This window comes from Muntiacus reevesi, chromosome 2 (assembly GCF_963930625.1).
Source record: "Muntiacus reevesi chromosome 2, mMunRee1.1, whole genome shotgun sequence".
NCBI classification, from domain to species: Eukaryota; Metazoa; Chordata; class Mammalia; order Artiodactyla; family Cervidae; genus Muntiacus; species Muntiacus reevesi.
Genome location: NC_089250.1, coordinates 52,289,392 through 52,495,195, shown reverse-complemented (window position 1 = coordinate 52,495,195; position 205,804 = coordinate 52,289,392). Strand labels below are relative to the sequence as shown.

Genomic DNA, 205,804 nt, shown 5'->3' with positions numbered 1-205,804 from the left:
AGACCCGGGAGGGATCTGCTTTGACCACCAGTGGCTCCTTCAACGTTGGTAGAAGAGCGGGCTCCGTGAGGCAGCTTTACACAGGGGTGGCACTGGGAACAGGTGAGGGCCGAGGGTGTGGGGTTGGCCTCAGTGGCACTCTTCAGCCTTGGAACCCAGTGTCCAGAGGCAGGGAGGCCAGCAGGTGGGAGGGCCCCAGGAATAAGGGACCTGAGATGCCACCATGACCCAGACCTGGTTCCTGCCCTCACTTGGCTGGAGGACAAGACGGATAAACAAATGGGTGGTCAGCACTCTGCACTGGTCCCGGCCGCATGCTGGTCCTTCTGGAAGTTCACCGCCAGCCACATGTGTGAGTGCATCTGAAGCCCGCCCAAGAGAAACCTTGAGGCAGTGAGGATCTGGGGGCCTGGAGAGAATGAGCAGTCCTGAGGCCAGGGCTGGGGACCCTGGGTCCAAAGTACAAAACCTGGCCAGGCCCACAGGTATACTTGCCAATGGCCACCCCTCAGAGCACATTGCCCCCACTCCCACCGGCAGACCTTGGGACCCTGAAGGGCAGTTCAGTTTTGAGAGCTGCCTGGCTGGCAGGGCCCCTGCACCACGTGCACAGCCCTCCCTCCACCTGCCCCCACCCCCACCATATGGCTTCAGGGGGCAAGGTGGTTGGGAGGGGATCCAGTCCCACGCCAGGTCTGCTCCTGTGAAGCAGAGCCCCAGAGGTGCTTTGGGAAGAAGACAGAGGAACAATGAATATCCCTTCTCGTCTCCCTTCCCAGCACCCCCCTGGACCAGTCCCCTCGCCAGGGCCTGCAACCCTCAGGTAGCACCTCCCCATCCACCCCAGCCGGGTCCTCTATGCTGTCTTCACGGCAATCACTGGTCAGGAAACCTGCCTATTTATTCTCCAGCCAGTGGTGTTGCTCGGCCGTCCCTATGGCAACAGCCCCGGGAGTCCTGCCCCTCTCGGGAAACTGCCCAGAACCTGTCCCTGCCCTCTCCAAGCCTCTGCTGGATGCGAATGGCCGGATGGGGAGGGGGGGAGGCTGAGGACAGGGTGGGAGATGCGCAGCTGGTGGGCCTGAGGGTGCTGGGCTTCGCAGCAGGAACCGCCCTGTGCGCGTCATCCCAGGCCCTGCGGGTGGACCGGAGGCCAGCCCTGGACTGCAGCAGCCCCACCCTGGGCTGGGGGCCGCCTGGCCGAGGCTGCAGCTTGCTCCCAGGCCTGGCTCAGCCAAGTCTGCTGCCAGCTGGCCCTGCCCTCCTGCTGGGCCTCCCCAAGACCTCCCTCCAGAGCCAGAGGCTACCTGCCAACCCCATGGCTGCCCCACCCCAACTGTCCTCCAGGCCCGCGCCCCTGCCAAGCCCCACTGCCGCTCCAGCTGCCACCGCCAACTGTCGCCCCGTTCCATTCCAAGCACTCACCCCCAACCGTCCTTCCAAAACGCCACTGCCAAATGCCAGCCCCTTCCTTCCTGAGCCCCCGCCCCCTCACCCCCAGGCCGGGCACCAGGGCCCTGCATTCCAGACCTTCCCTCCAGACAGAAGCTGGGCCACACCTGCTATGTGCCCGGGAGGGGCTGGAGTCAGAGGGCAGGGGCAGAGAGCTGGGGTGGAGGTGGGGGCTAACAGAGTGAGAACGGGGCAGCACAGTTGGGGGGGGGGGCAAGGGCAGAGCACTGCCCCAGTGTCAGCTGCACAGCCAGGCTGGCACAGGGTGGGAGGTAGCCAGGGCCACTCCCGTGCAAGCTGCGGGCTATAGATGAGCAGGGGTCTGTCCCTGCGGGTCTGACCATCGACCTTGGCCTCTCCTGGAAATGGTTAGGAGGCCACTTCGCCTCCTGCCCCACCAGCCCATCCCAGTCCCAGGTGGGCCCTGAGGCCAGCTTAAGTGTGGAGGGTGGCACTGGGCTCCCTCCTGTCTCACTCCCCCTGCTCCCTGGACCGGCCCCGATCCCTTTACAATCTGACCCCATTGTTCTTCTCCTTGCTGCCCACCTCCACCCCAAGCCCACTCTCCCTGTTCATCCTGTGGTCCCTGTGGTGGCGTTGTTCCACGAGGGTGCTTCTGCGCCCCCATCCCACGGGGATCTCCACAGCCCCTGCTTTCTCTGGGCACACAGCAGGCACCCTACCCAACTGGGACCTCCCTCGGGCCCCGGGTGGGAGGAGAGGGGAAGACAGGGCCCTGGGAGCCGGGTGGCACCGCTGCGCCGCAGGTGCAGACCTGGGGCTGTAATTCCATCTCTGGCGGGCTCTGGAAACTGGGAGGCCCTGGGGAGCAGCCAGTCAGCGCTGGAACAGGCCAAGGGGGCTGGGGGCCTCAGTCCCCGCTAGAGCAACGCAGCTGCTCCCTGGGGGCCACAGCCACTGAGGCTCGCGTTGCAAAAGCTGGTGATGGCTGCAGATAGTGACAGGGCAGGATGGGGGGGCAGAAGGTGAGACAGGGTGCATTTTCTGAGTCAGGAGTCTCCCTGCATGCGTCACCTGGCCCAGCTCCCATGCTAGGGGCTGGGGGTGAGGAGGAAAAGGAGATGAGGAGGGGCCCTGTCCCGACCTTCCCATCAGAGAAGGGGGTTCTGGGTCCCCTTGGTGGACTCAGAAAGGCCCCAACCCCATGCAGTGCCAGCCACTGTCTTGGCCTCCTCCGTCTATTCATTCATGAGCTTATTCGGCAGCATTCATGGAGTACATCGATCCTGCCGCATGCTGAGGACATCCCAAGATTGGAAAGTGAAACAGGATGCCTTGTCTTCTGGGAAAGAGCCAGGCAAGCAGGTCAGCCGAGAGGCTCACTACAGCAGACCTGGAAAAGGGGTTCCTTGGAGAAATGGCCGGTGTGAGGATGGTGGGGAAAACAGGGAAGTGTGTGGCAGTGCTGGCAGGACAGAAGGGCTCAGAAAGTAAAGGACAGGGGCGCATGGAGCCGATGGGAAAGGTGGCCAGATCCAGGGCCATCTGAGCATCAAATAACATCCTGCTGAATACAACACAAAGCACGATGTGACCCGGCCGACATACATTCAGGGGGAAGGGTCTGGCACCCTCCCTGAGATGGAAGTTAACTCCCACACAGCTTGAGTGTGGTCACCCTTTGAAGAAGGCACAAAAGGGAATGTGAGGGGCTTTACTCTGGAGACCCAGCAGGCAGCCCCCCGACCAGGTGATCAGGGACATCAAGGGACATCAGGCTTCTAACCTGAGGTGATGGGAAGGGTACCACACCTCTGCTGCTGTCAGCCCCAGCTCATCAGCCTCCCTGGTACTCCATCATGTCCGACTCAATAACCTTGGTATCTTCATAAGACGACACATCAGATCAACCCTAACTGAGTGACATGCTACAAAACACTGAGCGGCCACCTCAGGATGGTCTTGGTCGTCAAGGGCTATGGAGAAGTGGTCCCAGCCCAGAGGAGCCGGGGAGTCGTGGGCATGTGCCCTGGATGGGGTCCTGGATCAGAAGAGGAGCGCAATGGAAAAACGTGTGGATGAAATCCAGGTAGGGTCTGAGCTGTGCTGAGAGAAGCAGCCTCAGTGACATTTGGTGGTAACTTTGGGGGAAGCTGAGTCAGAGGGGCGGTGCACACAGGAGCTCCAGGATTTCTGAATGCCCCTGCTCTTCCATAGACCTGAAATCGTTCCAAAACATAAAGACCCGATCAATCATTAGACAAAACTACCTCCTTTGGGCCTGGGGCTCGTTTTCACTTTTGGATCTGAAAGCTCCACAGATGCCCAGCTCGGCCCACCTTCAGGGCACAGGGACAGAGGGGTTTAAACCCTGGACTCATGAAGGACTGGCCCTGCTGCCCTGCTGAGAGACTCAACCCACCTCAGCCCAGCCTCTGCCTGCACCCGCCACGTCTCCAAAGGTAACCCCAACCCCTACACTGTCTGCTCAAAAAGTCCCAATGTTGGGAACTCCTTGGCTGTCCATTGGTCAAGACACTACTTACACTGCAGGGGGCCCAGATCTGATCCCTCGTCATGGAACGAAGATGCCTGCATACAGTGCAGTGTGACCCCCCAGAAAATCCCAGTGCTGCCAAATCGCTGAGTGTGCTGTGTCCCAGCAAGTGTTTTGCTGTTCCACTCGGCCCTCTGTGACTTCCCTCCTTCCGCCTCTTCTCCCAAGACCCAGCCTTCTGCATGTTGTCTCAGCCCCCTCCATAATAGTTACGTGAAATCCATCTCTCTGCTTTGAGGCCTGTCCAGTGCTGTTCTCTGGACAGCTGCCATGAGTCTTTGTCACATCTGTGTGCTTGCACACATCTGTGGGCTCCTCCGTGTGTGTGTGTTGGTGCACGAGTGTCCATGTGTGTCTGGGTTGTGTGTTTGCTCATTCCCAGGTGACCGCTCAGGCTTGTACAAGAGCATCTGGGAGTGTGTGTCCTGCTTTGCTCTCTGCAGAGGGAACCAGGCCCAACTCTGGACACTGGGCAAGAGCTGGTCCTGCCCAAGTCTGGGGGACTTCCCTGGCAGTCCAGTGGTTGAAAGTCTGCTTCCAATGCAGGGGATGAGAGTTCAATCCCTGGTTGAGGGACTAAGATCCCACATGCTGCAGGGCAGCTAAACCACGTGCCACAACTAAGACCCAACACAGCCAAACAAACAAACAAATACAGAGAAATGGAACAGAAACACACTCTGGGTGGGGAGGGTGGGAGAGGCAGCTGCAGAGATGGACAGGGTGTGGATTCAGTCAGGCAGGGGAAATCTTCGCTGAGCCGAGCCCAGGTGCTCCTTCTGGGAGATGACTTCCAAGACCACCTGGGGCCACGTGGTGACTACCAGGTGAGGGCTTCTGGTGTTTTCCATGGGCTATCAGGTGCTGTCGCAGACTTTTGAAGAAGAGATGGGCTGAATTCAGAGAGGTTTTTAGGATGAGAGCTGATGAACTTTGGGTGGAACAGACATGGTAGATGGGGCGGCTGGCGGTGGGGGGGGCGGTGGTTTGCTGCCTCTCCGATTGACAGCAGAGTGTTGGGTCCCTGATTAGGACAGGAGGCCAAGAACAGATGTGGACATGACAGACACGTGGGTTTGCGGAGTGAGGCCAGGGCTGCAAGTGCCCCATGGAGGCAGGGAGACCTTGAAGGATAGAAGCTGGCTAGGGTGCCTGTGGCATCTGGACTGGGGTCAGGGAAGGCCGTGTGGCAGAAGGATGACTGCAGGGCACTCCTATTTCCTGCTCACTGGAGTTTCAGAGGTCACTTGGGCAGGGGCTTGGGCAGAGCCACACCCTCAGGACACCTGGTGGTGGTGGGGTTCCCACAGCTGTGCCTGGAGAGCCACCCTGGCTAGGACCCCCTTCTCCTACCAGCCTCAATCTCAGACTCTCTCCCCATCTCAGCTGAGGGAGGGGACACCAGGGTCCATTCTCTGGTCTTGCCCAATGCCAGCTGCACTCACCAGTACCCAGACATGATGGCTCTTCTCCCCCAGGCCTTTGCACCTGCTGTTCCCTCAGCCTGGAATGCCCCTCCTGTTCCTACCCACCTGATGGCCCTCAGCTGTCCTGAGGACCCACTTCCAACCCTGCCCCCCACCGCCCACTCTTGATCAGGGAGAGGATCTGCCATGATGGGGCCCCACTTTGGCCCTAACACCTGCACTTCCTGATTGTCCTTCGCCCCCTCCCTGTGCTCATTGAGGGTATGGCCATGTCTGATTCCCTTGTATGTCCTCGGTTCTAAGGGGCCAGTCTGGCCAGAATCTGTACCCGCAGTGTGATTTGGAGTAAATCTCTTAATTCTCTGGGCAACCAGTCCACACCTCAGGAACCCCCCTGACATTGCTAAGTGGGCTGAGCAAGATGGCGGGACACAGAGCAGCCCAGAAAGTGGGGCCTCTCTTGTCGGCACTGTTACCACAGAAGTTTGACTGTCACCAGTGCCAGCTGGGCGCTGAGAGTGGGCTCCTGGCTTTCTGTCGCGGTTTCCAGTCTTGAGTGTCCTGTGGGCATCTTCTTCCTGATGAGATATGGGCTGACGTCACTCGGGGATGCCGCTGGGACCCCAGGCAGAGTGGACAGGCCCCTGGAGCCTGGGTTGGGATGTGAGAACTGCGGAGTGGTTTTCCTCCTCTGGGTCCTCAGCCCCACACACCCAGGATGGAGGAAGGGTAGGGGAAAGCCTGGGGACGGGCCTGGAGAGGGCTTGGGGCTTTGGAAAAAGGGGCTGCCCCGCCTGGGTGGAGTTGCTGGAGGAAACAGGAGGAGCTTGCATCCCACCTGATCTGACCACCCCTGCCTCACAGCCCCCACACCCGGCCAGGACCCTCAGAGCCTGTCCCTGTGGCCACGCGCGTGTCTGTGTTTCAGGAGCTGTCTTGGAATGTGACAGCCTGGTTCCCCGACCCCCAGCCATCGTGGGCTGTGGGGATCTCTGCTCTCTCCTCCCCTGGGGGTCCTGGTGCCGGGGTGGTTTGAAAAGCAGAGCCTGGAGGCCTTATCAGACCACAGGCTTTCCTGAGGAAGGAAGGGTGGGTGTGGGCCTCCGGGATGGGGCGCCTCCTCTGGGCGTGCCCGGCCAAGTGGAGGGTGCGCGGGCGCTGCCCTCCTGGGGGGAGGACAACTTCAGCCCAGGAGACCCCAGCCTAAGGCCCAGCCCAGTCAAGGACAAACAGACCCCAAGATGGAGAGGTCCTAAGCCGGGGCTCAAGTCTCAGGAGCCCTGGGGGCCCACCCGCTGAAATCAGGGGCAAATTCGAGCATTTCTGGGAGTGTCCACAGGGCTCCTTTCAGACCCTCAGACAGAACCATGGCCATCAAAACCACAACTCCAGTCCTGGGGGCCTGAGGAAATACGTGCTCAGATTCACAAAAAATATTTACCAGAGTGTTCAAAGCCCTCCTCTTTCAATAGCCCCAACCTGGACAACCCATTGCCCACCAGTGGCAGAGTATATAAGCAAAATGTAGGGTGTCACACAGGGGACACTGGATGGGCACCTGTGACTCCCAGAGCCACTGTAGCCTCACTTCCAAAAGAAGCCACCTTCAGAAATGGGCAGGACAGGTGGAGCCAACAGTATTAAAGAGAGATGGCTTCTGCAAAGTGGGTCCAAGGGTACCTCCTGGGCTGGCCGAGTCCTGTCTTGCTCCAGGTGCTGGTGACAAGATGCGTTAAATATTTACTCAAGGTATGAGCTCGTTTTGGTATGTATATGGTACATCAATAAAAAGTTATACGAAACCCGCAAATCCTCACTGACCTCTCTCTGAGGGGAAGATGTTTCCCTGGGGCTGTTGGTCTTCATTCCTCCCTGCCCCAGCCTCCCACCTGGGCCTCCAAGGAAGTGGGGGCCAGGAGAGGGTATGAAGGCAGAGAAAGCAGCCCCGACAGGTGCTGGGCAGGCCCCGGGGACCCTTCCTGCCTGTGGAGACTGAGGCTGACCAGGCTGACTGTCCCAGGCCTCCTCAGCCTTTCTCAAGGGCTGGGCCCGAGAAGCCCCAGGTTGGGGGTCCCGAAGCCTCGCAGGTGGGGAGGGAGGATGTGGGGCCCGCCCTGCTGGAGCCAGGCTGGCTGGCCTCGGAGCGCTGGCAGGGGCCGGGGGTGCCTCCCTCCCTGCACCCTCCCCCTGCGGGTGCCTCTACCCCTTCCGCTTCCAGAGGCCCCAGGGCTATTTTTAACTCTCCTGAGCTGCTGAAGGTGGACAGAACCTTGGGGGTGGGAGAGAAGACCCAACACCCTTTCTGGAGGCCAGGCTTCCTGGGGGAACTGGTCATTCTTGACCTTAGAGGAGAAGCAGCACCCCACCCCAGAAATATAGATGTACAGGAAGGCCACGTAGATACCTCAAGGTTCACACATATGCCTGGGATACAGTCAAACACACACAGATGTGCATACACACATACACATGCAAGTGCAAGCACATGCCACAGCCCAGGAACATCCTTAGAAACATACCAGATGCACAGAGACTCGAGGGACAAATAGAGGGTCTCTCAGCCTCCCCAGACCCCTGAAAACACAGGCAGACACACACACAGACAGACACACACACGTGTAGACACACAGGCAGACACACACATGGGCACACACACATATAGGCACACACACACATGGGCAGACACAGACACATGGGCACACACACACATATGGGCACCACACAGGCAGACACACATGTGCAGACACACACACAGGCACACACACATGCAGATACACAAGTGCACATACACACACGGGCAGACACACACACACAAGGGCACACATGGGCAGACACAGAACAGATGCTGGGGTGCAGGAGGACCTGCAAGCCACATTCTAGATTGATGGGGGTGGGCCCTGCAGGAGGGCTGCTCAGCCCCCATGTACCAGCCACTTTCCCCGCAGCTGGCTGGGCCTGAGCTCCAGGGGCCTCTTGGCACCTTCCCACCCAAGAGGCCCCACTCCACCTCATCCTCCCCCAGGATGGGGAGCGGGCCTGTCACTGGAGCCATGAGCAGACTTGCACCCTCTTCCCCCACACTCTGGCCCTCACGCTGCTCAGGACAGGAAACCCGAGAGCAGGAAGGGGGCGTCAGCCCACGGAGCTGTGGTCTCAGAGCCTCCTCTTCCTAGCCCTGCTCCCCACTTCCCCTCTCCTCCCTGGGCCTTTGTTCCCTGGAGCAGCCATCCCCCCACCCCGCGGGTGAACTGGAGTGTGTCCTGGAAAACCCCAGGTGCTGGACTGGGGGCCTCTGTCCCCTGCATCCGGGTCCAGGGGAGGAGGGAGCCAGGAGGACAGACAGGGCTCGGGACCCACTAGTGGGGGCGCAGCTGGCTGGCTTCCAAGTCCCCTCCACCCCCACACCCCCACTGCTGCCCCTGGAGGCCTCGGAGGGATGGAGGAGGGCGGAGAGCCGGCCTGGAGGACAGGACATCCTCTTGGCAGGACACAGGACGCCAGGCCGGAGGTTCCCAGCCCCAGTCAAGGCCACGGGGGGAAAAGGTCACTGGGGCCTGGGTCTCACCAGTTCCAAGATGGGCCAGCGCCCTGATGGCCAGTCCAAGTTGCTGCATAAGTGAAGACAGCAGACCCAGCACCAATGAAACGCACTGATCCCTGATACCCCCCGCCCAGGGCCCTCTGGGCCAGGCAGGATGTGGCCCTGACCCCGCCCCCACCCCCAGTGGCTCCAGGCCCAGGGCCCCTCCTCACGGAGCCCCACAGAGCACAGGAGAGGGGAGCAGGCCTGGGGGGCACTGTTACTTGCACTGTGGGAAGCCCACCCCCACGGAGGAACCGACTCCTCCAGGTGAATCTGGGGCTCACTGCCTTAGAGGCCAAATTTCAGGCTGGCCCAGCCCTTCCATCTCAGGACAAGAAGCTCATAGACAGTTGAATGGGGGTGAAGGCCACAGAGACCCCTTGCTTCTGCACCCCTCCCCCTCCAACAGCAAAGCAGACCATGGCCCCCAAACTGGCACCATCGGCCAGTGGCTGGCAATCCACTGGTCTGGGAGTTGAGGGTTCCAGGAGGTCACCACATCTAGGCTGGCTAGGGTGAGTCCAACACAAGTGCTGGCTGGCCATTCCCTTACTCACCTGCCAGCAGGTTCTGGTTCCCTGGGTGGGAAGCAGGTAAAACAGTCTATGAAAATGAGTCTCCTCAATACACAGTTTGAGTTTGGATCTGACTCTGCTCCGCTGAATTAAAATCACCAACGGGGCTTCGCTCAGGACCCAAGAGGAATGGCCCCTCTGTCAAGGAGCCAAGGCCAAAGGCAGCTCTTACCACCCCCGCCCTTGGCACTTTCCCTATCACCTGCCTTAGGTTCCCTTGATTCTGATTCAACTCACAGTCTTTACCTCTTGGTAAAAATTAGGCTTTATTGGAGTATTATTTATATGCAACGATATTCTCCCATATAAAGTGTACAGTTTGATGAGTTTTGACAAAACTATCATCATGTAACCACCCGCACTATTACAGTATAGAACATTCCCATCACCCGCTACACCTCAGCCTCTTGGTGCTCACTCTGCCCCCGCCAGCCCTGCCCACCACTGATCTGCTGTCACTGTAGTTTTGTCTTTCCCAGGATTTCACATAAACAAAGCCACACAGGATGGGGTCTTCCAGACCCGGCTCTTTTCTCGTTCTGTGCATCAGCCATACACTCCTCCTCTTTCCATTCACCAGCTGACAGACATCTGGGGTTTTCCTGTGTGGGGCATATGACCGATGCTGCTGCGAATCTGAAGACAGCCCTAAGTGTGAGCATGTTGCATTGCTTTGGGGTAAATGCCCAGAAGTGGGATTGTGGGATCCTTCTGATGCTGGTTTTCTAAATCTTTGTGTCCGTTTTCGCGCTGCCCCACCAGGCTGTGTGCTCCCCAGGGGGAGAAATGTCACCTGTGTTGCTCACTGCCATGATCAGAGCCCAATGCAACTCTGTGCCAAGACTGTATTCATCATGGGTATTTGTCCACCATGTGAGTGAATGAAGCAGTAACGGTGGTGCCTGGGATGGTGGGTTTGGTGATGCTGACGGGAAGTGATGATAGCATTGAAGGTGGTGGAGGAGACGATGGGGATGGAGGTGACCAGTTGGGGACAGTGACAGACTGCTGGCACTGATGGGGGACCACCATCAGGTGGCAATCAGGTAGATTGCCCTAATTTCTAATGGTGATGCTTAGAACAGCTTCCTTCACCCTCCTTGGAGATGCAATGTCCCTCTTTGAATGTCTCCTCCACCTCCTCACCTCCAAGACCTCCAGTCGCCCATGCCAGAGTCACATCTTGGAGCAGGCTGTCAGGCAATGCACACACATCCTGAAGCGACTCTTCCCACTGGCTCCCAGTATGGCCACACCCAGACTGCCCACGGGCATCGCACCAGGAGCAACCCTCCTTTCTCCCAAACACTCAGCCTCCCCCCTCTTTGGTTTCCTTCTTATCCTATTTAGATTTTATATTTTCTCTCAAAAATACCAGAAGTGTTAGCATCCCCATCCTCTCCTGGCTTCTCTCTCTCCTTGCCTACACCTAAGCGGCTGCTCTCTACCAGAGAATCCACCAGCAGACCTTGGACACACCTGGTCCTCCTGCATTCCTCCCAGGTCACTGTGCACTGCCTACTCCCGACCCTCCTTGCTGGCCTCCCTGCCTTCTGGAGCCTTCCTCCAGCTCGAGCCCCACGCCTGCCTTCAGAACTCCTCCACAAAGCAGTGACCGCTCAGAAATGCAAACCTGAGTCTGGAACATTCCTGCTGAATCTCATTGGCTTCTGAGTAGTGGCTTCCTCTCAAACCCCTCTCCCCAGTCAACCACACCCTACATGATCTCCATGAGCTCCCCCCCTTTCCTGTCCTCATTTCTGCCCCTGCTCCTGGGTTCCAGCCACACTGGTCTCACTTTTATTCCTCCAAGATGCCAAGTTCCTTTCAGCCCTAAGCCCCTCCCCAGGCCAGGCCCCCACACACAGTCTAACTCACAGTGAACTCACCACTTTCCTGGTCTCAGCGCCTGTCCCCTGTCCTGCCCTTCCCACTCCAGGTGGGCGACTACTGGGTGTTCCCTGCTGAAAAGCCCTTCTTCATGCTAAGTCCTTATTCTCCCCAGCAAGCACCATGGGGGCAGAGGTAGATTGCCCTGTCCCCAGCCACTTTGCAGCAGACGCTTTGTGAATAGTCCCTGTTGAGAAAGTGAGGGGGGGATTGGAGGCCAGTGATTCAGTTCATCACCAGGCGCACAGGAGGTGACTGAGGAGGAAGAACTAGCTTCCTCTGGGCCTCCTGGAATCCAAGGCAGGACACCAGGCCAGGCCCAGGCAGTGGTCATCACAGCCCAAGGGATTTGGGAGACTCCGGCCTGCTTGGGTCCCAGGCACTGCCTCGGACTTTCCAGGGGGCTTTGCCATGGAGGGCGCCTGGGCATTTCCTGCCCAGTCTCACTCCCTGAGGCCCCAGCCCTGTGGCCCTGCTCCTTCCTCCCCCGCCAGGGGGGTTTCCACCCAGCCCGAGCCCCGCTATTTTTAGCTCAGGGAGCAGGACCAATCCTGGCCCCATCACTTCCCCCAGGGAGCCTGGGCAAAACGGGGGCTGGGCGCCAGAGGCTGGAGAGGTGGCGGCCTGGCAGCCCCTCCCTTTCTTGGCCCCCAACTCCCCAAGTCACCAGCATACTTCTTGGCAGCCCAGGTGGCTAGTGCACGGGCCCCATGGGCAGGGGCTCCAGTCCTCGGGTCGGGTGGGCCCAGGGCCTGGGTGGGCTACCGCCCACTTCCTGCAGCCTCGCCCCAGCACTTCAAAGGCCGCTGGCGGCCCTGTGGTCACTCCCGGCTCCCACGCAGCCCAGCCGGAGGGGCGGGCCAGGCGCAGGAGCCCCGGCAGCCGAGTCCTGCCCCGGCAGCTTCAAAGCGCTGGGTGGGCAGCCCTGCGGTTATATCCCCGGGACAGGCGGTGTGGGGGGGGGACAGGAAGGGGGAATAAGGGGCCCCTCTGCTTCTGTGTCCTCCCCACCCCACTGCCTTCCTGGGTGGGCTTGGGGCAAAGGCCCAGACACTCTCCTGGCCCCAGATCCTGTCCTGGGACCTGGACGCCTGGGGTGGAGATGCCCTGGTGGTGTATGTTGTATGTGGGGTCCAAGTGGGCTCACCCTGGAGTGCAGCCCCCCTAGAGAAACCTCAGAAACCAAAGTGGGGGGCACCCCTCCTGGACTCCTCAGGGCCTTGGCTGAGCTGAGGGGGTGCGGCCGACAGCCTTTCCTTTCTCCCCCATCCCCCCTCCCTTCTCGCCCCACTTTCCTGCCTGAAGCGGGGGCAGCTGGGAGGGGAGGGGACAGAGGGAAGAAGGGCCTGCCTGTCTGGGCCCTGGAGCAGCCCTGCCCCCACCCTCCACGGAGGTGGGCTGGACGGGCTGCGGTGGGCTTGACCTCGAGCCAGCTCCCCAGGGACCCGAGAAGTGAGAGGGGTGGGGGAGCCAGAGCCGGGAGCAGCAGACTTTGAGAACAGAGAGTGCCTGTGCGCAAGTGGGGGAGGAAACTTCCAGGGTCCCCTGGGGTCAGCTCCAGGACAGTTGCCATTTTTAATCTGCACAAGAGACTTAGAAGGAGCCGCGAGGGCTGTAACCTAGATCCGCTCCAGCCGCTCCCAGCAGTGCAGCCCAAGAACAGCCCCCTCCCCCTGCCGTGTGCCCAGACAGGCTGAGCGGACCCTTGTGGAGACCCCATCCAGGGGCCTCGGGGGCCTTGTGGGGTCCTGCCTACTCTGGACTGGATTTGTGCCCCACTCCCAGTCTCCAGACTCTTCCCCTCCTCCTCCATCTGAGGTGTAGGTGGAGGGCTCATGAAGGAGCCCCACTAGTGAGCCCCCAGGTCTGACACCTGACCTAAACAGAAGTCGGCTTCAGCCCACCCACACAGGCAGGTGGGAGACCCACACCCCAGGAAGGATGGCCTAAGGCCACCCTTGGGCCTAAGGACAGCTACCCCTACCCAGTCCACACCCAGGCTGTCTCCTGCTCTCCAGAGGAGAGCTGAGGGCTCAGCTCCTGAGACCCCACCCCTCCCACCTCCCTTCCAGCTTCTTTACTCTTGGGGTGACTGCCGAGACCCAGGCTGCTGCTGGGGGTGGAATGGGGGCTTCCCAGTAACAGTTTCCAAAGAGGAACTGCCACACCCTTGGGGCAGCAGGAGGAGGTGACCAGTGCTGGGGTGGGGACTCCAGCTCCCTCCAGTTCTCAAGGACCTCTGTGTGGGCCACCTCTTTGGAGACACCGCCCCCATTCTGTTTCACCACCAGGAGAAAAATGTTGATAGTTCTGTGTGGAGGAACCAGGAAGGAGAGGCAACTTCTGTGCCCTCTGGGGACCTGGGTCCACCCCTGCCACGGAGTCTGAGTCCCCAGGAGAGATTCTATGGGTGGGGACCAGGGTTCCAGCTGGGGAGGCGGCTGGGGCAAGTGGATGAGAAGCCATCTCAGGCCCTCCACTCTGGTCCCCTTTCCCACCACCACCACTGGTTTTCAGGGACCCCTGCTGAAAACGTACCATGCCAACCCCCAAAACCTGCCTCCCAGGCCAAGTGTATCCCCATCTTTTCCATCACCCCCAACCTGCATAATCTTCCCTTGCCAGAGCCATGGCTGGCTGAGATCCAGGCCATGGTTTCCATCTGGCCACCATGAGAGAGGCTGGCCAGTCTGGGGGTCCCACAGGTGAGGGGCCTCCCAGGGGCAGTGGGCAAAAAGCAGGGCTGGATTGCCTGACTGAGGGAATGGCTCCTGGTGCCTGGCCAACTGGTCAGGATCAGTCAACATTCATTAAACTTATAGATACACAGACCAGCAAATACTGAACCACCACACTCCTGGCCATGCTGGGGAGCTCCCTACATGACTCAGGCCAGCACAAGCCTTTGGAAAAGCAATCTGGCATCCCCCACTACCCTGGGGCACACTCAGGACTCTGGTGAGGAAGCCCTGAGAGGAAGGGTCCTTGGGCAAGGGTGCTGCTGGCAGCCACGGCTGAAGGGAAAGATCTGGAAACCTGGGTCCCCACCAGCAGAGGGGGCACTGGGGCATTAGTGTCTCACGTGGAGAGGAGTAACTGCTGGCATCTGCAGGCATGCAGTGATGCTCATGAGAAAGGTCAACTGCCCAGCAACGTGCACATGATAAAATACCCCACTAGCTGGGCCTGTGGGTGGGCATGTCTGTGGGCAAGAAGAGAAGGTTATGGTCTCTGGGTACAAGAGAGGAGCCTGGTAAGGACTGTTAGCTTTCCTGCACCCTGCATGACTCATGGCAGGGAGCCCATGTGACACTGTGAATAACATCATGTAGCCAGCACCTTACATGAAAACCTGGGGGGGTGGCTGCAGCACTGGGAAGGATGAGCCCACCTCCAGGGGCTCCCAGCCAGCAGTGTACCCGGAGTGTGCGGTAACGTTCCCAGTCGTGCAGGGGACCCTGGGGACCATCTCGGGAGCTGGGCTGCGTGGGGCCTGTGCACAGTGCAGCCCCCAGGGGGTGGCTTCTTTACCCTGACAGGGGGGCAGTGGGAGGGGAGGCTGAGACTGACCTGCAGGAAGGCAGGAGAGGGTGTAGGCGTGCATGGCTCCCCACAAGCCCCGCCATCCGTGAGGGCGCCGGTAACTCTGTGACTCCAGATGTTCAGCAGCTGTCTTGGCCATTTCCGCCCTCCTCTGACCCCGCATCCGCCAGGAAGCGTCCCCTCCTGGCCTCAGGCTCCCAGCCACCCCCCACCTTCCCTGCACCCCATTTCCTGAGCAGAGGCGTTTGTGCAGACTCAGCTCCCCTCCCGTGGGGCAGCGGCAGCTTTCCCAAGGACAGCACTGCCTCAGAGCCTGGACGCCCCTGTGAGGGCTCTGATTCCACCCCCGCCGCTCCAGCCTCTGGGACTGGTTTTCTCTCTCTCCTTCCTTCCTTCCCTGAGGTTGGCAGCCTACATCAGGGCCTCTGGGGAAGCTGAGTAGAACTGGCCAGGAGGGAACCCTGCTCAGCGGGGGAGGGCGGGAGCCCTGCAGGACGGAGGCCAGAGGTCAGAGAGCCCAGCCAACCCAGGCTGAGGGGGTGGGGGGGAGTGCATGCTCAGATGTCGCCTGGTGGGCACTGCTGGGTGGCCTCTGGGCCACTGCTGGGTGGACACTGCTGGGTTCACAACTCCACCTTCCCTGAGCAACCGGGTCCAGTCTAGTGGGGTCTCCTGGAGAGGAGACAGCTGGAGGAGGGCTCCTTTCTTGTCATGGGCCTTCCTGTCTTAACAGAGCTGATGGTTCTGGGGCATTTGGGCTCCGGTGGGCTGGGGGCAGGGCTGGGGGTCAGGGCTCAGGCCAGACACAGGTTAAGGGCTCTGGGGGCGGGGTCAGCAGCTCCAGCCTGCTGACCTCTGCTCCCTCTCCTCCAAGCTTCCTGCTCCTCCGGGGGAGCCAAGGGCAGGTAGGTGGGCCTGGCCAAAGGAAAACCTCTATTTCCAACCAAGATGGGAGGCTTCCCCCAGGAGGGCGCTGCTCCTCCGCACCACACCTGTCTTTGCGGGACCATCCTGCAGCATGCCCCACTGCATCCTCTGTGTCTGCCGGGACTCGGACTGAGGACACCACAGGGCCTCTGCTCTGCTGCTGGGGTTGCTTCTGAGGGCTCACAAGATGAACCTGGAGCCTCTGAGTCTGCACTTTCCCCCCACCCCCCATGCTAGGATATGAGTTTATGAAAGAGGTTCCTAGGAGAGGAAATGGCCACATCCTCCCCAAGGTCCCATCTCTACCTCTGACCTCAGGGCCGGGTGGACAGCTCAGGAGGGCCAGGACCACCCACTCCCCTAGACAGCTGTGCCCATCACCTGACCCAGGTCCCCCTACTACCTCTGCTGCCACTCAAGATGCAGGAGAGAGGTGAGGTGGTTACAGGGCAGAAGAAATAGGAGTAGAGCCCTTGTCCAGGGGGACATTGGACCCTGGGCCACCCTCTCGGGTCTCAGGACCTAACTGATGAGTGAAACAGCCCAGAGTGGAACAAGAGCTGGATGATCAGGAATATCTGGACCTCGGGGCCTGGGGGGAGGCGTCCTGGTGGTTGAGTTTCCAGATTTAGCAAAAAATCAGGATATCCAGTTAGAGTTGAACTTCAGATAAGCAATATTTTCATATGAGTATGTTCCATGCAATGTTTAGGACATACTTATACTCAGAAAGCTTCGGTTGTTTGCTTGAAATTTAACTTTAACTGGATTTTCTGTATTTTACGTGGCAATGGGGGTGGAGGATGGACATTCAACCCTCTCAGCTCACTCACAGCCCATTGACCCCTCCTGTCCACAAACCCCAAAGGACAGCAGTGATCTTCAGCTCTGCTTCCCAAGCCAGGTGGGGGCTGACTGGGCCAGCAATGCCTCCAACTCAGTTGCACAGAGCATTAGAGCAGAGCAAACTTGGGTCTGGAGCCCCTCCCCAGAGGGCTGGGCTCCAGGCCTCCTGGGTTCCAAGGAGTGGGCTGGGTTTGCCAAATTCCCTTTTAGGTCCATGCAACTGTTGAAGGCGCCCCAGGAGCCTGGCTCTTCCCTGCCTCCCTGCCCCCGGGGACTCTGTCTCGCCCTCATCAGGTGGGCCAGCTCTCACTGGTGCAGGACAGAAAGGAGAACCCAATAAAGCCCTCCAGAAAAGAGGAAGGGACAGCTTGTGGGGTGGTTTCTGGGGGAGGAGAGCTCAACCAGGGGCTCTAAATGAGGAACACTGGCCAGGAAGGACCCACCTGGAGAAGGTCATTGCCTCTGCAGGCGCCAGTGGAAAGAGGATCCAGAACAGGCGGGGGTTTCCAGCCTGCACTCACCCCTTCCTGGGAAAGAAGGTGCGGAGGGCCGGGGTGCAGGCAGTGAAAAAGAGCCCCAGCAGCTAGCCTCCACTGCTCCCCCAGGGACTTCCTGAGCTTTGCCCCTGCCCCTGGAGTGCTGGGCAGAGAACCGCTCCCCCAACCCACTCCCCTCTCCTTCACCCTGCCTGTGGGGGAGCCGGGGCCCATGTAGCCTTTTCAGACTCTCACAGCCTGATCCCCAGGGCTGCTTCCCCCTGCCTCTGGTCCCTCTCTCACCAAGGTGGGTACTTTGGAAGGTGGGCGGGTGGTTCTCACCACAAGCTGGCTCAAGGTGGTGGGCGGCCCTGCATTTTTCTCCGTGAGACCCAGTATGAGGTCAGCACTGTTGATTTCCGACCTGTGTGTCCACCTACAGCTCAGGGAGGAGGGGGCGGGACGCTGCTCGGGCTTGGGTGGAGGTGGGCCTGCCCTTAGGTGAGAGGCTAATGAAATCTGAGGATTCGGTCCGAGAAGGCCTGTTGAGGGTGTGACTGCGCCGAGGTCCTGAGGCTGTGTCCTGGGGGGCGGGGCAGAACTGGGTCCACCACGCCTGCGAATCCTTTGTGCGCCCATCACGGGTCTCTCCCCAGGCAACGGTGACTCACAAAGCGGGCCCTAGCCAGGCAAAGGCCGACTACCCTGGGCCCCAGCGGGCGCAGGTCACAAAAGCCTCGAGGGCCAAGCCCCAAAGAGACATGTCCTGAGGCAGCCTAGCGCGCGCCCACCCCTGCCACCGCCCGCTGGACCGGGCCTGGGCCTCCCACCACCACCGCGACCCCGGGCCGGCGACTGGGTCTTAGGGCTCGGTCAGCACTCAGGGCCTCGTGCCCATGTGCGTGGTCTGCTTTGTGAAAGCGCTGGTGCACGTGTTCAAGATCTACCTGACAGCCAACTACACCTACAACTTCCGCGGCTGGCCGGTGGACTTCCGCTGGGATGACGTGCGCGCCGCCGCTAGGAGCGGCAGCAGTCACCGCGCGCTGACGTGCGCTGCAGCCGCGGCGGGCGTGTGGCTACTGCGGGGCGCAGCGCTGGGCGAGGACTCGTCGGTTCGGCCGCCGCGCGCGGTGCGCAGCCAGGCGCAGTGCCTCCTGCAGCAGATCCGCGAGCTGCCCAGCCAGCTCGCCAGCTACGTGCTGGCCCACTCGCTGGGCCGTTGGCTTGTGTACCCCGGCTCCATGTTCCTGATGACGCGCGCGCTGCTGCCGCTGCTGCAGCAAGGCCAGGAGCGCCTGGTGGAGCGCTACCGCGGCCGGCGCGCCAAGCTGGTGGCCTGTGACGGCAACGAGATCGACACCATGTTCATGGACCGCCGCCAGCACCCGGGTAGCCACGGCCGAGGCCTGCGCCTGGTCATCTGCTGCGAGGGCAACGCCGGCTTCTACGAGATGGGCTGCCTATCGGCGCCGCTGGAGGCTGGCTACTCGGTGCTGGGCTGGAACCACCCGGGCTTCGGGGGCAGCACAGGTGCGCCGTTCCCTCAGCATGATGCCAATGCCATGGACGTGGTGGTCAAGTACGCACTGCACCGCCTGCACTTCCCGCCCGCACACGTGGTGGTCTATGGCTGGTCTATTGGCGGCTTCACGGCCACGTGGGCCACCATGACGTACCCGGAACTGGGCGCGCTGGTGCTCGATGCCACCTTCGACGATCTCGTGCCGCTGGCCCTGAAGGTCATGCCCCACAGCTGGAAAGGGCTGGTGGTGCGCACGGTTCGTGAGCACTTCAATCTCAACGTGGCCGAGCAGCTGTGTCACTACCCTGGGCCGGTGCTGCTGCTCCGGCGCACACAGGACGACGTGGTCAGCACCTCGGGCCACCTGCGCCCCCTGCCGTCGGGCGTCGTGGAGGGCAACCGCGGCAACGAGCTGCTCCTGCGCCTGCTGCAGCACCGCTACCCAACTGTGATGGCGCGCGAGGGCCTCGCCATCGTGACCCGCTGGCTGCGCGCAGGCAGCGTGGCGCAAGAGGCCGCCTTCTATGCGCGCTACCGCGTGGACGACGAGTGGTGCCTATCTCTGCTGCGCTCCTACCTCACGCGCTGCGAGGACCAGCAGGAGGACGAGGAGGCCTGGGGGTCGCATGGGCTAGCCTTCCCCTGGCTAGTGGGCCAGGGCTTGAGCCCGCGGCGGCGGCGGCAGCTCGCGCTGTTCTTGGCACGCAAGCACCTCAAAAACGTGGAGGCGACCCATTGCAGTCTGCTGGAACCCGAGGACTTTCAGTTGCCCTGGAGGCTGTAGACCGTGCTTCTGCAGATCCCTTCCCCACCCCCACCCCAAACCAGTAAAGCTGGCCCTGCCCTGGATCCCGACCTGGTGTCTGGCGAAGGATGGGGGAGTGCAAAGGGATTTTGCACTCTCTCCCGCACTGGGGTGTCCCATCTCTCCTGTCTCTTTTTCTCTCCAACACTTATGAACCGTTCCAATCTGCTCCCAGCTGGTAAAGGGAATGCAAAGATTAACCTGACCCAGTTTATGGGAACCCTGTGTGATGGATGCCTTGGCACCTGGAGAGGATGGTGGGAACACAGGCTATGGGGCGCCAGGAGGCATCCTTCACCTGGCCTGGGTTATAGGATGACTGAGAAAGATGCATGTTGAAGGGTCTGTGAAAGTCACTCGTAACTATGAAAGGACATTGACTTTGGAAGGGCTGTGACTTCCTCAGGAGTGCAAGTGCAATGCTGCTGCTTCACAGGGTTCCTCCACCCTACTCCTGGCTTCTATAGGATGGGGTTCACCTTGCAACCACAGATTCAGAGTAAGTGGCATGTCCTGGTGGGACTACAGACACACCTGACTGACCACTCATTGCTTTGTTCCTGGCTCAGGGATGCCATACAGAATGAAAGACAGGCCCTCTGCCCACCACCATATGTAATACAGTTGCTTCCTTACCACTTCCCCTAAACTGAATGAAGCAGGGACTACCAGATGTTCCCAACCGCTGGGGATAGGAGCTGGCCAGGGTGGGTTCAGCTAGAAACTGGAAAAACTGAAAGAAGGTAAGTGGGGCAGGCATGTAATAGACAACAGCAGAGCAGGACCTGGCCTGGATGCACCTGGGCCAGTGCAGGCAGAGGCAGGTAACTAGGGTGACCTGAAGTACCAGGAAGACCTGTGGGTAGGTGAACTTTGAACTGAGAGAGTTACCCAGGTAAAGGAAGGAGCTTCCTTCCTAGGGATCAGTACATGCAGAGTGACTTGGCTGTCAGGTGGAATGCTGTCCAGAAAGTCAGATCCTTGAGGGTTTGAATACCACTAAATGGTTGCTTGCAGAGGCAACTAGGTAGCCAAAGTAGGGTAGTCGTGGGACTTGTTTTAGTGGGACCGGGTTGCCTAATGGCTACATACCTCTTCTTTGACAAATCTAGGAAACTCTTCTCCAGAGTCATCTGGAAGCAACTCAACTAGTTGAGTGATGGCAAATAACTCTGGCCTCAGTTTCCTCATCTGTAAGGGTGAGGGCCCCACCTGGCTCACCAGGTTGCTGTCAAAAGGAAGAGAACACAGTGCCGAGGGTGGGCGCCTCCAGCCCGGAGAGGGAACCGGTGGTCATGCCTTTTTCCGCGCAATCCCCATACGCTTAAAAATCTCTACAAAAAGGAAGGGCTCAAAAAGAAAAAGAATCCCAGTCAGGGGGTCAGGTCTCAGAGCGGCCTCAGTCTGGCCCGCGAAAGTGAGCTGGCAGTGGCACACACGCTGGGGATCTCCAGCATGCCCAGCTCCAAACTCGCATAGCCGGATGAAACACGGTCCTCCCACTTCCCACCTTCCTCGAGCTCCTCAGGACCGTTCTACCTGTGTTTCTCGCTGGTGGACCGGCCTCTGTTTCCGACTTCTTCCGCAGCCTCGGCCAATCAGGTTTAAGAGGAACGGGGCCAAAACACTTTCTCGTTGGACACTGCTCGTAGGGGGCGGGGCGAGGGCGGAGCGCATGTTAAAGCGGAAGTGGGTCGTCGCGCTGCTGATTTCGTAAGCCGCGGCTGCTGAGGAGGTTCCGCTGGCTGCTGTGTACGCGGCGAGTTACACCTGGTGCGGCCCACTCGGCTCCCACTGCGCCCTCGAACCGGGTCTCAACGCCAGCTGCGGCCGGGTAGCCATCTAAACATGGACTCCGCCGGCCAAGGTACCTGTGGGCCTCGCGTCGTGTGCTGGGCTCTGGGCCTCTCCGCCTGCGCCCTCCTACCCCGCTGTCCCTCTTCAGCTCCCAAGCGCCTGGCCTAGAAGCTACAGGAGACGTTCCGCCCCCGGCTGGGACTGCTCCGAGCACTGATTACCCGGCGCCCTTCCGTCGCCCCAGAGTCTTGGGTTTCGTCACTACACCCCCGCCCAACGCTTGCCCGGCGGGCCGCCCTCAGATCCTGCGCAGGGCCCTTGGGGACACTCCATCCGGCCCTGGACGCGGGCCGAGGTGCCGAGCGGCGCCAGGCGGGGGGGGGGGAAGGGAGGGGAGGCAACGCCGCCCTCGCGTTGGGCGCAGCGCCCCTTGGGTGGCAACACTGCTCGGAGCCCAGCCTACCTCGGAGTTGTCTCGAGGAGGACGGGTGCAGTGAGTCAGGGGCACACCCAGCATACCAGGCCTCTTTCTGGAACAGACATCCCAGACCAGTTTGAGGTGGCCGCGGCGGGTGTAGAGCAGGCCCAGAAGCTTGAGATTTTGAGGACGTGATACAAGTGTGTCTTCCATCCTGCGGTTCTAGAGGATGTGGTGATTAAAACTACGTTGATGTAACCTTACTGGATAATTTCAGGATGTTCTTCTATTGTTTGACCTGTATGGGCATATTAATTAAACATCAGAATTCGTCAAATGCACTGGATTCTGGTCCTAGGAATGACAGAAAACACTTACTGAGCACTTGCTATGTGCCAGACACCGTACCAAGTCTGTTTCTGAGATATTTTTCCATTTTCAGAATAACCTGTTTAGATTGGTCCTTGTATTACCCCCCATTTTGCAGATAATTATACAGGCTGAACTGTGACTCACCCAGTTGAGGGGCTAGCCCCCAGTGTTGCCTACTGAACCAGCCAGTGCTTGTTCTGTGTGGGTCCTTTGGTAAGACACTTTCCTGCCTTGGTCTTCTGTAAGTCAGGGGGTCTTCCCCAGTGACTGGGCAATGCCCAGCATGATTGGTGAGTGTATAGTTTCATCTGGGGGTGATTTCCATGGGATCCAGTTTTAGCTTTATAGGTAGACACTACCAGTCTGTGAGGGTTGGTTTTTAAAAATAGAAAAGTTGTAAAGACTTTAAAGCATTTAATGAATTTAAGTATTAAGTAGGTTCAACATAGCAGATACAAACGATGTAAGTAAAACCACATTCGTTGATCTAAGTTAAAAATTTGGATCAATTGATTTAAGAGAACAAAACATGCTTCATTTAGTGAGCATCTCTAGAGCACCATAAAAGTGCCCAACTCTAGCTGTGTGGACATGTGAAAGGAATGACACAGCCAGCTAAGTAGAGCTTCTTTGCTTTTAAGTGCGTTTTATTTTTAGCAGACTAGGATTTCTAAAGTAGATTAGAAATTTAAGACACTTTTATTTCTTTGCAACCTTTATGCCTTTTTATTTATTTAGTTATGTGGCCAAGCCAATTGACTTGTATCTTAGTTCACCAACCAGGGATTGAACCCAGACCCTCTGCAGTGAAAGCACAGAGTCCTAACCACTGGACCACCAGAGAATTCCCTTTAGTTTACTTTTAAGTGTGCCAAATACCATACAGAGCTTGTTTGTTCACAGAATGTGCTGATCAAAAAGGAAGGTGTTTTCAGTGTTTGACTGTACAACATACTAAATGATGGTTATGTGTTTGAATTGAAAAGAACTTATATAGACCTATTGTTCTTGTAAACTTCTAGCTCATACAGGAAAATGCATTTAATATGAAAAAAACATTTGATGCAGGGATTGAACCTGATTTGCATGTAGTGAGGTGTGTGAGGTAGTGTTCCCCCTGTGTCTTGCTGCAGCCTCCATGCTAAGGAATGCGCATTGAGGATGAATTAAACTGGTTTTGTTTTGGTGACTCCCCACAGGGCCTGGATGACTGTGTTCCTGTGTGTCATCTTAGCCTGTGCCCTGGCAGAGCAGCTGATTAGAAAATGGTGCTGACTGTATTTACAGCTGTATTAAGTTCCCTCTCTTAAAAAAAAAAGGAAGATCTGTTAGCTCCAGCTGCTTTGTTTGCAGCAAAGATTTTCTGCCCATGAAGATAGTATTCTACAGGAGAAACCAGATTTAGGGAATGGCTGCCTTGTGCCAGCATTTCTGGAACCTTAAGAAGCAACTTATGTCGTCTGAGATGTGGCTGCTATTTGTTTGGTGGCCATAGCCATCATTATAGAACCTTTCAGAGAAAAGGCATTTTCTCCATATCCTGTCTTGTCCCTCTCCCCAGGGTGGGGTGGAATCTCTGTCCACTTTATTTGTCTGTGACTTCTTACTTGATGCACTCTGACCACATTTTTTTTTTCTGACCACATTTTGTCTCTGGCAGATATCAACCTGAATTCTCCTAACAAAGGTTTGCTCTCCGACTCCATGACGGATGTCCCTGTGGACACAGCGGTGGCTGCCCAGGCTTCTGCTGTCGAAGGTCTGACAGAGACCGAGGCCGAGGAGCTCAGGGCGGAGCTTGCAAAGGTGCTGTGTCTTGGCTGTACGCTCAGGGGTGCTGTTAGGTCCTCTCTGCCTAAGAATGAGCTGGAGTGCTGGCTGTGCTCCAGGAAAATTGCCTTGGGAACCCCACAGAATCTGTCCTCTGCAGCCTTGGCTTGTGTGTGTCTGGCATTTTGCAGGCTCTCTGTGAGGGGAGTGTCCACGGCTGCTCTGAGCACTCCATCTCTTGTGGGTTTCCCTTTTGGAATAAACATGACATTTTCAAGATCCCACAGATGTATCTGCCCCTGGATCTTCATTTTCCTTCTTTTTTCACTTGATCTTTTCAAAGTGAGAGTTACTTAAGAAGAAATAGGAATTAAGGATAAAAGTCTCTGCATATAATTTTTATTCTAACCAACTGCCAAGAGTGTTTCTTTTTATGATGTGATACAGAGCCTGATAGTGATTCACTTGAGATTTCAGAATCTGGGGCAGTGCACTTGTCAGCATCAGTCAGACGGGGTTTGGAGCACACTTGTCGCAGTTCTCTGCTTCATCTTGGGAGACAAGCCTATCCTGATAACATCCTGGATCCAGGCTCGGGTCTGAGCAGAACTGGTCGTGTGAATGAACCTGACCCCAGGACCAGGTTTTAGAATGCAGAGGAAGCCATCCTTTCTGAATTGAGCAGAGGTTAAAGGAGAAGCAGCAAGAAGTTCCAGGAAGCCTGTGTTTTGCTCTTTATTTCAGGACATACTGGTTTAGAGAATAAAACCACAATGTCTTTTTCAGAGGTGAATTGTAAACTAAAGGCGCTCTCATGTTAAAATGTCATCCTGTGTGTCCACAGGCTGTTAAACCCATGTGCCCACGACACCATAAACGGAAAGTTAATGTCACCAAGTGTCACTGCTGGAGTGACTGGTAATAGTTTGGCCTTGGGTGATCATTGATTTTGAATTGTTTCTTCAGTATTTTCTAAAGCAAAATCTAGTGATTAGCCAGATAGGGCTCTAAGCGGCTATTAATGCCTTAATCCAAATAATCACTTTTTAAAGAAAGGATGGTTTTTTAGAGTAGCTGTTCACATAGAAGCTGAAACTGTTGAGAATCTAAAGCAGAATGGCTCTAAAGGATGCTTCTTTTTGTCGTCTACTCTTTAAGACATGAGAACATTCTGGTCTTTTTTGTCAAGATTTTTCCTGTTGTCCAACTCAAACTACACTAAGAAAAAAAAAATTTTCTTTGGACTTGTGTAAGTGGCTTTTGCCAAGGCTTGCAGCTGACCTTGGGAACACAGATGTCCTAAGGGTTGTGTCTTTGTCATGTGTGTCTCTGGCCATCCATCCGTCTGTCAGCTCTGCTTCCTTCCCTCTGTGTATGGAATTCCCCCTGGGTGCAGATGCGGCTTGCCTGCCCATCTTCCATCTTTTGTTATCCATGCCCAGACACGGAGCCCAGACAGAAAGGGGCTGCTGTCTTCACATACCCAGTCCGGACCTCTGACAGGCCTGACTTGCCATCTGTGGGTAGACACTCAGCTGAGGGGAGCAGGGCAGTTCTCCAGAGAAAGTTGAGGTGCTGGTACCAAATACAAATAGAAGCGATGGCCACTGTAGACTATTCCTAAGACAAGTTATGTTTCTATAAATGGAGAATTCTCATGTGATTCTGAGAAACCCTCTTTGTAGCATGTATAAGGATGTCAGTCACTTCCTGCCACAGTGGTGGTTGAAGCCTGGTAACTGCATGCTTTCGCAGGTGGAAGAGGAAATTGTCACTCTGCGCCAGGTGCTGGCAGCCAAGGAGAGGCACTGTGGCGAGCTGAAGAGGAAGCTGGGCCTTTCCGCCTTGGAGGGCCTGAAGCAAAATCTCTCCAGGAGTTGGCATGACGTGCAGGTCTCCAATGCGTGAGTGTCTGCTCCGCCTGCTTGAGGGGGCCTTGAGTCCTGGGGGTGAGGTGTTCCCCCTGGAAGCTGCCTGCTCATGGCCCTGAATCCTTGCCAGCAACCAAATCTGAATTTGGTTTACTCAGAGTTTAGAGTCTGCATGTATGGTTTTAAAAGGTGGTGAACATGCTAGTTGTCCCAGCAGAAATTGACAAGACTATGTTTCAGGGTCTAAATTGGAGAGAATACAAATTAGGTGCTTAATGAGACTGGCTTTCCAGTGGTCCCCATACATAGGTCAGTGTCTGCTGAAGTGGGCATGAGTCCTTCTTGTGAGCGTGACGTGATCATGGCCCCAGAACCCTTGACCCAGCTCTGGATTTGGGGAGTGCAGATGTGTGGCTCCTCTGAAACATATTCTCCAAGGAGGCGGGGTGGGGTGGGTGGGAAATGTTTCACATTGACTGAGAAGCTGTGTCCCACTGAAAGACCAAATCGAATTTCATAAATCTCACTTATGAAAAACCCAGTTCCCTGTCTTAGAAACTTGTAGGCTTTAAACCCAATAGGTGGCTGTCAGAGTTGCGTTTGGGGCCATGGCAGTGCCCTTCATGCTCCTCACAGCTGTTCCCCGAGAGACAACTTCTGCTGATTGGGCAGGCCTGCCTTTGGCATGAGGAGAGCTAGCCAGGCCTGTCCATGCCTCTCTGGCCTCACCCGGCCCGCTGACTAGGTCCTGAGCAGAAGCAGGCTGGAGAGCCAGTCTTCCAGCCAGCTGGTCCTTCTGTTTTCCTTGGAATTTCATCTGCAGTTTGAAACCTGCATTGAAGTAGTTTTTCTAAATAATTTACCACAGACTTTCTGTTTTTAGCTACATGAAAACTTCTGAGAAACTCGGAGAGTGGAATGAGAAAGTGACCCAGTCAGACCTGTGAGTGCCTCCTCCCCTCCCGACACGGCTTTCAGGGATAGGAAGGCCAAGCACACTCAGTTCAGCTTATTAGCTGTGGCGTGTCTTGGCTGTTTTATTTTTCACATAATTTTATTTTTCTCAAACACAAAATATCCTTTTAAACTCTACTGGAGAAGAGTGCAGGCACAGAAGGAAGTTCAGCCAGCAGATGGCACTGGGATCCCTCTCCTGACGTGTGTCCCTCAGATAAGAGGCCAGAGCCGGGGTCAGTCTGGTGACGGACTGGTGGTGCTCCCCTCCTGCAGACCTGGCTCTCGCTGTGGTGCTCTGGGGCTTCACCTGCACTGAGGGGTGGCTCTGTAGTCAGCGCAGCATGGGTTGTGCGGGTCAGATCTTGAAGTAGCTCCTTTGGCCTGAGAGGCGAGCACAGAAACAGCCACACAGCAAAGAAGCGGGGCATGGAACCCTCATGGTGGCTCTATCTGTCAGAGCTTAGGCTCAGAAGGATTCCTGGCATTTTACTTGAAGTCCGTGAAATAGATAATGGCACTTCATTTATGCTCTAGTCTGATTATATCCTTTGAACTGGGTGGTGCAGTGTTTTAAAATCGTTTTCTGGGATGTCTTGCTTAGAAGGAAGAACTGTGGTTGCCAGAAGGCATGGGCAGAAAGCCCTTCTGCGTTGGGCTAAAAGGAAACATTTGCAACCCAGCTTGTCTTGGAGGTGCCTAGAAGCCCAGGTTGGCCGGCTGGCCATGGAGCCTTTGCAGCCTAGGATCGTGAGGGCAGCCGGGCACCAGGTGGGTCTGGCGGTTGGAGTTTCCACGCTGTTGGTGTGACTTGGTAGGGTGGCCCCTGGCTGGAGGCAGGCTCACAGTGCTGACTGAGGCTGAGAATCGCCATGGGAGGTCTTGGTGCTGTTCTGGAAAGCCAGCTGCCAGGGAGCTGCTGGGGCATTGCTTCCCCAGATCACAGTTCTGACTCCTCTAAATGGACTCCTTGGCTCTGGGCCTGTAAGTGTGGCTGGCAGGATTGGCTCTTTTCACGTGCTTCATCAGGCAGTGGCCGTGGCCATGAGGTCTCAGCCCCAGATCTGTTGGGAGAGTTACCAGGCCTGGAGAAGTCTCTGCAGTGACAGCGCAGGAAGCGGACAGCATGAGACAGCTGTTCTGCAGTCTCGGGGTGCCTGGCTGGTGGCTGCAGGAGGCCATTACCGGGATTCCTTGCCCACAGCCTCTGGAGGGGAAGGTGTGGCTGGAGCCAGCGCCCTGTCTTCCCTAATTCTTATGGTTGTGGATCCCTTTCAATGAATGAGAGTGTGACTGGAAGGGAGGAAGTGAGGTGTTTGCAGCCTGAGTGCTCGGCTCTGGTGCAGTGGTGCTGTCGTGAGCAGGTTGATGCCATTCGGGGGTTTCAACCCAGCTATTGATTGAGCAGCCATGCTCTCTATTGGTCATGAAGCGATCACCTCATGGGATCCTTTCTTAGGTAGATCAGAATTAAAATTGTGCTTAGAGTGAACATCAATGAATCTCACAGTCACTTATTGGCATATTAACCTATATGGTCGCAGGTGACAGAAGGTATGGCTACAGATAGTGTCAGCTTAGGAGGGAGGGGTAGACCTCGTCTGGTGAGAAACCCCCACTCTAGGCCACCCGCGTGGGGCTCTGACCAGCACTCCCAGTGTGTATCACCCCCCTTCAACTCTCCCCACAGCGAATTTGTTCGCAAGCAGCTCCTTTGTGGTTAAGGGGGCCTGGTGAGGCGGGACCGTATCTTCCCATCCTTGTAGCCCAGCAACAAGGTGGGTCAGTATGGGAGTCATTGGGCTTTCACTGGGGTCAGGGAGCTCACCTCCGGCCAGTCTGGGATCACGTGTCCCCACTAGTGGGAGGTGGGGACAGATCCCCAACCCCCATGGGTCTGCAGGAGGTCTTCTCCCCGGAGAAGGAGCATCCCGCTGGCCCCTCCCTCTCACCGACAGTCAAACAGCATGGCATAGCCTGGTGTTCTCAAGCACAGGTTGGACTGAGTTATTGGACGCAGACACATCCTGGCCTCTGCACCACATCTGTCCCAGCGGGGTGCTGCCCTACGCAGTAGCCCAGAGTGGCCCTAGTGCCTGAGCACCTTTCTGAGTCGCCCTCTGGACGCTCCACTTCTGTTGCCATGTCTTGCGAGACGCCAAGACAGGCCATGGTTTAGGGGGCAGCTCCGGGTGAAGGCACCATCAGGTCAGAGGGTGTCGGAGGGAACTGCAGCACAGTCCATCTGGAAACCCTCTGAGAGGAGGGTGTGGACTGTGGGTTTTAGTGCGAATCATCTGGAGCCTAGAACAGACCTGTTCCTCCACTGGGGGAAGCTTGTCCAGGACCCTGTTGTCCAGATCCTTGGGTCACTGGACAGGTTGGTTGGATGTTGAGTTCCTGTTCATTTTAGTTCTGAGATTGTGTCAGACTGTCACTGGGGGGGAGGAATTTTTGGTTGTCAGGTTTTTTAAGGCCTGGAGTGAGAATTAGGCATCTTATTAGTTATTGAATTCAAAAAACCCAGAAGCATAGTCTTCAGCAAGGATTTTGGAACTTGTTTTCTGCCTGCTGTTAACAGTATGTTCAAGAATTACTGATCTTCCTGGAAACTAAGATAAACTCTATGCCTTAGTGACTTCAAGGTATTTCCAGACTTGCTGGGAAGCAGTTCATGCTTTGAGGGCCAGGCCCCCTGTGCTGTGAGGGACCACTGCCCAGAAGAGGAGGCCCTCCAGGGTGCTCGGACCAGGCTGTCCCCACAGGATGGGGAGTAAAGGGGTTGAGGCACAAGGCCGGCCTGAGGGGTGTGGGCCCCAGGTGCTCACACAGGGGCTCTTGCAGGCAACAGTTGGGGGTAGATATGGAAGGGGGCCAAGAGCCCCCAGCCAGTGCCATCCAAACCCACCCCTGTGACCTGGGATGCAAGGAAAGCTGGAGTTGGTGGGCACCTCTGCTATGTTGAGCTCTCTTTTCCTTGGGGTGCCAAGTTGGCTCGGCAGGAGCCTCTGGGTTTAGGCTGCTGTGTCTTCTGTTTGTGGTGGGGGTTGGTGGCTCAGGGTTGGCCCAGGGGTGTCCTTGCCATCCCTGTGGCCCAGGCAACCCACTGGTGCCTGTCACACTGCTGTCGAGGTCACAAGCTATCTTGTGGGTGGGTGGGGCAAGAAATCTCCACAGGGTTCCAAGATCACCTCCTTGAGCCAGAACAGTGGCATGAGATGGAGCTAGGTTTCCCTGTTCTCAAAGGACATGGTAGACACAGAACAGGAGGGCTGGAGGGGCTGCTCGGAGTCTGAAGGTCAGCCGGGTGCTGCCCATTTGAGCTGCCAGGCTCAAACCCTGTGGGTGTAGTTGAGCTGTTCTGTCCTCAGAGGACTGCCTTGGATAAGAGAAAAGAGAAGCCACGTGAGGCCCCTAGGGGCTTGTGTGCCTGAGTTCTGTGGACTTGCTTGCTATGGAAGTCGGGAAGGTAGAGAAGTGAGTTTCCACAGGGGGAGGAGGAAAGCCTGAGTTACAGGAAGAACAGAAGACAGGGTTATTACAGGGTGGGGGCAGTCACGACCTGGCAGTGCTGCTTTGTCCACATGCAAGTCCCCTCCCTGGGGGCCCGGGTTACCGGCCCAACCGCCCCCTCTTCTCTGGTTGTCTTGTCTGTGGCATACGGGCTATGACTGCACCTTCTGTATGATTCATTTAACCACTGTTTCTCCTTCCAGCTACAAGAAAACCCAGGAAACCCTGTCTCAGGCGGGACAGAAGACCTCAGCGGCCCTGTCCACCGTGGGCTCAGCCATCAGCCGGAAGCTTGGGGACATGAGGTGAGACTCCCTGGTCCGATACCTCTGCCCTGAGACCTGGGCCGAGCAGGTGGGGTTCTAGGGTGTTTAGATCCATTGGAGGGTCTGGTCTGCAGGAAGCCTGCCGGAGTAGGCAGATGCACCTACCTCAGGTGCTTCTCAGCACCCACAGGTGTGGCCACACCAGCCCCAGACCAGTTGGTTCACAAACCTGCCTCTACTGACTGCTCTTTGCCATTCCTTTTTCTCGTGGGGGGGGGGGGGGAGGGTCCCCCTCTTGTGCCCATGGGTGACTGTACTTGGGGTTGGTGAAGGCTGTGGTTCTTGATGACATTCACGGAGGACAGATGATTCTGGCCTTGGGGCAGTGGCAGCATGGACAAGTCAAGGACAAGCGTCGTGTGTTTGCCTGGCTTGCTCTTGAGAGTGTGTGACTGCACACTGGGGCCCCCAACCAAGCAGTCTGTCTTGGAAGTGGATAAGATCCTGGGGGCTGCCTGAGTGCCTCTGAAGCAGGCCAGGGGAACTGGAGGCCAGCACGCAGCAGTGCCTGCCCCAGCCTGATGGCCATGACACTCCCACACCAGACTCCACCCTGAGTTTCCTGCTCTGGGCTCTGCTGCTGCCCCTCAGGCCTTCCTCTGGGTTGTTGGGGTGAATCAGTGAGAGCAGCGGGCAGCATGGGTCAGCCCCCTCGCCAGAACCCTGGACTTGGCCCTGGGTTTTGCTGCCGGCCCTGCCCTGTCCCCTCACAGCTGATAATCCCATGGGGTTGCTGTGGGCCTGGCCTGCTGAACTTTGTGTTGAGGATCCGCCCAGCCCTGTCCCTTTACTTCTCACCCTTCCTGCCTGTGTAGAGTACGCATTTCCCCACCTCATGGCCTGAGGTCGCCTCCTGGGCCTCAAGGTGGGAGCCCTGCCCTGGCCACTGGGCCACAGGCACTCACCAGCCCCAGGACTCACCCAGTTGTGCAGAGGACAGCTGGTGCCCAGAGCTATGATTACCTTTTATTCTTGATCGTTTGGTATCATTATACCTCTTCACTCCCTCACCCTCAGCTTTTTATTTTGAAAAAACTTAAACCTTTGGAGAAGCTGAACAGTCAGGGGGCATCCAGGCCTCAGGGGTCCTTGCAGACTGCCCTCAGATGCAAGCCTGGCCCATGGTGACCGTGACTTGGACACAAGAGGGACCCCCAAGCGGGGCTTTGCATAGCGGCCAGGAGGGCCTGTGGCTATCACTCCCCCAGGCTTTGCACTGCTCAACATGTCCTCCTGGATGAGTCTCAATTGGTGCTGGGTGGGATGCCCATTGTGGCCACCTGAACTGGGTGGAGGAATGCCTGGCAGTGAGCTGGTCACATGCCCCTCGTGGCCTGGCCTCGTTCCCAGGGCCTGTCACCAGGTGGGGGGCGCTCCTGCTTACGCCTGTTCTTTGCTCCAGAGGCCAGGCTGGTGATAGAGCATCTGAAGCAGGTGACAGAATTGCCTCGTCCTCTTCTAGGAATGTTCTCTTTGACTTGCGGTGTCATGCCCTCATGTTCAGTGTTCTCACTGTCACACATGTTCAGATCATCCTAGGTGGAAGTCAGGCGAGAGGGTAGAACCCCTGGTGCAGGCGAGGCCGCTGGGCAGTTCTCACACACGTGGCTTCGCTCTGGGAGGACAGAGCTCAGTGTGCCCCATTCTGCTCAGAACCCAGGGTGGCCTTGTCGTGGCTGGTGCTGTGCCTGCCATGTGTGAGCCCTGCTGGTGGAGGAACCGGCCCCTGGTCACGGTTCCTGTTGACTGGGGTCTCATCCTGAGGCCCCATGTCCCTGCTGCTGGCTTTGCTCTTATGATCCCAGTGCTGCTGTGAACTGAGTCTGAGGGCCCTATCCATGTGTCCCCATTGCCTCACACATGGTCTCGGGTGGCTTGAGGTCGAGGCCCATTGACCTCTGTGGTTTGGAGCTCGAAGCTGACAGAGTTCTCCACTTCTTGACACAGAGAACCAGGCCCAGGGGATTTCCCTCGCAAGTTGAGGGTCAGGCGCTGCTCTGTCCTTTAGGACAGCAGTCCCCCGGGTGTCTAGAGGGGCCCATCCAGGAGCAGGCCGTTGAGGGGCTTGCTGCATCCCCAGGGAAATGGATTAGCGTCAAAGGCCCGGTTAGAGTGAGGTCGGGTCTCCATCCAGCTAGGTGACCTTTGATGGGACATGCACCTCTTCTCACTATCAGGCTTGTTCTCCTGCCGAGTGGAGTAGGTCCTGCCGCCCAGCAGAGCACGACAGGTGCCTCAGGCCATGTGACTGTCACTTCTGAAATGATCTTCATGTTGGGGTGGCCGCCAGGGTGGAGAGGGGAGCCGTGGCCCCTCCCCCCCGACCCCAGCAGCTGCCCTTGCATGTGTTCTGGTTTTTTGGTTATCTTCTGTTATCCGTGTTGATGCAGCCAAAGCGTGTAGTGCTTGGGGGTGTTGCAGGCCCTGTCGAGGTGGCGGGGGGCACAGTGGCCCAGCTGGAGTGTAGGCTGATGGGGTCCCGGGTCCTGGGTGAGGTACGACCCTGGGGGCAGAGGAGTACCTCACGCTGTTGCTCTGCTTGTTTCACCGGGTTCCTTCTCTCCAGCCTGTGGTGGAGTCAGACGAAAGGTCCCTCATATATGACTGTGTGAGCGAGAGTGGGGCAGAGACTGGACAGGGGCACGTGTCCTCCCCCGGTGGGGTGGTCTCAAACACGGGGCCGGGGTGGGACGGGACGCCCCTCCTAACGCTGCCTCTCTTCTCTCTTCCTGCTGCTGCCCCTCAGGGCTCGGCCCTTCTCACACTCCTTTAGGTAAGACTGACATGATGTACCAGGCAGGGCTGTCTATGCTTCAGGGCTGGGAGGCTCTAGCTGGCCCTAGGGGGCTGTGTGGATGGTGGGGGCAGCACAGCAAGGTGGTCACCAGCGGCGGGACGGGTGCAGGGCTCCTCCCCTGGTTGTGTAGCTGGCTGGGCGCTGTTGCTGCCCGCTCTAATTCGGCCTCACAGGGTAGCCGTTGGCCCGCCCTGACTCGTCCTAGGAGGGGCTATGCTGGCCCTTGAGCCATCGTGTCCCCGTGTCTTCTTTCCCCAGGAGTGGTCCTGCCCTTGACAAGGAGCTGGTCTCCTTTCCATCCTTGGGCTCTTGGTCCCCGGTCAGACAGCCTTCTAAGTGTCCTTTAGCTCATGTTGATCAAGCCGCTCCTCCTGCTTGGAGGCCAGGAACTCCAGAACAGTCGTGACTTTTGATATTCATACTTGGCCTGCTTGTTTTTCTGGGACTTGCTGTGAAATCACATGGGTTGCTTGGTGGCTCTTTGCACCAGAAATGTTTTTAATGCCTAATTTGAGGGCATCCTGTCCTGGTGCCTTCCCCCTACAGTGCCACACTTCCTGGGGCCATGCGAGGGGTACCAGGGTCAGTTTTCCTGGTTGGAGGCGGGGCTTGTGAGGCTTCTCTGTTCTTCCCTGGTACTGGGGGTGGGGCTTAGCTTCCTGCACGGGGAGCCCGGTCCTATCCTTGCCTTAACTCTTCCTTCTCTGCTCCTCCCACGCTTCCAAGCAGCAGCCACTCCATCCGCCACTCCATAAGTATGCCGGCCATGAGGTAACGTGCTCCTGTGCCCCACAGCTGCCCGAGCCTGCTGGGACCCCACTGGGAGGCCGGTGGGAGGGGGTGGCTCTGGCTGGTTCATTGCACATCCCCCACACCCCCAACCAGGAACCACCTTCCCCTGTCAGTCTCTGGCTCAGATTTGGGAGACACCCCTTATAGGCTGCAGAGCTGGTGGGGGTGAGGCCCAAACTGGGCTCTACCTGGGATTCTCCAGGGCTGCCCTCAGGTTGGGCTGGAAGGGGCAGGGAGGCTTGCACACACCAGAACCCAGGAGGCTGCCAGGGGTCTCCAAGCTTTTTACGGAGACTGTTGAGAACAGAGCCATGGCCTGTTCCTCCTCGAAGCCCCCACTCATGCTCTCCTGTTCTGTAGTGCAGCCTGGGTCCTCACAGAGCTGTCTTCATCCCAGAAGAATCTGCTCCAGCTGCTACCTCCCCTCCCTGAGCATGCCTGGGGGTCACTGACAGGCTGCCTCTGGTGGTCTGGGCCTGGGGAAGATGTAGGGCGGGGGACCTGGGCCTGGCCTGCTTGCTTCTCTGCCTCCTCACCGCTCTCTGCTCTTAAAATGGGCCTTAGTTTTCCTCTTGCTCAACTTCTGTGAGAGATCTGTGTGAAGAACATGCAGAACTTTCAGTAACCCCAGGATGTGTGCACTTAGGGTGCAGCAGAATCATGTGCTCAGCATCCTCCTCCGTCCAGTCGAGGGGTCTGCTCTTCACCCACATGAAGTCTGGGTCTCACCAGCTGCTGGCATGCAGATCCTCTGTCCTGCAGTTGGTGGGTGTGGCTGATCTCAGTTCTGTCTTAGGGGAGCCTCCAGAACGTGTGTGTCCCCTCACCTTCTTTTGGCTTGTCACGTTTTTGCAGTGAGACCTGGGGATCTCTCTAGGGTCTGTCCAAAGGATGACCCTAACCCCAAGGCCCTTCACATTTAGGAGGGCACACAACCACATGTTCCTTACAATACTGACATCTTTTTCTCTCTTTAAAGGAATTCTGCTACCTTCAAGTCATTTGAGGACCGAGTTGGGACCATCAAGGTAACTGACCTGGACCTGGGCTACCCAGTATGCTGACTCAGGGCCTGTCACTCGTCACGTGGGTTCACGTGCAGTCACAGGAACTGATACTGAGAGCCCTTGTACCCTGTGCGGTCTCCCGTGGTGACATCCGGCAGCGTCACAACCAGGAGAGAACGCTATTGCAGTCATGACAGAGCACAGTTCATCCCCACGGAGACCACAGCCTGCCTTCCCCCACCCTACCCTGGGCAACCCCTAATCTGCTCTCCATTTCTGTCGTCTTGAGAAAGTCATACAGTACATGACTGCATGCATCAGTGTGCAGACTTTGGGGCCTGGCTCTTTCTACTCTTATTCCTCAGAGTGACATCCAGTCTATTGCCTGTGGCAGTGGTTTATTCCTTTTGTTGCTGAGTGGCGTTCACATTACATACATTCCCATAGAAATTGACTCTTTGAACTCCTAGGAGGGGCATAGGTAGGATCTGTCATGTGTGTGTCCTGTCTCATGCTTTTCTCTCTTGGTCTTTCCCCATCTGTAGTCTAAAGTTGTCGGTGGCAGAGAGAATGGTGGTGACAACCTTCCCTCTCCAACGGGGAGTGGTGACAGACCGTTGCCCGATCACATACCTTTCTAAGACTGTAGCGACTTTGCCCGGCCATGGAATAAGCACACCCTCATCGCCACAACTGCAACTTCAAGTGGTGGGTGTGGAGGACAATTATGCCATCCCCATGGAGACATGGTCGCCGCACTCGCATGGGTCAGAGAACACGCCTTGTCCACAGATGCCTCCCCCTCTGTCAGATCAGCAGGTCATTTCACCATTCTGCCTTAGGGCAGGGAGTGGGCAGGATGGTGGGTCCCAAGGTGACTGAGCCAAAGCCAGGCTTCTGTTGGGAATCTCTTAGTTGGTCAGCATGTTTAAAGGGGGGAATGTGATAAGTGTAAAATGCGCTGTGTTTTCCGAAGTCTTTCCGTAAGTCACAGAAGGACGAGTCATCCAGAAAGCCCTGCCTGATCTGCAGTTTAATTTCAAAATGCTAAACAGGAAAACTATCCATTTTTTGAGACCTTCCAGAAAGAAGCTGATTATCAGCAGCTGCCTAATTGTTACACTAACAATCTAGCTTTAACAAAAGCAAATTCTTTATTTTCTATAAATGCAGTGGGTTTTTCAAAAAGTAAAACTAAGCGAAGCAGCTTTAGCCTCATAGTTAGAAAGTATTTCTTTGGACTCAAGCTGAAATGCACGCCTTACATCGCCTTATGCTTTGTTTATAATGTTTTTATATACAAACGAGGATTCTTCAGTGGGTTTTGAGCATTATGTAAAACCCTGCATCCAGCCAAGGGGCAGCACGGCTGTGCCAGTGCTGTATTTTATTTCATGAGTGCACTCCATCCCTGTGTAGAAACTGGCTTCTCTCCTCTTGGTGACCACAGCAGCACCTGCTGGCCAGTGGGGATGGAGGCAGGAGAAAGACCAGCCCCTCCATGGAGGGCCTGCGCTGCCCTTGCGCAAGCCAGCCCTGGCTGGCTCCTCCCCGGTCAGCAGCTGCAACCTGTGGGTATGCCACATGCCGGGGCTGGCAAGCAGCAGGCAGACCCTGCAGGTAGGTCAGGGCTGGGGCTTTGGGTCAGCTGGGACTCTGCTGTTGCCTTTTCTCAGGAGCTACAAAGATCTCTTTCTCCTCTGATGCTGCCACAGCCCAGCAGCCTCACCCCTGGCCCCATGTCTGGTGCATCTGGAGGGGCAGCTCTGTGCCTTACAGGCTCTTGGTGGGCAGAGACCTCGACCACCGGTGTGTGCTTTTGAGGGGGAGGAGCCATCGGCTTAGTGTCCTCTCTGCTGGACTGTGATGTGCTGCCTGGTACCTGCATGTGCTGGTCACTTCAGACACTTGGGGGGCGGGGGGGCTGCAGTCCACGCTGTGCCTTGGGAGGAACGCTGCTCCATGCTCTTTCCCTGGGGTTGGAGTCTCAGATGGGGTGTGGTGGGAAGGCAGGATGCAGGGATGATGACTGCATCCTGGGTTTCTCTTTTCCATAAAGTAAATGATGGTGATTTGTCAATAAAGCATTTCTTTGGGGGGAAACAGACTTCAGCTCATGTGATGTGTCTTCATTCGGGAAGGTGGCGAAAGAGTGACCAGGTAACTGACCATATCCCCAACCGACCATAACCCCAACCATATCCTGTTGTCAGGAGCCTGCACCTTGGGGAGAGGCAGGCAGGAGACAGAGGGTCTCAAATGCAAATTTCAGATCTTCAGTGCCATGAGAGGGTGTGTTGACAAAGCTGGGGGTGTCTCTGGGGAAGGGGTATGGAGGATGGGGAGGAGCTAGCTAAGCTACAGTGAGTCCAGGCCAAGCTTCCAGAGCCATGCAGGTGGGCACTGTAGCAAGAGGGTGTCAGGCCAGCCAGCATTCACACACTGAAGGACTTGGGCCTGAACTCCTGAGGTTGTCCACTTGCAACTCTAACAGCCGTGGTGGTATAGGAAGGGCATATGCATCCTCGACAGGTTGGATACGAGGCTGGCTCAAACCTGTTCCCTGCCAGACCCCACCTATCTTCCAATAACTCTTCACCCTCCTTGTGCTTTCTTCATGCAGAAACAAACACATGTGAATGTGTATTCTCATTCTCTTGCCATTCTTAACACTTCCAGTGCTCTACTTTTCCCTCTTAATGCTGTGCCCTGGAGTGCTGGCTGCACCTCCCTGAAACTTCTTGGGAGAGCCTCCGTTTGCACTGCCCTAGGGCACCGTGAAATGCCCCTTCTTCTCTCTTGGATGTGCCCAGTGGGAAATCCTTTTACTGAGAGCACTGGACCTCCTTTGGGTCAGAGAGCACGACTTACCCCCGATGCAAAGGCAGGGAAAGTGAATGACTTCAAATTGTATGTGAATTGTATATGACAGCACAGCAGTCCAGGCCACACAGTGTGAGGTGTGAGGCTGTGCCAAGTGGGGTAAGCACCTTCCTCCACTGCCTGTGGTCGGCATTTACCCTTGCTGACGATGAAATGGGTTCCAAGTGGTCTTCATTTATTTAGTATTTAAATGTCTTGTGGGTAAGAGTTTGCTAGGCCTTGTGGGGGACAAGGATGACCTTGACATGGACCTAGCCCTCAGGTGGCTCCCCTAAATAATTGGCCCATGAGATGAGCTTTGAGAGCTTGAAGGGCTGTAGCAAGTGGTGGGACTGGCATTGGAGGGCAGCTGTGACAGTTGCTTCCATAAAGTCCAAGTTTCCTGTCAAGGTGAGGATAAGAGTGCCCCCCTGACCTCACTAAAGGGCTTGTGAAGGGCAGGACTGGACTGCAGCCACTGTCCACAGTTGACGGTATTCCTGTCTTATTATCTCCAAACAGGCTGACTTATTTTATAAACGTATTTGGCATGTGAGAATTCTACCACTGAACCACCCATGCACCTTATTTTATAAACATATTTGTAATAATGTACTTTTAACATATGCATTTTGCTCATTTTACTTTCAGGAGCTCTTAAAAGAATTTTCAATGTTATTAAGTAACTTTGTATACATTTTATAACTATTGTTCCATTTGAATGTCTTTTAGGTTTCCATTTTTACTATTATAAGAGCAGCTTAGTGATATACCTTTTTCTGTATTTGGGAATATTTTCTTAGACTATTCCTAAAGAGGAATTAGTAGGTCAAGGAAAAACTCACTAAGGCCTGCTTCATTCATTTGTGCAGTGCTGAACTCAGCTTCACTCTGAAATTGGTACCGGGTCCATTTGATTCTCTCATTCCTTCTGTGATTCTGCCTGGAATCTTTCATTCTCTTGAATCAAAGGACATAGTTATGAATCTGGCCCTTCTGCTTCTCGGTTTTCATAGGCCTTTCTTTCTGCCTGTTTGATGTTGCACAATTTAACGACTGCAAGGCGACTTCCTGAGCTCTCTGCCACTTACAGGCCCTAAGCCTGGGACAGACTGAGCAGTTTAGAGCCAGCATGATGTCAGAGATGTAAGAGGACAGAGGTAGAGGGGGCTGGAGCTTGTTGGCAAGGAGTCTGGATTGTACTCAATGTGTCATCAGAGGAGCCTGGAGGACTACAATTCATGGGGTCACAAGAGTCGGACATGACTGAGCAACTAACACACAATGTGTCACAGGGAGCCTTGGATATCATAAAATTTGTGTTAAGAATATGACTCCGCTGAGTGGAAAATGGCCAGTGGGCAAGTGTGGGGGTGAGGAAGCAGAGGAGTACTGACCAGTCTTAAATGGCTTCTAGGATGAAAACTGGCACATATAGCAGTGTACCAGGTACAAAGCAGGCACTCAGTAAATGGTAGAACTGTTTCTGACATAGGAGCGATAGGGAAGGGTAGAGAGCAGGTCTCCCCTTCCTCAAGGGGTCAGTGAGATGAGCAGGGGTCGTATCTTGGGTGGCAGGGGAGTGAGTGGAAGTTGGTTCAACTGCCCTTTTGAGTCATTGTTTGCGGGTGGTTCTGGGAGGGGCTGGACAATGGCGGTGGCACTTCGGTGATTGGGCAGGCAGGCAGGAAGTCGCATCTCTGCGCTGCAGGGATGAGCAAACGTCAGTCCCTAACAGTGGCTCAGGGACCGTCGGCCTCCGGGTCATCTCCCACCAGCTCCCTCTCCAGTTCTTTGACGAGATCAATTACGATTTCTCAGTCTTACGTAAAGTACGGGGCAAACTCAACTGCAAGACAAGTCTCCCCACCTCCCGCCTTGGCGAATCTGGCCTCAGTACCTGCGGGCGCACGGGAGAGCACCTGACGCTCCGGCGAGCAGGCCCCGCCCCCGCCCCTTGGCCCGGCCCCTCGGCCCCGCCCGTGCGGAGCTGTGGAAGCTTCCGACTCAGCTGTGCGAGCTCCGCCCACAGGTCCTGGGGCCCCGCCCATGGGCTGTCCGGGGTTCGCTCGGGAGCCTTGGTCCACTCCTGTCATTCGGGGCTCCGCCCCATGGGGCGGAGCCTCCGCCCAGCACCCTGGGCGCACGCGCCGCCTTCCCAGCCCGCGGCTCCGATCCACTGGCGCCCACGTCCTCCCGGGAGCGCGCGCGCCGGTGCGGGTGCGTGCGTGAACGTGCGCGCCCCCGCCGCTTCTGCCGGTGCTGCTCCCGCGCCCTCTGCCGCTACCCCCGCCGCAGCTGCCGCCGCCGCCGCCGCCGCCGGGTCCCGAAGCGCAGCCCCGGCTGAAGAGCGCGTCGGCCGGCTGCCTAGGAGCGCCGCGCAGGGAAGAGCGGAGCCGCGGAGTCGGCGGGCGGGCGGGCGCGCGGACAGGTGAGCTCGCGGCGGGCCGGCGGCCTCGCGTCAGGCCGGGCGGCCGGGCAGGCGGGCGGGGGTCGGGGTGACGGGGGCGGGTTAAGCGAGCGGGGGCGGGGCGCGAGGTGAGGGTGACGCGGGGCCGGGTGAGGGGGTGCGGGGTGGCGCGGCGCAGGGCGTCGGGGCCGCGCGCCCGCAGCCGGAAATGGCGGCGACCCCCTCTCCCCTTTCCTAGCCCTCAGGGCGGGCCGGGGTCGGCGGTGCGGCCGCTGAAGCGGCGGGAAGGCCTAGGCCGTGCGCCGCGGTCGTGCCGCCGGGCCCGCACTGGGGGCGGCCAAAGACCTGACCTGCGGCCGCCGGGCGCCCCCGGAGCAGCTCGCGCTCCGGGACTGGGGTCTGTGCAGGGCGCCCACGCCTCGGGGAGGGTCTTTCCTGTCCTGCGGGCGAGAGGGGGAACGTCACCGGTTCTGGAGCCACGTAATCTGTGTCTGGGTCATTATGTTTATAGCTCACGGAATTGAGCTTTGTTCCTTGACGCCTTGTAAATTAGTCTTCTGGGTGAAAATCATCCAGTTTGTAAGAAAAAAAACGTTTTTTCTGTCTCACCAGGGCATCATTTGAAGCAGTGCTTGTGTTGCAGTCATAGAAGAGAGGGTCAGGATCTCATCCCTGCGGGTTCGAACTTGTTTGCATTGAGGGGCTGGATTAAGGACTCGCCTTTTCTTGTGCCTGAGAGATGAGTTCTCAATATTTGCTCGGTTGTGCTATGCAGGGAAAGGAAGCGAAAGTTTCCGTTTTATTTTGGTTTCCAGGTTTAGGCTTGATAGGGGTCATAACTTGAGAGGTGGCTCTGCTGGATATATTTGTCCTTGCTAGTTGTCTGTTTAAAAACTATCTGCTAACCTAACAGTTATTCTGCCCCATCTGTAATCTGGTTGCCTCAAGGCGGAACTTCAGCCAAAGCTCCTGAGATTTTATGTTCGTTTATTTGCTTCTGTCTTGTTAAACGTGGTGGTGAGTTTCAGGATCAAGGCACCTGCCAAACTTTGAGGGATGAAATTATGAGGCAGGACTCACAGGCTTTGAGAAACTTACTGCCTGAGAGCTGTGCAGTTTTTCTTCCACCTGTGTCAAGTTTGCAGAACTTGGGTCGCCTCCGAGCCTGAGAGTTGTGCAGTTCTTCTTCCACCCGTGTCAAGGTTGCAGAACTTGGGTCGCCTCTGATGGCACCTCTGATGGCATTTGGCCAAGCCAGGGGCTGGGTGGCTGTTGTTCCCAGCAGCACGGGGCTGTGAGGGACACACATGCTGCTGGAGCCCCTTGCCTGGACCTCTTAAACGTGGTGAAGGCAGAGTATCCAGGGGTTATCTGATGAGCAGACACTTGGGAGGCGCATGGAGGAGACTCGGCTTTGCTGAGGGGGCCCCAACTGTGGAACCATTGTGGCCTGGGATGGAGACCCTTGTGGGCAGAGATGCCTGTCAGTCCACTCCCAGCCTCTGTAACCAGTCTCCTCCCTCTGGCCCCTGTCTCATTCTGATCCCTTTCAAAGTGACCTCTCAGCCTGTCTCTTGGTAGACTTCCTTGCTCTTTCCTGGCTCTACCTAGATCACTGGCGTCCTTACCTTTAGCCTCAGGGCAGGTAGCCCTTCCTCGACTGCCTGCCTGCTGTTTCAACTCAGTTCAGTTCAGTTGCTCAGTCATGTCCGAGTCTTTGCAGCCCCGTAAACTGCAGCACACCAGGCCTCCCTGTCCATCACCAACTCCCGGAGCTTGCTCAGACTCATGTCCATCAAGTTGGTGATGCCATCCAACCATCATTCTCTGTCATCCTGTTCTCCTCCTGCCTTCAGTCTTTCTCAGAATCAGGGTCTTTTCCACTGAGTCAGTTCTTGGCATCAGGTGGCCAAAGTATTGGAGCTTCAGCATTAGTCCTTCCAATGAATATTCAGGACTGATTTCCTTTAGGATTGACTGGTTTGATCTCCTTGCAGTCCAAGGGACTCTGAAACGTCTTCTCCAACACCACAGTTCAAAAGCAACTCACCACCTCCTGTTCCCTGTTTCCCTTCCCTGCTTAGTTTTCCCACCACACTTCATTTTTCTAATGTCCTACTTAATATATTTATTATAACTGAATCTTTTACTGTGAGGTAAAGTCCACAGGGAGCCTGTTTGTGCAGAGAGCAGGGGCTGGCACGTGCTGCATGCCTGGGAAATACTGACAAAGTGGAGGTGATGAGCTTAGTAGCAGCACAGCAGCACAGCACACAGACTTCTCTGGGAAGTCAATGTGGTGAGTGCCGAGTCCTTGAGCTGCTGGCTTCTGAGGGAGGTCTGGCAAGTTACTTCCCCTTTGGGAAAGCACAACCAGTTAGAGGTGGGTCAGAAAGGTCTTCGGACCTCCTTGTAAACCTTTGTGCAACTTTTAGTCTATAGTTAGTCCAAAATAAAAAGGTTTTTGTCAGCTTTTGTCTTCAGTTAGCTTCCCTAAAAGTAAATCCCACACATTAGCCTCAGATACTCAGTGACATGTGTTGATAAAATGAGTGAGGTGGAGTAACCCGTTAAAACCACATGAAAATGAGCTATTCCTCAGGCCTGCTCTGAATCCTTCTACGTGACGGAAGACCTCAAGTCATTTCCAGAACCTTCACTCAGTGAGTTTATGTTCTTGGTTTTCATTCACTGTGTTACCGTGGTGCCGGGACTGAACAGATACCACGCATCTCTTGGCTCTTTGTGTTCTTGAGCCCCCTTGCTCTCAGAGGGTGGGTGCTCTTGTGCTCCAGGTTGAGCTACCCTAAAGACTAGTGCTAAAAAAAAAAAAAAAAAAGGACTAGTGCTTTGCTCCGTCTCAGTCCTGGACTTGGAATCAGGCCTGTATGTTGGTTCCTGTGCTGACTTCCCTGCCACAACCAGGCAGAATTGCTGGCACGCTGCTGATGGCACATCTCAGAGCCTAGGCATGACGTGCTTGCCTTGGTCATGGGCTGTAGTCGAAGCTCAGTGGATATCAAATGAATGACTAAAGTGCTGTGCAGCAGCTGCGCAGAGGGTAAGGGAACAAGGTGGAGTTTTATCCAAGGTGAGAGTTTGCTTCTAAGTTCAGGGAATAACATGAGCATGATTTGTACAAAAAATTTATTGGGGTGTAATTGGTTCTACAAATGATTTTTTTTTTTTTTTTGGCTATACCACAGGGTACATGGGATCTTAGTTACCTGACCAGGGACCGAACCCACATTCCCTACAGTAGAATCTCAACCCCTAGACCCCTAGGGAAGTCTGCAAATAGACACAGATATAATCACCCTTGAAAAAAATTCCCTAACTCCTTTTAAAAGTACTTTGTACAAGGTTTGGAGTGTATAGTGCTGTAGGTGAACCATATCTTAGCCAATGAGGTCAGCCAGTTTTCCAGGAAGGAGACAAATTCCTGTGTCTTCAGGGGACAGGTGTAGCACGTGACAGCCAGCTCTTGCACACGCAGTGTGGAAGAGACTCTGAGCTCTTGATGGCGCCCTTGTGGATCTCCCGGTGCTCCCCACACAGCAGTTAAGACTGCAGTGCTTCTCAGTGGAGCTCCTTTTTATGTTCTTGTTGGCTGGGCAGAGCAGAGCATTATCGAACTGCAGACTGCCTCCTGCTCCGTCACAGTCCTTCCCTGTCTGTGTTGGCAGGGCCTGTGCTTGAATTTCCTTCCTGAAAGAGGACGAGACTCAAGCTCAAGTGCTTGACCACTGAGATGAGGGTCATGGAACGTGCCCTTACTGCCTGTTGGGGAGTACAGGAGATATAAGTAGGAAGCTGTGTCCTCAGCTGCTTCCTAAATACAAGTGACAAAGATGCTAAAAAATGAGGCTATTCATATTTTATGAAGATGCTACCCCTTATTTAAGAGAGGGAATGAGGGAACTTGGTGGTCCATGGTTAAGACTCCACACTTCCAGTGCAGAGGGCATGGGTTCCATCTCTGGTTGGAGAACTAAGATCCTGTATGTCAAGAGGGGTGGCCAAAAAAGAAAAGAAGGAACCGTTAGGCCTAATGTCCTGATGGCAGGGCCACGCTCAGATAGTGACATCGCCTGAAGAGGATTAATAGCGGTCTGTTACTGGTCAGTCAGAATTCAACCCAGAAGATTTAAGGATTAGATTACCAAAACAGCCTTTAGTTTCGATTTTGTCTTTTGTCACCTTTGCATCAGTTTTGTTTGAGGATGTTATATCAGTGAAATGGTACGTTCTGCCTTAGTTCTTGGCACTGGCAGACATTTAATAGATTTTGTCTTTAACAGGTAAGAATTGTTTCCAATTCCAAGAGTTTTGCAGACATATTGGTAATTCACATTGGTGAGATCATGTATTCAGTGGCTGTCTTGAAAATGCCCTCATGCTTCCTTTTCAGAGGTTGTCTATGTACTTCAAAGGTCCACTTTACTCATGAATCTTTCACCTTTGTAGGTGTGTCCATGTGACTGGTTTTTAAAACTTGACAGAAACCGTAGTCTTTTATTCGTGACACATTAAACCCAAGTAATATTTTAAATTGTTTGATGCCTTATGAGTGATCAGTGAATATTCCTTGACTGTATGAGTATAAATGAGCCTTATTCATTATGAGTTACTTACAATTTTATTGTCCTTTTAATTTTTCTACACTGAACACAGAGCACTGGAAAACATGGTGGTTTACAAAGTGGGATGTACAGTCTCAGTTGCTGTGTTCTAAGGAATTCTATGCCAATTGGTTATAAAGTTGCAGTCCTGAGAGTCAGAGGATTGGAATGCTGACTTGCTACCCCTATGGGCTCTGCCCCGCCCTGGCTATCTCTGGGATGACCAGCCTCTTTCTTAGAGAGCTCTCCCTAGGGCCCTGTGCCTCTGTTCTCTGGGCAGGTGGAGTGGAAATGTGCTAGACTGAACTCACCTGTCCTGTCCTGGCCTGTGGTGCCTCAGAGGTAATGAATTGGGGGCTGGGGGCCAAGACCTTGAGCCCCTGTCACAGCCTCAACTCAGCCAGACTGGGCTCTGCACAGGGAGTGTGTGCCACCCGCCTGGCTTTTAGTTTCCCTTCTATTATTGGAAGGGATTAGCAGCATAGCAAATGTTTGATTTTTAGCTAGGCGGTCCCATTGAATTTTCTTTTATTAAGTAGTGACTTTCATCATGAGAGGGTATCTCTAAGATAAATAATGAAAAATTCTGTGTTAGGAAATACAAACTTTATTGTTTTTGCCACATATTACCAGATTTGTATACCCTCTGGCAGGTACAAAGGATTTTAACACTTTTAATATTTTACATTTTGCTGCTCACTTAGGTACTGCTGTAGGGTTTGATAGTAAAATGTGAGGATCTTTTTGACCAGTTGTAATAAATTTTGCTATGTCCTTTAAGTTAAGATTTTTAAATAAAAAAGAGTGATAGTTTTGTGATAGACTTTTTCTGATGCATGAAACCAGGCCCATCTGTTTTCTTGTTTTGTTTTGTTTTTAATTAACTGAAAAAAGAAATTGTATTCCAGGTAACAATTTTTACTGTGCTGTGTCTGTTTCAAATTATTTATTTATTTTGGGCTCTGCTGGATCTTTGTTGCTGCACAGGCTTTTCTCTAGTTGTGGTGAGTGAGAGATACTCTAGTTGCAGTGCAGGGGCTTCTCATTGCAGAACATGGGCTCTAGGAGCACAGGATTTGGTAGCTGTGGCACATGGGCTTAGTTACTCTGAGGCCTGTGGGATCTTCCTGGACCAGGGATCGAACCTGTGTCTCTTGCATTGGCAGGCAGAGTCTTTACCACCAAGCCACCAGGGAAGCCATTTACTGGGCTGTATTTACTTTTGAATCATGAGGCTCATCACATGTAAAGTTAAAATTTTTAGTGCAGTTTAATGACTGAGTTTCATTTTAAGATGAAACTAGAATGTCTGTACTTTAAAGATTATCTTTGGAGTAGTTTTTAACTGTCTAGTTGTAGTTGTCTTCAGTTTGAAGCAGTTTGTTTTCCCCTACAGTTCCTGTGGAGGAGGAGGCTTACCCCCTCCACCCCCCACTCCCCAGTTGCAAGCCCTCTGAAGCGATCCGCTTGAGAGGCTGCCAGGCTCCTTACTGTGCATCTGCCTTAATCCCCGGACAGCTTGCATGGGTAGCTGTTATCCAATTGTATAGATAAGGAGACACATTGACGTGCCTGGTGTTGGGGGTTAAGCACAATCAGTGTTGTCACACACCTTACCATGACAGCATGGGATTTCCTTCTTAAAATGCTGTTTCTGTTGGTGCCATTTTCTCTTGCATCTTCCTGCCTGGTTGGGTGATTCTAGCTGACTGTTAGCAGCAGCATCCTACTCCCTGGTGTGTAGTACCAGTGTGATGCCCACACTTGTTTCAACTGCCCCTGCCCTTTCTTTTATAAAAATTGATCCATGACAAGGATAACTGAGGGGGCTGTCCTGGCAGCCGAGTAGGCCAGCTGTCCAGCCATCTCATCCTCACTCAGGCTGGCGGATTGCAGTGCACATAGGTGTTGGGGCACTCTTGGACCTACTGGCCTCTGGGGGTGCTGTGCAAACCTTCATAAGCATCTGTGATCTACCTTTTTTCCTTTTTTTCTTCCCCCAAGGCTGGACTGTGTAGCCTGTGGGATCTTAGTTCCTTGACCAGGGGTCAAAGCCATGCCCCCTGCATTGGGAGCAGAGTCTTAACCACTTGACCACCAGTGAAGTTCTTATGATCTTCCTTTTATTGTAGCATTCCTTAAACTGCTCACAGAACTGCAGTGTCGTGAGGTAAGCCTATCATTTCATCAGACCCCCATGCTGCCTTCTGGAGTGGGCAGAGGTTTTGTCCTGTCCCCACCCCAGAATGACCATCCAGCTGATGAACAGCGCACCTCTTTGTGGTGATCACAGGGGCAGAATGGGCTTCAGTGAGCAGTAGCTCGATACAGCCTTACCTGGTCACAGGCTAGCCCCCTAAAGTCTTGAAGGCAGGTCTTTTCCTGTAGTTTTAAAAGGCAGATGACAAGGAGGCAAATTAGTGAACTTTGGTGTTTTTTTTTTTTTTTGAACTTTGGTTTTTATATCAAAAATATATGTAACAGCAACAAAAAAATGTATGCAACAGTAGTGTTCAAGCTGAGAGTTTAAGTATAACCTACATAACTTTAATTCACCATTATGAACTTTGTTTGTGTAGTCTTCTCATCTGTAAATTGGAAGCCAAAGTAGTAATTGCTCATGTTTATCATGTACCGAGCACTGTTTTCCTCAGTTTGCAGGAGCTTGCTTACAGATACTCCATGCCAGGCCATCTCCAGCCCCACTGGATGAAAAGGAGGTGGAGGTGTTGAGTAACTGCTTGGATCTCTGAGCCCGTAAGTGGCAGAACTGGGCTCCAGCCCAGGCAAGTGACCTGAGAGCTGCCCTTCCACCCCTCCTGGACTAGGTACCTGCCCCACAGACCTCTTGGTCTAGAGCATGTGTGCCCCAAATTGCCTGTACATGGTGAGCATGTCTAGACTGTAACTGCTGTGTTGGTGAAATTTCCGTGATAGTCACGAGGCCTGTCACCAGTATAACTGCACCAGGACATGCATGTGTCTTGAGGCTCACCTCTGACATCAGGCATCTCTTTACAGATGGCTTGTCACCGGGTGGTCGGTGTAGCTCATGCTTGGTTTCGTGCTGGATTTGACAGAATGGTTGGTTTTGGTTCTGGCTTCAGGGAGCTGGCCCACTGCTTCATCAGAGACAGTCAGCCCATGGTGGGAACCCTGGGCTGGCCCGCCCCAGGGGGCGGCCTTGACTGGTGAGACGCAGAAGGCATCATGGCTGCATCTGCCACGTTTTATGGACTTTCACCCACTCTCTGCGTCTTAAGCTTCCCTTCATTCTGGAGTTGGAGCGTCCAGTTCACTCGCTAGGGGTGGCGCTGCCCCCAGGCTGATGGCTCGTTGGGTTGTCAGTGTCATATCCTGCACTGCTTAGAGCCCCCGGGCTCTCTTGAAGCCTTAAGTAGGTCTCTTAGGCTGCGCACTTCTGAGTGACTGTGATTTCGGTCACAAGCATTTTCATGTGATGTTCACAGTTGAGGATTTGAGTGTTGTGTTGATCCTTCCTGGTAGTCATTCATGAGAGTGGACTTGTACCTGAGCCTTTCGCATCTGCCTTTTCTGTCATAGAACACATCCCTCCTGTTCTTGAGTCTGTTCGCTGAAAGCCAGGGGCAGTAGATGGCTCCCTGGGTGGAAGGGGCCTGTGACTTCAGTCCTCTGAGATTGTCGGCGTTCTGAGTGTAGAACACCAGCACCCAGAAAGCTCTGCCGCCCATTACTTTTATAAGAAACACTTTTGCCTTCCACTGTCTAGTTTCACATTCAGCTTTGGGATTACGTTATTTAAAGTTTTCTGGAAATGTTTGGTCATAGCATGGTCCACCTAGAATCTCTTGCTGCAGCCTTGCACATAGGTGAGCACCTGTTAGCTCCAGTGCCGAGATGGTGGGTATGTCACTGTGTCTGTCGGTCATGTTCTGGGTGTGAGGGTTCTAGCTTGCTTTAGGCCACTTTACACTGAGGCAGTGTTGCCCTGCTGTTTGCGCCTCAGGGATGCTGACCAGGAGGGCCAGGGCAGGAGTGAGGCACTGCCATCCACATTGGGCCATCGGCAGCCTCCTCTCGGAGTCATAGGCTTTTGAAAATGTTCAATTCGACTCTCCTTGTATTCAAACATGTAAGTTAAGTTTGATCAACTTCTGACCTTTTCCTTTTGACTGAAAGCATTAGGTTATGAAAGAAAATCCTTATTTGGTTTCTGGACATAAGTCACAACTGACAAAATTAATTCCACAGATGTGCTGACCACTCTGCCAGGACTGAGGCAGCACTCGGTTTATTCCTCAGAAAGACTTTGAGTGTGGCCCTGCTGGGGCCTTTCAGTTTCCCCCCGGGATGTTGCTGAGCCCGTGCCGGTCAGCCTGTCGCTCCCTCTGTGGGCAGAGTGCCCACTCTCTTCAGTACAGGAGCACACCCTCTCAGTGAGCAGGCGTGGCTTAGCTGCTGCTCTCTGATGGGTTGGTCCTTCCTTGGACGCTGATGATGACGGCGAGTCCTTCTTAAAGAGGAACCTCTTTTACTCACTTAATTATCTCTATTTTAAGGCTTGGCATCACTGTCACTTTTTATTATCCTTAGAATGAAGGAAGAAACATATCATCTTTAGTAGGAGTTCCTGTGTTTTCTTAGAGGAAAAAATTCTGTACATTTGTAGAAATTCTGTACATTTGACATTCATTTTAAGTTAGGAGCAAAGGTAGCAGATGACCATGATACTCGGCAGCAACCCTTCCACATTTCCCATGTTTGCTGATTCTGCTTATAATTGCTTTGATGCACCTGTGGTCATCGGTGGCTTTTTCCTCTTGCTCTGCAGTGTACTAACGTTTTCCTGCTGGAATAGATGATGAGCTCAGGGTTAAACGTGCAGACCATGGGTGTTCCCGTGTATCTGTCCCTGCTCTGGGGAAAGCTGGCCCTCGCCTGCCTGAGGAGGTGCCCCAGGTCCTTTTTTCCAGGTCCATCATGGATTGCAAAGGAAGATCCCTTCAGAGAAGAGAGGTCAGCGGTCTTTGGGACACCAGTTGTGTCTCAGCTTTAGTATTTTTTTTTTCAGTGAAGTTTTTCTTCTGAGGGTCAGGCCCCGAGTGTGGGGGCAAAGCAGCTGTCCCTGAAGTGCTGTCTGGTGGTCCCTGGCATCCCCTGACAGACCCTTGCTCCTGCTGTCCTGACTCGAGCCGCAGCATCCTTGTCGTCCTGCCCGGTGTAGTGTGCTCCTGTCCCCTTGTGACAGACTTTGTCCTGCACTGTCATCTTACAACCTGAAGAGTATTGACCTCTATTCCCTCCTCCTCCCTGTGACTTTTCTTTGTCCATTTACCTTTGTGTTGTCAAGGCAGACATTTGCATTGTCTTTTGTAACCATAAAGTTGTTGGTTTGTAAGTTTACTGTTGAAAATCCATGTTATTCCCACTTGTGGAAACATTGTTTAAGCAGAGCCTGGTCCCTGCTATGATGATGTTTCCTCCGAGAGCAGTGCCTCTCTCTCCCCAGATTCCTAGCAGCCATTCTTACACTGTTAGCCTGTTTCTTAGCTCCTCTGTGTTCAGATTGCCCATGATATGATGTGTTATTTTTGTGGCCTGGAACTTGCCTCTGGGCACTCTGTCCTCCTGCCCCTGGCAACAGAGTGGCTTTCCAGGCTGCTTGTCCAGCCACACTTCTGGGATGACCAGTGGTGGGTGGGGAGGCTGCAGTGCCCATGGCAGCCCTAGAAACTGCATCTCAGAGGAGCAAAGACAGTGAGTGGCCCGCTATGGCCTTGCACCACTGCCTCCCCTGGAGGATCATAGAGCACACCTGTCTGCACACCGGGAGGTGTTACTCTGGCGATTGCCTGCTCAAGGCTTTTTTTTTTTTTTTAATTTTTGGCTGTGCTGGGTCTTCGTTGCTGTGCAGGCTTTTCTCTGGTTATGGCTAGAGGAGGCTACTCTTGTGCGTGGGCTTCTTCCTGGAGTGGCTTTTCTTGTTGTGGAGCACGGGCTCTAGGGCTTCAGTAGTTGTGGCGCACAGGCTTAGCTGCTCTGAGGTATGTGGGCTTTTCCTGGATCAGGGATCCAACCTGTGTCTCCTGCATTGATAGGTGGATTCTTTACTACTGAGCTACCAGGGAAGCCTGGCCCTGCTCTTTTTTAAAGACACTTGTTTTAGAGCCACCAGGAAAGGTTTTCTCAAGGCTTTTAAATCTACCTTGTTTTCATAGTAGGTGTTTGTGTTAAAACATGATTGTTTTAATTATTATGTAATGGTATGTGTAGAAGTAACAAAGAATTTGTAGCTCTTGTAGAAATTTTTGAACCTCAGGTAATTTTGAAGGTTTTTGAATACAGTATACTTGGAATGAAACCTAATAGAAAGCCTCCCCACCCCCCCTCCCAAGACCGCTCAGAGAGAAATGCTGGTGCACCTACTGGGCCCAGGGTGAGATGGGCCGTTCTTCAGGGCTTCTGGGACTGACTGTCATCACTTGGACGAGCGGAGCTGGTCTGTCTCGCCCAGGTTAACTCCAGATGGAGAGGTTACCTATGGGCAAGGTGACAGAGCTTTAGAGTGCAGTGTAGGAGAAGTCACTGTGGATTAGGGGATGGAAAAGAATTTATTTAACAAAAATGGGGGAAAATAGATTGATACATTTACAGAGATTTGATATATTCAGTTACATAAAAAATTAAGAGGGAATTTCCCGGTGGTCCTCTGGTTAGGGCTCCGCACCTCCACTGCCTGGGGTGAGGATTCAGTCCTTGGTCGGGGAACCAAGATCCCACATGCCTCGGCCAAAAAATAAAAAGTGAGAGATATGTTACAGGATAACGTGCAAACAGGTAACATTACTGAATGGTTCGTGTAGGAATGGGTAAGGTGAGCAGTCTTACAACTTTTACCACAATTGATAAATGTGTGAACTTGGATTCATGATAAATAAAAAGAGAGGGGTGGGAATTGGGAACCCTGGGGTGCCCACCATTGTGGATGTGGTTGGCCCTTCTCTCAGACCCTAAAGTCCCACTTGTAGGTACACACCCTGCAATAGTTCTTCCTTACCTGTTTTTTGGTGAAGGACCAGATTATATTTTTTGTAATTTCCAATGTGTTACAGGCTGATACTTTTTGTGAACTACAACAAAAATGACTAGCTAGAGGAATAAGTTGCAAACCAAACAAGAAATCCAAGTCCAGATTTTTTTTTTAATTTTTAAAAATAAACACAGTAAAATGGACCTTTTTTTGATGTACGGTTGTCTTGAGTTTTATTTTATTTTTATAGTTTATTTATTTTATTTTTGGTTGTGCTGGGTCTTTGTTGCTGCACAGGCTTTCTCTAGCTGCGGTGATCAGGGGCTGTTCTGTAGTTGCAATGTGCAGGCTTCTAATTGCGGTGGCGTCTTTAGTTATGGTGCACAGGCCCAGTTGCTCCATGCCATGTGGGATCTTCCCAGATCAGGGACCAAACCCATGTTTCCAGCAGGTGGACTCTTAATCACTGAGCCATGAGGGAGTTTTGATCCATAGAGATTTTTGTGACCATCACCCTACTCAGGGTGTGGACCATGCTCATCTGTAGCCTCCCCGGCGTCCACTGTTCTCTCTATAGACATAGCTTTGTCTTTTCGAGAATATCATGTTGGTGGCATCGCAGAGAGTACGGTGTCACCGAGAACGCTCTTTGTCATATGGCAGGTGCTGCGTTCCTTTCTGCTGCCCAGTGATGTCCATGGTGTTCATCTTCCAGTTTGTTACCCTTTCATAGGGATGTATGTGGTGTTCTGGGTTTAGTTACTATAAATATTCATGTACACGTTTTCTGTGTGAACATCAGTTCCCGTTTCTCTTAAATAAACGCTTAGGAGTGGGATTGCTGGGTCATGTGAAAGCCTATTTTTACCTTTATAGGAAACTTGCAAACTCTCTTCCAGAGCGGCTGCCCCATTTCCTGTGCTGCCAGTAGTGTTCGAGTCTAGCCTCTGTCACCCTCACCAGCCCTCGGTGTTGTTGGGTTATTTTTAATCTCTCTTGATAGATGTGTGTGTAAGTGTGTGTGTGTGAAGTGACTAAGTCACTTCAGTTGTGTCTGACTCTTTGCAACCCTGTGGACTGTAGCCTTCCAGATTCCTCTGTTGGTGGGATTCTCCAGGCAAGATTACTGGAGTGGGTTGCCATGCCCTCCTTCAGGGGATCTTCCTGACCCAGGAATCCAGCCTGCGTCTCTTATGTCTGTTGCATTGACAAGTGGATTCTTTACCGCTACCACCACCTAGGAAGCCCTGATAGGTGTATAATGGTACCCCATTGTAGTTTTAATGCATTTCCCAAATGGATAGAGAGGGTGTCTCCTCCTGTAGTTAACCTGCTGCTATTCTGACAGTTGGGGAGTCTTGCTGTCGTGACCTGAGCCCAGCAGGGCATCACCCTGTGCCTGGTGCTGCCCTAGGGAGACCTGCCGGCAGGAATTGTTCAGCAGGTTGAGAACCCAGTAATAGCAAGACCTGGGAATGGCTGGGCATCCTCCAGTAGAGGAATGGGTTGATAAGTTGTGGTTTGCCCCCAAATGGGATTTGTCCAGTACTAGGAATGCGTGAATTATAACTACATTTAACAAAAATAAGTCACAGAAGGCTGCATATACCGTATCAAGACCATTTTTTAAAACTCGAAGAATTAAAACTAGTTTTTAGGAAGAAATTATGAGCTAAATTTCTTTAAACAAGAGATTGTAATGAACGTTGCTTCAGGCTACAGTATGTGGGGGGAATGCAGGACGTTTCAGTTACTGGTGATTGTCTAGGTTTTAAATTGAAGGGTGAGATGGTGGTGGTGTTTTTTTCACAATACATCATGGCTTCCATGTGGCATATCTTCCTTTCTGTGTATCATAAAACATCTAAAACAACCACAATAGCCTTCCTTTTAAGATGTTTTCACATCTGTTCTTTCAAAGTATTGCTTTTTCCTCCAGTAGTAGGTTGAATTCAATAACGACTCCTCATGAACAGTCAGCACTTGCTGAGATCACACGTGGGGATCAGGAGTGTATGCCCTTCTCCCCTGAAGATGTTTATGTCTTCCCAGAGCTTGGTTGTGGCTGTGAGGGTGGGGCTTTTTGTCTGTTCATTTGTTCTGTTCACTGCTACCTCCCCAGCTTTTGAGAGCAGGTGCTTTATAAACATTTGTTGAACGAACGAACAACACAGACATATGCTCAAGACCCAGGACGGCTCCAGAGGACTCAGTAGGCTCTGCTGCACATTGTGCGGGTGCCAGGACAGGCTTCCGGGACCTGGGTGTCACTGCAGGGTTGGGAATCTAAGGAGAGGCTCCACATAGGAGGGGGCAGGCCATTAGAAGACCCTGGGTGTTCAGGGTTAGCAGAACGTGTTGTCAGGCTATGAGGCCCAGTGGGTGCAGTGGCAGGAAGAGGCTGGTGTCAGGCTGGGCCTGTGTCCAGAAGGGCCTTATGGGACAGGCCGGGGGCTGGGCTCTGACAGTGCAGCACCTGAGCTGGTGGGGAGGACCTGAGCGGGATGTAACAGGAGCAGAGCCACGCTTCACACACCATCCTGGTGACAGCTTGGGAGGACTGGATGTAGCCTCCAGAAAGCCTTACTAGACCCTGCCACTTGGAGTTGACGAGCTTGGACTAACTAGAATGCTAACTTTTGAAAAGTGTGTGAAAATGGTGAGAAATTTGCATTTAATAGTTTTTATGCTTGGACAACATTTATTCCATTAAAACATCTGTTCAAATCATGTTCATAGCAGCTGTTTTTTTCTTAAAGGGCCAGACAGTATTTTCAGCTTTCTGGTGACAGTGTCTGCTGAGAGTAGCCACAGAGTGGAATGACAGGCACTTGGATGTTTTTCTGTGTCTCCATGAAAGTTGTGAAAACAAGCACCTGCTCTGGCAGTTTGGAGACCTTCATGTTTCATTCAGTTTTCTGGTACTGTCTAATTTATGTTGAGTCACCTTTCTTACTGCAGGTAAAAGTTGACCACAGCAAGAGGCACACATCTCAGCCAGATCTCAGTGAGTCTGGGTGTGTACACTTGTGAGATCACAACAGATTGTTTTTCCTGTTCTTAATTTTTGTATAAATGGAGTCATTTTGTATTTAACTTGTTTGTGTAACACATTGTGTTTGAGATTTTATTGCTTGTGTCAGTATGTCCTCCTTTTTTACTGATGAGTAAGTAGTGTTCTGTATAGATTAGACCAGAAATGATCATTTCCCCTGTTGATGGGCATGTGTGTGGTTTACTTTTCTTAGAGCTGATGTTGTCCACTTCACACAAGACATCCCCTCTGCCCCACCCCACTGCTCCTCTGTGCAAAGGGCCACATAAACCCCACCAGCCAAGCCTGAGAATTCTGCTCCCAACAGTCCTGTGTGGTGGTGGTGGTGGTGTGTTTTGTTTTGTTTTGTTTTGTTTTAACAAAAAGGAAAAAATATCATCTATTACCTACATGCTTCCCGAAATGGGAAGCTTGTGGCCTTTGTTCCTTCTAAAGATACTGGTTTCTCTCTGGTGTTGTTTGCCCTCTGTCCAAGTAGCTCTCACTGGTGTTTCTTGTATTTTAGCTTTTGTTATGGGTTTTGTCATGGGTTCTCTTAGTCTCTGTTGGAAAATGTTTTCATTTCAGCCTTTGCTTCTGAGTGATGTTTTTGCTGGAAACAGAATTCTGGCCTGACAGGTGTTTTATCTCTGCACCTTCACTTTGGGTGCCACTACCTTCTGGTTCCTGTGACCTCCAGTGAGGAGAGTTGAGATCATGGCCCACTGCTCCGTAACATGTCCGTTTACTCTTGAGCTCTGTTTTTCAGCAATATAACTAGTGGGTCTAGGCATGTTCTCTCCATATTAATTTGTGCTCTGCAGCCAGGGGATCTTACAGTGGGCCTGTGTTGCCTGTTCCTCTCACACTGCTCCAGGGCATCTGAGCTCATCTGCCTCAGCCACCGCTCCCTGCCCAGCTCCCAGTGTGCATGTGAATACTTTTGAACCCTGTGATCCTGGAGAAGGGTAAATAACCTTTGCCCTTCGAGACAGATGTGTGTCCTGTGAGCAGGGTCCCTGTCATTGGCACCCAAGTAGAGCGCATTGGAATTGGTCTTTGTCAGTTGGGCATAGGGCTGCACTGTTGCTGTGCCAGAGTCCATACCCACCAAGGTGATGGAAGGGACTTCTTCCTCTGGGCCAGTTTATACTTCGTCTCAGGGGAGAAGCTTGTAAAGGAGGGGTCTCACTTCCCTGTCCTTTGGTAGACACTGCGGCTGGTGATTGGGGGCAGGTGTGTGGTGCTGAACTGTGGTTTGTTTTGACATGCCCATCTTCTGCCCGTCCAAATGCCTGGTACCCTGAACATGCTGAGCGAGTGGCGTCTGGAGCTTGGGAGACCTGAGAACAGTCACAGGCTCCCAGCTGGGGTGCTGTGCCCCCTGGGAGTCCTGGGACTGCATGGTGATAGTGGCATTGGATTTGTCTTGTTGGTTTAAATTTTCCCGCTTGCCGGCTGGTGGCTTTCCAGGCAAGTTGCCAGAGCTGACAGTGCGTAAACCATGATTGGAAGTAAGCAGGCAGGATGGCAGCGAGCACTCTAGATGGTTTCTGTAAAAAATGCTGTCACCTAGTCCACAGCTTTTCCAGCAATTTTTTGTGGGAGTAGGGGTGGGGATACAATGCTCTTGCTGCTGTCTGGCCTAATTGCTTCGTGTTGTGACGAATTTCTTTGAATTTCACTGTCTCGATTGGAAATGCATATTCATAATGTTTCTTGCCCACGTCTTCGTTTTGCATTTATGCCAAGTTAACTTTGAGGATTAAAAAAGAGTCACAGTGACTACGCCTACACTTGCTCACAGCACACAAATGTAAGCCCATTCACAAAACCCAACTTCCCTACAATGACTCTCAAGAGAGCCATGACTTGACCCCTAGGGCAAGAGGTATGCCTGTTGCTGTCCTTAGATCTGGTATCTGGGTGCACACTTGTGCCTGTTCTCTTAGACACAGTGTGTTTTCATGCCTCAGAGGCAGAAACTTGCAACATGATGGTGGAGACTAGATTTCAGGCCCATAAGACAAGTATTTACTGTCTTGCCCTTTACAAAAAAGCTCGCATGCCAACTCTAGAGTGATGGTAATCCTTTGACAAATAGCACTGAGCAAGCCTTGACGTTCAAGTCTGTTCTGACTTTTACTGTACCCAGCTTGCTCTTTTCTGATGTTTGACTACTTGGCTGAGACAATTAAATTAGGCTTGAGCTGTCCAGACTGATTGCTGTGCTGTCAGTGATTTTATTCAAATATAAGGTTGTTTAGTCCCTTACTCTCATTGTTTGTGATGCCAACTCTAATGATTCAAAATTGAGTTGGAGGGAGTCCATGCAAGGACGTTCTTGGGTTCTTAGGAGGATTTGCAGTTGACTGGACCCTGGTTGTCAGGATCCTTAATTTACGGCCCTTTGATTGGCTCACAGCCAAAAACACATCCCCAAATGGATAGCTTGCTCTTGAGCGCAGATCAGAAAGGGCACTGTAGGGACTGTTGGAGCCTTGCTTATTGTTAGCACACGGAGACAGGCCCACACCCCTAGGGCTGAAGGCCCTGAGGACCGAGAAGGCTGAGTGCTCAGTACAGGCGTCAGCCCGGCACACGGAAGTTGTGTGTCCTGGAAGTGAGTCATGACAGGCGCCTCAAGTTCGTGCAGTGCAGAAAAGCCTACAGAAGAACATGATTTCAAAAAGCAATAGTATGGAAATAGTGGTAGACAACGAAGTCTTTTAAAGTTTTTATTTACTTTTTATTTTTGGCTATGCTGGGTCTTCATGACTGTGCATGGGCTTTTTCTAGTTGCGGTGCGCAAGGGCTACTCTTCTTATCAGAGCACAGGCTCTAGACACCCGGGCTTCAGTCGTTGTGGCTCTTCGTCTCTAGAGTGAGGGCTCAATAGCTGCGGCTCACCGGTTTAGTTGCTCCACAGTGTGTAGAATCTGCCCGGATCAGGGATTGAACCTGTGTCCCCTGCATTAGCAAGTGGATTCCCATACACTGTATCCACTGGGAAAGTCCAGGAAGAAATATTTTAACCTCTGCTCCCTGGTGCTTCTGAGAAACAACCCGATCACCAGACACATTCTGAAGATATTCACATCGTCTTTTAAGCAGAAGTGTTTGTTCCAGTTTTCCTTGAATTTGGCAAATGAGATGGAGGTGATACCAATGAAATTGCTGCTCCCTCACCTTTACCCAGGGGCAACCGTGGGGCTGCCGCATTGTATCCTCACCCACCATGCGGTCCAGCAGGTTCACAGTAGGCCTGTTGCTGCTCCTCAGTTGGGTTCTTGCATTTCTGTGCATTTGTCACTTGCCTGCAGACCTGTCACCCTGGCTTCCCGTCTTGACTGGCTGGGTTTTATCACCAACTCGTTTTTTTGGAAGCTCTTGGTTCCTAACAGTCTTGATCTGTGTGAGCATGAGCCTGCTCTTCTGTGGGGAGAACCTGCCTGGTGGTGCCAATGTCTACTCTGAAGGTCCTGCCCTGCCCCAACACACTCTGGTGCCGAGCATCACAGGGGCTCCAGCTACCGGTTGGGGAGGGGAAGCTGTGGGTACCAGGGACTCAGAACGTGGAACCTGGTTTTTAATCCCTGGGTTTGAAGAGATGTGTTTATTTTTTTTATAATATTTTTATTTAATTATTTATTTGGCTGGGTTTCAAGAGGTGTATTTATTATTAAATATTGGCCTTTAAAATTTGGATATAGTTGCTGGCAGTTCATTGAAGTTAAGAAATCTAATTCTAAGGTTTTAAAAGTCAGTGGTCAGTCTGCATGTGTGAAGAGGCAGGTGATGAACCACAGAGACTGGCTTACCCTAACTAATCCACATGTGTGTTGTGTTTCCTTGGGGTGGTTTTGTCGTAGACCGAAATGCTGCCACTTGGTGCAGGAACATGGAGGTCTCAGGCATAAGTGGTGCTGGGAAGTCTTGACTTAGAAGCTAAAGTTTCACAGGGAGTTCTTGTCAGTCACATTAAGTAGCTGGCACCTCTTAAAACTCAACACTCGAAAAACTATCATGGCATCCAGTCCTATCACTTCATGGCAAATAAATGGGGAAAAAATGAAAACAGTGACAGACTTTATTTTCTTGGGCTCCAAAATCACTGTGAATGGTGACTGCAACCATGAAATTAAAAGATGCTTGCTTCTTGGAAGAAAAGCTGTGACAAACCTAGATGGCATATTCAAAAGCAGAGACATCACTTTGCCAACAAAGGTCTGTCTAGTCAAAGCTATGGTTTTTCTAATAGTTATGTATGGATGTGAGAGTTGGACCATAAAGAAGGCTGAGCACTGAAGAATTGACGCTTTCCAATTGCAGTGCTGGAGAAGACTTTTGAGAGTCCCTTGGACAGCAGGGAGAGCAAACCAGTCAATGCTAAAAGAAATCAACCCTGAATATTCATTGGGAAGACTGATGCTGAAACCGAAGCTGCAATACTTCGGCTACCTGATATGAACAGCCAACTCATTGGAAAAGACCCTAATGCTGGGAAAGATCAAGGGCAGGAGGAGAAGGGGGCGACTGAGGACGAGATGGTTGGATGGCATCACCAATACAATGAACATGAGTTTTAGCAAACTCCGGGAGATGGTGAAGGACAGGGAAGCCTGGTGTGCTGCAGTCCATGGGGTCACAGAGTTGGACATGATTTAATGACTGAACAACAACACAGTTGATGATATAGTTAACTTCTATGGAGCAGATACGAAATTATCAGTTATTGATATTTTTCTGTGGGTAGGCTGTAAAAGGGTTATTCAATAGGAACTGAGTAACTGATAATAAGAAGTAATTTGTTAAAGTAGTATTTTCTAGAACAGTTACTCAGGACCAAAAAAATTACTTAGCAAAGTAGTAAATAAACTTGACAGAGTCATGTTACTTCTGCTGTAGAGTAAATTGTTAGTAATGGAGACTTGACGAGAATATGCTGTCATCAACGTCATTGAGGGTCCTGAGCTCCCTGCAGGCCCTGCCCTGGTAGTGGGGAGGTATGTCCTTGTTTCTAATCCAGGTGAAGAGGTAAACGCCGAGTGCTGCAGTGACCTGGCCACGTCGACAGCTGGAAGCTGTCAGAACTGGGCTTACCCTGGTTCTAGAGCCCATCAGCTCTGGGGTGGCAGTGAGGCTCGACAGTGACACACCGACATCACGGCGTTCTCTGTGCTCTTTGGTCTGGCTTGGGTCCTGACTTCACCTCTGTGCTTCTGTCTGTGCCTCTGGCAGTTGTCGTTGTGCCTGGGGGCCGGCCCCTGAGGAACCCAGTCTGGAGGGAGTTCACGTGCTTGTGTCCTGGTTGTGATCAGAAGTGACCCTTCTCTGAAGCAGCTGCCGCCACTCTTCTTACCACATGTTTTCCTTTTCCTTTTTCTTGATTTCCTTCCTCATTTTGCTGAAATGCTGTCCAGATCGTTGGTTCGTTCAGGATACACAAGCTGTGCTTTTCCCGAACTCCTGCATTTAAACATTTTTCTGACTGACACCTTGTTGATGATGGACTCCTGGGACGAAACTCCTTTCTCCTTAGAACTGGAAGCATATTTTTTGGGGGGAAGTTCTCAGTGCCCAGGATGTGGACGTTTGACCTTGCTCGGCAGGGCTGCAGTTTGCACACTTGTGTTTTCTGTCCGCACTAATTTTGTTTTCGGTTGACTATTTCTCAGTCGGCTGTATTCTTTGCCTTTCAAATTCCCATTAGATGGAGTTTCTCGTTTTCTATTTTCCATATGTTGGTTCTCTCCTGATGCTCCTTGAATCGTGCCTCCTCTGTGCTCTGGTCTCCAGCCGTTACAGGCAGTTGTGCCCTCTGCTTTGTTAACAGCTTCCCTGCTCAGATGGTGATTTCCGGAGCCTGCGTTCTTTCTGTGCTCCTTGTGGTCATAGCTTGCTGTAATTTCAGTCTCTGAGGACAGTATAACTGTTTGGGGGCAGTTTTAGGTTTACACAAAAATTGAGTAGACTGTTCAGAGTTGCCTTGTACTTCCTGCCCCCAGTCCCAGTTTTTTGGCATTGAGTGGTACATTGTTTAGAGTGATGGTCTAACATTGATACAGATTAACTCAAATCCACAGTTTGCAACAGGGCTCACTCTTGGTGTTGCACATTCTTCCAATTCTGACAAATGTATGATGATGTGTATGTAGCATTGTGGTATCAGAATAGTTCCACTGCCATAAAAACCCTCTGTGCTCTGACTGTTTATCCTCCCTGCCCCCAGCCCCTGGCAAACACCAGTCTTTCTACTGTCTCCACAGGTTTGTCTTCTCCAGAGTGTTAGAGTGGTGGAATCCTACAGTGTGTGTGTAGCTCTTTCTGATTGGCTTCTTTCACTGAGTTAAATCCATTTAGGTTCCTCTGTGTCTTCATGGTTTGGTAGCTCGTTTCAGTCAGTGCTAAGTAATCCTCCACCATCTGGATGTACCACAGTTTTTTTTTTTTTTTTTTTTTTTTTTTTTTAATATTATTTTATTAGTTGGAGGCCAATCACTTTACAACATTTCAGTGGGTTTTGTCATACATTGACATGAATCAGCCATATAGTTACATGTATTCCCCATCCCGATCCCCCCTCCCACCTCCCTCCCCACCCGACTCCTCAGGGTCCTCCCAGTGCACCAGGCCCGAGCACCTGACTCATGTATCCCACCTGGGCTGGTGGTCCGTTTCACCATAGATAATATACATGCTGTTCTTTCAAAACATCCCACCCTCACGTTCTCCCCCAGAGTTCAAAAGTCTGTTCTGTATTTCTGTGTCTCTTTTTCTGTTTTGCATATAGGGTTATCGCCACCATCTATCTAAATTCCGTATATATGTGTTAGTATACTGTAATGTTCTTTATCTTTCTGACTTACTTCACTCTGTATAATGGGCTCCAGTTTCATCCATCTCATTAGAACTGATTCAAATGAATTCTTTTTAACGGCTGAGTAATATTCCATGGTGTATATGTACCACAGCTTCCTTATCCATTCATCTGCTGATGGGCATCTAGGTTGCTTCCATGTCCTGGCTATTATAAACAGTGCTGCGATGAACATTGGGGTGCACTTGTCTCTTTCAGATCTGGATTCCTCAGTGTGTATGCCCAGAAGTGGTATTGCTGGGTCATATGGCAGTTCTATTTCCAGTTTTTTAAGAAATCTCCACACTGTTTTCCATAGTGGCTGTACTAGTTTGCATTCCCACCAACAGTGTAAGAGGGTTCCCTTTTCTCCACACCCTCTCCAGCATTTATTGCTTGTAGACTTTTGGATAGCAGCCATCCTGACTGGCGTGTAATGGTACCTCATTGTGGTTTTGATTTGCATTTCTCTGATGATGAGTGATGTTGAGCATCTTTTCATGTGTTTGTTAGCCATCTGTATGTCTTCTTTGGAGAAATGTCTGTTTAGTTCTTTGGCCCATTTTTTGATTGGGTCGTTTATTTTTCTGGAATTGAGCTTCAGGAGTTGCTTGTATATTTTTGAGATTAATCCTTTGTCTGTTTCCTCATTTGTTATTATTTTCTCCCAATCTGAGGGCTGTCTTTTCACCTTACTTATAGTTTCCTTTGTTGTGCAAAAGCTTTTAATTTTCATTAAGTCCCATTTGTTTATTTTTGCTTTTATTTCCAATATTCTGGGAGGTGTACCACAGTTTTTTATCCATCACCTGCTGAAGTTGCTTCTCAGTTTTGGCAACTATGATTTATACATACCAACTTATTTTTAAGTAGTAGCTTATAATCACACAGAGATTATAACATCAGTAATGAATTTAGAAATTATGTCTGTCCTCTTTTCTTTGAACTGCATGTTATTTCGAAGTGTATTGTTTTAATAGTAAACACCGAGGTTTTCTTAGATACTTCCCTTTTGGGTCTCTAATCTGTTTGTGTTGGGGACATACTGTATATGATTTCAGTCCATTTAATTTTTTTTTATTTTTAATTTTGGCTGTGCTGGGTCTTCGTTGCTGCACACAGACTACTCTCTAGTTGCGGTGCACAGGCTTCTTATTGCAGTGGCTTCTCTTGTAGCAGAGCACAAGCTCTAAGCTGCAGCTCAGCCGTCGTGGCGCACGGGCTTAGCTGCTCCACAGCATGTGAAATCCTCCTGGACCAGAGATTGAACTGTGTCCCTTGCATGAGCAGGCAGATTCTTTACTGCTGAGCCACCAGGGAAGCCCTCTGTCCATTTAGATTTTTGGAAGCTTGTTTTAAGGCCCATCATGTAAAAGTGTAAGTTCTATGGATGTGGGTGTCATACAGGTAATTGGGTAATGTTGATTGATAGTGTTCTTCAGATTGTTGGCATTTTTCCTAACTTTGTATGTTTCTGTTCTGTCAGTTTCTGAGAAAGGGGTGTTCAAGATTTTTGTGAGTGTGAAATTGTCTGCTTCTCTCCTTATTTGTCAAAATTTGCCTTATGTATTTTGAGACCCTGTTTTTAAAGTGTGTCTCTTGCATTTTTATCCATTTGACAGTGTCTTCGTTTTACTGGAGGTTTTCATCTGTAGAGTTTCCTTTTCATTTTTCTTTCAGGTTTCTAGCTAGGCCCCCTTATGTCTTTACCTAGAGGTTGCTCAAGGGATTGTGGTAAACACACTTAAATTTAATAGCCTGCTTAGGGTGACAATATTGTAGCAGTCAGAAACTGCCCTTTACCCTGACGTGGGACCACTCGTCACTTCTTTCTGCTGTAGATGAATGTGTTATGTTTGTGTATGTTGTGACCCCACAAAGCGCTGTAATTTTTGCCTAAAATAGAGTCAAGCCTGTCCGCTGGGCACTGGGGGTTTTAACCTGCGCTGTCTGCTGTTTCCCTGTGCTCTCCTTGTAGACAGCGTGCCATGGCAGACCAGAGACAGCGCTCGCTCTCTACCTCTGGGGAGTCCCTGTATCATGTGCTGGGGCTGGACAAGAACGCAACCTCGGATGACATCAAGAAGTCCTACCGGTAGGAGGCCTCTCCCCACCAGCTCCTGCATGGCTGTCTTACATCTCCCTGCTTCCCTGGCCTACTTGCAGGGTCACAGTAGCAGTTCTCTTGCATCTCATGAGTGTTACCTTAATGCTTTCTGGGCAACAGAAAACAGCCCCCTGTATTAAAAAAAAAAAAAGAAAAACCACAGTCCCTTACATAAATAAATTAAAAAAACAAAACTAAACAGCTCCTTGCCAGTCATTTGAACTCCCTGCCCTGGAGCAGAGACCTGGTGGGCAGGTCGAGTGTGCTGAACTGTGACTGTGGGTTATTCTCCACACCCTGGGGAGGGGGGAGCCTTCCCTCTGAGTTTGCCCCACCCCCATCCTGTGCAGTGTCTCTAAGACACTGTCATTGATGCAACCACCTGACACAGTCCTTTATGGTCTCCCTTATCTCCTTATCAGACACATTTAAAAAGCCTTTGCTCCCTGGTCCCTGCCCTTGCCTCCATTTGACAAATGTTCGATGAGCATCCGGGACACTAGAGGGCAGCAGCGGGGTTGGCAGCTCCTGGGGGAGATCAGAGCAGGCCTGCTCAGGCCAGCTGCTTGCAGGTCCGCTCCCACAGGGCACCTGCTTCTATGTGGATGGCTCTGGACAATTGCAGAAATTTCTGTTGACCCTGGCGTTCTTGAGTTCTGTGGAAAGAAAGGGAGCTGGTGACAGGTAGATGTGTCTCTGCTAGCCCTCCGTCCAGTGGGTGAATACAAAATGCATGACCAGCAGATGGTTTTGGTTTGCAGGAAGCTGGCCTTGAAATACCACCCTGACAAGAACCCTGATAACCCGGAGGCTGCGGACAAGTTTAAGGAGATCAACAACGCCCACGCCATCTTGACGGACGCCACGAAAAGAAACATCTACGACAAGTACGGCTCTCTGGGGCTCTACGTGGCCGAGCAGTTCGGGGAGGAGAACGTGAACACCTACTTTGTGCTCTCCAGCTGGTGGGCCAAGGTGAGGCTGCGACTCCCACACTCGCATCCTGGCGGGTGGGTCTAGGCATGTGGCAGGCTCCTCATCCCTGTGTATACAGGCAAAGGTCGAATCCCAGCAGCGTTCGAGGGCCTCGTGGCCTGCCTGCAGCTGACCTGGATGCACAGAGTGGGGCCTGTGCTGAGGGGTGGCATTCACAGCATTTTCTTTTATGAGTTGCTGTAATAGAAACAGGAAACAAACTTTTGTCATCACAATGTGGAGAGATTTGTTTTTGTGATTGAGAAGATGTGTTTGAAATGTCTAGCTTGAGAAACTTGAAAAGATAGTATTGTTTTATCTGTTAACATTACTTGGTTTCCTGATTTTATTCAAAGCATCTGCCGTGTAAGGCCCGAGAGCGTGGCTCACTGCTGGGCACTGTGGTGTTGGAAGCCAGTCCGGCGGCTGCCAGTCCCCCTTCCCCCCCCCCCCTTCAGAATTTACTCTTCCTTATGCAGCTGGTCTTTCTTTCTGCCTTTCCTGTCTTCTGTCTTAATGTTCTTTATTCTTCTTGATCTGGGGAAGAACCCACTGTTGGTTGAGAACCCCTCTATAGCTGGGGTGGGCGGGGGTGAGGGCCAGGCCCCGGCTTCCTAACACAGCCCTGTCCCTCCCCCTCCCCCCAGGCCCTGTTCATCTTCTGCGGGCTCCTCACCTGCTGCTACTGCTGCTGCTGCCTCTGCTGCTGCTTCAACTGCTGCTGTGGCAAGTGCAAGCCCAAGGCGCCGGAGGGTGAAGAGACCGAGTTCTATGTGTCCCCTGAGGACCTGGAGGCGCAGCTGCAGTCCGACGAGAGGGGTGAGTGCGCCCACCGCCCGGGTGGCGCGCAAGGGGCGGGGCCGGAGCGGGCCCTGAACGTGTCGCCCTGTCTCGTCAAACAGGAGGGCACTGACACTGTGCGGGAGTGTTTGTGGTGGCAGCGGGACGGTTGAGGTGTGAACATGGACACTGGAGGTAAAGCAGGCTCGGAGGGCTGTCCCCGCTGCGGACTGTGGTGGCCGAGTAGGCGGGGAGGGCCGAGGGCCGAGGCCACTGAGGAAGCTTGTGTGGGGCAGAGGTCCAGGCAGCCTCACCCTCCCAAGTGCTCGTCCTATGACCTCTGACCCCAGTTGAGCACCAGGCGGCCAAGTGTGTCACACAGTGTCGGGGGCCGTGAAGCTCACCGGCCTGACCTCACACCATGTGCGTCGCTTGCTTGCAGAGGCCGCAGACACGCCGATCGTCATCCAGCCGGCATCTGCCACGGAGACCACCCAGCTCACGGCTGACTCCCACCCCAGCTACCACACTGACGGGTTCAACTAAGTCCAGGATCAGTCAGCACCCGGCCACTCAACCTTAGAATCATGAACTGTAGTCACAGAGATGGCGTGGGAGCCGCCCTGGCCCCAGGAGGGCCGCGCCGACCCGCCTCTGTGCCCGCCCATCCACCCCCGACACATGAAGTGCGTAGCATGCAGTATTTAAAGCAGTTTAGCTACGGTCTTCTTCATCTTCTGTTGTTTCCTTTTTTAATAGCATGTATGGGTCATGTCCATGTCTGTCTGTGTTGTGGGCGTGTTGCAGCCAGACCGCATTCACCAGACGTGGGGCTGCCTCAGGACTCTCAGGCAGGTTGACGTGGCGGGTGGATGGCCCTTGTGGTCCCCCAGGGCCAGGTGGGCTCAGGCAGGATGGGCACTCCGTTTCCTGTTTTCATGGGGGCCTGAGGCAGGTGCTGCCTGATGGAAGCTGTGGGGTCTGCTCCCTGCCCTGTCTGCCTACCTTGTGGCCACAGGCAGAGCCTCTGGACTCACTTGACAGGAAGTCGCTGGGCCGGACTCCCAGTCCCGGGGTGTTGCCCTGTGGTACTTATGCCCACCTTTTCTGCTTCGCTTCATGGCAGGTATTCCCGTATCTGACCTGAGTCCCCTGTCCTTCGAGTGTGCTCCCTACCCGGATGGACCGTCCCTGCAGCCTTCATGCTCCCCTTCCCTGCACTGCCCTCCACATTCCTTCAGGCCCACCTGGCCTTTTCGTAATCCTTTCTTGGACTTCCAAGAACCACAGATGGTATCAGTGGCCCAATTAGTGGTAGTCAGAGGAGCTGAGTCCAGGCTGCCGGTGGCGAGTGGGCTACATAGCCCTCCTGCTTCCCGCCCCTCCCCGCCCCCCCCACCTCCCACCCACTTTCCTCCACCTGCTCCCTTTGGCCATTGTGGATGGTTTGGGCAGTTAGAGACGTCGAGCTTATGGAGAAAGGACCAGCTGGACCAAAGGCACACTCCGGGCAGAGAGTCAGTCCCCAGGAGGCCTCGGTGCCCTTGGCTCATTCACCTGCAGCCAGACCACAGAAGCTCTCTCACCTCTGTCTCAGCACCACCACCTATGGACTGTCGGAAGCCAGTCTGTCTTGTCTGCGTCCAGCCCTGGGTATAGTCCACCACTGTGAGGACTTGGAGATGTGCTTGTGCTGGGCCTGTGTCAGACTTGCACCTCCACACCTGTGTGGCCCAAACAGGCCTGCCTGGTTTCTGCAGAATGAACCTAGTGACCACTGGACTCCTCCTCAGTGTCCAGTGGGGGAGGCTGTGGGCAGGGGCTGCACGTGAGGAGGTCAGACGCACCAGGACACCCTCCCAGAGCCACTGTCCCCCACCCCACCTGCCCACCCATAGCCCCAGCTCACTCGCTGTGCTGTGCTCTGCAATCACCAGGTCCAAAGGCACGTAATGGTACTGTTTTATTTGGGGTTTTGCCTGTGATCATGAAGACGTTCAGTGAGAGTTGAGATAAATGCACTGGCATTAAATTAGAAATCACCTGCTAAAATCAGACTTCTTAAAAGAACAAAGAATTGGTTATTTGACCTGTCCTGGACCAGGGAGGAAGCTGGTCGTTGGTGCCAGCCATAGGCAGACAGCAAGAATTCAACTTGAGAGCAGGCCCTAGTCAGCCATCCTGTTTCTGGAAATAGCTTAGGAAATGAGTTGTTTTTCTCCAGAATGGCCAAAAAACAAGTTAAAAGCTTGGACTCCAGCAGGCAGGCAGCCACCCCTTCTGCAGTGGCTGTGTTGTTGCTTTGTGGGTGGAAAGCTCCAAGACCCACCCCACACACGTCAGGGTGAGCCCCTTGTCAGGTGTGTCTCAGTTCCGGAATCTTACTGCTCATCTGCTAGAAATGTGATGATCCCCTGGAGACCAGGGTGCCGTGGGAAAGGGGCAAGTCTGCAAGTTTGTTGAACCCAGTCTCCCACAGAATTGCAAAAACCTAATAAATCATGATGACAGTGACGACAATTCTCCTGGTGATGGTAACGATTGCATGAGGCCCAGGTCCCCAAGGAGCCAGCACCTGCTGGGTCTAGACTACGCCCCCTCACCTGACCCTGACTCAGACCCTCCTGTGTGTCCACTTTGTTGATCTGGAAGCAGAAAAAGTCTTCTCGGCACCTTTAGGCGCTCCCCCTGACTGGAGACCTAGACCCCTGACTGTGTTTCCCTGTTTCCTGTGGCCCGTGTTTCCCTGGTGAGCAGGGTGTTGTGTCTGGAGCATCCCCTGTTCGTGTGTTCAGAGGGGACGACCCTCTGCCTGCTGTGGTGGTAAAGCAGAAGGGCTGTGGCTAGTGTGAGGTGCCCTGAGGTCCTGCAGGGGCATGGGAGTGGCTGAGGGGTGGTCAGAGGCTGGTGGCCTGTAGATTTCTGTTTCCGCTTGGTGACGTGGTCTCTTGTCTTCCTTGGGTGTTATATTCTGTTTTCAAACTGCTTCAGACATTACCGCTCGTGCGTGAGCCTTCCTGCTTCTCTGATCAGTCGAGCAGCCAGCACCACGAGGAAGCCACTAGGGAACATGGACATGGCGCTCCTGCTCCGGGTGGGGCGGAGGACCTGTTCCAGGGGAGATGGGCAGCCTCCCTGGCACCTGGTGTGAGACCTTCAGTGAGTGGGTGGGTGCCCAGAGCCTGGGGGCCCTGTCCACCCTTCCCTGGCTCTCAGCAAGCCCTGCCAGGGACACAGCTTGCTTGTGGGGTGTGGTGAAGGGGTGTGAAAAGTGACTGATCTCATTCCTTTCCCAGTATTCTGAGCTGTGAACCCATGTGACACAGGACTCCTGTTCTGCGCTTTTGGTTGTGACTCCTCCTGTGGAATTGGCAAAAGCTACATTTTAACTGTCCTTTCAAGCACGGTTGGCGTCGTCTCTGCTGTAGGTGTGGGCAGTGTGTGTACATATGTGTATATGTATATATCACCCAGCAGCGTGACTGCTGCCGTCCAGGGCGAAGCGACAGTACAATAAACGGCTCCAAAACTGCCTCTGGTTTCTTGATCAGTGGGCAGGAGCAGGGGTCTGGGCAAGCTGGCCCGCTGTGCACAGAAGAAAACCCCGACCCTGCTGTGTCCTGGGATAGGTATGCGTGGCAGGCCAGGTGTCAGTCTCTTGGGGTGGGGGACAGGGCTGCCTTCCCATCCCTGGGGACTCACCTGACCCCCGAGGTGTCTCATGACACTCAGATGTGGCTGAAAACCCCTCCCTCCTTTGAAACATTAAAACCCATTTTGTAGGCATCAGATACAACCAATGACAAAGCCGCATTCCAAGCGGTCTCTGTCCTGACCCCAGATCCACCCAGAGAGTCCCTGTGAGGTGGGAGATAGATGGGCTCCAGCTTGCACATTTACTCTCCTACCTCACCTGGGGGAAGAGGCTGGGCCTGGGTCCTGTGCGCAGCAACTTCTGGTTGATTTTGTCTCCTTGGAGATGGGATGGTGTTTCGGGTGGGCAAGGGAAGCAGTTTACACTGAAACCTGTATACATTGTGGTTAGAAGCTAAATGCAGGTGCATGGACCACGTTCGTCCATGTGCTGGTTTGTCCTGCTGCTGGGGTCCGACCTCTGCCCTGAGCCCGTGCACACACCTGGGGCTGGGCTGGGGGGTCACGGAGGTTTCCCATGGTGATGGTCTCTATGTCTGAATGTTGACCTATAATAAAGATTACTTGTAAAAAATAAATGTTTTCACTGCAGACCAGGTGTGTGTCTTATTTAATGATCCCTACATAATCCTATTTTGGGGGGAGTCTTACACTCAGGGGGCAGCTGACCTCCTTGACCCTCCTGAGGTTGATGGCAGGGAGAGAGGGGCAGGTGACACCCTGTGCCCCACCAGGCACCCCTGGACACAGTACAGGCAGCTGCCTTTGTGCCTGTCTCCTCACTCCAAGATAAGCATCCAGTCTTGGGCTCTTGCAGGAGGCTCCATCTCTGCCCTGTGGTGTGCATGTCTGGGTATTCATGTCCACCATGTGTGCCTTCTCACATCAGGATGGCTCAGGCCCTGGGGACCCTGGCATTAGGTGGGAGAGGCCACCCTAACCCACATGGCTCCTGGGTCTGACTCCCTAGCCCTACAGCACGGTAGGGGGCAGCAGCCTCCAGAAACACCAGTCTTGGGGGAGCAGGTGCCACCTTCCACATCCCAGGGGATATTGGCCCTCCTTGGCTGTGCTGCTCAGGTGGGGGTGCTGGTCTTCCTTCTGTGTCTTTGGTCTTAGTGAAGAGCAAGGCAGAAGTGATTTGAAAAAAAACATAAAAATAATATAACACCTTGAAGCACTATTTGGACATAACAAACATGAAGTAATTTAATTTACATTTTCCACAAAAAGATATGACAGGGACTTCCCTGGTGGGCCAGTGGAATTTTTTAAAATTCTGTCAAAAAGGATTTCCTTGGTGGCACAGTGGATAAGAATCCACATGCCAAAGTAGAGGACATGGGTTCAGTCCATGGTCCAGGAAGATTTCACATGCCATTTAGCTACTAAGACTGGGTGCCACAACTCCTGAAGCCCGCACACCCTGGACCCTGCACTACGAAACTACTGTGCCTGAGTGCTGCAACTACTGAAACCTGTGCGCCTGGAGCCTGTGCTCCACATGAGAAGCCACTGCAATGAGAAGCCCATGTACCTCAATAAAGAGCAGCCCCCACCCACCACAACTAGAGAGAGCCTGTGCAAAGCAAGGGAGATCCAGAACAGCCAAAAATTAAAGGGAAAACATAATAAAGACCCCTTGTACTTCTCTCCCGGGGGTCCAGAGGTGGCCACTAGGCACTTAAGCCCACTTCGATTTATGGTTTTAAACCCTGCCTACTAGTTTCAGGGTAACTGAAGTTCCAACACTTTGGCCTCGTGATACAGATATGACTCACTGGGAAAGACCCTGATACTAGGGAAACACAGGGCAAGAGGAGAAGGAAGTGATGAGGATGAGATGGTTGGATGGCGTCACTGACTCAATAAACATGAGTTTGAGCAAACTCGGGGGGATAGTGATGGACAGAGAAGGTGCTGCAGTTCATGTGGTGGCAAAGAATCAGACATGACTTAGCTACTTACTGAACAACCAGTATCAGCATCTATAAAATGTACCACTGATTTCAAAGATTTACATAAATTGTACAGCACTAAATCACTGTAAGTGTTCATTCAATGTAGGTTTTTTTTTTTTAAATCCATGTGGCTACATCTAGTTGTGGTTATTTTAATTTCTATACAGCATATATCATGTGAATCAACCTCAAGTGGTTGGTGGTCGTGTCACTTGAGGACATAGGTGATTTTAGTTCCTGGCTGATAAAGCAGAGCTGTGCTGCCCTGGTCAGGGACTACCACTGGGCAGGATCTGGAAACTTCCCCGTGATTGGTGGCCCCAAATGCCCTGCACATCCACAGAGAGGAAGGGTCCTTCCTATCTCCCTGAGAGCCTTAGCATCCTCAGACGTTTTTCCTCATTTTCAGTATTTTCTCCCTGAGATACTGACGGAAACAGGACGTGACAACACGAAACCAATGTTTAATGATGGGCATTCAGAGTGGTGGGCAACGGGGCCTCCGCCCCTCCTGGCCCTTGTTTAGGAGGACTGAGGGCCCCGGGCATGGATGAAGTCCCCCAGTGCCCTTTGCTCTTCTGTGCCCAGTCCTAGGACCCTGGGCTCTTAGCAGAAGTCGCGGTCGCAGCGTGTGGGTACGGTGTTAGGTACACCTCCAGCCTCCCTTCCGTGTCCTACCTCCCACACCCCCGGGAAGTACCCAGAGGCAGCCCCGCCCAGCAGGCGTCTGGCGTGTGGGGCGTGGCCACGAGGAGGGGTGGGTCTGCCACGGGGATGTGGGCGGTGGCGGCGGCTCACGTCTCCCCACCCCCTCCCGTCAGACCTGGCGCAGGTAATCTGCGTCCAGGTAGGTTGACCGCGGGGCCGTATCGCGTGGGCTCCCCTGCGCTGGCTCCCAGGCAGCCCGCCCCCTCCCTCGCCTACGTTGCCTTCGACGTCACCGCGTGAAGCGCTTTATTCCAGGAACCCAAGCGGCAGCCGCAGACGAAGGCCCCGCGACGGGCCAGAGGTTCCGGGAGTTCTCCTGGTTCAAGGGAAACCCGGCAACAACTCGGTAATACGCGACCCGGAGGGGAGCGCGGGCCACGTGGGCGCCGGGGGCCGGACGCGCCCGCAGTCACCTGCCCTCTTGGAGTAGCGTCTCCCATGTCGGTCGGGCTCGGGGCCCCGAGGACCCCGCGCGGCCCATCCCGGCGGGAAGACCCCATCGCTATGCTGTAACCCCTGTCCCTGGCGCGACCGGTCACCCATCCTCTCCAAGTCCTGAGGACTGGGCTTCCACGGTCTCAGGGAGGCCCCCTGCTCAGGCTCCCCAGAACTTCGGGGGGCCCCGAGGCAGCACCCGCGGCGCCCTGGACCGCGGCTCCTTCCAGTCCTGTCCGCTCTCTTTCCGTCCGGGAGCGCGGTCCCCAGCAGGCCGGTGCCGGGATACTCGGCTCGCGCTGGGACTAGGGGGCGTGGTGGCGGTTGGGGAGGGTCCAAGCCAGCGCCAGGCCCACCCCTACACGTGACGCCGGGGCGGTTCTCGGCCCGCAGTGGGAAGCCAGCCTCGCCCGGGAACTAGGTCCACCCACCTGTCCGCGGACCCAGCGGATGTATCCTCACTCTGCTCCCCAGGGCTCCCAACTCGGGCCCTCCTCGGGGTCACACACCTGGGAACCCCGCGAACACCGTTGCTAGTTGCCCTTTTCTCACCCTTCTAAGCACAGCTAAAACCCACCTGCTGCCCCCTGCCCTGTTCTTTCAGAAGTGAATCCACGGCCCCCTCCCTTCCTGCCCCCGCCCCAGCTCTCAGCTTGACCTTGGAGGGTCTGGAAGTCTCCCAGCACCGAGCAGCCTGCCCTGCAGCGTCTCTGGCTGCCTCGTGCAGGGGCTTAGCCCTGAAACATGCACAAACGGCACTTCCTGGGACTCACGCTGGGGCACTTAGGACTGTATCGAGCCAAAGCTGGGACCCTGGCATCTGGCGGTTTCTTCTTGACTCCTGGTGTCGCAGCCGAGAACTGAGACACTCTGATGGGTGGAGTCCTTCCCCAGACAGTACCCGCCCTTCTGCTGGAGTCCATGTGCCCCTCGCTGCTGCTGGGGAGGGGACGGCACCTCGCGGGCTGACAAACCTGAGATTGTCTCTGGATGCTCACCATTCTCAGGTTGGACAGTCCTGAAGGCACTGCCCAGGCGGCTGACAGGGCTTCCACAGGCACAGTACTCTTTGGGGTTCCTCACCCTGTGTCCCAGGAGCCTCTGGACAAGTGAGGGAGGGGTTCGGGGTCTGTCCTGGCCCAGGCTCTGAGGGTCTCTCCAGGCTGCAGGCCCACCCTCAGCTACTCCCCAGGTTCATCCCTCACCCCCTGGCCTCTGCTGGGCCCACAGCAGCCCAGGTGCCCAGAGAGCAACACAAGGGGCCACTCATCAGTCCCAGCTGGCACACAGCCGGAGCGGTTTGCCTGGGGGTGGGCTTCTCTAGCCCCAGCAGCACCACCCAGCTTCTCCCCACACTGGAAGCCCCCAGTGGTTCCAGTCCTGGACCTTGAACTCTGGTGCTGTTTCTGGGACTGGGAAGCTCCCTGAGGCTGGAGGAATTTCCCCTTTCTCCCAGCGGCACCCCAAAGACCCTTCATCAGGGCTGTTTGGAAGGTAACCACTTCTGCCACCCCTTGGGGTCCTGGCAGGATGTGGCCCAAGAACCCCCCTAAGCTGTGACCTTGTCTCTGAAAGATGTCTCTGGTGAGGGACCCTCAGTCTGAGGGGGTGGGGCTTGGTCCTAGGACATACTGACTCTGGAGAAGTGGGAAGAAGCTGTCCCATGCACAGGCTGGTGGCTGAGTGGGGTGGGGGCCCTGAGCTACATCTCACACATGTGTGTCTGGGGCCATGTGCTTTTTGCACACACATGAGCAGGTTTGGCTTTAATATCTTCTCTGGAAACTGGTTAGCCTCTAGCTGGACTCGGGGGCCCCTCCTGGGATGACCTAGTTCCTGTCCAGCTCATCAACTGTTTGCCTCATTTCTCATCTGGGAAGAGCTTGCCAGACAGAAGGGCATCTCTGGAGGAATTGCCCCTTTCTCCCAGTGGCACCCAAAGACCCTTCATCAGGGCTGTTTGGAAGGCGACCACTTCTGTCACCCCTCGGGGTCCTGGCAGGATGTGGCCCAAGAACCCCCTTAAGCTGTAACCTTGTCTCCGGGAGATGTCTCTGGTGAGGGACCCTCAGTCTGAGGGGATAGGGCTTGGTCCTAGGACACACTGACTGTGGAGAAGTGGGAGGAAGCTGTCTCACCCACAGGCTGGTGGCCGAGGCGGGTGGGGGCCCTGAGCTGCATCTTACACATGTGTGTCTGGGGCCATGTGCTCTTTGCACGCGCATGAGCAGGTTTGGCTTTAATATCTTCTCTGGGAGCTGGTTAGCCTCTAACTGGACTCGGGGGCCCCTCCTGGGATGACCTAGTTCTGCCCAGCTCATCAACTGTCTGCCTTATTCTTATCTGGGAAGAGCTTGCCGGATAGAAGGGCATCTTTGCCTCCTTGCCTGTCAGCACTTGAGCAGGGCCAGGCCTGCTGCAGGCTCCAGGCACAAGAGCACAGGATGAATGAATGAACAAATCTGGCCCTGGAGAAGGGGCTGGAGCGGGGGGCTGTCCACTCACCAGGTTGTGGGGGAGAGGTTCCCTCCTGCCGACCTCAGGGCTGTGTCGCTTCTCTGACCCTGTGCCTGGCCACCTCTGGACCAAGCTCCCGCCTTTATCTGCTGCCCTTCGCTTGGCCTCCACCCAGAGACTTCCTGTCCCCGCCCCACAACTAGCTTTTCCATGACATGGCCTTTGTGAGGGGGGCGGGGAACCAAGAGAGACCAGGAGGGCAGGAAAGAGTGAGACCAGGCTGAGGTGGAGGGGACGTCTGTGTGGGGGCTTCTGACAACCCACCACTGCAACTGGGAATCCGCCTCAGGTTTGTGAGCCAGGCAGGCCTGGTCCCTGGCGGGTGCCCTAGCCCAAGAACAGTGAAGGCAGGGCCGGACGTGGTTTCTGGCCCTGAGCAGTGTGGCCAGCTCACTGACGCACCGGCGTCTCCCCTGCAAGTGGGGCCCCTGTGGCCAGCACTAGCTCCTCACTCCTTCCTACAGCCACCCGCACACCAGTCTCCTCCCCCACACCAGCTCCCCCTGCAGTGGTACAAATATGTGGGGGTGGGGGGGGGGGGAGTGGCTGTGGAGGCTGCTGACACCTTTAAGACCCAGAGCCCTAGGTCCAGGCCAGGTGGCCACCAAGGGCCTGTCTAGCTGGGCCAGGAGCTGCAGGTCCAGCTCTGCCCTGTTCTAAATGTGGCTGAGCCTGGACACGAGGAAAGTCAAGTATAAGACCAGGACCCCTTGTCCTGCAGGGGCTGGGGGCAGGAGGAGGCAGGGCCCTGACCAGAACCTAGTGGAGGGCAGGCTTCCTTGGTCCATCTGCTCCATGGGGGCCTCACAACTTGAGGACTGGGGCAGCCCTGGGGCCCGCTTCCCAAGCCAGGTCCAGGTGGGACAACAGTCCTGGGCCCTGCTCATTGACTGCGGCTTCATTTTCCTAAAGCTTTATTTTATAAAATGTTTAGACAAGTTACATGGGTAACACTTTTTTTAATTAAAATAAATTAACATCTCTATTCTGAGCCTCAGGGGAGACAGGGAGGGTGGGGAGTTGGGGCGGGTGGTGGCTACCCAGTGGAGCCCCCTTCTTCGTCATCGCTCCCATCAGGGACGGCGTCGGTCCCAAAGTAGCGATCGCCAAAGTTCCCTAGGAGAAAAAGCAGGTCCTTGTGGTGGGGTCTCAGGCCCACCTGCCCCCTGCCCCGGAGCACCACTGAGGCGGCCAGGCAGCCTCACCGATGCCAGGGATGATACGGAAGAGGTCATTGACACGCTTGTCTACTGCTGTGGTGATGATTCTGACACGCGGGAAGGCGTAGGCCACCGAGTGGACACCCATCTCCGCCATAAGCAGCGATAGCAGGAAGATCTTGTCCTCAGGCACATCGTGGTCCTGCGGGGGGAGGGGCTGAGCTGCGGCCCTGGACCCGCCCCCGCTCCCCCACCCCCCGCCCCCCACTCACCAGCAGCACCCGCACAGCCATCATGGCTGCTGCGCCCGTGGACACCGTGCAGTCCATCAGGATCACGTGGTCGTCACTGATGTCCTTGGGGAGCCGCAGGTAGTGGAGCTGCAGGAGGCCCCAGGGTCAGGGGGTCCCCGAAGGCTGCACCAGGGCTCTCGGGGACTCCACCCCCGCCCCCTTCTCAGGCTCCCCGCGGTTCCACCCCCTCCCCCCCTCACTCCCAGGGGTACCTCACCTCGGGTTCCCCAGTGAGCTGGTTGGTCTGGATGAGGATGGTGCCAATGCGCACGTCCTTGCATACGGCCCGCAGTGCAGGCTCCATGGTCTCGCCGGCCCGCAGGATGGACACGCCTGTGATCTGGGGGACGAGGTTGAGCTGGTCAGATCCTGCCTCCCCGCCACCCCAGTTTCCACCCATCTCCCGCTGCAGGCTAGGCCCCTGGTACCTGCTTCCCCGCATAGCACTTGCCCGCGTAGTCCTGACCCTGTGGGGTCTGCACCACGCAGTCCTGTGCAGGGCGGGATGGGGACGTGAGCGTGAGGGGCCTCTTCTTCCCTTTCCTGCTACCCAGCCTCCCCCACCCCTGTCCTCAGACCTGGAAAGGTAAGAAGGAGAGTGCGTGCTCGATGAGCAGCCGCATCAGCCTCTTAGAGTAGAAGATGAACTCGTCCCGGCTGGTTTCCCGGTCTCTGCAGGTGGCGGTCATTCGCCGGGTTAGGGAAGGGCGGCTCGCCCGCCCGCCGTGCCCTGAGGAGGGGGGGAGAGCTCACCTGATGATGGTGTGCATGCCCCGCACCTGCGGCGTGCTCTTGAGGACACTAAGCGTTCTCGGCAGGGGGTGGCACTGGTGCGCCGAGGCCAGAGCCGCCCTGAGGACACAAACCGATTGAGAACTCAGAGGGCATTTCTCCCAGAGCCCTACCCTCCCGCTTCAGACTGGTGAGGTGGTGGTGCGCACCGCAGTGTGCCGGGTGGGGGCTATCCTCCCATCAGTTGATCTGAAGGAAGGCCCCCATTCCCGGATGCCCTCCCCCATAACAGCCAGGCAAAGGGTTAAAGGACACGGTGGAAGGCAGAGCAGCTGACCGTTAGGCAGGAAGCAGGGGATGCAGACGAGCCTCCCTCCCCGCTCCAGGTGCCCTCCCGGCCCAGGTCCTGGCAGATGAATCTCTGCCTCCAAGCTGGGCACCTGGTCCCCAACCTCAGGACCCCTCTTCCAGGGGAAACAGCCGAGCTTTGAGGCCAAGCCCCGCCTAAGTTTCCCCAAGGTGATGCGAGGCCCCCTCGGGAGAGGGGCAGAGCTGGCTTCGCAGCTCCTGCTGCCCCGGCCCGGAGCGGAGAGGGGCGGGGCCTGCGGGGCGGGGCGGGGCGGGGCGGGGCCTGCGGGCGGCCGGCACACAGCTCGCGGGCAGCACCACGGCCAGAGCACTCTGTCCTCACAGATCCCAGCGCAGCTTCCTCTGCCCGCCAGGTGAAGAGGCGAAGAGTAGGTCAGGGAGGGAACAGGGCAGGAAACCCCAGGGTTTACAAAGAGGAAAAGAAGAAAGAGAAAAGACCACTTAGCGGCAGCACCGTGGTCCCCGCAGCCACCAGCTGGCCTGGGGAAGAGCAGGAGGCTGGGGGAGGGGGGAAGGGGGGAGGCGGGGCGGTGGCAGGAAGACCCCGCAGCTCGCGCCCCTGGGCCTGCGAGCACCCGCAAGTCCACAGCAGACGGTCCTGCAGGTCCCTTCCACCCAAGGCAGCCACGCTTCCTGGAAACTTTTATGTCTCTGAACCAAGGCTTCCGCCGGAGCCCTGGGCTGGGTGAGAGGCAAGCGGAGACTGATGCGTGGGCAGGAAGCTGGAGGCCGGCTACCGGCCTGGAGGCATTTCCAACGAAGCTGGAGCTCGGGGCTCGGTCTGGTGCTTCCCGGCTCTGCGGCTGCTGCTTCGTAGGGACAAGGCACCACCCTCCGCCTTGTGGGCTGGAAGGGCACTCGGCCCAGAACTCCTGAGGGCTCCACCTGGCTCTCTGCGCCTGGCCTCCAGTGCCAGGGTGGGCCAGCATCCCACGGCGGGGGGCGGGCGAGGGGGCGGTGTCTCACCACCTCTTAGGGGAGTAAACTGGCTTCTTGGCTTAAGCAGAGAAGGGGCAGGCCCAGGCCCTTGGCTGCAGGATGGGCTGGTGGCACTACCCTGGGGCCCAGGAGTGCTAGCTCAGGATAGCTGTGCCCTGGAGTCGGACCGATACAACCAGCCCCAAGTCAGATAAAAGCCTCCAGAGAGGTCAGCGTACTCTGTGACGTCGGGCAGGTTCTTTGACCTCTCTGGGCCTGAATTACCTGGCAAGGGCAGGTAGAAGCAGTGTGGGGACCACCACACCACCCCTTCTGTGCCTGGGGCAGGGCCACCAGAGGGTGGGCATGGTGGGAGGGGACAGCCCAGACTCCGAGCTCCCTGTGGATGTTGGAAATGCCTCCATCTGCGCAGACAGGTGTGGGAACTCTTACCTGACACTGAGCTCACGCTGCAGCAGTGACAAGGAGACACAAGGGAATGGGTGTCAGAGACGGCAGCACTGCTCACCTCAAAGTCACAGGACGGCATGGCCTGTCGCCACCGCATGCCTCAGCCAGCCAGGCCACCCCCACCCAAGAGCAGACACACCACAGCCCCAGAGGGGAGGGTCCTAAGGGCTGCCCGTCATGGGAGAGGGTCAGCTTCCTGTGCACTGACATGGGTACCTCTGGGTGGGATGTCAGAGCCAGGACCCTTGGGGCTCTGTTCCGCAGGCCTCAAGCACCCCACTGTGAAGCCAACCTCAGGGGTGGGTGGCCCTCATGGACAGCCTGTGGTGTGTGACCTTCTAGGATTCTTGGGACAAGGGACTCGGTGCCAAAACCCCATTCACCCAGAAGGGCTGGAAGGGATAGGCTGTACCTGTCTCTGCAAGCCCCATGCTCCCTCAGGGAGCCCAGCTGCCCCTGGCCAGTAAATATGGGGCTGTTTGGGCAGGTGGCCCTGGGCGGTGGCAGCAGGGGCCGGCTGGTGGGGCTGCGGGGTGTGGGAGCGGGGCCAGCTGTGGCTCACCTCCTCCAGCTGGCTATGCACGTGCTGCACAATCAGGTCGATGGCCACTGTGTTCCCGCTCCCTGGGTGTGAAGGAGGAGGATGAGGTCCTGCCCCCACACTTAAGGGGAGCAGGAGGGAGGATAAGGTCTGGCTGTGCCCCCCGTCCCCGCCTCCCTGCCAGATGGGCCTGCAGGCTGACCCCGGGGCACCACGATGTCCGCCACACGCATGGTGGGTTGGATATACTGGTCGAAGGCAGGCTTCACAAACTTATTGTACTGCTTGATGACGCCCTCAATGTCCCGGCCCCGCTCGCTGATGTCACGGCGCAGTCGCCGCACAAGGCGTATGTCAGAGTCTGTGTCCACAAAGATCTTCATGTCCAGGAGCTATGGGGGGGTGGGGACAGTGAGCAGCTGAGGGCCAACAACACTGGCAGGGTAGCAAAGGCACAGGGGACGGCCTCTGGCAGAGACTCTGGCCTGGGTGTGGGCCCAGGAGTGGACCAGTTCCTCAGGGCTCCTCTGGGGTCTGGATGGTGTGGGTGCAGGGGCAGGGTGTGGTGTGCCTGAATGTGTGTCTGCTGTGCATCATGTGTGGAGTGTGTGTGTATGCACGGCAGGCAGTGGGGTTCCCAGGGCCTGAGCACACTCACACACAGGACCAGCACAAGCAGCAAGGACTAGGGCAGAGCCAACCATGGATAGACCTTGCTCAGGGCAGGGAAGGAGCCATCTGCAGCCTGGCTGGAGGGTGTCACATGTGGGGCAGCTTCCCAGAGCCTCCCAGGGGACAGGATGCCCTTGCGGACAGTGCCCACATGGGAAGCTAGTTCCCTCCCAGGTAAGAACACACATGTGCACACACACACAAGTGAATCTACCCCCACAAATGTGGCTGTAACCTTGGCAGCCACGTGACGCAAAGGGGCTGGGTGAGATTCAGGAGACAAGGCAGCTCACCCAACCCTGGGCCTCAGCACAGGAAGGGAACTGGGATGGAAGCATGTTTAAGGCCAGTCCTGCAGGAGGACCCGGGTCATCCGCCTGGAGCCTGTTCTCACCTCCAGCAGTGTCTTGTCGGCAAAGGCCATGATTCCCTCGAAGATGATGACATTTGCACCATACAAAGTTTTCTGCAAAGGAACAGAGTGTGTGGAAGCAAAGCGGCCTGGGGCCCTGGCAGCAGCCCAGCGCAGCCGAGCCCACGGCCTACCCAGTCCTTCTTCCGGCTGTGGGTGGTGAAGTCATAGATGGGCACCTTGACACTCTTGCCCTGCTTCAGCTTCTTGAGTGTGGAGATGATGAGGTCGAAGTCAAAGGCATCTGGGTGGTCAAAGTTGAAGTTGTTGTGGGCAGCCTGCTCCTGCTGCTGCCTGGTGAGCACCTGCGGTGGGGGGAGGGGAGGAGCTGGGGGGAGGGGCAGCTGCAGGCTCAGACCCCCAGAGGGGGGCGGGGTGGGGGGGCGGGGCGGTCCAAGAACCTCCCAGAGGCAGCCTGCACCACAGGGCACTCACACCTTATAGAAGGAGTCCATGGACAGCAAGACCACCCAGGGCACATCTAGGGCCTCAATGATCATTCTGGCCACGGTGGTCTTCCCGGAGGCACTGCCGCCTCCCAGACCTGTGGGTGGGGTGGAGACCTTGAGCACAGTGGCCCAGCCCAGCTCACAGATGAGTCCCAGTGCTGCCTGCCACTCCCACACAGCCTTTTCTGACCTGGACCGAGGGGCCCAAGCAGGGCTAGTCACAAGACACCAGCGCAGGCGTTGGACACTGAGGTGGGTCCCACCCCTCTACTTGGGGGTCCCACCAGATGGTGGCTTTGGCTCACCCTTCCCACCACGGCCATGCTCACCAATGGCAAAGGCCTCCTTGGACTGGGTACCATGCTCATTGTACCACGGCGGCCGCCCTGCCGTGTAGATGGTGCGCTTGCTCGTGCGCAGGAGGGGCGGCTCAGACTTGCACTGGCTGGTGGTGCGCTTCCTTGGCGAGCGCCCCGTGCCCACAGGTGGGAGCAGCCTGTCCAGGGACTCCGCGTTGCTGCTGTGGGGGAGGGGGACACGGTCATCTTGGCCCAAGGCCATCAGCGCCCGGTCACCCCACATCAGGCCTGGTGTGACTGGTCCACACGGTGCCCCCATGCACGCACGTAGGCATGGTGAAAGTGAGCAGACTTGTGTAGGGGCACAGCACACCCGGCTGCAGCCCATCCATCCAGGGGACAGCAGGGGACACCAGGGGAGCACTGTCCCGGCCCAGCTCTTCCTCCCATGTGGACTGGGCCTCAGGGAGATGGGAGGTGGTCATGCCAAGGACAGTCAAGACCCATCAAGGACTATGTTCTTTCCCCCGATACACTCAGGGCAGCCCTCTCCTTTTGTGAGACCCAATCCCTGCCATCCTTCAGGGCACAGAGGGAGGGGCTACAGAGAGAGAGAATGGAGCAGGAGGGAGACCCAGGGCACCATGCCAAGTACAGGGAAGAGGGTGGAGGCCCCCAGAGGCTGCATTTGAGGTGGGGTGGAAACCCGACCTGGGGGAGGGAGGCAGACCCCACTGGTGCCTGCTCCAGCGAGCAGAGCTGTGCTGACTTCTCAGCAGGTTTATACCCCAAAGGGGCACGGACATGATGCTTGGTTCAAGGCCCCAAGGCCTGAGGGGACAGCAGGGGAGGCTCAGGTTGTCAGCCTGGCCGAGCGGCCAGACGGGAGACAGAGTCTTGGACTCAGAGCCCCGTGTGAAGGTGGCCCTAGGCACAGGACCAGCTTAGGGAGAAGGCACTTCCAGTCACTGCCTGAGAGGGAAAGTGGACTGCTCACAGCGTCAGCTTGCAGACCCACCCCAGAGATGCCGAAAACAGGCTGACAATCCAGGTAGGGAACCAGGGTGCTCCGGACAACCTGGGTAGGACATGTCCACCTCCAGCCGGAGCCCCAGTGATGGATGTTGCTCAGATATGGGTCCAAGCTTGAGAAGGAGCCACACACTGAGGGCGTCCTCGAGGTGCCATCAGGTGAGAAGGCAGCGTGCCACCAGCCGCAGAGGCCAGCACACGCCTGTCAGGGGGAAGCACAGACCAGCTTCGGCCACCAAGATCAGGAGCAAGGACTTCAGGTCAGTGTTTTATAAGCACATGCCCCTTTGTGATTAAAAACCAAACCAACCCTTGGTCTGTTCCTGAAGCTCGCCATCACTGCTATGGCCTGCTGTCATAGCCAGGACAGGGCGCTGTGAAACTGGCCTTGGGGAGATGTCCCCAGGAGTACAGAGCTGTCTGGCTCACTTCAGGATAATCTAGCATTCCCCTGGCGTTCCCAGCTGTGTGGCTCCCAGTGCACCCAGTGTTGCCAAGAGGCAGGAGGACAGCGTCTGTGCACACGTGTGTGCATGGGGGGGAGGCGGGGGGAGGAATTAGCTCAGAGCTAACACGTGACAAGTCACACCAGCGGCTTCCAGGGCACAGAGGGCCCTGTCAGCACAACTGAAGCAGCTGAGAACCGTCAGCTGGATGTGACAGGAGGTGCAGCGTTGTCCCAGGGGACACAGAGCGCCGGGCTGCCTTGGTGCTCTGTCATCTGGACGGCGTGGGTGGGGAGCAAGCCCGGGTTCCCTGGCCTCTGCCCCCAGTGTAACCTCCGCAGCTCTGAGGAAGCAATTACGACGCGTCTGTGGAGCTGAGCACAGACCACACAGCAGGACACCCAGGTGACGGGGCAGGGCCGGCTTGCCCGGCGTCACACTCCACCAAGCTGGGTGTCTCCAGACCCTGGTCGGAGGGCACTGCTGGCCGTTCCACTAGCTGCGCTTGGTCCCCAGCAGTGGGCACAGGGCCTTGGGGCTCAAACATAGCTGCCCCCCACCTGCAAGCAACCCCCAGGCCCTGGAGGTGACCTGTGGCCCGTAGCTGAGGAGAGGAGCTCCATATACCACCAGAGAAAAAAAAGTCCAGTTTGTGCCTTCTACTTGGAAAGGAAACGCCAACACAGAAAACTGGGCTTGCAGAGGAGCAGAGCCTCTCTGCCCCCACAGACCAGCCATCGTGCCGCTCTGGGACAGACAGGCTGCCTTGCGGGACCGGCGCGGGACAGGAGGCCTGGGCAAGTGCTACTCCCGTCCCCCCACTTTTCCCTCCAAGCTGGGGCCCCAGCAGGAGCATCACCCCTCTCGGGGACTGACCCGCATCCCACTGAGGTGACGATGACCGCCACCACCACAGCTCCCGAGGCCTGCGGTGCTGACAGCCTGGGAGGGCTGCCTTCTCAGGGAAGAGCTGAAGATAAGCAGGGGTGACCTTGCCAGAAAGCCGCCCACCGAGAGCTGGCAAAGGGTCTGAAAAGCATCCGGCCCGCAGCCAGGTCAGGCCCCACCACCTCCCCAAGTGCCGGGCTCTCCGTTTACTGCACCCTCCAGAGCAGGCCTCTCCCCTCTTTGGCAAGAGAACAACCTCTAATTTGGAAAGTCATACAAGGCCTCACCTGCCTGCTCTCAGATGCCAGGGTGCTGCCATCCGCAAGGACTAAAGGCAATGTCAACCCAAAGGATTACAAACCATAATGGACACAGGTCAGCGGATAACTGAGAGCCCCACGCAAAGCTGACATCTGCAGGTGGCAGGTCTGCCTGGCTGCCTGGTCTGTCTGCCCTGGTGTCCACCAGACAGCGCACAGGGCTGGGGGGTAGCCGAGACACAGTGAAGACAGGAATCCTCACCGGAAGACGGCAGGCCTACCACTCACCTGCCTTCTGCTCCGAGGGTCCAGCACCCTGACACCCGGATGCCAGGGTAAGCTGGGGGGCTGCTCATGGCCAGGACACGAGGGAGACCAGGATGGCAGGATGACCCCAGGTGTGTGCAGGGATGTCGCTGCACTGCCTCTTAGGCTCCCAGCAGTCCCCCAGGACAGCTCAGGAGCCCCTTGAACTGCCTCTCCATGGGTGGGCAACACAACCAGTGAGGAACTGCAGTGAGGTTCGAGCCCTGGCTGGCAGAGGCTGCCCACTGGGAGTTGGGGGGCCAACAGGTGAGAGGTCCCAGGAGAAGCAACAGCACTCACCACCAGCCTCAGGGGCCGAGGCCACAGGCATAAGAGGATCACCAGCTTGGGGCTGTGCACTGGTCTGATATTAATAGCACTGACCCTGCTGAGGAGAACAGCCAGGCAGACTCAGGCCAGCATCGGGGTGAGCTGCCCCTCCTGCGCTCAGGCTGGCATGCTGCCCGGCCAGGGCTGACTGAGGAACCCCATCCGGAACACCCTGGAGAAAGTCCCAGACCCCACCTCCCAGGGGCTGCAGGGCCCACGGCCCCCAACCCCAAGACAGGGAAAGCAAAGGTGTCTTTAGGCTGAGCTATTAGCACGGAGTTCAGCTGAGCGCCCCACCCCTGCCCCAGGTGCCTCCTGAAAGCATAAACAACCTGTAACTCTACCCCCCTGAGGCCTCCTCCAAGAATAACTGCCTGCCCCTCCCCCTGCAGGAAGGCTCCAGCACATCCCTCAAGGCCACCATCAGTGCTGAGTGCTTAACTAGGGTCACAGCCACGCCCCAGTCCAGCAGCAGGAGGAAGAGCAGGCCCTCTGGTGTGTGGCTGCAGTATTCACTCACATCCCAGGTCCCCAGCCTCCTCCCTGTGATTAATCCAGTCCATACACCAGTTTTTCTACTCTGCTTCATGGCTCAGAGGAAGCCCCTTCTGTGCACCACCTTGGGGTAACAGGTCTGCCCCCACCCACCTGGAGCTGCTCCCTCCCGCCCCCACCCTACCTGCCCTGCTCAGTCTCAGGGCTGCGGAGGGTGCCCTGAGCCCCATCCAGCTTTAGGAGAGTTTCCTGGGCGAGTGAGTAAAAGGAAGTCAGAGGAGGGGGGAGTAGCTGGCCCACTGGGGCCTGGTCTTGGGGTAGGTAGCCCAGACAAGCTCAGGAACAGAAATCAGGGCAGACAAAACTGGGGCAGCGGAGATGCAGTCCTGAAGAGGGGCAGTAGGCTCCAGGGACTTGCAGCCGCCACCCCACCCACTGGGAATCCCCCTACGGGACCCCCTCCTTCCTGCTGCTTTGAGCAAGTAGGCCAGCTTCCTTCCACTAGCCCAGTGGCAGCCCCCACACCTGTGTCCACCTGGACCCCACCAGGAGAGAGCCCAAAGGGTGCTCACTCGTCCACCAGCACCTCTAGTGCAAAGGGAAAGTCGGTCCCTTCCGGAAGGCCAGGAGCACAAGAAGCCTTCATGCAGACTGCAGAAGGCAAGGTGGAGCCGAGGTCAGGCGAGAGCCTCAGTGCGGAGGCACCTGCACAGACACCCAGACAAGTAAGGGAGGCAGCTCTGGTACCTTCACCGTGGGGTTGGGGGGCGAGGGGCGTGCAGGGGCTGCTGGGGGAGGGGATCACGTGCTTGAGGAATATCCCATAGAAGGCAGGGTGTAATGAGAAATTCCCAGAGAAGACCATCTGGCCCATTAGCTCCAAGGCCACTCCATGGGGCTCTGTGGGAGAATGTGCTGGTCTCTGCTTACTGTCCACGGGCCCTGGCTCCCCCTGCTGTCCCCCCAGAATCACGCTCTTAGGAAGAAGATCACTGTCACCCTGGCCCTGCTAGGGGCACCTAGGTCCACTACTCAATTCTGTGCTCCAGGCAGGGCCGCCAGCCGCTGCCAAACGATGTCTGCAGAGGGCGCTCTTCTCAAGAGCTTATCTGGTCTCCGACACATCAGATTTTCTGGAACTAACAAGTGTCACAGATTCAGGTCCCTCCTATTCCACCCTGTCTTCCGAGCCAGGATCTCAATCACTGCTCACCCGGAGGCCGTGAGCCTGGAGGGACACCAGAGGCTCCTTCAGGCGCAGGGACCGTCTCCCTCCTTGCCCAGCAGCTCTGCTGGCAGTGCCCAGTCCTGAGCAGTCCAAGCCATGGCACTTTGGCACTTTCCAGACAGACCGGCAAGCTAAAAAGTTTTTCTTTGGACCCAGCCTGTGGCCAGCGCTGGATCAGGCGGGGAGAGGTGGGTGGCGCGGTGTTCAGACCCGGAAGTGAAGAGCCAGCGCTGCTCTGCCTTCTGGGTTCGGGCCCCAGAGGCTGTGAGCGGGAGCTGCCTCCCCAGCCATGGGACAGACCCCCGCCTCCCCGCCACAACGTCCCCACCTGCAAAGTCCCCAGAGCCGCGACCGTCCAGGTGCCTAGGCTGAAACTGAAAGGCACCGTGCCCCTCACCACCCAGCATCACAACCTCTGACCTCAGCTGGGAGGCCGAGTCTGTACGGGTCCCGGAACGAACTGACCATCTCGGAGCATCCGGCGGGCTTAGTCCAGCCCGGTGCTCGTAGGCCCAGCGCCGCGTCGGCTCGGGACAGAACGAGCCCGCACATGGGCCCTCCCTCGCCAGGCCACGGGGACCGTTTGCTGGTCCGGGCCCAGATCCCTGGGCCGCTCCTCCCACGGAACACGAGGGGCGCGCCGCGCCTACCGGTCCTCGCACGTGGTCTCGTTCTTCCCCTCCGGCCGGTCTGGCGCGTCTCCAGCCGCGAGGGGCGGCGGCGCCGGTCGGGGGGCGTCGGCGGAGGCCGGGGGCGCAGCCATGAGCTCGGGGGCCTCTCCGCGGGCGGGGTGGGGCGGGGCTTGGGGGACGGCCGCTCAGGCTGTCGGGAGCTATGGTTCAAGGCCTGGCGCCATGCGCCCTCCAGCGCGCTCCGCGGACTACAAGTCCCACCAGGCCGCGCGCGCCCCGCAAACTGCACGCCTCACTAGGCCTTGCGGCGGGTGTGCAGATAAGGACACCAGCCCACGCTTTACCACAAACTTGGCTGCACAAAACCGCTGAAAAAAAATCAATAAACATTTATTTGATACAGTCATTTTTAATACATACAGTTGATGGCCCGCCCCAAGCCACTCCCGGAACCTGGGCGGGGACGAGGACCAGGGACAGATGGTCACAAGGCGGGCAGGGCCCGAGCTCACTGTCAAAAACATCTTGCAAATAAACACTTTGTAGATAGAATATATATGTATATATATGGTTACAAGTGATAGCTGGAACCTCTCTTTCAAAATGCACTTAATACGGAGAACTGGCATTAAAAAACCCAAACCAAGAAACCCAAAGTACAGGCAGGAGGTGCTGGCTCCCCCAGATCCCCAGGCCTTCAGGACAGCTGCCTGGGGCCCACGGAGGACAACACACAGGGACAGCCCTCCCCTCTGTGGGTCAGGGTGCACCCATTCTTTCCCTTCCAAACCAGAGGGACAGGAGGGGGCTACAGCTGGGAGGGCCATCAGTCACACCAGGGGACACTCATCTGCCCTTGCATGAGCAAAAAAAAGTGCATCCTATTTTGTGTGAAGTTTCGGTCCCTTGAGTCAACCCTTTCCTGTTCTCAGGGCAAGGGGGGTGGGCTGGGCCAGAGGTAGATCTTTAGAAAGGGACCTGGCACATTGTGCCCTGGGCCTGGGGTCTCAGGCAGGGTCCATGCCCACCACACGGAGGGGGTTGTCTGCCACTGGGTCCCTCTCACTGAAGGTGTCAATCAAGGCTAGGTGACTACCTGGCTGCACTCCCACCAGAATGGGACGTAGACAGATTCCACCAAGCCACCAAGGGCTCCACTGCAGTGGGAGGAGGGCTGTACAGACCAGCTTGTCACTGCCACCCACCAGCCAGAGCATGGATGTGCGGGGAGGGGAAGAGGAGAAAGGGGTCCCCACCCAGCAGTCCCACACCTTAAAGACAAAGAAGGGGGTTAAAGTGCTAAACATCAAGTTACCCAGGACCCCGCTTCTTCCCACACGTCCGGTGAGGTTCCCACATCAGAGATCGCACGTGGACGGCAGGGGTGACAGTGAAACTCATCCCCCAACCAAAACCAGCCCCCACTCCCCAAGGGCCAAGTACCTGAGAGGCCGGCCAGGCGGCCATCCCCTGCGAAGGTGCTGAGGTCCAACCTCCTCCCATCGATGACAAGGACAAAGTGCAGGTGGGGCCCCACCAGCGCCTATTTCCCGGCACCCTCCCACAGCTGCCCCTCCAGTGGCTGCCCACCCACCTCTACCTCCACCAGTCATACACCAGCGACACACAGGAATACAGGAAGGAAAGCCCTCCTGCCTGAAGCTGTACTGCCTGCCTCAATGTTTGATGCTGGATTTCCTGCCCCTGTCCAGGCCTCTACCTGCCGATCAGATCAGGTGTGTGTGAGTAGGGGGAGTCCACATTTCCACATCCCCTCCCTAGCACACAGGCCAGGACTGCCCAGGGTCAGAGCACTCCGGCCAAGCGAAGAAGCTAGAGACAGGCAGTATAGCGCCTCGGCCCCCAAGCCTCCAGGCAGCCGTCTCCCTGGTGCAGGGTGAGGAGAGCTGAGCTCACACTGGACCCTCCTCTCCAGGGGTGGGATGGGGACAGGAGCCTGGGGGCAGGCATGCCCAGTTAGCACTGCCTCCCTGAGCAGGGGAGGGACCCCAGCCCAGCCCCCAGATCCACTGTCGGCACCAGGAAACCCTTAGCACCAAAATGTTAGATTGTGGTGAGTTTTTGTATAAAAAACAGAATTAAAAAAAAGGTTTGTTACTTGTCACAGCAACGAGACTGGCATTCACTACACCCAGGAGACACACGCACACAAGCAAATATCAAAATTCACATCATCCAGGATTGGCAAGGCCAAGCCCTCAGCCCACCCCCACCCCCCAGTAGAAAACAGCCTCCGTCCAAACCTACAGCTCTGAAACCCTCCCTGCCCCAGCAATGTCATGGCAGGAAGGTTTGGCTGCATCCTCAGTGCCCTGGACTCCACTTGACCCAACCTACAGACCTCGCTGTCCTCAGGGCACCGAAGGGAGCCAAGACAGAGTCCTGGCACTGCCACCAACTTATGTGACCTCGGCCAAGTTCCCCCCCTGGCCTTCGGCTCTCACATCAAAAGGCCACACAACCAGAAATGACGAAGCAGGTAAAAAAGGAGGAAGGAGGCTCCCACGGGAGCTTGGCCATGGGTCAACCCAGGCCAGCAGACAGGCTGCTTCCCACAGTGGTCACTACTTAAGCCAGGCCCCGGGTCCCCACTCCACAGGCCTGTGGGCCCCAGGTGACCCTGGAACCCAGACTGGCCCTCCCTAAATCCATTGGGCTATGTGATCTAGGCCAGTAGCATTAGCGAAGCTGGAGGCTGAGGCCAGAGCTCGCTTCACGCAGCCCCTCAGCCCTGCTCAGCAGTTCTGCGATGGCAGAAGAGCCTCTGCTGGCCTCAAGCAGGGAGCACTACTAGAGACAGTGGAGCAAGACAGCCTCCCCCATCACGATGGACACAGGCCAGTGGGGCAGGGGCCTGAGCACAGCAGGGGTTGCACAGCAAGGGAGGGTGGGCCTAGAGAGGTAGAGCGCAGAAGTGCAGGAACCAAAAGGCAGTGGGGCAGGGGTGGGGTGGGCCATCAGGTCAGCACGGTAGTTGTCAGACTTGGGGTCTGTCCTGGGAGGTAGCTGGGGGTGCTGGGGTTCCAGTGTCGGGTCAAGAGGTGAGGCCGCTCAGGTATCCTCATCAGCCCAGAACAACGGGCTACCCAGGAACCCCCTGAGCCTTGGGCATGGAGCTCATGTGCCAAGGGCCAGAAGGCCATCTGCCTATTCTGCAGTCCCCGGCACCTGAAGCCCAGGCTATAGCCCTTCCCCCACCGCCCGTGATGGTCCCCCCAGACTATTGCACTCCCCAGCTGCCCAGCCCTCCCGGGAGCCCAAGCCCAGGGCATCCTGTGGCAGCCTGCATGGGAAGAGGCTGCCCTCAGGGAGGAGAGGGCTGCCCACCACTGCTGGACAGACAAACAGGCGGGGTAGGTGTGGAGACCTGGAGGGAAGGAGGCTCTGGTGCCCCACCCCGGACACAGGGGCTGGGCCAGTGTGGGGACGGGCCCCACCCACCTGCCAGGCTCCAAGCTCACTTCTCGGGTGCCTTGCCGGCTCCCACCTTCCGGCCAGTGGAGCCCCGGGCCCCCTTGTCTCTGCCTGCTGGGGGCCAGTCGTCCTGGCGGGGAGGCGTCCCAGGGGCTGGCTCCTCAGAGGGCCGCTCTTTGGGCTTGCGGCCCCGCTTCTTCCCGCCGGCTGGACTCTTCTCTTTCCTGGGCACAGGTGAGTCCACGCCCTTGTGTCTGGGAGGTGGGTCTGCCGAAGTGCGGAACCAGTTCTGAGGAAAGAAGCAGCAGTGGAGACCCTGGGGTCTGGGACGCTGGAAGCCAGAACAGAGGGGCCCTACGGTCTCGGGCACCCAAGCTTCCAGGGAAGCCACGCTGAAGAGAAACCAGAAGCTTCCTCAACAGTGGCAACTTGCTCAAGCAAAGGCAACAAGAACCGTCATCCCAACCCCCTCCTCTGCCCCTCCATGGGGCCAGTCCATCCAGCCGCACCTCCGCATGGGTCTTGAGGATGTGGTACTTGACGCCGCTCTCGGAGCTGAATTCCTTGGGACACAGCAGACAGCAGTACTTCCCCACCAGGTGGTCCCCCTGTAAGGCACATGGCAGTCCAACCCCCAGAGGTTGGCCCCCACCCTGGCCCTTGGAGGACCAGAAGTTCCCAGATGCAGCCAGGACCCCCGCACTTGTGAGGTTTGTCTGGATGGGTGCCCACTGGGTGGGCTTCACAGACCCACAAAGCTGCTGTGGCAGGACCACCAAGGTTCCCTGGCTGCAGAGGAGCACAGCGAGGGTGGCAAGAGGCAGGTGCTCCAGGGAAGGGTCACAGCCCATTGCCGAGGGTGCCAGTCCCAGCCTGGGTCGACCACCCACCTATATCAGCACAGATGAAGAGCCCATAAACAGGACCAACCACGACTGACTGACTTACGGCTGGGCTGAGGCTGGGGGGACAGTGTCCTGGGCTGTGCTGGCCCTGAACCCCAAAGGGCCAGGGGGACACACAGGATGTATCGGGCCCTGGGGAGCAGCTGGGAGCACCGAGCACATGGCTGAGGGGAGGGCCTGGGCACTGACCTTGCTGCAGCTGGCCAGGTGGGCCTTAAGGCCGGACACGCTGGAGTAGATGGCTTCACAGCACTGGGGGTGGGAGGTGACCGTGGGGGTGGGCTCTCCAGCAGGAGCCCACTGACCACCATGCACCCCTTGCCCAGCCCAGGGGACCTGGGGCCCATCTGAGGCAGGTGGGTGGGTGTGATCCCAGGAGTCAGAGGGTGTGGCAGGCTGAGCTGCTAGGGCTGAGGTCAAGGCCTCTCTGCCTAAGAAACTCGGGCCACATGGAAGTCTCCCCCCAAGGCCAGCCCTGGGCCCTCTGTCCTGAGTCCCAGAGCTCCCACGCCTGCCCAGCCTGCCCAGCTCACATCGTTGGGGCAGTTGACATGGCCTTTCTCCTTGACCTCATTCTTCCATGCCTCCAGCAACTCGGGGTTCAGCACAGGAAGGCCCGGCCGTGTGTAGTTGAGCTACAGACACAGCAGATGACAGAGTGAGCTGGAGGTGACCCAGACATGTCCCTCCACAGATGGGAGGTCTGCACCCAGGAGGCAGGTGGACTGCCCAAGTTCCTCCCGGGGGCCTTAGGCTCCGAGACAGGGAGGAGGGCTCACCCGCGCAGTCTCAGGCACCAGGTCATCCTTCATCCGCCGCTTGGTCCAGTCTCGGGCCAGCTCGTCCTCTGCGATCTCCTGCAGGTGGAACACAGCAACCTGGGCCGACGTGCGGCGGATACGGCCGCTGGGAGTCCGCTCCACACCCAGCGGGTCCTCAGCCTCAGGGGCCTTGTCGGAGGGCTCCTCAGGGGGCTGTGGAGGGGGAGGCTGGGTGAGCTGATGAGTCACATGGCATGTGCCACACAGAGAACACAGGAGGAAGCAGGCTGGGGACACACATGCCCATCACAGGTTCATTCCCCTGACACACCAGTCCCCCAGGAGGAAAAAGGGAGCCCACAGGGCAGGTGCCTGAGGAACGAGTGTCCAGGCTGTGGCCACTCACCGGGGCTGTGTGCTCTGAGCGCACGTGGTAGTCATGGCCTGCTTTGGAGCGGTAGGGCTTGCCACAGTGGGTGCAGGGGAAGGATGGGGTCTCCACTTCGCAGGGTGGCTTTCCGCAGCGTCGCTGATGGTACTGGTAGCCCATGAGACTAGAGAAGGCGGCCCCGCAGCCCTGGGGTTCCAGGGGGCAGGTGAGTGTGGCGAGGAGCCAGGCCACATCCACCTGGCATCCACACCCGCGGGCTCACTCACCTCTTGGGGGCAGCGCAATCGGCCCATCTGCTTCAGCACCTTCCGCAGCCGCTCCCGCTCCTCCTGCTCGCTCCCCTCCGAGGCCTCGGCATCAGAGGGCTGAGGGGCAGGCCAGCCTCAGTGCCCCCGCCACCACGGGGCCCGCCCCTGCCCGGGGCCACGGACGTCCCTAGTCAGGCACGGGAGCCACTAAGCTGTGCTAGTGAGAGGCCAGTGGTCAGAGCTGGGCAGGTGGGGGGAAGGAGACCCGCGGCCAGTGGGCAGCATGGACGGCAGCTGGGCCCGGGGGAATACCTTGGTGCTGTGCTCAGCCATGGTGTGGTAGTTGAGGCCAGCCTTGGACTTGAACTGCTTCCGGCAATGCTGACACTTCAGTGCATCCTGCAGCTGCAGACGGGCATGCTGGTGAGAGGTCGGTCCTGGGGTGCCTCCCCTCCCGAGCCAAGGGGCAGCCCTACCTTCTGACACACTTCCATGTGCTTCTTAAGCCCGACGAGGGTCTTGCGGGTGACCACATTGCAGGTGGGGCAGACAGCTTCCCCCCGTTCGTGGATGGCCCGTTGCCACTGCTCCTCAGGGCCACCTGCAGGGCAAGGCCAGGGCCTCAGGTGAGGGGCAGGAGCTCCCAGATGACCTTAACGCCAAGCACAAAACCCAAAGCCCACACTCAGTCCCTGTCACCATGGTTCAGGATCCGCCCCCATTGTCAAGACTTGGCCTGTACCTCGCCACTCAGCAGCCCCTACCTGCGGCTGGGTGGGTCATAGGAGCTGGCACGTCCTTGCTGACAGTGCTGATGGGGGCTGGCCCCTTCTTCCGCGTGTCCTCAGGGCCTGGACCCTCCTGTTTCTTGGCCCGATGGATGCGGGCTTTGTCTTCTGCCTTGGCCAGCCCTGTGTGCACAGGCAGGGAAAGTAGGTGTGGGCTGAGGGTGTGGCCACAGCACGTGTCTGGCCCCAAGGATGCCTGGCTAGTCTAGGCCTCACCTTTGAGTCCAAAAGTCCCTGAGATGGACGGCTGCTCACCCGTAAACTTCTTGGGTGTTTTCTGTTTCCTTCCTGACTCAGGAGAGACAAAACAGAGGCCAAGACTCTGGTTAAATAACCATTGGTAAGCTCAGGCCGGCTGTCTGCTAGCCTCACCCTGGCCGCTGCCTCCCAATCCCATCTTACTGTGCTTTATGCGCTCTGCACCCTCCTCAGGTGGGGACCCGGGACCTGGAGCCCTCGGCACCTCCTTGCCCCCTGAGGGCCTGCTGCCCAGAGAAAGGGGGCTGCTACTGGGGTCTGTGCTCAGCTGGAAGGCCGAGCTCTGCTCCGGGGTGGCCGGGCCGTATTCCCCGTTCTCTGGCCTCGCGTGCTTGGGCGGGATAGGGCAGGCGTCCACGCCATCCGCAGTCCTGCAGGGAGCAGGGAGTAAAGACAGGAGGGCCCGCTCTGGGTCCTGTTACCCCTGGACTGCCCTGGGAACACCCAGTCCCAACCCAGCAGGAGCCCCCATACCTTTTCTTACCGCTGCTCCTCCCTGCAGCCCGAGGAGCTTTGTTCTCAGACTTGGTCAGCAGCACCACCTTGCAGGGTGGTGTATGTCTGCTGATGGCAATGGGCCTGCTGACCGTCACTGGTTTACTGACCACAATGGGCCTGCTGACCGTCACTGGCTTCGCAACTGGCACGGGTTTTGTAACTGTTACAAGCTTTGTCATCGGCACTGACTTGTTGATGGTCACTGGCTTGGTGACTGGCACCGGTTTGTTGACTGTCACTGGCTTGGCAATTGGTACAGATTTGGTGACTGGTATAGGCTTGTTGACTGGCATGGGCCTAGTGACTGGGACAGCTTTAGTGACTGGCACCGGCCTGCTGATCGTCACTGGTTTGGTGACTGGCACAGGTCGGCTGACTGTCACTGGTTTGGAGACTGGCACGGGCCGGCTGACTGTCACTGGCTTGCTGATGCCAATAGGCTTGCTGATAGTGACAGGTTTGCTTACTCCAATGGGCTTGCTAACCCCAACTGGCCGATTGACAGTGACTGGCCGGCTGACTGGCCCAGGCTTGGGGGCAGGCAGGGGTCGGTCCATGTGGTTCCAAATTCGGTGCTTCTCCAGCTGGGTCTTGGAGGTAAATGCAGCCTCACAGAAGGGACAGGGAAAGGTCAGCCTTTCTGAGATGGCACCCTGGGTGGAGAGGGCAGACACGGACACTCCCAAGCCAAGAGCCAGGGCAGGGTGGGCCCCAGGCCTCCCCTTCCCCAGGCTGCAGTCCCTTACCCCTTGGCACCGCTGGTAGTGGTACTTGAGCCCGTAGATGCTGGGAAATTCCAGCCAGCACCCGGCGTTTGGACACTTTACCCTCGAGTGCGCCTTGAACTCGTCTTTCCATTGGTTCATCAGGGAGAGCTAGGCGTGGGAAAGGCCAGGCTGCTGACCCTGCAGTCACCCAGGCCTCTACCGGCCAGCCCCAGACTCAGTACTGTCCCGAGGCCTGCAGGACCCCCACACGTGGTCCACTGGGCCCCGTCTCGAAGCCCTCGTGCACGGAGCAGCAGGCAGATGCGGGCAGATGGCTCAGTGCTAGACCCACAGCAGGCAAGCCCGGCAAGGCAGTGGGCTTCCAGGCACACCTCGCAAGAGCCCACCCAGCCCTTGGGGAGCTCACGGGAATGTCTCGGAGTGCCTGATTCTCGGCTTTTGGACGCCCCTTTTTCTTCCCTTCCGTCCTGTCGCCAGCTGGACTTTCCAGGTCAAAGCAGAGTGCGGCCTGGCTGGGCACCGTCTGCCCAGCCCGGACCACTGGCAGCCCTGCAGTACACGACACATCAAAGTTCAGAGAACGCATTCCCCGCAGCCTCGTCCGCCAGCCAGGGGGCTGGTGCTGCCTGGAATGAGCCTCATGTCCCCTGCACTCACGGAGACAGGGAGGCAGGAGGCTGTGGTCCGCTTTGGTCAGGAACCCTGGGACCCGGCTGCCCCCTCCCCAGGAAGCCTCTCAGGAGGCCAGGCTGGGCACCCAGGAGCCTGACATCCAGGGAGGCCTGCACCCAGCACTGGCTGCCCAGGACCACTGGCCGCCTCCTCTTACCCAGCTTTGGGGGCTCATGGAGCACAGGAAGTCGGACCTCATTCCGGCTGCCATCCTTCCCAGGCCCGCTCCTGCTGGATCCTGGGACCCGGCGGCCTCCTCCAACACAAAAGGGATCGGTCATCTCTGCAGAGCAAGTGGACAGACCCGCCGGGTCCACTCAGCACCTGAAAATGGGCTGCCCTTGATCCCACCCCCAGACAGGCCCTCGCTCTAGCCTGAGGAGGGGGAGCCTGCTGTCCTGTGCTTTTAGTCACAAGGGAAAGGTTGGGGGTAGGGGGGATTAGTTCTGGTTTAGGGGAGGGGCTGCCCAGCCAAAGTCTCCCTGGATGGCCAGGAGACACCATCAGCTTGGAACAATCTCGCCCTGTCTTGAGACCCTCACCTGCTCCAGGAGGCTCCCTGTCTCCAGACACACCACCCCAGAGAACCCCAGGGAAGGGAGGCCAAGGACACCCCTCGGGGGCCAGTTATGACACCAGTGTGGCTGCGGGTCACAGCTGTGCTGGCCTGGCACCTAGGAACACCTTCCCCCACAGCCCCGCCCAGACCCAAGGCCATGCTTGGGACCTGAGCCTACACCCTTGCATTCTTCTCCCCAGGACACGGTCTAAACAGCCAAGGTGGGCGCTAAGGGCCCCCGCCCTCCCTAGCTGCACACATACCTTCTCCAGTCCCTGTGCCAGCAGAGCTGCCCTCCCAGAGCCTCTGCTCCACCTCGTTTCCAGCCGCAGCCCCTCCAACCAGATGGACACCTCATGCTGGACCCCTCCACCACTCCTCACCTGACTGGCCTCCTTGACTCCACCCTCAAGAAATGCTCTGTCTCCAACCTACAGGCCCACCAGCCCCATTCCAGAGACCAGAGACTCTGAAAGCTGGGGCGACTCTGAGTCCAGCCCAGTGGGTCCTCCCACAGGGACTCTCAAGGCCACAGAAGATGGTAGGGCTGTGTGGGCAGGTGATCCCTCCCCTGATATTTCTAACTAACTTCTTTCTTTTTGTTTTTTTCAGGTCATGCCTCATGGCATGTGAGATCTTAGTTCCCCAACCAAGGATGGACCCTGAGTCCCCAGAGTTGGAAGTGTGAAGTCTTAACCACTGGACCACCAGGAATGTCGCCTCACTAACTTCTGTCAGAAGAAAACAGAAGGATCTGCTGTGCCTAGGAGGTCCAGAGGCCCTCTAGGCAGGCTGAGGTCAGAGATCAGGGCAGTCACTATCCATGGCCACAGGGTGGCCTGTATCCAGGGCATAGGGAGGCGGGTAAGGGTCCAGAGGGCTCTAAACAAACTTCTCTGGAAGTGCTCACACTGATGTTTCCAAGGAGACAACCCAATAGCAGTCGCCCCAACCCCATGATGACCCCAGCAGCCAGTGGTGTGGGTACCTGCTGAGCCCGGCCTTTCCAGTCCTCCTCCAGCCTGGGTGAAGAATTCAGAGTTGGGTGGTCGGGGGCCAGAGCTGGCCTAGGAGGCAGAGACCCTCCTTCCATCCAAGGCCTGTGACTAGAGCTCCAGGAGGAGAACGGGCTTCTACCCTCCCTGAGGAGCCAGCAGGGTCGCAGAGGTGGGACCCTCACTGGGGTGGAAAGGAGTGCCACGCGCTGACCGCAGGCGACGCTGGAGGCGGGACCGCGGTCCAGGCCGCTCAGCCCGGGACCCCGGCCTAGGCCCGGGCGCGCGGATGAGGCCGTCCAGGGGACGCAAACCTGGTGGCTGGCCTCGCCACCCACCTGTCACCTGCGGCGGGTGCGGGCCCGGCCTGGCCCCGGAAGGGCCGATCCCGCGAGCCTGGGGGGGGGGGGGGGGGGGGCCCAAAGGCAGTGAACCAAAATGGCGACTTTTTCTGGAGAAGGAGGAGGCAGGGACGCGGCGCCAACGCCGGGCGCGGGGAGAGGCGCGGGGGTCCGGGCGCGGCGGGGGCGGCGGGCGGGGGCTCGGGGCCCGGCCCCCACGATTTGAGCGCGGGGTCAGGGTCGGGGGCGCGGCCAGCGCGGGGGCCGCCCGGGGGCGCGGCCGAGGGCGCGGCGGGGCGCTTACCTGCGGCGCCCAGCAGGCCGGGGCCGGGCGCAGGCCGGGGCCGGGCCGGGCCGGGCCGGGGCGCGGGGCGAGGGGCGCAGGGTCCAGGCGGCGCAGGCTGCGCGCCGCGCTGCGCACATGCGCGCTCCCGCCCCTCCCACCTTTGACAGTTTTACTGTTGGGGGGAGGGGGCGAACTCTCGCGGTATTCCTGCTGCTATTCCGCGACGGGAGAGACGGGTCGGGGGAGGGGGCCTGTTCGGCCATTCCCTAGCCCCGCTGCCTGTCGGTCCCCTGCGTGGGCTGGGCCGCCAGGGCAAAGTGGCCAGTGACGCCTCCGTCGGGCTGGAGGCGGTTTTCAGACACTGGGGTAAACTGAGGCACGGTGGGGCGCTGGGTGCTGTACCAAACCCAGCGCGCACGGATGGAAGCGATTAGGCATCTCTACGACCTGGCCCGGGGAAGGTGTGGCCATGAAGGCCGGGCTCTTCTGGGACCTTGAACTCCTGGCCCCTGGGGCTTTGAGCCTGCCAATCAGGATCCAGCCTCTTTTTCAATCAGCCCTGTAACCACGTCTGCCTGTGGCCACCCTCGGGAAATGGCCTGGCTCCTGGCAGTGCTGGAGCAGTTTGAGGCCTGTGGGCTTTCTTAGGGTTGCTGATCATCCTCTTACTAATTTGGGGGGTGGTCCTAGACCAGCCACCAGTGCCTTGCTCCTCTGTGCCCCAGAACTGGGCCCTCCATGGGGCTGCTGGTATCAGATCTGGATGTGACAGGGCACCCACCTCACCACGACTTGGAATGAATGAAGTGGAGTAGAGGAATCGTTTGGAACCGGAGGCACAAGGAGCTCCCTTTTCCCTGAGGCCCTTTCCACCTCCTCTGCTTGTCCACACTGGAGCAGGTGCGGCTGCACTTGTGGGCAGGGCACAAAGCTCATGGGCAGATGTGCATCCTGTTCTCCCAGGGACCCTTTGGAGCTGCTTCTCTCAAGGCGTGTCCACTCTGGGGCAAAGACAGGGTGGAGCTCTCTGTTAGGGGGGGTTCAGTCAGTCCTTCCCTTGGAAATCAGAGCCAGAGAGGCCTGGGTGATCTCTCTTTAGTTCACTGTGCCCACCCCAGGGTCATGACCTGCAGGATTTTGGGAGGTAGTCACTGTGTATGCCCTGAGGTGCGTCCAAGGCTACAGCTTTCCCCATGTAAGTCTGCGTGTGTGGTATGTCAACACCTCTGTGTAGGTGTGTGTCTGCGTGACCACGTGTGTCAAGCCATCAGGTTGTCAGGGTGTGTCTGTGTCCCATGCTAGGTGGGAAAGATGCCTGTCGCATGTTAGGACCCAAATGGTTGGCCAGGTCTTAGTGAATGTGTGTCCAGGCCACAGGGCAACATGTGATGTCGTGTGTATTGTGTGTGTGGGGTGCACTGTGCCTGGTGTTTTCTGTGTGTTAGGAGGTCACAGGATGCTGGGACCCTGTGTGTCACTGTGTTGTACATCTGGACTCAGGTGCCTATGTGTCCAGGCTTCAGGGGCCTCTCTGTTAGTATTTGTGTGTGTCTGGTTGCTGTGTGGGTACGTATGGGGGCATGTACTGTGACCCGTGTGTTTCTTATGTCAGGGCATTACCTTGTGTGAGGGGCTAAATGGGAACCCCCAAAAGACAGTCATCTGAGGTCGCTGGAACCCATGAGTGGGACCTTATCTAGAATGAGGGTTTTGCAGATGTGATTAAGTTAAGGATCTTGAGATGACAAGATGATCCTGGCTTATCCAGGTGGGCCCTACCTCTCAAGACAAGTGTCCCTGTAGGAGGGAGATTTGACATAGAGGTGATGGGACCCCAGAATTCAGGATGGAATGGTGTGTCCATGAGCCCAGGGATCCCCTGGGGCAGCCCCTAGAAGCTGAAAGAGACAAGGAGGTGTTCTTTCCTGAGTCCTGGAAGGAGTGCTGCCCAAGGATTTCAGACTTGTGGCCTGTAGTGCAATGAGAAAGCTCGTTTCTGTTGTGTTAAGCCTCCTCGTTGTGGTCATTTGTTAAGGCAGCTCTAGGAACCTAACACACCTGTGTCTGCATCTGGGCGCAGCCCCACCTGGCAGTCAAGGCAGACAGGGTCTTGGGGTAAACAGGTGCTCAGCCAGGGTGGGACACCACTGCCCCCTAGTGGCCCCAGCTGGAGGCAGGTGCTCAGGGCACCCCCTCCTCCCAGGCCCAGGCTTGTGCCCCCTACCAAGGCTCTGAGCAGTACCCCCACATGCCTGGATAGTCTCAGTCAGACATCACACTCCAGGCACTTGAGAACCAAGTTTATTTCTGATTCTTTTGTCAGAATAGAAAAACACAAAACAACGAAGACGAGACAGGAGCACAGTGAGGTTGAGGGGGCAAGACAAGGAGGCACTAGGGGAAAGAGGAAGGACCTCTGGAAAGGGTCATGTCATGATGGCAAGAGATGGCTAGGGATATTCAGGGGAGCTGAGAAGGACGAGGGGCTTTCCATGATGGGTGCACAGGGTGGGAGGCACCAGGCCAGTTGTTCACATTCCATGTGAGACCTGCAACAACCAACTTCCCATCCTGAGGCCAGCTCAGGGCACAGCATGGGGGCTCATGGCTCAGCACCAACTGACCCGAGGTTTTCAGAGTCCCCTAGGGGAGTGAGTGGGCAGAGGAACAAGAGGTGGGGGCTGTCGGGACCACCCTAGCTCTCCCTCTGCTCGGCTGCACCAGTCCCAAATCTGGGGCCCTCTGACCCACTGAATGGTTGCATGGGTCTCCATTCATGGTTGCACATTGGCTGGGTCTCCCCTGGGTGGGCAGGGGGTGCTACTGTCAAGACAGCTCTTGTGTGGATCCAGGTTTCCTGGAATGCCCACCCATGATTAAGCCTGGAAGGCAGTCTCTATGACCCTGGGAGGAGAGAGCCATTCCGCAACCTAAGGCCAGGACATAGCTGAGCCTGGTATTGGTGCTGGGTGTGGTCCTTCTTGTGTCTGTCAGGTCTTGGGTGTGAGTCCCAGTCCCCATGAGTAGATGGAACATAGTAAGAGTTTCAGAAATGAGTGAGAGCACTTGACATGGTGCCTGGCTGGACCTGTGCTGATGACCACTCTCTGGGTGGAAACAGGGGAGGGGCACACACCAAAGGGAGCCTTGGCAGTTCATCCCACCTGTGAGGGCAGTCCTCTCAGGGCTGGGGAAGGGTGTGAATGGGGCAAGGGGCAGACCTCTGGCCCTGGGAGAGGGCAGGGTGCCTAGAAGACGCATGACTCAGCAGGCAGTGGAGGGCGGACATCAACGCGGGTGAAGGGAATATAAATAAACAGGCTCCCTGGGAGTCTGGGGGGATGTCAAACTCTGCTCTGGCTCCAGGTGGCTGCCCTGCATGCTGCCAGCAGCACCAAGGGGTGGGCCTGAGCTCAGGTCCTGGTAGGAAGGACCCCACCTGGTAGGCAGCCCCTGCCTACCCGCTCACCCCACTCCCAGGCAAGCCCGGAGCGCACAACCAGAGATGGTTGGCGGTGGTGATGCTGGTCCCACCTGTCCATGGGCTAGGCTTGGCCATGCAGGGTCTGAGGGGCTGCGAGGCCAGCTCTGCTTCTTCCTCACTGAGGCTCCGGTCACAGTGCTGGGGTCCGGATTTCAAGCCTAGGCAGCAGCTAGGACATGTTTCCGAAGGAAGCTAAGAGGTGGATGGGGGTAAGGAGAGTCGGGGGCCTCTGGCATTGTCCCCTCTGCCTGGGTGCAGGATGGCCCTTACTGAGGTCCCGGGCCACCCTCCTGAGGTCAGTGTGCCCACCCTGCACGCCAGGGCTCCTCCAGGCCCAGTCCCCCACCCCCAGACCTGTCAGAGCAGGTTGGCTATCTTGGCTCCTCCCACTGACCTTGGCTGAGCAGCTGCAGGCTCCGCCCCTCCTCGCGCACCTGTAGGTGCAGCAGCTGCTGCAGCACCTCCTGCCGCTGCGCCTCCTGTGCCAGCCCCATCCGCTGCAGCTTCTCTGCATTCAGCCGCAGCAGCGCCCGGCCTGTGAGGGAAGGGAGAGGAGAGGGGTGGAGCCCAGGTCACCATCCAAGGGGCTTCAAGAGCAAAGGCAGAGACAGAGGAAAACATAAGTGGGGTGGGCAGAGACAGAGACTCAGTCAGAGACTCAAAGAGACAAGGCAAGAGAGGGAGAGAGGTGAAGGGCGGGTAAGGATGAATGGAGACTGCGCAGAGCAAAGCCAGGTGACAGCAGAAACAGAGGAACTGGGAGAGATGATGACCCAGAAGAAGAGGAAACCGAGTAAGAGGGGATGGGGGAGGAGCCCCATGCCCCTGCCACACCCCAGCTCCCACCCCCCAGGCACCAGTGATGGCGTGCTGAGAGAAGGCCTCCACATAGACGAGGTAGTTGTGGGGACAGTGTTTCTTGAGCCACTTGCAGACGTCCTGCTGACTCCACAGGACCACGGGCCTCGTCAGGCCACCCAGCGACGGACTCGTGTGGTATAGGCCATAGTGGTCAGAGTACAGCCGGCCCTGTGGGGAGAGGGGTGGCTGGTGGAGAGAGGTGGCAAGCAGGGCAGGTGCTGAGGTGGGTATAGTTGGTGGGTGGGTACCTGGGGGGCCTCGGTGCCAGGCTGCTGCAGGAGCTTGACCGGCCGGCCGCCAGCTGCCCTCTGGCTTCGGGAGTCATGCCATGTGAGGCTGGTACCCGGTGTCCGAGGCAGGGGGCAGGGGATGTTCTCGGCTGACACCGTGTGATCCAGGAGGGTCCGGCAGAAGTTGAAATGGGCAGTGGCTGCAGGGTAGGGGTGCTTGGTCACAGCGGTCAGGGACAGGAGCTCATCTCCCTGTGAGCTGGCTTCCCGCCGCCCATCTTCCCTCCACTGAAGGGGAGCACTTTCCCAGCTAGGGGTTCGCCAGTCCGCTAAACAGAAGGAAGTGTGCAAGAGCTGTCTTCAGGACACCACCTTTGGGAAGCACAGTCTGTGCTCTGGCAAGCTGGATGGATTTTTTTTTTTTTAATTTGGCTATGCTGGGTCTTAGTTGCAGCATGTGGGATCTAATTCCTTGACCAAGGATTGAACCTGGGCCCCCTGCATTGGGAGCACAGAGTCTTAGCCACTGGACCACCAGAGAAGTCCCTTGTTGGATTCTATTTAATTAGAGTGAGACATGCCTGCCAGGGAGCTTCACACTCAGAGGCAGGTGAGGTACTAGCCTGTCAGCCCTGACCCCTCCTTCAATGGCATAGCCACATCTGACCAGGGCCCACACACAGGACTTGCCTGCGAGGAAATGCTGGCCTGAGCAACCTGGAAGCCCCTGTGTGGTGGTGAGACCCCTATGGCTGGGCTGCCTGCCCACATCATCAGAGGCACCCAGTCCCTGCAGCCCTCCCTGGCATTCCTTCGAGGCTCAGCCTCTTCCTGCTGTGCTCACTGACTGTGATTCATGAACAAGAAGCTGAACTCAGGGCAAGCCCACAAGGTTCCTGCTCCACCCACCCGATCCCCTGCAGGCCCCCAGCCCAGGGCAGCTCCTGGCACTCCCGCACTGGTCAGCACAGACATGCAGGCTGCAGCCACGTGCTCAGGGACCTTAGCTGACACCTGCTTTCTCTTCCCACACCAACTTCATTACACTCTTCACATTTTAGTTTTACGGTCATTTCTGTGCTGGTTGCTGACACAAGTCGGGGGGTGGGGGTGGCGGGCAGAGCCCTGGACAAGCCCCTCCCAAAGCCTCGCACAGGTCTTTGGACACAGGAAATGCCCAGAAACATTGTGAATGACTGAGTGGATGGATGTACGGTATCCACAAGTCAACAGCACGCTGGGGACAGACAGAAAGCAGGGGCCAGCCTGCCCCATTTTCCAGAATCCAGTCCTTGACTCAGCAGACAGGATGGGGATCCCAGCCTGGGGTCGTCACCCACCCTTTCAGCAGGACAGGTGAGAAACCCTCATTATGACAGACACAGCTCCTCACCTCACTGAGGGTTGGCTTCAGTGATGTGCCCAGAAGGTTTCAATACTGAGGGAAACCCACATCCTTCTCCCACTCTTTCCTTCCCATTCCTGCAACTTTCTGGAACTGGATGGCCACCGCTAACTCTAAATTTGAGGTCTAGGGTCAGACAGAGGGTGTGGCCAGTGTGGCCGCTGCCTAGCCTAGGTGGGTTCTAGTATGGAGGAAGGAGACTCATTCTAAGCCAGCATCCTGAGGGGATGGGCGCTCGGGTCGCAGGGCTTCGCCTGGTGTGGCCTCTGGGCGGGATAACCGGTTGGAAGTCTCTGCCCGCGCTGCACCTGTCTTGGGCCAGCCAGGCCCCGCCCATTTCCTCCCCACGCCGGGGGAGGGCTCTCCATCCGTCAGTCTGTCCGTCCCTCCCTTCCAGCCCCAATGTCAGAATTCCAGAAGGAAATGGGGCGGGGGCTCCCGAGCTGTCCGTGGCCTTGGCCCCCTCTGGGCCCCACTGCAGGGGCCGAGGGAGATTTACTATGCGCGAAGGAAAAGGTGACCGCAGGGCGGTGCTAGCCTGGGGACAGGAGCCCCGGCGGGTCACCTCCCCCAAGCCCGGGCGCGCCGACCCCCAAGCCCGGGCGCGCCGACCCCCAAGCCCTGACCGCCGCCCCCCGCAACCCCCGCCCTCGACTCAGCGCGGGACAAAGACATTGGGGACCCGGTTCAGCCGGGACGCGCGCCCCCTGATCCGACCGCGGGGGCCGTTTAGAGTACGCTAGGGCCCGCCCCTGTCCCTCCGGTCCTCAGAGCCGCAGACAGCGATACCCCGCGCCCCGGTCCAGCCCCGCTCACCATCCACATCCCGACGCTCCCCGAAGCCGGCGCGCACAGCCCCGGCACGGCCTCGCGGGGGGCTCGGCTTGGTTCTCAGCTCCGTGAACATGGGGCCCGCGAGTACCCCGCCGGTGCACACGCCCCTCGCCGGGCGCAGGGCGGCCCGTGTGGCCGGCGGGGAACGCGCGCCGCCGCCCCGCCCCAACCGGCCCCGCGCCTGAGCCGGTCCCCGCGCCCGGCGAGTCTGCGCGGCGAGGCACCTGCCGCCGAGTCCTGAGAGCCGGGCGCGCTCCGGGAGCTCCGAGGGGTGTCGGCGGCGCGCGGATCTGCGAGCGCGGAGGGCGGCTGCCAGGGCAAGGGGCGGCCGTGCGCACCTGGGCATGACTCCAAGAACGAGTGACTCTGTGCCAGCTGCACGGCGTCCAAGCGTCCGCAGGAGTACCTGAGGCAGGGACCGAAAGGGGAAAGGGTATCCTACTTTCTCCTGGGACCCTCTGCCCTCTGGGGCTTAGGTCAATGGCCAGACCCACCCCTCCCCTCCATTCTCCTATGTCAGTTTACTTACCCATTCCTTTATTCATGCATTCTGCCGACCTTTACGGAGGTCTCCCTTGGAATGGGCACGTTTCCCCAGAGAAGCCAGTTTGACCGTCTCAGCCCACACCACACTGTGAACTTCAGGAGGACAGCAGGGTCTCTCCCCTGCCTTCTGTAGCTCTGGAATCTGACTCAGTGCCCAGGACGTGGTGTGAAAAAGGGGTCGGCTGGGGACAGGCAGGAGAGAGAAACTCCGAGGAGGCTGCAGCAGGCAGAAGCACTGTGGTTGCTTCGGAACTCCAGTGAGAAGTGTTAGGGTGGGCTGGTAGCTGCCTCCTCCAGTAGATGGCCAGACTCGTGACCAGCTTTTTCCTCTGCCAACGACCTGATGACTCTCCCTAGGTGTATGTGGGGGCCAGAGAATGTCCCACAGCCATCTCAGCAAAGGTGCACATGGACACTCAGACATGTATGCAGGACAGTCCTGCATGTCCACCTCAAATGAGTACGGATGGTCTGAGTTGCATCTGTGCCTACCAACACACAAAGGATTCACCCACATGTTGTGACCACCCATGCCCACATACTGGCTTGTTCTGCTGCATTTATTTTCATCAATTAACTCTTTAGGGTCTGGGTTCTGAGCCTCTCCGGAGTCACGGGAATGTTCAGGGTATAGCGAGGGTGTGGGAAGGGCCCGAATTGGGCCCAGGAATCTGAGTGTTGAGAGTCAGGGCAGTAGACTGCACACGGGGGCACAGCGATCACGACACATACAACCCACCAAGCTCTACACAACGGCCTAGGTTTGCAGCCCGTTCAGGTGCGTTAGGCCCTGACCCAGGGCCAGGGCGATTCTGAAGGGCAAAGTGTGTGGCTTAGGGAAGAAGAGGACCCATGGGTTCCTGCTAGTATAGGAAGGTCTCAGAAATGCATCGAGAACAGGTTGTAAGCAGGGCCGCCCCTGCTCAGTTCGGAGGTCTCGCAGAGATAGCCCAGCAAGACTTCGCTCGCCCGCGGGGGCCGGGAGCAGGCGCTCCCGCGCATGCACTCTGCGTCTCCGCCGCTTAGCAGCGGCCGGAGCCGCTGGAAGCTGCCGGAAGTCTTGTTCCATGAACTTCCGCCCCGGGAATCCATGGTGGGCGGGGCTGCGTCGTACGGGGCGTTCTGCTTCCGGGGCACGGGTGTTGCAGGGGGCAATTGCTTCCTGCGGCGGAACTTAAAGAGTTCTGTGGTGGTTCGCCTCTGGCCGGGGCTAGGGTCTTTTCCTTTATTGGTCTTTGGCGTCACCGCCGCTATGAACAAGAAGAAGAAGCCGTTCTTGGGCATGCCCGCCCCTCTCGGCTACGTGCCGGGGCTGGGCCGAGGGTGAGGCCTGGAGCGGGCCGCGCGCGGAGGGAAGGGGCCTGGGTCGGGGCTCCCGCCGACGGCGACTGGGAGGACGAGAGCAGGAATGGTTTGGGGTCAGTCTGATCCTTGTGGGAAGAACAGCACGTTGGATTAGGGCAGACCCGAGGGAGGTCGTCTGCCCCGAGGTGCCGGGACGGTTGGAGTTGGCGTGCCGGCTCTGAGCCCGGTTTCGGTCCCCAGGGTGGGTGGCAGCACCGTCTTGCCAGTCTGCAGTGGCGATGTCGCGAGTCCCCGTCATGTAGTCGGAGCACCATAGCTACTTTAACCTCTAGGCCAGGCAGCCCTGCCAGCCCTGTCTTGAGCATGACAGCTTCTCTTCCCACGAGCCGGGCTGGAGTCCTCTGTGTGGCCGCTCCCCGTGGTACCTCATTCACTTCTGAGGTGCTGCTGGTCATATTGCTGCTTCTTCAGACTCTCTACTCCCCTAGGGTAGGGGTGGCATTGGTGAGCCTTGGGACTGCGTCCCCCAGGTCAGATGCCTACCGTATATTGTTGAGTAAATGAGCAATCATCATCTTATTTGTTTATTACATGTTTAGTCTAGAAGACTATTGGGTTTCTCTTGTTGGGAGTATTATGTTCAGCGTTATGCACGTTAGAATCAGGGGCACACATAAGTCTAAGATAATTGACAGCGTTTTCAGTGGACTTGCAGTTTAACAGGAGAGATGAGGTATTTGTGTAAATAAGTACATAAAGAGAAACAGATTTACAACTCTGGGGTTCCAGCTGCCAACATCCGAGCCAAGTTTAGAAGGAGGATGTAAGGGTATACAGTTGTGGCAGGGTCAAAGAAGAAACTGACCCATTGTGTGCTGGGCAGTTAAGAAAGAAGATGAAGTGTGGAGGAAGAAGAGGGAGTTGCCAGGAATCTGTGTGGGTGGAACCACAGGAGCAGAGGGACCAGAGCCCCTGTAAGCATTAGAGAGGCAGACGCCTCAGTATACTGTGCTCAGAGCTGCATTGAAGCAGAAGGAGAGCTACATCTGGGGGTAGCTGGAATGGGAGGAGGGATTTTGGTGGTAGAGCCTGTAGAATTTGGACACAGATGGGAGGGTTGTTGTTCAGTTGTGTCCGCTCCGTGGACTGCAGCACGCCAGGCTTCTCTGTCCTTCACTATCTCCCGGAGCTTGTTCAAACTCATGTCTATTGAGTCAGTGATGCCATCCAACCATCTCGTCCTCTTATCGTCCCTTTTCCTCCTGCCTTCAATCTTTCCCAGCACCAGGGTATTTTCTAATGAGATGGGAGGGAGAAGGAAGCAAAGTTGATGCTGTGGTGCCTGCGGGAGCACTGTCACCATTGACTGAAACGGCCCAGAGCAGCTGTAGGGTGGGACAGAGGAGGAACTCTGACTGGGCCACATTGATTGAGGACCTGGTGGATTGGGAGAGGGGGCTGATTGTCAAGCTGTTGGAAATGGAAGGCTGGGACCTAGAATCAGGGAGGTCTGGTGCCCAGGCGAATCTCAGAACCTCCTTGGGTTTCTCTCCTGAAGATGGCAGACAAGCAGTGTGTGAGAGCAAAGCGGTATGGAGTTCACTGTCTCTGGGCTCTTTGAAGATTTCCCAGAGGAGTTAGAAAAAGGTGTCATGAGGTGACAGCTGGGAAGCGTCTTGGCACAGGGTAAATGGGCACCTTGGGGTTTCCTGCAGCGCCACTGGTTTCACCACCCGCTCAGACATCGGGCCTGCTCGGGATGCTAACGATCCTGTGGATGACCGCCATGCGCCCCCAGGCAAGAGGACCGTCGGGGACCAGATGAAGAAGAGCCAGGCTGCAGATGATGATGATGAGGATCTTAATGACACCAATTATGATGAGGTGATTTGTGTGGGACAGTGTGCTGTGGGCATTTGATGAGGGGCTTGGAGTAATGGGTATATTGACTGTTTCAGCTCCTCAAGGTTAGGGGACAGCATGTATAGAGTGTGAGGGGGAGCAGGACAAATACAATGAAATGTGCCCTTTTGTGGTTGCTTCAGAAGAGATGCATTTGCTGATATTAGAACTGTCACATTGACGTAGCTTGGCTGGTCTTTAAAGATGAAAATTTTTTTAATTAAACTTTTATTTTTTTTTATTCTTTTTTGGGGGCTGTGCTGGGTCTTCCTTGCTGCACAGACTTTCTTTGGTTGTGGCAAGCAGGGGCTACTCTTCAGTTGCAGTGAGAGGGCTTCTCATTGTGGTGGCTTCAGTTGTTGCGGTTCCTGGGCTCTCCAGCACAGGCTTAAGAGTTGTGGTGCATGGGCTGCTTGCTCTGAAACATGTGGGATCTTCCTGGATCAGGGATTAAACCCATGTCACCTGCATTGGCAGGTGAATTCTTCACCCCTGAGCCACCAGGAAAGCCCTAATGAGGGAAATTGTAAGTGGAATTGGTGGTAATGTTTGTCTTCATTTGTGTTAGTTCTTGTCTTCTTACTTAATTCTCATTTGGTCTATGAGGTTTTCTATAGATATATTACAACAGATGGTATTTTTCCTCAGAGGAAAATGTTTTTAAAAATTTAATTTTGAATTAAAAAAATAAACATTTAATTTTGAAATAACTTTAAAGTTATAGAGATGTTTCAAAAATAGTATGGAGACTTCCTGCATACCCTTCACAAGTTTCTCCTCATCTTACATATCCCTAGTACTATTACTGTGTTTTTTAAAAATTTACTTATTCTTGGTCGTGCAGCACGGCATGTGCGATCTTAGTTCCCCAACCAGGGATTGATCCAGCACCCCCTGCTTGGGGGTGCATTGGAAACCACTGGACCACCAGGGAGAGTCCTATTTTTATTTTTTTAAGTGTTTGTTTATTTTTATTTTAAGGTATAGCTGATTTACAATACTGTATTTCTGCTGTACAGCAAAGTGATTCAGCTATACACTTATATACATTCTTTTTTATATTCTTTTCCATTATGGTTTATCCCAGGATATTGAATTTAGTTTTCTATGCACCCTAGTACTATTATTGAAACCAGGAAATTAACATTGGCACAGCACTATTAACTTACAGATCTTACTTCAGTTCCCCTGGTTTTTCCACCTGTGTCCTCCTCCTGCCTGGGACCCGATCCAGGATCCCACCTGGCATGTTGTGTCTGTTTACTCTCCTCTGATTGGTGTAGATACACTCTCTTGCATGCCCTTGACAATTTTGAAGAGTACTCATCAGCTATTTTGTTATCCTTCAATTTGGGTTTAACTGCCTGAAAAAAAATTGTTAAGCTAGCATTTTGCAGCTAGATGTGTTCTGTTGCTGCCAGTGGGGGTTGTATTGGAGGAGAAGTCGCTCCTCTAAGAATGTTGTTTGGTTCTCAGTTTAACGGCTATGCTGGGAGTCTCTTCTCAAGTGGGCCCTATGAAAAAGATGATGAGGAAGCAGATGCTATCTATGCAGCCCTGGATAAAAGGATGGATGAAAGAAGGAAGGAGAGAAGGTAAGACAGATGATCACTCTTCACTCTGTGTTTATCTAACTTGGGGAGGGGGGGAAATGTGTTTGTTTTTAGGCACACTGTGTAGCATGTGGGATCTTCGTTCCTCAGCAGGATTGAACCTGTGACCCCTGCAGTGGAAGCATGGAGTCCTAACCACTGGACTGCTGCGGAAGTCCGAAAAAAGCTTTGTTTTGATTTATTTCATACTTGGAGAAAAGTTGCAAAAATAGGACGTCTGTTAGCTCAGCTTTGAGGTTGCCTGGGGCTCGATCTGTGACTTTTTCCCAGTAGCCTCAGGACCTAGGGACTAGAGTGGAGAGCTTAGGAACTCCTTGTTTGACTTTCTGGAAATTCACAGAATTGGGGGATTATTCTGACTGTGCATTGGGTTTACCATCTTTGAAATGCGTGTGGTGATATTGATGAGTGTGTATTAAGTAATTTGGAGATTCACTGAAGATAGCAAATGACCATCAGAATCCTCGTGGGCAGGCAGCTGTGTCTGGAGAGTCTTGTTGCTCATGTCGTTTTTGGGCTGGGCTGGTAGGGACAGACTGCAGTGAGCTGGAAGGCAAGAGGCTCAGGCAGGCTTAGGTAAGACCCACCCTCTCTCTGCCCCACCATGGGGCCCTCGTGTTTTCCCTCTGGTAGCTCTGGTGGGTGTGTAGCACTGATCTTGGGCTTGTCTGTCCTTGATGTTACCTCTGTGGCAACTTTCTGATTCCTTGTCCTTTACTGGGGAAATTTATGCGAAGTAAACATAGGACTATAATAAGTTTTATTGCTTATTAAAAAAAGTTTTATTGCTTTATAAATTTTTTATATTTTTTACTACAAAAAAGAATGCATTCTCATTGTAGAATATTTGGACAGGGAGGTTTAAGTTGAGGTAAAAGGGTTATGTTTATTCATACACCTGGAAGGTGACAGGTAACATTTTGTTTACTTTTTTCTTTCTACTGCTTATTAAACATAGAGTTCTCTTACTTCTCATATGTAGAATTTTTAAATTTTTTGAAGATCTTATTAGAGGCGTGAACTTCTGTTTTTCAGAAAAGTTTTTTTAATCAAGAGTATCATTATTTTTTTAATTTATATTTTAATTGGAGGAAAATTGTTTTACAGTGTTGTGTTGATTTCTACCATACAACAATGCAAAAATATGGAACACTTCACGAATTTGTGTGTCATCATAGCACACACATGAATGCATATGTGTGTGCTCTGTCGTGTCTGACTCTTTGAGATCCCATGGACTGTAGCTCCCCAGGCTCCTCTGTCCAGGAATTTCCCAGGCAAGAATACTAGAGTGAGTTGCCAATTCCTATTCCAGGGGATCTTCTCAACCCAAGGATCAAACTCATGTCTCTTGTATCTCCTGCGTTGGCAGGCAGATTCTTGACTACTGTGCCCCCTGGGAAGCCCCATCCTTATGCAGAGGCCATGCTAGTCTTCTCTGTATTGTTCCAGTTTTAGTGTATGGGCTGCTGAAGTGCACACCAAGGGAATTTTTTTAAAAGCACAGTCTTTAACATGCCTGAGTTTATATGTGTTGTAATTAAGTGGTTTTGTGTGTTAAAGAAGACTTGATTGCAATCTTCTGGAATTCATTCATTTAAGAAAACCTGAGTGACATGTATACATCCAGAAAGTTGTATTTAAGTGACTTCAGGCCACGTAGCCTGCACTGTTCAGTTTGCACATTGGCTTGGCCTGCTTCTGCAGGCGGGCTCTGCTGGATCCTTGTAGGCGCAGTTTGTCCTGGTGCTGAGTGGTCCATCTTTGTTAACCTGATATGATAGCTGGTTATCATCGTACTGCCTTTCCCAATCAGGATAGTCAGAACCGCTTTTGGGGCACGTCTCCTAGGCACACACACCCCACCCCACCCCTTTACTGAATGACTGCCCATCTTCCTAGCGTGCCTTTTGTTGCCCTGTCAGTGCATCTGGTGGATTAGAAGTTGGAGCCCAAGGCTTGATTCAAATCACATGGAATGTCTTTGGCCAGAAAATTATGAGCTGTGATGATGGACTGTCTCTGGTCCACAGAGAGGTTTTTGTCTTTTCCAAGCCCATCATTCATCACTGTACTTTCAGATTCCTACCTAACTTTGTGGAGGAAAGCGTGAATCTCAGTGTTGTGATGTCATTGCCATTGGACTGGCGTCCCTCTGGTTTAGCTCACTTGGTTGACTCTTTGTCATCGTTGCCCACTGCTCTCTGTGTTCACACCAGCCTGGCCTGAGTCACCAGGAACCCATTCGGATGGGCAGCTAGGACTATGCTTCATCTTTCCTCCTGAAATAAGTGTCACAAGATGGTCCTTCCTTTGAGATTTTATAGAATTTTAAAGCAGTAAATATACTTGTGTCATGGGAGGGCATGGCAACCCACTCCAGTATTCTTGCCTGGAGAATCCCCAAGGACAAAGGAGGCTGGCAGGCTACAGCCCATGGGGTCGCAAAAAGTCAGACATGACTGAGCAGCTAAGCACAGCACAGCACATACTTGTGTCAGATGCAAGTGTTTGTTGTAATAAGACAACTCTTAAAAAAAAAAACAAAAAAACGACAACTCTTTAGTTTTTATCAGGTAGCAAATTGAGTTATTTGTGCATGTGTCCATTGTTGCCTTAAAATAGATTTGATTTAGCTGCTTAGTGTGTGAAATTACTCTTGTTGGTGATTTAATTAGGAAGGATAATAAAGTGACTTGTTTCAGAATGGACATCCAGGGTTTCTAATGTGTACACACATTTTATTTCTAGGGAGCAAAGGGAGAAAGAAGAAATTGAGAAATATCGCATGGAGCGTCCCAAAATTCAGCAGCAGTTCTCAGATCTCAAAGTGAGCAGACCGGTGACCTGCTGTTCCTCATGCCCTTCCCAGCAGAGAACAGAGCCTGTGGGGCTCAGTGATGAGGCTCTGCTCTGTGTTTTGTTCAGAGGGTGGGAGAAGGGCCCCGCTGAGGTTTGCTTACCTAAGCGCATGTGTGCGGAGGTTTGCTTACCTAAGCGCATGTGTGCGGAAAGCATTTTCTCACTAGAGCAGGTGGGACAGATGAGCTGATTTTCTTGTAACTTTGTAGCTGTGTTGTTTAGATGTCAGGTTTTCTGAGCCTGTCCTCTGGGCTTTGACAGAACAACTTAACATCTGAGTGAAGCAGAGCAGATCCAACAGGTTGATTTTTCTAAGTGAAGTAGAGAAATATGTCTGCATCAGAGCCCTTCCTTCAGGCACCATGATTTGGGTGATAGGGGTCAGGGAGAAAGTGGTTTTTGTGGTGCCTGTGAAATTCTACCAGAGAATTAATGTTTTGGGGGGGGGGGCGTGGTGTTTCCAGAGGAAACTGGCAGAAGTCACCGAAGAAGAGTGGCTAAGCATCCCTGAGGTCGGCGACGCCAGAAACAAACGCCAGCGGAATCCCCGCTATGAGAAGCTGACCCCAGTTCCTGACAGTTTCTTTGCCAAACATTTACAAACTGGAGAGAACCACACTTCAGTGGATCCCCGGCAAACTGTGAGCCTCCACAGAGACAGTGAACAGGGCTCCTTCCCGTGTGGTCACATAGACCAGTGGTGGGAGCAGAGGGTGGGCAGGGCAGGGGCTGGAGTCCATCTGACAGTTCAGATGTCAGGCTCCAGTGGAAAGACTTTGGAGAGATGAGAATGAAATGCATGAAAATGCAGGCCAGCCTTTTGTCCTTGCTCCCCCAGCAATTTGGAGGCCTGAACACACCCTATCCAGGCGGACTGAACACCCCATACCCAGGTGGGATGACACCTGGGTTAATGACACCCGGCACAGGTGAGCTGGACATGAGGAAGATTGGCCAAGCCAGGAACACTCTGATGGACATGAGGCTGAGCCAGGTGAGAGTTTGTGTCATGCGTTCTTTTCCTATAGATGATATTAAATAACTTTGTTTTTGCTTATTAAATTTATATGCATTTGTAAAAAGTTCACCTTTGAAGTGCTTTGTCATGTGTTAAACAGACCTGTGATGTGTCCAGTTACACAGAGTGGTAGGATTCTGCCACAGGCTAGTCCTCTGGGGTGGGTACAGGTATGTTACACTCGGTGCCAGCAGCAAAGGGCCTCCTGGTGTGGTTCTCCTGTTCTTTCAGGGCATGGGGTCTGTGGCAGGTAACGGGGCTGCCTGAGAAGTAGCCCAAACAGGCACTCATGACAAGCCACATGCTTAGTGTTGATGTCACTTAATGCCCTTCCCTCTACATGAAAATTAAACGTGTGTGTCCCGCCCACACCTGAGTGAGTTTTGTCCTTATGGAGTCTTTGCTTGGTTCTTGACTCCAGAAAACTTTGGCTGGATAAAGACCCTTTCACCTTATGACATGCTTGTCAGAAACAGTGAAGGACAGTGCTTTCAAATTTGACTACGTACAGATTAAAAACTTTTGCATGACAGAAAGCACCATAAAGTCAAAAGAATCTGCAAATGAGGAAGGAGTTGTCATGCTCATGAAAACCAGACCCAACACTAGTGTGTTGAAGAGAGTGAACCCACACAGATGGATCTGCACACCCACATCACTGGGAACACTTTGTGTTTAACGTTTTTACAGAAAAATTTCACACATACTGAGAAACATAAAAACAGCAGAGTGAACTACTCAACCATTCCTGTTGATGCAGTGTGAAATTTTTACATTTTAATTGAGCTTTTGCTATACTTGAGTTTTTATAGTGAGCAAATATTTTATAGGAGAAAAATATTAATCCAAAAAATTGCACATTTTTGTATTACTAAATATGTGTTTATAAACTGGAAAGTAGTTCACTTCGAGTATCGTGGTTTAATCTTTGATTGATAGATCCTTTGGGTGGTTTCTCTGTTTTTGACTATGTTTTGATGAGCTCCTCGTGCTTCTCTCTTTGCAGATTTAGGTGAATGTTTTTATAGTATTTTTAAAGTGAAATTGTTAGATTGGCATATTTCCACTTAGGTGCCAAAGTGTCTCTCAAAGTCAGGATATCTCACACTCAGCAACATGGAGGAGCTGACCTCTGTCTTTGCCAGTCTGAGGGGCAAAGCCTGTCCCCTGAAGAGCCTCCACTTACTCTGCCTACTTGTTTGTGGTGAAGCTGAGTGTCATTTATGTTCCATGGACCTGGTTTGTTGTTTATTGTTGTGTGTAGAATATGGGATTTTTTTTTTAAAGAAGGCTTTATTGTAATTTTTTGTGCTAAAATATTTTTTAAGATAAAAATTTATAGTTTCAACTGTTAAAAATTTTTGTTGTTTTTGGTTGTGCTGGGTCTTAGTAGCTGTGTGTGGACTTTCTCTAGTTGCAGCAAGCAGGGGCTAATCTTCATTGCAGTGCTCAGGCTTCTTTGCATGGCTTCTCGTTGCAAAGCCCAGGTTCAGGCGCACAGGCTTAGTTGCTCCACAGCATGTGGATTCTTCCTGGATCAGGGGTCAAACGTGTCTCCTCTGCATTGGCAGGCAGATTCTTATCTGCCATACCACCAGGGAAGTTCCAGTTTTAACCATTTTGAAGTGTATAGGTCAGGGGCATTGAGTACATCCATATTGTGCCCCATCACCACCATCATCTCAGAACTTTCTCATCTTCCCAAACTGAGCCTCTCACTCTCTATCCCCTGGCCCACATCCTGCGTTCTGTCTGAATTGATTACTCTGGGACCTCATGAATAGGTTCATACAGTGATTGACTTTTGTGATTGGTTTATTTCACTTAGCTTCATTTGTGTCCTCAAGGCTCATTCATGTTGTAGCAGGTGTCAGGATTTTCTTCCTTTTTAAAGCTGAGTGAGGGACTGCCCTGGTGGTCCAGTGGCTAAGACTCTGAGCTGTCAATGCAGGGGGCCCAGGTTCCATCCGTAGTCAGGCAACTAGATCCCACATGCCGCAATTAAAGATCCTACTTGCCACAATGAAGATTGAGGATCCCGGGTGCCACAACTAAGACCTGGTGCAGCCAAGTAAATAAATAAAAAATAAATATTAAAAAAAAAGCTGAATGGTACTCCATTGTGTGTATGTCTAAACCACATTTTGTTTACTCTTCCATCTCTCATGACACATCTATCTTTTGGCAATTGTGGCAATTGCTGCTATGAGCCTTGGTGTACCTGTTCAGGTCCCTATTTTTACTTCCTTTCAGTATAAACTCAGAAGTGGGATTTCTGGATCATGTGTTAAATCTCGGTTTACTTTTTTGAAGAACCTCCATAATGTTTTCCAGCAGGCCACCACTGTGCAAGGGCTCCAGTTTCTCTGCGTCCTTGACAATACTGGTTATTTTCTGACATTTTCCTAGTAGCTGTCCTCATGGGTGTGAGGTAGTATCTTATTGTGGTTTTCACTGGCATTTCCCTGATTCATGATGTTGAACATCTTTTCATGTGCTTGTTGATCATTTGTATCTCTTTTTTGGAGAGATGTCTGTTCAAGTTATTGGCCCATTTTTTTCAAGAGCTTATTTTTTTGGCTGTGCTGTGTGGCTTGCAGGATCTTATTTCCCCATCCAGGGATTGAACCTGGGCCTTTGACAGTGAAAGCACTAAGACTTGACCACTGGACTACCAGGGAGTTCCCTGGGTGGTTTGTTTTGTTGAGCTTTAAGAGTCTTCTTTGTATTTTAGATAACAATTCTTTATCCGATATGTCTCCTCTGAATGTTTTCTCCTGGCTGTGGCCTCTCTTCATTCTCTTGACAGTGTCTTTCACAGACAGAAATTTTTAATTCTGATGAAGTCCAGCTTATCAGTTCTTCCCGTCATGAATTGTGCCTTTTATGTGGTATCTAAAAAGGTTATTGCCAAACGTCAGGTCTTGTCAGTTTTCTCCTATGTTATTGTCTAGGAGTTTTATAGTTTTGCATTTTATTTAAGTCTGTAATATGCCCTCCTTTTTAAAAAAATTTAAACTGCATATAGCATACTAATTTTTAATTTATTTTTTAATTAAATTAAAAAATGTTTTTTGGCTGCCTCACGTGGCATATCAGGTCTTAGTCCCCTGACCAGAGATCACACCTGTGTCCCCTACTTTGGAAGTGCAGAGTCTTAACCACTTAACCAGAGTTAGGACCACCAGGGAAATTCTGTGATTCCTTTTGAGTTAACTTTTGTAAAGAGTGTAAAATCTGTGTCTCAATTTATATTTTGTTTTTTAATTAATTAGTTAATTTTTGGCTGTGCCGTGTCTTCGTTGCTGCTCAGGCTTTTCTGTAGTTGCGGTGTACAGGTTTCTCAACGCAGTGCTTCTCTTGTCGAGCACATGCTTTAGGATGCTCAGGCTTCAGTAGTTGTGGCACATTGGCTCAGTAGTTGCAGCTCCTGGGCTCCAGAGCACAGGCTCAGTAGTTGTGGTGCACAGGCTTAGTTGCTCTGCAGCATGTGGAATCTTCCTGGATCAGGGATCAAACCCGGGTCTTCTGCATTCTGGCTGATTCTTTACCACTGACCCACAAGGGAAGCCCTTCAGTTCATGTTTTGCATGTGGGTGTCCACTTGTTTCATACCATTTGTCAACAAAGATTCTTTCTACATTGTGTTGCCTTTGCTCCTTTGTCAGACATTAGTTGCCTGAATTTGTGTAGAACTATTTCTGGATTCTCTGTTCTGTTGACCAATTTGTCTTTTTTCCCCCCATTACCACGCTGTCATCATCACTATACGTCATCATCATAAAGTATAATAAGTCTCTGAGTTGGGTTGTATTCTCCAAGTTTGTTCTTCTGCTTTGGTGTTGCGTTGCCTGCTCTAGATCTCTTACCTCCTCTCCATGTAAACTTTAGAATCAGTTTGTCAGTATCACAGGTAACTTGCGGGGATTTTGACTGGGGATGCGTTGAATCTCCAGATCAAGGTGGGAAGAACTGATATTGCGTGACAGCACTAAACTTTCTGACTGTGAGCATGAAAACTCTCTCCATTGATTTAGTGTTTGATTTCATTCATTAAGATTTTGTAGTTTTCTTCTTATAGATCTTGTTCGTATTTGTTAGATTAATTGTCTAGGTACGATTGACCCTGAACTTTGTGGGGTTTAGGGGCATTGGCCTGTGTGCACTCAAGGACTGTCCATATGGGTGGTCCCACGGCAGTGGGTTCAGCTGGCTACAAATTGCATAGCCCTCTGGTAGCTGCTGAGGGGGAGAATCCAAGTGTAAGTGCACCCATGTAGTTCAAACATGTAGTAAGGGTGCACTGTGCTTCACAGTTTTGGGTACTCCTCTAAGTATTGTTGTGTTTTTACTTTTAGATTCCAAGTGTTCCCTGCTGGTGTGTGGGATAGCGATAGGTATTAACCTTGTGTTCCGCAGCCCTGCTGTGACTACCTGTTAATTCTGGGAGGTTTTTGTTGATTCTTTTGGATATTCTACAGAGATAATCTGTTACCTGCAAATGGAGGGAGTTTGATTTTTTCCTTCTCATTGCTTAAGTTACCTGCAAACAAAGGGAATTTTATTTCTTCTTTCACGTCACTTTTCCTTTCATCCTTTTTTGTCTTGCTGCAATTTTGATGATTTTTTACCCAGACTTGTGTGTGTGTGTGTGTGTGTGTGTGTGTTTGTCATGGCAACTTTAAGACTCACAGCTTTTAAAAACAATTAATTAATTTTTTGGCTGTGCCAGGTCTTAGTTGCAGCCTGTGGGATCTAGTTGTCTGACCAGGGATTGAACCCGGGCTCATGTATTGGGAGTGTGGAGTCTTAGCCACTGGACCACCAGGGAAGTCCCTTGTAACTCACAACTTGAGAGAATACTACAGTGAATTGCTGTGTGAAAACGTAAAGAACACTAGTTGAAGTCTCTGACTTGTGGGTTTCACTCATTCTTGGATGGCCTTATGTTTAGTTGGGATTTCTCCCTGGGACTTTATGGTTCCCTTTTTTTAATGTAAGTTTTTCTTCTGTGTAGATGAAATTTGTTCATTATTGGTTACAAACTATTGTTTGAATAAGTTGTTTTCTTTCTTTAAAAGTTTCTGTGTCCACTGATACTTGGGATTATGGGAAGGGGTTTAAGGGACCCTCCAAGGACTTTGTTCCAGGCATTTCTGGCTCTGTCCAACCAACTGGGCTCGGCCTGTCTTGCAGGTGTCTGATTCGGTGAGTGGGCAGACTGTGGTCGACCCCAAAGGCTATCTGACGGATTTGAATTCCATGATTCCGACCCACGGAGGGGACATCAAGTGAGTACCCTGGAGGGCTGGTACCTGGGTAGGCTCAGGTTCCAGGAAACATATTGGATTTTATTTGAAAAATATGCAGCCAAAATGTGGCTATTCTAAGAAAGAGTGGAGTTGATTGATTTTCCATTCAAAGTATGTGGATGTTAAATTTGTTACAGGTAACATTCAAAATCTATGTATGTGCCAAACTAGTGAGCAGTTTGCTAATTGTCTCCCATGCTTCTGACCTAGCCCTGGTGTTCAGTGCCTGTGTGCATGGAGGTGCAGAAGGCTTGAGAGGGTACCGACCAAGTTCTCACTCGGTTCTGTCACCAGGGACATCTGATGTGACAGTTGGATGTTGTGTCCATAGGGGTGCCTCCTCTGGCCAGGCCCACCCGCAGCACGTGACAGTCTGACCCTGTGCTTTCTTGCCTACACAGTGACATCAAGAAGGCAAGATTGCTTCTCAAGTCTGTTCGGGAGACAAACCCTCACCACCCGCCAGCCTGGATCGCCTCGGCCCGCTTGGAGGAAGTCACTGGCAAGCTGCAAGTGGCTCGGAACCTCATCATGAAGGGGACGGAGATGTGCCCCAAGGTAGGGACCCTCCCTGAGGTTGCACCACACCCTTGAGGGGCCTTGGCATCTAGGCTGCACCAGATGCTGTGGGAGTGAGTTGGACTTAGAGGGGATTCCTTGCCTCCTTTTCATGTTGAAGCTCCAGGCAGTGGGCCGGGGAGGGAGGACGAGGGGGAAAAAGCAGGAAAGGGCTTTTCCTGCTTGTTTTCACTTGGAGTGAAAACTTGACTGCCACTTGTTTAGCAGATAACCTTAATGATAGAGAGCAAGACTGGTTAGCCCTTCCCCTTCCTGACGTCAGAACCTGGAGATGGACCTCACCCTTAGGGGCTGTGATGATCAGCTCTAGAAAATCCTGAGACCCTCAGGACTATAGGCTGACTGTGAAGGCTGGGGCATCCTGACAGTGAGAGGTGTCCTGTGAATTCTTCCCCCAGACATGAGCATTGATCCAAAACTCTCCAGCAGATTCATGACCGCCTGCCTGTGTGTCCCCACACTGTCCATGGGGTGACTTCTTACCCGGAAGGCTGCCTGTCATCTCCTCACAGTGTGGTGATGTGTCTTTCCCATGCATAGACATGCTGTAGCCACATTCCCACGTGTGGGGGTTTCAGGGTTCTCTGGGGCAGGCGTGCCCATGGGTCTGATGGGCACCCATCAGCCCCTCCTGTTTCTGAGACTCGTGTGTGCCTTCCAGGGGTGCCTACCACCCGGCCTGCCTGACATACCTCACCAACCTGTTCTTCTGTCCCGCAGAGTGAGGATGTGTGGCTGGAGGCAGCCAGGTTGCAGCCTGGAGACACAGCCAAGGCTGTGGTGGCCCAAGCTGTCCGTCACCTCCCACAGTCCGTTAGGATTTACATCAGAGCAGCAGAGCTGGAAACAGACATCCGCGCCAAAAAGCGGGTTCTTCGTAAAGGTGAGCTTCCCTTAGGGTCCTGGCAGGAGTGGTGCTGCCGGGCTGCATCCCTGAAGGTGAAGGGGTACCACCTCCCTGCCCCAGTGCTGGCCAGGGGAGCTGCCTCACCACTGATCTGCTCGGGCTCTGCTCGAAGGGTTCGAGAGTGGTGGATGTTTTTCAGGCCTTATTTTGGGCTGTGTTGGTCCTGTCCTTGGACAGTCTTCAGGGAAACTTCTGGTTGTGATGCTTGGGCTGGGAGCTCATGCCTGCCTCTTCCTGCTACATGACCTTGCATGGGGGCAGTTGCTCTGTGTCCCTGGTGGGCCACACTGTGGGCCCGCTGTGCTGAGTGAGGGAGCTGCTTAAAGCGGCTTCATGGGTGCTGGCTGTCCTGTCTCTTGCCCCTGGCTGGCAGGAGGTGCCACTTGGTTCTGAATCTTTACTGCCTGGGTGGTCGCACCACAGAGGCACGTTAATTAGCTCCTTCCCATCTTGTGAAGCTCCTGCAAGGCAGTGTGTTTGGCTTATGTGCCATTGGCTTATGTCACTGAATGGTTTGCACATCAGGGAAACTGAGTCCACCTGGAAATCACTGCCAAGACAGAGCTTCTGTGGGTAGTTTGTCTTTCATTATTGCAGGAGTGAGCAAAGAACAGTGTTGCTCCTTGATTGGAGCTGTGGGGAGGTGCTGCTGGTGACACTCGTTCCAGATTCAGCACCTGCTGGTTGGAGGCCTGACCTGGAGTAAGCCTGTGCTGATGGCTGGTTCCCTCTGAATTGTAACATGGGTAAAATAGGTGTGTTTTACGGAATTGAGGGTAGCTTGTAGTGGGCAGTCTGAAGTGTATGTTTGCATGAGCCATCGGAGGCACTGGGGTTGTGAACTGCAGCTTCTGACGCTTTGCTCTGTGTTTGATAGGGTCCAGGTGGTGGCCACCTTGTGTGTGACCCTGAATGTGCATGAGTATGTGTACATTCCAGTGTGTTGTCCTCTGTTGGGTCTCGTTTCTTGATTGCAGCCCTGTTGCACTTAAAATGAGGCTGGGGTGGATAGTTAGCACCTGTCTTGGTTTATAAAAATCAGCTCATCTTTTTTCAGCCAGGAAAATAGTTCTCTAATGACAAACACATTAAACTCGGGGTAATTAGCACTATTTGTTTAGGAATGCTCTTCTGAATTTCCCCTGCCACAGCGTGATGGATGGTCAGGATGGCTTTGTGGCCACTCCCTGTTCACCCCCAGATTACCTGGGTTCACTTCCAGTTGGCTTCATGTTTGGAGAGGAAACTAGGCCTGGAAGGGGGACTGCCAGGGGGTGTCGAGGGATTGGTTTCCAGGCTGTCTGGGGTCTCGAGGGGAGTGGGCCCCCCTGCTTTCCTTTCCCTCGGGCTTCGCCAAAGTGGGGAGATCATGGAACCCTCAGCTGGCCTCTGCCCTGCTCTGCGGGCCTAGTCCTGACTTGACCCGTCATCAGAGTGTTTCCACAAACAGTGCTCTTTCTCCAGGTGCCAGGGGCTCAGCTGGAGATGCCTGCTTTAGCTCCAGGGAACCCTGACGCTGCTGTGGGAAGGATCTGATGTGTGGAGACTGAGGACAGTTCCTTCCATCAGTGACTGGGGCGGACTCCGTGCTGGCCCTCAGTGTCTGCATGAGCTCTGGGTTTCAGCTAATGCAGCCAGCGTTCTGGTCCTGTGTTGGGAGAATTTGAGCTTCATGTGCTGCTCTGAGACCTGAGACCTTAGGTGACTGGGTGGCATGGGGCGGGTGCTTGACCTTGAACTGTATGTTATCATACATGAGGACTCACGTGGGCGCAGCTGCAGCTACTTCCTGTGGGCTGCACTCATGATGAAGGTGTCATCTCCATGTTTCTTTGCTGGTCATGCAGGCCTGGAGTGTGAAGTGGTTTTGTCCCCAGACCGTGCACTCTTAGCTTGCAAGTAAGCACAGGGGCGGCAGCACGTTTCCCTTGCTGGGCCTGCAGGTTCTCTAATTCAAACTGCTCCACTCCTGCCCGGGCTGGCCCTTCCTCTCTGGCAGGCCACAGCTTCTGGTGATGACCTTGACCCAGCGTGGTGGCTAGTCTCTGGGCAACACCCTGGCGAGAGCTGGATTGCTCAGCAGTAGTCTGCTTTAGCTCTAGTCCTGTGGGCTATTGATAAAGTGCCAGTGGAGGAGTTCCCAGTCTCTCCTGAGAAGTGGGGATAGCCCTGGGTGTTATGCCCATCACTGAGTGAAATTAATGACCCCGGGTCCACTGGAATGCAGTGTGACCTTGCAAAAGGGGCAGGCGAGGTGGGAGGCCTCCTTCTCTGACATCACTGCTGAGGGGCCGTCCCCTTGGTAGTCTTGCTTTCTTGGACTGCTTCCTGGTGACTATCACTCCGGGAAGCGGGACGGCACTGCCAGGCCTCAGGATCCTCAGAGCTGTGGTTGCAGTCTCCCCTCTCGTACATGGTGGCAGCTTGGTCTCACCGTAGGGGTCAGGGCTCATGTTGCCAGCTAGGCTGGTCCAGCAATACCTGGAGGCCGGAGAGCTGGGTCAGCCTCAGCCTCTGTTGCATGAGAACTGTGGCCATAAATCTTGGTGGAGACATTGTCCCTTGGGACAAGACCTCTGGATGGTCGAATTCAAATGCGTGGGGACAGGGACCAGGCTCCCCCAGGCGCAGTGACATGTAGCCCAGGGCTGCTTGCCTGTCAGAAGCCCTCCTGACCCGTGGGTCCTGGCAGAGTGAGAAGCACCTCTGTCACTACATGTGGCCTCCTGTGAGGGTCCCTCATCTGGCACCAGCCAGTGCTGGACTGAGTGACAGATGTGGTCAGGCCTTGGAAGTCCAGGGGCTGAGCCCTTGGCCGCACCTCTTTTGCAGGCTGTGGTGGCGCTGTGATCCTTCAGAGGCCTGGGCCCCAGCCTGGGGTGTTGTCTTCCATGGCAGGTGGTTCTGGAGTGGCAGCTTGCTTTTTGTCATAGTGGGGTGGTCACCATGAGCCCTGGACCTTGGGAACCTTTGAAACTGACTTGGGGTAGGCCCTGGGGGTCCTGGGGTGTCTCCCCTCCTCCAGCCCAGTTGTCTAGAGCATCTGGGCATGTAGTGCTTCCTGCTCAGGAGCCAGAGGGCTGTGTGGCTACCTGGAGCCACTGCCATGTGGTTTGGCTGTGGGAAAGAAGGGGCACCTGTTTGCAGGGCCTATAGCGGGGAAAAGAAGGGGTGCCCCGTTTATAGGCCTGTAAGGAAGGGGAGTTGCTTACACTGGAGGAGGAACATGAGAGAGACTCTGAGTCCACTGATGCTGCATCATGGAATCTAGTGTGTTGTTTTCCCCGAGCTTGGCCCATGTGTTTTCTAGAAAGAAGAGTTCCTTTGGGTGCTGTTCTGGATTCTTGCCTTCATCGGCTCTTAGTCACTATCACTCCTGCCAGGAGCTGCCAGAGGCCTTGCCTTGTCCTCCCCATTGCCTTGCTGTGGGGCTTTGTGTTCAGCTGTCTAATGTTTTGGCTTTTTTGGTAAATTGCATCTGAAGGAAGGGCTGTGCTTGTTAAACAGAGATTTGGAAGTTTCTGGACTGCAGGATGTCTTGGCCTCTCCTGCTGGCCCCCCTTCCCCACTGCACCCAGGGCTGTAGCACGTGGTTCCTTTGTTCCGCATCCCCTGGGGTGCAGGGAGGACCCTTACTCTGCCGAACTGGGCAGGCGTGGACCCCAGAGTTGTTGGCAAGTTTTTTCCCCACGGCTCACACGTGGCCTGCAAGGCTGGCCCTTCCTGGGTGCCTCGTCTTCTGATGTTGATCTTCAAGTGTGAACAGGCGTGAGATGATGCACAGCCCTCTCTGCCACCTTGCTTGCTGATTCGGGGCATCTGTACTGGCCTCTCTGGTGTCTGTCTAGACCCAAGGGACCCATGTTAAGTCCTGGCCTGTCCCGAGGGCAGAGACCATCTGGCTGTGCTGGCAGCCGCGTCCTCTGCGACACAGTGTCCTGCTTTCGCTTCCCTTTTTCTGTGACCTGGTTTCTTGTTCGACCTTTCCCAGCCCTTGAGCATGTTCCAAACTCAGTTCGCTTGTGGAAGGCGGCTGTGGAGCTGGAAGAGCCAGAAGATGCTAGAATCATGCTCAGCCGAGCTGTGGAGTGCTGCCCCACCAGTGTGGAGGTGAGTCTCCCACCCCGAGGGGGCCTGAGCCTTGAGCTCACCAGGGGGAGCTCTGTGCTGAGCGCTCTCCTGCAGGGAGCAGCCCTTCTGGTTCAGCTCCAGGTTTGTCAGTGGGGCTTGAGGGTGAAGTGGTGGGGGGTGGGGTGCTTGTCTTCCCAGCTGGGGGTGGCTCTACCTCAGAGCCACTTGGATTTCTTGAGTTTTAGGTTTCCGGTTCATAGCATTCTCTGAAGTGACTTTTGGTCGTGGGTCTATGATGTCCAGCCTGTTTTTAATTATCTTATGTGTGTTGTGAAATTCTCCAAACAAAATTAATCTTAATTTATTTACATAAAAATAAATAGAGCCCATACACATTTTTGGTGATGAAATGTTGAGAATCAAAAGCTGGGGTGTGAGTACTCCAGGCAGCTGAATACCCGTGCCCTTTCAGTTGGTGAGGTGACAGTCTTGTCCTGTTCACCTTCTGTCCTGATACTGTGTACCTTTTATCAGTGATTGGAATGTGGGACTGAGGGCCTGTCACCTAGCCACTAGATCAGTCAGCAGTGTAACCACACAGCTTTCGGATGAGCGGGAAGTGCTACTGCACATGATCCCGGGCCCTGTTTAAATGGGCCTTGGGAGCTTGTGCTGCATCCCATGGAGGGTGCCCCTGACTTGACGGGTCTCTCCTTGCAGCTCTGGCTCGCCCTGGCGAGGCTGGAGACCTACGAGAATGCCCGCAAGGTCTTAAATAAGGCCCGGGAGAACATCCCTACAGACCGCCACATCTGGATCACGGCTGCCAAACTGGAGGAGGCCAATGGGAACACGCAGATGGTGGAGAAGATCATTGACCGCGCCATCACCTCCCTGCGCGCCAATGGCGTGGAGATTAACCGCGAGCAGTGGATCCAGGTGAGGTCAGCAAGTGCTGTGGTGTCCGCTTTAAGCACGGATGCCCTCCTGCTCGTTAGAGTCCCTTGGAGGGCTGGGACTTCGGGGTGGCCCCTGAAAGGTGTGTCCTCACGCTGGCAGGCAAAGCAGGCATGGGGTGCCTCTCATGTCATCGCTTTGTGGCTTCTGTGGTGTGAAAGCTTGAGCAACTCAGGGGAGACTTTAGCATTTTGACATGTGCGGTCAGCCCCGCTTTTCCAGGAGAGAATATGGTTTAAGAGAGAAGGAGCTTTAGCGCATCTGTCACTCTTCTCGACTATGGCCAGCCAGGTCTCTGAAGGTATTCTAACCCAGCCAGCAGGCCAGGTATACTCTCCCACCTCCTCCTCCCACTGCATGAGCCACTGTATGGGCAGCCAGGAAAAGTGCCTCTTTACCTGCATCCGCCTCACTCTGTCAGGAGGAGCCCTACAGCCAGCCCCTGTGCTTCACCATTGCCTCTCAGCCTCGGAAGAGAGCCCAGACCCTGCCCCCTCCTTCTTGTGCCCCTGCTGCCACTGTTCTGCTTACCCTCCTCCAGTGGCCCCTCTGCTGCTCCAGGTGTCATCGCTGAGGACACCTCCCTCCCCCCAAGGAGAGGGTGTCGGATTGCTGCGTCCTGCTCCTGGGCCCTTGCAGCAGTACTGTTCTCTGCCCTTCCTATGGTGCGCATATTTTACAATTTTGGGTGCAAGGCATCATGTATACCCCTGAAGTCTCATCGTCTGGATTCAGCCTCTTTATTAATAGTTGTTCAGTGTTGTCTAACCATGTCATTCCCATTTTGACATTCTCATACCTTCATGTGGATCCAGTTTCCAGCTGGTGTCCTCTTTCTTCTTCCTGATGGACTTTGTGACCATTTTTACAAGCAGGCCTGCTGATATTCAATTCTTCCAGCCTTTAAATGTCTGTTAAGAGTCTTTACTTCATCTTTGTTTACTTCATCTGATGAAGGAAACTTCATCACATGTTTCCTCTCAGTGTGGAGGTCTAGGTTGGCAGTCTTTCCTTTCAGTGTTTTTTAAAGACACTGTTCTTGCTGGCCTTGTTTCCAGTGAGACACCTGCTGTCATCTTTGCTCTTCTGTACATATATCTTTTTAAAAATTTTTAATCAAATTTTTAAAAATGTTTCTAAATTAAAAGATTTAGAAATGCTTTAAGGATTTTTTTATATCATTGGTCTTGAGCAGTTTGACTGTAATTTGCTTTGTGTGGTTTTCTTCATGTTTCTTGTGTTTGGAGTTCAGTGTCTTGGATCTGTGGATTTCCAAATTGTATCAAATTTGGAAAATTTGTGTCCCCTGTTTCTTCTGCTCAACCTCTTGCAGGTATGGTTATGAGGGTTTATTAAATCTCTGTTTTCTAAGATTTTTATTTTTTTGGTGTTTACGTTTAGGTCTGTGATCCATTTGCATTAAGAGTTGAACTTCATGCTTTTATAAGTGCAAGGCCTGTCATCTGGCTCCGCTGGGTCTCCCCGCGGTGAGTCTCCCCCCACAGTCCAGCGCTGTTGTGGAGAACCACGGTCCTGTGTGTGGAGGTTCACTTCCAAGTTTCTGTCCTCCGCTGGGCTGTGCATCTGTGTTGTGCCAGCACCACTGTGTCCTGCATACCGTGGCTTTGTAGGAAGCTTTCAAATCAGGAAGTGAGTCCTCCTGCTTTGTTATTTATAGACTGTTTTGGCTGTGCTAGGTTCTTGTGTTTTCATATGAACTTTAGGATCAACTTGTCAGATCCTGCAAAATAGCCAGAGGGGATGTTGATAGACACTGCATAGAATCTGTAGATCAGTTTGGGGACTGTTGCTGTCCTAATAGTGGTAACTCTTCCAATCCGTGGGATGTCTTTCCATTCATTTAGTTCTTTTAAAACTTAAAAAAGAGAAAAAGATTTATTTAATTTGGGGAGCTCTGCTGGGTCTTTGTTGCTTCACATGGACTTTCTCTAGTTGTAGCGCGCAGGGGCTGCTCTTCTTTATGGTGTGCGGGCTTCTCATTGCGGTGGCTTCTCTTATTGCACAACATGGGCTGTAGGGCTCAGGGCTTTAGTAGTTGCAACTCGGGTTCTTGAGCACAGGCTCAGCAGTTGTGGTACACAGGCTTAGTTGCTCTGTGGCATGTGGGATCCTCCTGAAGCAGGGATCAAACTTGTGTACCCTGCATTGCGAGGTGGACTGTTAACCACTGGACCACAAGGGAAGCCCCTAAAATTTTTTTCAATAATGTTTTAGCATACTAGTATTGCACTTACTTTATGTATTCTAAAGTGTTTTACTATTTTTCATATTGTCATAAATGGGATTTTTTCTTAATTTCATCTTCAGGTTGTTCGTTGCTAGTGTATAGGAGTATAGTTGATTTTTAAATGTTGATCTTATGTCCTGCAAAATCATTTATTAAATTGTAATACTTTCAGTGGATTCTTTAGGATTTTCTGTATATTGAATCATGTTGTGTGCAAATACAGGTTTACTACCTTTCCAACCTGGATGCGTTTTAAAAATATATATATATGTATATATTTATTTTTGGCTATGTTGGGTCTTAGTTGCAGCATGCAAGATCGTCCATTGCAGTGCATGGGGCTTCTCTCTAATTGTGGTGCATGGGCTCAGTAGTTGCCACGTGGCATGTGGGTTCTTAATTCCCCCACCAAGGATTAAACCTGTGTCCCCTGCATTGGAAAGCAGATTCTTAACCACTGGACCACCAAAGAAGTCCCTGGATGCCTTTATTCCTGTTTAATTGCCCTGGTTGGGGCCTCAGGACATGCTGAAGAGCAGTGGTGAGAGCCCCCTCTGGTTCTGGGAGACGTTTGGTCTTTCCTGTGGGTGTGATGTGAGCTCGTCTGCTCACTGATGTTCTGATTCATCTTATATGACTTCTGTTGCTTTGTCCTCATGTTTCACTAATCTTTTTCTTCTGTAATGTCTCATCTGCTGTGACTGAGGACATTTTTCATCTCAGATCTTGCCTTTTTCACTAACAGGAATTTTGGTTGTTTTAAAAACCTTCTTTGACTTGTTTCATGTTGCCACACAGCAATTTGCCACCCGTGGATCATGGTTATAATAGTTGTTCTATTGTTCTTGTCTGGGCCCGTCAGAGTTGATTTTGGTACATGTTCTCCCCTCATTATGGATTGTCTTTCCCTGATAACCTTTCATTTGTCACATTTTCCCTTGTGGGAGCCGGGTGCTTTTGTGCCTCTGTGAACATTCTGGGCTCTGGTGTTGGACCTTGGTTCTGTTACTGAAGGTGTTCTGACCCTGTGGGTCTTGCCTCAACACTTGCTGGGTGGGACCAACCGCAGTCAGTGGGGCAGGTTGGTACTCAGCCCTCTGTAGAGGCAGCCTCTCTGGGTTTCTGCTCAGGGTCTTGTGTCTCTTAGGGATCTCCGCTTTGGCTGGTGGGAACAGGTGCTGTCCTGGACACACCTGTGTTCTGAGGAACGCTCCTGCTCATCCTTTTGGACACTTCTTTCTCTCCCTTCTGTGCTGGTTTATGCTCAGTGGAGACTGTGGGGGACGCTATGCAGACTGGCTGCCTGGGCCATCTCCCTGGGCGGCTCTCCTTCCTCGTGCCAGGTGCTCTGTGCTCTGCCCCCAGCGGAGGGCCGGCCTGGGCCACCTCCTGAGCCTTTGGCCTTGGCTCTGCTCTGCCTGGGATGCTTTTCCCTTCACAGCCAGGGCAAGGGAAGCCTGACAGCCTGTCCCACCAGCCTAGGGTCTCTCGGTGACAGCAGTAGCAGGGTGCTTCTTACTCTGTTAGCCATTGCAAATGGTGTCCTGGTGCACCCATCATTTGACATGAATGGGAATATATTCCTTAAAACACTTTGCTGGGTGAGCCTCTGTGAGTTTTGTTTTGATAGAGAGCTTGAAGTTGTCCTCAATAGAGGTCGTCCCTGCATCCGTTCCACCTCTGCCTGCGTCTTCATGTTGTGGTCTGATGTTTGTGAGTGAGCCCTGGTCTTTGCCTTGCTGGTCCTACCTGCCCATCATGCAGGAGCCTCAGGATACTTGGTGTCTCATCTCTGAACCATGGCTGTCCTCTCTGCTCGTTCCGAGGATTGTTCTCCTGAAGTTCAGTGCTCTTCTGCTGAACACCCTGCCCCCCTGCCTGCTGGAGTGCCTCAGTGGCTGGTCTCTCCATAGACTACTGTCTGGCTTTCCTTGTGCTGGGCTCTGTACCCCCAGCAGGTCTCTCTTGGGTTAGAGCGGCTTTTCCTTTTGTTCATTTTGAATCTGGAGCCGGGCTGACGGTACGAACATGTGTGACAGTATGAACATGTTATTCCCACTGCTTTGGAACTTTCCTGTAGCCACCAGGTTGCCTACTCTAGCACTTGGTACACGTTAGGTGCTTCTGTGATATTTGCTAAATGAATAGGTTGGGGGTGTGGAGCACTTAACCTACAGTGAGGCAGGAAAGGATGCTTCACAGTGGGTGGCAGCGTCGGGGGCCCTGAGGGTACAGGAACCCTCAGGGCCTGTTCCTGCAGCCCTCTCCCTCGGGCCTAGTGTCTGTCTGCGAGACCCCTGCAGCTCTGGGCAGTGAGTTCAGTTCTGTGCCCTCTTTCAGGATGCTGAGGAGTGTGACAAGGCCGGGAGTGTGGCCACCTGCCAGGCAGTTATGCGTGCTGTTATCGGGATTGGCATTGAGGAGGAAGACCGGAAGCACACGTGGATGGAAGATGCTGACAGTGTGAGTGTGGCTAGTGGGAATGTGCGTTGTGGGGAACGGGGTGTGGTTTGGAAATCTTTCTGATCTGCTGATTTTTAAATGTAGTCACAACTGTAAGGAGCATAGTTCTCTATTAACTGGGGTCTGCTGCAGAGGTGGGGTGTGAGCGCTCACTACCTTGACCTAGCCCAGTTCCCATGCTTTCCCAGCTCTTCACCCCTGACCTCTGGACATCCCCCACCACCATCTCTGCTATAATCTGCATTTCAGAAAACACCTGCATGTGAAGCATGCACTTTGAGGAGACTCCCTTGAGTGGTGTTCCAGAGACGAGATTATGGGCTCAAGATCGATAAACATATTTAAGGCTTTTAAAACCTTAAATTTGGTCCTCTCTTTTTAATAGCCTTTTATTCTAAAATAATGTTAGACTTACAGAAAAGTTACAAAACTGAGTGGAGAATTCTTTTAAGCCCTTCACCTAGATGCCCCCACATTTACCAATTTCAGTACACACCTTTTTCTTCTCCACATTTGCACATGCTTGCTCACACGTGGCCTTTATTTTCCCCGAAGTATTTGAGACCACATCACACATGTGGTGACCCTTTTCCTTTAAACACTTCAGTGTGTTTCTTTAAAAGGAACCTTCTCTTGTGCAACCACAGCACAGCTATCAGACTCAGGAGATCAGCGTTGATTAGGACCAGGAGGATATAATCTGGGGCCTTACTCAGATCTCACTGAGGCGCTCACTGAATGCTTTTTGGGTTTTGGTGGAGAAACTACCCAGGGTCACATGTGCAGGGTCCATGACCCTGAGTCGGGGTGGGGGAGGGAGCTTTGATCTGTCATCGTTTTTCATGATTCTGATTTTCTTGAGGGTACCGACCCCTTGGTTTGGTCTCCACACTGTGTCCTCATGGTGGGTTCTCCTCTTTGTGGGACTCTGTCCTGCTGGGTGGGTGGGGGCACACTCAGCTCTGAGCAGCCCAGGGGTGTCTGCCAGCTTCCTCCACAGGAGGCTGCTGTGGACCTTTGTAACTCATGTTCTGTGGGGAGACCCTGAGACTGCATAAACGTGCCATTTCTTAGCAAACCAGCCCTATAGTTTGCGGGTCGGTTAGTGCTACTTTTGACCTGAATCAGTTACTACTACAGGATGTGTCAGGTGCTGGTTTTCTAGATAGCATGGCACCTGTGTTTGATGAGAGATGCTTAGCTGGACTTCTACCAGCAGAGCTTTCCTTTCTCCCTTGTCCACTTGGGCCCTCACCTCGTCCTCCAGTCCCTGGACATAGGCCGTGGCTGCTGTCTGCAGCTCACTGGGTGTCTCATTTGTAAGCTGGGTGTCTTGTGAGCACTAATGATGCTCTAATGTCAACTGTTGTGGTTTAAAGGCTTTTTGTTATGTGACATTAAGACAGAAAATTGTGAAGGATGACCTAACAGTCTCCCGCAGTCTCCACCCTGGGAGTAGATCAGCAAATGGGCAGCACAGCCCAGCTCCTTCTGGTCATTGAACCCTTTTAATTCTGAGTGTGGGCTTGAACTTCATGCCTCATCTCTTACCTCATCTCTTGACAACATGGGGGCCTCAGTGGGTGTCACCCTGCAGATGTCAGATTGAGGAGCAGAACCCTCAAGCTCTCTCAGACTTTCTCCTGTTTCTCTGTTGTCTCTTGTTTCTCTGTTGTCTGTTTGGGTTGGAGTAGGCCTGTCCTCAGCACTGTGTGGCCTGCAGGAGGAGCAGAAGCCCTTGGTGCTCAGTATTACCCCAGGGGCAGGCCGGTCCACCAACCCCCTGGAGTCCTAGCCCCAGAGTCTTTGTAACGGCCTTCCAGGCCTGGGTCAGGAGTCGTGGAGTGGGTACCCCTCCTGGGTTGGTGGCACCCAGCCCCCTCACTCCTCTCCCCTCCCCCCTCACTCCTCTCCCCTCCCCCCTCACTCCTCTCCCCTCTCTCCATCTAGTGCGTGGCCCACAACGCCCTGGAGTGTGCCCGAGCTATCTACGCCTACGCCCTGCAGGTCTTCCCCAGCAAGAAGAGCGTGTGGCTGCGGGCCGCATACTTCGAGAAGAACCATGGCACCAGGTATGTGGCAGGCCTGCCACCCTGTGCTGCGTTTAGGCCTCTCATCCCCATGGGTGGGCGAGAGCCACATTGGAGGTCAGGCCTCTGCAACGAGGGGTGGACTCTCCTGTGGCAATTGGGCTTTTCAGCCGAGCTGTCTTTCTGGCACCTTCTGTAATGACATTCCTGCTGCTGTACAGTTGAGGAGCCAAGGCACTGAGGGGCCCGTCTGCCTGCAGTGAGCTGGGAGCCCTGGGGTCCTAGGGCTCCCTGGGGCAGGGCTGGGGCCCCGAGGCCCCCGTCTGTGGGGCTCTGGCTTCAGCAGCGTGGGCGGTGCGGCATCTGGGCCCAGGGAGGCCTGTTTTTCATTTCAACTGTGCTGGATTTGGGTTTGGGCTGGTTTTTGTGCTCTGAGGAGGTCCGTGACAATTTTATTTAATTGTTCTCTTTAATTGAAAAAACCTTTTGTGTCTGCCTTATTGGCTGTAAGTGCTGATTGAATTAGATGTTGCAATTCAGTCAGCAGTTAGGTGGGCAGCCTCTGCTTGGATCCTCTACCACATCCTCTGTGTTCGGGCCTTGCTGGTCCCACCTGGGCTGCAGCTGGGAGCACAGGGCCTCTGTTGCTTTGCGTTTGTCTCATTCAGTCTCAGGCTCAGGAGTTGTCTGATGTTCCTGTCCCCCACCCCACACACACCCCCACTAGCTGCTCTGTGTCTTGCAGTTAACTCCTTTGGGCACGTTTTGAAATGACTGTGCAAGTTCACCCAACTGTCCTGTCCAGAGCAGGGCCTTGCCCGCAGGTCTTCGTCCTTGGGTTCAGGGGCAGTTCCTATCCCCCGGGTCTGGCACCTATGGTAGGCTGAGGAAGCCGAGCCTTCTTGTTCTGGTGTCAGGCTTCACACCACACAGAGCAACTCCGTGTGCTCACTCGATCTTGCAGAGACCTGAGGAGAACATCTGTGCCGGGGGTGTGCCAGGGTGGTGGGCCACACAGGGTTGGGGCTTCATACCTGAAACCCGGGCTTCATGCTTGATAGTGACCTAAAATAACTTCCTTCCAGAAATAAGACAGTTTCTCTGGATGCCAAAGAGTAGGTACAGGTTGTAATCTTTATTGGCGGATCTGTGGTTAGAGATGAAAAGGCCCCCGGCTCCCAGACCGCGAAGTTATCGCGCCTCCGGGACACCCGGCTATAAAAGGCTCCCTTGAGAAGCTCCATCAGACTCTGCTGTTTGAACAATGCGTGGCTTTGTAGCACCCTCCTCAGTAGTTGATTTTAGAGCCTTTATGGAGAGAAAAGATTTCCCCACACTCTCCCCATTGTAAAAGTCTGGTAAATCATTTATAGCATCGAACTTTGAAGCAGTAACTGTCTTTTCAGCGCTCGTGGCCTAGCAGCAAGTGGCCCGTGTGCTTGTGGTGACCGTCCCCCTGTCTTGCAGGGAGTCACTGGAGGCCTTGCTGCAGCGGGCCGTGGCCCACTGCCCCAAAGCAGAGGTGCTGTGGCTCATGGGCGCCAAGTCCAAGTGGCTGGCCGGGGACGTGCCTGCGGCGAGGAGTATCCTGGCTCTGGCCTTCCAGGTGGGTGAGGGGTGGGCCATGGCCCGAGGCTCCAGGGTCCTGTGCCCACCTCCCCTGAGCCCTTCCTGCATTATTGACAGGAGCTGACCTGAGAGGCGGAGCATGGTCTGATGCAGGGAGTTCGGGTGCTCTGGGGGCAGCTGCGGCCCTGAGGGGGTCTGAGAGCAGGAAAAATGGCCCGGTTGATGGATACCTACCTCATGTTTGCTGCCATTCAGTGTGACCCTGGGCTCAACGTTCCACAGCATAGACTCAGGGAGACAGGAAGGCTAGGACAGCCAGCGGAGAGCTGTGTCCCCACACAGGTCCCCTCCTAGGTGCACGTGAGGCTGTCTGGTACTGTGGGAGGAAGTCCTGTCCCTGCACTGGAGCACAGGCACCTGCGCTGGGTCCCACGTGGGCCGCCTGTTGCCGCCCAGGCTGTCAGTGGGTGGAGCTGTGTTTGTGGAGGGTGGCTTCATGGTTGGTGCCGGGAGCTCTGCGTATTTCTCTGATTTTTATTGTCACATGGAACATCCTAGTAGTTTTTGACAGCAAGGTTCAGTCAGCGGTTTCCAGCATGCTTTTCTATTAACTGGAAAGACGATGTCACTCTGTGGTTTTCATCTAGGCTGGCATAGTGACGCCTGTCCCTTGCTGAGTGAATATGTGGAGGGGACTGGCCTGGGCTTCCCTCTGCCCTCCTGTCTGTTTGGGCGCCCTGGGTGGAGGACGCCGCTGCTCTCCAGGTGGTTCTGGTCCTTCCCACCACCGCCAGGCAGTGCTGCCTGTGTCCTGCGCTCTCCTCTCCTTACCTGTCTCTGTGGGGCTGGTTCTCAGGTTGGGGACATGGTCAGGCTGAGTGTGCCCAGCAGGTGACTGTGCTTTCAGGAGACTGGAGGGCACTGCCCATATGTCTGCCGGACTCTGGGTTGTACGTGGCCTAGTCCCGACCCTGGGAACCCTCCCTGCATAGTCTGTGATAACCCGGGCATCCTTCTGTCCTTCCCACACTGACACACTGGGTGGCCAGTTCCTCATGCCCAGGCTTGGGAGCGAGCAGGATTGGGTGGGTGGATCCATGTAGGTGAGACATGAGTGAACTTTTGCAGCAGGTAGAGGGTGGTGACTGGCAGCACAGCCTAAGTGCTGCAGCTGCCACACATCTGTGCCAGTGTGGCAGGCCGGCTTACTCATGAGGAAGTCCACGTTCTGGGGCTTTGTTGCCGATTAGTCCAGGACATGCCTGCATTAGACTGTCCTGCTGCAGAGCATGGCTCAGCACAGCCCAGTTCCTGGACCGGCTGCTTCCAACCAGGGGACCCCTTGCCCAGCTCATGGCTGATGCTGCTGTTCCTCTGCAGGCCAACCCCAACAGCGAAGAGATCTGGCTGGCGGCCGTGAAGCTGGAGTCTGAGAACAATGAGTACGAGCGGGCCCGCCGGCTGCTGGCCAAGGCGCGGAGCAGCGCGCCCACTGCCCGGGTAAGCAGAGCCCCCTGCCCACTGTGAGCAGCCCCCAAGGTCATGTGCTCAGAGCTCATTTGTTCACTCTTGGCTTTAAAATGCACTGATGTATGTAGCAGCAGTTTGTCCCAAAGACACGGGGCAGCGTTCAGGCTGAGCTGTCAGTGAGGCAAATGCCAGAGCCAGGCTGAGGCTATCTGCTCCCCAGGTGTTCATGAAGTCTGTGAAGCTGGAGTGGGTGCTGGGGAACCTTGTGGCCGCCCAGGAGCTGTGCGAGGAGGCCCTGAAGCACTATGAGGACTTCCCCAAGCTCTGGATGATGAAGGGGCAGATTGAGGAGCAGGAGGAGCTGGTGGAGAAGGCCCGGGAAGCCTACAACCAGGGGGTGAGCCTCCGCCCCACACGGGGCACCTCATCTCAGATAGTTATTGTTACAACCTGCTTGGGCCCAGGCTCAGGGGAGCTGTGGGCTTGGGGCCAGTCTGTTCCCTCACCCAGCCTTCTGCCCTTGCCAGGCTGTAACTGCTGTATTCAGCAGAGTACGGACTACGGCCCGTGTAAGGCACAGACTCCTGAGTCCACACCCATGTGCACATGCGTATGGCACAGCCTGCTCACGAAAATACCCCATACACATGTGCACAACACAGCCATGTGCATAGTGACACACCTGGGTGTGAAATGGCTGGGTCTCTGAGGGCACACATAGCCCTGACTCAGCTTGAGGTGCCAACACAGCATCACAGATGCCCGTTGAGTCTTCTCTCTTGTGTCTGTGGCTGCAGTTGAAGAAATGTCCCCACTCCACACCCCTGTGGCTTTTGCTTTCCCGGCTGGAGGAGAAGGTTGGGCAACTGACCCGAGCTCGGGCCATTCTGGAGAAGTCTCGCCTGAAGAACCCAAAGAACCCCGGCCTGTGGTGAGTTCCCGTGCCCCTGGGAGCTGACTTCGCTCACACCAAGTCCTTAGTGCAGCACTTTCTGCTCAGGCTCCGTGGGAAGGTGCAGTCTGTGAAGAGTCCTGTCCCAGCTGTGAGGGTGTTCACATAAGCCTGAAGATAGTTGGATGCAGTGTGGCTTGTGCTGGGATTGAGGGTGCCCGAGAACCAAGAGCTAATGAGGGGGCATTGGGGTGGATGGTGCCAAGAGAGCGGACTCTACGGAAGAGGTAGTATCTGGGAGGGACCTTGAGGGATGAATAGAAGTTTGCCAGATAAAGATGGCATTCTGTCCATAGGACGCTGTGCACACAGACTCCAGGTGTGGGGCTTCAGGGTGTCAGTGCCCTGAGGTGCCCCAGCAGCCACCAGCAGGCCTGTCTGTCTTTATCCTGCCCATCTTCACTCGTACCTGAATGACCTCAGAGTCCAGGTTTATGGCCACCCATAGGCTTGAGGTGGGGATCACCCATGTCTCCCTTCTCTGGTGGACGAGCTGCTGGGCAGCACAGACAACTCCAGCTACTGAGGCTCCTCAGGACCTTCTGTTTGTCGTCAGGCTACCAGTGGACAGTGCTCTACCCTGCCCGGGTTTCTCTCCGCAGGCTGGAGTCTGTGCGGCTGGAGTACCGTGCTGGGCTGAAGAACATTGCCAGCACGCTCATGGCCAAGGCCCTGCAGGAGTGCCCCAACTCTGGTGAGTGCCATCCTCAGGCCGCCGGCAGCCGGGGTCAGACTCAGCCACAAAAGTACCTCCGCTATGCTTGGTCATTTAAATGATTGAACTCAAGTCTCAGTGTTGGCAGTTAGACCTCATGTTCTGAGATGCTACCATTTCTTTTTCTATTAGAAGTTAATTTTTTACTATTTTACCCCAAGTTCTGTAATTAGTTAGTGCATGTGCAGTATAAATAAATTTGGAGTAAAAAAAGAGAACATGAAAATTGCTGTGAGCCCAGTACTCAGAAGTCATTGATTGTAGCTTTTTTGTATTTTTACAATTTGTATTATTGCCCCAAATCAAGTCATACTGTGTATTTTGTTTTGTCCCCCCTTTTTTTTACAGTTGAAAATTCTGTGAGGATTTTTCATTATCACTGAATCCTTAAGAATGAACAGATTTTAGTGGCTTCGTAGAATTTTCTGGGTTTATGGCAGATATATGGCCTCAGGCTGATCTCTAGGCTGGTATTAATCCCAGGTTATCTTTCTGCATAAATCCTTGGTAGCACTTTTTGTTACTTTGTTACAGTGAATTCTCAGCTGTGAAGTTAGTCAGTAGGTATGAAACCTTGGAGACTGTTGGGACTTCCAGCCTCCCCGTCCCCCAGGATGATGTCATGGCCTTGCCGGTGGGGCCCTGTGGCTCTGGGCAGGCCGCGGGGTGGGGGTTGGGGGGTATGGAGTAGGGGGTAGCATAGGCGGCCCGGCCACACGGGAGGCACAGATGGGGATATCCTGAGTCTTCAAAGGCCTCCCTTTGTGTGATGGCTGAGGTGATCATCTGCATGTCTGGATTTCAGGGGTCCTGTGGTCTGAAGCCATCTTCCTGGAGGCGAGGCCCCAGCGGAAGACCAAGAGTGTGGACGCCCTGAAGAAGTGTGAGCATGACCCCCACGTGCTCCTGGCTGTGGCCAAGTGAGTAGGGGTCCTGGTGGTAGTGCCAGTCCTCTTGCTGGGGTCTCCAGATCCCCAGAACAAGGCAGTCTTCCCTGGTCATGACCACTGGGAGGGTGGCCTTTTCTGGGCCCCTGATCCTCCTTCCCTTGTCCTGGTTCCTTCTCAGGTTTCTGTGCGCTCTGTCTCTGACACTTTTCAGTTTATTCCAACATGGGTCTTGAATTGCCAGGACAGACCCAGGCCTGCTAACACTGGTCCACATGGAATTTAGGTTATAAGTGAACCTTTTTTGGTTCAGACAGCTGTAAGCAAGACAGTTGTTTCCATTGTGTTAGTGCCGTAAGCCAGACTGTTTGACTTGTGTAACCCTGGGAACAATCTAGGGCCCATTGGTCAGGCTCTTGGTGTGCCTGGGGGTGTGGAGGCCACCTATCCTTCAGGGTGCTGGCCTCAAGGACAAGAGGAGGTGAGCAGGCGACCCCCCACTGCCAGCTTGTGCAGGGTGTTGGGCCCGGGGCTCCCTGGGGAGGCATGGAGGGCCTTCAGGATCTCCTGAATCTTCTCTGTTCCCTTCTCAAAGGAGGACAGTGGCCTGAGAGGAGTGGAACCTGAGTGCCGGGTTGTGGCTGGGTGTGGTCAGGCTGGAAAGTGACTGGGCTTGGGGTGGAGGGCTCTCAGGCCTCTGCCTAGGGCAGGGGGTATTTGGGGCCAAAGGCTCCTGTGTGCTCTTGCTGGCCCAGCTGCTTCCTCAGTGCCCACCAGCACCTCATCCCTGGCTGCTGTGGGGCTGAGAGTGCTGCGTGTGGGGCTTCCCACGAACTTCTGAGGCCCCACCTGGGTCCCTGGGGCTCCTTCCCTCTCGCCTGTGCTTCCACCTCCTGCTCCACTCTGATAGGGCTGCCATAAAACCTTGTAAAAGGCTTTGTAAAGTAAACAGGTCCCTCCTTGCTGTTCCCAGGCTGGTGCTCTGTGTGCTGCTATCTGGGTTTGTGCTCTTTAAATCACAGTTTATCTGACACTGAGCAATTAAGAATACCACAAGGCTTAAAAAACAATCAAGCTATCAGAGCATGAAATTACTCCCTTTTGTAGCTGAGACCAGCCAAGGCAGCTGCCTGGAGGTGCCTAGTGCACGTCTGCTCTGGAACTTGACTGCCGAACTGGTGGAGTTGGCTGTCAGAGTGCCCGTCATGCCCTCGCCGGCACGTGGAGAAGGCTCCCAGGACCCTGACTTGATTTCTGATGCTGTGGATCTCCTGGGCCTAGTTTCAGGGGTCTGTGTCTGCTTTTAGACCAGGTTTTTAGTGTGGGCTTCAGCTCCTTCTGGAGATGCCTGGTAGAACAGAATGTTCCAGAAGGTGAAAAGGAGGAACAGGCAGAAACTTCACTTTCCCTAATCACAGCCTTGATAGAATTTTTTTGTCAGATCAGTTACTTTCATCTCCCTATGTTTTACTCAGAGGAAGAAATAATTTCTTACTCTGTGGGTGGTTTTCTGAGAAATGCCTCAGGTGGACACTTGAAGGAAGGAGGGTTTCAGGTAGTGACCTGGAGGGGTTTCCGGGTGGCCAGGCCTCATCGCTTGGCACCCCAATGGAGCCTGAGCTCTCCAGGGAGAGGTCAAGACCAGAAGCCCCTGTGCCTGACTGTGTCACTGCAGTGGGTCACCAGGCTCGAGGTCTAGCCCACCACGGAGCGAACTGTGACCTGAGCAGGCCAGGGCTGCCCCCAGCGTGGCTCCCGCGGCCATAGAGCACCACGAGCACTGACCTGTGGCCACTTGGTCCCCCTGCTGCTTCTCAATAGGCTGTTCTGGAGCGAGCGGAAGATCACCAAGGCCCGTGAGTGGTTCCACCGCACCGTGAAGATCGATTCGGATCTTGGGGATGCCTGGGCCTTCTTTTACAAGTTTGAGCTGCAGCACGGCACAGAGGTGAGGCGCCTGCTGCCCATGACCCCCACCCCACCAGTCCCGAATGAAGTGCTTGTGGCTGACACGGCTTCCATGGCTGCTTTCTGGCTGTAGCCTTGGAGTCTCTCAGCCTGAAATTTAGATGCTCGGGGGCATCTTTTAACGAGTTTGTTGTGATGGGGACCAGAGCCAGAGCTGAAGGCCTGAGGGTTGTCTTTGTGTCACAGCCGTCCTGTCCTGCTGGACAGAGACTTCCCAGAGCCCAGCGCCCTCGGAGGTCCCCCCACCATGTGGAATCTGGGTCCTTTTTGGGGGGCGGGGGTGGGCACTGGTGCGAGGCCTGGTAGAGTGCGGTGGGAGTGGGTTGGTTCAAGCACCTGCGGTCCCCACCCAGGAGCAGCGGGAGGAGGTGAGGAGGCGCTGCGAGAACGCCGAGCCCCGGCACGGGGAGCTGTGGTGCGCCACGTCCAAGGACATCGCCAACTGGCAGCGGAAGATCGGGGAGATCCTGGTGCTGGTGGCGGCGCGCATCAAGAACACCTTCTGAGTGTCCTGCACAGGGGTGGGCGAGGGCGGGGGTGGTGGCCGTCCTGGTTGTTGATTAAAGGTTTTCTAGTAGTCGTGGGGTTCGTGGCAGCGGGTTTTCTCCAAATCCTACCCTCATGTGCTTTGACCATCCCAGTCTGGCCCCCACACTGGATAGGGCTAGCTCTCCAGGCCTCTTAAGAGCCTATGCCCCTCAGAGGAAGCGCCAGGAGAGCTGGGCAATTCTCCAAGGCTTTTTGGAGATGGAGGCAGGAACTTGTGTTCTGGGTAAAAGCTGTGTGTGAGAACAGTGAGGGCCCAGCTGGCCAGGTGACCCCAGTGCCCCCGCATGTGCAGGTCTTCTCCCGCCCCAGGGTGGTCTGTACCTCCTATCCCCCAGCGGCAGGCTGTGTGCGCCCCCAGGCGAGTGACTTTCCTGAGTGCTGTTGGGCCTGGCCCCTGAGGTTTTACCGCAGGACGGTGAAGAGGCCCTCGGCATGTGAGAGGGTTGCTCCCATTGGCAGGGGAGTTCATTTTTGATAATTTGTAGTTAGTGACTTTTACCCTAAAGCTCTTGGACCCATTCTTTCTCTGGATGGAAAATGCACTGGTTACCTGGAGACTTGAATATGCTTCCACCATGTGAGGACAGGAGGTTTCCTTGGGGTCTGGATCCTTGGGTTTGTGTCCAGTTGGAAACTAGCCAGCTCTTTTGGAAGAGGGTGTGTTGGCTGTGGGTGGAGGCATCTAGTCGGAGGTCAAGGGTGGTCCAGAGGCCGTGGGCTTGTGGGCCACGGCCGTGGGCTGTGTTACTTGTGACGAGAAGGGCAGCTGGCCGTTGTTTCCACACATTCTTGTAAGAAGTGATCCCAGCGGGGCTTCTTTGCCTCTTATTGGAGTTAGTCACTGACCTATGACTGCCGAGGGTGGGGGGCATGCCCTCCTTGTGAGCACCTAGGGCGTGGGCGTCTGCTTGTAGAGAACAGACCTTGCTGGGTCCAGCCCGGGGCAGGATCAGACTGTCCCTGCTTGTGGTCAGGAAGTGCTGGTGCCTCAGGGTGGTCTGAGACTGGAAATCCTTCCTGTCCTCCCTGAGGCCAGGCTGGACAGCCATGAGGAGGTTCCTGGGTGTCTTCACTGAGCCTCTGGAGTTTCCTTTGGTCATTTTTGGAGGAAGTGGGAGGGGTCCTGCCTGTTGCCCTTCTAAGAGCTTGAAAGCCAGCCTGTCCCTCCACAGATGTGGAAACTGAGGCCCAGGCTGCGGCCATAGGCAGCTGGAGCTCTCAGTTGGGTGTGGCTTCTCCTGGACACTTCCTCTGACTTTGGGTCAGGTGAGACCTCCTGCAGGGCTGGAGGGTTCCAGAGCATCTGACAGCATTTGCAAATGTTTTTCTCATTTGCCTGGGGGTCGTTTTCTCAATGCCTTGGGGGGGGTGGTGAAACTGCTTTTCTCCCTGGGGAAAACACATCTTAGCTTTTCTTCCACTGACACGTTTCATTTCCAGCTCAAGGCTGAGTTTCTTGGCTCCCCTTATTCTGAAGCACTGCTGGGGGCAGGGCAGGATGGTGCCCACACGCTGCCTGGCAGGGTGCTGTGGTCCAGCTCCCTGCAAGGTGGTTTGGGCGAGTGGCCATGAGATTCCCCAGCGAAAGACCCCCTTGACCTAGGAGGGGTGAGCAGCAGGAGGCAACTCTTGGCTGAGCGAGGTGCTGGGAAGTCCCCTTCCTGGGACCTGCTGGGGCAGGACCCCTGGATGTCAGGGTGGAGGAGCTGGGGGCTGGGCGGGTGAAGTTCTGCTCACCTGGTCCTGCCGGCGTTCAGGTTCCTGGAAGAGACAGCACCTGCTGACCACCAAGGAAGGTCCTGGAGGAGGGTGCTGGCAGGCCCCTGCCTCTCCTGGCTCCCCTTCCCTACCAGCTGGGCCCCACCCTGCTCCCTGCCCACCTAGCACCCCTACCCCTGCCTTGGCGGAGGAGATCTCCCTGGTAGATGGCTTAATCCAAGATCCACTGGATGGGAAGACAGCCCTCTAGGGCTGGGCTTCAGGGTCAGGTTAATTGAAGAAGTGATTGGATAGGGGGTGGGGAGAGGGAGGGGGAAGGCTGGGATCCTGGGCCTCCCTCCTGCTCCCTCCCTCCTCTGCTTGGAGGAGCCAACTTCAAAAGCCTTGTCCGCCTGCCTCCGCCTGCGTCCAGGGGAGCTCTGTTGGCCAGGCTCGGAACTGGACCTGGAGTGGCAGCCGCACTCCCCACCTGAGGACCCCAGGATCATGTCCGAGGCCCCCTGGCGGGAGTGAGGGAGGGCCTGATCCTGAGAGGCCCATGGTGAGCAGCTGTGGGCCGCCGGGGTGGGAGCTGTCTTGGGCTGCCGTCCCTCAGTGCCCCCACCGGGAAATCCCCCTTGGTTCCCGTCACCGCCGCCTGGCCTCGGTGCTCCTGCCTGTCCTTCCTGGCAGCTACAGAGGGAGGGGGAGTTGCCCTCCTAGTGCCGGGGCCACCCTGTCCTTGGGGGCTGAACTGTCCTCAGCCTCGGCCCTGCTCAAGGGCCAAAAGGCCTTCCCAAGACCCCCTGGGCAACCAACCTACCCTACTTGGACATCCCTCCAGCACCAGTGGCTCTTGTTCTCACTATGATCTCTGACCTTCAACAGGCAGAGGGGCGACTCTGAGTTGGCCATTATGTGAAGCTTGTCTGGGGAGGGGGTAGTTTTGGAGAAGGGGCCACAGCTAATAATTGCATGTACTCCCCCAGCCAGCGCTGCCCGGTGCCTCAGGCAGAGCTCTTGTTGACTCCAGCTCCAGCCCTGTGTGGTCAGGTTCTCCCACCAGGCTGGGAAGCAGAATCAAGTTCTGTGTCTGAGTCCCAAGTCTTGCTGGGTTCGCATGATTAATTTCCAGCCGCTGTGTGACTCCAGCCTGGGGGCTGGGAGCCTTTCGACAGGCAGCTTTCTCTCTGATGTTTGGGCTTCTGGGGGTGGGGGGTGGTGGTGGCTTCTTATCCATGAGAGCCAGTTCCCTATTCTAGGGTAGGGGAGGTGTGGTGGGGTGGAACATGGTCCCCTTCCTCCCTTCGCATCGGGCTTTCCCCAAGCCTTCCCCTTCCGAAGGGGTGTGGCCTTGAACTCTGAGCTCTCACTCCTGTCCTGGTTGGGCTGGGGGTGCAGAGGGACCCCAGCTCCCATGGTTCTCAGAGCTGGTAGCAAGCCATTGATGGGGGGGAGCTGCCCAGCCATAGAGGGGGACAGATTCTGCCCTCTCCTGTGGGGCATCTGGAGGTGAGCAGAGTGCTAGGGGTCGGGTGCCCAGCAGAGAAGAGCCCAGCTCTGATGAGCATGGGTCAGGGCATGGCTAGGAGCAAGGCTATATGGAGGGTATTTGTTGGTGTACCTAGACCTAGCTCAGCCCTGCCCTCCAGTCTTGGCACTTGGGCATGCAGAACAGGGCTGCGGGTGCTAATGCTTGTCTTTCCCCAAACCTGCCAGAACAGTGGTGCCTAGAGAATTTGTTGAGGAGCATGGCAAGATCTGTTTATACCAGCTCAGCGAGTCCGTGTGTGTGTGGGTGGGTGATGGGGGGAAGCACATTACCCGAAGCGCTGCAGGAGGGTCGGAGGGTCGGCCCCTCCCTAGAGCCGGTATCCCTTACAGGGGCCTCCCAAGCCCGCGCTCTGGGCTTTCCTGCTGGTGCTGTTGGGGGCCGCTCCGGGCTGGGCCGGGATCGGCGCCTGCAGCGTCCCCGACGTGCTTCACCACTACCGCGCGGTTATCTTCGAGGACCTGCAGGCCGCGGTGAGATGGACCAGGCCAAGGGTCGAAGGGGCTGGACCGGGCTCCAGACACCTCCATTTCATTCAGAAAAACCTGACTGGAGACGCGGTCTCCCGACGGCGGGGCCGGGTGGGAGTCTCATGTGGCGCCCAGAAGGTATGGAGACACTCCCACTCAAGCCCTCCAGCCCCCTCCCCACCGGTCTCCTCCCCCAGTCCCTCGTCTCGTCCCCTCCCCAGGAGCACAGTATCCTACTGTCCATCGTGGCCCTGGGTCGGACCCTACGTGGGGCGGTGGCTGGGGGCCGCCGCGGGGCTCTGGAGAAGGCGGCGTGGACTGTGGCGGTGCGCACCGAGGCGGTGATGCGACGCCACTGCCGGAAGCTGCGCCAGGTGCGCGTCCCCGCCGGCTCCCACGGCCGCGGCCTCCCTTCCCAGGGACCCGACAGGAGCTAGGGGGGAGGGGAGGGTGGGGACCGTGCCCACGCCCTGACCGACGCGTCCCCGACAGCGGAGCTGGCGGCCGGAGACGCGCCCTTCCCGGCGTCCAGGCGGCCGGAGGAGGCTCCTGCTGCGCGCCCTGGACGCCGTCGCCACCTGCTGGGAGAAGCTGTTCGCGCTGCGCGCCACGGCCACCGACGGCTCCTGGGGCTCCTAGCACCCCGAGGGTGCGGGGCTGGGAAAGAGCCCCTCATTCGCCGCGGCCTGCACTCTTCCCACTGCCTGGGATTGGAGGCAGTGCCCGCCTGGCGAGCTGGTCCCGGAAGGGGCCCGCCCTCTGCTCCGAGCGAGGCCCCAATAAACTGAGCTGGTGCTGCGGCCCGGTACTACCTCTCTTCGCCTGCCAACTGTGGGGCCTGGCCGCCCCGTCCGCGTCTTGGTGGGGAGGGGACGCTGAGACCACCGACACTCGGGGAGCAAGGCAGAGCTGTGGGGTGGTGCTCCCAGGCTCGACCAGCAGGGGGCGCCACGGGCTGGGATTCCCCTTCAGTTGGCGCTGCATGCTGGGGGGGAGGGGGGGGAATGGGGGGAGGCGGGAGACTCCTGCTGGCCCTAAAATGTAGCAGCGTATCCGTCCTGCTCCACTCTGGGATGGGGGAAGGGTGGAAATGGAGGGGAGGGGAAGGCTGAGCTTTGTGAATTCGGAGCAAAACAACCGGATAAAGGAAACGGGCCTGAAGGGAAGCGAGCTGTGGCCCTGGCTGCAAGCTGGACGAGGCCATTTCCTGCGGCCTGGGAAGTGTGGCAGCAGCCCCTCTGTGGGACTGCACAGGCCAGCCAGGGACCCACCGTCTTGCGCTCTGGGACCCTATGCTTGCCTGGACGGGTGGGGGTCCGAGCTCTAGGACTGGAGGTCTGTGGCCCCTCCCAGATCACAGCCTATAGAGGAGGGGGTAACAGGGCAGGCAGAGCACCTGACCAAGGCTGATGCTTGGCAGGCACACCTGTCATCAGGTGGACAGACCCAGTAGGTAGCGGAGCAGCCCTGCCCCGGGGCACCCTGACAGAACAGAGGCAAGCAGGAGAGCTACAGACAGGTCTTGGTGCCATCAGCAGGGCACAGCTGCCCCTGATCGCCCCCAGTGTGTGGGTGTAAGCACGCTCAGTCTGAGCAGAGCAGCAACAACTACTGTCCACGGTTCATAAGTAGGAAACTGAAGCAATAGGAGGTTTCAGCACTTGCTCCAAATCTCAGCCAGGAAGTGTGAGAGCTGGGATAAGAGCCAGGCCCCAAGCAGAGGGGCACTCATGTGTGGGGACTTATTCCTTCACCTAACGACTACCAGGCCATGAGAGCATGCTCTGGGTGTGAGGGGGGCCTGTGCAGGGGCCCTGTGCAGTTAAGGTGAGGCTGAAGGAGAGGCTTGGATGTGAATGGGGTGAGGAGAGGTCCGGGCAACCCCAGAGTGCTGACCTGAGTCCCTGGGTGAGTCCTCATCTTGAAGTTGAGGAATGCTGATGGAGCAGCAGCTGAGGGGAGCAGTCACATGGCTGGCTCCTGCTGTGTAAGCCTGGGGCTGTGGCCAGGTATCTGGGTAGGAGGGAAAAGGCCCACTGTGGTTGGAGCACAATGCATGGGGGAGCCAAGTCAGGTCTGGAGAAGGTCAGTAAGAGAGTCGGAGAGTCTGGGTGCAGGGACAGGAAGGGGACAGGCCCTTCACAGAGGGCCCCCGCCCCCGTGCCCATGCTTCCTCAAGGGCACCTGGCTCTCTGCCCCAGCCCCAGGGCCTGTGGGAAGAGCACTCTTCCTAACACCACTTTGGTGTGGCCTCCTGGGAGTCATGGCTGTTGCCATGGTGGGTGGACAATGGGTAGCCCTTCCGTCCACCCACGCCTGAGGCAGGTTCCAGCAAACCCATTTCAGGGGAGCTGGGAGGAGGGGTAGAGGCCTCAGTTATAGGGCCACAATCTCCGTCTGGGTCCTGGGCCGCAGCCACAGGGGCAGACAATGTTCCTGCAGCCGGAATCTGTAGTTTCTCCCTGGGGGCTCCTGTCAAGAGTTGCCCAGGTAGTGATGGACCAGCAGAGAGATAGAAAGAAACTCAATGGTGAGGTCAGGGCCATGGGTCATGGGGCTACCAAGGGCAGAGTATAGGTGGTTTGTGCAGTGGATAGGCCCCACCTTTCATGGACGTGAGGCACCTTCCCGGCCCCAGTGCCCTGCCTTCCCTACCAAGGCCCCAGACATGTGGCCTGAGCCTAGTTCTTGCACTATTTCTGGAGCACACACCTGGTGGGGTTGGGGCCTGCACCCTGTGGCGCCTTGCCCTACCATGCATGCCTTCTCAGCAGCTTCCACCGGGGTGGAGGCTGGGGCCCAGAAGGAGGGGCTGTGCAGGGTGGCAGATGGGGCTGCAGGGCACTGGCCAGGGAGCTAGACCCCCCATGCACAGTGCTGCAAGGAGGGCCCAGGCAGGCTTTGAAGGGTAGTCCCAGTCCCACGGCCTCCCCAGGCTGGGAGCCTTTGAAAGAACATCTGGAACACGGACGACAGGCAAATTAGTCTCTGGATTCAGAAAACCAAGAAGTTAATCCCAACTGTGCCACTTGTGTGTTCCCCTGCTCCGCCCACGGGCCCCACTCTCTCCCTACCTCCCAACTCTGCCCCTTCCCAGGCTCCCAGCAGACCATAGGGCTGGGGTCAGTGCCAACCTAGAGCACTGGCTCTTCTGAGAACCGCAGAGTGCTTTGCCCTGCCCGAGGCCCGTTCATGGGCACCAACAGCACCTCCTCCATGTCCCCTCCCCAACTGGCCACCACCCCAGCCCAGCTGAGCACCAGGAGGTGGTGGGAGAGACAAGTGCCTGCCATGCCAGACTCTGAACAGAGGCACCTCCCATGTTCGAGGAGCCAGGACTTAGGCAGGACGTGAGTCGGTCAGACCCTGCATCTGGCGCTGGGGGCTACCAGAGCCAGGGAGGAAACACCTGCACCAGACCTGAGGGCCCTCGGCCCTTGCCTATGAGCCCGAGTGTGGGGTCCTCGCCTGCAGGTGTGCACGGAGGGCTGCTGCAGCCATGGTTGATGCGGAAACACAGGAGGCCCCCACTCCAGGAAGCAAAGCATATACTCATGGGGGAGGACTGCCAGGTGTTGGCGCCCATTGTCCCTGCCAGTGGCCTGCGGGACCCTGGGGGGGGGGGGCGCCCAGGGACAGTCCCTATCCTGCCCCCTCTCCAGGAAAAGACCTAGCTCTGTAAACAAACAAACAACCATCCCCCCATCCCCAAGTTAAAGCCCGGAAGAACCAGCAGAGAGCGCGCACCTGCTGGGCGAAACGAGTCCTTGTTTGGGGGGAAATGGGGAGGCCTAGGGGAGGAGGGCACTATGCGCTGTGGGGGAGGTGGGGCGCCCTGGGGTTGGACGCTGGCCCCTGGGTTACCCACCGGGCTGGAGGGGCACAGCCTGGCTCAGTTAAGTCCTGTCGTCTCTCTCCATGGCCCGGTTATGACAATTGTGACTGGGAGGTGAGGCAGCCAGGGCCCCCACCAGGTGAGCAGGCCTCGCCTCCGGCTGCCCCCGCGCCCCCTGCCCGGCCTCCGCGGGGCGTGAGGCCAGGGGTCCGGCTGCGGCCCGAGATAAGCGCCGCACCCGTCGCCGCTTCCTGCGCTTCCTCCCAGCGCCGCCGCCGCGGGCCCCTTCCTGTTTTCTCGCGCGGGCGGGCAGGGGCGTGGGAGACGGGGCGGGGTCGTGGGGATGGGCGGGGTTGTGGGGCTAGGGGAGTTGTGTGGGGGGAGGGGCGGGGTTGTGAGGCAAGGGGTGGAGTCATGGGGGAACAGGGCGGGGTCGTGGGGGAGGGGACAGGGGAAGGGAGGGGTCCTAGGGGATGGGGAGGGGTTGTACTGGCCGGAGCTGGATGGGGGCGGCGATGGGGTCTTGGGAGATAAGGCAGAAGGTGGGGAGACTTGCTGGGCTTCCCTGGGAGGCTGGGTGCTTGTGCAGAGGTAGAGGGGGTGGGAGGAAGCAGAGTGGGCTGTGCTCTGAAACACAAAAGAGGAGGAACATCAGTGTTCCCATCCCTCCTCCTCCCCAGTCCTGCACCAGGAACCCCCCCACACTTGGACCAAACCCTCTGTGGACTGGACTGGAGCCTGCTCCTTAGGGCCCATCCCCAACCTGGGGCAGCAGCGGCGGTGGGCGGGCGGGTAGAGGACCAAGTCTTGGTTTGAGGACCTGTTGGGATGAGAGGTCAGCTGCTCCAGATCCCCTCCTTTGGGGATACCTGCTCCAGCGTAGTGGGCTTCCCTGGTGGCTCAGACGGTAAACAGTCTGCAATTTAAGATACTTAATCTGCTTGTTCAGACTTGGTCATTAGAGATACACATTTATATAACTTTACTGAAAACACCTTGTGGTAAAGAATCTGCCTGCCATTGCAGGAGACCACGGTGCCATCTCTGGGTCAGCAAGATCCCCCTGGAGGAGGACATGGCAACACACTCCAGTATTCTTGCCTGGGAAATCCCATGGACAGAGAAACCTGGAAGGCTACAGTCCATGAGATCACAAAAGAGCCGGACAGGACTTAGCAACTAAACAACAACAACATAGGTGTTGTAGACTGTCAACTGAATGACTGGGCTGTCTAGGGTGTTTGTCCATCAAGTGGAGAGTTAAGTCCCTCTTCACCTGCCCAGCCTAGCCTTGTTGGGAGCAGTCCTGTTGCTGGCGTGATGTGTGGCTGGTTGAGTCGGGGATGTTACTGAGGTTGTGGAGGTGGTGATGACCATGTCTACTGGGGAGAGGGGGTGCAGCGTAACTGCTCTCAGGCATATCCCCTCCTCCTCTGGGCAGCTAGTGGGGAGGGTTCCACATCTCGACTTAGGTCACCCCAGTGCTAGGCTGGGTCCTGGGCATGAGAGCTGTGACTTAGCCAGGCCAGGCTGCTAGAACTTCCCGCCAGGAGCTAGGTCGCCTGGGTCTGTTCCTGGCGGGCCTGACTCAGCGGGAGCTGGGGGTGGGGACTTCCCTTCTCCTGACCCTGGGGGAAGCAGGTGGGTGGGGCCAAGAGGGGGAGGGGTGGGAAGCCTGATCCAAGGCTGGAACCACCCAGGCCCTGAGGCTGTGGTCCTGCCTAGGAGGCCTGGGTCTCTAGGCCCTAGGAGGCCAGTCTGCCCTGGGTCTTGTGTGGTGCTCACTTGACTGCTTTCTGAAAACATCTGCCATCTGTGCGTGCGTGCGTGTGTGTGTGTGTGTGTGTGTGTGTGTTTTCGAAGTCCTGATTCTGCTCCTGAATTCCCCCAGCCCCTGACTCCAAGGACTTGACCCAAATTGAGAACCCGCCCCTCCTACCCTGGCAGTGGGGGAGGGGCTTCTGGGGGGCACGCTGCTTGGCTGCTCCCACTTGGGCACCTGGGGCCCCCATCCCCACCCCTACCCCAAGGGTGAAGTGAGGAGAATGCTAGAAAACTGCTCCCTGTACAGGAGAGACAGTCAGCCTCTCTGCGTGTCCATGGGTGTCTCTGGGATGGGGACACAGGTGAGGAGATGCCTGTGCCCAGGCAGGGGTCTCTCAGCGGTAGGAGAGGCTGGGCTGGCACTCCCTTCGCCCTGTCCTGGCCAGGGAGTGGGGTGAAGATATGGGAGGGTCTGCCCTGGGGGTGGGGCAGAGGGCAGAAGCTACTGGACTCTGGCTACTATGGGTATGCCTCCTACAGAGACTGTCCCCATGGTGGGGGGCACACCTTGGCCCAGCTGACCCAGGGCTCCAGTGGGTGGGTCACCTGTCCCCCAGGCCCACCCAAAGTGAGAGTCGGAGGCCATGGGAGCTGCGTGTGCACACTAACGGGTGACATGACCTTTGTGCCTGAGCCCGGGACTTGGCATTGGTGTCTCAGAGCTCCCCCTCCTCCCCCACCCCCGGCCATGACGAATGCAGCTGGACTGGACCACCCATGTCCCTTTGGGCCTCATTCCCTGCTTTCTTCCTGTGTACCAGCGCTGTCCTTGGTGTCCTGGAGGCCATTTCTGTCTGCCTTGACCTGCCCAGGGCTCCTGCCTCTACGTCCACATCCATCTCCTCAGCTTGTCTTTCTCTGTCCCTTTGTTTTGGAGGTCTCTGGGCCCTGCTTACAATGTGGTGGGGATGGGGGTGAAGGGGGCCCAGGTGTTGCTGCCCCATTCTGCTCGCTGAGGTGTAAGACTCATGCCAGTTTATTATTTTTTTTTCATGCCAGTTTAGAGAGGTGATTCCTTGGAGGCAGGACACCAATAAGAACAACCCACTGCCTGTTCACCCCTTCAGACACACTCAGGCAGTGGACCCCCGTGCACCGACACCCAAGCTGACAGGGAGACACACATGTACACAGAGTCTCAGACACTGTGTCACACACATAGTCATCATGGAGGGTCACGTTGAATCACATGGACACGCTGTCACAGCATCACTGCCATGCTCAGAGCATGTGCAAACTTGCTCACATGTAGTCAGATTCAGACTTAATGGCAGCCACAGAGCAGCCCACATCATCAGAAGATGCCCATGTCCCAGGGTGCACACACCATGTCAGGATTGTCAGAGATCAGCCCCATATGCTACTGGGGGAGGACCGGCCAGGGGACACATGACCCCTCCTCTTGGAAGACCTCTGTGGCCCTGAGAAGAGTGTGGGTGTGCGGAGAACTGGTGTTGGGACCCTGTCCCAGGAAAGAATCCCCCAAGCTGATTGTTGCAAACTTTCCCTGAACTCATGGGCTCCCCAGTGCTGGGGGTACCCAGGAGGCTGTATGGAAAGAGGGCATCCGGTCCTGCGGGGATGGGGCACAGGGCTAGAGTGATGGATTCCAAAGTGGGAAGCTTGAGATGGGAAGCCTGAGCCCCCTGCTCTGGTCATTGACCATGTGTCACTGGAGAGCCTGCACAGGTCACCCTGGGGAGCAGCAGGGATTGGTCATGGTGTTACCCTCTCTTGGGACACTGGGTTGAGTGAGAATGATGGACTGGGGTTCCAGGATGTTAGCTCTGCAGACCGGCGTCAGCCTCCTTCAGAAAGAGGTGCTGTCTTGGGCAGTCACTGGGCTTGAAGAAAGTTTTAAGGATGAGATGAGGATGATGAAACCTGGGTGAGAGTGTGGGGGGATTTCTGACCCCTAATAGGCTTGAGTTAAAATAGAGAGTGGCAGGGAACGGGGGCCTGGGAGGGTGAGGAGTGCCCTCACCTCTTTCCTCCCACCAGCTGCCTGGGGTACTGTCCTGGAGGGATGGAGAACTGCCTGCTGTGGGCCCAGCTGGGAGTCAGGCTCTCAGGGGATTTGGAGGGAGGGGCACATCCAGAGCTCTAGAGGGAGCTGCTCCTCCCCACCCCCAAAACCCCCCATCTGCCCTGCAACAACCACAGACACTAGAGTTTGGAGGAAAGGTGAGGTGCTTTATTGTGGCCTCGCCTGGTCCAGGGGGACCCAGCTCCTGGCTCCTCCTTTACAGCAAACAAATGTTATTTAAAAAGCCCTTGCTACATTGGTGCTTTGCATCACTGAAACCCCTTGGGAGAAAAAGTTTAATTAAAACTTAAATATACTGTTTTACGAATATAAAAAAGGCAAAGTAAAAAACACAGCCTAGTTCTAGAAAATACACTGCAAGAAAAGGATTAAGCTTAGCCCTGGCAGGGTCAGCCCACACGTCCTAGGCCTGGGCTTCCCGGCCAAGCCCCAGTACGTGGTGACCCTCCCGTCTGGGGTGCCCTCGACCTGGCCAAGGCCCAGCGTCGCGGGTTCCTGCGGGTCTGTGACGAGTAGCGGCAACTCCACCTCTGAGAGAGAGGCATCGCACAGTGCCCCAGGCGACCTATCCAGAGATGCAGGCGCTGTAGTAGACAGCAGAGCTGGCATCGGACAGCGCGGCGATCAAGCTGCTCTCCTCGGGGCAGGACATGGCGCGTGGGGCCAGCTTGGCCAGCGCCACGTGGTAAGGGAGCCCGGCGGCGTCGGGGCGAGTCCGGCTGCAGTTGAGGTACTGGTCGAACTCGGTCAGGTCCACGTCGGCCCACAGGTCGGCGGCGGGTCCCAGCGGCTCGGCGTTCTCCAGGGGCGGGGCTTCGGGCGGTGGCGACAGAGGGCCCGGGTAGGGGCCCGGGCCGGGCGCGGGGGCGCCGTAGTAGAGGCCGCAAAGTGGCGCGGCGGGGCCGGGCGCGGTCCTAAGCGCCTCGGCCGGGGGCGCCCCGAAGCAGCCGCCTGGGTTCCTGGGCAGCTCGGCTGGGCCGTAGGGCGCACGGAAGGCCCGCAGAGAGCAGTCCTCCGGCGCCGCGGGCGGAGGGAAGAAGGCGGCCTCGCCGGGTTCCAGGCCGTCCAGCGGCGAGCGCTCCGGTGTGGGCAGCCCCAGACCGTCGAACTCGGCGCCCAACGGCGGCAGCTCGCGGAAGACCCGGGCCGGGCCCGTAGCCGCGGGAAAGGGCTCGGGAGGCGGCGGCGGCGGCGGTGGCGCCAAGCCTGGGAGGAGGAGGCCGGGCTCCAGCCGCCGGGCCTTGCGCGCTTGCTTTTTGCGGCGCGGCCGGTACTTGTAGTTGGGGTGGTCTCGCAGGTGCTGCACGCGCAGCCGCTCCGCCTCCTCCACGAAGGGCCGCTTCTCCGCCGGGCTCAGCTCCTTCCACGCCTTGCCTGCGGGCCGCGGGCGCGGATCAGCTGGGTGCCGTCGGGAGAGCTGGCAGGCTGACAGCCGATCCCAGCACGCGCCCCTGCGTGAGGCCTCCCGGGACCCCGGCAGACCCCCCCCACCCCCGCCATCCCCAGCTCCTGCCCACGCCCCAGCCCCTGCCCACGCCCCAGCCCCAGCTCCCGCCCCTGCCTCGCGGCCACTCACCTAGCATCTTGCTTAGCACCGCGTTGTGCAGGTCTGGGTTCTGCTGCGCCAGCCGCTTGCGCTCGTCCTTCGCCCACACCATGAAGGCATTCATGGGCCGCCGGATGCGCGACTCGTCGGTCCCCTGGCGCTCCCCACGGCCGGCCGGGCTGAGACCATAGCGCCCCGGCTCGGGGCTGCGAGGCGGGCTGCGCGGCGGGCTAGGCGGCGAGGCAGGCGCGGCGGGCGCGGTGGGGACGGCAGGGACGGTGGGGAGGCCGCGCGGCTCAGCGGCGGCCCCGGGGCCCGGGGCCCATGCACAGTCGCGGCGGGCGGGCGGATCGTCCTGTGCGCCGTAGCCGAGCGGCGATCTCTGCATTCCAGCTGGGCGCGGCCTGGGCGGAACGGAGCGCGGGAGCGCGGAGGGTGGGCGGCGGGCACGTCGGGGTCGGACGCGCTAGGCGGGCGGGCGGCAGTGGGGACGGCAGTGGCCTCTCGCCGGGTGGGCGCCCAGATATAGCAGCGCGGGGGCCAATGGGCGGCGTGGCGGACAGGGCGGGCCTGGGCGGGCCGGGGCCGCCCCCCTCCTCCCGGGGGCTCCCTTTCTTCTCCGCGGGGCGAGATTCCGCCGTGGCCTCCTCGAAGCGGCGCCCCCCGCACCCCCTCTGAAGGAGAGACCCCCTCTGAATGGGAGAGGGCGGCTGATGTGGCCCGAAGCTTGGCAGGGGGCGGCCTTATGGGGGCTGTCAGACTTTAAGAATCAGACCCCCGGGCAGGAACTGGGGGCGGGGGCGGCTGCCTTCCCAGCAAATTCTGACTCCAAGGGAAGTTCACCTTGGGAAAAGCGCTTTGTGTCTTGAGGGAGCTGCTTTGAGTAACCCAGGGCATCACTGCTCACCCGTCCTTCACCTACATGTGGAACTTGGAGTTCTGGGAACTCTGAGCCTCCCTCCTCCCCACCGCTTCCCAGGTCTGTTCATGGGGTTAAGGGAGATGTTCACCGTGTCCCCCACCCTGCTCGCAAGGCTGGAAAATCGGCAAACCGCAGCAGCTGAGTACCTGGAGGAGAGGGTAGGTGGCTGGCATCTATAGCAGAGCAAGGGAAGGAGTCCAGTGCTTGGAGCCCCGCGCCTCATCCCCCTCTCCAGGGCCTGATTGACCAGTTGTAGTAGCTGGTTACCCAGTCCAGTCGGCCAGGCCAGTGCTGCTGCAGGAGTGAGGCTGGGGCAGGTGGCAGGAGGAGGGCGCTTCCCCTGGGCCATCAGACCCCTGAGGGTGTCCAGAGGAGCTGCCAGCCTCCTTGAAGTCCCCTCCCACCCCTTCCAGAGGGTGCCTGGGTTCCCAGACCCTGGGAGGTGTCTCCCAGGCAAGCTGCTTCCCTGCCCCCATGCTGAGGGTGGTTCTAGGGGGGCTGTGACTGTGTGTGTGAGGGGGTTGTAGGATAAGGTTTTCCTCCTGCACATCCACTGGCAGTCTGGGAGCTCTATAGCTCCACTACCTCATCAGGAGTCCCATCCCATGTGTTGAGAGCTCCATGATATGTGACCTCAGGTGACAGTGATCCTAGCTGTGGGTGGCCAGGACTCCTGGATCTGGTAGTCCCTCTGGGCCACAGTCAGGGCTTATAAGCGACCGCTCCTGAGCTGTCCTGCGGAGAGGCCAGCACCCCCACAGGGGTCCTCCACCATGAGGTCGGTTGGGTGTGTATCCCATCAGTGCAGGCTCGGTGGCTCCTATCAGGTTTCCATCTCCCAGGCTCTGGCGCCTAATTCATGGACACCGAGCGCATGCTGACGGACTGGGGACAGTTGATGGGGTCCCCTTGGGTCTGGGGGGAAGACTGGCTTTTCTTGGGAGGTAGGCAAGAATGGGGGGCCTGAGGGTGGACGGGTGTACAACCTCTCCCAGAGGTGCCAGTTTCCCTTTGACTAATGTGGGTGGACTGGGGTTGGGAGAAGAGACATGTGAGGAAGACTTGGGGCTGAAGGATGGGTCTGTGGGACCAGCATCTGGCAGAGGTGACATCTCCCTGCAGCCTTCTGGGTGTGGTCTTGGGTCAAGGGCCTGGCTCAGCCTGAGCAGCAGGAGTCTGAGCTGATCACCACTGGGCTTGGGAAGGTGGCTTCTAGTTCCTCCACTCCAGCCCCTGACCTTGTGGTGGATTTTTGGCTCCCTCAGGGCCCTGCTTGGGCCCCTGCAGCCCTTGAGAGCCGAGCGGCTCAAGCTGCTGGGAGCTCCCTGGCCAGAATTACCTCACCACCAGGGCCCCACCCCCCAGGAGGGCTGCTTCGCCTGGCGCCAGACACTGACCCTCCCTCTTGGCTGAGCTCCAGGATTCAGGTGTCCGGCTGTCACGTCCTGTGAGCTGGGGCTCAGCAAGGCAGGGAGAGCCTCCTGGGGTAACCCCCACCTCCTCGGTGTCAGGCTCCCCTCCTCTTTGTGCTGCCTGGCAAGGCTGACATTAGCTCTGGCCCACCATCCAGATGGGAAAACAGTGGGGTGGAAGCTGCAGTCAGGGTGGCCCTGACCTTGGAGCCTCAGGGCTGGGGATACGCCCCAGGGCTGTGGAAGGGCTGTCGTGGGGTGTGACCAGTTGGGCATCAGAGGTGTGTGTCTGTGTGTGGTCTGTGTGTCCATGTGTGTCTGTCTGCCTGGGTGTGGGGAAGAGGCTGAACTCTGCCATAGGAGATGAGGTCCTGTGGGGAGTGGAGGTCTGGCCCTGGACATCCACCAGAGGAGGAGTTCCCAAAGACTTCTCCGGCCACCAAGCTATGGCCCCCAGTCCATCCACAGTCTGAGGGCGTTCCTATGTCTCCAGGACCCACCTGGTCCAAGTCTGCTGCTGCCCACTTTGGGAGGTCCTGTCTGCAACCCCCTGTCTCCCCAGACAGGAGGTGGGATGGTGGGCAAGCTTGTTCTGTGAGCGGGGGCTGGCCTGGGCATTCAGTGGCCTCTGCCTTCCTGGCCCTCCACCTGCTCCCTCTGTCTGCCTGAACTGGACCCCTAGGCTCTGGGCAAAGCCTGCAAGGGATTCTGGGTAATCCCCTCTGTGCCTCTGAGTGGGAGATTGGCTGGGCTCTGGGGGTGGCGGACCTCCCAGGCACTGCCCGGGGCATAGACCTCACAGGCTCCTAGCCGCCCAGGCCTGGCTTGCTGCAGGAGCGGGAGCAGGGCTGGGACCAATTACTGAGTCCCTAGGGGCAGGACTTCCCTGCTCCTAGAGGGCGGGAGCAGGGTCCCCATCAGTTACGGGTCCAGGTGGAGAGGTCTCTGGTCTCCTGACTCCCGGGCTTTGGAGCCAGGCCACCCCGTTCAGGCCTTGCCTTGTGGTCCTGGAGACCAGGGCTCAGGCCTGGCCCAGATCCTCCTGTTCATCCTTGAAGCTGCCCCAAAGGCTGGATGGGGGTGGGGAGGCCACCCGACGGCTAGAACCAAGTGGGCACACTCCCTGTGTGCATGCATGACTCGCCCAGCAGCAGGCCTAATCCTGGGGGTGGCTGGAGCTCAGGCTTGGGGTGGCTGGCTTGTCCAGCCCATACCTTCCTGCTCTCAGTCCTGGTGTGCAGAGGGCCATGGGGTGCGAGGGAGCTGGCGTGGTGCTCACACTCACAGGGCAGTGTCTCAGGAGTGCTGGGGTCAGGGCACGATTTGCCACTGTCACTGTCGTGGGGACCTGGAAGTCCTGGTTAGAGCTGGGTGGTCTAGGAACTTAGGGTCAGTGTGCTCATGGGGGTGCTTATAGGGCATGTGGGAGAATGGCACCCCTGCAGGTCCCAGGGCTGTGGTGCTGGGGTTGGGTCTGTCCCTGAGTGCTTCAGACTAGCAGGACCAAATGGGTGGGGGGCTTCTCTGGGTTGAAGGGGACTTGTGAGTTGTGGGGGGGCACCGAATGTAGCCTGTGTGAGGAGTCTTCTCTGATGGTGGCCTCATGGGGGGGCAAATGGGCTGTGGCCAATCCTGATAGATCACTTTTGTGGATGTCCCAGGTGTTGGGGTCCGGCAGGGGCGCTGTGCTGGATGAGAGCTGGGGTCCCAAGCAGGGCGATCCCTGGGGCATTGTGGCCATGGTTGTTCTCCAGTGTCCTGCATTCTGTGTGGGTCTCTCTTGGTGCTCAGCGGGGGCTCCGTGGGAACCAGGCTGGGGGGAAGGGGGAGCCCCCAGGCGGCTCTCAGTTTCCATAGCAACAGCAGGGAGGAGCCAGGAAACACCAGCTCAGGAAGGAAGGCCACAGCTGCGAGGAGAGAGCGGAGGGCCAGCCTGACTGAGCAGGCGCCAGACACTCTGTCTGTGCAGTTGTCCGGCACAGCTAGCCTGCCAGGCCTATTGCTCTGCCCTTGGCTCCGCCCCCATGCCAGTCAGTCCGGGCTCAGGCAGCCGCTGGGAAGGCGTCTTTGCTTAGACCTCGTTGCCCCAGGCCCGGGTGATACAGGGGTGGTGCCCTGGTTCCCTGGAGACTCTTGATGGGACAGAGATGGGCTCTCTGTGTGCCCTGCCTGGGGGTCTGTGTGTTGACACACCTGGGTATCCTGAGCCCCCACCCTGTCTGCCCTGCCGTGGGCTGGCCCAGCCCCTCTTCTCTCCTGCCAGGCTCTGATGACAGTCCTCATTTGCCCTGGGAAGCATGGAAGGAGAAGCCAAGCCCTCCTGGTGGTCACTGGCCCCCGGGGCCTGGTGGGCAGCGCCACTGTGTGTTTCTTTTCTACTGAAGCCCTGGCCTTGGTAACAAATGGCTCTGATGGTCCAACCGATTGTGGCTGCCAGCTGGGCTAGGAGGCAGGCCTGTGTCTTGGGGACTAGCCGCCCCTTCTCTCTCAGGCTCAGGAGTCACCCATCCATCCACCCACTGGTCACTGACTCACCTGAACAGGTCAAGCCCTGTTCCAGGAGATAGTAGTGTAGCCGTGAACAAAACAGACCCAAGCGCTGCTTGTGGGGAGTTTCCGTTCTGTCGGAGAGACAGACAAATCAACAAATCCACAAAAAGTCAGAATCCAGGGTGCTAGGCTGTGGAGGAGAGAGGGGCTGTGTCAGGGTGCTCACTGCCTGTCCGTTCAGGAAGGGACTGTGGAGCCAACCCTGAAGAGTACGTGAACGCAATGAAGGGACACATGGGGAAGAGTGTTCTGTGTAGAGGAAATAGTATGTGCAAAGGCCCTGGGGCTGGCATGTGCTGGAGAGGGGACCAGGGTTGTGGGAGGCCTGAAGAGTCTTGCTTCCTTCTCTGAAGAAGACATGGGGGCTTGGGAAAGTTTTGAGCAGAGGAGCAGCGTGACCAGACTTAGCTCTCCACTCCACACTGCTGTGTGGAGGTGGCCCAGTGCAGGCAGAAGGAAGTACTCACCACCTCTCCACCCGCAGAGAAGGCAGGGGTTGCTCTGGGAATGGGGCCTGGCTCCTGGGCCCGCTGGTCTGCTGTCCCAAAGGAATTTTCTTTGTCTCTCTCCCTCCCCCAGGGCAGAGCTGGTGTGCCTGGACCCCTGGGATGCACTGCCTTGGAGACCCCTGTGAGTTAGACCTTCTGCTTTCATCAGGGCCCCTGACCCTGCTGCTGCTGGGGCCCCTGGGGAGGGGGAGGGTGGAGTGGCCGCCAGTTTGGCGGGCTGGCAGGGCAGGGAGGGCGGTGTTTCTGGGAATTGTGTGGGGGAAGCGCATTGTTAGAGCGAGCCTGGAGCAGGCCGCCAGGGCCTCTGCTGCTGGCCTCTGGGGGGTGCCTCCTGCCTCCCCAAAGTCCTGCTTCTGGGGGAGGGAGCTGGGCCCGGGCCAATCCCTGGGAGGGGCTGGGACTTTCCAGGAGAGGCTGCTGGGGGTGGTGCTTCTTCCCATTCTGCAGACCAGGAGACTGAGGCCCAGAGAGAGCACTGGCCAGATGAGATGTGCACTGGCATGCAGGATGGAGGACTCAGGCTGGACCTGGTCCCTGGTCACCACCCTGCCTGAGCTCAGAGGCCAGGACCTGAGGGAGGCCTGAATGGGACTGGCTGGGGTCAGAGCCCTGTGGCCCACGGATGGGCTGGAGGGCCTGATGGAATAAGGTGCAGAAACAGCTGGGCACCAGGGTCAGGGAAGCACTGCCCACAGCACAGCAGAGGGAGTGGGGGTTTCTGGGACTGCGGCATCTCCCTGCCCGACCCATGTGGCCATGGGAAAGGGGAGGGGGCTCCATGTGAGTTTGGCAGCACTGGGCTTCCCACCGAGGCCCCTGCCCCAGCCAGAAGGGAAGCAGGATTCAACCTGCGGGGGTCATGGCCGGCTCTGGGCAGGCAAGCGTGGGGACACAAATAGAAAAATAAATGGGCTGAGCTTCCGATGTTTCCGTGGTCTGAGGATGGGGGAGGGACAGGCCTCTGGGCCAATAGTGCAGCCCGTCTGTGTACGATAGACCTTGAAGTGTTGTTGGGGTGTCCCCAAGCCGCTGTCGGGGCCGCATCTGCCCACAGAGTCCCCGGGACAGGCCAGGCTCCCCACAGAGTAGGGCCCCTGTGGGCAGACCCATGAGTCTCTCACCATAAAGGGGTCAAGTGTGCAAGACCCCTGCAGGATGGGACACAACCCCCATGTGACTTGGGTTGTGTGCCAACACCCCAGATACAGCAAAAAGGATGTGGGGTCTGGGGCTCCAGTGAGTACCTTGCTCTGGGTACAGCCAGGTTCACTTCATGATGCTGAGGTCACCCTGCAGGCATAGCTTTCTGGGGAGGGGAGGAGGTGGGGTGTGGGAGGATCTTGGGGCCCGGGCAGCTTGCTGGGGGAAATTCCTTGGAGGAGGAAGTTCCCAAGATTCAGTAGGGTCCAAGGGGTCTTGGGTGGACGGTGACTGTCCTAAGAAAGGTTCTAGGGGTCATGGGGGGACCAGGGACTTCTAGGATGGAGAGTCAGGGGTTTGGGGGTTAGTCAGTCCTGCTACTCCAGCTTGAGCCCTGGCCAGAGTTGGACTCACCCACACAACCCATAGATGAGGGTCTCTCTCCAGGACTAACCACCGTCTCACCTGGGCTGCTTCATGGTTGTGGCCAGAACCAACTGGACCTCCTGGCCTGGCAGGGGTCGGGGTGGAGGGGCCTGGCCCACAGGCCATCTGTGGCTCACTCCCGCCACCTAGAGGCCTCTGCTCATTGTGGGGCCTGCAGGCCACAAGACAGGTCCAGGCCTGGACCCTGCATGGGGTCACACTCCTCTCCCTGTGGTGGTGGCTTCCATATGGGACTGCACCTTTTCAGGGTTCAGGGCTCCCGTCATGGGGCAAAGGGCTGTGGTCCCCAGGTCCAGCGGGAAAGCTCCCACCTCCCCTGTCACCCACCCCCACTTGCCTGTCCACTCTTCCCAATCACCCGCCCTCCTCCCACACCTCCTGATCACTGGCGTCTTGGTCTCCCTTCGTCCACAGCCTTGGTGGCCTCAGTCAAGAGCCTCTGAGACATGCCTGGTTCCTCATGAGCTGTCTCTGGTCCTTGCCAGAGGTAGTAGGAGAAGGGCCTGAGGTGGGCCATCTGGGTTTTCCTCTCTGGCTGAGCTGGGGCAGGGCCCTTGTGCTCAGCTGACAGCCCCTTCTTGTCTTCCTGTCCCAAAGTAAGAGCTCGGGGTTACCATGGAAACAATTACATTGAAAGACAGCAAATTATTTTCTAAAATGTGGGCTATAGAACCCAAGCGCTTCTTTATTGCAGCAGTTCAGGGCGGCAGTGAGCGTGGCAGGATGCTGGGGGCATCAGCACAATGGCTGAGACATGAAGGGGCTCTAGTTTGTGCTGTGGTCAGATGGCCCTGCTGTGACATATTCACAGCTTCATTCATAACTGAAGGGACAGTACGCATCCCTTGGAGAGCAATGCAGAGGCGACTGGGAGCCTTTCCTATGGGGTTTCTTTTCTGCCAGGGGATGGCCTCTGACTCCTAGGTTGAGACCCTGTCCTATTCTCCCTCCCACCTGGCCCAGTCTGCCTCCTCAGCTCACAGACCTGCCCTGTTTCCATTTCCCCCATCCCCCTAGTTGGCCCCTGACTTGTGGTCACCCCTGTCCCTTTTAGCAGCTTGGATATGGTCAATGGCTGGGGGACAAACTCCAAACCCCTGTAATACAGCCCCCAATCCCTCAAGTCTCTGCCCTCCTCTGGGTGCCCAATGTTCAGTATCCACCCGGCTGACTGGGAGGCCTGTACCTCTGCCATTTGAGGGCAAAGAACAAAACCCCAGACCCCACCCACCCAAAGAATAGCAAGGAGAGATAAGAAAGCCTTCCTCAGTGATCAGTGCAAAGAAATAGAGGAAGACAATATAATGGGAAAGACTAGAGATCTCTTCAAGGAAATTAGAGATACCAAGGGAACATTTCATGCAAAGATGGGCACGATAAAGGACAGAAATGGTATGGACCTAACAGAAGCAGCAGATGTTAAGAGGTGGCAATAATACACAAAAGAAGTATACAAAAAAGATCTTCACAACCCAGATAATCACAATGGTATGATCACTCACCTAGACCCAGACATCCTGGAATGTAAAGTCAAGTGGGCCTTAGGAAGCATCACTACGAACAAAGCTAGTAGTGGTGATGGAATTCCAGTTGAGCTATCTCAAATCCTAAAAGATGATGCTGTGAAAGTGCTGCACTCAATATGCCAGCAAATTTGGAAAACTCAGCAGTGGCCACATGACTGGAAAAGGTCAGTTTTCATTCCAATCCCCAAAAAAGGCAATGCCATAGAATGCTCAAGTTCAGTTCATTTCAGTCGCTCAGTCGTGTCTGACTCTTTGCGACCCCATTAACCACAGCATGCCAGGCCTCCTTGTCCATCACCAACTCCCAGAGTTTACCCAAACTCATGTCCATTGAGTCGGTGATGCCATCCAACCCTCTCATCCTCTGTCGTCCCCTTCTCCCACGCTCAGTTTTCCCCAGCATCAGGGTCTTTTCAGATGAGTCAGCTCTTCACATCAAGTGGCCAAAGTATTGGAATTTCAGCTTCAATCAAGAATGCTCAAACTACTGCACAATTGCACTCATCTCACACTCTACTAAAGTAATGCTCAAAATTCTCCAAGCCAGGCTTCACCAGTACGTGAACCGTGAACTTCCAGATGTTCAAGCTGGATTTAGAAAAGGTAGAGAACCAGAGATCAAATTGCCAACATCCGCTGGATCATCGAAAAAGCAAGAGAGTTCCAGAAAACATCTATTTCTGCATTATTGACTATGCCAAAGACTTTGTGTGGATCACAACAAACTGTGGAAAATTCTTCAAGAGATGGGAATACTAGACCACCTGACCTGCCTCTTGAGAAATCTGTATGCAGGTCAGGAAGCAACAGTTAGAACTGGACATGGAACAACAGACTGGTTCCAAATAGGGAAAGGAGTACGTCAAGGCTGTATATTGTCACCCTGCTTATTTAACTTATATGCAGAGTGCATCATGAGAAATGCTGGGCTGGATGAAACACAAACTGTAATGAAGATTGCTGGGAGAAATATCAATAACCTCAGATATGCAGATGACACCGCTCTATGGAACAAAGTGAAGAACTAAAGAGCCTCTTGATGAAATTGAAAGAGGAGTGTGAAAAAGTTGGCTTAAAACTCAACATTCAGAAAACGTAAGATCATGGCATCTGGTTCCATCACTTTATGGCAAATAGATGGGGAACCAGTGAGAGACTTTATTTTTTTGGGCTCCAAAATCATTGCAGATGGTGACTGCAGCCATGAAATTAAAAGACGCTTGCTCCTTGAAAGAAAAGTTAGGACCAACCTAGACAGCATATTAAAAAGCAGAGACATTACTTTGCCAACAAAGGTCCGTCTAGTCAAAGCTATGGTTTTTCTAGTAGTGATGTATGGATGTGAGAGTTGGACTATAAAGAAAGCTGATCACTGAAGAACTGATGCTTTTGAACTGTGGTGTTGGAGAAGACTCTTGAGAGTCCCTTGACTGCAAGGAGATCCAACTAGTCAATCCTAAAGGAAATCGGTCCTGAATATTCATTGGAAGGACTGATGCTGAAACTGAAATTCCAATAGTTTGGCCACCTGATGTGAAGAATTGACTCACTTGAAAAGACCCTGATGCTGGGAAAGATTGAAGGCGGGAGAAGGGGACGACAGAGGATGAGATGGTTGGATGGCATCACCGACTCAATGGACATGAGTTTGGGTAAACTCTGGGAGTTGGTGATGGACAGGGAGGCTGCCGTGCTGCAGTCCATTGGGTCGCAAAGAGTCGGACAGGACTGAGCGACTGATCTGATTGACTGAGGCCTCCAGGGTTCCCGAGACCACAATTCTAACCAGAGCGCTCAGGGGGTCCGCGCAGGACTGGGATCGGGCAGTGGGCCCCGGACTGAAGAAGGTGGCGAAGGAGGGCTCAAGCGGTGGGGAGGGAACCGACCCCAGCGTGCCTTAGCGGCTTCTTGCAGTCGGACCCGAGTCGCCACCGCGCGGTGTCCGGAGGAAAGTGCAGCGTTCGGAGCTGCGGCCCTTACGCACGGCCGGGTCCCGCGCTGCCGCAGCGCCCTCCGCCGACTAACCGGCCAGCGCGTGTGCTAGTGAGACAGTCCTCCTGTCCCGCAGGCCTCGGGCGGCGGCCTGCGTCAGAACTACACTTCCCTGGATGCCTTGCGCGCCTACCTGGCTCCTGGGAGTTGTGGTCGAGAGCGGGGCGGGCTCGCGCAGGGTGCGCGGGAGTGGGAACTACATGTCCCAAGATGCAGCGGGGCGTCGCGGGGGCCGGGGGTTTGAACGGAGGGTCTCCCGCCCGTGGCGGGGCTGCGTCTACTGCGGAGGGTGCGGGAGGCTGCGGCGGCCGTGGTCGGGGTCCGGGCCGGGAGGCTGAGGCTGGCACGGCGGGCGCTGGGGGCGCTGCCCCCGAGGCGATGATGGGCAAGGAGGAGGAGATAGCGCGGATCGCCCGGAGGCTGGACAAGATGGTGACCAAGAAGAGCGCGGTGAGGGGCGCGGGCCGTCAGGACCCCGGGACCCCCGCCCCGCCGAGCCCCCGCCGAGCCTGCCGAGCCCCCGTCAGGGTCGCGGTGACCATTCGAAGGGCAGGACGAGGCTCCGCCCTGGCAGAGACTCTCAGGACGCGGGGAGACCCCCGCCAGAGGCCGAGACCCCCATTCTGGGCCAGCCCTACCCTTCACCTCGCACCCACGGCAGAGGCCGCCATCCGACCTGGACCTTGTCCCGGGAACCACCCGCTTTGGACTCAGACCCCAACTGTCAGGCTGAGACCCCGCAGGCCTGGGATTCGCCCGCTTCCACCCCTCACTCCAGACCCCCTCGGGAGGCCGGGCTGGCGGAGACCCTCCTCGGCCCCGCCTCTCCAGGCCTCGCTGAAGTCCGGGCCTGTACAGCCCTGACTGGCCGCCCGCCGCCTTGGCCTTTCTCCTCCCCATCCTGGGCATCCTCGCAGTCCCCCAGAACTCCCCGCCAAGGCCCACCCCGACTCAGAGCCCTCTGTCCCACCTTATGTCTCCCACATCCTTTCTCCGCCTTCAAGAGTTTGGAGTGTGAGATTGGACCCCTTGTTCCCTGGAGCTGTGGCGCCTCCCTTGCCTCTGCCTGGTCTGGGGCTGCGGCGGCCCCGACGTCTCATTTCTCCAGCCAGCCGGCCAGAGGGCTTTCTTGGGTGGGAAGGCCTTTTCTTTCCTTGTCTGTTCAGTCGCCCAAGAACCAGGTTGCCCTAATAAATTCTTTCCCTTCCATAGCCATGGCTCAGCCAGCAGCTCCTGGGGAGTGGGTAAATGCGTAGGCACCTCTGGAAAGAGCCCTAGGAGGCCCTGAGTCTGCCCTGGGAATCGCGGGGCGGCAGACTCCAGCTGGCCATGCTCGCTGTGGGGCTGGTCCTCCGTTGTCCCTAGGCCAGTGAACCTTTGGGAAAAATTGAGGGGCTAGCAGATGGGCCTCCAGTTCCAGGCCCCTCTCAGTTGGGCCTAGGTCACCTGCCTATGCTCACAGGAAGCATCTTTGGTGGGTGGTACCTGCCTCTAGGGGTGGAGGGGGTCCTGCTGCTCCTAGAGAGGCTCAATAAACAAAATCTGCTCTTTCCCCAGACTCAGCTCTTGGGGTGGGCGAGTGGTAGTGGGAGCTGTGGGGGAGGTTCAGCTCGGGGCTTAAGATGCCTGCCCAACCACCCCAGGGCTGTGTGCCTTCACTGAAGGTTTGGGGCTGGCTTTTGGGCTGAGCATGGTTGAGTTGGTCTTTGGACAGGGTTCTCCACCCAGGCGGTGAAGGGGCCTGGTTCCCATGCTATCATTCATCCATCAAGCAACAACACTGCCTCATCCCCAAACCCTGCACAATGTTCACACCCCTGGGAGGTGGTGGGCAGCCCAGAGCAGGGATGTAGGAACATCTATGGCTGTTTCCAGAGATGCCAAGAGAAAAAAGTTGCTTTCCCCAGAGGAGACGAAACAAATGCCCCCCAGGTCGGGGCAGAGATGGGTCATGGGACCCACGGGGGACTGGGTGGGGCAAGGCAGGGCTAAAGGAGGGGACACCTAGGTGGTGCGCCGCGTGGATGGCAGCCCAGGGGAAAATGAGGAGGGGGGACAGATGTGGACTGGGAAGGGCGTGAGGAGGTTTGAGGCACCATGGACTGGTGAGTGAGAGCCAGCAGAGACTTCTGGTGGGTCCTAGTGCCTTCAAGGCCCTTTGGGGAGCAGGGGGTCACGACTGGGAATCCTGTTTTATGCCTCCCTGGAGGCATCAGCAAGCTGGTCTCCTGCAGCCTGGGGCTCCATTTTGGGGAAGATGATTGCTGAGTTGCACTGTGCCCTTGTCTCTGGGGACCATTTGTCCCCTGTGAGGAGCTTACCACGGGGCTGGACTCTGCAGGGGTGATGAGGGGGAGGCTGCAACCTGAGCAGAGATGCCATCCAGGCTGGGGAGGCGCAGGCTGTGCCCCTCCCACAGCTAGGCTGCCTTGGGTGGCTGCCTCCCCCATGTCCTCAGAGAGACACACACACGTGAAACCTCACTGGTGGCTTCCCTGAGGCTTCTGTGGAGGACGGCAAAGCCCAGAGCGGGTGGGGTGGTGCAAGGCCTCCCCCTCACTACAGAGCTGTGGTTTCAGCAGAGCTCTACGAGGAGATGGGGGCAGGTGGGTGGCTGGTGGTGGAAGCTGCAGGGCCAGAGGTCCTGAAGGGCCCCAGGGAGCTGTCTGCCGTGGTGTCATGTGGCTCATGTGTGCGCCTTGGAGGAAGCAGACGTGGGCGAGAGTGCTGGTCAGAGAAGGGAGACAGCTCTGTTGGGCCAGGCGAGGTGACACGGTTGGAGGGAGTGAGTAGGGTGTGGGGGTTCATGTGAGGAGAGCAGGGGCCCCTGAGGTCTTGGCCTCAGCAAGGGGCGCCCAGGAGAGGCTGCCAGAGTTACGTAGGTAGGGGACATGGGACCAGGCAGGAGTGGGCACTTCTCAGGGCTGTGTTTCTTCCTAGTGTGGCGCCCCTGCCAGGGAGGGCTGTAGCCCTTTCCCCTGTTGGCCCTGTGGTGGTGGGTTGGGATTAAGTGCAAAGCCGCTTCTCTTATTGTGCCTGCGTTCCCGGGGCATCTGACCCAGGTGGGTCTCCAGATTGTCACTGCCTGTGTTTGTTCCCCCAACCCTCATGTGTAGGATGAGGTGGGCTCGCCCACCAAGAGCTGAGAGTCATTTATGTGGGTCCTCCCTTCTTCCAGGAGGGAGCCATGGACCTGCTGCGGGAGCTGAAGGCCATGCCTGTCACACTGCATCTGCTGCAGGTAGGGCCCCGTGAGCCCCCCAGCTCCCAGCATCTGGCAGGGCTTCCTGCCCCTGCCCTGCCCTCGGTTGGCATGAATCCTTGCCCCTGAGGAAATGGTCCCTGCCTTTCTCTGTTGCTCCATGAGATAGGAATGGGCATTCAAGAGAAACCAACGGTGTCCCTCACTGAGGCTTGTGCAGATGGAATGGTCACCCTCAGGAAGGGCGCCACCTCCCCTCACTGGTCCCCAGCCTTGCCCTGTGGGAGTCACCGTGGGTCTGTGGGGAGGGTTTGCCCGCTGCCCCCAGCCTGGCCGCTTGCCTTGCAGTCCACCCGTGTTGGCATGTCCGTCAATGCCCTGCGGAAGCAGAGCTCGGACGAGGAGGTCGTCACACTAGCCAAGTCCCTCATCAAGTCCTGGAAGAAGCTCCTGGGTACGGGTCAAGCAGCCTGGGCTGAGTTCGGGGGCAAGGGGCACCCAAGACTCTGGCCCCTCGCTGGGTACCACTGGGTAGGGTGCTGGCCGTGCTGTCCTGGAGCAGGGAGTGACCAGTCTAGGAAGCACCAGGAGGAGAGGGGCTCCATGAGGAGGGAGGGGAGAGGTGGAGGGGGGCTGCTCTGAGCCCTGGAGGGGGACCTGACAGAGCTAGGGGAGGTCATGTGGGAAAGTGTCAGGGCAGCCAGGGAGCAGCCCCGGACCTGAGGGAGGAGAGCTTGGAGGGGAGGTGGAGGAGGAACAGGTAGGAAGGACATGGGGTTAAGAGGAGGATGGGGGGTGGTCTGCAGCCACTCAGAAGAAGTGGGGTGACTGGGATGCCACCACTGGACCCCGAGGTGCCCCTCCCTTCCCAGCTCTTCCTGGGCTCTGTCCAAATCCTCAGGAAAGAGAGCTGCATGTCCTGGGCTCCATCTCTGGGGGCTGTCACTCTGCGGAGAGTTGCTGTACTTAGGAGGCCTTTCCAGGAACTTCCTTGGCTGGGGAGAGAGGACCCTGGTCGTTAGCAGGAAGCTGGGGTTGGAGGCAGGGTCCGAGGGCTGGGGCTATGCCTTGGTGGTGGTCTGCCCTCCTCGCTGGCCCTGCGCTGCCCTCCTGGTCTGCCTTCTCCCGGCCAGCCCTTCCTTCTTTCCTGGCACCTGTAGATGCTTCAGACGCCAAAGCCAGGGAGCGGAGGAGGGGCGGGTCTCTGCCCACGTCGTCCTCCAAGGAGGCCTCCGAGGCCCAGGACCCCAGGTAGCGCTTCCAGAAGGCACATGCCTCCCCTCCACGGCCCCGCTTTCTCGGCAGACCAAGGTGCTGAGTTCTGGGAGCCCTGGGGCGGGGGAGCTGAGGTCCCCAAAACACATTGGTCCTTCCTGCTTCTTGGAAGGGACTCTCCCTGGGGTTAGCCTCTTGCTGCACACTGACCCCTTAGAGACTCCTCTGGGTTTTTTCAGACCCCAGCATCTGAGGGGAGGCGGAGTCTGCCTGGCTGCACATGGCTGACACACACCTTGAGCAGGCCTGGGGGAGCCTGCTGCTCTCATCCCCGGCTCCAGGCCCAGTCCAGGGGTGGTTCTCACTGGCCAGTTCTGGATATCCCCCTTGGCCTGGTGTCTGTTGATGCCAGTCCCTCCTTCCCTGGGGATGCCCCAGCCTGTGGTGTGATGCAGGTTCTGGAGCCATGAGGCCTCTCTGCTGCCCTGGTGGTGGCTGTGGCTGAGAGGCAGCTGTGCTCTTGACCTCACTGGGCAGCAGTGGCCAAGGGCCAGGAAAAGCTGACCCTGAAACCATGGCATGGCCTTGTAGAGACATGGGCTCATCCGCCCACCTGCATGTGTTGTTTTTCCTCCAGGAAGCTGCCTGCTTCCACTGACTTCCATAGAGATCATGGGGTCATGAGATGTAGGGGTGTGAGAGGAGGGCTGGCTGGATACAGGGGGTGCCCAGACCTGCGAGGGGTAGGGCTGCCTGTGTAGTGGTACCAGGTCTTTGATGACCCCTAGCCCCACCTGGCAGTCTGCATTGGGCACTGTGGCCCCATGTTACAGGCCTCCCTGAGGCAGAGACCCCATCTGGGATTGTACCCCACCCAGTGAGCCTCACTGCCTCTGGCTGGACTGCATGGACACGCTGGAGCTGACTGCAGATGGGCAGGGTTGTGGGCTGCTGTCAGAGTGGAGCAGATGAGGTCTGGGGGCATCGTGACTGTGACGCTGGCTTTTCTGGGGACTGCATCTCATGGGGGTGCATGTGGCCCGAGCGGGCCTCTCTCCAGCCGCAAGAGGCCAGAGCTGCCCAGGACACCCTCGACACCAAGGATCACCACGTTTCCCCCGGTGCCAGTCACCTGTGACGCTGTGCGAACCAAGTGTCGTGAGATGCTGACTGCTGCCCTGCAGACAGACCGTGAGTGCTTGGGTTGGGGCCATATAGCACACCTCAGGGTCTTGGCTCCTGACACACATTCTATTCCCAGGCCTGGGCCCTGCCTGGCTGCAGAGGCCTGAATCCAACTGGTTGCTGCTGCCCTTGGGGGCGGGGATCCCACACAGGTTGAGGCGTTGGGAGTGGAGCTGGCAGGCAATTGGCCAGGGCTCCTTCTTACAGATGACCACGTGGCCATTGGTGCAGACTGCGAGTGCCTGGCGGGTCAGATCGAAGAATATATCCTTTGTATGGGGGCTGGGCGCTGGGTGGGCTGAAGTTTCTGGGGGTCACAGGGTTAAGGCCCAGTTCCCTTGGCGGCCACTGCGTGGTCCCCTGGACAGGGAGTTGGGCAGTTGGGGGCCCTCCTAGACCCTATGGGGTCTGACCGCGCCTGCAGTGGACTTGGGTCCCAGACCCTGTGCCTGCAGTTGGGCCTCAGCCAGGAATGTGTCAGTGTCTAGAACCCGTGTTGCTGGCTTTTCTGACACAGTCCCCACAGAGAGGCCCTCACTATCCCAGGGACGGGTTGGAGGGCAGGGCGTTGACCTTGGCACAGATCCTTAAACGCCCGCACGTATCTTCCGGGACGTGGGAAACACAGACATGAAGTACAAGAACCGCGTGCGGAGCCGCCTCTCCAACCTCAAGGATGCCAAGAACCCCGGCCTGCGGCGCAATGTGCTGTGTGGCGCCATCACACCCCAGCAGATCGCTGTCATGACCTCAGAGGTGAGCCTACCAGGGGCGCAGGGGGCTGCCCCTGGGGGGCCGCAGGCTAAGCATGTGCCCCTTGCCCTAGGAGATGGCTAGCGATGAGCTGAAGGAGATCCGCAAGGCCATGACCAAGGAGGCCATCCGCGAGCACCAGATGGCACGCACGGGTGGCACCCAGACGGACCTGTTTACCTGCGGCAAGTGCAGAAAGAAGAACTGCACCTACACACAGGTAAGTGCTGGCCACCTCTGGGGCCCCGCCTTGCCCTTTCTCTGACAGGTGGGTCCCACTTGCGTGGGCGCACGTGGGGTGCGCTGTGTGAGAGATGCTGAGGTTTGGGTCTGACTTTAGCCTCCGATGGGGTTAGAAGTTGCTGTCACCCTTGGGGCCTCCTCCTTGCCGAGGTCCCCAGTAAGCAGCCTTCGGTGGTGGGTATAGCGTGCTCTGGGTCACTAAAGTTGGGGGGGCCTGGCCCAACTGTGTCGTTGCTGGCAGGTGGGTGCCCGGTAGTGGCAGTGGGAATACACTGAGTCATGGAGGTAGACACTGATGGGGCCCCAAGAGATGTCAGGGGGCTCTGTAAGCAGAAAGCAGTTGGGGTGGCCCCAAGGTTGGGGTTGCTGGGTAGGCTTAGCCCAGGTCATCCAAGAGGACCAAGGTGTCATGAGGCCAGTCCTGCCTGAGGATGTAGGGGGTGCTCCCTAGGTTGTGACTCCAGGGAAGTCCTGCTCCCAGGGCCTCAAGCTGCCAGTGACTGAGGCCCTGGGGCTGGGTACCCCACCATCACGGCCCCCCCCCACAGGTGCAGACCCGCAGCTCTGATGAGCCCATGACCACCTTCGTTGTCTGCAACGAGTGTGGGAACCGCTGGAAGGTAGGGGTGAGCTCAGGCCGTCCTGTTTTTGGAGGTGGTGGTTTGAAGTGTGAAATTGGGGATGGCCATGCCAGCCAGGCTCTCGGGAGCTGTAACGGTGGTGGATGGAGACCCCAGCCCTGCCTCCTGCCCTCTGCGGTCCTGCAGGCCATATGGCGGCTGCCTCTTGTCTGTTTCTTACAGTTCTGCTGAGCCCTTGTGCACGTGTGCCTGCAGCCTTGGGCCGTGGCCTCTGCCTGCCAGTGCCCTTTCCCCATCCTCTGCCGACAGATAACAGACACAGCTTCTTGGAAACCTGCCCTCAGAAGGCAGCACACCCTGCCCCTGTCCTACCTGCAGCGCACCTTTCCCCTCAAATCATTAAATGTTTCTTTTTGCCACTGTTTTGTCCCTAGCCATTGGTCCTGGTGGGCCATGCACAAGCTTGGGCTTCAAGCTGGGTCCCCATCCCCTCACTTCTGGTCTGTCACCCCACCCTCCCCACTGCTGAGGGAACAGGCCATCTCCCTGGGACCAGGTGACACAGGCTTGGCCCGGTGGGACAGCCCTGGAGCAAAGAGCCAGTGTGTGCCCATGGGGGGCAGGGCTGGGCATGCATAGCATGAATGTCTGGTGGGAGGGGTCTTGGGTGCACAGAGGACCCAGGGTCTCATGACCTCTCTAGGTACTGCAGCTCAGGGTCCAGGGATCATGCAGGGAGGCGAAATCTGGGCCCACAGCTGTGCCTGCCTGCAACCCTTCAGGATGTCCCTGCCCCACTGCTCGTGGAGGCAGTGTGAATGGGGGTGGACCCCTGATGAGGGTCCTGGGCCCCGGTGCAGCTCTGAATTGCTTTACCAACTGGAAATTCAGGGATCAGAGTGGCAAGCCTGTGCCTTGTGGGGCCTCTGACACAGTATAGGTGCCACTGCCTGGCACCCAGGTTCTCAGAGAGGTCACCGTGTCAGTGTCCTGCCCCAGCTGGCCCAGTCTCTGGAGACAGTCTTTGATACCTGGCAGGGACCCTGCCTGCCGAGGACCTGGCCAGTGCCTCTTGCTTTGATGGCAAGGTGCCTTGGGGGCTGCACTTGCCTGATCACAGGCCCTCAAACGGGGAGGGCTGAGCACCTGGTCCCTGCACTGGGCAGGGCTCCGCCCCTGCTGGGGGTCCCAGACAACTCCTCTTCCTCTCAGAGAGGAAAGACTTTTGCTTTAAAAATATCTTCAATAATAAGATTCTATTTTGGGAATAAGAGGAGCGGAGTTAAATATGAAAACATTTTCTTTTTTTGATAAGACACACAGTGCCATGTTTCCTGGTTTAAACTCAATGATCATATAAAAGAGAAATCAGGTCCTGCTGCCTTGAGCCTAGTTCTGAGGTCCTCAGTCTGATCGCAGGGTGCAGACGGCTCCAGGCAGAGGTCTCCTTGTGTTATAGAACTAAACAGAAGGTCTGCTCTCCACGAAAGGGTTTCCCAGGGACCCTGTGAGGTTTGTGGCTCCAGGATGCTTCCAGGGAGGGTACCTCCTTTCCCCACGTGGGAACCCCAGCAGGAGGGCTCCGTGGCCAGAGGCAGGGGGTGGTTGATTCAAGAAAGGTTGATTCAAGAAAGGCACTCACGCCTGCCTCTCAGCCGGACCCAGGGACACTGCATCCCCCGGGTGGGGAAGGGGCCTCTGGCACTGCACCTGGCACTTTTGCCTGGGACCACCCCAGGGTGCTGGGCCCGGTGGGTGTGCCTGACACCTGCTGAAGCGCTCTCGTGAAAGGAGTCTCTGCCGCGGGAGGCGTCCCACATCTGGGCGGCCACGTGGGCAGCCTAGGCCTCGCTGGAGGACTGGGAGGCTCCCTGGAGCAGCAGGGCGCGGTAGGCGGGGGAGCTGAGGAAGCGGGGGTAGGAGTCTCGGTGCATCAGCGTGTAAATCTGCAGCTGTGCGTCATCGAACGTGTGCGCCGACGGCTCCTGCATCTTCTTGTTGATGCCCTCCCGCACCCGGGAGTCCAGGCTCACCTGCGGGACAGGGGCCATGGTCAGGGGCGCGGAGGCGCCCCCACCCTCCCACCCTGGGCCCGGCGCGGCGCACCTCCTTGGGGGACAGGATGGACACATAGTCCTCGTAGATGAGCCGGGCCTTCTCGTCCACCACGTGCTGGTTGGCCTCGGCCTTGAGCTCCTCGCAGGCTAGCCAGAAGAGCATGTTCTCCTCGCTGTACTCCGTGCGCAGGAACTCCCGGAATACACTGCGACCCGCGGGGCTGTGCATCAGCTTGTCGAAGGACTGCGCCCAGCTCCGCACCTCTTCTGGGGTTGGCGTTGGCGTGGCGCTGCGGGGGGCATCCGGGCATCAGCTGGCCGCGTCAGGCTCCGCCCCCTCCCGCGCAGAGCCCCAAGGCCAGACTCACCAGACTTCGCAGCTGGGAAGGGGCTGCAGCCTGCTCTCCCGCGAGGCTCGCCAGGCCCGCCGCCGCTCTTCGTTCCTGCGGGCAGAGGGGACGGTGGCACTGTCCTCCAGGCACACGTATGCATGCAGGACACTCCGCACACAGGTGTTAGTACGAGCAGGAGGCCTCGGGGCTCTCAACACACAGGTGAACCCGTCGCAGGTGGGTCTGCTTCTTTCCCAGCCTTTGGTTCCACCCTGGGACCGTCTTCTTGCCTTCCGGGTTTCACAGGCCCCAGGTGTCAGCCTCCCTCCCTCTCTGGCCTGACCTAGACCCTCGCTGCTTTTTCCTGCAAACCCCACTGATGTGGTGAAAGCCCAGCCCGTGTGTCTGACCTCTGACTCTCCCCAGGGGATCTGCTTCCCTCCTTAGCTCTGAGCGCAGCATCAGTGATGGCTTCCAAGTCCACACCTCCAGCCAGACCTCTCACTAGGATCACTGACACGGCTAAGGACATCTCAGACTCAGGGCTTGGACAGAACTCAGTTCCCTCCTTACCCCCACCTTTCAGATGCCAAACTCCTCTCCTGGTCCCTACAGGCAAAGGCTAAGTTGCTCCTAACAGTTCATGGCCTCCCATCTCTAACCCCAGGCAGTTTCTCTGTTTCAGGCCTGGGCTCACGTCTCAGTTGTTCACTGGTCAGCTGATCCCCACTTGGGTCCCCTCAGCGCTGTCCACTCAACAGCCAAAGACTGAAAACCTGCAAAGGGCCATATGCCTCTGCAAGGCACAAAAGCCCCAACAGGTTCCCTAGGTGCCTAGAAACTAGTTCACCCCTGGAGGCTCCATGCCTGCCCCCACCCACGGACTGTCCCAGGGCCAAGTCTCTGCTCAAAGCCCCTCCACCTGACGGTCTGTAGGACCTGCTTTTGTCTTGTTCTGTTTTAGTCCCCAGGGCTAGTCTGGGCCAGCTTACAGAGACAGACAGACAGACAAGACAGACACCGCCCCCACCCCCCAGCTTACAGCAGAGACGCAAACACACATGCACGCCAGGTGCCTGCATGTTACAGGAGACACCCCCCCCCCCCCAGCTTAGAGCAGAAAACACAGACACAGCTAGCTTATAGTAGATACATACACACACATGCATGCACGCCAGGTGCCTGCATGTGGATACCACCTGCACTGACTACTGGTCACCAAGCCCCTGGATAAGTGCTGTGGGTGGAGGGGTACCCTACTTGGAGGTGATGCCTCAAAAGCCTCCTAAGGGCTAAGGAGCAGGGTCCTGGATTCTAGGTCTGCTAAGCGCCCCCTCCCCACCAGGCACATCAAGCATCCCCAGGCCCACATACCAAGAGCAACTGCAACAGCAGCACCAGCACAAGCAGCAGGGGTTTCGCCTGGGGGGAGCCGGGGGGGCCGCATCATGACTGGACATCGAGGGGGGCTGGTCCGCCTCCTCTGGCCCTGTTTGCTGGGGGAAGACAGGGCTGCCTCAGCCTCCAGGCAGAGCCCATGGTTACCACCCGTTTTCCAGCCCCAACTGCCCACTGGAGGCCATGCTCACTCCCAGGGCTATGATGCTTGTGGCCTCCCAGATGTCCAAGGGTCTCTGAACTCCTAGTCATGCCCTCAGCCCCCACCCCCCAAGGGGCAGAGGCCAGGGTGGAGGCAGCCCACCTGCTTCTCAGCCTCAGGTGGGGTGGGCATGGATGGGTGGAGGAGGTTGCCAGGGCTCCGCGGTGCCTGTTCCAGGACACCTGTTCCTGTCACCACAGCCTGGGGGTCTGAGAAGAGAGGTCGGGGTTCTCACTGAGAACCTGACACCCGCCCTGGCCTGCACCCCGCCAGGCATTCTGAGTCTCTCCCTACCTGCCTCCCTGGCCCCCCACCCCCACGGGCTCTCCCCGGCCTCCCACCTCCAGACTACTCTGCCCAGGCCCAACCCCCACTCTAGTCTACACCGCAGTTGTGAGGGGATAGGGATCAGGAAGGAGGCGACCCCAGATAAGATCTCCACAGGAGGTTCTGGGACACCCCCATCTGCTTGCTCCCTGGGAAGCCGGAAGCAGGGGTTCCTCTTTCTTGGTTTCCGGCTCCTGGCCCCTCCCAGGGGGCTGCAGGCCCCCAGAGTCTGAGGCTTTCAGGGGTGATGGTGGACATTCGGAACCTTCATCCCAGCTCCCTCCATCCCAGGTTTTCCAGGGGATGGGTGGTGGGAGGTGGGGAGGTTGCTTCCCACCAGGAGTTCGGAAGGGCTGCTGGGCCTTGGAGGACCCCCTGCCTGCTCCCAGGGACTCCGCAGAGGGAGCAGACCAGGCCTGTGGCACGGAGCCCTGGAGTAGGACTTGGGGTTGTGGCAGGACGTCCTGAGGGTGCGGACAGTGCAGCAGGAACGGGTGAGGAGGGCTGAGAGTCACCAGGTACCGCCGCCTTCTCAGCCCAGACGCTGGCTCCGCACCCAACCTTCGCTCCCGCACCCAACCTTCGACTGGCACCTCCGGGTCTCCCAGCCTCCCTTCCCCTCCCCACCCCCAGGCTGCGGAAACCGCTGCGGCCCCAGGCCTTGCCGCAGGCAGGCGGTGGCGCGTCTTGCTCCCGGGCTGGTAGGAGCCGCGGGGTCCCTTCCGCTCGGAGCGGCATCGGGGCGCACCTTCCCCTTCCGCAGTGCGGGCGTGCGGGGGGTGCCCAGTCCCACCCGGATAAGCGGCCCCTGTTGGGAACGCGGGGACCGAGGCGCGGGGCGGCCAATCAGGCTCCAGGAGGCTGTTTTGAACGCCTTCCCACCTGCCCTCACCCCACCCCCACCTCGGCCCAGGTGAGGCATCCCGCCCCCTCCCCCGGGGCCGGGGGCGGCCCCTGGCGTGTCTGGGGCGCGGACCTTCTGAAACCCCGCCGCGAGAGGCTCACGACTTGGTTTCACTTTATTTTCTCATTAAATGAACATTCTCTCTGCTGCCCCCCATTCCTCAGCTTTGGCCTTTCAGTGCCTGTTTGGTTCAGTTGGCCTCTTGGGGTCTGCGATGGCAGGAGAGGAAAACGATGTTGCAGGACGGGCCCCAGGGCGGTCACAGGCTGGGCAACCCCGGCGTCCCGTCTCCTGGGCAGGTGCTGGTGCCCAGAGGTGACAGCCCGAGACATGCACGCTGAGGGCACCAGAGTCTGAGCATGCAGAGGCCCCTGCCCTGACCCAGATCTGGGGGCCAGGCGTAGGGGTCCATGGGGTCTTGGCCCTTGGTCGCCTGCCTGGCTTCCCCTGGATCATGGGAAGGTGGACCATCAAGCTTCCAGCAAACAGACAAGATGGGGAAACAGCAGCCCCACAGCTTGCCTTCCCGCAGGGGTCAAGTTTCTAGGGAAAGGAAGGGGTGTGGCAACCTCTGAGGTCTGGTAGCTGTACCCCAGTCGGGCTGTGACTTCCCCAGGCAGAGCGGCTCTTCCTCCTCTGCATCTCCACCCACTGTGAGTGGGGGCAGGGCCCCAATTCCCCCCCACCGCCCCCTAGCTCCCTGAAGATTAAACTCCCTAGCCTGCCTTCTCCAAATCATCTCTGAACTGGAGGAGGGGACCTGCCTGAGAGTGCAGCGCCCAGGTGCTGGGGGCCGAGTTTGTGGCAGAGAGGGGGAGAGGCCGCCCCTCTGCCCTGGTTGTAGGCCCTGGACCTTGTCGCCCACCCCTGGACCTGGCTCCCTGCACCATCCCCAGGCCGGCTGGGACCACTTATGCCTCTGGGGCATCTGCTCTCTCTCCTGGTGGGGGTACAGGATCAGAATCAGGGCTCCTGCTCCTCATCCGGGCATGTGGAAGGGGGTTCCTTCCCCTTCCCCAGCCCCATCCAGGCTTTGGCCCCTAGATATGGGATGGGAGAAGCTGGACGGGCAGTAAGTCTGGCCTCTGGGGACAGAGGTTCCCTCGGGAACAGCTGCTGCTCTGCTCCACAGAAGGAAAAAGAACGTCCCCAAGCCCGCCCAGTCCAAAAAAAGAATAAGAAAATGTGACAATCCCAGGAAAAAATGCCATAACCTTTGTGAGGGGGGTTGCCAGAGGGGGTCCATTCTCTTCTCATCCTCCTCAGCACCTTTCCTGTCTGCTTCGCCCCCGCCCCTCCACCACTGGGCTGGTAGGGAAGTCCCAGCCTAGCGGCTCCAAGGCAGGCCAATCTTCCTAGCCCTGGTGACCCTCGCCCCAGCCCACCTCTGCAATGGCAGGGGCAACCCACTTCTCTCTCTCCCTCTCTCAGCTAATAGGGTCTGGCCTGGGGAAGTCTGCCCCTTTCTCCGGCCTCTGACGCCCCCACCCTACCCTCAAGGAACTCGCCACGCGCCCCACTCACCAGCGACCCAAAGGCGAGGTGGGGGCGGGAGGGGCCAGGTCGTTCTGGGCCCCACCCTGGCTGCCGAAGGGGCGTGCACTGCAGCAGCAGGACTCAAGTCAGACGGCAGGAGGTCCTCCTGCGCGTTCTGGAGCGAGGCTGGCGCCAGAAGCCCCCGATCAGCTCGGGCCGGGGGCGCAGCGCCTCCCCTCCGACTGGCGGGGATGAGTGGCTGCCAGATCCAGCAGGGTGGGGGCGGGGGCAGTACGGGTGTCCCGCCTCGGCCCCTCCCCACCAGGCTGAAGGGGGGACGGGAGACGCGGAAACCTGGGTTCTTCCGGCCCCCCCCCCCACTTTGAGCAATCACTTCCCCAGGCTTTAAGCTGCAGAAAAAGGGGAACCCGCTTGCAACGCCCCCTCCCCCACGCGCGGGGACGGAATCCAGTCCCGCCGCGGCCCAGGGTCCACGTGGACCCCGCGGCGGGAGTCCTTGGGGCGCGGATCTGGGCGCCGGTTTCCGAAGCTCCCGCCCCGCACAGCCCACGGGCCCCGGGCCGGAGGGGCAGGGCCGCCGTCCTGGGCGCCGCGCGCGCGCACTCACCGGCCGCGCTCCCGAGCCGCTCGCGCCTCAGCCGCCGGCCCGCGCGCTCCGAGGTCCGGCCGGATCGTCGGGGAGCGGGCGCAGGCTGCAATGCGCAGGCGCCTCGGCCGCACTTCCCCAAAGCGCGGGGCCGGGACTTCCTCGCGCGGGGAGGTGCCCTGCCCGGCCCGCCCCGCCCGGCGCGCCCCGCCCCGAGCTCTGCCGGCTCTGCGCCCCACCCGCCCCCTCCCCACCGCTCCGCGCGCTTCGGCGCGGCGCATGGGTCCCCATTGTCGCTTAGAGTGGCCCGCGGAGATGAGGTGCTGATGCTGGGGCCTCTGGCTCCCGGAGCGGCTGAAGTGGTACTGCGGCAGCTGGGGGTGTGGCCGGGCCAGTCCAGCGTTGCCGTTATGGGGGTGGGGGGGTGGAAGGGGGCGGCTCCATAGGCTACTTGCCCCTCTTGAGGAAGGGAGAGGCGGCTGGAAAGGACTGGACCCCGTGGTCACTCCCGGGCCGTCGCTTGGCTCTCTGGCACTGAGTATCCTTAGCTGTGAAACACGGTTAAGGGCGTGCTGTCAGTCACCGTGCTGTAGGGCCTTCTCAAGGAAGGCGGTTCCTAGGCTGCAGCGCCACTGTTGTGGGGGGCGGAGCGGGGGGGGGGGGCGGTGGGAAATGGTTCTTTTATCCGGGGTCGCCGAAGTCCCTGTCCGCGTGGCCGGCAGAGTCCCTTTCAACCCCTCCAGTTACCCCAAGATGTTCTAAAGTTTAAAGCCACACCCTCTCCTCTGCCAGGAATGCCTGTGTCTTCTCTTTGGCTAAATCTCGTATTTTATGACTCGGTACAGATGTGAGTTAAATTCCTTATCCCAGCATACTGTGGGCCCGTGTTTGGACGGCCCTGACCCTGCTCTGGAAGTGGTCTGCAGTGTCTGTGTCCCCGAGCATCAGAGCGCGTACAGCTCCTGTCCCTTGGTCCCCGGGCCTGCTCACAAAGTGCCTTCCAGTTGCACAAAGTTGTATGTGCTCACGTGTTTCAGCACTCTTGGGGATATAAAGGGAAGGGGAGAGTTTACATACTGTCTTTATCCTGCAAATGTTTAGGTGTTCTCTACATGTCAGCCTTGGGACCTGGCAGTGGGCAGGACAGACCAGCCGCGGAGCAGACAAGAAATGGACTTGCAGACTGGGTGAGAGGTGAGGAGGGCTAAGGAGAATCTCAGCGCAGAGAGTGGGTGTTTCAGACCTGCATCTTGCTTGGCAAAGGATAGAACTGGAGCCAGCAGCAACTAGGCACAGCTGAGCTGCAGAGAGTGCAGGCCAAGGCCAGGGAGGAGGGAGAGGCCCTGCAGGCTGGGGAGCCTCTTATGCTGTGTGTCCAGAGGCTGCGGTGTAGACAGGCTGGCCGGGCCGGAGCAGAGGCCAGAAGCCTTCCCAGATGAGAGGTGGCTCCTTTTTATTTAGCCTAGATAACAGCCCCAGGAGGTAAGGCCTTCAAAGATGGGCCAACACTTGGTCCGGCTCACACAGCCATGCTCATGCTATGATGCTTGACATGGCATCTCCACCCGCATCCTGAGACGTGTGGGGCAGCTGGATGTGGTGGGGGTCGGCATACTTCTCTCCTGGGGTAACACTGGGGGTGGGATTTGAACCCAGGACCCTCTGTCTAGAGCATGTGCTCCCAGCCCTGGGGATCCCCCCCACCCCGATCTCTTATAGCCTCCAGTCATTGGGTTGTGGCTTGCATGCTTTGCTTTCTCATTGCAGAAGCCTCCTCCAGGCCCTGCAGCAATGTCCTCGGCCCCTTTCCGAGATGTTCTCTCCAGACCAAGGCCGCCTCCCTGGTGGGGTGATCAAAGGGTACCCCCTGTGCCAGCCCCCACCTGGTGCAGAGCTGTCTGTGAAGGCTCCTTAGGGCTGTGTGCACCTCTCTCGTCCTCTGCTCTTCAGTGCCTGCCTGTTTAGAATGACCCCTCTCTTACGGAGAACTCACCTGGGGCCATGGTGCCATGTGAGGTCATTAAGGTTTCCTTTTTAAAGACAAAGAAATGGAGGCTCAGAGGAATGATGAAGTAAAATGTGCTGTTACTAAACAGATGAAATCATTCCAGTGCTTGACACTTCCCCCAGAGATGGAATGCTGGGGTTCAGATCTCAGGGAGCTTACCCAGGGCAGCCAGGGCCAGCTGACATCTTGCACATATCAGCAGGTAAGTGGCTGTTGCTCTGGGACAGAGACGGTGCTCTGTCCCATGCCCAAGTCACCCTCTCTCCCTTGTTCCTTATTCTCTCTGCCTACCCTCCTGTAGAGAGCTCCCTCATCTCTCCCAGAGCTTCCAGACTTCAGCTCCACACACAGTACTGGCTTGGATCAAGGCCAAGGGTGCAACAGCTCAGAACTGGCCAGGTGTCCTGTGTGGGGGTAGTGATTGCTGGGGACACAGAGGGTTTTGGTCCCCATCCTGTGCCCGGTCAGGGAGGGCACTGGCTGCCATTGAACAGAAATCCTTGCTGACCTCTGAGCCTCTGATCTCAGAGGCTCTGGCCTCTGCTGGTAGAGGATGCACCCCTCTAGGACCAGTTCTCTGCTGTAGGCTGGTGACTCTGCTGGAGCCTTCTGGCAGGGGATGGCCTTGTGTGAGGCCCCCACCTCTGTGATAACCCGCTGGACTGCCGAGGAGGAGGAGAAAGGAGAGCCGGCTAAGAGAAATCCCAGGCTCTGCAAAGAGTCTGTGTTGGGGAGAGAAGTAAATTCTTGAAGGGGAAATCTGTCCAGAAACTAAGGATGTTCTTTTGGAATCCAGAGGTTTTGCAGGATGTGGGTTTGTCAGAGTGGGACAGGAGTGGTGTCCTTCCTGTCCTCTGTGTGTGTGTTCCAGTAAGGGGGAATCAAAGGGGCAGAGAGGGACTATCAGGATGGAAAGGAAAATCGAAGGTGACTTTCTGTCTGGGTGACTCAATGGACATGAATTTGAGCAAACTCATGGAGATGGTGGAGGACAGAAGAGCCTGGCGTGCTGCAGTCCACAGGGTTGCAAAGAGTCTGACCCGACTGAGTGACTCAATAAGAAGCAGAGGTCTGCCTTAAGAGATCTCCCCTTCCCCAGTCTCCCTGTCTTCTGAAGACCCTCCTAGACAGAGCTGACTGTCCGAAGGCCAGCATTGACTCTTGTCAGAAGGCCAGCGTTGGCTCTTGCAGTCACTCTCCTGCCCAGAACATCAGCTTCCTCTCTGACCCTCTGATGGAATGGCCTGTGGTCTAGGGGTCCTGCTTTCTCCCTGAGGTTGCCCTCACTTCTGGGGTTGCAACGCTTGCCCAGCCAGGCTCTTCTTCCTGGCACAGCCAGACTGGAGACCCCCACGAATTAACAGGGCACCAGGTTGGCTGCTGGGGGCAGCATGGGATTTGGGGGGTTAGGGATGTCCCTGCCCGCTGTTAATCTGATGTCCGCCTATTTGCACCTTTCCACTTCGTTGGCGGAGCCGCATCCTGTGTACCGTGATGTCCTGTGACATAGGATGTGGGACACCCAGCATCTATCCTAACCCGGACTTCCCTCCGCCCGGGGACTTAGAGAGGGGAAGCGTAGAGACCGGGGGGTGGTTGGGAAATGAGACTTTATTTAGGAGGGTGGGGCGCGGTTTCGCGCTGTGGGGTCGCTGTCAACGTGGGAAGATGCTGTCGTGGACTTTCTCCTCCAGGATGGTCTCCACGCGCCTCCTCTGCGGGGGAAAATGGGCTTGGGCCCGGTGTGCGGGGAGGCGGGCGGGCAGGCCTTCCCTCCCGCCCCTTCCCGGGCTCGCGGGCACCTCTTGCCGGTCCAGGGGGTCTGGGATCCTCGTGGGCTTCAGCTGCGGCGGCAGGAACAGCTCCAGCCGGATGGCGGCGCGCGCGGACCTCTGGCTCTGAATGAGAAGCGAGATCTCCTCCGCCTGCGGGATCGGGGTCGGGGCCGGGCTGTTGCGGAGCCTTAGCGACTACGGGTGCCCCGCCTGGCCTGTAGCGCTCCCGTCCCGGCAGTCCCCCCGCCCAGGCCCCGTCCCTGCCTCACCCGCATGCGGGCATAGCGCAGCCGGAGCGCGCGGACTCGGCCGCGGGCCTCGGCGGCCTTAAGGACGCCTAGGAGCCGGTCCTGGCGCTGCGCGGGTGGCTCGAGCGGCAGCGTCCACGCACGCGAGTCCGGCATGCGGTACCCCACCTCCGCTGACTCGCACGGGAAGAGGCAAGCGGTCGCGCGCACGTCTTCCAGCAGGTCGCCGAAGAGCAGGTGGCTGTGGCGCTGCGCGGGCCGCATGGCCGCCAGTCCCTCCAGCGTGAGGGCCCAGCCCGGCTTGGGGGGCTCCGCCTGGGCGCGCCCCACGCGGGGCCCTGCTCCCTGCGCGCCCTTGTTCGCTCGCTCCCGCGGGCCCCTCCTCCCGGTCTCCTTCGCTGGCTCCGGCTGCATCCTTGAGCCTTGTGGAGGGAAGACAACATCCAGCCCTTGCCGCCCTCCCCTTTGGCCTGACCTGGGCCCACCTTGGGCGCCCAGCTCCGGCCCCTCTGGACCCTGCGGAACCCACTTTAGGGCCTGGACCTCTATCTCTGCACTTTTACCCCAACTTCGCACACGTCCCGGTCAGCTCAGTCTAGAACTTTCTGATCCACTCCCTTCCTGCCCTGGGGCTGTTTCTCTGTCCACTGAGAAAAGGCTGAGACCCCTGAGTTGACCTCAAGCACTGCCCAGGGGTGGAGACTGCTTGAGACTGCTCTGGGTGAGGCTTGGTGGCCACGCCCCATGCCGGACCCTCTTTGTGTTTAGTCCCGCCACCTGCGTTGGCCTTAGGCCCCTCTGTTTTACTGTTAGGGACTGAAGATACAGGTTGTGGGTCTTCCTTGTGTCTGAGCAGACGACTCATGCTTTTCTGGGAGATGTGTGTGTGTGTGTGTGTTTGATTTTCTTATGTGGGTCAGTTTGTCTCTGGGAGGTCTCACTTGTGTGCGGTGGAGGCTCAGAGTCCAATGGACAGCTGGCTTGCTGTGGGGGAGATGCCATCCTCCCAGCCTGTCCCCTCTGGGTCTAGATGGGGTAAAGGAGTGGAGCCCAGGGAGGAGATGGGGGGTGGGGAGGGAGGGCCCACGAGGTGGGAAAGGGAAACACCCAGAAGTCCCTACAGGGCACCTTTCTTCACCCAGCCCATCGCACAGACCCCAGGCCAGCTCCCGGGCCACACTGGGACAGGGGCTGACGGCCGCTCCCTCCCCTACCCCATCCTTAGCAGCGGAGAGTGGAGTGCCCGGAGCCCTTGCATCCCGTCACCTTCTCGGATCTGAACCTCCAACTCGGCCGGGACTCTCAGGGACTTGTTGACGCGGTTGCTTGGTAACCAGGAGACCCGCCCCTCCCCCATGCCAGCGGGGGTGGGGCGACCCCTCGGAAGGTGCGCAGTTGGAGCCTTGGTCCAAGAACGAAGATTCCCTGGACACCTGCGCTGAGGGACTTCCCAGCTGTAAGGACGCTGGGGGAGATGACCCCAGCTTTTCCAGACAGAGTGCGGGCTCTTCGTTTTCCGAGGAGCCCCAGAGGCGCTCTTCCACGGGCTGTGGGCTCAGCTTCCTGGCTGGAGAGCTGTCTACTGGCCAGTTTTGGGGTTAAGGGGCGCAGCTCTGAGGAGACCTTCCAAGTTGAGCCCTTTTCCCCTCTGCATGGCCCTAGAGGCCTCCCACAGCAGAACACGGGGTTTTCCCCTCTCCCCGGGTAAGTTTGAGATCTAGGGGTCTAAGACTAAGACTCAGGCTTTGACGAACTCTGAATCTCTGGGTCCTGGCTCCTAGAATCCTGTTATCTATGTATTTATGAGTTTCATGACATTTTATAACTGATTCACTTAATTTGATTGTTTAATTTGTTCATGCACTCATCAGTTTATTCTGGATTCATTAATCCATGGACTCATTCCAGCTTATGTTAGACCAGAACTAGTGCATTAGGTCCATGATTTGTTCACGTGTTGGTGGTTCCCACGGTGCTGACATGCCTCTCCCTTTCACTCCTGGTTGTCTACTTGGGCCCGTGGGTGGTGCCTTTTTGGGAGCTCATGACCTGAGCCTCTGAGGGGAGGGACTGTCTTGGCTTTGGTGGGGGTGGGTCTCAGCTGGGGTTCTGACCTTTTGGAAGGAGGCTGTTGACCGTTCCCATTGTTTTTTGAAAGTTTGCTCTGGCTTCCGGTGAGAGGGTGAGCTCTGATTCGGTAGCCCCATATCTCCAGAGCTGGCATGCCATCCACCCCCTTCCTGAAGCTGCATAGAAACAGTCCATCCTTCCCACCCCCAAGTTATGAGAAGCTGTCCCTGGGACCTTCCCCTTCCTGCTGCTGGGCTGATTCCTTTAGGATAGGGCTTCCCTGGTGGCTCAGATGGTAAAGAATCTGCTTGCAATGCAAGAAACCTGGGTTTAATCACTGGGTTGGGAAGATCCCCCTGAAGAAAAAAATGGCAACCCACTCCAGGATTCTTGCCTGGAGAACTCCATGGACAGAGGAGCCTGATGGGCTACAGTCTGTGGGGTCACAAAGAGTCAGACACGACTAAGCGACTAACACAAACACACTAGGCCTTGGGATTCAGCTTCACCTGGGGGCTGCTGCTGCTGCTTTAAAAAAAAACATTTTTTTTTAAGGATGAACTTGATTTAGTGTTGTGTTAGTTTCAGGTGTACAGCAAAGTGAATCAGTTATACATATACATATGTCTACTTTTTTTTTCTAAAGTAGTGTGTACCTGTCAGTCCCAATCTCCCAATTTATCCCCTCTTCCCCCCTTATTCCCTGGTAACCACAAGTTTGTTTTCTACATCCGTGACTCTACACCTGGTGGCTTTTGAAGACAAAGGTCTCTGGGCTCCAGAAGAAGCAGTGAGGGCTTAGGCAGGCCGACCTAGCAGGCTGCCTCCTTCAGGTAGGCCTTCTGGATATATGAAACCCAGGTGGGACCACCTCTAGCCCTTACTTGGTGCTCCCCCAGGAGGGAGTTCTCTGAGCCAGAAGTCTGGGCCCTCTTCTCAGCTTCCCTGGGTCCAGGCCAGGGGGCTGCAGGGGGAAGAGGCTTGTAGGAGTGGGAGTTATGGTGTGGATGTGGGGTGTGGGGAATGGGCACATTCTCCTGCAAGAAGGGATTCCCTCTGTTTTTGTAGGACTAAGAACCTTTGACACCCTCTCCTCCTGATTCCCGAGGGGCCATATGCTGGCAGAGCTCACATTCCTTAGTGGAGCTTCTTCCTGCTTCTCCACCATCTTCCCCACTCTCCTGGAATGGGAGGTGCTCTCGCTGTTTGGGCCAGCCACTGTGAGATACCCTGCTACATCTCCTGCTTGTTTCTGTATCCAGGTCTTGTGTTTGTCACGGGCAGATGGAAATGCTGAGATCTAAGGGCATGCGGATCAATGCCAGGGCCTGGAAATAAAACTTTGAAATAATATTAATAAGTGTTATTAAATGGCTGCAAAATTTAACATATCACAAACCTACAATTCTCTGTCACTGTATGCAAACATTAAGAAGTTAAGATCACAAGGAAAAAGTAATATTTTATGAAGAAGCCCAGAATTATGAAAATCCTCTTACCTTTTAACAGCACAATTAGTCTGGTGACTGAATTCCCTGGGGACGGCTGAATTCCCTGGGGATGGCTGAATTCCCTGGAGGTTGCCAGCAACTGTGCTTTGATTCCTGTGCCCTGCTCAGGGGTGGCGAGACATGTGGGGACGAAGGGGCAGCAGTGTGCCATCTGGCATTGATGGGCCTGGGTCCCTGGTGCAAGAGTGAGGTGTTTGTGGGTGTCCGCGGCACTTTGGGACCTGTGTCCTGCCCCAAATGCCTGTGACCTCCAAGAGCAGCCCTGGTCAGGCTGTCACTGCATTTGTGGACATCGGTGCTGTCCTTTGTGGAGGCTGTGTGTCCTGGGCTGTCCCTGATGCCCCTGTGTGTTTTGTTTTGCCTGCGTGTGTTGTGTGTGTTTGGGGTTGTCTTGCTTTGATGCAAGTGCTCACATGTGTTCCTTGCTGCCCCACCTATGACACATACATTTTGTGTCTCATCCTGGCTATGCAGGGGTCCAGAAAGATGAGGCCATTTCCTGGGCCAGCCCCCTCTGTGAGAACACACCAGGGTCCAGCGCTGGGGGGCTGCCATCTCCAGGGGATGTCATCAGCACCCCAGCCTGGCCACCCACCAACCTGTCCTTGGACTGAGACGGCCCGTGAGGGGCCGGATGTCAGCCTGAAACCACCATCTATGCTTTCTCTATCTGATTCGCCCTCCTGGGAGTTCTATCCAGATCGGAACTCACATTCAGCCTCACAGCAGCCTTCTAGCTCAACCCCCTCCCTCAGGCTGAAGGCCATTAGGAAATGCATCTCCAGAAGCAGGCGGCCAGGTGGGCCCAGACAGTGAGGGGTGGGAGGGGATTGGCTGCTCAGACCTTGGGGAGCCCAGTTCAGTTGGGGAGCCTGCAGGAGGCTGACACCCCCTGGCTTCCTGCCCTGCTGGGCTCCCAAGGGCTTCAAGCTTCGCCTGGAGAATGTGATGCATGTATGTGTCCCGGGGGTGTCTGAGGCCTTGATCTGCTTCTCCCGTGTCTACCATGTGCCTCACATGCACCCTAGTGTGGGTTTGCGTGGCTGTGGTCCATGTGTTTGTGGGTCAGAGATGTCTGTGCATCTCTGAGCACGTAACTGTGTCTGTACCTTTCCCTTGGTGCCTGTGTGGGCATCTTTGTGTGTGTTTGTGAGTCTTGTGTCCTGATTGCCTTTGTGGTTGTGCCCTGTGTCTCCACACGTGTCCCTGAGTTGACTGCAGTGAAGATCCAGAGAGAGATCTTGGGACAGCTTGGGATGCTGAGTCCTAGGGTATCTGTCTGCTCTGTCCTCTCCTGATTCGCCAGGTATCCTAGCAACATTGCTGCCAGTTGCCTAGCAACCAGGTCCCCATTCTTAGAGACACATGCTCCAAGCAGGGTCTGGGCTGTGTGGGCAGAGCCTGGGCAGGAAGAACGACCCCATGATTGGGTAGGGCTGACAGTTCTGCTCAGGGGTCACCCATATGACATGTGACCCCAGTGCTGGGAAGGAGGCATGTTCAGTGGTATGGGTGCTGGGGACCCAGGCTGTGAGGGAATGACGCCCAAATGTTTCTCTGGGACTCAGCTGTGGCAGAGTTGCCCTTGGTGGGTCTCCAAGTGGCAGACAGACCTGGGTTTGAACCCTATCTCTGCCACTTCGACAGGTGGCTTCATACTGCTGAGAAGTTGAGGCTTACTTCTCTTGTGGGCACAAAGGTGATGGTGAGGGCAATGGTCAGGGGTAGTGGGGATGGACGAGCTTGTGCTCATGATGGGCTTGGCACACAGGAGGCCCAGGGGCACACTGGACAGTCAGACATCCTGCTTGTTTATGAGGTTCTGATCTGCTAGGGAGTGGCTGGGCAGGGGCCCCCACCTGCCAGCCCACTTTGGCTCACCAGCCCTGGGAGCCTAGCTGAGGGGCAGTGTTCTGGGCACCAAACTCCAGCCAGGGCAGGTCCAAGTCCACGCAAGGCCCTGTCTCTGTGTGAGACGGGACTGTGTCTGTCTGTCTGTGTCCGTCCCCCTGAGTCTCTGTTCCATGTTTTCATATGTTTCTGTGTGTCCTTGTGTGTCTGTCTCCAAGTCCCTGTGTGTCTTTGTGTGTGTGTGTCTGAGTTCCTGGGTGCAGCTGTATTCTTGTGTCCATGTGTCCAAGCCTAGCTCTGGTATTCCTCTCTGAGGGTGTACCCTGGTCCTCGCGTCTGTCCTGCTCCAGCCTGGGGCCCCCTCCTCCAGCCTGCACGGCCCCTCCCGCGGTGGAGCCGCAGCCTCCTCCCCTCCCCCAGCTCCGCACCAGGCTGCTGCGTCTGGTCTGGCGTCTGAGAAGGAGCAGGAGCAGCTGCCACTGTGCGGCAGCCGCAGCCCCATCCGGACCCAGGGCTGACTCAGGCAGGCGCTCCGAGCCCTGCTCTGCTGTTGGCCAAGGGAGTCAGGGTCTCTGGGGTCCCAGCTTCCACGGAGGTCACCGAGGTAAGGCTGAGCTGCTGAGGGCTGGTGTGGAGGGGACCCAGGGTGGCTGCGGCTCTCAGGCAGGGTTGGGGAGGGGCGGGTGGAGGCCCTGCGCTGGCTGCCCTGTGTCCTGTGTTCCAGGTGTTTTTGGGTGTGTCTTCGTTGTTCTTGTGCCTGCATGTGCACGAGGGTGGGTTTGGGGGTGTGTGTGTGTGTGCTACGTGTCCGTGAGCCCCTGTGGGTAGACGTTTGTCCCTGGTGTAACTGCCTCCACGCACACCATGAGAGAACCGCAGGCCAGCTGAGACTGTGTCCCTGAGTGTGCACATGTCGCCTGTGTTTGTGTGTCCCTGTCTGGGCATACACATTTGCATGTCTCCAGCTGCTCCTCCGTGTGTGTGTGTGTGTGTGTGCACATGCGTGTGTCTCCATGTCTGTGGCCTGGGGCTGGGTAGGTGCGGGGTGCTGTGCTCACGTGTCCCTGTGCTTTCCCAGGGACTGGGGCTTCTTGTGCGGGTGTTGGCATGGAGTCCCTCTTCCCTGCCCCGTTCTGGGAGGTTCTCTACCAGGAGCACCTGCAGGGCAACCTGTCCCTCCTGAGCGCCAACCACAGCCTGCTGCCCCCCCACCTGCTGCTCAACGCCAGCCACGGCGCCTTCTTGCCCCTTGGGCTCAAGGTCACCATTGTGGGGCTCTACCTGGCTGTGTGCATCGGGGGGCTGTTGGGGAACTGTCTCGTCATGTACGTCATCCTCAGGTAAGCTGGGTGTCCCCCCTCCCCCAAGTTTCCTGCAGGTGAGTCCTGGGCAGCTGCAAGGGGCATGGAGAAGGGCCTGCTCTGGGTGGGCCTGGCAGGGGAGCTCTACCCCTCCCCCTTCAGTTCCTGGCCACCCTGTCACTGGGCAGGGTCAGTCCTTAGGCCCTGGGTGCTCAGTTCCTCAGGGTGGAGGCGCCTGGCATGGGGAGGGGGTAGTCTGAGTGTGGGAGGAGGTGCCATCTGCCCCAGATGGCGTGTCACCCTGACTCCTGAGAGATGACTTCCAGGTCTCAGCCAGGGGCCAAGCTCCTGGCCAAGCTGCTGCGCTAGTATCTCATGGGCCCCCCAGTGATCTCAGGAGGCAGCTCTTGTCGGTGTGGTCAAGGGCCCATGCCAGGGCAGGTGCACGAAGCCCCTTCCACCAGCTCCAGGGCTGAGTTTACTGCTGATGTCTGGGCCGATTCCAGCATTTGCTGGTGCCCAGAATGGGAATGCTTGTGGGGTCAAGAGTGGCAGCTAGGCTGCTAGGGGACATCATAAGGGGACAGTGTGGGGACATCACAGGGGGCAGTGTGGGGGCAGCGTGGAAGGATGGCTGAGACAGCGTGAGGGCACAGCATGGGGAACTGGAGTGGTAAGGGCATGGGGGAGAGTGTGGGGACAGGGTGGGAACAATGTGTGGGGATGGCATTGGGACTGCATGGGGTCACACATGTGTATGTCTGTGCATATGTGTACATGCATGTGTGAGCATGTGAGTGTTCATGAGTACATGCATGAGAGTGTGTGCACATCTGGGTGTGTGCATACTCATGAGTGTGTACTGCACCTTGTACATGCATCTGTGTACATGGCCACAATACATGTGATCACACGTTTGTATGTGTGAGCATGGACATGAATGAGCATGAACACATGCATGTGTGCACAGGTGAGTGTGCCACACAGTGCACAAGTGTACATGTGCACATGCCCTTGTGTCTGTGTCCATATGTGTGCATGTGTTTGAGCATGCCCTTGTACATTTGTATGTGCTGGTGTGTATCACTTGTGCACTCAGACACAGACCTGTGAGGAGCAGCCACCCCTCCCTCACTGCTGAGACCGTGGTACCAGACTCACGTGCCTCTTGTGGCTGGAGGGTTTGCTGTGGGTGAATGTGGCATCTGAGTGTGGGTTTGTCCCTTTTTTAAATTGCATTTATTTAGCTGTAACAGGTCTTCATTGCTGCGCGGACTTTTTTCTCTAGTTGCAGTAAGTGGGGGCTACTCTTTAGTTGTGGAGCATGAGCTTCTCATTGCAGTGGCTTTTCTTGTTGCAGAGTATGAGCTCCAGGGTGCGTGGGCTTCAGTAGTTGCAGTGCACAGCTCAGTAGCTACAACTCCTGAGCTCTAGAGCACAGGCTCAATAGTTGTGGTGCAAGGGTTAATTGCTCCGTGGCTTGTGGAATCTTCCCTGATCAGAGATTGAACTCATGTCTCCTGTACTGGCAGGTGGATTCTTTATCACTGAGCCACCGGGGAAGCCTGGCCCTGCTCTTTTTTAAGGGCAATTTTTTAAGAAGAGTTTACGTTCACATAAAAATTGAGCAGAAAGTACAGAGGTTTCCCATATAGTCCCTGCCCTCTGGTCCCCAGGCCTAAACTCCCCCGTTATCAACATCCCTCCCAGAATAGGACATTTTCACAACTGATGAACCTACATCAACACATCATAATTCCCTCAAATTCATAGTTTGCCTTAGGTTTCCCTCTTGGTGTTATACTTTCTGTGGGTTTGGACAAATACATAATGACATGGATCTACAATTATGGGGCTTCTCAGGTGACTTAGTGGTAAAAGAACCTGCCTGCCAATGTAGGAGACCTAGGTGTGGGTTTGATCCCTGGGTTGGGAAGATCCCCTGGAGAAGGAAATGGCAACCCACTCCAATATTCTTGCTTGGAAAACCCTACAAACAGAGGAGCTTGGGCTACGGTCCACAGGGTCACAAAGAGTCGGACATGACTGAGCTTGCACACTTATCTAAAGTTATAGTATCATGCCAAATAGTTTCATTGCCCTAAAAATCCTCCTCAGCCTTGCTACCTCCCAACCCCTGGCAAACACTAATCTTTTTACTCTCTCTGTAGTTTTGCCTTTTCCAGAATGTTGGCATCATGCAGTCTGTAGCCTTTTAAGATTGGCTTTTTTTCATTTAGCAATATGCATGTAAGTTTCTTCCATGTCTTTTCATGGCTTGATAGCTCATTTCATTTTATTGCTGAATAATATTTCATTTTCTGGATAAGCCACAGTTTATTTATCCATCTACCTACTGGAGGACATCTTGGTTGCTTCCAAGTTTTGGCAACTAGGAATTATGCTGCTGTGAACATCCATGTGTAGGTTTTTATTTGGGTGTGTTTTCAACTCCTTTGTGTAAACATCAAAGAGTAGGTGATGCTGCATCTTATGGAAAGAGACTGTTTTGTAAGAAACTACCAACTGTCTTTCAAAGTGGCTGTACTGTTTCATGTCCTCAACAGCATTTAGTGGATCAGAGCTCCAAATGCTGGTCATTCTAATAGGTATGTGGTGATATCTCACTGTTGTTTTAATTCCTATTTCTCTGATGACATATGAGGTGGAGCATCTTTTCATGTGCGTATTTGCTGTCTGTGTATATTCTTTGGTGAGGTTCTGTTAAGGTCTTTGGCCCATTTGTTAACCAGGTTACCTCTCATTGTTGAGTATTAGCAGTCCTGTATCAGGTGTGTTTTTGGCAAATCTTTTCTACTGTCTGAGGCCTGTCTCCTAGCTCTTGTGACCCACTTTTCCTTTCATCAGCCCTAAGGCATTGAGAAGGCCATTAAGATCCTCTGAGCCTGAATATCCTTATGTACAGGGTGGGCATCAAACTAGCAGTTTTGAAATCTTAAATGAGGAAAACTCAAATGAAGAACTTGGCACAGGCATCTGCCATCATCATTATCTTTGTTATTCTGTCATAATTAGGCCTCTTTGGGATTATTCTTAATCCCTCTCTAAGATGCAGAACTAAACCCCAGATTCGTTCATGGTAGCCTAATTGACATGGAACATTGTTACCTCTGCTACCACCATCACCACTATCACCCCCACCATCACTGCCACCAGTAAGAGTAGTAGCAGCAGCACCACTGCCATCACTACCACTACCACCACCATCACCACCACCATCACCACCACAACCACCACCACCATCACCACCACCACAACCATCACCATCATCACCACCACCACCATCATCACCACCATCACCACCACAACCACCATAACCACCATCACCACCACCACCACCATCACCACAACCACCATCACCACGACCACCACCATCACCACCGTCACCATCACCATGACCACCATCATCACCACCATCACCACCATCACCACCACAACCACCATCACCACCACCACCGTCACCACCACCATCACTGTCACCACCACCATCACCACCATCACCACCACAACCACCATTACCATTACAACCACCATCACCACCACAACCACCATCACCACGACCACTATCACCACCACCATCACCACCACAACCACCATCACCATTACAACCACCATCACCACCACGACCACCATCACCATGACCACCATCACCACCACCATCACCACCACCATCACCACCACCATCACCACCACAACCACCATCACCACCACAACCACAACCACCATCACCACCACCATCACCACCACAACCACCATCACCACCACCATCACCACCACAACCACCATCACCACCACCACCACCATCACCACCACTACCACAACCACCATCACCACCACCACCACAACCACCATCACCGTTACAACCACCATCACCACCACAGCTACCATCACCACCATCAGCATCATCACCATTATCACCACCATCTCCACCATCTCTACCACCATAATTACCACCATCATCAACACTACTATCATCACTACTATCAGAACTATTAATTCATTCAGCAGATATTAAGCACCCACAATTTCCCCAGCCCTGTGCCAAGTTCTTGGATACAACCAGACCCCATTAGCTCCATCCCCTTACTGTCAACATCTTCTGTCTCGGTTGCTAAGCAACAGTGAGGCCTGGTTTGGTGTGTTCTTACAGATTCTGGAGTCCCTGGAAACCTTTGGTGGAAGGCCAGCATTTTGGTCCAAGAAGGGTCTTGGGGTAGGCTTGAAAGGGAGGAGGACAGGTTCTTTCTCTTATGAGTTCTTCCTGTGCTCTCATGCAGGGTCAGGCATATACTTGTCTGCCCACACACCCATCTTTTCCAAGGCAGACCAGTCTTTAGGTTGTGAACTGTTTCGTATACTGTAAGTACTTGAAAAGCTTGTTAAAATCTTTGCCTCCAGGCTCCATGTCATTGGGCTGGGCCCAGGAGCCTACATTTTGACAGGGGTCAGAGTGGTTGCCCCCTGTGACGGCCAAGAAGAAGGGCCCCTTGCCCCTTGCTGCCAGGTCTCGTAGGCCAAATGAAGCCTTCTTTCCTGTCCTCTCTGCAGACACACCAAGATGAAGACAGCTACCAACATTTACATCTTTAACCTGGCCCTGGCAGATACTTTGGTGCTGCTGACACTGCCCTTCCAGGGCACAGATGTCCTCCTGGGCTTCTGGCCATTTGGGAATGCTCTGTGCAAGACAGTCATTGCGATCGACTATTACAACATGTTCACCAGCACCTTCACGCTGACTGCCATGAGTGTGGACCGCTATGTGGCCATCTGCCACCCCATCCGTGCCCTCGACGTCCGGACATCCAGCAAGGCCCAGGCCGTCAACGTGGCCATCTGGGCCCTGGCTTCTGTTGTTGGTGTTCCTGTTGCCATCATGGGCTCTGCACAGGTTGAGGATGAAGGTCAGTGCAACGGCCTTTCCTCCCCAGCTCCCTGCTGCCCTGGCTCTCGGTGGCTCCCTCCCTGCCCACCTGCCCTGACTCCGTCCTTCTTCCTGCAGAGATCGAGTGTCTGGTGGAGATCCCCACCCCACAGGATTACTGGGGCCCCGTGTTTGCCATCTGCATCTTCCTCTTCTCCTTCATCATCCCCGTGCTCATCATCTCCATCTGCTACAGCCTGATGATCCGGCGGCTGCGTGGCGTCCGCCTGCTCTCAGGCTCCCGGGAGAAGGACCGGAACCTGCGGCGCATCACGCGACTGGTGCTGGTGGTGGTGGCAGTGTTCGTGGGCTGCTGGACGCCTGTCCAGGTCTTCGTGCTGGTCCAAGGGCTGGGTGTCCAGCCGGGCAGTGAGACCGCGGTGGCCATCCTGCGTTTTTGCACAGCCCTTGGCTATGTCAACAGCGGCCTCAACCCTATCCTTTATGCCTTCCTGGATGAGAACTTCAAAGCCTGCTTCCGCAAGTTCTGCTGTGCATCAACCCTGCGACGGGAGATGCAGGTGTCCGACCGCGTGCGCAGCATTGCCAAGGATGTGGCTCTCGCCCACAAGACCTCTGAGACGGTGCCACGGCCAGCATGACTAGGCGTGGACCTGCCCATGGTGCCTGTCAGCCCGCAGAGCCCATCCACACCCAACACAGAGCTCACACAGGTCACCGCTCTCTAGGCTGACGCACTGTTACTGTGCATTACCAGCCTCCTTGGGTTGCCCTGTGGCCTCGGAGGGTCTGCTGCCATCATGGGATAGGTCAGAGCAATACGGCCGCCCTCAAGGCCCTGGTCCTACTAGTGCAGGGCAGGGGGGCGGATGCATGGACTCAACTGGTGAGACTGCCTGGCCAGAGGTGTGCTGGCATTGTCAAGCCTCATGGACCCTTCTGGTCTCTCCCTCAACATCTTGCTGTGGATGGACACACACCTGGAGGTGTAACTGCAGCTGTACAGACCCATGTGCCCTCACGCTGTGTGCTGTATGCTAGGAGCCTTGCAGTGTCTCCTCTGGGCAGCCGGACAGGCATGGGACTGCCTGGAGAGTCCAGTGGGCATCCCCGGGCAGTGGGACTTGTTCTGAGAGTAGAACTTCCTTCAGAGGTGTCTCAGCAAGCCTCTTTCTTCCAGAACACACAAACCATTGCACTGCACACATGGCTGTTCAGATGTGCAAGGTGACCAGGAGGACCACTGCAGGCCTTTGTCATTTGTGGAGCAGCCACTGTGCCTGGTCTCAGCTGCAGGGAGTGGGGATGGCTCTGCGGTGATCTTTCTAGAGTGCCTGTGCCCCCCTCAGCCTCCCTCTCAGATCCCTCGTTTCAGACTCCATCTGAGGTCAGCGGCTTTGCAGAACCCTCTGCCCTGTCTGTTCTGATGGCCTTGGAAGGATGGTAGTGGGCCAGGTTCTGCTCTGCATCCCCAGTGACTGACCACTACTTCATTTTCAGGCCTCCAGTTGTCTGGGGGGGGGGGGGGGGGACCTTCCTGATGTTACAAACTGTCTTAAGCAGTGCCCAGTCAGAGTACAGTTTCATAGGCAGAGCTGGTAGGAGAGCTGGGGCTTGGTGGGCCCACCTGAGCAAGGCTGCAAGGACTATCCGGGCCGAGGGGACCCTACCCACTATGGCCACCTAGAGAAGCACCCTCCTGGTCTGTAGATGAAGCCCATAGGTCGGTGACTTGGCAAAGGCTCTTCATGCAGACTGGCTGCTGAAACACCTGCCAACTGAGCTACAGATCTGGCCAGATGAACCCGAGGCAGAGAGGGGGAGGCGCTGACTCTGGACTGGCCTCTCCTGCTTTGGGGTCCTGGGCCCTGTGGGGTTGTTCCTGGGGAGGGTGGGCCTCTCTGTGCCGCCAGCAGCAGGAGGCTGGGAGGACCAGAGCCACTACAACTGTGGCATTTTCTCGCCAGCGCTGAAAGATGTGTCAGTCTATGCCTGTGTGACATCTCTCCGTGTATCTGTGCATGCTGAGAGTGTGATTTCCCCTGCATGTAAACTGCCCTGAACTGTCTCCAGGGTCATGACAGAGGGTCAGAATAAACCCCTGCATGCTGGTCAGAGCACTCTGCCCACAAGGTGTTTCTGACCCTGCGGGGGGTTTTGGGAGTGGCTTTTCTGGGGTTGGGGCATGGGACGCCAACCTGCTCTTCACCTGCCCAGGCTCTGTGTGTGACAACGGTCTTCCTGGGAGGCCTCCACCCTGGGAAGTGGTTGAATAATTCATGATGTGCTGGGACTTGTCTCCTTCTGTTCAGCACAGAGTTTCTCCCCAAACAAGCACTGACTCTGTGCCCCTGCAGCCAGTGCGGTTCCGTGGATCGAGTTGGTGGGTGGTTCCCCACAGGGAGCCGGGTTCTCTTCACCTGCATTTAGTCTTAGCAGACCCCCACCTCACTCTCGCCCCTTCCCCTTTCCTCAGGTGGCTCCAAGGTAGTTTGATTGGTGGCCCTGAGGTTCAGAGATCCTCCTGGTCCCTGCAATGGCCCAGTTCCACGCGGGCTGACCCTCGGGCAGAAAACCCTGTCAGAGACAGGGCGGGATGGCAGTGCTTGGACACGGGCAGAGGGGCTAATGTCCGGTTTTACGTATGTTTTAATGACAAGTAAATTGAGGTTAACACAAAATTTTAGCAACAAAGTAAAGTTTAGGAGGGAGGAGCTACTCGGTGGGCGTTAGCGAGGGGGCACTTAGGTCGCGGCAGAGGCGTTGGCTCCGGGTGGGCACCTGGAAGCTGCGCTGATCTTGCCTACTAGGCCCACGCCACGTCCCAGTCCTGGGGGCGCTGAGGGGCCGGTCCAGGAGCCCAAGGGACCTCGGAAGGGGAGGGGGGGGTTCTGGCTCGCTCTCTCTCCCCACCTGCACCCCGACCTCACCTCGGTTCCCCCGCCTTCCTCCAGTCCCACCCCGTTCCCAACCTCCCCCAGTCTGCATCCGCACCTCCGCCCGGTCCCTGCCCCGCCCCCACCAGCTGGGTACCGTCAGCCCCCCGTCTTCTGCGAGCCTCGGTTTCCTTGCCTGCGCAGAAGGGACCGCAATCCTCCTCACGGGGTTATCGGGGAAGGCGGGACTGGGGAAGGGTCAGCTGATGGCTGGACGCGGGAAGCTGCGGGCTCACCTGGCGCTCCGGACTTTGACCACCAGGGGCGCTGTGGCCCGCGGATTCTCCACCCACGGGCCCTGCCCAGCAGTGGAGTGGGGGTGTGTGGGGGGTGTCTGGGGGCTGGAGGAGAGGACCAGTTCTCTATGCGACCAGGAGCCCAGAGCGTGGGGACACCCTCTCTCCGCTCCCCAGCCCGTCTCTAGCTTCACCGTGGAGGGGGGCGGCATTTTCCCCGGGGGTCTGTAATTCACTCTCCCCTCCCTCTATCTTGGTTGGCTCCCCCACGCTTGGTGTCTGGCGTGAAGACCCTCCCTCCCATCAGCTGGGCGGGGCCTGTGGACCGCCTGGCCGGCCCGATCTGCCCGCCTCGGCTGTGGGAGTCGGGGGGCCACCTCGGGGAACTAAGAGTGTGGGGTCCGCTGAGGAGGCTTGGTTGCCGCCCACACCCCCCCCCCCCCAGTGATGTTCTGCTGGGGACCCTCGCGCGGCGCCCCTCCCCTGTGTCCCGCCCCCCCCGCCTTCCCGCAGACACGCCCGCCCCCGCCCTCCGCGTTCCCACCGAGCGCATTTACAGCCCGCCCCCGCCCTCCGCGTTCCCGCCGAGCGCATTTACACCTTGCTGCGCCGCTGGGGTCTCAGCTCGGGTGTGGGAGTCTCAGTTCTCCTCTCAAGGAGCTCACGGGGCGCAGGATGAGCGCAAACGAGGTAATTACGGCTGCTGCTTGGAGAGGTGTGACTGCGACGCTGTGAGGAAGCCGGTCTTCCTGGAGAACAGCTGGTTCTTCCTGGAGAGGCTGGAGAAGGTCACAGCCCCCGAGTGTGTGTGGGGGGACTTGCGGACTCGCTTCTAAGCAGCAGAAAGTAGCGGAGTGGCTTCCTAGATAGGCCTTGATGGTGTGGAGGTTCCCCCTGGCTGTTTCTCCGATGCTGCCCTGGAGACCCACCTGGTGCCATGTTTGGGAGATGCCCGAGCTACCTGTGGACAGTCCACCTGGCCAGGAAGTGAGGCCCCTTGCCAGTGGCCTGTGAGGAAGCCGCTTCTCCAGCCGCAGTTCAACCTTCTGGTGACTGGGTCCTCAGCTGAAGTCCTGCCTGAAATCCCAGGAGAGACCTTGAACTGGAACCAGTTGAGAGCTGCCCTGGGATTCCTGACCCACATTCTTTGTGAGCAAGCAGAGTTGCTCTGAGCTATTAATTTGGGGGGAAATTTTGTCATCAAGCAGTAGCTTGCTAATATGGTGTGGTCAGGAAGATGAGAGGATGGAGGTAGCCGCTGACCTGTTTCAGGCTGGTGGGGGGTGGTGTGCCTGAGCTGTTCCATGTGCCTGGGTTGGGGGAGGTGGTTATGCACCCTGGTAGCCGCCTCATGGGGTGTTGAAAGGTGGGTCCTGCTTGCCAGTTGGACAGACCGGCCAGAGCCATGTCCCAAGGACCAAAGCCAACCTGAGGCCTTACAAGAGCCCAGGTTACTGGGTTCCAGGCAGGCAACTCACGGAATGGTAAAGCTGGAGCTCCAGGCATGGGAGCACCTGGGGGCTTTGGGGCCAAGAGTGGGGGTCTTGGCCAAGGCCCACCAAGGCTGTCTTCAGAGACCTGCCCTTGTCCCCCTCCCCAGTGGCAGAAATGGTCTCTGAGCAGCCAGTCCATCAGTGTTCCACTCCATCTCCAAACTCAACACAAGTCTGGCCCTCAGGCCACACATCAGGGAGGAGAGTCCAGGTGCCAGCCCTTCTAGGTTACAGATGCTCCCTGTTATTGGTGGGGTCCAGAAGTCCTGGCAGAAGAGCCTCGGGTCCCATAGCAGGACAGGAGGGAGTCACAGTCAATGGTGAGAAAAGCACAAGGGGCATGGGGTGCTTGGGGGGCCCTGAAACCTGATCTGGGGGCCAGAAAGGGGTGCAGCACAGGCCTCATGGTGGAACGCCACTTGGGTTTTGGGCTGTGAGAGCTTCGTGGCCTCCTTCGATGTGGAGGAGGCTTCGTGTCTTTGGCTTCTGCAGCAACCCCTGGCTTTAGAAAAGACCCTGACACTAGGAAAGATTCAAGACAGGAGGAGAAGGGGACGACAGAGGATGAGCTGGTTGGATGGCATCACCGACTCAATAGACATGAGTTTGAGCAAGCTCCGGGAGATGGTGAAGGACAGGGAGGCCTGGCATGCTGCAGTCTGTGGGGTCTCAAAGAGTTGGACACGACTGAGCAATTGAACAACAACCTGGCTTTGTTGCCCGAGGTGTCCTCCAGGATATCTGTTGTGCCAGGATCATCTCCTGGGGTAGGCAGGGTGGGGGGAGGGTTTCGGTCAGACCTGAATCCCCACAGTTGACTGTCCAGGGTGCAAAGTCACAGGTCTAGAAGGTCCATGACCATCTCTGCAGGCTCAGTGGCCAGCCTTCATGGGTGTTACTCTCTCTGTCTGGAGGAAATAATGATGGGAGGTGAACAGTGGAATGGTCCTTGAAAGGCACGGAACCTTTCGACTGTCTGCAAGTCATGAGGGGGGGGGCGCTTATGCCCCCTGGCACCGAAATGCGGTGCGGAGGCTCTTCCGGAAGCTGTGATCCAGGAAGGCATAGAGGAAGGGGTTGAGGCAGGAGCTGGTGTAGCTGAGGCTGGTGACCACGTAGGAGACGACGATAACCAGCGGCGTCTGGGGCAGGTCTGTGGTCAGGGCCACAACTGAGGCCAGGTGGAAGGGTGTCCAGCAGAGCAGGCCCACAGCCAGCACAGCCAGGACCAGGAGGCTAACCTTCCGCTTGGCCTTGCCCAGAGCCTTGGCTCCGGAGTGGAGCCGCAGGGCCCGCAGCCTCCGCAGCAGGTCTGCGTAGAGCACGCAGAGGGTGCACATGGGCACCACGAAGCCCAGCACCAGCGTGTAGATGCGGCTCGCCTGGAACCAGGCCCTCTCGGGCCGTGGGAAACTCAGCCCACAGCTCGTGACCTGCAGCTCATTGTTGTACACGCCTGCGAAGGTGAGGAAGGGCAGCACTGCGACCGTGACACCCAGCCAGACGCACAGGCTGGCGACCTTCGCCCTGCGGACGGTGCGCCGGGGCATGCGGCGGGAGCGTGCCGTGGCCAGAACCACCAGGTAGCGGTCTATGCTCATGGCGGCCAGGAAGTAGACGCTGGAGAAGATGTTGCAGTGGTCAATGGCCAGCACCAGCTTGCAGAGCACCTCCCCAAAGGGCCAGCGCTGCAGCAGGTGCTCAGCAATATTGGTGGGCAGCACCAGCGTGAAGAGCCCGTCGGCGATGGCCAGGTTCAGGATGAACACGTGGGTCACTGTCTTCATCTTGGGCGCCCTCAGGATTACACAGATGACGGCTGCATTGCCCACCAGCCCCACGGCGCAGATGACAGAGTATACCACCGGCAGCAGCACGTAGAGGGCAGGCAGCGGCTCGGGGAAGGTGACATTGTGTCTGGTACCATTGTCCCATGAGAGGCTGGTGCCTGTGCTATCTGGGCAGGGGGAGCCTGTGCTTTTCAGGCCCTCCAGCCCGGTGGCCTCCATCATGGGGCAAGGCTGTAATGGTTTGTGCCCTGGAAGGTGGGAGGTGCTTCCAAGCTGGGGTTCTGGGCAGCGGCCTCCTTGGGCTGGATCTTGAGAAAGAAAGAACCAGAATCTCTGGAACCTGACTGTCAGCTGAGAACAACATGTGCCTCAAGTTTTCTGGCCGAGACTGTGGCCCCTTTGCCAGGTCATGGGGGTCTCTCTCTACCCTGTCCAGTGGCCTCAGAGAGCCTGGGTGGATGCTAGGGGTGCCTCCTCCTGGGCAGCGCTTCTAACTGATCAAGCTTCCTCCCCAAGCCCCATCCGTGTTGCAGAAAGCAGCTGCTGACAACCCTTCTGGGAAGGGTGGTCTCTGATCTGCCCCCACCCAGGCCCCTGCTGACCACATCCCTCAGAAGGGAGGGCTTGGGTCTGCCCTCCAGCCCAGCCCCTGTCCCAGCCATACCCCAAAGCACAAGCTATATTAAGTCAAGGCAGACCTTTGGATAATGCACCTCCCAGTATACCCCTGGCCCCCTTGGAGCGGTGCCCTCCCAGTCACACTGTAGACCCTCCCGTGTGACTTGCACTTTTTGTCACTGACCTGTTCGGAGACACGTGGCTGGAAGTTGGTGTCCTTGGTGGGCACTGGTGGTGGCCAGCTCAGGCAACGTCAAGGGTGGAGGGGGTAGGTGTGGCTTCCATCGATGGACGCCTGTCAGGGTCCCAGACCGTCCTTAACCACCTGGGGAGTTTTCAGGACCTGCTCACTGGCAGCCTCAGCAGGAACTGGCTTCCCGCAAGGTCTCTAGCCTGTTGGCAGCGCTGCTGCATCAGAGAGAGAGGGAGAGAGAGAGGGAGGGAGGGAGGGAGGGAGGGAGGAGGGGAAAGGGGAGGAGGGGAAGGAGTGGGGAGGAAGGCGGTCCGGCTGGGGCTGGCTTTTGTGGAGCCCTGGGTAGGGGAGCCGAGGCAGCGCTCTCATTCCCAGGATCACTGTGGGGCTCACTTGTCTGATTGGACTCCCCAGTGGGCGGCCCTGGGGTGTGTGTGCACGAGTGGGCATGTGTGTCGGGAGGTGTGCGTTGCAGGGGCCTCCTGCCATGGGTGGGCCCGCGGGCTCCTATGAGCACATCTGTGTCTCTGTGGGTCCCCGTGGGCCTTGGCACCCTTTCCTGTATGTGTGTGTATCTCGGTGGGTCTCATCTCTGACCCTGTGAGTGTGCATGTCTGTGTGTGTGGGATTTCTGTGCTGATCTCTGTACCTGTGTCTGAGAGAGTCTGTTTAGGTCCCTGGCTGGGTGTGGGGGTCAGGGGTTCTGTGGGCCTTCACATGTGTATAGAATCTGTGGCCCGCACACAACGCAGCCTCTTTTGTGTTGTTAAAAGAACATGTGCATGTGAAAAACCTCCCAAGTGGGGAGGGCTGCAGACAGTCCCTCCCGGAGAGGCCCGCTGTCACCAGTGGGGCTCCCAGGACCCTGCTCAGGTGGTGAGACCTGCATGTTGCTCTGCTTCACGTCTCTTTCCCGGCCGACTCTGTGCTTTTCTTTCTCTGCTGGACACACCTGACAGTCTGGCGTGTGGATGGCTGGGCAGTCTCTGGTTGCGCTTTTGCCGTGATGTTGCTCTCGTGACAGTACCTAGTGCCTGCCTGGGTCATTCCTCGGGTAGACGTCTGGGTCGAAGGGTCTGTGAGCTGCCAGCTCAGGGAGGCCTGGTGGCCTGCAGGGTTTCGAGGCCATCACCCCACCCTGGCAGGCCTGCTCCCTTTTCTGGACTTGTGGTCCCTCTGGGCCTGTGACCTGGGCCTGTGGTGGGCATTCCCACCCTCAGGCCCCTCCTCTTTGCCCCAGTTCTGTGGGTCACTGAATGCCACCCCAAACTTGCTCCAGACTTGAGGTTTCTAAGCAGGTCTCCCCTCAAGCTGCTGGAGGCACAGTGGTGTCAGAACCAGGGGCGCCTCCCTGGCCGTTTCCCACCCTGGCTCTGGCCTCCTTGAGAGCAACCACGATTCTGGGGTCCCCGCTCAACCCCCAGTGAATGGCTGGTCTGGGGCTCTGAACTCTTCCCAGTCTGACCTCTGCTCTCCTGAGTCTGTGCTGGGGGCCTCTGGCTCCCCACCTAGCCTGTCACATCTGAGGTGAGCTGAGGGTGGAAGCTGAGAGGGTGGGGGGGCCTGGGGTAGTAGGGGTTGAGGGGTTGAGGAAGAGGCACTAGGCCTGCAGCTATGGGGACCCCCGATTGCCCATCACTCAAGTCCCTCATCCCCTGGTACAGCAGTGGGGAGGGGTGCCCCAGCCTCTACTTCTGGGTCCTTGGAGCAGCAGGGGGCTTTTTCTGCACGTGGGTCAGACATTGTGTGCATGTCTCTGTGGGGAGAGGAGCTCCATTTTCAGAAATGAATCCGCTGTTTCAGTCAGCCTATGAGGGCTTTCAGGCTGTGGAGGGAGAGGTAGGGGAGGTGGCTGCCTGGTCTCAGGGGGCTGGGGGCTGGGAGCTGGGGGCCGGGCCAGGCGGTGGGAGCCCTTGGGAGTCTGCGCGGGCTGTGTGTGTGTTCCGTACAGCTGCTCACTGTGGGTGGGGAGAAGCAGGTCCTTGCGAACCCTACCACCATCCCACCAACCCTCTGGGAAGGGAGGAGGAGTAAGGGAGGAGGGAGGGGGTGCGGCCGCCCCGCCCCGACCCTGCCCCGTGTGGTCAGAGAGCAGGAAGACCAGAGACAGTGTGAGGTCACAAGCAGGTTCAGTCCAGCAGCTTCTCAGTTGTGTGACATTCGCCTGGTGTGGCAGCCCCTTCCACCCGACCCTGACGGGTCATCTCACGTACATGCACACACAGACACACACACACACGCACAAACCGCACACACACAGATGCCACACAGACGTGTGCGCACATGCACACATACACATGCATGCACTTAACACACACACATCAGTGTCCTCAGGCAGAGGCGAGTGTGTGCTCCCCCGCGTGCCTCTGTGCGTGCTTTGGCCACCTGGGCTTGGCTCTGTCCGGGCAGGCCCGGTGGGTGGGGGCAGATGCCCGGGGCTGGAGCCCAGGCCCGTCCCTTCTCTTGCTGTCAGGTTCAGGGCTCAGAGGACGGCCTTGCAGGTAGTGCTGCCTCTCAGGAGGTATCTGGGAGGCTTGGCTCACTGAGAAGAGACAGGTGATTTGGGCTCATTGCCAGGGAAGCAGAGAGAGAACTCGGTGCCCGGCTGCCTCTCCTTCTTCAGCGCTTCAGCACCAATGGGCACCAAGCCGCCCCAGGGGCAGGACACGCTCGGTGGTTGGGTCAGGCTGGGAGGGATGCCCTGGGCTCAGGGCCGGTGGGACAGGGCTAGGGTCCTCTGGGGGCTCTGCTTAGCCAGTTCGCGGATATCCCAGTCCTGGGCCCAGTGTCATTCATCTGCCCTTCAAGTGTTTGTCCAGGAAAAGAGCAGTGAACAGGCGGGGAACACGCCTGCCTTCCCAGGGCTGACCCTTTAGCAGGAGAGGCTGTAAACAACAGCGTGAAGTGCCAAGTGCAACGCAGGTGTAATCAGAGGTAAGGAGCTAGTGGAGGAAGAAGGCAAAGATGCCGTCCATACACAGGGTGGTCTTGCTGAGGAGGTGATACCTGTGCTGCAATCAAGGAGGTAGGAGAGGCCTGGCAGGTCAACGTTGGGAGGCACGGGGCTGCGGGGGCTCTGCTTGGGGGCATGGGGCTGAAGGAAGCCTGCTGGGGGGTGGGCCTTAGTTCCCCCTTTGGGGACACTGGCTCTGGCCTTCCTGAGAGTTTTGAAGAGGGGAGGATGGGCGGGTCAGGTCCTCAGGCCGAGAAGGTCTGTCGGGTGAGGGGTTGGGGGAGCAAAGGGCCTGGGCAGGAGCCCTGGCCTGGGAGTCGGGTGGGGTGGGAAGGTCGGTCAGAATGGGTCCAGAGTCCAGCTAGCCGTGGGCGCCCACCCTGTCCGAAGCCTTCAGAATGTGGGGGTTTGAAGGACAGCCTGAGCTGGGGTGTGCTCTGAGGGCCCCCAGCCTGCCCTGCCCACCCGCCCCACCCCATGCTGAGAAGCAGGGCATAGAAAGGAGGCCCACGGCTCCCCGGGCACCAGCCCTCTCAGCCTGGGGAGTTGTTAGGTGTGTTAGCAGCGGACTCCCACTTCCTTCCCCAGGGCTGGGTGTAAGGCCCTGTGCCCTCCCTGCTGCCCAGACTCCAGCAAACAGAGACAGGCCTCCTGGGCCGACCAGAAGGTGTTCCCCCTGATGTGAGTATGGGGCCGTCTCCTGGGAGGTCTTCGTGCGCATGGAGTGTTTGTGGACCGGTTCCCTGGTCACTCAGCGCATGGGCAGGACTGGGAGGGAGGGAGCAGGTGCCTCGGGATCTCAGGCTGGAGGGGTCACAGGCATGGCTGGGCCTGTGGACATGCGTGTGGGTGGTGGGAGTGTGTATTTGGGGGGTGGCAGAGCGCTCTGGGCCAGAGCCAGACCCAGGAAGGAAGTGTCCATGAACCTGGCCTCTGGGTTCACCTGTGGTTCTTACTGCAGGTTGGTGGTCTGGTGAGTCAGACAGGAGGCTAGGCATCTTGATGACCCGGGAGGGGGCAGTGCTTGTCCTCTCACGTGGCCTCAGAGAGGCCACACAGCTCAGCTGCTCTCTGGGCCCAGAGGGTCTGGGATGCTCCAGAAGCCAGACTTGCTGACCTCAGACCAAGCCCTTTGTCTATGGGACGGGGAGGACAGAGGAAGCTGGTTGGGCCAGGGCACTGGGTCCTGCAGGGCCGGGCCTCTGGCTTTGCTTGTTCCCTCCTCCTTCACACCTGCCTGGCACCAACCCCAGGCTCGGACACACAGACAGATAGACAGACACACATGTCCTCCCAGCACACAGACCT

The 205,804-nt window shown here is 56.3% G+C and overlaps 14 protein-coding genes, 2 long non-coding RNA genes and 1 other non-coding gene across 38 annotated transcripts; 9 read left to right on the top strand and 8 right to left on the bottom strand.

The window, feature by feature from the left end:
* Positions 1-17,477: 17,477 nt before the first annotated feature.
* ABHD16B (abhydrolase domain containing 16B) lies at positions 17,478-21,136 on the top strand. The gene has a single exon (XM_065921611.1). It carries the CDS (start codon positions 18,134-18,136, stop codon positions 19,544-19,546), a length of 1,413 nt encoding a protein of 470 aa, XP_065777683.1. The 5' UTR covers positions 17,478-18,133; the 3' UTR covers positions 19,547-21,136.
* A 143-nt stretch (positions 21,137-21,279) lies between these two features.
* TPD52L2 (TPD52 like 2) lies at positions 21,280-35,965 on the top strand. 2 transcript variants are annotated; one of them, XM_065921612.1, is made up of 7 exons: positions 21,280-21,434; positions 23,815-23,960; positions 25,680-25,828; positions 26,679-26,738; positions 30,466-30,567; positions 35,157-35,205; positions 35,730-35,965. In XM_065921612.1, exons 1-7 carry the CDS (start codon positions 21,416-21,418, stop codon positions 35,823-35,825), a joined length of 621 nt encoding a protein of 206 aa, XP_065777684.1. In that variant the 5' UTR covers positions 21,280-21,415; the 3' UTR covers positions 35,826-35,965. The 2 variants fall into 2 exon arrangements, with proteins under 2 accessions (XP_065777684.1, XP_065777685.1); XM_065921613.1 differs by lacking the exon at positions 26,679-26,738.
* Positions 35,966-40,235: 4,270 nt separating this feature from the next.
* DNAJC5 (DnaJ heat shock protein family (Hsp40) member C5) lies at positions 40,236-70,084 on the top strand. Of its 2 annotated transcripts, XR_010661466.1 has the most exons (6): positions 40,236-40,477; positions 63,962-64,078; positions 64,852-65,065; positions 65,713-65,884; positions 65,968-66,040; positions 66,288-70,084. XR_010661466.1 is itself a non-coding variant. In XM_065921610.1 (5 exons), the coding sequence occupies exons 2-5, from the start codon at positions 63,972-63,974 to the stop codon at positions 66,389-66,391; spliced, it is 597 nt and encodes a 198-aa protein (XP_065777682.1). In that variant the 5' UTR covers positions 40,250-40,477; positions 63,962-63,971; the 3' UTR covers positions 66,392-70,084. The 2 variants fall into 2 exon arrangements, 1 of the variants encoding a protein (XP_065777682.1); XM_065921610.1 differs by lacking the exon at positions 65,968-66,040 and having other exon boundaries at positions 40,250-40,477.
* A 5,933-nt stretch (positions 70,085-76,017) lies between these two features.
* Positions 76,018-87,211, bottom strand: UCKL1 (uridine-cytidine kinase 1 like 1). Of its 8 annotated transcripts, none has more exons than XM_065921599.1 (15): positions 87,072-87,211; positions 81,467-81,657; positions 81,126-81,232; positions 80,823-80,993; positions 80,671-80,742; positions 79,807-79,996; positions 79,626-79,687; positions 79,046-79,062; positions 77,327-77,425; positions 77,152-77,245; positions 77,002-77,064; positions 76,791-76,913; positions 76,553-76,660; positions 76,326-76,482; positions 76,018-76,236 (listed from the first exon to the last, which is right to left on the bottom strand). In XM_065921599.1, exons 1-15 carry the CDS (start codon positions 87,182-87,184, stop codon positions 76,157-76,159), a joined length of 1,647 nt encoding a protein of 548 aa, XP_065777671.1. In that variant the 5' UTR covers positions 87,185-87,211; the 3' UTR covers positions 76,018-76,156. The 8 variants fall into 8 exon arrangements, with proteins under 8 accessions (XP_065777671.1, XP_065777670.1, XP_065777673.1 ...); XM_065921598.1 differs by lacking the exon at positions 79,046-79,062 and adding an exon at positions 77,997-78,016; XM_065921601.1 differs by having other exon boundaries at positions 81,467-81,654.
* LOC136159413 (uncharacterized) lies at positions 83,106-87,457 on the top strand. Its single transcript, XR_010661465.1, has 2 exons — positions 83,106-84,397; positions 86,243-87,457. It is a non-coding gene; the product is annotated as an uncharacterized lncRNA (long non-coding RNA).
* On the bottom strand, positions 87,423-98,040 carry ZNF512B (zinc finger protein 512B). 5 transcript variants are annotated; one of them, XM_065921595.1, is made up of 18 exons: positions 97,937-98,040; positions 97,285-97,318; positions 95,895-96,020; positions 95,472-95,614; positions 95,084-95,212; positions 94,314-94,990; positions 93,984-94,210; positions 93,798-93,869; positions 93,558-93,704; positions 93,270-93,445; positions 93,106-93,198; positions 92,812-92,910; positions 92,561-92,731; positions 92,173-92,367; positions 91,927-92,028; positions 91,583-91,645; positions 90,998-91,096; positions 87,423-90,777 (listed from the first exon to the last, which is right to left on the bottom strand). In XM_065921595.1, exons 3-18 carry the CDS (start codon positions 96,016-96,018, stop codon positions 90,532-90,534), a joined length of 2,763 nt encoding a protein of 920 aa, XP_065777667.1. In that variant the 5' UTR covers positions 96,019-96,020; positions 97,285-97,318; positions 97,937-98,040; the 3' UTR covers positions 87,423-90,531. The 5 variants fall into 5 exon arrangements, with proteins under 5 accessions (XP_065777667.1, XP_065777665.1, XP_065777669.1 ...); XM_065921593.1 differs by having other exon boundaries at positions 97,285-97,687; positions 97,937-98,002; XM_065921597.1 differs by having other exon boundaries at positions 95,895-95,993; positions 97,285-97,687; positions 97,937-98,002.
* A 2,202-nt stretch (positions 98,041-100,242) lies between these two features.
* On the bottom strand, positions 100,243-104,967 carry SAMD10 (sterile alpha motif domain containing 10). Of its 3 annotated transcripts, none has more exons than XM_065921606.1 (5): positions 104,715-104,967; positions 102,512-102,693; positions 102,260-102,431; positions 101,837-101,937; positions 100,243-101,594 (listed from the first exon to the last, which is right to left on the bottom strand). In XM_065921606.1, the coding sequence occupies exons 1-5, from the start codon at positions 104,803-104,805 to the stop codon at positions 101,376-101,378; spliced, it is 765 nt and encodes a 254-aa protein (XP_065777678.1). In that variant the 5' UTR covers positions 104,806-104,967; the 3' UTR covers positions 100,243-101,375. The 3 variants fall into 3 exon arrangements, with proteins under 3 accessions (XP_065777678.1, XP_065777680.1, XP_065777679.1); XM_065921608.1 differs by having other exon boundaries at positions 101,437-101,571; positions 101,797-101,937; XM_065921607.1 differs by having other exon boundaries at positions 101,439-101,594; positions 101,797-101,937.
* Positions 104,968-106,414: 1,447 nt separating this feature from the next.
* Positions 106,415-140,644, top strand: PRPF6 (pre-mRNA processing factor 6). Its single transcript, XM_065921592.1, has 21 exons — positions 106,415-106,601; positions 108,299-108,467; positions 109,962-110,080; positions 112,850-112,928; positions 113,425-113,601; positions 113,799-113,954; positions 119,175-119,269; positions 119,692-119,848; positions 120,590-120,752; positions 124,768-124,886; positions 125,568-125,786; positions 130,393-130,515; positions 132,466-132,587; positions 134,013-134,151; positions 135,495-135,614; positions 135,805-135,981; positions 136,382-136,515; positions 137,139-137,230; positions 138,057-138,171; positions 139,960-140,086; positions 140,460-140,644. Exons 1-21 carry the CDS (start codon positions 106,531-106,533, stop codon positions 140,610-140,612), a joined length of 2,826 nt encoding a protein of 941 aa, XP_065777664.1. The 5' UTR covers positions 106,415-106,530; the 3' UTR covers positions 140,613-140,644.
* On the bottom strand, positions 111,473-111,578 carry LOC136162168 (U6 spliceosomal RNA). Its single transcript, XR_010662000.1, has one exon. It is a non-coding gene; the product is annotated as a U6 spliceosomal RNA (small nuclear RNA).
* Positions 140,645-143,642: 2,998 nt separating the features above from the next.
* On the top strand, positions 143,643-145,160 carry C2H20orf204 (chromosome 2 C20orf204 homolog). Its single transcript, XM_065919161.1, has 4 exons — positions 143,643-143,699; positions 144,220-144,513; positions 144,597-144,749; positions 144,868-145,160. The coding sequence occupies exons 1-4, from the start codon at positions 143,643-143,645 to the stop codon at positions 145,012-145,014; spliced, it is 651 nt and encodes a 216-aa protein (XP_065775233.1). The 3' UTR covers positions 145,015-145,160.
* Positions 145,161-152,215: 7,055 nt separating this feature from the next.
* On the bottom strand, positions 152,216-154,142 carry SOX18 (SRY-box transcription factor 18). Its single transcript, XM_065919660.1, has 2 exons — positions 153,658-154,142; positions 152,216-153,455 (listed from the first exon to the last, which is right to left on the bottom strand). The coding sequence occupies exons 1-2, from the start codon at positions 154,013-154,015 to the stop codon at positions 152,647-152,649; spliced, it is 1,167 nt and encodes a 388-aa protein (XP_065775732.1). The 5' UTR covers positions 154,016-154,142; the 3' UTR covers positions 152,216-152,646.
* Positions 154,143-164,347: 10,205 nt separating this feature from the next.
* On the top strand, positions 164,348-171,723 carry TCEA2 (transcription elongation factor A2). Of its 2 annotated transcripts, none has more exons than XM_065921591.1 (10): positions 164,348-164,575; positions 167,304-167,366; positions 167,676-167,781; positions 168,488-168,578; positions 169,603-169,733; positions 169,935-169,991; positions 170,329-170,483; positions 170,557-170,700; positions 171,272-171,343; positions 171,527-171,723. In XM_065921591.1, the coding sequence occupies exons 1-10, from the start codon at positions 164,504-164,506 to the stop codon at positions 171,533-171,535; spliced, it is 900 nt and encodes a 299-aa protein (XP_065777663.1). In that variant the 5' UTR covers positions 164,348-164,503; the 3' UTR covers positions 171,536-171,723. The 2 variants fall into 2 exon arrangements, with proteins under 2 accessions (XP_065777663.1, XP_065777662.1); XM_065921590.1 differs by having other exon boundaries at positions 170,554-170,700.
* An 830-nt stretch (positions 171,724-172,553) lies between these two features.
* On the bottom strand, positions 172,554-178,756 carry RGS19 (regulator of G protein signaling 19). 4 transcript variants are annotated; one of them, XM_065919655.1, is made up of 7 exons: positions 178,629-178,718; positions 178,049-178,186; positions 175,396-175,502; positions 175,068-175,189; positions 173,730-173,804; positions 173,411-173,651; positions 172,554-173,337 (listed from the first exon to the last, which is right to left on the bottom strand). In XM_065919655.1, exons 3-7 carry the CDS (start codon positions 175,423-175,425, stop codon positions 173,146-173,148), a joined length of 660 nt encoding a protein of 219 aa, XP_065775727.1. In that variant the 5' UTR covers positions 175,426-175,502; positions 178,049-178,186; positions 178,629-178,718; the 3' UTR covers positions 172,554-173,145. The 4 variants fall into 4 exon arrangements, with proteins under 4 accessions (XP_065775727.1, XP_065775728.1, XP_065775731.1 ...); XM_065919656.1 differs by lacking the exon at positions 178,049-178,186 and having other exon boundaries at positions 178,629-178,756; XM_065919659.1 differs by lacking the exons at positions 175,396-175,502; positions 178,049-178,186 and having other exon boundaries at positions 178,629-178,711.
* Positions 178,757-178,847: 91 nt separating this feature from the next.
* Positions 178,848-180,709, top strand: LOC136157894 (uncharacterized). Its single transcript, XR_010661286.1, has 3 exons — positions 178,848-178,969; positions 179,709-179,801; positions 180,375-180,709. It is a non-coding gene; the product is annotated as an uncharacterized lncRNA (long non-coding RNA).
* A 1,561-nt stretch (positions 180,710-182,270) lies between these two features.
* Positions 182,271-183,995, bottom strand: LKAAEAR1 (LKAAEAR motif containing 1). The gene is made up of 4 exons (XM_065919160.1): positions 183,905-183,995; positions 182,660-183,060; positions 182,418-182,540; positions 182,271-182,330 (listed from the first exon to the last, which is right to left on the bottom strand). Exons 1-4 carry the CDS (start codon positions 183,993-183,995, stop codon positions 182,271-182,273), a joined length of 675 nt encoding a protein of 224 aa, XP_065775232.1.
* Positions 183,996-185,516: 1,521 nt separating this feature from the next.
* Positions 185,517-194,918, top strand: OPRL1 (opioid related nociceptin receptor 1). Of its 3 annotated transcripts, none has more exons than XM_065919654.1 (3): positions 185,517-185,527; positions 193,941-194,296; positions 194,395-194,918. In XM_065919654.1, the coding sequence occupies exons 2-3, from the start codon at positions 193,951-193,953 to the stop codon at positions 194,916-194,918; spliced, it is 870 nt and encodes a 289-aa protein (XP_065775726.1). In that variant the 5' UTR covers positions 185,517-185,527; positions 193,941-193,950. The 3 variants fall into 3 exon arrangements, with proteins under 3 accessions (XP_065775726.1, XP_065775725.1, XP_065775724.1); XM_065919653.1 differs by lacking the exon at positions 185,517-185,527 and adding an exon at positions 189,178-189,395; XM_065919652.1 differs by lacking the exon at positions 185,517-185,527 and adding an exon at positions 189,178-189,410.
* A 5,025-nt stretch (positions 194,919-199,943) lies between these two features.
* Positions 199,944-200,954, bottom strand: NPBWR2 (neuropeptides B and W receptor 2). The gene has a single exon (XM_065919651.1). The coding sequence runs from the start codon at positions 200,952-200,954 to the stop codon at positions 199,944-199,946; it is 1,011 nt and encodes a 336-aa protein (XP_065775723.1).
* Between the last annotated feature and the right edge of the window lie 4,850 nt (positions 200,955-205,804).

What these genes read in the sequence shown, in the direction of transcription:
- ABHD16B (XM_065921611.1), top strand. Translation starts at nt 18,134, where the DNA reads ATGTGCGTGGTCTGCTTTGTGAAAGCGCTGGTGCACGTGTTCAAGATC.
- UCKL1 (XM_065921598.1), bottom strand. Translation starts at nt 87,184, where the DNA reads ATGGCTGCGCCCCCGGCCTCCGCCGACGCCCCCCGACCGGCGCCGCCG. An exon ending in CCGACAAGACACTGCTGGAG is followed by an intron (nt 79,997 to 80,670) that starts GTGAGAACAGGC and finishes ACCCCCCCATAG; the next exon opens with CTCCTGGACATGAAGATCTT. An exon ending in TGGCTGTGCGGGTGCTGCTG is followed by an intron (nt 76,483 to 76,552) that starts GTGAGTGGGGGG and finishes CTCCCCCCGCAG; the next exon opens with GACCACGATGTGCCTGAGGA.
- TPD52L2 (XM_065921612.1), top strand. An exon ending in AAAGTGACCCAGTCAGACCT is followed by an intron (nt 26,739 to 30,465) that starts GTGAGTGCCTCC and finishes TTCTCCTTCCAG; the next exon opens with CTACAAGAAAACCCAGGAAA. An exon ending in CGGAAGCTTGGGGACATGAG is followed by an intron (nt 30,568 to 35,156) that starts GTGAGACTCCCT and finishes CTCTCTTTAAAG; the next exon opens with GAATTCTGCTACCTTCAAGT.
- SAMD10 (XM_065921606.1), bottom strand. Translation starts at nt 104,805, where the DNA reads ATGTTCACGGAGCTGAGAACCAAGCCGAGCCCCCCGCGAGGCCGTGCC. An exon ending in GGAGCGTCGGGATGTGGATG is followed by an intron (nt 102,694 to 104,714) that starts GTGAGCGGGGCT and finishes CCTACCCTGCAG; the next exon opens with CCACTGCCCATTTCAACTTC. An exon ending in CTGGCACCGAGGCCCCCCAG is followed by an intron (nt 102,432 to 102,511) that starts GTACCCACCCAC and finishes CTCTCCCCACAG; the next exon opens with GGCCGGCTGTACTCTGACCA.
- TCEA2 (XM_065921590.1), top strand. Translation starts at nt 164,504, where the DNA reads ATGATGGGCAAGGAGGAGGAGATAGCGCGGATCGCCCGGAGGCTGGAC. An exon ending in TCACACTGCATCTGCTGCAG is followed by an intron (nt 167,367 to 167,675) that starts GTAGGGCCCCGT and finishes CTTGCCTTGCAG; the next exon opens with TCCACCCGTGTTGGCATGTC. An exon ending in TGCTGCCCTGCAGACAGACC is followed by an intron (nt 169,734 to 169,934) that starts GTGAGTGCTTGG and finishes TCCTTCTTACAG; the next exon opens with ATGACCACGTGGCCATTGGT.
- C2H20orf204 (XM_065919161.1), top strand. Translation starts at nt 143,643, where the DNA reads ATGGTCCCCTTCCTCCCTTCGCATCGGGCTTTCCCCAAGCCTTCCCCT. An exon ending in AGCCTTCCCCTTCCGAAGGG is followed by an intron (nt 143,700 to 144,219) that starts GTGTGGCCTTGA and finishes GCCCCTCCCTAG; the next exon opens with AGCCGGTATCCCTTACAGGG. An exon ending in ACTGCCGGAAGCTGCGCCAG is followed by an intron (nt 144,750 to 144,867) that starts GTGCGCGTCCCC and finishes CGTCCCCGACAG; the next exon opens with CGGAGCTGGCGGCCGGAGAC.
- NPBWR2 (XM_065919651.1), bottom strand. Translation starts at nt 200,954, where the DNA reads ATGATGGAGGCCACCGGGCTGGAGGGCCTGAAAAGCACAGGCTCCCCC.
- RGS19 (XM_065919656.1), bottom strand. Translation starts at nt 175,425, where the DNA reads ATGCCCACCCCACCTGAGGCTGAGAAGCAG. An exon ending in CTTCCCAGCTGCGAAGTCTG is followed by an intron (nt 173,652 to 173,729) that starts GTGAGTCTGGCC and finishes TGCCCCCCGCAG; the next exon opens with CGCCACGCCAACGCCAACCC. An exon ending in CCATCCTGTCCCCCAAGGAG is followed by an intron (nt 173,338 to 173,410) that starts GTGCGCCGCGCC and finishes CCTGTCCCGCAG; the next exon opens with GTGAGCCTGGACTCCCGGGT.
- LKAAEAR1 (XM_065919160.1), bottom strand. Translation starts at nt 183,995, where the DNA reads ATGGGGGAGGGGCGGGTCTCCTGGTTACCAAGCAACCGCGTCAACAAG. An exon ending in TGCGCTATGCCCGCATGCGG is followed by an intron (nt 182,541 to 182,659) that starts GTGAGGCAGGGA and finishes CCGATCCCGCAG; the next exon opens with GCGGAGGAGATCTCGCTTCT. An exon ending in ACCCCCTGGACCGGCAAGAG is followed by an intron (nt 182,331 to 182,417) that starts GTGCCCGCGAGC and finishes TTTCCCCCGCAG; the next exon opens with AGGAGGCGCGTGGAGACCAT.
- SOX18 (XM_065919660.1), bottom strand. Translation starts at nt 154,015, where the DNA reads ATGCAGAGATCGCCGCTCGGCTACGGCGCACAGGACGATCCGCCCGCC. An exon ending in GGTGCTAAGCAAGATGCTAG is followed by an intron (nt 153,456 to 153,657) that starts GTGAGTGGCCGC and finishes CGCGGCCCGCAG; the next exon opens with GCAAGGCGTGGAAGGAGCTG.
- DNAJC5 (XM_065921610.1), top strand. Translation starts at nt 63,972, where the DNA reads ATGGCAGACCAGAGACAGCGCTCGCTCTCTACCTCTGGGGAGTCCCTG. An exon ending in GACATCAAGAAGTCCTACCG is followed by an intron (nt 64,079 to 64,851) that starts GTAGGAGGCCTC and finishes TTTGGTTTGCAG; the next exon opens with GAAGCTGGCCTTGAAATACC. An exon ending in GCTGCAGTCCGACGAGAGGG is followed by an intron (nt 65,885 to 66,287) that starts GTGAGTGCGCCC and finishes GCTTGCTTGCAG; the next exon opens with AGGCCGCAGACACGCCGATC.
- PRPF6 (XM_065921592.1), top strand. Translation starts at nt 106,531, where the DNA reads ATGAACAAGAAGAAGAAGCCGTTCTTGGGCATGCCCGCCCCTCTCGGC. An exon ending in AGCAGTTCTCAGATCTCAAA is followed by an intron (nt 112,929 to 113,424) that starts GTGAGCAGACCG and finishes TGGTGTTTCCAG; the next exon opens with AGGAAACTGGCAGAAGTCAC. An exon ending in GCTGCCCCACCAGTGTGGAG is followed by an intron (nt 124,887 to 125,567) that starts GTGAGTCTCCCA and finishes CTCTCCTTGCAG; the next exon opens with CTCTGGCTCGCCCTGGCGAG.
- OPRL1 (XM_065919652.1), top strand. Translation starts at nt 189,178, where the DNA reads ATGGAGTCCCTCTTCCCTGCCCCGTTCTGGGAGGTTCTCTACCAGGAG. An exon ending in GTCATGTACGTCATCCTCAG is followed by an intron (nt 189,411 to 193,940) that starts GTAAGCTGGGTG and finishes TCCTCTCTGCAG; the next exon opens with ACACACCAAGATGAAGACAG. An exon ending in TGCACAGGTTGAGGATGAAG is followed by an intron (nt 194,297 to 194,394) that starts GTCAGTGCAACG and finishes TTCTTCCTGCAG; the next exon opens with AGATCGAGTGTCTGGTGGAG.
- ZNF512B (XM_065921595.1), bottom strand. Translation starts at nt 96,018, where the DNA reads ATGACCGATCCCTTTTGTGTTGGAGGAGGCCGCCGGGTCCCAGGATCC. An exon ending in TGGTGCCTGAGACTGCGCGG is followed by an intron (nt 92,029 to 92,172) that starts GTGAGCCCTCCT and finishes CTGTGTCTGTAG; the next exon opens with CTCAACTACACACGGCCGGG. An exon ending in ACCTGGCCAGCTGCAGCAAG is followed by an intron (nt 91,097 to 91,582) that starts GTCAGTGCCCAG and finishes TGTGCCTTACAG; the next exon opens with GGGGACCACCTGGTGGGGAA.